Source organism: Cnephaeus nilssonii (assembly GCF_951640355.1).
Source record: "Cnephaeus nilssonii genome assembly, chromosome: 6".
Classification (NCBI taxonomy): domain Eukaryota; kingdom Metazoa; phylum Chordata; class Mammalia; order Chiroptera; family Vespertilionidae; genus Cnephaeus; species Cnephaeus nilssonii.
Genome location: NC_137077.1, coordinates 18,442,365 through 18,683,701, shown reverse-complemented (window position 1 = coordinate 18,683,701; position 241,337 = coordinate 18,442,365). Strand labels below are relative to the sequence as shown.

Genomic DNA, 241,337 nt, shown 5'->3' with positions numbered 1-241,337 from the left:
GCCAGGTATACAGTTCTTTTGTGTGTGTGTGTGTGTGTGTGTGTGTGTGTGTGTTTTCTGTGGGGTTTTTTTGAGAAACAGTATAAAAGGTAACTCAGCATAAAGGTAATAAATTATATCAACAAGTCAAAAATTATTTAATGAATATATACAAGGGAGCCCTGGCCGGATAGCTCAGTTGGTTAGAGTGTCATCCAGATACACCAAGGTTTCAGGTTTGATCCTTGGTCAGGGCACATTCAAGAATCAATCAATGAATAAATAAGCGGAAAAACAAATCAGTCAATCTCTCTCTTTGTTTTTTTCTCTCTCTCCCCCAAATCAATAAACACACAAACAAAAAAACTTAAACACACACACACACACACACACACACACACACACACAAACACAAACACACACGCACCACTGGAGATTCAATACGTCAGGTAATGTTTGGTCCACAAAGCACTACAAAATATAATTTTTGTCTTTAAGAGAAGTATAAATGTAGCTAGAGAAAAAAAGATTTACATAGAAAAAAATTACAGATAAACTAGACAATAAATAAATAACTAAGAACAAAATGATGTTGGAATTAAAAGGTTGTGAAAATTACTATAGGTTGGCAATTCTGGAGTGCTTTATGAGAATGATTGGGTTTTGAGCTGGTCCTTGAAGATAGACAGTATTTCTGACAGTAGCGAAGAAAATTACCAGGAAGAGGAAACAAAATAAACCAAGGTGTGGTGCTAGGAGTCTAGGGATAATCTAAAATTTTTGATTGCAATGGTAAAGGAACTATTAAAAATGACATGTATTTAGAATGGTCAGAATCAAAATGAGTTCCTAGAGTTCAACAAATCTGGAAATAGTTACACCAATACATTGATCTACTGCGTGACCTAATTTAACACTCCAGTAAGTTGTGTTATTTTACCCAAGAGCCCCTTTCTCTTTTAATTATCTTAATATCCTATATGTATAATACAAGGCTAATATGCAAATCGACCAAATGGCTGAACAACCAGTTGCTATGACATGCACTGACCACCAGGGGGCAGACGCTCAGTGCAGGAGCTGTCCCCTGGTGGTCAGTGCGTTCCCCCTGTAACTCACAGCTGGCAAGCACAGTGGCGGTGGCGGGAGCCTCTCCCTCCTCTGCAACAGCGCTAAGGAGGGGTCCCAGACTGTGAGAGGGCGCAGGCCAGGCTGAGGGACCCTCCCTCCCCCAGTGCATGAATGTCGTGCACCGGGCCTCTAGTATATATACATATATGTATATATTTATATATATGTCTTTATAGAGGGACTCTGAAAGTAGCATATATATTATCCAAGTATGATATATAACTACCGTGGACCTTATATTCACATATTCAAGTGCAAGGATTACATAGTGCTTGGAGAACTGCAGGCTATTTGTGAATAAACCACATGAGGCCTAAGAGTTATAACCTGGAAAATTTCATAAACAATGATTTTGGTGGCCATCTTGCTAAATTTCATTTCTGTGTATTGTAATGTAAGATTTTTGTGCTTAATAAAAATTGATTATAGCTGTCTTTTTAGCTTTTAGGGATTAGTAAATAAATATATATTACTTATTTGAGATGGTGGAATTGGTTCCTCAGAGTACCATGATGTTGCCAAAATTTTTGTTGGTTTTCTTTGTAGAAACTCAACTAATGTTATAATTTAATTTACTGGTTTTGTCTTGGAATGCCCAATTGTGAAGTGAATTGTAGTTACCCATTTTCTTGGGCTTCTCTTTGTGACCATTTTTCCATAGGAGCTACTGATATGGAAAGTCCCATGGAGTTGTAAGAGTTTACTATACATCTCCATTTTCACATCCGGGCAAGCTCTAAAGACAAATTTGCACTTAAAATTGGAGGTCTGCAGGAATTCAATTTCTACTGGTCTATAAGAGTGAGGTCTTTTCATCCTAGCTCCAGGATATCTGATTTTTCATATATTCTGGAAGAAATGCTCTAGTCCTACTGCTCTTATTAAATATTTTTAATATATATTTTTATTGATTTCAGAGAGGGAGGGAAAGGGAGAGAGAGATAGGAACATCAATGATGTGAGAATCATTGATTGGTCGCCTCCTGCACATCCCACACTTGGGATCGAGCCTGCAACCCGGACATGTGGTCTGATGTCGAATTGAACTGTGACCTCCTGGTTCATAGCTCAATGCTCAACCACTGAGCAACACTGGCTGGGCTTATTAAATCTTTTAAATTCAACATTCCTTAACATCATGAAAATGGAAACTCTTTATCAAATAACTTCTGCATAGTAAGATTCTTTAAAGACTCTCAGTAAAAACTGAATAACTTTGTTTACTTGTATGAGATGCTGATTTCAAACAAAATGGAATCTTTGGAAAAACTGAATAAGAAAAACTTTACAAAGTTGAAGAGTTTAGTAAAGTGAAGACAAACTTGTGTAGCTGAAGGAAGTTGGTAGTATAATGAAGATCAGTCAGAGAAAGACAAGTACTATATAATTTTACGAAATGGTGAATCTAATGAACAAAATAAACTAACAAAATAGAAACAGACTCATAGATAGAGAACAGCTATCAGAGGGGAGGGGGCTTTGGGGGGCTGGATGAAAAAGGTGAATGTATTAAGAAGTACAAATTGGTAGTCACAAAATAACCCTGGGGATGTAAAGTACAGCATAGGGAATATCCTATACTAGTAGCCCTGCGCACGAATCCGTGCACCAGTAGGTCGCTGCTGCCCTCCTGTAGCTCCCCCCAACCCCCTCTCCCCTTCCTCCCCCGATAGCTTGCTGCCCTGCCCCCTCCTGTAGCTGTCGGCCACCCGCTTGTAGTTCGCTGCCCCACCCTCCTGCAGATCCGTGATCTGGTTGTTATGCGGTTGGTCGTTATGCCTCAGGGCATAATGGATAATTAGCATATTCCTCTCTTATTATATAGGATAATAAGAGGCTAATATGCAAATTGTCCCCTCAACTGGGAGTGTGACGGCCCATGGCCCCTTACCCCGGCTGGCCAGACCCCACTGGTACACAAATTCGTGCACCAGGCCTCTAGTAGTCAATAATATTGTAATAACTATGTATAGTGCCAGGTTAGTACTTGAAATATTATTATTATATCTCAGCTTATACTTTCCAACAGCCAGTGGTACCCATGTGTATTTTCTGATAATGTTCAGAATTTTAAAAGGTTGTTAATTCTTATTTACTGCCTTTTTGCATCCTTTATACTTTTTAACAACCATGTATACAGTACTATATAAAGATAGATACTACAAAGTACTGTTAGTTTTCTTTAGAGGAAGTAAACTATCATTATAGGTCAATGTTTCAGGTTTGGTCCTGGAATACCCACAGCTCATAGGTTAGCCCTGGCCCACAAATTCCAGGCTTCAGGAGGCCACAGACATTTGGGGATATCTCATCAAACATTCACATGTATCACAAGATAATGTGGAAGGTCAGTTCCCTCCGGAGTAAGGATTTCAGAGCATTCCCTTGTTTCCCACATGCTGAGAATTGGGATGACCTCCCAGGGTCTGAAAGATGCCAGCCCAGCAAATTTTTCTGCACACAAAAAAATTCAAGGAGCTGTCATTTTGAATATTACCCAAAATAGCTGTAAATCATTATCTAGATCATTTGAAACAAGAAATCCTTCCTCAGCAATACAACTGTTACTGTTCAAGCTTGAAAGATCACCCACTATTTGATGCTTGTGAAAAATGTGCAAGTAAAACTAGGTCTTCATTGAAAAAACAACAAAGGAAACTTTAGTAAGTAACAACTTAGTTAAACATAGCTCTTATTTGGTACACAAACATAAACTAGATAAAGAGCAGGAAAATGGGATTGTGTACTTAAGATTTATTTGAAGAGGAGTGGTGTCTGGCTATCTAATTAGAAAATGAGAAATCTACTTTAACAACAAATCTATAGTTCCTGATTATCTAAGAGGTACACCTTGGCATTTTGGGTACTCTATGAGTTTTATACTGCCTCTATTATAATAAAAGTACTTTATAAAATTTTTCCTACTTATATCTAATATTATTTATTTGTTAATACTATTAACCTACTTGCAAATCACTTTTAGCATATTTATCTTACAGGGAGGAACTCATACAAACTTTGAACCAGTAATTTAAAGAATTATTAGAACAGCATGCTCATTAATAGCCGTGCACTTCGGTGACAAATATTTATATATATTATAGCCAAATAAATACAAAGAGAAAATACCATTATTTATTTATTTATTTATTTATTTATTTATTTATTTATTTTTATATCTGAGGCTACAGACTCAGGAATCTAGGTGGGCAGCAAAATGAAAAAATTATCATCTTTGAAACACATCATTGGAAGATACACAAGTCTTGCCTAGAAAAGCTGCTTTTTCCAATTATTGTTGTTTTTGGGGCGGAAGGCCTTTAGTAGTCAGCAATCATGGAGTTGAGGAAATTATCCATGGCAAGAGGTGGTGAGAATCTGGCCATTGACAGTGTCAGGCAAATGGGTTGAACAATCAAATATCAAGATGTTGTAGAATATTTAAATATTAGATGGAAGATTGGCCTAGAAAACTTTTAGGGTCCTTCTAGTCTTAATGTTCTATGATTTTTAAAAATACTAGAGGCCCAGTGCATGAAAACTCATGCACTGGAGGGGGGTCCCTCAGCCCGGCCTGCCCCCTCACAGTCTGGGAGCCTTCAGGGGTGTGAGGTGACCTGGCGATCAGGGGAAGGTGATGTCCCATCACACCTCTGCTGCTGCCACTGCTGGCAGCGCAAGCCTCGGCCGGCCCTGGTTACCTGAGCCTCGGCCCTGGGTGGCTGGGCAGCCGCCATCCAAGGCTTGCCTGCACCTTGGGCCAGCCCTGGGTGGCTGGGCAGCCACCATCCAAGGCTTGCCTGTGCCTCAGGCCGGCCCTGGGCGACTAGGGGGTTGAGGGGACTGGGGGACTCCAGAGGCAGGCGCGCCTGCTGCCCTGGCGGGGCTGAGGGGACTGGGCGCCACCATCTTGTGGCTGTGGGCGCCACCACCTTTGAGGGCATGGCAGTTAATTAGCATACTCCTTCCTATTGGCTGTGGGTGTCGCCATCTTTGCGACGGCATGAGGGTCAATTAGCACATTCCCTCTTTATTAGATAGGATTTTTATTAATTTCAGAGAGGAAAGGAGAGGGAGAAAGAGATAGAAACATCAGTGATGAGAGAGAATCATTGATCAGCTTTCTCCTGCATGCCCCAAACCAGGGATCGAGCCCACAACCCAGGCATGTGCCCTGACCAGGAATTGAACCATGACCTCCCGGTTCATAGGTCAACGCTCAACCACTGAGCAACATCGGTTGGGCTTAAGGTTCTACGATTTTAAGGTTTCCATCTTTGTGTTGGTTGTAGGCAACTACTCATAATCCTTTATTAGCTACCAGAGAAGAAGCAAATGTCCTATGGCTGGGTCCTGTTGCCATCTCAACAAAGCAGATCATCTGAAAATCAAACAAGAGACAGCTAGGAGAATATCTGTTCTTTCTTGCAGGCACTACTTGTGACACAAATGAAAAAGTAAATGTTAATAGTTTCTGAAGACAGACTTTCATTTGTCAATATTGACTATACCTTAAACTAAGACCTATTCTGATCCCCCCCCCCCACTGTTTTCCTATTTTTACATTGCATTTTCCCCATTGCTTGTGACTCAAGAAGTAATAGAACAAATACCATTCTAGCTCCTTCCTTCCAAATAAAGGTATATTTCATCATCTATTGATGCTCACCACAGACATTCACCATAATGGAATTACCAAAGCAAAAAACCAATCTGTTAATGCTTTGGAGGAGGCACATTAGCAGAATTCTTTTAGGAGTGTGTGACAAAATTTGCTGCCTAATGCATTCTAAGAAAGAAAGACACACATAGTTTATGTCCGACTAAAAATTCTGATGAAAGTTAGTAGGGAAAAGAAAGATTTTACAGCTAAGTATTCAGAAAGTCTTGAATCATAAATGGAGTAATTTCCATGTGCTGTTGTGCCATTACTTTTTACACACACACCATTTTATTTTAATTTTTTTATCAGTCTTCTGGGTTGTACACCTGAAACTAATATAATATTGTATGCCAACTGTAGTTGAAAAATAAAAAATTATTTAAAGTAAAAAAAAGAAAATCTTTTTTCATATCATCATTGGAACTTTTAAAAATGTTTCTGAAAAGAGGATGCAAATAGTCCCTACTCTATGAACCAAAGGAAAATGCTTCTGTAACAGCAGCTGCAGCAATTCACGAACCTCCACTTAGCTATGACAAATGATTTAGAAGTGGAACAATGCTATGTAGCAATTTAAGACAAAATGTGAAGGCAAAAACTGATTGCTTTCTAAAAAAATAGTATGTCCTTTTTAGAGAAAAGGATTAACTTTTAAAAGAATGAACTTCTTATGCATGAAAAGAGATAAATTCTAATAACAGGCTAGCCTGTTAGGACCTGTTCCTCTTATGCAGGACAAAAACACGCAAACAATGCTACAGCACAGACCTTTGAATAGAAAGCATTGTAAGAAAACATGTCTTTTCATTAACGAATAAAATATTCCTTTTTCCCATTAAAGGTTTGTATGTTTCAATTTAACAGAAGAGGGAGTTCTATGGTGAATATGAAGCATAATAATTGAGTTTGGTGGGAAAGGGACCTTGAAACATACTGTCAGAATGGGGGCAAAATAAGTTGAAGGCTGAGTATTTCAAAGCTTTGCCCAATAATATATATAGCAACAATGCAAGCAATTGAAAGCTTTGTAATCTATTCATTGGTCTGTACTTGAACACTGGAGAAAACAGCTCTTGTCAGAAAGCATGAACAATAAAACAAAAATAGATATAGAGCAGAAGCAGTCATGATTAAAGAAGGAAAATTGGGCAGTACTTCTCTCTTCTCCCCTAGCCAGCTGCCTGAAATTCTTCCTGTAGAGGTTCATCTTTTAGCTCCTCAATGCTGTTTAAGTCTAGGAGCTCCCTACAAGAATGCACTTACACTCAAAAGGGGGAAAACCTTAAGTTATTAGCAACAAACATATCATCTAGGATTATTGCCATCTGTTCTCAATCCTAGAACTGGACACAGAGTTAACTACCTAGACAAGGAAGTGACTTTTTGGTGGAGGCAAAGGGAATGTCTTAAGAGGAGAGGGAAGGAGCCAAGGGCAACTGTGCCTATCTCACTCTTGTGCCAAGAACCTTGCTCTGGCTGACAGAGCTAGAAAAAAGTATGAATGGAGCAATGCAAATTTCATAAGAAAACTGCATTTAGTACACTGAATGTAATCATGTGTTTATCTGCCTTTCTCCACTAGATTGTACATCCTTGAAGGGAAGAAGAAACAAGTGACTTAAATTTCTTTGAAATTTAACTCATTTGTTTTCAACAAATGTGTTAATTTTTTTTCATTCAGCATATATATAGATATAGATATGGATATAGATATAGATATAGATATAGATATTTAATTTAAATTCTTTATTGTTTAAAGTATTACATAAGTCTCTTTTCCCCACATTGACCACTCCCTGGCCACCCCCACCCGACAGCACATGCCCTCCCCTCCCCCCCCCATCTGTGTCCATTGGTTATTCTCATATGCATGCATACAAGCCCTTTGGATGATCTCTTACTCCCTCACCCCCTGCCTTCCCTCATAGGTTGGATAGTCTGTTTGATGCTTCTATGACTCTGGTTCTACTTTTGTTCATCAGTTTATGTTGTTCATTATATTCCACAAATGAGTGAGATCATGTGATATTTATCTTTCTCTGACTGGCTTATTTCGCTTAGCATAATGCTCTCCAGTTCCATCCATGCTGTTGCACATGGTAAGAATTCCTTCTTTTTTACAGCAGCATAGTATTCCATTGTGTAGGTGTACCACAGTTTTCTAATCTACTCATCTGCTGATGGGCATTTAGGCTGTTTCCAAATCTTAGCTATTGTAAATCGTGCTACTATGAACATAGGGGTGCATATATCCTTTCTGATTGGTGTTTCTGTTTTCTTGGGTTATATTCCTAGAAGTGGGATTACTGGGTCAAATGGAAGTTCCATTTTTAATTTTTTGAGGAAACACCATACTGTTTTTCACAGTTCATTCAGCCAATATGTATTTAATGGAGCATCCAGAACCTTAAGTATGAAGTTTAGTTCTATTTTTAAAATTTCCCAAGAAGGCAGAGTACTAATTATGCTTTTCAAGTGAAAATGAGATACTTTAAATTGTCACAAAGGAGGATTTGGGGGAGGGTAGGATTTAAAGACATTCAGATTTGTCTACAGTGCTTCCTATAAGGGATATACTAGCTCACATCTGAGCAAGGCTTGTAGGTAAAAATGTTCTTATGTGTAGCAGTTATCTATAGTTGCTCTGGGAGATCTACTGTGAGCCCAAGGAACAGGGTCAGTCATGGAGGGAAATGGAAGTAATAATAATTATAATGATGATGATGATAATAAATAATAACAATAATAGTAGTAGTAGATAATTGGGTAGCATGATGTCCTGATGTACAAGCCACTGTTCTAGGCATTGCATAAATATCAACTCATTGGATTTACACAAAATAAGGTAGGTACAATTATCATTGCCATTTCACAAAGGGGAAAACTGAAGTTAAAAGAGTTTAAGTAATTTGCCTAAGGTCACAAAGCCAATATGTCGTGGAGCTGTTTGAATTCTAGCAGTCTGACTCAAAGCCACCATCTTAACCCCTAAAATATGCCATTATAAGTCCCTAGAGAGTAGGATATTTGAGTGATCCACTTTGGCCAAGGCTATTCAGATTCTTATCTAAATAAAGCCGGTGTTTTCCAAACCTATTTGTCCTTGAAGAGTTCTTCAGGACAAAGACTGATTTGGACTCAACATGAGCCATTTCCTTTTAAGAGTATTCAGTTCTTGAGTAGATTATTAGTCCCATTCCTCTGGGAGAAGCCTAGCAGCTTTAGGGATAGGTGAATACAGAAAGATTAGCCCCCATTTGCCACATTGGCATGAGTAAGTTTAGGGAATGTAAGGATAGAGAATCCTTTTAGATTCTCATTGGTTCATTGTAAAAGCTATCTATGCACTGACCATTCAGTTGCCTCCTGTGCCATTTCTGCACCACATCACACATTAACAGGCCTACTTATCAGAAACTCCAGTGAAGAAATTTACAAAAGGAGATGATAACAGGAATGGAAATGAACTCCAATTACAGATTGGTTCTTTGTGGATAACACCTTCTTTATGTTATTTACTCTCCCTATTAGGCATGATCTACTTTTACAGTCAGTTTTAATTTAGGTTATGAAGAATGGTGAGAACATCTATATATAATAGGCTAATATGCAAAGTGTCCCCTCGGAAGTTCAACTGGGAGACTGGGAGTTCGATCACTCACTATGATGTGCGCTGACCACCAGGGGGCAGCGTGGAACGAAGGAAGGCCATGGCCGGTAGCCAGGGAAGGGAGGCCCTGGCCAGCAGCCGGAAGGCTCCGATTGGCCCTCGTCATCGGCCAGGCCTAGGGACGCTACCCGTGCATGAATTTCATGCACCAGGCCTCTAGATGAGTATAACTTAATGATTTAGGTAAATTTCTAGATTCAGATTGCTGGCTTATTTTCACTTTTTCATGTACACAATTTTGTATGCTCCAAAGCTTTGATTTATGTATCTAAATGGCAGTTTATCTGTGCCATTGTGCATGCTATTTACCTTAAGAGATCAGGAGTTGAGGGAATAGTCAGAAGCATGCATATACACATACAAAGTTTCCAAATGCTACCAAACCTGCCTCCAACAAATGATGGGCCTTAATTCCAAAACTGCTTAAAGACCTTTGTTTTGTAGTATTACAACTGGAACTAAGAACTCAAATCAAGTTTTGTGGTTTATCTTTCAACATTCATCATGGCCCCTTTTGTGAAAATTAGATAATTAGTCAAAATCAAAATAAAACAAACGAAACCAACCCTCCCTACCTCCAAGCCCACCCATTAGCAGAAAGGAAGGCAGAAACTGCCCCAGAGCAGAGAAAAGCATAATTTAAGCCTTTCAAATAAATTGCACAAAAACTTTTAGGTTTAAAAATATCATTAATAAAATAACCCCTCTTTTTAAAGCTAAGTAAAAGGAGGCTGTAAAATATTACCATTTAAAAAATCTATTGGGCCAACAGTATGTTTTGCTAGTGAGCACTTTACTTTAAATTTTAGATTCTTGAGTAATTTTAGGTAGGATTCTTTTATCCTTCAGAGTAATGATTTCCTAGAACAAAGCAAGTCTTACTTTTTGTGAGTTCAGGGATAGAAACTATTTTTATTTTATTTATAACCATGGGTGAAAGAGGTTCAAATGTAACATCTTTTTGGAACCCACATTATCAGAATATACTTTCTTTGCATATTTCCCTGATTAACAAATAATATTCTTTGTCTTGGGAAAAATTGTGAAAGACTTTGCAATGTTCCTCTTCCCCCACTTCACCCCCCGACAAAAAAAAAAACAAAAAACGATTACAGTGTTCTGTCTAGCACACCTTTCTGGGTTAGCTCTGCCTTTTATTATCATTGAATTATTTCTCAGCTCTCTAAGTTGTAGAAAATTAATAATAATGAAAATAATTCTTGTTCATATAAATGCAAGTCAGTTGTGTCTGGTAAGAATACAATTAACCATTGCCTTTCATATTGACCAGTTTTGCATCACTTTGTAAATATATTTCCAGCATTTTTTATTTGCCTATGTATGTGTGGTTCTTTGAATTTTTCTTTGAACCCTTTATAATGTCTTACTGATCCCTCATTAATAACGAGTTAAATAAAATCATTGGCACATGTTTACTAGTATTTTGTATCTGTATGACAGTCATGACCTTACTCTTTAAGAATGTTTAACTTCTATTTTTTATCTTGAGGATGTACTTCTAAAAGTGGAATTTCAACATGTTTTATAAAGCTAAACTAGAAGCCCAGTGCACAAAATTCATGCATGGGGTGTGTGTGTGTGTGGCGGGGGGGTCCCTCAGCCCGGCCTGCACCCTCTCGCAATCTGGGACCGCTGGCTCCTATCCGCTCGCCTGCCTGCCTGCCTGATGGCCCCTAACCACTCGCTTGTCTGCCTGATCACCCCTAACCACTTGCCTGCCTGCCTGATTGCACCTAACCACTCTGTCTGCCTGCCTGATAGCCCCTAACTGCTTGCCTGATCGCCCCTAACCACCTCTGGCTTGGCCCTCACCATGGCGGCTTCATCCGAAAGGACGTCTAGAAGGTCGTTCGGCTGTCTGGTCTAATTAGCATATTACGATTTTATTATTATAGATGGGTTTTGAATATCTTATATTGTCACAAGATTAATTCTATTAGCTTCCTCTTTTCATTGTTGTCAGGCACTTTATCTTTCTTCTGATGACTGTAATAAATATTTCTGCCATAAAAATGCAAATAGCATTGAACTGAAAATTGTAATGCCCAGGGGGCTTTTGAAGATTACATTTAGATATGATCATACTATTACCAAGTTATGAGATATTTTTCTTTTACTTCATTGCATAGAACTGTTTCATATTTGTTCTTGTTTTCAATGGGTTTTAAGAATTATTTCTGATTACCGGGTTTTTAAAAATGTCTATCCAGTACATACCTTTATTTGGTTAAATCCTATGAGTATATGCATAATTTGGTTTCAGATTTGCTTGTATACAATGGCAATAAAGTAAGGCTCTCTGATTCTAAGACTTTCTTGCCTTAAAATATTAAATTAGCTTCTTTTCTCTAAAAGCCACAATTTCTTCAGCTGCAAAGATATAGACAAATACCTTTATATTCTTTCTGCAGTTCTTGTCCATAGATATGTTGCTGGTGGAAATGGGGTCCTTATGGTGTCGGGAGAAAAGCATTTCAGGGGCCACGTACGGAAGGATGAGGTATGGTGGTAAGATTTATTGAAACTGGAGCAAACACAAAGGGCTGTCCCAGGTTGTTTTCATCAAGCCCAGAAGGCAGGCCAGGGTCCAGAAATTTTGTGCCATTGGTTCAGTCTAGTACAGTCCCTGTCTCCTACTGGCCAGCCTAGCCTCTGTTCCCAGCTGCACTCCAGCTAGGGCTGTGCTGCCATCCCTAGTACCTAAGCTCACACTTAGAGCCCATGCATGGGGACCATGTTTGGTCCCCCTTCAGCTGCTAGGCCTGCATGGCTGGTACAGAGAGAATGTCAGTGCAGGAGCGCACGTTATGGGGCCAGAGGCCCTTGTTAGGCTTAGATTATATTATCTTGGGCTTTCAAACTGACCAATCTCTTTCCCAATACCTTGAAGGCTTGTTCTGGGCCCTCCCCCTAACCAATCCATTTCATAGATCTTCTAGGGTCTGCATTCTTATCCAATCTTATCCTTTTCCCAGGCTATACATTCCTCCATATGATTTCCATCTTAGCTTCTACTGCACATGCCTCATAGTAGAAGAACCTCTCCTATGCCATCTGCTGGGTCTGTGCCCAGCAGAGGAATTTCCCCTTTATTGGTTTTATTTCTTCCTCCATAATCCTGGCTAATGAACGCTAATGATTCTTGCTATCCATTTTGGGGATTAGGTCTCAAGGGTAGAGGATGCGATAGTCCCCTGGGGAGTGTGTGAGCAGGCTTATTGTCTGATTCAGCTCCCTAGTAGATTAGGCTTCTTTTTTTTTTTTAGATTAGGCTTCTTAATGTCTAATTCCATTTGCTCCATTCTTTTTTATTTTTATCTTTTATTTTTATTGATTTCAGAGAGGAAGGGAGAGGGAGAGAGAGATAGAAACATCAATGATGAGAGACAATCATTGATTGGCTGTCTCCTGCACGCCCCCTACTGGGGATTGAGCCCTCAACGTGGGCATGTGCCCTTGACCAGAATCCAACCCAGGACTTTTCAGTCCACAGGCCGACACTCTATCCACTGAGCCAAACCAGTTAGGGCCCCATTCTTTATTAATATCAAGCTACCTACACTAACAGACAACTTTGAATTTCCTATAATACTATATAAGAAACCATCTCAATATAAAGCTAAGCAATGAAATTTCAAACAAAATTGATGCCCTATAACTGTGTTGAGTGACTAGGATAGTTGCTAATAGCCATTCAACCACTCCATCTCTGCTCTTCATTTGATCTCAGTTATGTGTTTTCATAATTTCACTTTGCACTTGTCTTTTTATATTTAAACTTTTCTAAGGCTACAATGCAAATCAGAATAGGGAGCAGAACTCCCATGAGAGTCCTAAAATATTAGAAGTTCCATCTAAGAACAGTGACGTCATCAGAAGGATTTTTTCCTTCCCACAAACACCTAAAATAACTTCTTATGATAAAATCTCATTGAGGGGAAAAATTTCTTAGTACCTAATTAATTTAAAAAAGAAATAGCAGAAGTGGAATTAACAATATAGAACTTCTAATATGCTGTTAAAACTATTAACAACTATGGGGCAAGAACCTGGGAACTGAGAGAAGGCAAAAACTAATAGAACACATTTTGTAAGCAAGTTATCTGTCAAGAAACATTAGATTCGAGAATGAAGGAACATTTTGTGATGGTTTTGTTCAAGGCCTTTTAGGATTTAGATGGTTTTTATAATGAGGTGGGGACCAGGTAAATTCTATTAGAAATGCTGTGGGGGATTATCAAGTACTTTTCATCCGTTGACATTCACTTGTTCAATGTGCTCACATAGCTTCTGGTTATTTTAAAGGAAAATTCCTTGTCAAAGGCTATTTTGCATTCTCTTACAAAGTTTTTTTTTTTTTTTAATTCATTCTAGTTCACATTTCCCACTTCTTCCTTTTTTCTTGACAGCTCTGTCTGACTGTCACTCCATATTCTATACAGTGCAGAGGGTGTTACAAAAGTTGACTTGTTTAAGATAAATGAGTCTCTGATTGTAATACAAGAAGCCAGTTGCTAGGGCATGTTTTCTTCCATGTCTTTTGTTGTTGAATTAATTCATTCACATGGTTCTTTTTATGTTGAAAAACTGCTTGTTTCTTGGTGAGCCTTATAAAACATAGTCTTCATTATTGAGTATGCTCATATGAAAGATCAATAATGATGTATTAAAAACTTATGCTTCTTTGGCAACTCTATCCAAATGCAGTCATTAACAAATCTGTGATCATCAGTATAATGATGAAACAACAGTCACAGACAGACACAGATACTGAAAGAATTGGATTTCTTCAATACCCATCCATCCAAAGCTATTGCATTTTAAAACAGTCAGCTTGAAAAACTGGAACTTGAAAATCTATAATAATAAAAGGGTAATACACTAATTAGACCAGATGTCTTCCGGACGTCATTCTGGACGTCATTCCTGATGAAGCCGGGGCTGGAGGGAAGCAGCCTGGGTCCTGGGGCTGGATCCCCAGTGTGGGGAATGCAGGAGGCAGCCAGTCAATGATTCTCATCATTGATGTTTCTATCTCTTTCTTCCTCTCCCTTCCTGTCTGAAATCAATAAAAATATTCTTTAAAAAATGTCATTAATTAATTTATATATTGACCCAGGATTTTAAAAATCTATTTAATGTTAGACATTATGAATGGCCCGCTATTTTCCATTAAAGAATCAGACAGTTTAGCAGATAGGGAAAGTTTGATATGTAAGCAAATAATTACAATATAGTGAGGTAAATGTCTTAATTGAGATAGGTAGAGGGGACACTGGAAGGGTAGAGAAATGATTGGGGTTTTGTGTCAAGGCCACTAATAACCTAAATGTTTGATGAAATAAGCTGTAATTCTTTGCTTTGCAAAATGTTAATGAAGTGAGGTGGCAAAATGTAATCCAACAGTTGTTAAATTCCCTTTTTATTATATTAGAAAATTGAATTAACTTACAAATAAGAATTACAAAATTAGTAGGCCACCACTACGATCTTTAGCCTCTATTCAGCATATGGAAATACTAGGATCCCACATTCTCTTTAATTTTAATGCCTACCAGCGCCTTGTCTGGGAAACAATGAAACCACTGCCCTTCAAGAATTCTGAGAGCTGACCTAGCCAGCTGAATTACATGCCTGCTAGTGGTGCCTTTAGAGATGCAAAAATAAAAGGCAAAGGACACTTGATCAGTGTTTACTCTTACGAGTTGCATAATTATTTATATTATATATGAAATATTTAATAGTGGAGCACATGTAATCTTTTTTCTATTTCTAATATGTGAGCTCTTTTAAAGCTAAATATATTGTAGTTTTTGAAACCATAATTCTTTTTTCTTTATATCTAAGGAGCTAGAGAGAAAAGTTAAAAAGATATTAGATTCTATCTAACTAAAAAATCTTATAATGAGTTAACAGGTACTGTAGTTCTTCTATATTACCATACATGTACTGTTTTATTCCATTAAAATATTGACATTGCTAAGATATAATACAACTGTAGTTCCAATTATAGTACTGTATTAAGGCTTTGAATGCCAAGATGAACAGACCTGGGTTTTCTCACTGTTTGAAATGGCTGTGAATTTCTCAGTCTAGTAGAATAATTATCGTGTGTGTGTGTGTGTGTGTGTGTGTGTGTGTGTGTGTGTGAGTGTGTGTATTTTAACCTTATGTGTCTGGTCACTAAAACTTTTCCTCATAAGAGGGACTGAGGATTTAAATTACAGCTTATCTTCTAATGAATGCAGTTGTTTTAGGAAAAACTGAAGTACATTTTCAGTTCTTACAAAATTGGCAAGACACAAAAGAAACACGTTAGAGATGTGAGAGCTGGGGCTGTGAACCAGAAGTCAGGTATCTATCTGCAACCTAAGCTTTTCTCTTTCCATGAAGCTTCCCCCACACCCCATTATATTAGCAGTTAGGTAGAGAGTCTAGACTTTCCTGACCCAGAGCTCAGACTCCAGGCTCCCAAATATCCATAGGATGGACCCAAAAGTGCTATACTGAAAAGGAAATATTCATAAAAACTTTCAAAGTGAGATATCTAAGGAGCACTTTATAGTTAAAATATGTCAAACTTAACTTGTTGTTTCCCAAATTTATAAAACTAGCAACTTGAACCTGTTAAAGGAACTCGTTTTTTTGCAGCTTTACGAAGCCCCAGTTTTGACCTAAATCTACATGTGTTCCACATTCTGCAATTCATGAAAAGTTTAATGTACAAATATTATATTTGGATAACCGACCTTACTTTCTAATTGGTGTATATTTTACTTTCAGAGATGTCAGCTCTGACACCAACATTTTCGTTTTCAGGTATTTTTGTCCTTTTACCTCTCTGTGAAATAGAGGCTTATAAATAAATATTTAAATATTCTAGGGGAACTCTTAAAAGGAAACCCATTGGGAATTCTTTCATGAGTGCAAAATTGCTTTATAATGCCTTTAGTTCTGAAGTCTTCTGGTTTCCTGATCATCCAATAAAAAGAGTAATCTCAGGCAACTCTTGTCATTAAAAGAGAACATGTCTTATTGTCTAGACAGAAAACAAGGCTAGATTAATTGGAAGTTTTATAGTCAAAACACTAATAATTTCCAGCCATGAACATATTTTACTGGCTTGCCCTTCTAGGAAACACAAGGTAGTAAATGCAGTATAACAACATTCTGTTCACCTTCTATGGTATCTGTAGTTACTCATTGCCAAGGGACTACTGGCAAAACTATACCATGCTAACACAGGGACATTGAAATGAGAAGGTTAAGACCTTGCAATGGATTGAGAACAGCCTCACACTAAAAGTACCAAGTTAGCAGGCTTTATATTTTGTTTACTTTAGGGATACAACATTGTGTTCCCTTTCATGATAGGATTACCCATTCCTCCAGATTTGATGTGACAAAATGAAATAACTGGGATTGCTGCTGTTTTTCATTCACAGGGAAAATTATTTAGGGGTAGATATGAAAGTAGGATTGTAGGTACAGAAATCCCTCTTCTTAATAAAGCCAAAAAATAAGCATCAAAGATGATGCATACCCCTCAAAAAATAGTCACTCCTAAATTTTTTACTTTGTAGATTATCCAAACTTATTGCTTTGACTCTTTCTTCTTTCCTCCCTTTAAGCCATTTCACTAGTTACTGAATGGAAGAGAAGAGAGAGAATCAATGATAATTTCTGGTTCCATATTAAAATGTAGATGATTTGGGTAGATGACCTATCCCTATAAAAAGAGTCTTTTTAATGATAGGTTGTGTTTTTTTTTCTTGGTAGCCTATTGGGTATGGAGGTGGGGTACAATAATAAGGATTCTGAGTAATTGCTCTATCACTGTGACTTTAAGCAAGTACATTAATCTCTCTGTATCTCAGTTTCCATTATCTGCAGAATTGAAATAAAAATACTTCCAATGTTGTAGTAAGGATCTAGTGAAACAATACATGAGAAAGGGCTTTATAAAATATGAAACAGCAGACCTTTGGTGGTGGGAATAGTCTTTGCTCTCTTGTGTCCTAACTTTCCTCCTTGCTCAGTTTAGATTCTATATAGTCCATCATGATAATCAATCCCTTGAGCTTGTCCCCATCTCCCTTGCCCCTCCTGTACTTTATCCCTTCTTTCTCTGTTCTTGGCATAATATCAACCCTGGTTAGATCCAAATCTTTAACAGCACAACAACAGCAAAAAGAGAATGGGTTTCAGTGTCTGACAGGCGAATTTAAACTGTAGCTCCACCCCTTCATAACTTTTGAGAAGCCAGATAACATTTCCCAGCCTCACTTCCTCATCTATGAAAGAAAATGAAGATATTGCATCATCCAGTTGTTGTGAATATTAGATTTAATAACATTTATAGCACAAAGGCATAAGACTTGGTACACAACACGCATTTGATAAGTGATAACTATTAATAGTAGTATTTATAATCTATGATCATTTTAAAATATATATATTTGATTGATTTTTTACAGAGAGGAAGGGAGAGGGATAGAGAGCTAGAAACATCGATCAGCTGCCTCCTGCACACCTCCTACTGGGGATGTGCCGCAACCAAGGTACATGCCCTTGACCGGAATCGAACCTGGGACCTTTCAGTCCGCAGGCTGATGCTTTATCCACTGAGCCAAACCGGTTAGGGCCTATGATCATTTTTTTCTCTGCTGAGAAGACCTAGAGAATTAAGACTAGATTAATTGGAAATTTTACATGTCCAATTTATAGGTGTTAATTTTCAAACATGAATATATATTTTACTATATAAAATATTTTTAAATTCTGATATAATGTTCTAATTTAATAACTTTATTGATTGTTTTTAAGCCTTCTGATCTTTCCCTTAATACCTTGAAGAGTCAAGAGCATTCTCATTATTACTTTTCGCTTATTCACAGTAAATAAGTTTTTAAAAGAAGATAAGAACAGTGGTCTTAAACCTGTTATGAATTTAAAAAACATGGCATGTAAGATATGCAAACATAAATACATGAATAATTGTATTCAGGTTCTGCCATGAAACTGTATGAATGATTCTAAATCCTTACTCACAAAGGTAGGTGGCTAAGTAACATTTTTCTCAAAACACACTATATGGTTCCATAGGTCTCAATGCTACTCTTAGGTTTGAACACATCAGTAAAAAAAGAAATCCACCACCATAACAAGTGTAACTCAAGAGGTTTAAACAATTGTTCCTCGTATTCTAAGACTTCTGTGTTATCTAGTGGGCAATACTTCAGTAAAACAATGAAGCTTTCCATGTTCCTCCATAGTATCATCCATCAACAGCTGTAAAATCACCAGCTGCTAGGGAAAAAGGATCTAAATAAGTCCTCTCCAGCTGCAAACAAAAAAAATCTTGAGATCTCCTCTTCACATAATTTCTGGGATCCCAGGAGGCTGGAGTCAAAGTACAGTGTTCTTTGCCACAATTCCTCTAGCCCTGTATACATGTCCAACAGCACATATGCTACAATTTATTTTTGTCGTTATTGGGGTAGAAGAGTATATGGAAGTAGTTAAAATAGTCTACAATAATAAAAGAGTAAGATGCAAATTGACCGTACCTTCGTGACAAACACCAGCCAATCAGGAGTGAGTATGCCAATTAACCCAACAAAGATGGTGGGTTAATTTGCATACACAGGTGCCGAGCGGCCGCCCCAGCCACTCCGGGCCTCTGGAAAGCATGGGAAGGTGGAAAGGCGGTTCCGGGCCAGATCGAAAAGGCGGCACTGGCCAGAGTGAAGGCGGTGCCGGCAGCCAGGGGAAGGAAGGCCCATTCTTGCATGAATTTTCGTGCATCGGGCCTCTAGTACAATATAATAACAGCAATAACCGTAGGTAGTGTCTATCATGTCCTAGGCATTGGCTACCATATTTTTTTAATCCTTACACTAACTATATAAGATAGATGTCATCCTCATTTTCTTAGGAAACTGAGATGCAGTGAGACCAACTTAGTAAATGTGGTGAGTCAAATCTAGGTCTATTTGACTCCAGTGTTAGGATATCAATCATTGTTCTGCCTTCTAGTAAAAGGAGCAACAAATTGAACTGGAAAAAGATAGAAGGACAAACACGGAAAAGGTGGTACTACTATTAAAGACACAGGAGTGCCCTGGCCAGTTGGTTGGAGCACTGTCCCGTATACCAGAAGGCAGCGGGCTTGATTCCCAGTCAGGGCACATACCCAGGTTGTGGGTTAGATCCTTGGTTGGGGGACATGTAGGAGGCAACTGATCCATCTCTCTCTCTCTCTCTCTCTCTCTCTCTCTCTCTTTCTCTCTCTCTTTCTCTCTCAAAATAATCAATCAACCAATCAATAAAAGACACAGGAGTATTTTAAGATAAATGAACCTGCCAACTTGTATTCTACTTCATATCTTTTCCTACTTCCTACTCCCAAAGAAAGAAAATGACCCTAAAATCTTATATAGCTTAAGAAACCAACAAAGAATCATTTCCATTAACTTCCTTAATTCTCTATCATCAGCCATAAAAAATTATGGCACATAAAATCAGGTCTTACTTAGTTGCCCTCACAATATTAGTTGTAGCTGTCTATGGAGCAGCAGCTTTCAAACTTTAGCAAGCATTGTAATCACCCAGAGGGTCTGTTAAACATGGATTTCTAGGCCCCATCACTAGAGTTTCTGATTCAGTAGGTCTGGGCTAGGGCCTGAGAATTCATAATTCTAACAAGTTCCCAGGTAATACTGCTGCTGCTGGTTCAGGGACCAACTCTTTGAAAATGACTGCTATAAAGAAAAACTAAAGAAAGTTAGATTTATACACACTACCCAGGGCAAGCTGGCAAGTAAAAGAGAGCATTTCTTATGAGGCTACCTTCCATTCTGCATGAACAATTTACAAATCCAGTTATTTATTTCCACATACCTATAATGAATGGTGTTCACAGATACACAAATGTGGGAGGACAATTGACCCTATGACTATGTTCTTCCTGAGGCAAAAGACTGTGCTTTCAATGTGCAATTTGTTTAGCTAAGCAGCCATAGGAATAAAAACATCACCTTCAAAAGAGGCACCTATACCCAAATTTAATCCAGCTCTTAATAATCCAGAAAAAATACATAAAAATAAAATTCAGCCCTAACCGGTTTGGCTCAGTGGATAGAGTGTTGGCCTGCAGACTGAAGGGTCCCAGGTTCGAGTCCAGTCAAGGGTATGTACCTTGGTTGCAGGCTCCTACCTGGCCCGGGCCCTGATCAGGGCTCATGCAGAGGCAACCGATGGATGTGTTTCTCTCACATCGATATTTCTCTCTGTCTTTCCCTCTCTCTTCCACTCTCTCTAAAAATCAATGGAAAAATATCCTCAGGTGAAGATTAAAAATAAAATAAAATAAAACAAAACAAAATTCACCTAAGCTCAGGGATGGGAAAGATCTGAAGTCAGAATGATTCACATTTCCAACTAACCATAAGCCTTTGCTGGTCCAATTGCTTTCCCTCCCTCCCTCTCTTCCTCCCTTCCTTCCTTCTTTCCTTCCTTCCTAGAATAGAGACAGCAGGGATTCTCATGGAACTGGATCCCTGGAAGCCAACATACCCTTGACCACATAGTCTGTTTCTTACCTCTACCTGGCTCTACCTCCAGGTTGGACTATGTCTTGCCTGGTTTCAGCACATGCTATAGTTACAGCAGTAGGGGCTACCACCACCGCTGCACAAGTTGAAATAAATATGAAAGCTGGGGAGCAGGAAGCCACAAAACTGGTATTATTTTAAAGGGAAATTGATTTTGATTTCAAAGCAGTCTGAGATTATTAAGGAAATGCAGCTCCTGTCCCATAGAGTCTTCTAGAATAGAGACTTATTATTCTAACCTCCTTTTGAAATGAAAAACAAAACACATTTACTATGTAATCCCCTTTCCTTGGTTATCCAGATCTTCTTTATAGATTGATAGTTTTCTCTCTTTCTCTCTTTCTCTCTTTCTTTCTTTCTTTCTTTTTTTTTTTTTAAGGGAGGGGGCTCCTACAGTAACTTTATTGTAACTGAGAAACCTGGCTGCAGGCAGGCTACATGGTTAGAGCAGATGGCCATCTTTCCAAAGGGTGAGGCCTGAGCCCAGCTGGCAGCACACACAGTTAAAACCAAAGCCCAGAATAACCTCTTTCCTGACACTATCCTGCATTGCTCGACTCATGAGTGACAGCACAACCACACTGAATCGAAGTACAAGGTCCAACTGGGCAGAGGCAAAAACCCAACAAGAAACAACCAATCACAGGAGAGGGTGCTAAAATAAAATGCAGTTGCCTACGCTCCGCTATTCTTTGCCAATTAAGGTGAGGGTATGGGATGAGCAGTAAGTTATATTTCTTCATTCTTCAAATAAGAGAATGGGGTTGATGGTCAGTGAAATAGTAGAAGAGGATGAAAACCTAGGCTAGTTATAAATCTTTGTGCCTAAAGAAAAGAACAGCAGTGCTAGGAAGCAGAGAGGAACATTAAAATGCCGGCAATTATTAAAAAGGAGAGCCTTCTTTCTTTTTTTCTCAAATAAGACAGGAAACAGCATCTTGTGTTTTCCTTGCTGCAGTGGCCGCAGATTTGCTGGTTTTCATAAAATACTATTTCTATATTATTGTCCATTGATAAAATTGCTCAGTCATGAGAAGATAGTAACAGGTGAACTGTTATTGTTAGAACTAGGTCTTCTCACAAGTTTCGAATATGGGCTATTTCTCATGCTGGATCCACAGAGGAAACCCCAAATACCATAAGGTGCCTCAGTTAAAGTTCCTGCAATAGTGCAATGGTGTAACTGACAGGTTCATGGGGTGGGGGGGCGGTGATTTTCTTGCACGTGTAAACCCTTTTGGAAAAGGTGGAGATAAAAGGATGGGAAAGAGTTCGGTTTAGAGCCAAAAAGTTTCAGACATCAGCCACGGATGGATGCCTCTGCCCCATTTCACTACATGTTCTTCTCTGAGAAACACATTTAATCGCTGACTATTAAGCACTGTGGTTAAAAGAAATGGTCCTTTCACCACCATCCACTCTCCCCCATCCTCCATGTGAATCTCACAATAGCAGAGGCTGAAGACAAGAAGGTTGTCTCTGTTCCCTCTCACCAGGGAAATCACTTGGTATCCTTGTAAATGAGCTAGGTAGCCCAGTTGTCTGAGGTAACCCCTGACACAGAGATGTGGCTGACCTTTGTCATGTAGATGGAAAACTCTTTGGTCAGCCACTCCATCTGTTCAGCCTTTAGCTCTGTGAAACAAAACATGCCAGTCTGGTCAAGAATGTGCTGCCAATGGTGGGAGAAGTCCTCCTTCTTGAGGTTGGAGACAAGCTGAGCTCACAGGCCAATGATAAGGTTGGCCATGACTTAAACTTCTTACAACCACTGTTTTTGAAAATCCAGGGTAGTCAGAATGGTTGAGGCAATCTGGGTCCTACTGAGAGGAGGGTTGGAACACATTGGATGGATCAGTATCTTCAACTGTAATTTAACTCTTTGTCTTCATCAGCATCTTTGCAGACTGCAACCGAGGCTGCCACATACTCAGTAGAAGCCCATGTTCTTGGCATAGGATCGGCAGAGAGAAACATTAATGCTCTCTTTGATGGCATCCTCGTTACCATCACACGTGGCAAATCCTTGGTAGGTCATGTCAAAGAACACAGAGAAATTCTTTTTCCTCACTACTGTTGCTTTCCCTTCCATTGCTCAAGATGAGGTGCCCACTCTCATGAGATTGTAGGCACAGGTATGCAGGAGAATGCTTTGCTCTGGCATTTTTGAAATGCCCTTCTTAGCGCCTGTGAAATCAAAGCCACAAGTCTTGGGGTCATAGTATAGATAGCCATGTAGCTGCATGCAGTGTCCCTGAAGATGCATGTGTAATTTCCCCCAGGATGGTTTGGGCAGAAATATGTCTCAGCTGAACTTAAAAACCCTTTGCAGATATCTGGCTCCAATCCTTAAGACCCAGTTCCAGAAATGATCTGCATAGTGACATATTGGCCACTTTTCAAGATTTTGCTATTCTTATCCAAGGCTAGTTCTGCAGATGCCTTGCAAAATCCAACCATTTCAGCAACATGCAGGTATTCTTTGTCCAGGTTTTTTGCAGCAATCTGGACACTAGGGTGCATATACAGCTTTCCATTATCATCCTGGTAGGCACCACCTTCCAGACTCATCTTCTTGATGTTGGTGTCTCTCTTATAGGCTTCTGTGACCCCTAGGATAGGACCTGAGGCCTCCATCTCCACATGAGCCCACCAGGAATTGGCTGTGGCAGAGGCAAGACAGCAAGGCCTGGGTAGGAGGTGGCAGTGACCCGAGACAGGATGCAGCTGGAATGTATCAGAGCTATGGTGGGCAGTAAGAGAGCAGGGGGTAGTGACAGGATGGAGCAGAGAGCCAGCAGGCACAGACACAGGGGTGTGGGCTCATGGTGACAGTTTTCTTTCTGGCAGAAGATTGTATATAATAGTTGTATTTTAAGACTTTTGCAAAAATCTCTGGTAACTCTGCATAATTATCCCCAGTTAAATTTAGCAGAATTAATAGAATTTATTTTCTTTTTAAGTCAGAAAGTCAGTTTTTTTATTTCTGAAGCTCTGGAATATATTGTTTGCTGGTGGTCACCTGCCACACCTCCATGAGTTTGTTCATATAGAAAACAGAATCTGGCCATTAGCAGACAAGGCCAAAGAGGTGCACTGGAGTGGCTCTGCTGGGACTGATATCTTCTTGCTTCAGTTCATCTACAATGATCTTGCCCTTCAAGTCCCAGATCTTAATGCTGGGGCCCATGACAGCACAGAGCCAATAGTGGTTGGGGCTGAAGCACAGGGTGATGATGATGTCCCCAATGTCTAGCATATAGAGGTGCTTGCCTTTGTTGAGATCGCACAGCATGGCCTGGCCATCCTGCTTCCCGAAGCATAGAGGGATCCATCTGGAGAGACAGTCACAGTGTTTAGCGAGCCCAGGTGGCTGATGTGGTTTGTCTTCAGCTTGCAGTTTTGGCAGGTTCCATACCTTGCCCAGCTTTTCCCAGCCACAGGAGGCGATAATGGGATTGCTTTTCTTGGTGATGAGAAGCAGACACAAGATACCCACTGCGAGTGGTTCTCATCCTGGACAGTGTATTTGAACAGGCCCACAGAATATAATAGAAATGTCTAGAATTTTTTCTTTAGCATTGGAAAATGTTGTTATCTCTTTGAAAGTTTACATTCAGAGGACTTACTAAAAAACAAACAAACAAAAAACAACAACAACAACAACAAAAGAAACTATTGCTTTTAAATGCATATGCATGGGAGTTTTGTAAGGCTCTTGAAAACAAATTTAGTTTGGTTGATCAGAGCCATTCAGGTTGTCTCATGGGTCATTCTTTCCAGAGATATGGCCTACTCTGGGCCATGTCATGGGAGCTGCTTGTATCTATCCCTTTGCTCAGGACTCTACCCTGAAGTGATCATTGAAGGCTTGGATTATAGGAGACAGCTGAGGAAACAAAGGCCAGCATCTTAGTCAATTCAGGCTGCTATACCATAAACTGGGTAGCTTATACACAACAGAAATCTATTTTTCACAGTCCTGGAGGCTGAACGCCTAAGGTCCGGGTGCCAGCATGGTCAGGTTCTGGTGAGGATCTCTCCAACTGCCAACTTCTCACTGTGTCCTCACATGGCAAAAGCAGAGCTAGCTAGCCATCTGGCCTCTTCTTAAAGGATACCTACCCCATTTATGAGGACTCCACTCTCATGACCTAATTACCTCCCAAAGGTTTCAGCTCCACATCCCATCCCATTGGATTAGGGTTTCAACATATGAATTTTGGAGGGATACAAATATTCACTCACTGTAGCCTATAGCCTCTCCTTTCACTAGTTCACTTAAATATAATGGCAGAAATTTCTAGCACTCTATCTTATACAAACTACGGAGAGTAGGTTGACATGTCTCTAGAATATCTGGGTTATTTTATATTTGAATCATACACAACTCAATTAACTTAGATATAATGAATTACCTAATCCTGTATTTGAAGCTATCTTAGTTCAAAGATCTATTAGTGTCTAGAAACTAGTAGGTTGGAGAAGGTGAGGTGAGAACAAACAATGACCATAATTTTTCATCATCTCTCTATTCCTATGTTGCTATCATACAAACACCTACCGAAGGCCTACTTCTGGCTCAAGCAATGCACTCGGTCCTGAGGACACAAAGATCACAGTCCCTGTTCTCAGGGAGTTCAAGATCTTCTAGGAGATGAAGAGAGGTAAAAGTTCAGAAGAAAGCACAGGAGATGTGTGAACCTAGAGGAAAGAGAGTTTAACTCTGCCTAGGGAGAGAGGGGGTCAGGCCACTCTTCACAGAGGAGAACTATTATTCATTCTATTGGCTGAACAGCAAAAGATACCAGGCATTAAACGGAGGTTCTTATTTTTTCCACTATAAAAATTTATTCAACAATGGTTCCCATTTATTGTCAAAGCTGGCTTCTGTGTGATAATGCCACCAATATGATTATGCCAACCTCTCCTACTGCTCACCTTACACTTTATATCTGAAGGTCATGGTACTAAAAACTGGCATGGATGCTTTCCAAGGAATCTTGTTATCATGCTTGACTATTTATAATTCTAAAATTGAAGATTAAAAAACAAGTTAATAGGCACTTTACAGGATGGATATGGAGTCGGAGAAGTGAATCAGCAGAGGAAGAAACAAGAAGCACTATGCAAACACACACCAGCTCTCAGGGAACTTAGACTACCCGTGCCCAAAGCTGAAGGTAACTTATGATTTGTTTTTCACTGGTGAGAACTTGTGTTACATACCACGTGGAATACTCCTGGGGCCTTGACAGGTCTGAAGCCATCCACAGGTACACATTGATCAGCATGGCCATTACAGAAGCAGCTGCCCTTGACGATGAAATCATAGATCGCGTAGTGTGTAAAATGTTGAGGCTTTGCATTCAGGTCATTTCTCTGACAGGGACAAAACTGTTGTTTTAGCAGCTGCACACGAAGGTTGGTGATCTTCAGCTGCTCCTGTGCTTTGGCACTGTAAGGGTTCTCCATGTCATATGGTGGTGACAAAGCTCTGAAAATAACCTGTAAAGAAAAAGAAAATACCAGGAGTATATAAGACTGTGTGCAAACCCCGGGCTGTTTGCTCCATAGTGTTCTCATTTGATTTATACCTTGTGTTATCTGTAAGTGATACAATCACAAGAGGTTTTTGATCACACCTGGGGAAGAGCTCCCTGTTATTCCAAGGAAGAGCTGTGCTGCCTGTTTGGATGCAGAAGTATAAACTGAGTAGCCAGCAGAGAACTGACTCTTGAGGTGAAGGAAGCCATGCAAAGATCTCAGGGGAAGAGCATTCCAGGTAGAAGGAACAGCATGTTTAAAGGCCTTGACATGGAATCAGACGTGGCTTATTCAAGGAGGAACAACAAGGCCAGTGTGACTGGAGCCCAGGGGACAAGGGGACGGTGTTTGGAGAGGAGGACAGAGGTGGTGTGTAACAGACCCTGAATGCAGCCCTTTGAAGGCCACGGCAGAGTTATTCTAGTGGAAGCCACTACAAACCTATAGGCATAGAAGTGATTATGATTTGATTTACATCTTTTAAAAAAGATAACTCTTGCTTCTGTGAGGAGAATCCTATATAATAAAAGTGTAATATGCAAATTGACTGAACGGTAGAATGACCGGTTGGCAGGGTGCATGGCCAGGGAGCAGGCGGTGCCAGGCCAGACAAGGCACATGCCAGCAGGCAGAGGGAGGGGATGGCAATTGGAGGGCGGTGGCAACCAGCAGCAGCTGCGGAGGGGCGATGGGGGTAGGGTGGGGCCAGCCGCTCACTCGCTGGCTGGCACCGTCCCCTGATCGGCCTGCCCAGTCACCTCCCACAGAGGGGAGGCCAGACTGTGGCTTAGGGGAAGCAGGCCAAAGCCGTCAGTCAGACATCACCTGAGGGCTCCTGGACTGTGAGAGGACGCAGGCCGGGCTGAGTCCCCCCACCCCCAGTGCACAAATTTTCGTGCACCGGGCCTCTAGTGTATTATAAAGATTGAAGAACAGAAGCAGGAAGACCAGTTACGAAGCAATTGCAAAATCACGATCCAAAATCACATTTCTAAATGAGGTATAACACTTTCAAAGACTAGTTGGTATTAATTGGGGTCCCTATCACTACCGATATTCTTTGTTCTCTTTTACTGTATCTGCCTTCCAAACTTGTGGCACATTTTTGAAATATCCTTACTGGTAGTAAACATACAATTGTTTAAGGGTAGGTTTGATTTCTGAGTTTAATCAATAGTCACATAAACCCAGATGTGGTTAATAATGTGACTGATCAAATTATTTAATGGCACTTTTGATTAAATGCAAAGTCTAATTAAATAATGAGACTGTTTTTATTGTGTAGGTTATAGATGGAATCTAAAGGCAATTTAAAACTTTAGTTCTGAGGAGAAAACCAGAGGGAGGAAGGCATGCCGCTATTATTAAAAAGTAGGGTTTAGATAAACTCCCATTTTGAAAGAAAGTAAAAGTAACTTTCCAGAAAAAAAACTTATCTAGGGAAAAATTTGGACATAAAAATTTCATTTTAGAAACAAGTTTTAGCCCTAGCTGGTTTGGCTCAGTGGATAGAGTGTCCACTCACAGACTGAAGGGTCCCGGGTTTGATTCTGATCAAGGGCATATACCTCAATTGCAGGCTCAATCCCTTACGTATGCCAGAGGCCACCAATCGATGTGCCTCTCTCACATCAATGTTTCTCTGTGTCTCCCTTCCACTCCCTCTAAAAATCAGTGGAAAAATATCCTCAGGTGAGGATTAACAACAAAAATAGAAACCAGTTTTAGACTAAGTATGAAAAGGTAAGAACCAACTGTGTAGGATCACATCTCCAGATCTATTGATACAGAGTCGTCCTCAGTGAAATATAACCTTGGGGAGAGGGGTATGATAATTCAATGGACACTTGGCCTTCTACAGCCAATTCTCCATCCAGCAGCCAGAGCAATACTCTGTAAACAGAAGTTAGATCACAATATTCCCTTGCTTAAATCCATTGCCACGCAAAGATTTCTCAATAAAATGTAAAGTCCTTATAATGGTCCTACCTTATTTTTGTTCTTGGTGCTTATTACTGCCTGACACATTAGCTTTGTAGTTGTTTAATGATTTACTGTCTTCCCAGTCTTGGATAGAAACTTCTAGAGAGGAGTCATTGATGTACCCCAGAACAATGTCTGGCACAGAGTAGGTATTCAGTACAGTTTTGGTAAATTAATTGATTAATTATAACATAATTATAGCACTGTACTTGGCATTCAAGTAATAGATGAGAGTTCCAAATAACTTAACTTCCTTTTATAGGGTCTCAAACAAATTGACATACTAAATTAATGTTATAGCACCTGAAGGCAAGAGCCAAGAAGTTGTATTATAAACAGTTATAAATAACTACATAATTAACCAGTATCCACATTTCTAGCTATTTTTGAACTTACACTTAGTAAGTATACTTTCAACTCAAACAATATTCTGCCCTATTTATTCACATGTAAAGTAGTGGAAAGCAATATATTATGGAATAAAATTTTCCAACAATATGTCACTTATTTGAAAATCAATATAGAAGTAACATCTCTCTCTCTTTTAACAATAGCCTAAATCAGAACATGATTTTATATTTTGAATCATTAAAAAAAAACAACCATGGAATCCATCATGAGTTTTATATGGGATTTGTTTTCACTATGACATCCCAATTACTGGCATTCTGTTAGACATTCATGAAAAACGCTTGTTTTAAATAAGATAAATGATGTGACTACCTCCTAGTTTACCAATCACAGTAATGCAAGGACATGGAAGAGGGTAACCAGTGCTAACCAAATAAGTATCCCATTGAAAAGTCTGAGTATTTCTCTATATTGTCGCCCACCCTTCTTTCTTCTGAACATTGGTGACAACTGTTTGCTCTCTCTGTTCCTGTCACATATTCACCCTTGACATTTACCCTGTTCCCCACAGCTCCCTTCCCCTCCCCCGCTTCCCCCTGAAAACTGTTCACATGCAAGGCTAGAGGAAGATCTGTCAAGGTTTGTAGGAACTTAGAAGCTCTTTTGCTTCCTGAACCCAGACTGTAAGCTGAATGGCAGCTCTGTGCTTGGTGTGCATGACACCACAGTTGGCACGCTGATATCAGCAGGGAAGGGACAGCATGACCCCTGAGGCTGCATGCTGGAAAGGAGACAGCAGAGTGCCACAGACACAAAAGTGAACGGGAATTTAAACCATGAAATCTTTTTTCCAGAAAGGAGACGCCTTAATCTGATACCCTGGGAAATGGATCTATCCTGCATCAGGAAACAAAGAGTGCGCCAATCCAGATGCTTCAAACTTCTGGCAGGTCGCCCTTTGGGTCCCACCCAGTTTTTCTTCAAACATCCCCAGAAGAAGCCTGCATGGCACAACTAAAATGGAATAAGAAAAAATGTAGAAACACTCCATATAATGTCAGCCTCTTCTATTTTTGTTCCCATCAGAAGCAGGCTGTATTTATGGACTCACCACTGTTCTTCTGTCTGTGATTGCTTCTGAAGATACACTCCTAACAAGACATAGTTAAAAAGTCAGAGGGGGAGTAGGATCAAGCCTACTTTGATGTTTCCAGTGTGTTAATGCTATTGGCCAGCACTTCATGATCTTATTATTTAAGAAATTTGATTATGTTTTAGTGATTAATACTATGCTCATTACAGAAAAATCTGTCACTGAAAAATGTAAAAGACAATAGAAATCTACAATGCAATCCAACCCAAAGACATCCTGGGATATCAACTGAATTATATTTTTCCATCTAGACTTCTGTATGTATACACAAAGAATCTATACTAATAAAAAGGTAATATGCTAATTAGACCAGGAGACCTTCCGGACATCCTTCCGGACAAAGCCAGGGTGGCAGGGCCGAGGCAGAGGCGGTTAGGGGTGATGAGGCCAGGAGGGGAGGACAGTTGGGAGCGAGCAGGCCAGCAGGGAGGGGCAGTTGGGGGCGAGCAGGCTGGCGTGGGGGGGGGGGCAGTTGGGGGCAAGCAGGCCGGCAGGGGGGGCAGTTGGGGGTGATCTGGCCAGCAGAGGGGTGGTAGCAGTTAGGGGTGATCAGGTAGGAAGGGGAGGCAGTTGGGGGCAATCAGGTCGGCAGGCAGAGTAGTTAGGGGTGATCAGGCAGGCAGGCAGGTGAGCAGTTAGGAGCCAGTGGTCCCAGATTATGAGAGGGATGTCTGACTGCTGGTTTAGGCATGATCCCACCCGGATTGGGCCTAAACTAGCAGTTGGACATCTCCCAAGGGGTCCCAGATTGGAGAGGGTGCAGACCGGGCTGAGGGACACCCCCCCCCAATGCACAAATTTCGTGCACTGGGCCATTAGTCTACACTAATAAAAGAGAAACATGCAAATTAACCATCACTTCGCTACACCAAGCCACGCCCAATCAGGAGTGATTTTGCAAATTAACCCAACCAAGATGGCGGCCGGCCACAGAGCTGGAGCAAGCAGGAAGCTTGGGTTGCCCCTGGTGATGGAGGAAGCCAAGCTTCCCGCCCGCCCTGGCTGGCCCTGGCCTCTGCTCAAGGTTATAAAGTTTCAATTATAGAAGATAAATAAATCCTAGATACTTGCTTCCAGCTGGCCCTGGCCTCTGCTCAAGGAAGCGCTGAAGAAAAAAAAAAAGAAAAAGAAAAAAAGGAAGGGCTGGGATCTTGGGTCGCCGGTGGGTGATCAGGCCAGGATGGGATGGCAGGGGCCATTGGGAGTAAGCAGACCAGCAGGGGGGCCAGTTGGGGGTGAGCAGGCCATCAGTGGGGGTCAGTTGGAGGTGATCAGGTCAGCGGGGGGGGGGGGGGCAGTTGTGGGTGAGCAGGCCAGTGGGAAGGGGAGGTGAGGGCGAGCAGGCCAGCAGGGTGGGGCAGTTGGGAATGATCAGGCTGGTGGGGAGGCATTTGGGGGCGAGTAGACGGGCGGCAGGGGGCAGTTGGGGGCGAGCAGGCCGGCAGGCAGAGTGGTTAGGGGCAATCAGGCAGGCAGGCAGACAGGTGAGTGGCTGGAGCCAGCAGTCCCATATTGTGAGAGGGATGTCCAACTGCCGGTTTAGGCCCGATCCCTGTAAACTGGCAGTAGGACATCCTTTGAGGGGTCCCAGATTGGAGAGGGTGCAGGCCGGGCTGAGGAACACCCCCCCCCAGTACACAAATTTCATGCACCGGGCCACTAGTCCTATCTAATAAAAGAGAAACATGCAAATTGACCATACCTCTGCTATGGCCACACCCACCAGCCAATCAGGAGCGAGTATGCAAATTAACCCAACCAAGATGGCGGCAGCCATGGAGCTGGAGCAAGCAGGAGGCTTGGGTTGCCCCCAGCAATGGAGGAAGCCAAGCTTCCCACCTGCCCTGGCCTGCCCAGGTCTCCACTCAAGGCTAAAAAGTTTCAATTATAGAAGATAAATAAGTCCCAACAAAGATGGCCACGGCCACAGAGCTGGAGCCAGCGGGAGGCTTGGGTTGCCCCTGGTAATGGAGGAAGCAAAGTTTCCTGCTGCCCTGGCCTCCGCTCAAGGCTACAAAGTTTCAATTATAGAAGATAAATAAATCCCAGATACCTGCTTTCAGCCTATGCTTGGGTCGCCGGGGGGCGTGGCTGGCCTGCAAACCACCACAGGCCCCTTGCCCAGGCCGCCCCATGCCCCAAGGGAAGCCCCACCCTGATCCAGGACACCCTTCAGGGCAAACCAGCCAGCCCCCACCCGTGCACCAGGCCTCTAACCTATCTAATAAAAGAGTAATATGCAAATTGACTGTCACTCCAACACACAAGATGTCTGCCCCCATGTGGACACAAGATGGCTGCCACAAGATGGCCAGCAGGGGAGGGCAGTTGGAAGGAACCAGGCCTGCAAGGGAAGGCAGTTGTGGGTGATCAGGCCAGCAGGGGAGGGCAGTTGGGAGGGACCAGGCCTGCAAAGGAGGACAGTTGGGGGCGATCAAGCCTGCAGGGAAGGGCAGTTGCGGGGGGGACCAGGCCTGCAGGGGAGGGCAGGTCGGGGTGACCAGGCCTGCAGGGGAGGAAAGTTGGGGGGACCAGGCCTGCAGGGGAGGGCAGTTTGGGGGGACCCAGGCCTGCAGGGGAGGGTATTTGGGGGGGACCAGGCCTGCAGGGCAGGGCAGTTGGGGGCAACCAGGCTGGCAGGGGAGGGCAGTTAGGGGTGACCAGGCTGGCAGGGGAGGGCAGTTAGGGGCAATCAGGCTGGCAGGGGAGCAGTTAGGGATCAATCAGGCTGGCAGGGGAGTGGTTAGGGGGTGATCAGGCTGGCAGGCAGAAGCGGTTAGGGGCAATCAGGAAGGCAGGCAGGCGAGCAGTTGGGAGCCAGCAGTCCTGGATTGTGAGAGGGTTGTCCGACTGCCCGTTTAGGCCCGATCCTGGTAGGGGGTCCCAGATTGGAGAGGGTGCAGGCTGTGCTGAGGGACACAGCCCCCCCTCATGCACAAATTTCATGCACCAGGCCTCTAGTCTACACTAATAAAAGAGAAACATGCAAATTGACCATACCTCTGCTACACCCACCAGCCAATCAGGAGCGAGTATGCAAATTAACCCAACCAAGATGGTGGTGGCCACAGAGCTGGAGTGAGCAGGAGGCTTGGGATGCCCCTGGTGATGGAGGAAGCCAAGCTTCCCACCCTCCCTGGCCTGCCCTGGCCTCCGCTGAAGGCTACAAAGTTTCAATTATAGAAGATAAATAAATCCCAGATACCTGCTTCCAGCTGGCCCTGGCCTCCTTTTTGGAGGTGCTCAAAAAAAAAAAAAGAAAAAAAGGAGGGGCTGGGAGCTTGGGTCGCCGGGGGGCATGGCCAGCCTGAAAACGACCCTCAGCTCCTCACCCATGCTGGCCACACTCCCATGGGGTGAGGGTCCCCACTGGGGGGTGTGGCCAACCTGCAAACAGCCATCAGCCCCTCACCCAGACTGGCCAGGCACCCCTGCGGGGACCCCCACCCTAAAGGGGGTGTGGCCAGCTTGAAAACAGCCCTCAGCTCCTCACCCATGCTGGCCACACACCCCCAACAGGGACCCTCACCCCATGGGGGCGTGGCCGGCCTGCAAACCACCACAGGCCCCTCACCTAGGCCGCCCCATGCCCCAAAGGAACCCCCACCCTGATCCGGGACACCCTTCAGGACAAACCAGCCAACCCCCACCCGTGCACCAGGCCTCTATCTATACTAATAAAAGTGTAATATGCTAATTAGACTGGGAGACCTTCCAGGAGACCTTCCGGACATTCTTATGGACAAAGCCATGGTGGCAGGGCTGAGATAGAGGCGGTTAGAGGCCAAGAGGGGAGGGCAGTTGTGGGTGATCAGGCTGGTGGGGGCAGAGCCATTGGGGGTAAGCAGACCAGCAGGGGGGCCAGTTGGGGGTGAGCAGGCCATCAGTGGGGGTCAGTTGGAGGTGATCAGGACAGCTGGTGGGGGGCAGTTTGGAGTGAGCAGGCCATCAGGGGGTACAGTTGGGGGTGAGCAGGCTGGCAGGGGGGCAGTTGGGGGCGAGCACACTGGCACGAGGGGTAGTTGGGGGTGATCAGGCTGGTGGGGTGGGGGGGCATTTGGGGGTGAGCAGGCTGGTGGCGGGGGACAGTTGGGGGCCAGCAGGCCAGTAACAGAGTGGTTAGGGGCAATCAGGCAGGCAGGCAGGCAGGTGAGCGGTTAGGAGCCTGCAGTCCCGGATTGCAAGAGGGATGTCCGACTGCTGGTTTAGGCCTGATCCCTGTAAACCGGCAGTCAGACCTCCTTCGAGGGGTCCCAGATTGGAGAGGGTGCAGGCCAGGCTGAGGAACACCCCTCCCCACCACCCACCCCTGTGCACGAATTTCGTGCACCCAGCCTCTAGTATAATATAAACAGCTTTGGTTCTAGCCAGTTTGGCTCAGTGGATGGAGTGTCAGTCCTCAGACTAAAGTGTCCCAGGTTTGATTTTGGTCAAGGGCATATACCTCGTTTGCAGACTCAATCCCCAGCTCCAGTTGGGGTGCCTGCAGAAGGCAACCAATCGATGTGTCTCTCTCATATCAATGTTTCTCTTTTTCTGTCTCTCCCTCTCCCTTCCACTCTCTCTAAAAAGCAATGGAAAATATATCCTTGGGTGAGGATTAAAAAAAAAGTAAAAAGAAACAGCTTTGTTTCAACTTAACAATCCTAGTCAATAAAAATAACTCTAACTCTATATTGGTGGTTCTCAAAGTGAGCCCTTCACCCCCAGCTCCCCATCCCCACCAATGGCATCAGTATCAACCTGGCAACTTGTTAGAAATGCAAATTCTTGGGCCCTATAGCAAGCTGACTGAAGCAGAGACTCTGGAAGTAGGGCCTAGCAACCTGTGTTTTCCACAAGCCTTCCTAGTGATTCTGACGCCCAATAAAGTTTGAGAAACACTGCTACATTATTTAAAAACCTGGTTAGAATTCCACTGTGTGGCTATGACATAATTTATTTAGCCAGGCTGCTGTGTTAGGCATCTAGGTTGTTTCCAACTTCTCAGTATAACCAATGACAATCTTGGGGCTAAAAAGTGGAAGCTTTTATCTTGAAGATACATTTCTAAATGTGAAATCAATGGTTAAAGGAAATGGGTAATTTTAAAACATATCTGAGCTTCTGAAGGAATCATGGGCCCTTTCCTAACTAATCTTTGGAATTTTCACATTTCTCTGGACTTGCCTCACTTCTCTAAACCTGGACTTCCTTCAAACTTTGCCTAAAGATTTAGATTCTTGGCTTATCTGCCATCTCTTATGCCCTAGTATAACAAAGAGATCCTTAAAAAGTTCTGAGCAGATTGGAATCACTTGTATGTTAATGGGTCTTTTCTAGTATACCTACAAAAACTCTCAATAATACTGAAAATTAGTAAAAACAGCATTCTATATGTCTTGTTTATACTATGAGATGAAAATTTCAACAGAGTATTAGTAGTGTGAACAGATTTAAGTAGAGTAAATATTAGCTACATAATAGTCAAGGAATTCGTTTAGTATCAAACTCATACCTTACATATTATTCCATACCTGACATTTTATTGCCTATGTTGAATCATAATAATTAAAAAAACTTATCACATTTTTAGAAACGTCTCTTTAGATGCTAACTTGAGGACTATTTCAGGTCCAAGTTGATTACCCATCCTGTGGACTCCCCTGGCACCTGTTCTTTCCATGATGGTACTTTTACAAGAGTACGTTGTTATTGCCTGTGTTCTAGTCTGTATCTCACATTAGACTCTGCTCAGTAGGCAGGGATCTTGTTTGTCTGGTTAACAGCTGTGTTCCCCAGCATGTCCCACAATTTGTGGCATATTGTAGCATTTCATAATTATGTTGAATGAATAAATGAACTATCTCTCTAAATAGCATTTTAAAAAAGGAGAAGCCAAATATGGAATAGGGTTTAGAAAAATAAAGAGAGCAAGATGTTTTACTATACTCTTCATGAGAAGCATGTGAACACATACACATATGTATAAATACCTATGTAAAATATATAATTTCAAATGGCTTTATGGATTCTTTTTCTTCAGTAGCACACAAGATTTTTCATATTCTTAAGAAAACAGGTCATGTAGGGAAGAGCAAGCACCCAAACACATATAAATATTAGATCTTTTCTATGGTTTCTGGTCTAGTTTTTTTAATATACCAAAAATGGAAGCTTCAGGATCATAACTGCAATTGTTCTTTAGTGGTTTTTGAAATCCTAGACATCTTCCTGTTCTCAAAAACAAAACAAAACAAAAAAAAAAACACCCAAAAAACAAACAAACAAAAAACAGCTTTTGATTTCAATGGCTTTCTTATTGTTTTTCTATTTCATTTTTGCTTTTATTTTTATTATTTACTTTCTTCTGCTTACTTTGGGTTTAATTTTCTTTTCTTTTACTAGTTTCTTAAAATGGAACCATAGATGATTGTCTTTTTTTTCTCTGTAAGTGCTTATTTAGTTGCCTCCCATAAATTTTGATGTTGTGTTTTCATTTTTAATTCAGTTCAAAATGATTTCTAATTTCCCTTTTGATTTCTTCTTTGACACATGGGTTATTCAAAAGTATGTTATTTCATTTCAACATATTTGGGGATATTCCCAGATACCTTCCTGTTATTGTTTTTTAATTTAATTCCTTTGAGGTGAGAGAACAGACCTTGTATGATTTGAATTTTTTACATTTATTGGTACTAGTTTTATAGACTATCTTGATAAATGCTTCTTGTACTACTGAAAAGCTTGTATGTTCTACTGTTGTTGGTAGAGCATTATATAAATGTTAATTAAATCGAGTTGGTTGACATTCTATTCAAATCTGCATCCTTACTGATTTTCTGTACTTATTCTATCAAATATAGACAGAAAGGTATTGAAATCTCTAAATATAATTATCAACTTACATACTTCTTGCAGTGTTTGCTTTATGTATTTTGAAACCTTGTTATTAGGTACATAAACATTTAGGATAGTTATATACTCTTGATGAATTGGCTCTTTTATCAGTATGAAATGTCCCTCTTCTTCCCTGGTAATATTCTTTGATTTGAAATCTACTTTATGTGGATAATAATATAGCCATTATAAAAACTTATCTTTTGAATACTGATAGCATGGTATATCTTTTAGCATTCTTTTACTTTTAATTTAGTTATGTCTTTACATTTAAAGTAAATTTCTTATAGGCAGCATAGTTACATTTTTAAAAATATTTTTATCCAATCTTTAATTGGAGTATTTAGACTTTTTACACTTAACCTTTTGCACTCGGATGTCGAGTGTGACTTGAGACAGTTAGCATTAGAATAAAGGAATCGAGAAAAAAGCAAGCGAGTGCAAAGGGTTAATATAATGGTTGATGTGGTTGTGTTTAAATCTACCATCTGGCTTTTTGTTTTATATTCTACTAGAGGCCCAGTGCACGAATTTGTGCACTTGGGGGGGGGGTTTCCTCAGCCCAGCCTGTGCCCTCTTGAAGTTTGGGAGCCCTGAGGGGATGTCCAACTGACAGCTTAATTAAAAATAAATTTGATTAAGCCATCAGTCGGGAGTGGGCCTAAGCTGTCAGTCGGACATCCTTAGCACTGCTGCGGAGGTGGGAGAGGCTCCTGCCACCACCGCTGCACTTCTGGCTGAGCCCAGCTTCTGGCTGAGTGGCACTCCCCCTGTGAGAGCACACTGACCACCAGGGGGCAGCTCCTGCGTTGAGCGGGATTGGGCCAAAACCAGCTCTCCAACATCCCCTGAGGGGTCCTGGATTGCGAGAGGGCGCAGACCAGGCCGAGGACCCCACCAGTGCACGATCGGGGTCAGGGAGGGGCCGCGGGAGGGCTCCAGGGTGTGTTCGGCCTGTCTCGCTCAGTCCCGATTGGCTGGACCCCAGCAGCAAGCTAACCTACCAGTCAGAGTGTCTGCCCCCTGGTGGTCGGTGCACATCATAGCGAGCGGTTGAGCGGCCTTAGTATATCTTTAGCATATTACGCTTTGATTGTTTGAACGGCTGCCCAGATGACTAGACACTTAGTATATTAGACTTTTGTTATATAGGATTATAAGTATACTAGAAGCCCGTTGCACGAAGTTTCGTGCAATAGACTTTCCTTCACCTGGCTGCCAGCACCAGTTTTCCGCCAGCACCAGTTTTCCTCTGGCCACTCGCCGATCGGAGCGCCTCCCAAAAGCTGAGGGCAGGACTCGGGAGGCGCTCCGATCTGGGGGGTGGCCAGAGGAAAACTGGTGCTGGCGGAAAACTGGTGCCAGCAGCCATGCAATTGGCCACCCCGAATTCCACCACTGGCTTCTTCCGCCAGCCCCATGGGTCTTCCAGCAGCGCCGGCCGTTTAGGCCGGTGGGAGGAGCGGGGGGCGGGGACTCGCGAGTCCCCGCCCCCCGCACCTCCAGCTGGCCCAATCATGGGCGTAGCAGAGTGATGCAATTTGCATATTACCTTTTTATTATGTAGGATTTTTCTTTTGTTGGAGTGAATATTTTAAGGTCCCTTTTATTTCCTTTTTTGTTTATTAGTTTAACTCTTTTTTGAAAATAGCAGTTGCTTTGGGGTTATAGTATACACCTTCAACTTACACAGTCTATCTTTAGGTAATGTTAACCACTTCACATATAAGAAACTTACAATAGTATTCTTCCGTTTTCTCCTCTCAGCCTTTGCATTACTATTTCATGCGTTTGACTACTACATATATTATAAACTTCACAACACATTATTAATATTTTTGTTCTGAAAAGTCAATTACCTTTTAGAGAGATTTTTAAAGTAAGAAAAAAAATTTACGTCTTCACCTATTTTCCCTTTTTGATGATACTCATTTCTTTGTGTAGGTCCAGATATCCATCTGACATCATTTTTGTTTGTCTGAATGACTTCTCTTAACATTTCCTGTAATGCAGGACTACTGGTGATGAACTTTTTACCCCCATGTGATTGCAAAAGTCTTTATGTCATCTTCATTTTTGAAAAATATTTTTGCTAGGTAAAGAATTCAGATTGACAATTTTTTTTTCTGTCAGTACTTTCAGGATTCTGCTCCATTGTCTGATAGCCTGCATTGTTCCTGTCCTAAAACTGTCAGCTTTACATTTGTTCTTCTGGACACTATGTTAGTTCTTTTCCCTCTGGCTGTTTTTAAGATTTTCTTTTTATTATTGGTTGTTAAACAATCTGATTATAATGTGCCTTGGGGTAGTTTTTTTCTTGTTTATTGTTTTTTAAGGTTGGTTGAACTTCTTGGATCTGTGGATTTATAGTTATAATCAAATTTAAAATGTTTTTTCAGCTATTATTTCTTTTTTTCCATTAGCAAAACTTATTTGTTTATTTTAAATTAAATTTATTGGGGTAACATTGGCTGATGGGATTGTATAGGTTTCAAGTGTACATTTCTAGTATAAAAATCTGTATATTGCACCATGTGCCCACCACCCAGTCAAATCATCTTCCATCATATATATTAGGCCCCCCTCCAACCTCTAACACCTTCAGTCCACAGGCTGATGCTGTATCCACTGAGCCATTCCAGCCAGGGCCATTTATGTCATTTCTAAATCTGTTTCTATTGATTTATTTTTCTACTCACTATGGATTGTATTTTTCTGCTTTTTGCATAGCTTGGTTGACAGCAAAAAATTGTGAATTTTACCTTGTTGAGTGCTGGATATTTTTGTATTCTTGAGCGTTTTTTCTGAGATGCAGTTAAGTTTCTTGAAAGTAGCTTAATCCTTTTGAAGCTTTTTTTAAAGTTTTGCTAGTTAGGACCAATGCATCCTTTTGTATAGGGCTAATTCTGTTCTTCTACTGAGGCAATACCCTTCTAATTACTCTATTGATACATTACAAAGTTAAATTACAAGGCTTTCCACTCTTGTCCTGGTCCTAAGTGATTTCTGAAAATTTGCTCCCTTTGTTCTTTCTCTGCCCTCAGGTAGTTTTCTTACACTCCTATATGGATCGGTACTCAGATGAAAACTAAATCTCTGGAAATCTCTCCTAAGCAACTCTCTCCTCTCTGGTACTCTGCCCTGCAAATTCTAGCCAGACTCTTCAGCTGCTTAATTCAGAAAATCCACTAGGCTTCTCCTTGGTTCCTACTCCCTGCACCCTAGCCTGGAAATTCTCTCTAGGAAGCAAGCTGAGGCAATCATAGGGCTCACTTCATTTACTTCTCTCTCAGGGATCACTGTCATCTGCTGCTAACATCTAATACCCCAAAACAGTTGTTGCATATATTTTGTCCAATTTTGAGTTGTTTCAGGCAGCAGGGTTAGTCTGGTTCTTGTTACTGCATGTTGGCTGAGAGCTGAAGTCTACAAAACTAAGTCAGCTTAACTTTTATGAAATACAACTTATAAAATTACAAAGTGGAAGTTTTATAATAAATTTAGATGTGTGGATACATTTAATAGGTAAAAAGTCTTGAAAATAAATGAGTTTTCTTATTGGGCACATCAAAGAAATATGAAAAATAATTTAAACTATAAGCATTTAAACTTTATAAGTTTATTAAATAATTCTTTTATTATTGATTTCAGAGAGTCATAGATCAGCGTCCTCCTGCATGCCCCCTACTGGGGATGAAGCCTGTAACCCGGGCATGTGCCCTAACTAGGAATTGAACTGTTAGCATTGACCCATGACCCTCCTGGTTCATGGGTCAATGCTAACCACTGTGCAAAACCGGCTGGGCTCAATAATTCTTTTTTAGTAATTTGTATCTTTTAATAGATAGGTAAGCCCTCACTATAACTCTACAATTTGTTATATCTATTATAATTTTATTTATTTTATGCTTTGATGCATCTTTGTGTTTCCAACTAAAACCTTGTCTTATAGATTCTCAAAAATACCATATTGAAGGAGTGAATTAATATAGAATCATGGTAAGATGGGTTTATTTTAATTTTATGATACAATAATAATATAAATATAATACAATTTTATTTATATGTTGTGCATTTTGTTCTAAAGAGAAATACTAGGTACATAGTATTTCATAATAAATTTTATCTTACAAACTATCTTAGTTGTATGCTAATCTTATACTATCGATAATTGTTTATTGTTAGGTTGATGGCACATCTAAGACCTAAATGTAGAAACTGATATTTTTGTCTCCATTTCTACTGTTCATCACGCTATCCCCAAACTAAAACTCACCTATTTTTATGTTCCTAAAAGGTACTGGGATCCACACTTTAGTTTTGTACTGTCACCTCACTAACAAGGAAGGTTTTATGTCAATTGACTTCTGAAGCCAGTTACTGGCACCATTTAAGTTAAAGTTTTAGGTATTGGAGATGAAAAGCTCAAAGAGCATAGATTTCTTAAGTGACAACAGGTACCCTAATATTAATATGTTCTTGAAACAGGCTTTCTGCTTCCCTGGATAGGTAACCTTTTGGAAAGTATGCAAAGTTCCAGGCTTTAAAAGGGTTTCAGTGAGTGGGAGTTCTGGTTTCACGGAGAAGACTGGACAAGGAGAAGATAGCATAAGTGACAGGTGGGCATCTGCGGGAAAGCAGCTGGTTGGTTTAATTTTAGAACATTTGTCCTTGACTGTGTCACTTTAAGTGGAGCACCTCCTTGTCTTAGAGAAGTGTGTCTGTCTTTTGGGCAGCACCAAAATCCTTTTGCTTACACTCTGGAGCATTAGGCACCCTGCTTCATCAGATAGTCCACCTTTTAAAGTGGGAGAGTCTTATCTACTCAACTAGTCCTTCTAAGATAGGACAATATAACCTAATAAAGCTCTCAATGGAGCAAGCTGAGGAATGCAGTGCACTCAAGTGACTTACTTGTACGATAATAACCTCGATTTGTAAGTACACAAAAGCCTCTTTGCATGTTTCAAGGGCATATTTACAGTTTTAAAGTGATGAAAAGGCAGCTTCTTAAATATCTTCAGCGGGGTGGGCAATAACAAAACTGCAAGGAGGAATGAGAAACAAGATAGAAGACCAAAATAAAAATTAAGATGGGGGCTAAAAATAAATTTTAAAAATCCTCCAATACATTTGGAATCCTAGCTTTCCTTTGCCCTCAATACTTGCAACTATATAGGATTTGAGTGTCAGAAGAGTCCTTAGCAATCGATGATCTTGTCAGGCAAGAGGAAACTGAGGCACAGAGTGCTTAAAGTGACCTGCCAAAGGTCAACCAACAGGTTTGTGACAGAGCTAAAACTAGAATCCAGTATCCTGATCTCCAATGAAATAATTTTTCCACTGTATCCCATTTTATACGTGTTTTGCAGCTAGCCATTCCTGGATTAAAGTTAAATTTAAAATGTAGGATCAAAGAAAATACTATCTATCATTTATCTCACCTCCACTTGTCAACCTAATAATGGATAGGACTAACTGTGCCACCTTTATTCTGTTAATGGATGTGACTAATCATACCCTTGATAAAAGTAATGCTACCTGGTTGGTTTACAAGGATGTAATGAAGTGTTGTTGTTTTTTTAAGTATTAGATGTAGAAATGCCTTGAAAACAATGTTCTTTATAAATAAAATTGGTTTGTGAATAGCTTTTACTGGGGACCTGCCTTGTTTTTGCCAATCTCCCATCTTTGGGACTGAGCTCTATCAGTGAATGTAGCCCAGTGGCTAGGAGCCAGATGTTGATTGTCTACCAGGGCAACTTCCCAATATGGATCACCTCTGTTTCTTATCACCATGCTGGGCACACAGTTTGGGTCATTGATACCTTCGGTTTGCTTGACCTCTGCTGGAAATTGCATGCATTATCTCTCTGCTAGCACTGTCCATCCCTTCCAACTCTTGCTCCTTCTCTTTGTACTGAACTTTATACTCTAGTCATACTGAACTCCATTCTGTTCCTGAAAACCTCCATGGTCTCTCTCCTTTTCTGGCCTTTGCCAATGCTATTCCCACTGCCTGGAATACTTTACACACCTTGTTGCTGTGCCCACCCACTGCTCCACCCCTTTATTTGGCCAAATCAACCTATCTTTTAGGTGTTATCTTAAATGTTCTTTTATTCAGAAAGCTTTCTTCACTATTCCTCTACAATGTTAGCTTAGATGAGATGTTATTCCTATGTGCTACTTCAAACACCTGTTATTTCCTCCAGACCTAGAACTTTCCATGTCTATTTTAATTGCTTATGTTCCTCTCTACACTGTGAGCACCATGAGGGCAGAGGGCCTGGTCTGCTTGCCTACTGGTGTATAGCTAATTCTTGGCACATATAGGAATAAACACATTAAAAAAAAAAGAATAAACACATATTTGTTGGAAGATCATACTCATGCTTAATGATGTCCAGTTTCACAAATTGTTGTTTTTTTTATTTGACTTCATTCTTACAGTAAACCTGTGGTATGGTTTTATTCTCTCCCATTTTTCAGATATAGAAACTCTGAAAAGATGTTAAGTGACTTGTCTAAGGTCACCTAGCTAGTAAGTATCAGAGCTAGTATTTGAACCCAAGTTACTGGAGTCCAAGTTCAGTGTTATTATCATTACATCACAGCTAACCTTGTTTGGTTATAGACTAATTAAAGTCTTAAGCATGTCTTCAGGGTAATTAAATGATCAGAACTTCCTTTCAGGAGAATAAATCTGGCAAAGAAGAGCCTGAACCATGGTGTAGGCAGTGGGGGCAGAGTGGGCAGAAGAGTCATTTGTGAGAGGCCAAAAAATGAATATCAAAACAAAAAATAAGAACAAAGGGCTAAGTTTTAGGAGGCACTCATGGTTAGAGGTCAGAAGGAAGCAAATGAGCCAGAAATAATGCCAAAAAAAGAATCATTTGAACAGTGTAGAAAAATAATAAAAATTCATCATCATAGAAGTCAAATAATTAATAATGGCAAATGCAATTCAGGAGACAAGAAAGAAAAGAAAAGGTCTGGGAGTTTGGCTGGCTCACAGAAGACTTTTGAGAGCCTAAATGGAATAAGGGACAATTTATAACAGTTTCAAGAAAGAATAGAGAACAAGCAAATTAAAGCAAGAAATAGTGATTGAAGAATTTTGGCCATTTGTTTATTCATTCATCAGTTGATAGACAGTTGGGTCATTTACAGATTTTGGCTATTAAGAATATAAGTGCTATGGACATTTAGATAGAAGTCATTGTGAGAACACAAGTTATTTTTCATGGGTACTTAGGAGAAAAATTGCTAGGTGGTATGGTAAGAGCATGTTTAACTTTATAAAGAACTGCATGCAAGACTGTTTTCTAAGGTGATTGTACAGTTTTGCATCTCTACTAGCAATGTATGATGAAAGTTTTAGTTATTACACATCCTCATCCATACTTAGTATTGCCAGTCTTCTTAATTTTAGCCTTGATAGTAGAATGTGAGCAGTATCTCACTGTGCTTCTAATGTGCATTTTCTGGTTGACTAATGTTGTTTAGCACCTTTTTATGTACTTATTTGACATGCATCTTCTTTGAGGAAGTATCTGTTCATCAAACTAAATAATTTTCTCACAGTGAAGGAAATAATCCTATCTAATAAAAGGGTAATATGCAAATTGACCATCACTCCAACACAAGATGGCTGCCCCCATGTGGACACAAGATGGCCGCCACAAGATGGCCAGCAGGGGAGGGCAGTTGTGGACGATGAGGCCAGCAGGGGAGGGCAGTTGGGAGGGACCAGGCCTTCAGGGGAGGACAGTTGGGGGTGACCAGGTCTGCAGGGGAGGACAGTTGTGGGGGGACCAGGCTAGCAGGGGAGGACAGTTGGGAGGGACCAGGCCTGCAGGGGAGGACAGTTGGGGGTGACCAGGCCTGCAGGGGAGGACAGTTGGGGGGGAACAGGCCAGCAGGGTAGGGCAGTTGGGGGGTGACTAGGCCTGCAGGGGAGGGCAGTTGGGGGTGACCAGGCCTGCAGGGGAGGGCAATTGGGGGTGACCAGGCCTTCAGGGGAGGACAGTTGGGGGGGGGACCAGGCCAGCAGGGGAGGGCAGTTGGGAGGGACCAGGCCTGCAGGAAAGGACAGTTGGGAGGGACCAGGCTGGCAGGGGAGGGCAGTTAGGGGTGACCAGGCCAGCAGGGGAGGGCAATCAGGCCATCAAGGGAGCAGTTAAGCATTGATCAGGCTGGCAGGGGAGTGGTTAGGGAATTATCAGGCTGGCAGGCAGAAGCAGTTAGGGCCAATCAAGCAGGCAGGCAGGTGAGTGGTTGGGAGCCAGAAGTCCTGGATTGTGAGAGGGATATCCACTGGGATCGGGCCTAAATGGGCAGTCAGGCATCCCTTGAGGGGTCCCAGATTGGAGATGGTGCAGGCTGGGATGAGGGACACCCCCTCCCCCCGTGCACAAATTTTGTGCACTGGGCCTCTAGTCCTATATAATAAAAGCCTAATATGCTAAGTGTCCAGTCATCCAGTTGGCCATTCAACCAATCAAAGCGTAATATGCTAATGATATGCTAAGGCCACTCAACTCGCTATGATGTGCACTGACCACCAGGGGACAGACGCCAGTGGGTACAAGTGGGGTGGGCACCATCAGCATGTGGGAGCGGTGGTGGGAGAGGGACTGCCAGCAGACAGGGGACCAGGGCCCGCAGCGAGAGGGGCTGGGCGGGGGCACCGAGGATGGGCCGAGACCCACCCCGTACCTACCGCAGCCTCGCAGCCCACAATTCCTTTCAAGGTGCATGAATTTGTGCACTAGGCCCCTAGTATGTACATAAAACATTTTCCCTGACTGTGTGCTATAAAGAACCATAGTTGGCAATGACAGCAGTCCCCACTTATCCATGGTTTCTCTTTCCTTGGTTTAAGTTACCCTCGGTCAACCATAATCTGAAAATGGAATATTCCAGAAATAAACAATCTGTAAGCTTTAATTGCATGCCATTCTGAGAAGTCTAATGAAGTCTTACTCTCATCCCTCTTGGTCCCTCCCTGGGGTGTGGCATATCTACACTGTATATGCTCCCTGCCCATTGGCCACTGAGTAGCCATCTAGGCTATCAGATCAATGGTCGATATTGTAGTACTTGTGTTCAAGTAACCCTTATTTTACTTAATAATGGCTCCAAAGTGCAAGAGTAGTTTAAACTTGATCATAGGTATGCACGTATAGGGAAAATCAGAGTATACACTGAGTGACCAGATTATTATGACCACCTGACATTTGTAGGCAAATTAGTGGTACACTGCATCATATGGGATATGGAAGCCGAAGGCCTGTTTGAACACCTTTGCTGTCCACCATTACCAAGATAAAACGTCTCCAATTCACACAGGAACACAAGGATTGGATAGTCGAGCATTGGAAAAAAGTCATGTGGTCCGACGAATCACGTTTCCAGTTGTATCAAGCAGATGGCAGAGTGAGAATTTCACGGAAACAGCATGAAAGCATGCACCCCACAGGCATGAATACAACCCTTCAAGCTGGTGGAGGCAGTGTTATGGTTTGGGGCATGTTTTCCTGGCATGATTTGGGCCCTTTAATTCGTGTGGAACAACATCTGAATAGCACAACATACCTAAGTATCGTTGCTGATCAAGTTCATCCTATTATGTTGATGGTGTATTCCAATGGAGATGGCTTCTTCCAACAAGACAATGTACCATGCCACGGTGCTCATATTGTGTAGGAGTGGTTTCAAGAACATGAGGGAGAATTTGCCTTGCTTAGGTGGCCCCCATAATCACCAGATCTCAATCCAATTGATCAATTGTGGGACGAAGTTAAAAGAGCCATCAGGCAGCTGGTTGCACAACCATCAAATCTCACAGAACTGGACAGTGCTATTCATCAGGCATGGTGTCAGATTCCTCGCATCACCTTTCAACATCTCGTGGAGTCAATGCCAAGAAGAATCACCACAGTATTGAAGGCAAAAGGTGGCCCAACTTCATACTGATGGGGTGGTCATAATAATCCGGCCACTCAGTGTATATAGGATTCAGTACCATCTGCAGGTTCAGGCATCCTCTGGAGGTGTTAGAACAACATATCCTTTGGGGATAAGCGGGAGACCACTGTAGTTTGACTTTAAAACTAACTTTTTTGTTGAAGATGTGTGTGCCTATTGAGGGTTTTTCCATAATGCAAATCTAGAGTAAAATATGCTTTCATCTTTTCATTTAGGAGCCTTAATCATGAACAACCAAAATGTCCTGATTAAAGTTTTTAAAAAAATATCAATCTTTAAACACTGTTACCCTGGTGAGAACATCCTGGCTATTAAACAAATAGACTTCAAAGGGACCTCCCGACTTTCCCTAAACCACAGACAAATATTTGCTGTTACTGTTGTACTAGGTAGTATAGGGCCACTTTGCCCTTCATTTGTAGGAGACCTTGAAGATAGTTATTAATCACCATAATGCAAAGTTTTCCCAGCAGAGATGGATCTCATTTACCTTTTCCCATTCAGTTCCAGTCTGAGATATAAGGATTAGTTGCAAGAGATGAATTAAAGGCGAAAAGCAAAAGCTGAATTAGAAGGAAGGACTTGCAGAAATAAAAGCCAGTAACTGGCTTAAAAAGTGAAAAGTAGGTATTGTTTTCTCTACTTTGACCTACATTTAATGAATTACAATTAGTTCAACTAAAAGACTGGTAGACTAATTATTAAGATTCATAATGACAGAAAACAGTAAATATCATAAAAATTTGTTTATGTTTCCTTCTGTTCCAGAGTAGAGGTTATATAGAGAAGAGCTGGTAGTAGAGGATTTTTTAAAGATATTTAAGTCACTGGGCTTACAGAGCAAGAAAGCCCACAATAGAAATTCTGACCTCCAAAGAGAAACAAATTAAATCTCATTTCAGTTTCTAAAAATGTTTCTTTTTTATACTTAAAATTTTTATTTATTTATTGTTAGAGAAAAACATCAATTTGTTGTTTCACTTATTTATGCACTCACTGGTTGATTCTTGACCAGGAGTCAAACCTGCAACCTTGGCACATTGAGACAACACTAACCAACTGAGCCACCCGGCCAGGGCACTTTCTTATACTTTGGATGAGAAAAAGACATCTCCACTCTGGATGGATTGCAAGCTTGGCTAATATAAATTCTAATTGTATCTCCCATCATCATTGTCATTTTTTCCCCCCTAAATGGTGACAAAGCTGTGATTAAGTAAGATAAAATTCTGGGTCTGTGTGACATTAAGCCTTTTAATAAAGGAATTATTATCATTTATTTACTATATCATTTATTTATTAATTCAATCATTACTTATTGAGGAAATACTTCATATGGTAGATCCTCTGGATACAAAACTGAATAAGAAAAACAAACAATAACATGCATAGAATTTCAGTTTTCCCCTAATACTTGAAAACTAAGCTCTGTCAAAGTGATGTTAGAAAACAGCTCAAAATAATCTTAAATATCAGAAGAGAACATAAGACTACTTAACCCAAATTTCTCAGTGCAGGAAGTCCCACTAGAATACTTGACATCCATTTAGTCTTGACTAGATTCCACACCCACACCAAGGAGCATGTTTCATTTTTTGATGGTTCTAATCATCAAAAAGTTCTTCCGTTTTACCCTGGCTAGTGTTGCTCAGTTGGTTGGGTGGTATCCCATGCACCAAAAGGTTGCTGATAGTTTGATTCCTGTTCAGGACACATGCCAGGAGTTGTAAGCTTGATCCCTGAGGGGCGGGGTGGGGGAGGGTGGGGTGGGGAGGGCGCGGCATACAGAAGGTAGTCAGTCAATGTTACATTATCAGGTCAATGTTTTCCCCTCTCTCTCCCTCTCCCTCTAAAAATCAACAAACAACAAAAAAAACTTAAAATGTTCCTCTGTATAAAGCTGGAATCTGTCCTATGCAACTTCTAAACTTGACTTGGAGCTATACAAAATAAGTTTATTTTATCTTAAATAAGGAAGTGCTTATTTAAGTCCAAATATTTAAGGGCAGCCATCAACTTAACTTTCATTCTCCAGGTAAAATATCTACCGTGTCTCACTTCACACACTTTCTAGACCATCTACCACTTTGGTTGAGTAGCAAATGACCTCTGTTTCATGTACCTGCACAAGTTACTGATGACACTATTTTCCAGACATTTTTCTCTCTAAGATGTCAAGCAAACTCTAACCTCTATTTCTGAGCATCCCTTTTCCCAATTCTTTTTTTAAATCCAAGTATATTTGAAAGGTTTTTCTGTAACATAATGAATATTCAGATTGTAAAAGACCTACAATATTTTCAATGCAGCAGTTTGGAAGAAATGGAACTGAGTGGAGACAGGGAACTGAGAGGGAAAAATTTAGTCCTCTAAGAGAATATCATTTTTGTAGCCTTTTGAGCACTCATCTCCAATAATCAGGAAGGCATGATTACAGTTCTAATGTCATTATTTTGAGAAGTGGAGAGGGGATGAAAAAGTTACTTCTACAATTGAATAGAATGTTGCGATATTATCTGCATATTTCCATAACATCTGTCATTGTATTATTTAGTTCATGAGAAAATAATATTTCTGGTTCCATGCCAACTAAACTGACAGGCAAACTGACAGGAAAGGCTGAGGTAACAGTTGGGCGGCGGGGGGGGGGGGGGGGGGGGGGCGGGGGGGCGGGGAGGCTATGTGGAGGTGGCAGCAGCCTAAATATTCAGCAGCCACCTGTGAAACAAATCAGTTTCCCCTCTTCCTACCAATGAAGTGATGAAGGTAACTGGCTGGAAATTGACCAGAATATTTTAAACTAGAGGCCCAGTGCATGACATTTGTACACTGGGGGAGGGGGATCCCTCAGCCTGGCCTGTGCCCTCTCGCAGTCTGGGACCCCTGGGGGATGTCCGTGGGAAGCAGGCCTAAGCTGGCAGTTGGACATCCCCCGAGGGGTCCTTAGAGCTGCTGCGGAGGCAGGAGAGGCTCCCGCCACCACTGTGGTGCTCGACAGCTGTGAGCCTGGCTTCTGGCTGAGCAGCGCTCCTCCTGTGGGAGTGCACTGACCAACAGGGGGCAGCTCCTGCATTGAGCATCTACCCCCTGGTGGTCAGCGCGTGTCATAGCAACGGGTCGTCCGCTGTTCGGTCGATTTGCATGTTAGGGTTTTATTATATAGGATGGCCTTTGAGGATAACTACATTGGACAGTTCCATAGGTAACATATCTTCCTGGTTACACAGCACCTGCTAGACCATATGAAGTAGTTAATGCCTCATCAAGTGGGCTTTTAAAGAAGGAAAGCTAGAAAAGGAGCAGAAATGGTACATCACTGAACCTCCAGCCATGAATTTCCACGTGTGCCTGGTGCAAGTGCTTGATAAACAGGTGCTTGTGAGTTATGATTACAATATTTCAAATTAATAATCTTATAAATATGTTATGATTCCCTAACTGATTTGAACAGAACCTCAAGAAAGACATTTTCAAACATATTACTTTAAAAGACCATTAATTTTAACAACAAACCTGCCATACAAAATCACAAAGTATCTATTCTTAACAAAAGAATAGGGAATCCAGATGAGGGTCAGGACCTGAGCTCTGCTTGCTCATTCTAATTTCCCTACAGAGCAACCTCTTAAGAAAATCACTTGGAAATTCCTCTTTGAGTCTGAAATACCAACAAGGTGTAGGTGGCTACATTTTTTTCAGTTTTGATAAGAAATTTTACTTTAGGCTCATTCTTGTATCTTATCATAGCATTGCCATCTAAAAATATCTTTAAAAACTTATCTCCTTATCTAGTACTTAACATTCATAATATAGTTTTAAAAGAATTTGTAGCGTCACAATAGATATGTAGGACTAAAATATGGAACGAAGAGACATAAATTGTCCTTTGTGCATCTGATTTGTTAATTTTCTCTAAATCTGACTCCCTCCAGTTTATTTTTTACTACCTATGAAGATGACTGGGCTACTCCTTTAATAAAAGCTATATAATTTCTTATATTAACTTTATCCACTATCAAATGACTCAAACTGATGTTCTCTAACTAAATATCTGTCCAAAAGCACTAAGCAAAAATGTAGACCCCTGATGCTCCTAGAAACGTGTGTGTGTTACATGTTGTTGTCAGCTCCGACTCCTGGAGACCTAGGATGCCCACAGTGTCCTGTCCTCTACGGCCCTGTTCGGCTCCTATAGACACATGCCTGTGGCTTCTTTTATGGAGTCAATCCATTTCCTGTTGGGCCTTCCTCTTTCCTGCTGCTTTCTATTTCCCCCAGCATTATTGTCTTTTCTAAAGAACCCTACCTTCTTAGGATGTGCCTGAAGTAGGAGAGCTTCAGTTTTGCCATTTTTGCTTCCAGCAATATTTGCGGCTTAATTTGCTCTAGGCACCACATGTTCATCTTTCTGGTGGTCCAGGTTATCCATAGATGTCTCCTCCAACACTGTATTTCAAATGAATCAGTTTTTTCCCCTATCAGCCTTCTTTACTGTCCAACTTTCATGTCCCTGTATAGTAATGCATAGCATTATATAGTAATATAAACATTGACAGTTAACCTATGCTAGTATGAGAAGCCACTAACTGATAAATGGTTTGTGTTCTAAAAGTTTATTTGTAAGTCAGTTGCCTGGGCTTTAGAGTGCATTTTTATGTCTGCTTTTGTTTATTACTGTACCCCTAGAGCCTGAGATAGTGCTAGACTCATAGTATGTACTCAAATACTTGTTGAATGACTGATGAACAACTTCACTAATAATGTAATCAAATAATAATAATTAGCACTTTTATAGTAGCCACTTATAACACAGATGTATGCCTTATCTTATTCTTTCTGACATTGATTCAGTTTACACATGAAGAATCTAAGACCCCTAAATTAAAGAGTCACTTAGGCTTCCCAGTGTGGGGCATGCAGGGGGCAGCAGATCAATGATTCCCTCTCATCATTGATGTTCTATCTCTCTCTCCCTCTTCCTTCCTCTCTGAAACCAATAAAAAGTATATTTAAAAAAACAACAAGATAGAGACTGAGAGAAGAGGGACTCATTTGTTTTTTTCCCTGCCTCCCCTTTCTTTGTCAGTAAAGTGACTTACTTATGTTTAATGGTTATGAAAGACCACTCATCTTACACCAAAATTGAGGGTTTCTGTCTACCTAGCAGAAAGACTGTCATGACTAGCTGAGCAGTGCCCAATCCATGACCTCTGCTACTGGAGTTGTTTGGATGGAAAGGATTTTCTTCCGTCATTTACTCACCCTATGGTATAATCTATGTACCCAGAGGTGGATGGGACAGTATAGAATCCTGACACAAACCTTTAAATCTGTACATGAGTCCTTTCTGTAATATCACTCACCGGTGATCATTCAGACTTTGCCAAAACATTTCCTGGATAAAAAACTAAAGGAAGCTCACTTTGTCTTTTGGATACATCCAGTTTTTAAGAAAGTCTTTCTTTGGTCATACTCTTGCCTTCTGTAAGCATCAAAGTCCATTTAATCCCTCTCCAAATATCTGAAGAATGTCAGCAATGCCTGAGCATCCATAAATCCTCTCTCATAGGAGAAATATCCCAAGTTAATTGTTCATTATGCAATGAGGTTCCTAATTGATCTCACCAGTCCTATTCAGCTTTCTCTAAATAGAAATATCCTTGGCCTGAACATAATATTCTAGCTATGCTTCAACTAGAGAACACAACAGAAGGACTATTCTCTCCTTTGTTTGGAACATTCTTCTTCAGTGTAGCCTAAGATTGCATTAGCTTTTTTTGGTAGTCATGATGTATTGTTGACTCACATTGAAATTACAATCAACTGAAACCCTCAGGTCTTTTTCACATGAATAGCTGATAAGTCACACTTCTCTAGTGATAGTACAGTTGATTTTTTAAAAGAGGAATTTATGTTTAAAGCTATTAAATTTAATCTCATAAGTTTTGCTTAAGAATTTTTCATACTGCTCCCTGAGTTGTCTTTCTGATTATGTTGCCCCTACCAGAAGAAATGTTGATTGATCTCCACTACCCACAGGATCAAGTCCAAAATACTTGGTTCACCTGACCTTGCATAATCTGACCCGAGCCTCCAGAGCCAGCTTCATTTCCCCCATCCCTCTCTCCTCCCCACTACCCTTCCTTACTGTACTTTCCAGCCATTCTAAGAGTTGACTTTCCTTATACATGTTCATTTTTCCATGGAAAACCCTTCCTTACCTTTTGATTATTATTCATCCTTAAGAGACAACAATTTAAAAGTCTTGATCTGACTGTGAACTCCTTGAAGGCAGGATTATACCACAGTGAAGTTCAGGCAACAGGAAAGGGACATAACTTACAAGATTTTTGGTGGTTGTACTTTTAAAGTTTTTTTGGTTTGTTTTGTCAAAGAAAATAATTTTGAAACCTCTCTCTTCAAAGCTAGTTTCTCCTCCCAACTCTAGAAATGCAGGTAATTTGGATTTGTCTTCCTTGAAATAGCAGTCCTTACTTAGGGAGAGGGAGTAACAAGCTAGGTGGTTTATCCAAGAGAATCAAATAGTTTGTCCAGAGGCACTGTCACAAGGCAGTTGTTTTCCAGAATCACAAAACAATCACCTTACACCCAGCATAGCCTTGTGAAAAGAAGCCCAACTGGAAACACCAAAGAAGCATAAGCATGAGGGCCCCTATCTAGTCATTTCCAATAATCTGATGAAAAATAAAATCCCCAAGTGAACTTTTACATGCACTTTCCACTGTTTTCCAATAGGCAAGGATAGGTTTGTATCTTTCCACATAAGCTGCAACCCTTTGTGCCCGGCCTTCACAGATTAGTCATAGAGTCTGTGGTTGGGTTGGTAAAGAGACAGATCCTATGATATTGTACTTGTTGAGAAATTATAGTGATCAACTGTCTGCCTTAGGGTCTGTTATCCTAAATGACTATGAGACACTTAGTAAGTCTATCAAACAGTGTTTAGTGTATCTACATACCAGATACTGTGTTAAAGAAGGCTTTAAAACACAAATAACCCCAATAAATAGTTATTATCAATAATATTAACAAATAATGTCTCAGAGTTAATTTATTTGATAAGTACCTATTTGATATGCCAGGCAGCATATTCAATGTTAAGGTAGTGTTTCTCAAAGTGCAGTGTGAACTATCTTAAAGAGCTCACAGCCTGGCCGGTGTGGCTCAGTGGTTGAGTGTCGACCCAGGAACCAGGAGGTTACAATCAGATTTCTGATCAGGCCACATGCCTGGGTTGCGGCTCGATCCCCGGTGGGGGGTGTGCAGGAGGTAGCCGACTGATGATTCTCCCTCATCATTTATATTTCTATCTTTCTCTCCCTTCCTTTCTCTGAAATAAACTAAAACATATTTTTAAATAAATACATAAATAAATAGCTCACAAAACAATGTGACAAATGTTATGATAGAAGGAGCATGTGTTATGGTGTGCATGAATGATACACATGTGTAGTACACCTGACCCAGAATTTTGGGAAGAGGTGAAGTTTAAGCAAACTCCTTAAGAATAAGTAGGAATGATCTATCCATCGATCCCTCCATCCAAAAAAATATTTGAGTGACAATTTAGCTAAGTGAATGAGAGGTAGGGCTGGAGGAGGGCAGTATAAGAGAAGAGCATTGGGAAAAGGAATCATGTGTGCAAGGGTCAGAAGGTAAGAACGAGCCTGGCACCTTGGAGTAATACAAGTTGTTCAATAGATACCGCTGGAGGTGAGGATATAAGAGGCAGCAATGGGAAATAAGGCCAAGGGGCATTCAGAAAGGGCCTAGCATGCCTCATTAAAGAATGTGGACTATGTTATGAGGGAACCGGAGAGTCACTGAAGAGTTTTAAGCAAGAAAGTGCTATTTTGGATTTTAAAAAGATCCTTCAGAATGTGATATAGAGAATATATTGGGGCGCAAGCAAAACAGACTGGAGAGGACATTTAGGAGAACATTAGTGCAATAATGTACATAGATAAAAAACAATGGTGGTTTGTGCCAGGGTAGCTGTAGGGGTGGAGAGAAGTATTCCTACTCAAGGGAGACTCCAGTAGCAAAATGGGATAGGACTTGGTGAGTGACTGAATTTGGCTGAGGAGAGAAAGAAACTGAGAATGGATCTCTGCTTGTCACTTTGATGGGCCTCTCTGTGTTAGACAGGTTTTTATTTTTATTTTCTCAATGAGGTAAGAAGCAAGCACTTTAACTGAGAGCAAACAATGGGTGTGAGGAGGGGTCTTAGGGAAAGGAGAGACACTGAGTCGCTGAAGGAATGAAAGAGAGCTGAAGAAAAAAATTATTTCCAGGGAAATATGAGGGCCAAATTAAAGCCTAAATTTGTAGAGCATTTCTCAGTATAAGTGTTATTATTTTTCCCATTAGAGTTCAGCTGTCTGGCTGAAGAACAAGAAGGTGAACAGTAGGATTGATCTAGAATTGGGGTGTGATGGAAAGACAGGGGCAATGGAGTTGAGAGAACTGATAGAAGATTCCAGAGAGAAGATCATGGGAACAGGCTAGGTATCATGTTCGTTTTTGGAGGCAAATAGGTATTTTGGGACCAGAGAAGAGATAAAAGAAGTGGTCTAATGTGACATAAGTAAATGCTTGGAGGAAATAAATGAAAATTAGGGGAGGGGGAGGGAAATGGCCAGAAGAAATAAATAGAAACGGACATGGGAAGGGAGAAAGTTGGGAGTTGGGGAACAGGAGTTGACAATCATCTTGTTCTTTGTTTTTGCAAACTACACCTCCTCACTATACCCCTCCCACAGAGAAAATCCCCCAGTGGGCTTACATTCTTTTAAACTTTGATAATTATCAGAGAGGGAGCTATTGTTACAAAAGGGTGTGCATCCCTTTGGGTATATTGGAATGGGAAACAACAAGGAGGAGGATTCCTGGAGAGTGAGCTGCCTAGTTCTTCTAATAGATCATTGAATGTGTTCGCCATTGACTTTTGCTTTTTTTTTTTTTTTTTTTGGAGGTGGGAAGGGGTCAGAGGTTATTTATTTTTTTGGGGGGGGGGGCATCAGAGGTTATTTATTGGGACATGGAATATGAGAGAAATACAGGCATTGATTACAAAAGGAATTCATGGAAAACCCCAAAGACCTCAGAAGAGTTAGATTGGCTGAAATAAAAAGAAAAAAAATAATTCTTCATGAAGGTTAAACAGTCTAAGAAAGTGACTACATTTTCTATCTTCAATTTTAAAAAGAAGTCTTTTTCAATAGCAGCTGAAAGATACAGTGTTAGCTCAAATAAACATGATGTCATGCAGAAACCACCTGAATATTTTTCATACTTTTTTGTTTGTTTTAGGAATTGTGGTTATAAAGTATAAAGTGACATCAGCAAACTTAGCGATACCTGGAAAGACTTCTATTCCTCTGTCAGTTGCAAGAAGGTTAGGAAAAGAAGATAAATATGACACAGAGAGAGGGTTGGTGTTTTGTGTTTTTGTTTGTTTGTTTTTGTTCTTTTGTTTGTTAGCAAGATAAACTATCCAAGAAATGAGTGTGTTCTGTAGTGATAAAGTGAGACGTGTGTGAAAGGCCCAGCACAGTAACTACACATTCTACTGTGATCTCTAAATGTTGGCTTTCTCTTCTCCCTCTTAACAGAACAATTAAGCATTAATACAATAAACACTAATTAAAACATTAATAAGATATTTCTTGACATTGTAAACACTTAAATGAAATTATTATATAGCTCTCATGCCTTAGGTAGACACTCTCCATCACATTCTGCAAATCAAAGTTTATAACATACTAAACAGAGAACATGTGTACAATGCTATCTTTTAATTTCATTTTCAATACTGTGATGAACCAGGGGCATTCCAAAATTAAATTGCTCCTATAGTTTGAATTCTGAGTCTAAAAAGAAAAAAAAAAGTAGGATGAGTTAAAATGAATATGAGGCCCTTAAACCTGAAGAGATTTTTGAAGTCCCCCTAGAGTCAACATTTCTCTTTCAGCATGGTATTTTCAAAGATATCTTTCTCCATCTATACTGTTTCCTCTCTCTTGTCCATCATCATCTGTTATCCAATCAGTGCTTTCCCTTTCCCCTATTTGTTTTGGTTTGTCTTTTGAAAGCTTTAAGTTGCAGCTCTCATGCCTTCTCTCTCACTTGTCATTTTAGAATGCACACCCACTGTTCTGACTGTGGTAAAATTCAATGTTATTCAGTTCATACTGTTGCTTAATTAAACAACTGTTGGGCAAATAGATTGGTGAGACTGGCTTGCATATAAACCTTGGCCATTTCAGAAGTGTTTTTGGTAATGGCAGTTTGATCCTGCCCTAGGCTCAGCACTTGTAGTTTCCTCTTTCCTATCCACACCCACTCCCTTGATGATCTCATCCAGTTTCACAGCTTTAAATATCATCTCTAAACTGATGACTCCTAAATTTATATATTTAGTTCAGATCTCTCCTCTGAGCTCTAAACTCACAGATCCAACTACCTACTGAGTGTCTCCACTTGGATATCTCATAGGCAACTCATACTTAATGTGTCCAAAAATGAGCTCTTGGCATCCCTCTCCAAATCTGCTCCCCCTAGAATCTTCTCCATCTCAGTAAATGGCTGTTCTATTCTTCCAGGTGCTCAGGCTTAAAACATCCTTACTACTCTCTTTCTCTCACACTCCACATTCAACCTTTCGGCAAATGCTATTGACTCTTTCCATAAAATAGATCCAGAACTCAACCACTTTTCACCATTTCCATTGCTCCCCTCTGTCCATGCACCCTTAAATCTAGCCTAAATTATTTCAATATCATTCTAGCTAGTCTCCCTCCTTCCCACTTTGATTTTTTTCTTAACATACAAGTCAGAGTGATCCTATTCACAATACATTGATTATATCACCCCTCTACTTAAAACCTCAAATGGCTCCCAATGTCATTCAGAGTAAAAGCAATGGCCTTCAAGTAATCACTTGTAATAACTTATGGTTCAAATTGGGACCAATTTACAAAAGAAAGGGAATGCTGAAAATAATTAACAGGCTTTACCTGATCTAGGTATAAATTTGGGCCATCCTGGGTATCTCTTTACTTATAGTACCCCATAATCTCTGACCCCTGACCTCACCTACTACACTGTACTTTGACCTGTGAGTGACACAAAGTGCATGGCAGTGCAGAGGAGGGAGAGATTACATTCACCAACTTTTCAGACACTGCAGTAACTTCCATATTCTTTGGCATGATTCATTTTCCTCATCTTCCAGAGCCCCAACTTCTAATAACCCCATTATAATATGTAGAGTTCTCCATTACTTGTATGCCCAGATATACCTGACTTGCAGGTGCCTGCTCCTCATCTGTTCTTCATTGTTCAGCCTTAATTTTTCAATGTAATCCATTCATTACTAACACAACATTTAAAATCTGCTATCTCAAAGTTTCAAGACTATTTTAACCAAATAGTGGCAAAGTTAAACCATCGAATCAAATAAATACTAAGCAAAAAAGATGCTAAACAGATTTTTTAAAATAGCTATAAAGAAGGTATTTTTGGAGGAAAAAATCCTCTTTTGAAATCAATAAATCAAAGTTTATTGATTTTATCTCTGGGGTTATTCTAATTTTTATGTCACCTCTTTAAATACTTTTAATTGATAATCACCCTGTGGGTTTTCTTTAAACTAAAGGCATTTTTGGGAAATGCGCTGTTATAAATCTCTAGCCCCACCCCTATAGGAAAGGTATACAGCCCCAGGAGTAGATAATTGAAGCACTCTAAACAAATGTATACAATATTCTATTTTTCAAGGAAGTTCAACAAAATTGTAGCAGAGAATATGCTTCAAAGTAAAACATTAATACATAGGGTGACTAAGTTAGGAAAATTGCTTAAAGCAGTTACTGTCTTGATAAAAAGTACTCCCCTTCTCCCTAAAAAAAAATCCAATCAAATAAAACTATGCAAAGTGGTATGGAATAACTGATACTCATTCACATTTAGCTCATTTTAAATGCTCTAAGTGCAAACAATCTTTATTTGTTGTAGATTATTTTCCTATCAATGTAAAAAAATCTACTTTTTTATGCAAAGTTCATGCAATAATTTACAAATTACCAGTTAAACAGTAAGTGGTATATAATACCTAATAATTGCTACAGCAATTTAATTTTAGTATAGGATTTGGTGCTCTTTTTTACATTTTGGATTTATAATAAAGCTTAATCATATAAATAATTTCAAGGCAAGATAATAATCCCAGCTCTAGCTCAGGCTAGCTATTATTTATTTGATTCCTGACCATTGATGCTGCAGAAATAGGCATGCGCAGATTTCAGTGACCGAAGAAACAAGTAGATGACCAATTAGAAATAGTCCCTACTCATGTACTACTTTGCTTTATCTTTTAAGTTTAAAAATCCGAAATATTGCTTAGCACATTATAAATGTAAATACCTGTAAAAACCTGAATAAGTCATTTATCATTTTCTGCACACTTGTGCCATACTGACTTTATCATGAGGTATTGAAACATAATCCTTCCAATGGCCTAAAGCAGGGGTGGGGAACCTTTTTTCTGCCAACAGCCATTTGGATATTTATAACACCATTCTCGGGCCCTACAAAATTATCAACTTTAAAAAATTAGCCTGCTATATTTGCTCAAACACTTAATTATCTCACCCCTAATGCCTTGGCAGCGCCAGACCAATGATTTCATGGGCCTTATATGGCCCGTGGGCCAGATGTTCCCCACCCCTGGTCTAAAGAGACAAATAAATACTTGAATCTTGAAAGGCATATTAACTGGCATATCGGGGAAATTAAGCATGTGCTATATCATGTTATTTAATAAATCAGTCTATAAATTGCCACATTTACTCTCTTCCTCAGTAGATTATAAGAACTGTGAAGGAAAGGAATGCATATGGTTTTTGTATCTTTCACACTACCTGGCATGGCACAAAGGAAGTTTAACCTAGTGCAGATAGCACTGGGCTTGACATCAGGAAGTACAGCTTTCAGCTGAGTAATTGTACACAAATCAGTCACTTAACTTTCTTTAGGCTTCAGATTACTCATCAGTTATATGCTTTTCCATCGATGGCATTTAGCTTCCTTTCCTCATTCTAAGAAACACTAATCAGAGGGATTTTTACCAATGTTTGTCATTTTAACACACAACTTCATTTTCCCATATCTATAGATGGGAATAAATGAAACCCCTTAATTACAGATTTTGTTGGCTCCTGAAAACTTGCCAGGAACTCAAAGTTCTTATCATGGTTTATTCTATCAAATCTTTTAATCACTTTCAAAACAGTAAACCCTTCTCTGCCATCCCTTGCCCTGTTTTATTTTCTCCTTAGTTCTGATTTGCTATCACACTCTGACATACTGTATATTTTACTTAATTATTTGTTCTCTATCTTCCCCTTCCCTCCACTGAAACCTAAACTTCATGGGGACAGGAATTTTTATCTCTTTGGTTCACTGCTATATCCCCAGCATCTGGAATGGGATCAGACACAGAAACTCAAAGATTACATGATGAATAAATGGATGAATAAATATTATTTAAGATCTTTCATTAATTGCCTTTCCTCAACCACAGCTTATCCCCTATTATTACCAACTCAGTTTCTCCATGTATTCAGGGTTTCTGAATCATATCCCCTAGCCAAGCACTTCATTCCTCCATCTGTGTCATTTAAAGATATTCTCCTACTCAGCCCCTGCTTTTATGTCATTCCTGTGTTCATTCATTCGGTTACAGATTTATTAATTGCCTACTGTGGTCCAAGCAAATGCTGGGAATACAGGGGAAAACAAGACTGATGCAATCCTTACCCACTTTAACAATCCTTGCCTAGTGCTTCATATGAGACCCAAACCCCCTCTGTTCTTGGCTTCTCTGTGCTGCTGCCTCCCATCAAATATTCCATATTCATAATGCCCTGGAAAAAAATAACCATGCTGTTTGGTTGGTTGCTATCCAATTCTGAATAGAGTTCTTCTAAAAATAATTTAATAGAACAGGGAGCAAGTGATGCTAACTTCTAAGGAGATGACAACTACATCCCTTTAGAGTTCCTTTGGAGTCACTGGAACGATGCTGTTTCCTAAATAGTGATCATTGAAATTTCAGTTCCATGAGGCCTGACTGTGTGGGCCCTAAAACAGCTTGCTACATCTCCCCACTTACTTGTTTTCGTACCCAGAGCTGATCTGAGGTGCTTCTTTTCATCCTGAAAAAGCCTAATTAACCTATCATCTTTAGCTTCAAGGTGATTATTATTTATTGTTCCAACTAAAATAGGAGACTAAGTCCTCAACTGACAGAGGGCCTTGATGTCTAACCATGCCAAGCACCAAGCCTGTCTGGGCTTTATAAAAAAAAGTTATTGAGGTATATTTTAAAATTAAGAATTATATTTATTTACAGTGTACAATTTGATCATTGGATATACATATACTAGTACATTGTGAAATAATCACCATTTTCAAGCTAATTAACATATCCATCATCTACTTTTTTGCATGTGTTTAGTGAGAACACTAAGATCTATCCTCTTAGTAAATTTCAAATCTATATATATAAAAGCTTAAGCCAGTGATGGCGAACCTATGACACGCATGTCAGCACTGACACGCGTAGCCATTTTTTATGACACGCGGCCGCTGAGGCGGCTGCATGCCGAGGATGAAACATTTGCGAAATAATGTTTTTTCCTCAAAGTTACACACTACCAGAGTTATGCTCAGTTTTTTGGCGAAGTTTGACATACCAAGCTCAAAAGGTTGCCCATCACTGGCTTAAGCGACCATTTTGACCGGTCGCTATGATGCACACTGACCACCAGGGGGGAGATGCTCAATGCAGGAGCTGCTCCCTGGTGGTTAGTGCACTCCCACAGCCAACCTCCCATGGCCAGCCAACCTCCCGTGGTCCCTCCCCCTGGCCAGTGGCCCTGAGGGGCCCCGATGGGGACTGGCCGGCCAACCTCCTGGCCCCAATAGGCCCCATTGGGAATGGGCGAGACAGTCCCCATCGGCCCGATCTTCGGCCAGGCCGAGGGACCCCACCTGTGCACGAATTCGTGCACTGGGCCTCTAGTATACAATAAAGTCTTGTTAACGATAGTCATGTTTGCTGTTCATTAGATCTCCAGAACTGATTCATCTTGCATAACTGAAATGTTGTACCCTTTGAACAACATCTCTGGCTGTGCATTTTGCCAGGATTTTGGGGAGCACTTTATACCTTCACCCCAGCATTTCCCAAGTTGGGCTCTGGGGATCTCTGGAGTTGTGAGAGATAGCAACTGCAGTTCTAAAAAAAGAGGGTCCCAGGGACAAATGAGTTTGAAAGTGTTTCAGCCTATATTTCCCACTTGGAGATATAGGATAAATAATGTGAATATGTATGTATTCATAAATGTTTAATTTTGTTAAACTCAGTCAGTGTTTCCCAACCTGGTTTGGCATGGAACCTCTATTCCTAGAACACCAGTGACATCTCAGAGGACATTCCTGTTCTGAGGAATGTTGTTGGGCGAATTCTTTCTTACCTTCCTGTCATATACAAATAACAAATCGTTATGAGAGTGAGCAAGGAGAGAGATATGCATATAATCTCTCTGTGACCAGTTCTTGGGAGTCGATAGTGGAGAAGAACATAGTTTTTATGGAACAATAGTAGACTTAAAGCCAGAAGACTTATTATTTAATCCTAGCTCTATGATATAACTAACTTTTACCTCCAAATCTCAATCTGCCCTCCTATAAAGGAGACACATTTTAGGATAACCCTACCCTATTCTTTGAAACAGCTGGTCAGTTTAGAAAGATTTTTTTTTAAATGTATTGTTTTATTGATTTCAGAAAGGAAGATAGAAATAACAATGATGAGAGAGGCTCATTGATCTGCTGCCTCCTGCACACCCCACTGGGGATCAAGCCCGCAACCCAGGCATATGCCCTCACCAGGAATCAAACCGTGACCTCCTGGTTCAAAGGTCGACACTCAGCCACTGAGCCACACCAGCCAGCCAGGCAGTTTAGGAAGTTTCTTTATGGCAGACTTAACTTTTATTTTAAAAGTATTCTTCTGGCCCAGCTAGTGTAGTTCAGTGGTTGAGCATTGACCTATGAACCAGGAGGTCATGGCTCAATTCCTGGTCAGGGCACATGCCCAGGTTGTGGGCTCAATCCCCAGTGGGGGACATGCAGGAGGCAGCTGATCAATGATTCTCTCTCATCATTGATGTTTCTATCTCTCTCTCCCTCTCCTTTCTCTCTGAAATCAATAAAGATACATATTTTTTAAAAATTAAAAGTATTCTTCTGGGTAGATTTTTAGGCCTACTATTTTAAAGTCCTCTTTCGGATGACTGGTGCCTTCAGTTCTGTAAATGTAGGTATCTGGTGTGTTAGACATGAAACTACAGGCTCTCTAAGGCCTGAAAAGCCCAAAGAAGTATTTTGGAATAAACAATGGAAATAAATTAAGTCTGAGATATATTTATCTTAGCCTAAGTAGTAGGATAATATCTTGAGAAGTCTTAAGAAGTCTTATACAAAATGGAGGAAGTTATAGGTCTGTAATATTATGAATAAGCAATAAATGAAATTTGAGACTACTTATTTGATACTAGATTCATTGGCTTAGTTTTCTTATCACTCCATTTCCAAAGATAGAGATTGATGATACAGAGGTGTACTGTGAAATTAATTCATAGCTTAAAACTAATTGATACTCCAGAGCAACATAGGAGAGGTAGGTAATAATCACTTCCGGGAAGGCTTGCCCTGATTGGTCCTTCCTTTGAGGAAGACTTTCTTCTACTCTCTAACTCAGGAGGGAAAGATTCATTCCCAAACCTGCCCTCTAAAGGGAAGAAATTCCATGAGGGTTTAATGTACACTCACAAATCTTGCTCTAGAGGGAATTAGGTGGCATTTGATGTTTTTTGTTTGTTTGTTGTTTGCCATTGAAATTTATCTGCTGAAATAACTACAATAAAAAAATGTAAAAACTGGATTGAAAATGCGACTGTACATTAGAATAAATAACAGATTTTAGCCTTTATCTGCTTTAAATTTTGATGTAAGCACTGATGACAATAAGTAGTTTGGGTTTAAAAAAGATAAGATCTTTGTTTTTACTATAGGTTAACCAAATGTTACCTTAGTCATCGCTAAGTGATTGCTGGGCCATTGTAATACATTCAATGTAATGTTTGCTAAGCAAGCATGCCTGCCATCTGGTTACTGAAACTGTATTTTTTGCTACTTCATAGATACACATGGCCCAGTAGCACTGAGATGTAGGGAGCTGATATCAGCCTGTGGATCAATTCCAAAGCAATTTGAGAGTTCAAGCCATTCATTTGTTTGCAACACCAAGTATTCTCCACATAAGAAAACAATGAGTCTAACTTATCTGTCTCTTTCTTTTCCTGGTATCTTTAAAAATGCCTATCATGACAGGGTGCACATGGATTTACCATATTAAGCCAACTTTAGGGACCATGAAGAAAAATGGAAAATAGTCTGTGTGCTGTTTGTGCCACATCCTTTGGTTCTGGTACCAAAGGATGTGACACAAACAGCACACAGACTATTTTCCATTTTCCTGGTCTGCAAAATGCACAAAGAAGAAATAGGTGGATCATATGGCAAAGTCCATATGTGCCTATGGTAGTGGGGGGAAGAGTTTCCCAAACCAACCTTTCCACCAGGCTCCAGGCAAGCACCCCGCCCCCGCCAAACCAATGTCACAATTACTAGCACTGAGTATAGTGCCTGGGATAGTAAGGGCTCAATAAATGTTTACTAAATACTATGACCAGGGAAATCTGCAAATACAAATATAGATGATTGCTAAAAGAGTGCTTCTCTTAGTCTCTGTAGCCATTGTACTATATGCATTAGATGTATGCCTAACAACTTGTCTGGGCTTTCTTAACCTTGATGCTATTGACATTAGGGCTAATAGTTCTTTGTTGGGAATGGGAGATGTGCTGTCATGTGCACTGTGGGAAATTTAGCAGCATCCCTGGCTTCCACCCACTAGATGCCAGTAGTGTCCCTCCCCCCAGCAAAAATGTCTCCAGACACTGCCCAATGTCCCGAGAAGGGAGATGGTGGCAAAATCAACCCTAAGCTAGGAACCACTTATTTAATCTGTGTATTTATGACATGTACCAAAATTAGAAATTTCATACTCTCTCTCTGCTCTTTTTTATAAATCAATATTTCTGAAGGTATTTTATTCTCTTAATGTGCTTTCACCCAATTTTCTCTGAAATTTTTCATGTATCTGGAGGTACATTAGGTACATCCATATAAGTTTAAAAGACCTGTTTCCCCCTTAGGAGTACGGAAATATGAAACAAAGAGAAATCACCCTTACAGAAAAGGGACTAATAGTTAAGGAGACTGTTTTGCAGAATGAAATTGAGATGGTATTGGGCCCAGGATAGACCCAAGACCCTGAACTGGTTGAGGTATCTATGAGTACAAAAATAACTTTTGTATCTAAAAAAAAAAACAACTACCTTCATTTGTTTGCTATGCACTCTTGTAATCTTAACAATAAAACTCCACTGTTATACAAAGTATCCTTCCGACAAACAGATTTTTTTTTTTCTCCCTTGGCTTTATTTTTATTTACTTCCTATTTATGTTAACAGTTTCAGGAAGATACCAGCATGGGCTCCAGGAACAGGCTGTCTCAGTAACTCCTGCCCCCTCAGAGGCACAGTAAGTAGTCCTGCTGACTGATTAAATTATTAGCCTTTCAAACCTCTTAGGTAGAATGATGATATTGGGAAAAAAATGAAAAATTAAAGTCTTAGAATTCCGACTTAAACCCAGTCAGTGGGCAACCTGCTTGAAAATGACTACATCTCCATGTCTAAGGGTGAGAAATAATTTATGACAAATAAAGCTCATGAAAAATTCTAATTTCATTCATGTTGCTACAAGTATACCTTCATACTTTTAAAAAAATGTGGGCTGGTAACATTTTTCTACCTTATGTACAGTGTAGACTTAAACGTGGGCCCTTACCTCTCCTCCAGTGCACGGGAAGGGACTGGAGTATCTAGAAGTGCAAATAGCTCCCTTCTTGACAACATCATCTTCCAGGCCAAAAGTAGCCGAGCAGTTAGTTGCAAAGTACTTGTAAGGCTTCCATGTCTTCCCAAAGTCCTGGGACCGGTCCAGCACCATGGCTGCCGGCCTGGGGGACTTGAACACCATAATTAGATGAGTGAAGTAGAATTCAGCTTCCAGGTCTAACTGGATCTTTTCTCTGTGCACATCCTCAGCAGACTGCCACCACGTGCGAGGAAACCTGAAGGACGAGTCTGCCATGGCAGCTGGCAGGTGAGCCAGGTGAGGCTGAGCAGCATTGCATTTGTCACATTTGGGCTGCCGACAAGTCAGATCAGTGTTCTCACTATAGAAGCAGTACAGTTCAGTGGCGTTCTGACCACAGGTGGTGTCTGCCCAGAGTTTTCTCCCTAAAGCCAAATTTCCCATCTGAGGGTTACAGGCTTTCTCACAGCGGGAACTCATTCCAGCGACTCCACTCAGCCCTGGGGAAGGGAAAGCATATGTTATTCAAGACAAACCCATCTGGAAAGCTCTTCTGTCCACCTAGTCCATCTTCAACCGTCAAGTTATCTCTAAAGAGCTTGAGACTTTCAGTAAAGAGGAAATCCTACCAAATTTGAGCATGAATACTACTCTGTACTTATACCTCATTTGTGTATGCAAGTGTGTGTGTGTGAGTGTGAGTGTGTGTGCGCGCGCGCGTGCATGCATTTCATGCTCAGATGCAAAATTCACATGAAAGAAAATAAAATCACTTCAGGGAAAGGGCAAAAGGAAGGAAAATGGGAACACGGGGATAAAGATAACAGGTTTAACGCTTTTCAAGTACTTTGCTTTCTAAACATTCTCTATATTTGAAGTATACTTATTTGTTTTTGATGTCATAACTTAAATAATACCCCAAACAATAATGTGTTTAAGGTCATCCAACTTAGTTTTTAAGTATAATTTGAGTCATTAGCATTATCTAACGTATTTATAAGAATGCATTAAGGAGGAAATGTTGAATCTATTACATTTTTAAACCAAAAATATGAAGGGACAGCCCTAACCAGTTTGGCTCAGTGGATAGAGCGTTGGCCTGTGGACTGAAAGGTCCCAGGTTCGATTCCGGTCAAGGGCATGTACCCTGGTTGCGGGCACATCCCCAGTAGGAGGTGTGCAGGAGGCAGCTGATCAATGTTTCTCTCTCATCAATGTTTCTAACTCTCTTTCCCTCTCTCTTCCTCTCTGTAAAAAATCAAATATATATATATATATATATATATATATATATATATATATCACCTCTTTTAAAAATATGAAGGGACAAATTACCTTGGAAAAGCAATGTGAGATATTTAATCATTAGACAATGGGATCGCATTTGGGAGGCAAAGCTAGAAACTATGGGCACTCAGGTGTGCAATAGCTATTTTTAATATTAAGTAAATATAACCAAGTAAAAAACCCTCCAAACTGCCAAATGGCAGAGAAGCTTATTTGACATGCTCTCTGCCTCTTGCGTACTAGGACAGGTTATATAGTAGTTACCTGTTTGCTTAACAGGAGAATGCTTACAGACTGGCTGCCACCAACAGCACCTTTAAACATTATCTGTGAACTAAAGCACCTTCTTAAAGAAACATGCGATTCCAGCCAAACAAAGATCCAACGGACTTTAATGTTTCAAAATTACTTAAAATGATAAACATTATCCACTTATTAACATCCTGACTACATATTATAATCCTTTAATTTGGGTTTCTTGTTTTAATTATGAATACGGTAAGTAAGATCATCTATTTTAAACATTAAAACAGACAGGGAAAGAAAGAAGAGGAAGTCAAACCCCAAATTCTGGCTAATTGAACGTTTGTGTCTCTGAAGAGGGCGCACCTCTGAACTGTTATCACAGTACTGTTGAAATGACAGCTTAGATTAAAACAGAGATATTTCACACACGGAGGAGCAACAGCCCCGCCTGGCCTTTGCAACCAAAAGAAAGGGATTCCTTAGGCATATTCTTTACATGTCACATCCAAGTGCGCATCATGCCTGGACTCTGGTTAGCTGGGGCAACAGTTGCTTGTGGCCAGGATCACCCAAACACACAATGTGCTATGACTCACCTGTAAAGCATTTCAGGGAAAATCATATACTGCCTGTACAAGTATTTTTGACTTTAAACACTTGGCTTGTGATATTTATTTACAACCTCTCGATTGCTTGTATGTTTTTTGCTGTAACATGGCTTGGAAAGGGAAAGGTTTATTAAAGTTCACTTTGTGGTTAGGGGAGCATGGATAAGTCCACACAGGGGTGCACAAATAGGAAGAAATCAAGTAAAGTCTTGGACCTTTAAGGCTCCTTGGGGTAAAGTATTGGATAATTTTCAATGCACCTACACTAACAAGAAGTCCAGAAAAAGATAGCAGCCAGGTAAATAATGGGTGGACAAAACACTTGGAAATCATCGCTAAGAAAGTGATCAGTCAAGTATGGCAAGGATGCTCCCGTGAGTCTGGCTGGTTTGGGATGCAGATCCTGGAGCCTGGCTTTTACTGCGTGCCAGCATCTCTGGGGGCAGAGTGGAAGAAGCCAAAGGGAAGGGGAAAACGATGCTCACTAGCCACCAGTCGGTCCCTCCAGCCCACACTCTCCGTTCTGGAGCAAGCGAGATGTGTTTGAGAGACCCGACAGCTGACGAGTCCCTCACTTTCTTTCTCCCTAACACACCGAGCTACACCTATGCCTAATTGGAAACCCGGCGACCCTCAAGGGGGAGGGAGAGGAGCAGGAGGAGCTCCCAAATTTAGAAAGGGCGAGCTAGGAATGGGTGGCCAAGAGTGGCCCAAGAAAGCCGGGATGGGAGTGGGAGGAAGAGCGCATCTGACGACGCCTCTGCCGGTCTTCCAGCTCCCCAGACACGGAGCAGACCCGCCTCCGACCTCCCGCGGAGCCTCGGCCAGGGTACCAATTCCCCGGGGGCGGCCAGCCCGCTCCTTGCAACCCAGAGCGATCACCACTCACCGTCCCAACCCGGTCTCACTCCGTTCCGGCCGCCGCCCTGCGAGAGGGCACTCACCTCGCCCCGGTGTCCCTGCCCGGCTCCCGAGTACCCAGCAGGAGGTCGGGCTCGAAGGCTTCTCTCTCGACGAGAGAGCAGCCCTGGCCCACGCGCGCCCGGGGTCGCTGGGCCACCCCTCCCCATCATTCCTCAGGCCATGAAGTGCCGGGGGACGGCGAGCTTGGTCCTTTGTTCCCTCACCAAGTGGAAAAGCAGTTTTTTTACTAACCCAAACCCAGAAAGAAACCAAGGTCATGTATCTCTGGCAGGGCGCACCCAGGATATCGGGTTATCCAAGGGCATGTGTATCGCAGTTGCAAAAGAAAAAAAAAAAAAATCAATAGTATTTTAAACTGCGGAGACCGGGGAAAGGAGGCGGAACATGGCCACTCATTTCATCCTCGGGAGCTGAGCTCGGCGCGCCCGAGCCGCACTCCCCTGCACCCCGAGTCCTGAGTGGAGTACCTAAGGAGCGAGGGAAGAGGGGTGGGGGGCCCGCCGCGTCACCACCCACCTGCGGCCACCGCGGAGCAGCCCCAGAGCAGCAGCAGCCGCGCGCAGCTCCCCATGTCCGGGAGGAGCCGGGCAGACCGGGGCCGGGCGGGTGCGGGGTGAAGCGCCAACAGTCCTCCGGAGGGACCCGGGCTCTTTATTTCTTCCTTCTCCCCGGGTGCCAGGCGTGATCAGCGGTCGCCGGCGACCGGGAGCGGCGGGCCGGGGTCGCGCCGGGCGGCGGGGTGACCCTCGCACACTGGCCTGGAGGGGCCCGGGCACCTCGGGAGCGGTGGGAGCCCCGGACCATAGCCGGCCGGGCCGCGCTGCCCGGCTGAGCGGTCCCGCGGCTCCTCCGCCGCTAGCCCGGGCTCGGCGCTCGCAGCCGCTGCCGCTGAACTTTGCGAGACCTTTCACTTCCCGGCCTCTGCCGCCGCCGCCGTCTCCTGGGCGTCCTCCTCCGCGTTCACCACCTCCTCCGGCTGCGGCGTCTCGGTCCCGTCCTTCTCCACGGGCAGTTCCATGGGATGCATTTTTATTGCACCGACACCGCGGCGCTCCGGTGCCAGCCCTCCTCCCCTCGCACCTCCACCCCTTCCTCCTCCCGCCCGCTCCCCCCCGCGCTCGCTTGACAGCCGGGGTGGTGCAGCCCGCGCGGCCCGGTCGCCACCGCCGTCGGCCCCGGGAGGGATCCCTTCGTTCAGCCAGCCGCCCTCCTGGCCTCGCTGCCGGCTGGTCCCGCCCGCCTCAGCCCCCACGCGCGCTCGTCATCTCGGCCCCCAGCTTCCCTCGTGTCCCTCCCGGCGCCTGCCCTTCATCTCCCTGCGTGACCCCCCTGATGCCCTCCAGCACCCACAGGCCCCCTCTGGGAAGCCATCTCCCACCTTCTCCCGGAACATTCCAGAGAGCAGTTGACTCTCTGGATCAGGTCAGGGCATGCCAAGGGGGCTTAAAAAACCGCGAAACAGGCTAGCGCCTACTTCCCACACCCCCGGGCAAAACAAGCCCTCCCTCTCCCCCCGCATCCCCGCCGCCCCTTCTCTGGGGCCTCAGGACCCGGGAAAGGACTCCCCCCCACCCCACCCCTCCCCCCCAGCCCAGCCAGGGTCACGGGCGTCCGAGAGCGCACGGACGGACGGACGGCTAAGTGGCGTTCCCTGCTTCTCTGCCGCCTTTGGGGGGCAGAGGGGGGGGCGTCTCGGCTGAACAATCAATACTTACTTTGTGCTACGTGTATCCATTTTGATGTAAAGGTATCCCCTAATTCAAACTCAAGGCACTTAAAATAAAAGGGTCACAGGACTACCTCTGGGCAGTTTAAGAACGTCGTCGTCCAGCCACAGGGGCACGACAAAGAGCGCGTCCTTGGTCCTCCCAAGCACTTTCACTCTATAGAGTGTGTTGTGCTGTGAAACAATAATGATGGGGAATGTTATGGGGAGCATTTTAGTAGCAAGCACAAGCAACTAATTGTGGATAGAATTGCTCAAGGCTGCTGTTTATGGAAGGAGAATAAATAGCACTTGAGTCTACGACTTTTGCAAGTTCTATGAAAACATTGTTCTATGTACACTTCTAGGGAAATTGACAAAGTTAAGTAGAAAGCAATTTTATTGCAGTGTTCATTTTGTGCCTTTGAATATTTTCCAGAAAATTAACTACTTTACAGATACCATTCGGTTCTGTGTGTTACTGATGAGGACAATTGAGAGCATTGGGGCACATGTAGATATTATTTATGACTCAGCTGGGACTATATGAGAAAATATCTCCCAGGAGGATCTGGGGTGAGATCAGCATAACCTATTTGGGAGATTTTAAATTAATCTTATGGACAACACTGGAAAGTGGCAAATAGTATGAGACAGCAATTCCTATAACACTTTAGAAAATATTGGGGCTTTCTTCATTTTTTTATAAATATGCTCCCAATGAAGCTACTAAAACACCTCTCCAAATTATTCTTTTTACCAAATAAATGATAGGAAATTGTAACAGTCAAAAGCTCTTAGCACCAATATTACCTAATATCCAAAGCAAATTTAAAAAAAAGAAAATGCACACTTATTAATTTGTGAATTAATAATATATAGTAGTATATTAAAGCAAAACTCTACCTCTCACTGCAAGTTTTAAGACATTTACTATCTGCATCAATCCTGCCTTGATAATACAAGGTTGGGCAAAGTAGGTTTACAGTTATTCATATGGAAAAAGACATGCAGGTTATGATTACATGTATGAAATAATAAGAAGACAAATAATACGATAATAATAATACAAGAATAACCTGTTTCATGTAATTAGAGCTGTAAACCTACTTTTGCCCACCCCTGTGTATGTCTCCTGATCACACTATAACTGGTTCTTGTTTCCTTTAACAAGACAGTAAGTTCCTTAATGGTAAGCCAGTCTTTTATACTTAGTCTAAACAAAACATTGTTTTTCTTATATTCTTCATTGTTATTAATGGAGAACACCTGCTGGGCATATAATAAGTTTTCATTAATTGATTTTGACAGGGATTAAGAAAAAAACCCAGTGAAATCAGAATGATGCTCCATATTCTAAACTAATCTGTACCTTTACAACAATACTTTATATATAAAACAGCTCAGGAGAGAAAAGTGATTAGCATTCTAACCAATTTCTAATCAATTTTATTTGGTTAGGTAGTCTAACTTAGTTCTAAATTCAAATTTAATTTAATTCTAACTTAGATAAATGTTCTTTTACTAGTAATTTTGAAGAGCTATCTAGAAAAATTTTTCCTACATAAGGAAAATCGTACTCAGTAATAACTATATCAATGCCTATGATTGTGTTTTTGAAAATTTCAGTAATTTATGAATTAGTAGGAAGCTTAGCAAACCTATGGAAGTTCAATATCCAATTTCCAGAATGTTGCATAATTATCAAATCAACCTAGAATACTCCTGAAAACTTGGAAGAAAGCTAAAAGGGCCTTTAAGAACTAAAATCCATGTATGGGAGTGGGGTGGGGGGGGGGGCAATGGGAAGATATGTACACATGTAATACCTTAATCAATAAAAAATAAAAAAAAATGAAAAAAATGAACTAAAATAGATGGTAAAATGTCGATGTAGCAAAAATCTTATTCATGGGAGAGCTCTTTAGGACTTCACTTAAATTATTCTTATAATGTTAATAAGTTTGGTTATGCTGTTTTCCTAGGCCAAAACATATCTATATATATAAAAGCCTAAGCGACTGTTACGACCAAACGACTGGAATGACTGGAACAACTGGAACGAGCGGTCGACCAGTCGCTATGATGTGCACAGACCACCAGGAGGCAGATGCTCAATGCAGGAACTGGCCCCTAGTGGTCAGTGCGCTCCCACAGCCAACCTCCTGCAGCTGGTCAACCTCCTGCAGACCCTCCCCCGGCCTCTCCCCCGAGCTGGCCAACCTCCCGCGGCCCCAATCAGCCTGATCACTGGCCAGGCCGAGGGACCTCACCTGTGCATGAATTCGTGCACTGGGCCTCTAGTGAGAAATAACAAATTAGAATGGACTGGGATGTCATTAAAACAAGGAATGAGTTGAAATAACCTGGTAGTAAGGAGAATGGGAGAACTATAAAAAGTAGCCATAAGGACAAAAAACAAAAACAAAAAACCCACAGCAGTCTGAGGCCTTTTAGTGCAGAGGCAAAGCATGAAAGGCTGTAAAGGTATCACTCTATTATACAGTAACTTGGTGCACTGTGTGAGGTTCCTAATGGATCACAGGATATTCAGCATCTGAAGGGATGTTAGGGATCCTTGAGTCCAACTTCTCACCCTATCAGGAACTCTCTGCACAAAATCTCTATCCAGTGGTCATGCTGTTTCTGTTCTAGAAATTTCAGTAAATGAAAGCCTCAAAAGCAACCCTTTTCATTTTGGTACTGTTCTTATTTAACTGTGACATCTCTCTTATTAAAATTCTACCTTTGTTTACAGTTTAGTTGTTTGCAACTATACAGAATAGGTACAATTTCTTAATAGGTATTCAAAGATTGTTTTAAAAATTAAATTTATTGGGGTGGCATTGGTTAATAACATTATGTAAGTTTCATGTGTACAGTTCTATAATACATCAACTGTATATTGTATTGTGTGATTGTCATCCAAAGTCTAGTCTCCCTTCATCACCAATATATTTGACTTCCTTTACCCTCTTCATCCTCTCCCTAACCTTTGCCCTTCTGGTAACCACCCTTCTGTTGTCTGTGTTTTTTAGTTTGTTTTGTTTATTCATTTGTTGCTTTCTGTTTTATATCCCACATATGGGTGAAATCCTATGGTTCCTGTCCTTTTCCATTTGACATTTCACTTAACTAGATATTCTCAGAAAAAGTTGTCACAAATGGCAGCTTTTTACCCTTTTTTATGTATAAGTAATATTCCATTGTATGTATCTATTCTTCTACTTTTAAATATATTTTTATTGATTTCAGAGAGGAAGGGAGAGGGAGAGAGAGATAGAAACAATGATGAGAGAGAATCATTAATCGGCTGCCTCCTGCATGCCCCCACGGAGGATCAAGCCCGCAACCTGGGCATGTGCCCTTAACTGGTATTAAACCAGGGATTCAGTCCGTAGGCCAAGGCTCTATCCACTGAGCCAATCCAGCTAGGGCTACATATATCTTCTTTATCCAATTATCCATTGAAGGACACTGAAGTTGTTTCCATGTCTTGGTTACCATGTATAATGCTGCATGCTTTTAAAGATGTGAAGTCAAGTTTTGTTGTTGTTAGTTTCTTAATTCTCACCAAGGATATGTTTTTATTGATTTGAGAGAGAGAGAGGAAGGAAGATGAGAGAGAGAGAGAGAGAGAGAGAGAGAGAGAGAGAGAGAGGAACATCAATGTAAGAGAGAAGCATTAATCAGTTGCCTCCTATATGGGCTCCAACTGGGGATCAAACCTGCAACCTAGGAATGTGCCCTGACTAGGAATCAAACCCACAGCCTTTTGACATATGGGACAATGCTCCAACCAACTGTGCCACCCAACCAGGGCTGAAGTCAAGTTTTATTACTCCTCTTAATTAGTCTCTTTTCCAATTGTTTGTTGAATCATCCATATAGCATGTTTCTAAACCTTTCACCATCTTAATCATCTCCTTCAGATATACTACAGTTTGTCAATGTTGCTTTTATACTGTGCATCTGGAACATTCAACTTCATATTTGTCTGGCTCCATGTAGAATAAAACGGGAATAGTAGTTCCCTTAACTTAAGTCTAGGACTTCTATTGCTCTAGCCTTAAAATGCATTAGCAGCTTTGTGATGAAGCAAACAAAAATCCCCTTTTCACATATTGATGTCTTAAAGATCATTAATACAAGACAAAATATACTTTGTGTAACCAGAAGGAAAGAGTTCTATAAAATACATTTCAGGTAGTAAGCATTCAATAAATATAAATTTAAAGAAGACAAATCAACAAAATCAAATTGTAAAATTTGGGGGGGGGGGGAAATGGTTTCATTTAAAAAAGAAATTTCTTTTTTAAATGAAACCATTTTTCCCCCCAAATTTTACAATTTGATTGTAAATCAAATTAGTCTTGAATGGGATAAGTATCAATTTTCTGGAGAATTAAAAAAAAATCACTTCTATAGAAAATTTGGCTCTTCAACAATACTGTATACACAAAGTATTACTACACATTTCCAAGGAAAGGAAGGACTTTGAAATAGTGTTTTTTAATAAACATAGTATCTCTTTTCCATGGAACTATAAACTATCTCATTTATCTTCACAGCATCAACGTATGGGAAGGGACAGAAATAGTTGTGCTCATTTAAAGAGGAAGAAAATGATGTGAAAGATGTAAGTGCCAAACTTATATCATCCAATAAGTATACATTGGAGACAGGACATGGGTTTCCAGATTTAAAAACAACAACAACAACAACAAAAAACAGCCATTGCTTATCCATCAATTTCCCATGAATACAACCTTATCTCTCTTTGAACTAGAAGACTATTGGGAGAAAATGAAACGGAGAGTTGTTTCTATTGAAATAATCCTATATATTGTTTTCTATCTGGTTTATGTCCTTCAAATGCCCTTTAGAAGCATCTTGGGAATTTCCTTAAGCTTTAACTTAAGTCTTCTGCCACTGATACTGTTTCTTATTTCATGTGCTTCCTGACTACAGCTGCTCATTCCTAGGGAGTGAGATCTTTTGAAAATACATGTGTTCTTTAGAAAGGTAAGCAGTACTTTTCCTTAAAAAAAAAAAAAATTGCACGCATGCTCTCTCATGTTTAGATTAATTATATGGAGACTAGGAAGTTCAAAAAAAACAAGATCAGTTCTGTGGTTATTACAGAGATAGCTACTCTAGACAGCACTGTATTGGCACAAATTTTAAACACCTCTAAATTGCTCTTAGCTAAAACTTTCTATATATATTGCTATTTTTGACATGTAAGAAAAGATGCTTAGAGTCAAATTACCACTTTTTAAAATGTGGGGCCATAGATAAACAATTACCAGAGGCCTCATGAGGATGAAAGAACAGTAAGCAATATGGGTGATTCCTTTTATTTACTTACTAGAGGCCCGGTGCACGAAATTCGTGCACGGGGGTGTGTGTCCCTCAGCCCAGTCTGCATCCTCTCCAATCTGGGACCCTCGACAGATGTCTGACTGCCCGTTTAGGCCCGATCCCGGTAGGATCAGGCCTTAACGGGCAGTCGGACACCCCTCTCACAATCCAGGACTGCTGGCTCCCAACTGCTCGCCTGCCTGCCTTCTGATTGCCCCTAACCGCTTCTGCCTACCAGCCTGATCACCCCCTAACCACTCCCTTGCCAGCCTGATTGATGCCTAACTGCTCCACTGCCAGCCTCATTGCCCCCAACTGCCCTCCCCTGAAGGCCTGGTCACCCCTAACTGCCATCTCCTGCAGGCCTGGTCACCCCTAACTGCCCTCCCCTTCAGGCCTGGTCCTCCCCCCCCCCCCCCCGCAACTTCCCTCCCCTGCAGGCCTGGTCCCCTCCAACTGCTCTCCCCTGCAGGCCTGGGTTCCCCCCAACTGCCCTTCCCTGCAGGCCCAGTCACCCCCAACTTCCCTCCTCTGCCAGCCTGGTCACCCCTAACTGCCCTTCCCTTCAGACTTGATTGCCCCCAACTGCCCTCCCTTGCAGGCCTGGTCCCTCCCAACTGCCCTCCCCTGCTGGCCTGATTGCCCACAACTGCCCTCCCTTGCAGGCCTGGTCCCTCCCACTGCCCTCCCCTGCTGGCCATCTTGTGGTGGCCATCTTATGGTGGCCATCTTGTGTCCACATGGAGGCAGCCATCTTTGACCATCTTGTGTGTTAGAGTGATGGTCAATTTGCATATTACTCTTTTATAGATAGGATAGAGGCCTGGTGCACGGTGGGGGCTGGCTGGTTTGCCCTGAAGGGTGTCCCAGATCAGGGTGGGGGTTCCCTTGGGACATGGGGTGGCCTGGGCAAGGGGCCTGTGGTGGTTTGCAGTCCAGCCACGCCCCCCAGCAACCCAAGCTCAGCCCTGGTATCTGGGATTTATTTATCTTCTATAATTGAAACTTTGTAGCCTTGAGTGGAGGCTAGGGCAGGCCAGGGCGGGCAGGAAGCTTGGCTTCCTCCATCACCAGGGGTAACCCAAGCCTCCTGCTCTCTCCAGCTCTGTGGCTGCCGCCATTTTTGTTGGGATTTATTTATCTTCGATAATTTAAACTTTGTAGCCTTGAGTGGAGGCCAGGGCCAGCCAGGGCTGGCGGGAAGCTTGGCTACCTCCATCGCCCGGGGCAACCCAAACCTCCGGCTGGCTCCAGCTCTGTGGCCGCCGCCATATTTGTTGGGTTAATTTGCATACTTGCTCCTGATTGGCTGGTGGGCGTGGTTTATGGGCATAGTGACGGAACAGTCAATTTGCATGTTTCTCTTTTATTAGATAAGACTAGAAGCCTGGTGCACAAAATTTGTGTGCAGGTACAGTCCCTAGGCATGGCCTGTGATCAGAGCCATCTTCTGTGACTGCCTGCAGCCGGCCCTGCCCCCTGCTGCCACCTACCCCCAGTTCCCCATTTGCCATCGGGTGATCGGAGTCTGCCAGCCGAGGAAAGGGACTGAGAGGTGGTCAGTGTGCCTCATAGTGACTGGTTGAGCAGTCTTTCTGGTCATTCTGCTGTTAGGGTCAATTTGCATATTACCCTTTTATTATATAGGATACCTTTTATATATTTGGATAGTGTTTAGGAGGACTGTGAGGTATGACTTCCCAGGTTTGAATCCTGGCTCTGCCACCTAGTAACTGTGTGTGTCTGTGGGCAAATTTTTTAACCTCTTGGTGCAGCCATTGTCTCATCTGTCATATAGGAATAATAATAGTACCTAATTAGTAATGTTATTATGAACATTAAATAGTTAATATTTATGAAGTGGTAGGAAAGAGCAAGACAAGCCTGGCTGGTGTGGCTCAGTGGTTGAGCGTTGACCTATGAACCAGAAGGTCACGGGTTCAATTCCCGGTCAGGGCACATGCCTGGGTTGTGGGCTCCATCCCCAGTAGGGGGCATGCAGGAGGCAGCTGATCCATGATTCTCTCTCATCATTGGTGTTTCTGTCTCTCTCTCTCCCTCTGCCTCCTCTCTCTGAAATCAATAAAAACATATATTAAAAAAAAAAGAAAAGAACAAGACAAAGAGGAAGCACTTTAAGTTTTGTTAAATACATAAAATTAGTAAAATTTTATAGTAAAATAAAAATCCATCATATACATATAATCTCTTTTGACCTGCCCTGGGATATTTTTTGTGTGTGATGTTTTCTAATTTTATTTTTTTTAATTTTGTTTATTTCTTTTTAAATTATAGTTGGCATACAATATTATATTAGTTTCAGGTATAAAACATGCTGATTCAACATTTATATACCTTATGGAGTCTAACATGTATATACTATGATAAGTGTATATATATGTTTATGTATATTATAAGTATATATATTTATATATACTATGGTAAGTCTAGTAATCATCTGCCACTGTAAAAAATATCATGATATTATTGACTATATCCCCATAATTTATTTTATAACTGGAAGTTTATACCTCTTAATCCCCTTCATCTTTTTCTCCATTCCCCCATCCTCCTTCCCTTTGGCATCAGCATTTTGTTCTCTGTATCTATGAATCTATTTCTGTTTTGTTTTGTTTTGTTTTATTTGTTTTGATTTTATATTCTACATGTAAGTAAAATCATATTTGTCTGCCCTGGAATTTCATCTCCAGTTATATGTAGACTAGAGGCCCGTTGCACGAGATTCGTGCAATAGGCCTTCCTTCCCCTGGCTGCCGGCACCGGTTTTCCTTCGGCACCCAGGACTCAGGCCTTCACTCTGGCCATCGCCTTCAGTCTTCACTCTGGCCAGAGTGCCGCTCCTATAGCTCCCTCCACCCCCCATCCTTCCCCTCATAGCAGGTGTCCCACCCCGCCCGGCCACTCCACGCCTGCATGCGTGCTGCCCAGCGGCCCGGAGCGGCTGGGGAGTGGGGCCGCCTCCATCTTTGTCAGGTTAATTTGCACACTCATTCCTGATTGGCTGGTGGGCGCCGCAAAGTGATGGTCAATTTGCATATTTCTCTTTTATAGGTGTAGATATTTAATAGATAGATGCTAAATCATTGACCTAACTTAATTTTAAGTGCTGCTGTACATCTATAACAGGCATTACACAGGAGATGAAAGTATGAAGCAGGACAACAAATTTTCTTTAGCTAAAGGAGAGGGGAATTGGCACTGATGGGTAAGCTATCATCCAATAGGCACAATATTGAGTACTTTGTAATTTTCACAACTCTTTAAGGTTAGGTTGTCAACCCCTTGAACAGTTAGATATCTGAGCCAAAGTCACACAGCTAAGTAAATGGATGAGACATGATTTGAACTCTAGTGTACTTTAAGTGGAATATTCTTCCCATTTCCTCTTTACAGAGAGGTGTCATAGCAAGGCAGTTAAAGGAAGCATTCAAAACCCCACTGCCAATTTTCTCATGGGTAAAAATACTCCTAGAATGTTGTCTAGCTTCACAATCACAGTGTAACCCATGGAGCCATAGGATTAACCATCACCCACCTTGCTTTCCTCAAATCTCACTCAGGAGCTTCAGGACTGTTTATCCAATTGCCAACTGTATATCAAATTTGAAAGCTTCAAATTCAACACATTATCTTTCTCTCCTAACACATTACTCCTCCTCTAGCTTCTATCCTGCAGAATGTGACTACTATCCATCTACTGGATCAACACAAAGAGAGTAGCGTTTTCCAAACTTCTGCAAAAACACTCCTATTAAGTGAGATACACTGTCTTCTGAGGGAAAAGAGTTCTGTATTCAAATAGCCTTAACATTAGGTTAAATAGGATTTCTCAGATCTTAACTATGCTAAGTTAATTACAAATCTCTAAGAAATGGACATAACTTTATATTAAATAGGGTCGCCTTCAATTGCAGCAACCCAACTCAGTAGGTTAACCAAATGACATTGGTTTCTTCACACGATAGAAAGTCGGGAGGTACAGTCCAGGACATCTGCAGCCTCTCAGTGATGGCATCATGACTTCTGTGGTTTTCTTCCTCACGGTCACAAGATGCCTGCTCCACCTCCAGGATTTGTGTCCCCATTCTAGGCAAGAGAAATGGAAAAAGAGAGACAGAAAGAGGATAAATGCCAGCTAAGTCTTAAAAAGTTTTTCCAGCTGCCTCACCCACATGCTTATATCTAATGGTCCAGAACTGGTTATGTAGCCACTCCAGACCATGAGGAAGCCTTAAGGAGGTGATTATTTTAACTGGGCACATTGCTACCTTTTAATAATCAAGATTCTATTAGAAAGAAAAAGGAGGTCAATGATGAGTAGAAACTAACTGTATATGTCATCAAAAGTTAGCAATTTCACCAATGTATCTGGCCCAAGCGCATTCTGTTAACATATTCTGCTGTTTCCCGTCATGACGGATGGAAGTCATTCTGCTTGGCTTGGCACCCAAACCTTCTATGATGTACCAGTTCCTTCCACAGGCTCTCTAGCTCCACCCACAGTCTCTGAGACCTGCAGTCTCTGAGATGTGTAAAAGTGTTTCATGCCTCTTGCTTCTGCACACTCTCTCCCTTTGCCTCTTCTCTCCTCCTTCCAGCTAACTGGCAGGTCCTTGGAAATTTAGTTCAATCTCTGCTATGACACCTTTCTTTCTTACTCACTCTTCTATCAACAGGGTTAGCTCTCCTCTATCCTCCCATGGACTACCTCATTGTCTTCAATTATAGTTTTTTTTCTTATTTATTGAGTGAGGGGGGAAACAGTAAGAAAAATTATGTTTATGCTTTAACTATAACTATGGGAAACATACATTTGAAAACATACATGGACTATATGAAATATTAAAGGTGATTGTTTTTCTGTCTCCTCAACATTCAGCAATACTAATTATTATGAATACACTAGAAGCCCGGTGCACGAAATTCGTGCACAGCAGGGGGTTGTCCCTCAGCCCAGCCTGTACCCTCTCCAATCTGGGACTCCTGGTGGGATCGGGCCTAAACGGGCAGTCGGACATCCCTCTTACAATCCAGGACTGCTGACTCCCAACTGCTTGCCTGCCTGCCTTCCTGATTGCCCCTAACCACTCTGCTGCCAGCCTGGTTGATGCTTAACTGCTCCCCTGCCAGCCTGTTTGCCCCCAACTTCCCTCCTCTGCCAGCCTGGTCACCCTTAACTGCCCTCTCCTGCAGGGTTGATCACCTCCAACTGCCCTCCCTTGCAAGCCTGGTCCCTCTCAACTGCCCTCCCTTGCAGGCCGGGTGCCTCCCAACTGCCCTCTCCTGCTGGCCATCTTGTGGTGGCCATCTTGTGTCCACATGGGGGCAGGATCTTTGACCACATGGGGGCAGCTATATTGTGTGTTGCAGTGATGATCAATCTGTATATTACTCTTTTATTAGATAGGATAGAGGCCTGGTGCATGGGTGGGGGCCAGCTGGTTTGCCCTGAAGGGTGTCACAGATAAGGGTGGGGGTTCCCTTGGGGTGTGGGGCGGCCTGAGCGAGGGGCCTGTGGTAGTTTGCAGGCCGGCCATGCCCCCTGGCAACCCAAGGGGAGGCCCTGGTATCTGGAATTTATTTTCCTCCTACAATTGAAACTTTGTAGCCTGGAGCAGAGCCAAGCCTGGGGCTCCGGCAGCCATTTATGTGGCAGTTAATTCACCTTCTACAATTGAAACTTTGTTGCCTTAAGCGGGTGAGCCCGGCCAGCTTTGCTTCCCCTGTTGCCGCCGGCAACCCTGGCTTGCTCTCTCAAGCTCTATTCTGCCGCCATTTGTTTGAATTTGTTTACCTTCTATAATTGAAACTTTGTAGCTTGAGTGGAGGCTTAGGCCTGCAACGGCTATGGAAAGCTTGGCTTACTCTGTTACCTAGGAAACCTTGCTCTCTGTGGCTGTAGCCATCTTGGATTGGGGTTAATTTGCATACTCGCCCTGATTGGCTGGTGGGCGTGGCTTGTGGGTGTGGCTTATGTAGTGGAGTGATGGTTAATTTGCATATTACCATTTTATTAGAGAGGATTTTTATTTATTTATTTATTTTACATTTTTATTTTTAAAATAAAACAACTTATGGTAGACTATGATAAAGCAGTACCCAAAGTAAGTGATTAGCGACAGGTAGAACACTGTGGCTCAGGAGGTTAAAAATGCCACATGGGTCCAGCCAGCACTGCTCAAAGGTTGAGCATCGACCTATAAACCAGGAGGTCACAGTTTGATTCCCGGTCAGGGCACATGCTCTGGTTGCGGGCTTGATCCCCAGTGTGGGGCGTGCAGGAGGCAGCCAATCAATGATTCTCTCTCATCATTGATGTTTCTATTTCGCTCCCTCTCCCTTTTTCTCTGAAATCAATAAGAGTATATATTTTTAAAAATGCTACATGGAGGATGTGGGCTTAGCTGGGCCCTCACAATTGGATTGGTGTGAATCCAATTGGATTGATGTGGTGACCAGTGTGGGTGAACCTTGCTGGTAATGGTCACATAAGTGCTCAGCTGTGAGTACACACAGTGCCTCTGGAAGAGTGAATTTGTGGGATTAATGGGAAATGGAGAGTAAAAAGTAGATTAGGATAAAAAAGGTAAAGACTCTGGTGAGTATGCCTGATTTGTGTTGGACAATTACATGATTACATCCATCATTATCTAGAAATAGCATAAGATAGATTAAAAAGAGAGGATTTAGAAGGAGAGTTAAGAGTTACTCTATAAGATCTGGATCTAAACCAAGGTGACAATAGGAAAATGGAAACAGAGAGAGGGATTGAAGAAAAAAACAAAGAAGGAATTCACAGAACTTTGTAATTGATCATGGGAATTGACAGAAAATAGGAAGAAGTTAGGAATGACTTGACAGCTCTGAATCTGGTTAGTTGAAAGAAATAGTTTCTTTTTTAATGAATAGGAAAATCAGGAAATTTAGTTGGTTTGGGAGGTGGGTTGATAGGAGGTGGCCAATTCCATTTTGAACAGGTTGGTCAGAGGGAATGGAAGGCCAGTTCTGTCCAGCAGACAGTTGACCTGGGTTTAGAGCTTAGCAGAGCAGTCAGGTCTCCAGATACAGATTTTGGAATCACATGAAGTACAGTTGAAACAATAAGCAGAAATGGAATCTCCAAGAGCAGTGAATGATTTTAATAACATTTACCATCAATATTATAACTTTACCTAATTTGTAATTATCATGATAAAACATTTTTATTATGCATAGGACAAGCAGAGGAAAAGACTTTGGAAGTTATTTAAACCAACCTCCTTTTCTGACATAAGAAAACTGAGGTTCACTGAGGTTATACATTTGAAACCTATATCCCATAGGCCCCGGTCTGTTTAAGATTCTATAGCTAGTTAGTTTAGTGACTGAGTTGGGATTGAACCTTCTCTGTCCCTAGTAAGAATCTCAGGTCAGCAATCGAGAGCACGGAGGTTCTACTCAATTGTTTAGCTCTTTAGCTTAAAATCAAAGAAACTGTTCTCCAAAAATTATAAAACCAATTTTTAAAATCCCATATTCTTATAAAGCAGCAATTTGATTAAAAAAAACCACTTTTGCTATAAGTTGGATTTCAAGATAAATAATATAGGACAATATTTGAGCTGCTAATTAAGCTAGATATGCTTCTAGTTTGATGTTACCTATAGGTCTTAATTCACTGGATGTTATCTAATCCTAAATTTGAGCTGCAATTTCAAACACAAGCGCTTTTCTGAACATCTTTATTTCAAATCTCACAAGATTACAATGCAATTTAGAGTGCAAATCGCTGGCACAATTTCTTTAACCCTAAATTCAGTATGATGGAGCTCGTTGTAGAAGAGAGATTCAGTTACCAGGAACATCAAAAGAACCTCATTAAGCAATGTCCAACCATAACACCATTATCAGAGCTTGAGGTTACAGTTTCAGAGTATTAATATATTTTGAAAACTATAAATGAATGATAAAAGAAATTGGAAGGTCATAGCTCTGCAAGGTTACAATCAAAATAAGTTCATTTATGTTCCTGCAAAATTCAAAATAATACCTCCAATGTTCTACCTTAAACCTTCTCTACTTATAAATGCTATTTACTCACAGAAATATTCCCTACTAAACTTGAGGCATAAAAACCTTAAAGCCAAAGTTAACACAAAAGTGAATACAAAGAAGTCTAAGCACTTTTTGGTGAAGTCTAAGCTGTATTGTAAACTGAGAAGAAGGAATCTCCTTTAAAAATAATGAATTAGCCGAAACCGGTTTGGCTCAGTGGATAGAGCGTTGGCCTGTGGACTCAAGGGTCCCAGGTTCGATTCCGGTCAAGGGCATGTACCTTGGTTGCGGGCACATCCCCAGTAGGGGGTGTGCAAGAGGCAGCTGATCGATGTTTCTAACTCTCTATCCCTCTCTCTTCCTCTCTGTAAAAAATCAATAAAATATATTAAAAATAAATAAATAAATAAATCTCTCTCCCTCTTCCTTCCTCTCTGAAATCAATAAAAATATATTTTAAAAAATAAAATAAAAATAAAAATGATGAATTATTGTTAGAATAAATGATACTCCTTATGGACAAAACTCTTTTTGGTTATGAAAACATATAGAACTATATTAACACTTTTAAAGCAATATTAGAATGTATATTAAAAAGAATTCTGAAGCAGCAAGAGATTTTTCAACCTACTAATGACCCTATAGGAAGTTTACTCTGTGGAATTATCATATTCTCTGACTTCCTACCTAGCCAATAGGGGAAAAGAGGAGGTACTGATTACTATTTCTTACTCTGAAAACAAAAACAAAAACCTACAGACTTAAGATAACTAAGTAGCTAAAAGCAATAGCTTTGAATTCTTTTCTCAGTCTCACTGGTGTGGTATTGGATATGGCACTTTTAAATACACAAAGAGAGTCAAACACACTTAGGGTTTCCTAGTCCCCCCCCACACCCCTTTTTGGCACTATATAAAAGGATATTTAATTGCCCCTTTACAGACTAAAAATATTCTGTAATCAGTAAATAAATATATTGAATATGAATATAATCCAAAGGGTAAGTAAATAGAGTCCTAAATAGAAATAAAAACTCCCCTATACAAAAATGAATGAATTATCCTAATGTGCTTACTTTTGATAAGATTCTTCTTTTCTAACATACTCATTTAATGCTATAAATTTCTCTCTAAGCAAATTAATTTTGTTGTATCTATCCCACAAATTTTGTTAAGTTGTGCTTTTATTTTTCTTTAATTCAAAATATTTTCAAATTTCTCTTGAGGTTTTCTCTTTGGTACTTGCGTTATTCAGATGTATGTTGTTTACTTCCAGATATTTGGGGGAAATAACAGCTATTTCTGTTATTTATTTTTAGTTTTATTCATTGTGGTCTGAGAGCATACCTCTTATAATTCCTATTCTTTTAAACATATTAAGATATGTTTTATGGCCCAGAATATGGTCTGTCTTGGTGTATATTTCATGTGAGTTTGAGAAGAATATGTATTCCTCTATTGTTGGATGGAGTATTCTATAAATGTCCACTTGATCAAATTGAATGATCTGTTCAAGTCACCTATATCCTTACTGTTTTCATTCTTTTCAAACTATATTCACTTTTAGCAACTAGTGAAAAAACAACGAACAGAAAAGCATATAAAAACTAAATAATGCTTAAAGCTTATATTGTAGGAAACAGACTTCCATGCATGCTTTCCAGTAAGTTTTTAGTTTTTGTCTAGTACCTCTTTCTAACTATGAGGAGGATGTATGAGAGGAAAAGCTGGGTGAGAAGGTGAGCCAGAAACACAGAAGAAAATGTTGAAAGGAAACACTAATCACATCACTAGTCTGAGGTGTTTCCATATTCTAAATGATGCTCTCATGCCTATTGAGGAAAAAAAGAAGAAAAGCTATTTGAATAGGGATTTGATCTTTATCTGTCTTAAGAATTTATAATTTTTAATGAAAAAATAACTCTTTTAAAAAAATTTTTTTTATTGATTTCAGAGAGGAAGGGAGAGGGAGAAAGAGATAGAAACATCAATGATCAGAGAGCATCATTGATTGGCTGTCTCCTGCATGCCCCACACTGGGGATCAAGCCCACAACCAGAGCATGTGCCCTGAATGGGAATAGAATGGTGACCTCCTGGTTCATAGGTCAATGCTCAACCACTGAGCCACACTGGCCAGGCAATAATATAACTCTTAAAAAGAGCATCTATCTTCTTGTGTTTTGAACTGACCCTTTTTCCATTGTAACACACCACAAACGCACAGTTATAAAGTTGGAAAGGTAACTGTGCTACAGCAAGTTTAGCTGATTAATAGAGTTGTAGTTTCAAGAGCTGCTTCAAGGCAATCAGACTATTTGGAAAATCTTTTCCATAACAAATTTGTTCTGGCTTTATTTATTTTTTGTGTTCTTCCTTTAAAATGCAAATACTGAGTTAATCTTACAAGCAAACATTGACTGCATACTTACATCAAGTCAGCTGTTGTATTTTAGTTATAACAATGCAAAAACGTGAAGCATAGGTTTACTTTTTAACTCCAACCCTGTTCAAAGATCATTTATTGGCCTCTGAAGGAACAGGTGGCATGTCTGTTACAGTTTAACAAGAGGCCTTTGGGTGAGGTATAGTCATTCCGATACCTCTGGATGCTTTGGATGCTCTCATGTGTGGCAGGGTGCACTTGCTAAAACATTCTCCTCTCTAGATCTGGAAACCTAGAGTCTATCTCAGGCGCTGGGCAGGTATTTCAGACCTCCCTTCTGAGTCATAGATGAAAAATGTCATCTTGCAACTGAGACAGCAATTCCTTTGCCAGAAATCACATTCTTAATTTCCTAATATTGACATAAATATTCCAGTTCTTGGTAAATAAGATAGCTTTTCTAATTGCAGTATATATCTGAGTATTCATCCTTTGATAACAGAATTTACAGGGATTATTTTTTCTATCACAGGTATCATTCATTATACTAGACTTCCTAAAGAATTCCAGATTCACTTCAAATACCAGCAACTCCATTCTATTCCACTACTCACATCCACTACGCTGGGTTGAGTTGGAGCTGTATTACATTTATCATTGATTTTAGGAATATTTACATCATTAGGGCATTGAGTTTACATTTTTATGAACATGGAATAACTCTTCATTTATTAAGATACTTTTTAAAGTATTTTAATAGTTTTATTTTCTTCCTAAAAACCTTGCCAATATTTTATTAGACTTATTCCTAGACACTGTTTTTGGTTGTTTTTATAAATGGTATCTTTTAAAAAATATTTCTAAGACTTTGTTGATATACTGGAATACAATTAAATTTTTTGTATAGTGATGTTATGTCTAACAACCTTACTAAATTCTTATTTTAATAATTTGTAGTCTTGATTTTTTTCTGCATAAACAATCACATCATATTCATATACATACAGTTTGTTCCTTCTTTTCTAATTCTTATAACTTTTATTTGTTTTTCTCTGCCAATTACACTAGCTAGAGCATTTAGTACCGTTTGAATAGTCACAATATTGGAAGACTGGTGATTTATTTTGTGATGTAAACAAAGTGTTTAAAAGATTTTTTTTTTACCCAGCACTAAGTGTTTTGTATTACCTGAGCAATCTGAACTACTGCTAGACTCATTATATCTTTAATCATTTCCCATTGCTTTACCTTTTCCACTAGTTGAATTGCTCTTTATACACGAAGTCTATGTTTTTTCATTTCCAATGGTGTATTTTTGTGAAATTGACTATTGATTATGAAATCAATTCCCTACTGAGAAATTGTTTTTCTCTTTTCATTCAGATTATTTCTTAATACTCATGGTTTCCAGAAAAAAAAAGTTAAAAAATAAATTACTTTCAAAAGCCATGAGATCACTATGGGACTACCTAACACTTGAACGAAGTGTTATTTCTTCCTACAATGTTTCCAGTACTCCCAAACACACAGGTTGCTTTTTTGTGCACTACATCACTCACTGTTTTTGTGAGTACCGTACCAGGTATTAGAATTGTGTGGTACATAATTTGCTTGCCTATGTATTTCACTTTTCTGTCTAATTAGGACTCTGGGGTCTCTCTCAAGCAAGTAGTGATAATCTCCAAGTATCTGACTCCAAAAATAGCCCTAAGAATGTTTCCAAAAGACTCTTTGGCTGCAAGCAGAAAATATTATGTGGAGAAATCTATCTGTAGTAGGTCCTTGGGTTACATCAGAGATCTGTTCCTACGGCGCAACGTAATGTAAGTCGGAACCCACCTACATAAGCACCTACCTCACTCACATGGAGCACATACACAGCAGTAATGAAGTGAAACAGTAAAAAAAATTTAAAAGAAAGATAACAATTCCTGACATTTACTTGTGGTAAATAAATAATAAAAAAATAAAGCACATATGTACCTACGTTGAAATGACGGAACTTTTTTTTTTTATATAAATAAATGGGAGATGGCGACGTAACCATGAAATGATGTATGTCGAGTCCAATGTAACCCGAGGACTGCCTGTATATATATATATATAAAAGACTAAGTGACCGACCATTCGACTGTTTGACCAGTAGCTATGTTGCACACTGACCACCAGGGGGCAGATGCTCAATGCACAGGCATGGAAACATGAAACAGACTGATGAATCTCAGGGAGGGGGAGGGAGCAGGAAGAGATTAACCAAAGATCTTATATGCATACAAAAGGCCTGGTGCACGGATTTGTGCACCAGTGGAGTCCCTCAGCCTGGCCTGCAGGGATTGGGCCAAAACCAGCAGTCTGACATCCCCCGAGGGGTTCTAGATTGCAAGAGGGCGCAGGCCAGGCTGAGGGACCCCCACTGGTGCACGAATCTGTGCACTGGGCTTCTAGTCCTATATAATAAAAGCCTAATATGCTAAATGTCCAACCATTTGACTATTCGACCAGTCGCTAAGATGCACACTGACCACCAGGGGGAAGATGCTCTGACTGATAGGTTAGCTTGCTGCTGGGGTCCAGCTTATCAGGACTGGGTGAGACAGGCTGAACTCGCCCTGGAGCCTTCTCGCAGTTCCTTCCCAGCCGGCCAACCTCCTGCGGTCCCTCCCAGGCCGGCCGGCCCCGATCGACCCCAATTGGGACTGGGTGAGATGGGCTGGATACGCACTGGAGCCCTCTCGTGGTCCCTCCCCAGCCCTGATTGTGCACCAGTGGGCTCCCTCAGCCTGGCCTGTGCCCTCTCACAATCCGGGACCCCTCAGGGGATGTCAAGTGCCAGTTTCAGCCCAATCCCTGCAGGCCAGGCCAAGGGACCGCACCGGTGCATGAATCAATGCACCAGGCCTCTAGTCCTATATAATAAAGAGGTAATATGCAAATTGACCATCACGCCCTCACAAATGGCTGCCTACGACCAGGCTGGCAGGGGGGTTAGTGTGGGATGACCAAACGACTGAACAGCAAGCTGTGTGGGGCAACCAGGTTGGCAGGGGGGTTAGTGAGGGACGACCAAATGACTGAACAGCAGGCTGTGTGGGGGGGCCATAAGGGGAAACTAGGCTGGCGGGGGGGGGGGCAGTTGGGGGCAACCTGGCTGGCAGCAGGGGGCAGTTAGGGGCAACCAGGCCAGCAGGGAGGGCAGTTAGGGGTGATCAGACCAGCACGCAGAGGCAGTGAGGGGCAATAAGGCCGGTGCGGGGGGGGGGGGGGGGAGCAGTTAGGGGCGACCAGGCAGGCAGGCAGGTGAGCGATTAGAAGCCAGTCATCCAGGATTGTGAGAGGGATGTCCGACTGCAGTCAGACATCTCCTGAGGGGTCCCAGATTGGAGAGGGTGCAGGCTGGGCTGAGGGAGACCCCCTGTGCATGAATTTCGTGCACCAGGCCTCTAGTATATACAGTATATAAAAGCCTAAGCAACCTTCCGACCATTCAACCATTCGACCGGTAGCTATGATGCACAATGACCACCAGGGGGCAGACACTCTGACTGATAGCTATGATGCACACTGACCACCAGGGGGCAGACACTCAATGCAGGAACTGCCAAGCTGCAGTGACTTGGCAACTGTGGTTCTCAGGTACCGCACCCAGAACCAGAGAGGAGGGAGCCCAATTCCGAGATGTGTCACCCGAGAACCGCCCTCTCGCAATCTGGGACCACTAGGGGGATGTCAGAGAGCTGGTTTTGGTCTGATACCCGCAGGCCAGGCTGAGGGACCCTACCAGTGAACAAATCCGTGCACTGGGCCTCTAGTGTTACTATAATATTGCTTTAGTAGGGTAACCTTCTCCTACCCCAAATCAGTATCGATTCAGTGTTCTTTACTTTAGTATTATGTAAGAACATTGTCACTTCTGTTTATATACTAGTAAACACAATTAGGATGAGGTTAAAAAGAATGGGTAGAGTTGGGAGGAATTCCTAGAGGAAAGAATCAGCATAAAACTAATAGTTACAAATCTCACTCGTAGTAATAATATTTGTGATGAGATAATGATCATGGTTCGGTGATAATGATAACAATGAATTCTAGTTGTTTGGCTTAGTTCCAAATTTAAGCTGCACTATGGCTTAGTTTCTGCCGTAAGAAAATTATTTAGAGAGAGAGAGAGAGAGAGAGAGAGAGAGAGAGAGAGAGAGAATTACATAGCATAGCTGCTACTTTCTCATTAAGAAAGGTCAGTTAATGATGAATGCCAAACATATAGTGACATCACATTTTCAATTGTAACTTTTTGGACTCTCATTTCATGCCCAAGCAAGGTCAAAATTAATTTTATCTGATTGAAACCACACAGTTGTTGTTGTTTATTTGTTTGCTTTAAAAAGGCAGGTCTTTATAAACTAAAATAGAGGCCCGGTGCACGGATTCATACACCTGTGGGGTCCCTTGGCCTGGCCTGCACCCTCTCCCAATCCAGGACCCCTCAGGGGATGTCTGATAGCCAGTTTCGGCCCAATCCCTGCAGGCCCGATCCAGACAGGAAGGAGCCCGATCCTGTGCATTGAGGGTCTGTCTCCTGGCGGTCAGTGCGCATCATAGTGATTGGTCGACCAGTCGTTTGGTCGCTCAGGCTTTTATATAGAGATAGGGCAAAGACCAAAGTAATTCATCCTTGTAGCGGCACATTTAGAGCACGGACAATGTATAAGGCATATTAGGTTTGCTGCTACTATGAGGTGGCCAGGGACTGCAACTGTGGTGAATTTATCTTTATATCACCAGTGCTCAGCACAGAATAAGTTCTCAAAAACTATTTATTGAAAATGGAGGAGTTGTTTGCAGCCACCACCATACCTCCTCTAGCTCGCTGAGCTCCAGTTGAAGGAGAAGGCAGGTAAATGAGGTCTCCTTAGACCATGTCACATACAAAGCTGGCTGCCTGCAAATAAGACCACCAAGGAAGCAACTGACTACCAAAGCTGCTCAGAAGAGTGCACCCTCTACTAGAGGGCTGAGGAAACCTCATCGTTAGAGGCCTGGTACCATGGCACTTTGTGAAATTAGAAGTTATCAGAAGTCCACTGAACTTCTGATTCACAAACTCTCTTCCAGCGTCTGGTGTGAGAAATTGCCCAGGACTTTACATCAGATCTGTGCTTCCAGAGGGACTCTACTGGTGCTTTTCAGAAGGCCAGTGAGGCCTGTCTGGTTGGCCATTTTGAAGACACAAACATGTGTACTGTCCATGCCAAAGGTGTAATAATTATGCCAAAAGACATCCAGCTAGTATGCCACATGTGTGGAGACCATGCTTATGATGGGAAACATTTCATTCTTTTAAAAGAAATGTCTCTTCTCCCTATTATCAGTAGTTCTAAACATTGGATTCCCTCCCTCAATGGGGTCAAAAGATACCTAAGTATGTGATTGCAAGTGGAAAACAGGGGCCAGAAATCAGGTGTTGGCAGTGTTTTCCTTTTCGTTTATGTGTGAATTTTTAATATCATGCAGGGACCTAAAGCATCATGCAAGTCAAAATGTTTCAGTGAACAAGTTTCAGCAGTTCAACTTTATAACAATTATAAATAAACCTGTTAAATTTTTCTGGGGGAAAAGCGGAGGGAGAATGATCAGTTAAATAGCTATGTGACCTACTTAAAAAATACCCCAATACACCAATGTCACATGTGGTTAAGGAAAATCTGTTTCTGAGTTGTTTCTGTGGGTGTGGTCCACAGGCAGCATTGGTGACACATCACGAAGTTTGGCAAACAGACTGAGAATAAGCGCTGCAAAGCGATCTCACTGTAACAGTTTGGGTGGGCCCGGTAGGCCAGTTCTCCTCCAAGCACATTTTTTTCTAAAAAGTTCTCATATGATTAAGAGGAAGCTGACAGAAATCAGATTTCATCTTTAAACAAATAGAAAATATCAAATATGTAATGGAAAATGTTGAATGAGAATAGGAGGAAACATTTTTAGATACTTTGTTATAACGTCCTTCCTCTTTCATTCCCTTTCACATAGCTCTCTCCTCCCTTTGCCCTCTCCCCCTTCCACCCCTATGCTGTCGGGCAGGGATGTTTCCCTATAATCCATCCAAGAGCACTGTCTTTGGAGGTTCAGGATCTTGCCCAAAATCACTTAAGAGCCAGAACCAGGATTTGAAAAATTGGACTGCAGAGCTCCTGGCCATTAGCATTCTACTAAACTAGATTATGCAGTAGTTACATGGCAGGTAGAAAGCAAAATGTCTTAAAGTCCGCCCCCCTCCCCTACCCCATTCTGTCATTAATTAGCAATTACCTTTCTACTCTACCAAAGATCTAACCTTCCTTACCATAAAAAGGCACCTAAAAGTTTCTAAGTTACCCACCCATATAAAACAAGAAAACAACAGAGATCCATAAATCTTCAAGGATAAAGAATAGAGGTGAGAGAAAACAGTGAGCTTTATTACCTCACAATTAACCTCATTCATAAAATGACAGTAATAATAACATACATCTTAAGTTTTAATAGAATTAAATAAGTGAAAGCACTTAGAATAATGCTTGGCATATGAGCACTTAATAAAACTGAAGTATTATTTATCTTTTTTCTATCAGATGCAGTGGAATTTTTTTCTTTTGCTAATTAGCTTAAAGAAAATTTCAGTATCGTGATGTGTCTTCAGTTTCTGTAGCCCAAGAATGTGATTTGGATTCCCTCCCACAATGGCATGTACTCATATTTTTGAAAACTCTGTACAAGTTGTTTGGATATTTCCTGTTTAATTAAATATAACGTATAACCAGACATTCCCATTTTAACAAAAGTGAATTAAAAGATTGTTGATCATGCTGCAAAGGCAGATGGTGAAATGGTTAAAGTTCAGAAATGGCATTCTAACTCTAGTTTAGAATCCTAGATCTTTTACTCAGAGTGACTTTGGACAAATTATCTACCCTTTGCCTTCCTCAGTTTCCTCATCTGTAAATTGAGATAGTAATAGTAGCTGTTTCATAGATTTGTTATGAGGATTAAATTAGTCATTAGATATAAAGCTCTAGAAATAATGTCTCGCACACAGTATGCATCTATGTGCATTGTTTCTTTTATACTTTTCCCATATAGTTGAAAAGATATATTTTGCCATTGATTTTTTAAAAATTTATTAGTAAGGCATTCATAAGGAAACATTCAACTTTACTACTCTAAATACCTAAAATATATATAATATGTGGTTCAAATTTAGGCCTTTAAACTATCTGCTTACTTTTAGTACATTCAAATTACTGGTTTAATTCTATTTTAATCTTCAGATACTTAGTTGTCATTTTTTGTCTCAGCCTGTTATTTTTTCCAAAACCCATGCATAGGTTTAAATTACAATCTCTATATATAAAAGTCTAAGTGTCCGTCTGACCATTCGACGGGTAGCTATGATGCACACTGGCCACTTAAAAAGGAATGGCACCATGGACCTGGCGCTGACAAACCAACACTCTGCATTTTCACGTGCTTCATCTCATTTGGTCCTCACAGAAGTCCTGGAGTAGGTAGATAGGAGACTTGGTAGAATCCTATTTTCTTTTCATTATCCAGAATACAGAAATTTAGAAAGTTTAGAAATTTGACCCGACTGAAAAGTAAGAAATGGTGGAACTTGAAAATGACTTCAGGTTTTTTCACTGCACAGAATATAGTCAAACACTGCTACAGTTAAATATTTTACCCTTTGATCTCCCTGCGTGATCTACAATAATAATCTGCTTCATGTTGGTATTTACTGCTGTGTTGCTGACAGTTACCTGAAAGATAAGTTGGGGTGCTTCACTGGGCTGGAAAAAGTTTAGCTAAATCAGAAAGCAGGTCTAATTAAGCAAATTTATTCTATATCTATAAAAGGCTAAGTTGACTCGCACATGTGTGCTACATATAAAGCTCTTGCTCGTGCCAATCGCATGCGTGTGTTTTGATATGTCATTGTCAATCATGAATTTGGTTGACACTTCTATTATAGAGAAAGGGCGAATAACGATATTAAAATATTTCTTCTAATTAATTTTCTTTCAATGTGCATGAATCCGTGAACCAGGACACTAGTGTTTATATAATTTTATAGCAAATTCCTTGACAAAGAAAACTGTTAGAAAATAGTAAATGTAATAAATACTTAGAATATTTTATCTTTTTATACAGACATGCTAAATGTCATAGGGCTCAAAGATTAAATAAAACACATGTACATACTTTTTTATCTCTATGCTTAACTTCTGTTTATGAAGTATTGAAATTAACAACAAGCTCAAGTCAAGCAGACATTTAAATGCTGCTTAATTTTTCCACTTCCTACATGAATAGCTAAGAGATACTGCAATTTAAAGAATAATGACTAAGCCTTTAAAAAAAATTCCTGGTTAATTTTCTTCTAAAGGAAAATAATCGGTTTTTAACATTATTCAGACATTCTCTATATAAAGAAAACCAGGGAATTCAAATTCTTTTACAAACATATCTTCTAGAGCTAAGAATTTTTTTAGATAAAAGAGCAAGTGAATAATATATAAGTATTTTTATAAGTTTAGAAACAATGGGTCTATGTAGATCTAGATTTTAAAATTCAATAAAATATTGTCTGTGTCATGTTGATATAATATTATTTTGTAGATTTTTGAATCTTGTCCCAATGTCTGATATCATTTACATACCTGCACACCAGGTAAGTATAAGTGGCATTAGGGTAGCATAACTATGATAATCTCCTCTCGGAAAATAATGTGAATAAACAATGTTTGCCATTTGGGTCACTCCTTAGAAAATGTCAGAAGCATAATAGAAAAAAAGAACTAAACTACAAAGTCATTAAAAATTAACTTATAAAGAAGTCAAAGGGATCAGCTTTCTTATTTATAATTATAGAAAACATTACACTCACATTACTAAGGGTATAGATAAGACTTTTATTTAATTACAGCTAAGTCCTCTCAGCAAACTGAATATTTTTAATAATATATACAACTTTTAAAAACTCTACGTATTTAAAATCAATTGACTATCCAAAAATTTGTTCCTCCTCTGCTTCCATTTCATGATTTACAAGGAATTAGCTTTAGCTCTCTTTTTAGAACATACATTGAAAAGGCATTTTAATTTCTATCTCAAAGTAATTTTAAAACCACATCAATTATTTTTCGTGTGCAGCTGTTTTTTTTATCCACAAATTATTGCTCTAGGCATTTTTACTTTACCACACATTTCAGAAGAGAAGGAATGAAGGGGAACCAGCTAATCTACAAATATTTCACCAACAGTGGATCAGACCAAAAAAAAAAAAGTGAGGGCGGAGGGAGTGGGTTATGAACCAAAACTTCTTTAGGAATAAGGACTGCTCATCAATGGTCTAAACATTGAATATACAATCCATTTTATTTGCATTTAATTATAATTAAAGAGTTCATTCCAAATTTACTCTCCCACCCCCTTCCATTTATTCATTCAATAAGTATTAACTTATGTTCTGGAAAACATAAGCATAAAGCTGTTCTCAAGAGGCTTACAATCTTATTGGGAATACAATAACTACACATAAAGCAATGAAAGAATAATATAAAGCAATATAACACACTAGAGATTGAGATGCCAAGAAGAATAAGGAAGATGAGAAAAAGGTGAGACAGGAGGAGGTGGGGGAGGAAAAAGCTAAAGATGATAAGATTTGGATGCTAAAGAGGGCAGGGAAGACACTGTCCAAAGCCTTGAGTGAAGGTTTAAAGTGAATAAGGAGTGTTGGATTCAGCAGGTAGGCATGTCTTATGGGAGCAGGACACACAGAGGTAAGTAGAATACTAGAATTTAACACCTGAAGGGAGCTTAGCAGTCATCTTCCTGAAGATGTAAAAATCTCTTTTATAACATCTGTGGATGGTAGCATTTAACACCTACTATTATGTTTCTTGTTTGTTTAGCAAAACACTTATTATGTTCCAGATACCATTCAAAAGACTTCACAGATATTAACTCGGGGTCTCACAACAACCCTATGACAGAGGTATGCTCATCATCCCCACTTTACAGATGATGGAATGAGGTAAGGAGAGGATAAGTACTTTGCCTCAGGTCACAGAGCTGGTGAGTAGCTGATCCAAGATACTCACACAATGGCCGCCAAGTCCATGCTCTGACCTGGTGTTCACCCTTTCCCAGGATAGATTGGCCTCTCCACTGTTGGCCAGCTCAAATGATCAGACATGAGGTCAAAAAAATCTTCTAAATTTTTTCTTACATTTCAGCATTATTTGTGGTGTAAATTTGCCTCATAAAGATTCAGGTTTTAAGCAGAGAACACTGTGGAACTCTAAGGATTTGAGTATAGTGAGTTAAAACAGTCACAAAGTATAGTTATCTAGTACTTGTTTAATATTAAAACCAGTGGTGTCTATGAGTTTTTAAAAAATTATCTTAAAATATATAAAGTGAATCTAATTCAACAAATTTAGTGATACTGTAGGTAAAAATTATGTAGTTGATCTATTCACTTATAAAAGTCTTTAAACAACCTAGTGATGCAGGATACTATAAAATATTAAACTACACTAAGTACTAAAGGCCATGGGATCACTTCAGAGGTAGAATTTTCTTTGTGAATTTGGAGAATGTTTATAACTAAGAATTCTTCTTGGTAATCTTTAAAAATCACAGTGCTACTTGAGGAATGGAGACTGCAAGGACTGAGATAGGCTTCTAATCCCAAAGCCAGATTCACATAATGCTAAATATTGGATTTGCTCACTCATTCATTCAGTCAACATTGACTGAGTTCCCTCTATGTGCCAGGCATTGTTTCAGGCACTGGGGGTTCCGTGCGTTATTAAACAGACAGGTGTGGCTCAGTGATTGAGTGTCACCCTATGAACCAGGAGGTCACTGTTCGGTTCCCAGCACATGCCTGGGTTGGGAGCTCAATCTCCAGTAGGGGGCATTGCAGGTGGCAGCCAATCAATGATGTTCTCTCATCATTGATGTTGCTCTATTTCTCTCTCTTTCTCCATTCCTCTCTAAAATCAATAAAAATATATTTTAGCCCTGACCAGTTTGGCTCAGTGGATAGAGCGTTGGCCTGCGGACTCAAGGGTCCGAGGTTCGATTTCACTCAAGGGCATGTACCTTGGTTGCGGGCACATACCAAGTGGGGAGTGTGCAGGAGGCAGCTGATCGATGTTTCTCTCTCATCGATGTTTCTAACTCTCTATCCCTCTCCCTTCCTCTCTGTAAAAAAATCAATAAAATATATTTTTAAATAAATAAATATATATATGTATACACACACACACACACACACACACACACACACACATATATATATATATATATATATATATATATATATATATATATATATATATATATATTTTAAAGAAAACAACAGACAGGTTCCTGCTCTAATGACACTTAATATTCTTTGTGGGTTGAAGAGTATAAGTGGGATTTAATCAGAAGGAGTTTAACATATTTTCTGTTTTGCCAAAAAATACTATATTGGATTTCTATCTGACCCAATTACTTTTATTTTGTTACAAAGAAGGAGAAAAGACCGTAAGACCTTGAAATATGCTTGCAACTTAATAAAAAGAAGATAATAATAATTTGAGCTATAAAGTCTATTTTTCCAGGAGAAGCATAAGGAAATGGAGCCAGCTTTCAGGAACCCCTGGAACTAATGCTAACTCCCAGCAGTCCTCACTAAACTTCTCCCCAAGATGAGAAATTCTACACTTAAAAAAAAAAAAAGACTAATAATTTTCAAAGTGTCAAGAGTTAAAGTAAAACACTTAAATTCAGCATGTGGTATTAGCATATAAAAACAAAATATTTTATTACAGAATCATAAGTTGGCATGATGATCAAATGTTATCGTAAGATCTTGGCTATAGAACTGGAAATAGGTGTCTATTGATTAAGCCTGCCATGACTCATATAGGATGACTTTTCTCTAAGGAAAAAGCTGGTCATCAATTAAGCACTGAACAAAATAGTTTTTTATAAAGAGAAGTCAGATGTTTCTGAATTCTCACAAGGCCAAAGAGAAATAGTTAAATCAATAACTGAAAATTTAAAGATTTTATTGGATAAATGGTTACATATTTTGTTGTGAAATATAAAATTTTCTCTATACAGTTAAAATGTTTATACCGATCATTTTGTTTAAGAAAACATCCTAGGGACATTGTCAGTTACAAAGAAGGATCAGTACTCAGGCTCTTTGCTTTAGGGAAACAGAACTCTGAGTTTTTCTTTAATTGCTCCAATAAAACAGCTACATGGAGCCCTTTAAATCTCTGATAAAGTCCATATGTTCTTCTATATTTATTAGAAAGGATTGTGGAAGTTTTTGGTGGTCAAATAATTAGAACCCAAGACAGATTCTGTCCTCTTTCAGCAAGTTCCATTTTTTACAAGTAATTTAACAATGGGTTCTATGACCAGCTAGGTCTATACATGGTCACTGCACCAGATCAGGACTCTCAAATACTCTTGGTTTACTTTACCATGGCCTATTATGTATAGTACAGTTGCACAGTAGGAGAAAAATAAACTCTGGCACCATTTGGTACCATTCTCATGGCATTAACATAATCTCTATAGAGCAAAACTATACACAATTTTTAAAAATTGACCCACCTATTGTAACTATGGCCTAAGTAGCTTAAATAAAAGGGTTGTCATGATAAGAATTCTGCTTGTCACTTACCACCTGATTTCAGTAGATTAATAATGTGACTATAAAGAACTGAGAGTCCCTGAAAAAAGGAGGTCTATTGAGTAATGAAAGACTCTGGAACAAAGAAGATAAAGAGGTTTCAAGCTTATTTGATTTTTAAAAATATATATGTTTATTGATTTCAGAGAGGAAGGGAGAGGGAGAGAGAGAAACATCAATGATAAGAGAGAATCATTGATTGGCTGCCTCCTGCACACCCCACACTGGGGCGCAACCCGGGCATGTGCCTTGACCGGGTATTGAACCGTGACCACCTGGTTCATAGGTGGACGCTCAACCACTGAGCCATGCCAGCTGGCAAGCTTATTTGATTTTGATTATTTAAGTATCTTTACACTATGTGGTAAAATTTCATTAACTTGTATTTATAAAATCAACCACTAGCATCTAGTTTGGGCTAAAGATTACTTTTTAAATATTTATGATACAAGAAAACCAATAATAAAATTTAAAAAGTTATTTTCAGTTAGGATGTATAAAATGAAGGCAGACAGGCAGAAGAAAATATTTTTAATTTGTGGAGCTATTTCTGGGGTTTAGTTTGCTCCCCAGGGAAGAACAAGCTTCCAAATAAATATTTTAGCAAAAAAAAAGAGTTATTACACTTTTTTCTTTCTCAAATATCCTGATAGAAAAAAAATACATAAATACTTTTATTGGTATCTCTAAGCCATATATAGTAGACTAGAGGCCCTTGCACGAAGATTCGTGCAAGAATAGGCCTTCCTTCCTCTGGCTGCCGGCACCGGTTTTCCTCCGGCACCCAGGATCCAGGCCTTCACTCCGGCTGCCGCCTTCTGTCTTCGCTCTGGCTGGAGTGCCGCTCCTGTAGCTCCCTCCGCCCCCCATCCTCCCCCTCATAGCAGGTGTCCTGCCCCACCCGGCCGCTCCACGCCTGTGTATGCAAATTAACCTACCATCTTTGTTGGGTTAATTTGTATATTCACTCCTGATTGGCTGTGGTCGTTGTGGAGGTAAGGTCAATTTTCATATTTCTCTTTTATTAATGTAGATATTTCCCATGTTTGGTTAATGCCTGAATTTTCAGGGTTAGTTTCCATACCATTCACTCACATGTTAAATTGCTTGGCTGGAATCATGTGCAGGCCTCAGCTGCACATCCCGGTTATTGCCAGATTGAAAGCAGAATTTAAGAAGCTTAGGGGAAGCAACTATCTCAGGCGGGGATCCCAACCTGGAGTTCATGCATGAGCTTTAAGGAAGTCTACAAATTTGCAGAAACTGCATGAAATGATTCTTATGTGTTTACTAGTATATAAAAGTGTCCGGAAAAGTCCATGGTTTCATGATTATCAAGGTACTAATCCCATGGAAGGGTAGTGATTATTGATTCAAGTCCTTGTTTATGAAAGACCCAGTGTGCCAATAACCCATGATACAATTTTGGATTAAAGAAACTGCAACGTTGCCCCCTCCCTATTGACTACAAATTGAGTTTTGAGATTAGAGTCACAGCCTTTCCCTGGCAAACCCTTCAAATACCTAGCTGTCATTGAAAGAAAAAAATGTTCCAAATGTAATTTTATACATTTTGGTGATATTAAACATTTCTTTAGTTTGTCTCTTGTGTTCTTTGTTCAGCTAACAATATTTTTGCAACCCTATTATGTATAGTAAATGTGGATAAAACGATGAACCAAAATAGGCATGCCCTTCACCTTTCAGGATGGGTATATAGCAGAGAGCTCTATCATTTTTCCTCATTCTCTATATCATGTGGAGGAAAAAAGTATAAAACATGCTCAAGTTCATCTAATTTCAACTAGATGTAGTAAAGTGACATCTAGTGTTGGTTAAGTGGCAGTGAAACATGTGTCAGGACACTGGGTGGCTCTAACTTCTTTGGAAATAATGTTAAACTTGGTTTGACCTCCCCTTAGAAGCATAGTAGTTTTGCTTTGTTATTTTTTTAATATTTTAAAGTAATTTTGAAATAACCTGAATTTAAATGTTAATAACATTGTTCTTTCTTTAAAAAATAAAATATAGAAGTATAGAGAACAAAGTAACACTCATGCATCTTTCATCCAGCTTGGGAAAATCTTAATGTTTTGCTATATTTGCTTCAGGTAGTTTAAAAGTAAAACCTAATAGGCACATTTGCTGCCCTGTGGACTCTTTCCTGATTTTGTTTCCATCTTTTTCTCCTCAGAAATAACCATCTGGTTTATTATTTCTGTGACTGTTTTTATATTTTTATTTCCTACTAGGGGCCCAGTGCACGAATTCGTGCACCTTGAAAGGAACTGTGGGCTGCAAGGCTGCGGGTCTCTTCCCATCCTCCGTGGCCCCACCCGGTCCCTCCTGCCGTGGCCCCCAGTCCCCTTCTGCCAGCAGCCCCACTCCCGCTGCTGCTGCTCCCACATGATGATGGCCCCGGCCCCGCTTGCACCCGCTGATGGTGCAGAGCGATTGGGGACAGCACCAGCAGTGGGTGTGAGCAGGGCTGGCGTTGTCAGTGGGTGCGAGAGGTGGCTGCTGCCCCAATCGCCCCTCAGGAGCAGGGGAAGGTGGAGAAGCCCTGAGGGGCTATTGGGGCCGACAGCGCCGAGTGATTGGGTGCGGGGCTGGCGCTGGCAGCAGGTGCGAGCCCTGGGCGGGACCGCGGCGTGTGGGAGCAAAGACTTTTCAGTAACCACCAGAGACTCGCCCTGATGACAGCAACCGGTACCCCATCTTGGTCTGGTGCCCCCGCTCACCTGCTCCACCATCCCGCTGTGGCTGATGCCTGCCATGTTTCACGCTCTGCTGCCTGCTGCCGCCTGCATGTTCTGCGCACATCCCCTGGTGGTCAGTGCACGTCGTAGCAACCAGTTTTTCGGTTGTTCCGCCATTTGGTCTACTTGAATATTAGGGTTTTATATATATATAGATATGTGTACCTATAAAATTTAAAACATTGCTTTTTTTTAATATATAGATTTCATACTGTATAAATCCCTTTGCAAATTGCTTTTTCTAATTCAATATTATGGTTGTCAGATTTATTCATATTGGTCATTAGCTCTCATCACTTATTTTAACTGATGTGACAATAATCTATTGACTGAATTATCCACAATTTATTTATTTTACAGCTGGTGGACATTTGTTTTTTTCCCCATTCTCTTGCTCTTGTAAACCTGGTGTAGTGAACACTCTTGCCCATGACCCCTGTGCACACGTTTGGGAATTTCTCTAGGCTGTACACCTAGAAAGTAGTGCTCAGGTATATACTTTTTAAACATTATAATATTGAGAATTTGCTCTCCAAAGTGATTGTATCAATTTACCCCCTCAGCATCAGTGCACTTATGTTGCTTCCCATTCTCACCATTGGTATTGTCAGGCTTTTGATTTCTGACAATCGGCTTGGTGCAAATGTTATCTTCTTATTCAATTCACATTTCTCTGATTAGTAGTAAAACTGAGCTTCTTTACAAATGTTTTTTACCACCCAAGTTTCTTCTGTGAATTGCCTCCTCCTCTCAAATGTCTATTGGATTGCTGGCATTTTCCTCATTGAATTGTTTTTTATAACATGTTCTTTATACAAGTAGGTTCAATGCATTGTGAATATTGTTCCCCAGTTTATAACTTGACTCTTTACTGTTTATGGGGTCTTTTCACTTAAATGCAATCACTGCATCAATCTTTCCCTTTTTATAGTTTATTTAAGAAATTCTTCATTAAGCTTTTCATCTTTACTTTCTCCTAAAATGTTTAAAATTTTGATTTCCATATTTAGGCTTCTATGTTGCTAACTTTTGTATATTGTATGAGATAGGGAATGTTTTATTTTTCCTATGGCTAATAATGGTCCTGGCATTATTCATGGAAGAGACTATCCCAGATAAGACTGTTTACGTTAGTCTTATCACCACGGTCACTCAAGAAATTGGTTGTAAAGTTTCTCTTGTACAACACTACTTGCATAGCACCTCGAGTTTCCCTCAGTTGAGTCAAGTGCATCTAGCTAGTGACCTCCACCTGTGGGCCTACCCTAACTCACACTGAGACTGGTTTGCCATCTGCCTGAGAAATATTGGTCAATCTCAGGGCCATTCTTCCTATTGTTCCCAGACTGTCTTGTGTTCTGACCACTAATTTTCTCTTGGGGTATTCTGGGCTCTGAGTTAGGGTGACCAACCATCCCAGTTTGCCCAGGGTAGGACTCTTAAGTGTTAAAACTGAGACAATCCCTGGCAAATTGGGATGGGATGGTTGGTCTCTTTAGTTCTTCAGTGTCAGCTTCTTCCCATGTTGATCCCATGTCTCTTTAGTTTGGTATTATCTCTCTGCTCAGCAATCATCTTTACACTGAATTTCTATTTGTTGAGCACCTACTATGTGTCATAGGCTGTGTGAAGCATTTTCACATATAGTAGCTCATTGGAAAGCTCTGTATGTCTTTCTTTTACACATGATAACTGTATTTAATTGGCAAGGATCACAGAATCAATGACACAACAGAATGATACAAAGCCTCTTTTTTATTTATTTTATTTTACTGATTTTACTAAAGTTGTTATCCCCAATGTATCGGTCTCCAGGTGTTTTCTGTCCTTCCTTGATATAAGTCCCCACCTTAGCTGGACCTCAGTTGGCAATTCCAGGTGAATGTTCTCCAATTTAGTTGTATTTCCAGTCTGGCCCTGGGGTGAACAAGGTGCACAACAGGCAGCTATTCGGCTGCTATTTTTTCTCTCTCTGATGACACAAAGCCTTTTCACTGAAAATATTTTATTCCTACTAAATTTGTTATCTTCTGAGCCTGAGGAAAATACAGCTGTAAACTGCATACCAGGGGTCCACACCTGCACTAACTGAACTTCTTGGTGGAACCCCATTATGCCTGGCCTCTTGCTATCCATACATTTTTGGTCTAATGTGCTTCCTGATACATTTGACAGTAAATGAAATCAACTTCATATGTTATAAAACACAAGTCACAATTCCATTTGTTACCCAAACAGCACAAACACTTCAAATGCTTCATTAGGATAAAAACTAAGAAGAATGGTAAACATGAATATTATTGCATGGTACATCACACTGCCACATCTGATTATACATTTCCAGTCAAAATGTCACTGCACAGATGTGGGACCTTTTCATTTTAATGCATCTACTTTATAAACTGTTCCTTTCTAGCTTACTGAAATTTTTCATTTTAAGTTTTTCTCCTTTATTTTCTCCAAATCCAAAATGTTACTTTATATTATTAATACAAAATATTATTTGTATAATATTAATTTCCCAAATATTAACAGGACTTAGGTGGTGGAGAAAATGGTGCAATTCGTTTGAGAAACAAATTCCTTTATTATAGAACTTCTCAGTTTTTTTTAAAATATATATTTTTAATATATATTTTTATAGATTTCAGATAGGAAGGGAAGGGAGGGAGAGATAGAAACATCAATGATGAGAATCATTGATTGGTTGCCTCCTGCACTCCCCACACTGGGGATTGAGCCCACAACCCAGGCATGTGGACTCTAACTGTGACCTCCTGATTCATAGGTCAACACTCAACCACTGAACCATGCTGGCCAGGCTCAGTTTTTATTTTGCTAATTTGCATTGTGATTTCTTTACACAGAGATAGTGTTGCATTTTCCAAAAAATCTGACCATGAAATCTTTTTGTTTCATAACTTCTCACCTGCTTAGGAATCCTATATAATAAAATCCTAATATGCAAATCGATCGAACGGTGGAATGAGCGGTCGCTATGACACGCACTGACCACCAGGGAGCAGACGCTCAATGCAGGAGCTGCCCCCTGGTAGTCAGTGCACTCCCACAGGGGGAGCACCGCTCAGCCAGAAGCCGGGCTGATGGCTAGCGAGTGCAGCAGTGGTGGCAGGAGCCTCTCCTGCCTCGAAGGAAGTGCTAAGGACCCCTCAGAGGATGTCGACTGCTGGCTTAGGGGAGCAGGCCTAAGCTGGCAGTTGGACATCACCTGAGGGGTCCTGGACTGCGAGAGGGTGCAGGCCAGGCTGAGGGACCCTCCCCCCCAGTGCACAAATATCGTGCACCGGGCATCTAGTGTATACATAAGGAAATGCTGTTTTCATCTGTAATAGCACTATACCCTCCAGAGGGCAGCAGATCCCCTGGGCATATGGACAATCAGACATTCATTAAACAGACTGACAAGGGTCTTGGAACACATTCTGTTATTTTTCCGGTCATGGATGTAAAATTTCTAATTACTCTAGCAGAGACAGGCATTGAGATTTAGCTTAAGGCTGATAGTAAAGTAAATATGTGGCACTGAGACTAATAAACTAATTGCGTCTCTGATTAATCACAATTTTATCATTGAATTACAAAATTCAGATCACAGGTCCCATTCTTTCCTTCTTATCTTCCTTTTTACCTTCAAGAAAACAATAGATATAAATCAAATGTTCCATAAGGAATAAAATGAAGTATTGAAATCAGTTTCTTTCCCAAGGAACCTAAGAGATTGGGTAGATATTTAGATAAGCAGCACATTGCTCACTGACTTTCACACCTGGCTACAAATTAGAAATACGTGGAACACTTGTAAATAATAATAATGCTGAGTCCCACCTCAAAACAATTAAATTTTAATCTCTGTATTTGGTTTCAGGCATGGCATTAAAAAGAATGTTCTCAGATGATTTAGTGAGCAGCCACGGTTGAGAACCACTGTACTAAGGTGATAAAATCATATTTTAGGTAAACGGTTTCTGACATTTTCCAAGAGGAGAATTTTGGGTTTCTTTCCCAGGGGGAAATGTTTTAAGTATAGAAGAATACAAAAAGAAAATAATCATTCTTACATCCTCTGTCCAAAATTAGCCTTTGTTAATTTAACATCTGTATTCTTTTTTAGCCATCAGAATTGCCTACAACAAAATCAAATAAAAATCCCATATCTTACAGTTCCTAAACTTAACTTCAGAAAACATTTCCTAGTCTTAGAGCAAATCTTACATCTTTTTTTGCCTCCAAAAATTCATCTTCATTAATAAAGAGCTTAATGCATTCCAAATAGATCCATCGGACTCATGGGTCTCATTTGGAAAAAAATGAATTCTGTTCATTTGCTACCTGAATATAGCTAGCAGGTTTATTTGTGCAAAGACTAACTGACAAGGTAGAGGAGGAAAGAGCAAGAGACCAAGAAAATACGAATGAATATATATTTCCATTGCAAAGAGATATAGAAAAAGCAGGTGTCTAGATGATTGGAATGAGAAGTAAAGGCTATAATTATGGATTGGAGGTTTCCTTTATGTGAAATTAACGGGCTTATAGTGGGTAGTGAATGCATGGAAACAGGTCTCATTAAGATCATGTTCTTACATGAGTTGTTAGTGTCAATAACTTGATAGGACAGCTGTTTTTAGGACTGGAGATATCCTGAAGACAAAAGTCTTTGAAAATATAATACAGGCTCAGTTCCTCTAAAAGTTGATAGATATTTTAGGCAAAGAATCTGATCTATCTTGTAAAGGCTTTAAAAATCAAACAAAAAATGCCTAGTTAGTTCTAATGAAGTGTTTTTGAGTGATCCAAGGGAAAATATTATTATTATTATCCCCATTTTATAGATAAAGTATCTAAAATCAGAGAATTTAAGTAATTTTCCCAGGGCTACAAGCAAATAAGAGGCAGACTGAGATTTGAATCCAGGCTGCCTGGCATAAAAGTCTGCAGTACTTAACTACTACAAGTGTATTTCCTCAGAACTTATAGGGGAAAAAATTCATGATGCAATACAGAAAATGGGTATATGAACACATTATATATATTACCTATTCTAAATTTTAATGTCTCTAAAATTGGGATGTTGCCAAGAATTAATGGGGTCTACAATTATAATTGGTATATAAACTGATACATAAATGACATCTGTAATTCTTTTTTTTTTTTAAGGCCATGATGTTGAGAATGACCTTTCTTTTTTATTTTAATATATTTTATTGATTTTTTACAGAGAGGAAGAGAGAGGGATAGAGAGTTAGAAACATCGATGAGAGAGAAACATCGATCAGCTGCCTCTTGCACACCCCCTACTGGGGATGTGCCCGCAACCAAGGTACATGCCCTTGACCGGAATCGAACCTGGGACCCTTGAGTCCGCAGGCCGACGCTCTATCCACTGAGCCAAACCGGTATCGGCTGTAATTCTTATTGACACAAAATTAGTACAGTGGTACATCTTTGAAACATAGTACAATAAATCTCATAGGCACTTCCTTCTCACAGGAAGGTGTTTGTAAAATCAGAAATCCTTTCCTTTTTTTTGTTGTGTTTTGTTTTGTTTTGTTTTGTTTTGTTAATCCTCACCTGAGGCTTTTTTTTCCCATTGATTTTTAAAGAGAGTGGAAGGGAGAGAGGGAGGGACGGGAAAAGAGAGGAACATTGATGTGAGAGAGACACATCAATTGGTTGCTTCCTACACATACCCCAACCAGGGCCAGGGATCGAACCTGCAACCCAGGTACTTGCCCTTGACCAGGAATTGAATCCTTGACCCTTTGGTGTGTGGGCTGATACTCTATTCTCTGAGCCACACCGGCCAGGGCAGAAATCCTTTTTTCTTTTCTTTTTTTAAAATATATATTTTTATTGGTTTCAGAGAGAGAGAGCTAGAAACATCAATGATGAGAAAGAAGCACTGATTGGCTGCCTCCTGCACACCCCACATTGGGAATCGAGCCCACAACCCAAACATGTGCCCTGACCAGGAATCAAACCGTGACTTTCTAGTTCATAGGTGGACGCACAACCACTGAGCCATGCCGGCTGGACCTTTTCTTTTTTAAGAAAAATGATGAAATAAATAAAAATTTCTGCAAATGGAACTTCTGTCATTTGTTTAACCACCAAACATTTATTGAGTTTGGTGATCAAAACAGTAAGGAAATCCAACTCTGGAATCAGACAGACCTAGGTCAAATTGTAGCCAAAACAAGTTTAAGCTATGTGACCTTGAATCCTACCTAATAATAGACAAATATGCAAATTGACCATACCTCCGACACACCTACAAGCCACGCCCACAAGCCACACCCACAAGCCAATCAGAGCGAGCATGCAAATTAACCCAAACCAAGATGACTACAGCCACAGAGAGCAAGGTTTCCTAGGTAACAGAGGAAGCCAAGCTTTCCGCCTGCCCTTGCCAGGCCTAAGCCTCCACTCAAGTTACAAAGTTTCAATTATAGAAGGTAAATAAATTCAAACAAATGGCGGCAGATTGGAGCTTGAGCGAGCAGGCCAGGGTTTCCGCTGGCAACAGGGGAAGCAAAGCTTTCCGCACACCCTGGCCGGGCCCACCCGCTTAAGGCAACAAAGTTTCAATTATAACCCCAACAGAAATGGCTGCCAGCCTCGGAGGGAGCCCCAGGCTTGGCTCCGCTCCAGGCTACAAAGTTTCAATTGTAGAAGGAAAATAAATTCCAGATACCAGGGCCTTCGCTTGGGTTGTCAGAGGGCTGGCCGGCCTGCAAACCACCACAGGCCCCTCGCTCAGGCCGCCCCATGCCCCAAGGGAACCCCCACCTGATCCGGGACACCCTTCAGGGCAAACCAGCTGGCCCCCACCCCTGTACCAGGCCTCTATCCTATCTAATAAAAGAGTACTATGCAGATTGATCATCACTGCAACACACAATATAGCTGCCCCCATGTGGTCAAAGATCCTGCCCCCATGTGGACACAAGATGGCCAGCAGGAGAGGGCAGTTGGGAGGCACCCGGCCTGCATGGGAGGGCAGTTGGAGGTGATCAACCCTGCAGGAGAGGGCAGTTAGGGGTGACCAGGCCGGCAGAGGAGGGAAGTTGGGGGCAAACAGGCTGGCAGCAGAGTGGTTAGGGGGTGATCAGGCTGGCAGGCAGAAGCGGTTAGGGGCAATCAGGAAGGCAGGCAGGCAAGCAGTTGGGAGCCAGCAGTCCTGGATTGTGAGAGGGATGTCCGACTGCCCGTTTAGGCCCGATCCTCGTGGGATCGGGCCTAAACGGGCAGTCGGACATCCCTTGAGGGGTCCCATATTAGAGAGGGTACAGGCTGGGCTGAGGGACAACCCCCCTCCGTGCACGAATTTCGTGCACCGGGCCTCTAGTAAGATATATAATCTTTCTAAACTTCAGTAAAATGGAGATAGTAATAGTATCTCATAGAATTATTGTGAGGATTAAATGTATATTTTATTTAAGGGATAGCACAAAGTTGGGCACACTGATAAATGTCATCTACTATTATCATTATCAATTTAAAAATCTATTAAGCACCTCCATTGAGTCATAGTGTTCTAAGATTTGGTAATGACGATCTTAGAACAATTAAATAAGGAAAACATTTTCCTTTCATAAAGCTTATAAACTAGTAGAGAAGGACACAATTATTATTACATTTACTATGTGGTCAGCACCAGGCTTAGAGTTTAAGATGAGTTAAGATGCCTTGCCTGCCTTTGAGTGGTTTATAGTGTAGTAAACTAGTTATCTAATAGTTAAAATCTAATTGTACAAAGTTTCTTTGAAAGTAGTTAATGTCCTTTCCAAGATAATTAAAGCATTTCTATTTGTGGTCTAGTAAAAGGTTCAAAGTAAGTAATCCAAAAATATTTGTTGAAGCAAATTGGGCTGCATAGCTCTTTTTTTCTAATTTGCTGTGAGTTGGAAAACCACAGGAGCCTTTTCCCAGACATTTTTTAAAAATAGTTTCCTTTAATAATTCTACTATAGAATCACAGGAAATGTTGAAACATCAAATATATAACATCCACCTTCCTATTACACGTTCAGATGTTCCACTCATTGCCAAATGTATTATCCTCACATATTATCTAAGTTGTCCATTATCACTGTACTGTACAGTATCTTTCATTATCAACTATATGCCAAGTTACCAAAATAAGTTCAATTTACCACATAAGGTGAGTTAGGCCCCAAAGATTAATTCTTAGTGATCTTTTACCCAACTCTAACAATCTTTACATAAGAACAAGAGGAAGTGCGGTGGTTTAGTGGTTCAGTTTCTTCATGTCAGATGAGAGCTGGAGGAATCATGGTGGTTTTCATGGTTCTTACCAAAAAGTGGCTGAGCCAGTGCAGGTCTCCTGGCTCCAATCTAAGCCATGATCTACCTATGTAATGTTCCTGGCCTTGGTTCCCTTATTTGGAAATAAAGAAATATATTTTTCTTTAAGTATCTTTTGTGAATATATAGACATTTGGAGAAAACAGAAAAATATAAAAATAAACTATTTCTGAATATTTGGAAAAAATAGAATAAAAATAACCCATAATTTTATCACCAGAGAAAGCTATTGTTAACATTTTAACATATTTCTCTCCAGAAAAAAAAAAAATAGAAAGACAGGAGAGCACATATATATACAAATTAGGAATGTGATATAACCAGATGTATAGAGGAAATCAATAAATAGGAGAATACTTATTATTACTTTATGAAAATAATTAAAACAAGATATGAATATGGGTCTGGACCCCAGCAAGAAAAATCTCACACTATAGCAGGGAAGTTACTTAACAATCAGTAACCCAGCACCTACTCTGCGCTAGGCACTGTTCTGTGTGCAGGGGATGCAAAGATGAATAAGCACACTGTGTTCAAGAAGCTTCCAGTTGAGCCAAGACACACAAATAATTATACAGACTGTTCTGCAACTTGTTAATTGCTATACCAGAAGTAGGAAAAAAGTGTTGTCAGAACCTGAGGAAAGAGTGGTGCCATGGGAGTCTGGGAAGGGCTCCTATTGAATGTATTATTTGGACTGGCTCTGGGAAGGTAGGCAGAGAAGGAAGAGAAAGGCATTCCATGCAGAGGGAACAGCATGTGCAAAGGCAATATGCTATGCATGATCTATATGTTGACTTCATTAAATACTCTCTAAAAACAATGCAAATAGACAGTAAGCTGCTTTTGACAGAAGGCAATAGTTCTTAGTATCATCCTTTCCTTCTTCCATCATGACAAAAACTGTTGATAGTTCACATTAAAATGGTAGGGGTATTTGGCAGGAATCTACCAAGATTGATTCTTCCTTAATCAGTTGTCAGAGATTCTGCAATGCCATTTGTCTTCTAAGCAAGTTACTATACTATCAGTAAAGAGTAAAGATGAGGATAAGCAATATATTCACCAGTCAGCAGGGGGCTGAGAACCTGTTCATTCAGAATCAGCAGGGTGGGGGCGGGGGGGGGATGTCATAGGAAAAGGTCTATTTAAGCAAGCCTATGAAGGACTACTATTCAGAAGAGGAAGTAGTGCCAGGCCTGTGTGGTTCAGTAGTTGAGCCTTGACCCATGTTAACAGGTTAAGGCACGTGCTTGGGGTGCAGGGTCAATCCCCAGTAGGGGGTCATGCAGGAGGATGTTTCTCTCTCATTGGTGTTTTTATCGCTCTATCGCTCTCCCTTCCTCTCTCTCTAAAACTCAATAAAAACATACTTAAATAAAAATAAAAGAGGTGGTAGGTTTGTAAGAAGTTAAATCTTCCTCTAAACTCCCAGAAGCTAGCTGTTTATGTGTCCTCTGCTTATAGACAGAGAATGAAATAGAGCATAGCAGACATTCTGATATGAGTGATCTTAATTCTGACCACTCACCAAAGCCTGACTCAGAGACTGACAGATGAATCTGATACTATACAGAAGGTCATGTGTATGGGTAATTAAGTCGACAGTCACATCTCTCAAAATAATTCACACTCAGTCTGCAGTATAGGAATTTCACTATCTTACTGAGGCTATGAACTATGTGTGGAATTAAGATGCTTTGTTTGTTTTCCCTGAGGTTCTTACAGTTTGGATTAGAAGAGCTAAAGGAGCAAAGTTTGGAGAAAGAAAGATCCTGACTTAAAGGTATATTCCTTGTGGGACTTTGAGCAAGTTACTTAACAACTCTAGCTAATAATACCTACTTCACAACATTGCAAGGATTAAATGAGATAATTTATGTAAAGCACTGGCACATAAGTGCTCAATAAATGGCAGCCATTACGGTGCTATTGCTGCTGCAGGCTTTCTTCTTCTTCTTCTTCTTCTTCTTCTTCTTCTTCTTCTTCTTATTATTATTATTATTATATTATTATATGGTTCCAAGAACAGTCTAGACATTTCCCCAAACAGAATATGCACATATAGGGAAAAGAAAATTTTTTATTGAGTCTAAATAATTATTAATAAATGAATTCTAGTATGAATAAAAGTATTTCTGCTGATAAATTATCTTTTCAGTCATAATATAACCTAACCTGTTATCTATAATCAGGCAGAAACAGAACCAGTTTTAGTTTTCCTTCTTAATTTATCACATTTTTAATTGCTCTACTGTACTCTGAGAATCAAGATACAAGTGTTAACATCACTGCAAAATCTCACTTTACACTGTATGCTTTTAAAATAACTATATTTTACTGCCTAGTGTTCTCAACATACATGGAAAACTGAAAGGTTTAATCTACAAGAAACTTATTGTTAACCAAACTGAAAAGTAATTAATATGTATTAATAATTGATAATAAATTATAACTAATCTATAATTCAAAGCATAGTTACAACGGAAGTGATATTCTTTATTTTAATATTTTTTCCAGTTATTAATTTAAAATATCAGAGTCCTAACTGGTTTGGCTCAGTGAATAGAGCGTCGGCCTGCGGACTGAAGGGTCCCAGGTTTGATTCCGGTCAAGGGCATGTACCTTGGTTGTGGGCACATCCCCAGTAGGGGGTGTGCAGGAGGCAGCTGATCAATGTTTCTAACTCTCTATCCCTCTCCCTTCCTCTCTGTAAAAAATAAATAAAATATATTTAAAAAAATAAAATAAAATATCAGAGAATCTATAATAATAAAAGCGTAATATGCTCATTAGACCGGACATCCTTTGGGACATCCTTCCGGATGAAGCCTCGGCAAGGGGCGGGGAGGGGGGGGGGCGAGGCAGAGGAGGCAGAGGTCCCTGGCGGTGGGGGCCGAGCCCCTTGCACGAATTTCATGCATCGGGCCTCTAATAATAGTATATTGAAGCTAGAAAGGCCCTTAAAATAATTTGTTTCAATCCCTTAATTTGACTAGTGCAAAACTAAGAGGTCCAGGGACTTGACCAAATATATGGTACCAAGTGCAATGTTTAAAATGTTTTGTTTTCAGAATTGCAGCAGCTACAATTAGCATAGCCTGATCATTGCTAGAACTTAGTGTGAATAAACCTATGACTCTTGGCCATTCCACGATGTCCTCTCCTCAATAACCACTCAGCTCTGGCATCTTTTATGGAGTCAACCCATCTCATATTTGGTCGTCATCTTTTCCTGCTGCCTTCTATTTTTCCCAGCATTATTGTCTTTTCTGAAGAACCCTGCCTTTCATTATGTGCCTGAAGTAGGACATCTTCAGTTTTGTTATTTTTTTGCCTCCAGTAATGTTTCAGATTTAATTTGCTTTAGGATCCACATGAGATTAATATTTAACATAAGGAGAAAAACCAACTTTAAACACAACCATTTTAATATAGATTACAGTAATGTCAGTAATGTTTTGTTTCCCTTCACTGAAATAGCAACTAAAAAATAAGTCTTCTAAAGTATATCTAAAAAATAAGTCTTCTACAAGTACCATGTGATTTCACTTATATGTGAAATCTAATGAACAAAATAAATTAACAAAATAGAAACAGACTCATTGATACAGAGAACAGACTGACAGCTGTCAGAGGGGAGGGGGATTGGAGGACTGGGTATAAAAGGTAAAGGGATTAAGCAAACAAACAAACAATCACCCCCCCCAAAAAAAAAAAACAAAAAAAAACCTTATAGACACAGACAACAGTATGTTGATTACCAGAGGAAAAGGGGTGGGAGAGGTAGAAGGGAGTAAAGGGGGGATAAATGGTGACATAAGGAGACTTGACTTGGGGTGGTGAATACACAGATGATGTATTATAGAACTGTACAACTGAAACCTACGGTATATAATTTTATCAACCAATGTCACCCCAATAAGTTCAATGAAAAAATTAAAAAAAACAAGTTCTAAATAAGACTTCTAAAGTATATATTGAGCTTTTGAAAGTTAGCTTCATGAAGTAGAAAAAGTAAAGAATTTTCAGGTTGAAACCCAGCTTGGCCCTGCACAAGTTACCTGCTCAGCTTGTTTCTCATCTCAGAGATGGGGCTGTAACTACTAGATGGGTCTGTGTAGTAGGATTTCCATGATAACAACTGTGAAGGAGCCTGGCACATGGGAGGAGCGCCAAGTCTGTACAAAAGCTAAATATCCATTTAAATGATTGTGGAACTAAGGAAAAAACCCACTGAACTCTGGGGTAAATAATTCCAACTCTTTGGCATAAACTATACCAAAAAATTGCTGTATTTTGTCAGCATTCTCCAACATTTGCAGGGACAACATGAAAATTATAGTTACCATCTACAGAGCCCTTACAGGGCCAACCACAGTCCTAACCTCTCCTCATTCATTATTTAACCCCCACGAAGCTGTGGCTAGTTTCAGCCACGCACAGCCGAGGCTTGAAACGCAGCCTTAGGAAGTTAAGAAACTGCCTGTCCCTATCCTCACGCGATGGACGGAGGTTCTGAGCTCAGGCTGCCTCCGGTCTTCCCCACTTCTCCACAAGGCCTCAATACTCAACATTTAACCTGAAAGCCCAAATTCATCTCCTTGGCGCTGCAAGAACAAAACCAAAAAACAGTACTACTAAAAGTGTGTATTCCGCTGAAACCGGTTTGGCTCAGTGGATAGAGCGTTCGCCTGCGGACTCAAAGGTCCTGGGTTCCATTCCGGTCAAGGGCATGTACCTTGGTTGCGGGCACATCCCCGGTAGGGGGTGTGCAAGAGGCAGCTGATTGATGTTTCTAACTCTCTATTTCTCTCTTCCTCTCTGTAAAAAATCAATAAAATATATTTTTTTAAAAAAGTGTGTATTCTCCAAGAACTGCATTAGGAACTGCATTAGGCATTTCAGATCTGAGCGAGCTGAAAGTCTGAACTGGGGGGAAAAACAAGTGAAATTCTGACCAATGACACCCTTACGCTCTCAAGAATAGTCAGGGATAGTGTCAAGATCCCCCGCATCCTTAATTTATAAATATTCTACACGAAAAAAAGGCCGCACCAGGTCTCTGCTGGCAATGCAAAAGAAACAGAGGGACAGGGAGCCAGCCCACCGCACCATATTCTAGACCCGATATGACCTCATCTGAAACATATTCTGTACGTGACTTTCTCGGGTGCGTTTCACCTCCCTCGGCCTTTCTTCTCTCACATGTTTTAAGTTGGGTCGAAATGAGCACTACAGAATGGTGAACAGTCAGGTAGAAGGGAGCGATGGCAGAGGAGCCCCCAAATCCCAGAACCTGCGGGAAAGCGAGGAAGAAACTCGAGAGCCCCGAACTCGTTCTTCGGGAGTAAAGGGACCAAGGAAACCCCCGTCAGCCAAGCTGGCGAGAAGTCTAGGGTGCACGGCACCTCGAGGCCAGTGAGCGGACCAGAAACCCCGCCGGCCTCACTATCGCCGCAGTCTTCGCACGGGGCCCTCGCGAGTCGAGGGGCTGAGGCGTCCCAAAGGCTGGCGCGGAAGGATCCAAAGCGCGCAGCGTCGCTGGTTGCTCGGATACACCGCTCACCCTCTCCTCCAATCAGCACCTATCTCTCTGCGTCCAATCATAGGAGCGGAAGAGCAGTAGTCGGAGGTAAAAGGTCACGCTGCTTTTGGGCGGCCATTTCTCGCGGTCCGAGCTGGGCTAGGCGCTCCAGGCACAAGGGACGGACGAGAGCTGGGTCGGCGGCGAGGAGCCTACAGCGTTTGCTCGTTGTCGCGATGGTAAGGAGGAAGAGAAGGGATGGAGTCTCCAGAGAGACAGAGAGAGCGCGCGGGTGCTCAGCGTCGCTGGGCCTGGTGGGTGGTTCGCGCCTTTCCCATTCATCCGCGTGAGGCGCCGCGCAGGCGGCCGGCAGCCCTTTCTTGGCTGCTCCGCGGCCCGAGGCGCGCGCCCCTTCCGCCGCCCTCCGCCGCCCAGGAGTGCCCCTGCTCCCTTCCTCTCGGCTTCGTTTTGAATCTGAGCCGGAGATATCCTTGCTGGCTGGGGCCGCAGGGTCCGGGTAAGGACGAAGAGGTTTGTCACGGCCCGCTCTGAAAGGAAAGCCCGCTTCCCTTCCACGATGGGACCCGCAGCGCTCTGAGCACAGAGCCCAGGCTTTGGAGCATTCCTTTGTCCATTTAACAAATATTTTACTGAGTGCATGCTACCTGCCGGATGCTGTGCTAGGCGGTAGGACTCAGGTGAAAAGTACTGATGCCGACCTTGGTCTGCGTTAATTTCTGTCGGGAGTGGGAGACAGACATTAATCAAATAACAACAGAAATACGTAATTACAAATAATCAGTGCTAGGAAGGAAGCAAACGGGTTGCTGTGAGGGGGCGCGATGGCACCTTAGAAGAGCGGCCAGGGGTAGCATCCCCGGAAGGGGAGGGCTTTAACCCGAAACCCAAATGATAGGAAATTCAGCCCCTTAAAGAGCTGGAGGGAGAGTGTACCGAGCTCAGGAAACAGGAGCATTGATTGGCCCAGAGGCCCGACCTAAGGCTCGACCCCTTGGAGGAATTAACGGAAACCACAGTTTCTTGCTTGAATAGTGGTTATGAGTTAGCGTCAGGCAAGACCTCTCAGGCCACATTAGGAGGTCTGGATTCTACTCCAACTGCAATGGGCAGCAGCCATTGAAGAATTTTAAGCAGAAATATGATTTAAAAAAAATAACAGTTGCTGTGTGGATAAGTTGGAGAAAGACAAGAGTGAAAACTGGAGACTCATTGGGAAGTTAATGCAGCAGTCCCCTTGTCCTTAGATAACTCTGAATATTCTTTTTTAAAAGGGGTTTAGTCGCTAAGCTTCTTGGTTCTTTGGGCTGATGGGTGAGCAGATGAAGGGAAAAAAGTGTGTGATTACTAGGGTAACCACTGCTTTGCTGAATAAACAAACGTTAAGTGATAGCTCACATGTCAGAGGCACTGACGTCAAGTGAGACCCAGTCCTAGTTTCTAGAATTCAAGCAAAAGACTGTCAGGTGCCCCTGCTTCGTTCTGTAGTCGCATATTGGGAGTCTGACAGCACTGAATTGTTGGTTGCTTCATTCTTCCCTCCTGTTACATCGGTGGTCTCCTCTGCCTAGAACAGCTGTTTTCCCCCTGGGAATTTATCTCATCCTTTAAAATGGAAGCATTGCTCATTTCAGGCAACCGTTCCTTCTCTCAACACTGGATTGGGTTGGTACCCTTGTACATAGCATATCTCCTCTTACAACCTTGCAATAGTTTATTTTTATGTGTTTTGCCCTTCCTCCTCCCACTGTGAGCTTCTTGAGGACAGGGACTGACACCTGCATTTTTTTTTTTTAACTGTCTTTGTTTCTTTGTAACCTGGAACAGTGAGTGATGTTTAATAGCTATTCAGTGTTTCCTAAGGAAATAATGAATATTTGTGTACATTTTGATGGTGGAAGAGGAAATTGGCTACCTGGGTATTTAAATATTTTTGATGGTCTTTAACAAATAAAAGTGATACCATAAAAATTGGTGATTTGGTAACAGAGTAGGTGGTGGGCACTGAGCTCTGGAAAATAATTGAGTTCTTTTTTTGTTCTTTGTGCAGAGTTTGCCCCTCAATCCCAAACCTTTCCTCAATGGATTAACAGGAAAGCCAGTAATGGTGAAACTTAAGTGGGGAATGGAGTACAAAGGCTACCTGGTATCTGTAGATGGCTATATGAACATGCAGGTAAGCTAAAGAATTATAAAAATCATTAAATTGCATTTCTTTTTCTTCACCTCACTCCTCTAAGGTTTAGTGTGACTTATGAGAATGCAGTTAATTAAGTTGATAAAGCAAAAATTCAGGGGGAAAAGTCAAAATCAGGGAGGATGTGATAAGCTGCGTATGAGACATGTTAAACCAAAATACAGCCACAGATTTGACCCCTAGTTGTTAAAAGTAAGAAGAGCTCGGACATTTGATTCCTTTTGCCAGAAGGGGAAAATACAAATTTGCAGAAAAAGGAAACCCTCTCTCAGGACTTAACTCTGCAAAAATTTTTTCAAGTAAAATTCTTACTTTGAAAAAAATAATTTTTTTTTTTTAATTTCAGAGAGGGAGGGAGAGGGGGAGAGAGATGGAAACATCAATGATGAGAGAATCATTGATTGGCTGCCTCCTGCATGCCCCCTACTGGGGATTGAGCCCACAACTCTAGCATGTGCCCTTGACTAATTGAACCTGGGACCCTTCAGTACATAGGCTGATGCTCTAGCCACTGAGCAAACCAGTTAGGGCAAATTCTGAATGCTGAAAGCACAACATCAGAGTAATTCCATAAAAGGATTTCTTGAGAGAAAAGACATTAGCCAAATGAATTGGTCAATTGACTGCATGTCTCTTATACTAACTTCTGTGAATATTTCTGTGAACTTTTTAAAAAATTGTGATAACAAAATGTGCCACTTTCACCATTTTCAAGTGTATAACTCAATCCCAAAGTGAAATTCCATACCCATTAAAAAATACAGTAATTCCCCATTTCTGTTGCCTCTAGTCCCTTGGAAAATACTATTCTTTTTTTTCTCTCTATTAAAGGTACCTCATATAAATGGAATCCTACAATATTTGTCCTTTTGACTTATAGCATATTTTCAAGGCTCATTCATGGTATAGCATATTTCAGAATTTCTTTTTATGGAAGTAATATTTCGTTATATGTATACTCTGCATTTTAATCCATTCTTCTATTGGACATTTGGATTATTTCCCCATTATGACTAGTGTAACTAATGCAATGAACATGGCTATACAAATATCTGCTTCAGTCTCTGTTTTTAGTTATATATATCAGAAATGTAATTGCTGAGTCATACAGTAATTCTTTAATTTCTTGAGGAATAGCCATACTATTTTCTACCTGAACAAATGATACTCATGTCCCCATAATTTATATAGAGCATGGTTTGGCCTGGAAAATTCCCTAAACAGTAATCATTTATCAAGGCCGTAAAAAATCTGAAGAGCTTATCTCTTGTGCTGAAAATGTTCCACACTTAATGGTGATGGTTATACATACAACTTTATGAATATAGGTAAAACCACTGACTTGTATACTTTAAGAGTGAATTTTATGTTATGGAATTACATATATATATATATATATACACACACACACACACACACACACACACACATACCTAATATACTAATTGTCCCTCCAACCGTTCCACCATTCGACCAGTGCTATGACACGCACCGACCACCAGGGGCAGATTCTCCAACGAGTAGGTTAGCTTGCTGCTGGGGTCCAGCCAATCTGGGACTGGGAAAGATGGGCCGGACACACCCTGGAGCCCTCCTGTGGTCCCTCCCTGGCCCCAGCCTGGCCTGCGCCCTCTTGCAATCCAGGACCCCTCGGGGGATGTTACAGAGCCAGTTTTGGCCCAATCCCCACAGGCCAGGCCTATGAACCCCACTGGTGCACGAATCCGTACCTCAATAAAAAAAAGGAGTAAAGAATACTTGCCAAATATTTGGTTTCAAAAGTAATGTAACTTTCTTCAACAATAAAGAATAAATTTTTTTAAGTAATGTAACTTCCTAGTGAACTTGCCAGTTTTGAAGTAACGTAACTATATTGATGATGCTTTTGAGTTTGTCCTCTTAGCACATATTTGTTGAGTGCCCATTATATGGATTGTGATTTTTAAAAATTAAAAGTAAAGTCTACCTATATGTAGAAGAAAGCTAAACATTTTGATCTAAAATTAGAGTAATATAGTTCCCTACCTATAAATGTTACTTTTTAAAAACTTTTAAATGTTGAAACATGAAGGCTATGTCAAATCCCTGTATAAAATGTTTTATCACATAGTAGGTATGTAACCCACAAGCCAGAATAGTAAAGAAAATGTTGAATTTAAATATTTATGAATATCAAATCCCAGTTCCTAAGGAGTTTGGGATCAAAATAAAGTATAGTTGATATAATACTTAGTTTTATGCATATAACATAGTGATTTTATATCTATCTACCTAGGGTGTCCCAAAAAACATGTAATACATACCTTAACAGCTGATAGCTCAATTGATGTTTTTATTTCCGCCAAATTAAGCTTTGTACAAAGGAAATTCATCATAAAATGCTACTGGAAGTTTGAAAATGTAGTTGAAGTACAAACACTGCCTTTATAATTCTTCAAAGTGTCTCCCAAAAATGTATACACACTTTTAACAGCTGATAACTCACTTAATTTTCACTCCTTTTCAAGTTTAACTGATTTGAAATAATGAGTGAAGCCAAATTAGGCTTTTAAAAAATATATATATTTTTATTGATTTCAGAGAGGAAGGAAGAGGGAGGGAGAGAGAGAAACCATGATGAGAGAGAATCATGGATCGGCTGCCTCCTGCCAGTCCCCCACTGGGGATCAAGCCCACAACCTGGGCATGTGCCCTTGATCAGAATCGAACCTTTCAGTTCACAGGCCGATGCTCTATCCACTGAGCCAAACCGGCTAGGGCCCAAATTAAGCTTTGAACAAAAAATTTATCCACGAGACTTTTTTATGGGGATACATAAAAGACAAAGTTTATGGTACTAAACTGGCAACAGTCGGTGAATTGAGGGCGCACAAATACCCAACAAAATGATTCTTGGTGTTTGCTATTTCATTCCTTCGCATTGTAAGTGTGTGTACATTGTTTAGGACAACACACACACACACACACACACACACACACACACACACACACACACACACTAGAGGCCGGGTGCACAAAATTCATGCATAAGGGGTGGGGGTGGGGTTCCCTCAGCCCAGCCTGCACCCTCTCCAATCTGGGACCCTTCAAGGGATGTCCGAGTACCCGTTTAGGCCCGATCCCGGCCTAAAAGGGCACTCAGACATCCCTCTCACAATCCAGGAATGCTGGCTGCCAACCACTCGCCTGCCTGCCTGATTGCCCCTAACCATTTCTGCCTGCCAGCTTGATCACCCCCTAACCACTCCCCTGATCGACACCAAACTGCCACCCTGATCGACACCAAACTGCCACCCTGATCGACACCAAACTGCTCCCCTGTCAGCCTGGTCGTCCTAACTGCCCTCCCCTGCAGGCCTCGTCGCTCCCAACTGCCCTCACCTGCTGGCCTGGTAACCCCTAACTGCCCTCCCTTGCCAGCCTGGTCACCCCTGACTGCCCTCCTCTGCTGGGCTGGTCGCCCCCAATTGCCCTCCCCTGCAGGCCTAGTTGCCCCTACCTGTCCTCCCCTGCAGGCTTGGTCACCCCCAACTGTCCTCCCCTGCAGTCCTGGTCCCTCCCAACTGCCCTCCCCTGCTATCCTGGTCGCCCACAACTGCCCTCCCCTGTCAGACATCTTGTGTCCACATGGGGCGGCCATCTTTAACCACATGGGGGCGGCCAGCTTGTGTGTGAGAGGGATGGTCAATTTACATATTACTCTTTTATTAGATAGGATGTATGTTTGTGTATATCCTATCTAATAAAGGGGGAATATGCTAATTAACCCTCACATTGTCGCAAAGATGGCGGTGCGCACAGCCAATAAGGGAATATGTTAATTGACTGTCACGCCCTCAAAGATGGTGGCGCCCATAGCCACAAGATGGCAGCACGCAGTCCCCTCAGCCTCACCAGGGTGGCAGGCGCACAGCACGGCCAGGCCCGCCTCCTGGCGGTTTGACCTTGCCGTGCGCCTGCCTCCAGAGTCCTCCAACCACCCAGGGCTGGCCCGAGGCACAGGCAAGCCTCAGATGGCGGCTGCTCAGCCGATGCCTGAGGTGCAGGCAAGCCTCAGATGGCAGCTGCCCAGACCCCAGGGCAGGCTGAGGCTTGCGATGCTGGTAGTGGCAGCAGCAGAGTTGTGATGGGGGTGTCGCCTTCCCCCGATCGCTGGGTTGCCTCCCACCCCTGAGGGCTCCTGGACTGTGAGAGAGGGCAGGCCGGCTGAGGGACACCCCCCTTCAGTGCATGAATTTTCATGCATCGGGCCTCTAATATATATATTGCATCGGGCCTCTAGTGTGTGTGTGTGTATATATCCGTATATATACAAATATATATATATATATATATATATATATATATATATACACACACACACACACACACACACACACACACACACACACTAGAGGCCCGGTGCATGAAATTTGTGCGTGGGGGTGGGGGAGGTTCCCCTCAGCCCAGCCTGCACCCTCTCCAATCTGGGACCCCTCAAGGGATGTCCGACTGCCCGTTTAGGCTCGATCCCAGTGAGATCAGGCCTAAACGGGAAGTCAGACATCCCTCTCACAATCCAGGACTGCTGGCTCCCAACCGCTCACCTGCCTGCCTGATTGCCCCTAACTGCTTCTGCCTGCCAGCCTGATCACCCCCTAACCACTCCCCTGCCAGCCTGATTGATGCCTAACTGCTCCCCTGCTGGCCCGATTGCCCCTAACTGCCCTCCCCTGCAGGCCTGGTTGCCCTCAACTGCTCTTTCCTGCAGGCCTGATCGCCCACAATTGCCCTCCCCTGCCGGCCATATTGTGGCAGCCATCTTGTGTCCACATGGGGGCGGCCATCTTGTGTGTTGGAGTGATGGTTAATTTGCAAGTTACCTCTTTATTATATAGGATATGTATGTATATACGCCTTACAGAGTGATCATAATGAATCTAGTAAGCATCTGTCATTGTACAAAGTTATTGTGATATTATTGATTATATTTCCTGTGCTATAGATTATATCCTAGTAATTTCTTTACTTTATAACTGGAAGCTTGTAAGGTTACTCTATTGTTTAACCTCCTGTTAAGAACATGTTTTCCTGTTTATTAGCACATAATTTAAAAAAATTCTTCAAGTCTTTGTTTTGGTTGATGACTAATATGAAAGTATTTTAGCCGCCATAACTTTTGTACATCCATTGGATTCCTCAATATGATACTACACTATAAAGTTGTTATTCCAAGAGAAGTTAATTTCTGCTTTGGAAAACTTTAATCAACTGATTCATAATTTGGGAGATTTCCTTCCTTGACATGTTATTCTAATGTCCACTAGAAAGAAATACTGCACAACTGCGAGATTTAAAAAAAAAAAACTATGTTGAAACAATTTTTACTACATATTCTACATACATTAGTGTTAACTTTACCAAATATTTATATGAAACCATAAGTACTACAATAGTAATAGAAAACTAATATTAATTATAGATAAATATGAGTTGATATAAAAAGGTCTCGGTTAACAAGTTCTCTCACCGGTATTAGGTGTGTCTTAACTATTTCCCTTCTATACTATTAATGTATTTTCTTTTTTTTTAAGCTTGCAAACACAGAAGAATACATAGATGGAGCCTTGTCTGGACACCTGGGTGAAGTTTTAATAAGGTAACAAAACAGTAGTAGTATATGTAAGGAATTACTGGTGAACATTAGAAATAACCTGTTTAAAAAAACTAATTTAGTGCCTCAGTTTCAGAATTACTTTTTAAAATCGCTATTAATTTACCATATTATTCTACAACTAGACTTCTAAAGTATGAAATTGTTAAACTTTTCAAAGATTGAAGTATTTTGAAGCTATTCATCCTTAATATTTTTCTAGTGCTGATATTAAACTTTCTATTTTTAGCTGTAACCTTTTTTAGTGGTTTTAATTGAAAGAGCTTGTTTTTTTTATTTTAGTTGGGTCTGCTGCTAGGATATTTAGTTACACTCATTTTCTAGAACTATATACCTTCAAATTCTAGTCATTCCATTTGGAAGATCATAAAGATACCATTTTATAACAATCACATGGTGAGAAAATAAGTGCCATGTGCTTTGTAAAGAATCAGTGTTACAACTTTAAGAAGAGAAAGGAAAAAATGCTACGTTATAAATTTAGCATTCAATATTTTTGTAATGAAAAAATCTAGTAATTGTAAATCAGATATTACATGGTTTCCAGTTGGAACAACAAAATGGACTGTGTTTCTGTTTACAGGTGTAATAATGTCCTTTATATCAGGGGTGTTGAAGAAGAGGAAGAAGATGGAGAAATGAGAGAATAGCAACTTTTGTGGGAAAATTTTTTTATATATATTTCTAGACAATAAAAATTTGTTTTTTCAACTTGACTTGTGAACTATTCATATTCAGACATTTACATGCAAAACTCAATGTTGAAAAAACTGAAAAATTATTTACAGAAGAAAGGCTATCCAGTTTCATTCAAGTTGGTTTTCTTTCGTAAGCCCAGTGTTGTTATTTTTTTTCTAAAAAGGAGAATTACTTATATGCTTTATAAATGTTTATGAAGGTGAATTTCAGCCCTTTTCTTGTAATTATATATTAACTGAGACCTTTCAAATGCAACTGCTTCTTTTAAAGTTTTTTTGAGCCATTTTTTACATGTATACAGTTAACTATTTTCTTAGCATTAATATATATTATTTTACTTAGTAATAGACAAATTACAGTGTACACTTAAATAGTATACACATATAGCTAAAATGAAACATCAATTAAAATTAAAATGATTGTGGATATACAGCACAACAGAAATTGTGAACTGACATTTAGGTTGAAGATAGTTAGGTTTGTTCATTTAAGAGGATTAAGTTTCTGAACAGTACTTAATACGAATTAAAAACCAGTCTCACAATTATGTTCTGAGACATAACTTCAAAGTCTCATGTTGTCAGAGGATGCCACTATTGCAGTTTAATGATCATTAACCGTATAGTTACATCAATAAAATAACTTTGGATGTGTATCCCCAGCTCAGACAAATCAAAGTATAGATGTATAATATTTAGAATAATACTTAGGCAATGGATAATAAAAAGCCGTCAACAAAAGAAAGTAATTCCCCATTTCCAATCCTATAACCTTTGGAACAAGGGCATGTCTTCATCACATTGATTGGGTAAGCATATGGGGGAGAATATTTTGATTACTGTAAACCAAAATCTTTAAAATATGCTTAAAACATTTGGCCTTAACTGCTTCTAATTCAAGTGAAAAAATATTCTTCCTCTATTGATTTTGCTCTTGTATCCCTGACTAAACGTAGTTGATGTTTGTTAACAGATGTAGGTTTTGAACGACAGACAAGTCTTCTTCCCACCTGAAACAAAAGAAATAATATTCTTTAGAATGATCTTTTTCTGTTGAAGTATAAGTACTAATATTAACTTGATTTTCCAAGGCATAATACGACTTAATGTGGTAAATAGTCAATTACAAAGGGATTGATTTTAAACATTAGTAATCCTGATGGCTCTTGGAGGTGTTCCCACCAGGATAAGCTTAGGGAAATCCTTAGTTTCACACCTATTCATTTTCTCTGGGGCATATACTCAATTATATCATCTTTCCTCTGTAAACTTTTTTGTTTTGCTTTGACAGCTGAATTTTTATCAAATGGATGACAAAACTATGATATAATATTGAGATTTGATGGGGCATCTCCATTGTGTCTCAAAAGGGGCACTATCCCTATGTGAGACTGGCCCTTGCATTGCAGAATGTTTGACATTCCTGGCACCAGTGAACTAAATAATAGTAGCGTTCCTCCCCATAATTATAGCAACAAAAATGCCTTTAGGGCAGTGGTTCTCAACCTTTCTAATGCCACAGTCCTTTAATATAGTTCCTCATGTGGTGACCCCCAACCATAAAATTATTTTTTTTACTACTTCATAACTGTAATTTTGTTACTGGTAATGAATCGTAATGTAAATATCTGTGTTTTCCGATGGTCTTAGGCTCTACAGCAGCGGTGACCCAAAAGTTGCAGTGACCCTCAGGTTTAGAACTGCTGCTGAAGAGCCTAAGACCATCAGAAAACACAGATATTTTCATTAGATTCATAACAGTAGCAATATTACAGTTATGAAGTAGCAACGAAAATAATTTAATGGTTGGGGGTCACCACAACATGAGGAACTGTATTAAAGGGTCGTGGCATTAGAAAGGTTGAGAACCACTGCCTTAGGGGAACAGAACCCCTGAATTCCTTTCCTAAAGTCGGAATTTTTTTGACTGTTGGTGATCTCCTTTGGTTACTTTTGTTATTAATACTATCAGAAAATTCCCAGTGATGAAGTATCCCAACTAGGTAAGAACTTCTATCACAGGTTTTCATACATTGTCAATTTATCAGATTACCATTTTTATTTTCTATTTTCCAGTTTTAGTTTTCATTCTCATTTTTAGTTTGTTAATAAACATTTGTTGAGTATCTACTGTGTACTAGGCGGTGGAGATACAGAGGTCATAAAACGCATTCATGGTCTAGAAGGAAGGATATATTTTTAAATAATCATTTCAATTTTGTGGGCTTAGTGGAGTGTATACATGTGGGAGAATAATGAGTGGTTAATTCTCCCTTGGGAGGAAGAGGAAAATTCAAGTGTTCATAGAAAGAACACCTGAACTAGAGAGGTACAGATTCTTTTTAAGATTAAATGCTTATTTAAATAAAATAAGGTAATCATAACCTTTTGATATACATATTTACGATCACCATACTTTGGAACTTTTTTCAAGTCCTTACCTGGTTCTGAGGTGCACAATAAGCATTCACTATGGGTTAGCTATCACTGTGTTAACAATCAATTTCCACATTAGCTTTGTAGATAGCCATGAAACTGGGTTCCTAGAATATATTTCAGACCCAGAGCTAGAGGAGGGCAAGTGGCATATGGAAACAAAAGACCCTCCACACTCGGCATGGACCATAAGCTCTCTGACTGCCAAATCCCAAACTTCTTAACAGGTGATCTTGCAATATAAAGAACCTTGGCTTCCAGTCCTGATTAGTCTTCTACATCTGAAGTAACACCGGGGATATAATTTTAACTCCAACTATTAATGTCATTATTTTTATAATATGAGGGTTAGAAGAACCTTCCAGTTATATGTAACTAGAGGCCCGATGCACGAAATTCATGCACGGGGGGGGGGGGGGGGGGGCGCCCTCAGCCCAGCCTGCATTCTCTCCAATCTGGGACCCTTAAAGCGGTGTCTGGCTGCCTGTTTGGGATTGGGCCTAAATGGGCAGTTGGACATCCCTCTCACAATCCCGGACTGCTGGTTCCCAACTGCCAGGCTCCCAACTGCTTGCCTGTCTGCCTTCCTGATTGCCTCTCACCGCTTCTGCCTGCCAGCCTGATTGCCCCTAACTGCCCTCCCCTGCAGGCCTGGTTGCCCCTAACTGCCCTCCCCTGCAGGCCTGGTTGCCCCTAACTGCCCTCCCCTGGCAGCCTGGTTGCCCCTAACTGCCCACCCCTGCCAGGCTGGTCCCTCCTAACTGCCCTCCTCTGCCAACCAGATCGCCCCCAACTGCCCTCCCTTGCAGGCCTGGTCTCCCAACTGCCCTCCCCTGCTGGCCTGGTTTACCCCAACTGCCCTCCCTTGCAAGCCTGGTCTCCCAACTGCCCTCCCCTGTTGGCCTGGTCCACCCCAACTGCCCTCCTCTGCAGGCCTGGTTCCCCCCTAACTGCCCTCCCCTGCTGAGTTGGTCACCCCTAACTGCCCTCCCCTACCGGACTGGTTGCCCCCAACTGCCCTCCCCTGCAGGCCTGGTCCCCCCCAACTGCCCACTCCTGCAGGCCTTGTCCCTCCCAATTGCCCTCCCCTGCAGGCCTGGTCACCCCCAACTGCCCACCCCTGCAGGCCTTGTCCCTCCCAACTGCCCTCCCCTGCAGGCCTGGTCGCTCCCAACTGCCCTCCCCTGCCAGCCTGGTTGCTCCTAACTGCTCTCCCCTGCCAGCCTGGTTGCTCCTAACTGCTCTCCCCTGCCAGCCTGGTCCCCCTAACTGCCCTCCCCTGCCAACCTGGTCCCCCTAATTGCCTCCCCTGCCAGCCTGGTTGCCCCTAACTGCCCTCCCTGTTGGCCCGATTGCCCCCAAATGCCTTCCCTTGCAGGCCTGGTCCCTCCCAACTACCCTCCTCTGCTGGCCATCTTGTGGCGACCATCTTGTGTCCACATGGGGGCAGCCATCTTGTGTGTTGGATAGTCAATTGGCATATTACTCTTAGATAGGATTCTCTAGGTTCACTATTTCCATTGTTAAGTGGAAGAAACAAGGTTCTCAGCTACCATTAACCTTTTGCACTCGGATGTCGAGTGTGACTAGACACGGTTAGCATTAGAATAAAGGAATTGAGAAAAAAGCAAGCGAGTGCAAAGGGTTAACAAGAATTGACACAAATACATAGGCTATTTCCAGAAGGACGCAGATGAAACTGTTAGCAATGATTATCTCTGGGGCAGGGGAAACTAAGGATGACAACTTTCACTGAATACTCTTTTGAACTTGGAACCATATGTCTGTACTACCTATTCAAAAAATTAGTTTTTAAAATTTTCTGGTTTTGTAAACCTGGAAGGAAAGAAAAAGAGGAAGGGACAGGTTTCTTTTACTAAAAAGTAGGCCTAATTTGAATTATTCTAAAAGTAACAAGGAACCAGAGAGAGATCAATTGAAGCTGAGCATGAAAGACTACTGAAGTTTAACCCGGATAAATTCGGTGAATTAGATATTTTGTTTTTATACCCAGAAGCACTCACACTTTGATGTAGCTGGACCTATTAATAGCAAAACACAAACCTTTTTCTTTGGTTGTGCTACTGCTCTTTCCAGAGCAGCTCTTAGCCTTTCTTCTTGGTGTTTTTGTTTTTCTCTCATTTTATCTTCACGAAACCTGTCAAGAGGGGAAAATGTTCTTCTAACTATAAGTCACAGAAAGTAAATGACCCATCTAAATATTATTTCCATTAAGGTTAAATGAAAGTAATAATTCATCGTCACCCATAACTATGGCTTTTGAATATTCAGGTGAAATCTCAACAACACATCTGATTTGTGATGAAATGAGAAGAAATTGCATGCCACCATTTTGGAAGAAGTAAGAATCTATCCCCGCTTGTGTCTAAATAAGCACCTCAGTAAAGCCTTCTCATCACTCAAATTCAGCACGTCACAGTTAATCTGTACAATGGTCACTTAAATTAACTTCCAGTTATCCACCCCTCCCTTATTTGAAATATACAGAAAAGTACACTAGTCACAAGTATGTAGTTAAGTGAATTACCACAAAAGTGCATTTCTAGTTAATCTTTTTGAATGGTATTCTCAAATTAACACCAACAAATACAATTTGTCTTGTTTCCTTTAGGGCTGTGATGATAAAATTAGATGACCTAGACCAGTGGTCGGCAAACCGCGGCTTGCGAGCCACATGCGGCTCTTTGGCCCCTTGAGTATTTTTATTCCATAAAATACCACGGCCTGGGCGAGTCTATTTTGAAGAAGTGGTGTCAGAAGAAGTTTAAGTTTAAAAAATTTGGCTCTCAAAAGAAATTTCAATCGTTGTACTGTTGATATTTGGCTCTGTTGACTAATGAGTTTGCCGACCACTGGGATAGCCCATTTGGGTCAACCACTGCATCCTCTACCCCTATCTTGTCAACTTTCCCCTCTCTCCCACCACTGCCGCTGCACTCACCAGCCATCAGCCCAGCTTGTGGCTGAGCAGCACGCCCCCTGTGGGAGCACACTGACCACCAGGGGACAGCTTCTGCGTTGAGCGTCTGCCCCCTGGTGGTCAGTGTGCGTCATAGCGACGGGTCATTTTGTCATTTGGTCAATTTGCATGTTACCCTTTTATTATATTGGATAATAGTGAATGTGTCTTCCCACTAAAAAATAGCTCTATGAGGAGGGCAGGGCTAGGTTTGGTTCCTCCCACTGTGACTATGTGGTTATCTTTGCCATATAATAGAGACTTGCTAAATGTGGAATCCAAGCAAAAACAACTACTCATTAAGTCATTCACTACACTTATATAAGACGTACTTTTGCCGTCGTTCTTTTTGTTTTATCCTCTCAATTGCCTCCACATTTTCTTTGGGAATGGAATCAATGAGATCACTCAGTTCCACCAGGCGAGACTCTACTTTTACCAGCTTTTGGACTGGGTTGAGGCTGCCAACCTCACCATCTCCGATGCAGAATTTATATACTTGATTAATTTTTTTACTAAGAGACTCTATCAGTTTTTCCTGGGATTGAGAAGAAAAGGAAAGTAGAAAACAACATCACATCACTATTTGCTTGTTCAATAAATGTGAAGTTCTGTTTTACTATAGTATAATGAAAAGGCTTTTATATAATACTAAATGTTTCCTTGTTTAAAAGAAAAACTTCAGTGTGACTTAGAAGAGTGAGAAAATGCAGCAATGATATTTATAACAATTTGTAGTCAGGGCATTGCTACAGTAACACCTTGGATTATTTTCTTTAAAAATATTTTATTCTAGGCATGAAAGTAATTATAATTGTGATTTTTTGTGTATCTGATTCCCTGGGCATTCAAGTAGAGGTGACATACACATTTAAAATCCTATTGTGCCACTGCAGTGCATTTCCTTGCAGCACTGCAGATGAGCCCCCTTTTTTGCATTTATTAATCTAATTCAGTGGTCGGCGAACTCCTTAATCAACAGAGCCAAATATCAACAGTACATCGATTGAAATTTCTTTAGAGAGCCAAATTTTTTAAACTTAAACTTCTTCTAACGCCACTTCTTCAAAATAGACTCGCCCAGGCCGTGGTATTTTATGGAAGAGCCACACTCAAGGGGCCAAAGAGCCGCATGTGGCTCGCGAGCCGCAGTTTGCCGACCACTGGTCTAATTGCTAGAACTATAATCATCCTGTCTAACAGTTATTTGCATGCATGCCTTATCTCCCTTTCTAGGCTGTAAGCACCTGGAGGGCAGGAGCTATTTCTTAGGTTGACACTGATACCTAAAATAGCACCTTGCACATAACTATGCACTTACTAAATGTTTGCTGAATAAATGAATGCATTCTCTCAGAGGAAAAGAACAGTTACAAGAAAACAGATTCCCTGCTGGCCTACAAAAGCCTTTGGGCAAGGTTAAATTTCACTCTCTCCATTGGGAAGTCATTGCAGTATTCTAGTCTAAACAGAGGCTTAGGCCAAACCTTGCTGATCCCTGTACCTGGCTATTCCTCCGTTTTAACACGTAGTTGATATGCTCGAGCTTGTAGGTAACGTGTTTCGGGATGTGTTTCGGGACCGAAAGATAACTTTCATCCTCTTTCTCGTCTGGGGGCTCGGCATTCGCAGCTAAGAGGGTCTCAATAAACTGCTGGGCAAGGTTAAGCTGTCTCCAGATAGCATTCTGCCCCAATGCCTGCTTCTGCTCAAGAAGATGAGAATCACCATGAAGCCAAGGAAGAAAAATAACACTCAAGACAGATGTGGCTCCTGGAGTCGTGGGACTCCTTACAGAGCCACCAACAATTACAAGTCAAGATCTATTACCAGGAGGTGACTTCCAACAGCTTGTTTCTCCCACCTCCTACTTTAAGCACCTTTCCAATGGTTCTGTTTACCATAAAGCCCCCATTTTCTCAATTTTTTTCTATTTCCTATTTATATTAAAATATGCTTTTTAAAGAAAACAGGGAAGTATGAAATAATATAAAAAGAAAAAGTAAAAGAAAAAAGCAAAGGTCCTATTTGCCATTCAGCTTATTCTTTTTCTCTCCCTTTCTAAATAACACCTATTGTATTTCCCATTTATATTAACAGTACATTTCTTTAGAAAACTTTAGAAATACAGAAAAATGAAAGGTAAAGTAACCCATCAAAGGACTGAAGTATACATTGGATATGAAAAAACAATATTGCTGCAACGTGAGTCATTTCAAAAATACATTGAACACTAGTTCTGAGAAAAATCAACTTTAACGTGAGAATGGTTAATTGACGGAAATTTCTGAAGGAGTCTTCTTGAACACTTAAGCGTTTTAGAGATGGATGGGCAGTAGCCTTTTTGTGTGTGTGTGTTTGTTTTTTAAGTTCCTCCTGTCAAATAAGAGGAAAAGACAAGGAGAGATGTTTTCTTAAGGTAAGAACAGCGTGAGAAATAGAATCAGGGGATGAGGTTAAAGAAAATACTCATGAAAAAGAGATTGAGGGCCTGGCTCTAACGAGCACAGGGCAAAGAAAAAGGAAGTTCAAGATGCAGGCCTACTCTTGACAGAGAAGCCAAATGTCAGTCCAATCCCTGGAGCTGCCACAAGGTGGCAGGCCCACCCCAGAGCTCGTGTGCCTGCTTCCTGAGGTTCAGTGAGGCAGGGTGGTGGAAAACTACCAGGATAAGAACTTTGGGTGCCTTCCAAAGGAATGGGAAGTGATCTGACCAGAGCAATAGATAGAAGGAGTCATTGTTATCAACATTGGATAGGAATGGGGAGATGTCTAGATGTCATTTAAAGTTCCTTTCCAACTCAAGGAGTCTGTAATTCTTATCCATGTCCCATTCTACTGTGTGCTTAATGTAAACAACTCTCCCAATTGAACTGGATCAGTGCCCTGTTGAAAGGAAAATTAAACCAGAGGTGACTACATTCTGCAAATTAAATGATGGAATATCTTACATTCCATTTCATGTCGAATGAAAGTGAGCAAACAGCTGCTACACAAAATGGATGAATCTCAAACGTAATGTTGAGAGAAAGAAGCCAGGCAAGCCAGACATATTACACGATTCCATCTATCTCAAGTTCAAAAGCATAAAGTCTAATTGGTGGTGGGAGAAGTGAAGATAGTGGTCACCTTCAAGGGATGGAAAGCAGCTTCTGGGAGTGCTGACCATGGTGTATTCCCTGATCTAGGGAGTGGTACAGGGCTGTGCTTACTTTGAGGAAATTCTTTGAGAGTTACACTTAGGATTTGTGCACGTTTGAATATTACATTAAATCTATGCCTGAATTTAAAATTGTACTATCGAAGTAATATATTGAATTAATGAAAAGTGTTTTTAGGGGATTAAGTACAGTTAGAAGTGTGGAAGTTTTGGAAAGAATAAAATTGATTTTATAGATCATAATTGACCACAGTGCCAAAGTAACTGATAATTTTGTGAATATCAAAATTAGGTGCAAGTGTTTATCTACACCAGTGGTCGGCAAACCGCGGCTCGCAAGCCACATGCGGCTCTTTGGCCCCTTGAGTGTGGCTCTTCCACAAAATATCACGGCCTGGGTGAGTCTATTTTGAAGAAGTGTTAGAAGTTTAAGTTTAAAAAATTTGGCTCTCAAAAGAAATTTCAATCGTCGTACTGTTGATATTTGGCTCTGTTGACTAATGAGTTTGCCGACTACTGATCTACACTAATAAAAGAGAAACATGCAAATTGACCATCACTATGCTATGCCCACCAACCAATCAGGAGGGAATATGCAAATCAGAAGGCCAAAGATGGCGGCCGCCCAGATGCTCCAGGCGTCTGGGTGGGGCAGGATGCCTGCTATGAGAGGGAGGGTGGGGGGTGAAGGGATCTACAGGAGCGGCACTCCGGCTGCAGCGAAGGCCTGGGTCCCGGGTGCTGGAAGCCAAGGGAAGGAAGGCCTATTGCATGACTCTCTTCATGCAACGGCCTCTAGTTTACTCATAAAGGATTATGTTTTGCACATGTTGAGATCTGAAAGAATGGGAGTAGGAAAGCAAGAAAATTCTAAGAAAATAATACTTTTCCCCTGCCGATTTGTTTGCTCTTCCCCCTTTTCACCCCAGTATTTTACATCCCTAGGAGAGTGTGCTTTTTCCCAGAGGGGGTAATACATGAATGCCAAAATTACGCCTGTGACCAAAATCTCAGTCTTTTAAAAATAATTTGCAGATAAACTGTACAAGGTTGCCTCAAAGTTTAAGAGTACTGAAAATGCTACATTTTTTTATAGCTTCCCTAAACTTGGATGAAAGGGGCTTGGTGGGAAGGAGGGGCACTATCACATTTAATTGACATTTTTCATGTCAATCAGCTTCAGAATTATTTAAACAAAATTGAAGGGTGGAAACAACCCAAGTATCCATCAACAGATGAATGGATAAATAACGTGGAAAATAAATACAGTAGAATATTTTTCAGCCATCAAAGGAATTCTGATACTACAACATGGATGAACCTTGAAAACATGCTAAGTGACATAAAAGGACAACTATTGTGTGATTTCATTTATATGCGATACCTAAAGTAGGCAAATTTATAAAGGAAGAAAGTAGGATGGGAAGATAGAGGAATGGGGAAATACTAGCATTGTTCAGAGTTTCTATTTGGGATGATGAAAAATTCTATCAATAGTGGTGAAGGTTACACAATAGTGTGAATATATTCAATGCCACTGAATCATAACACTTAAAATGGATAAATGGTAAATTTTATGTTATGTATATATATATATTTTTTAAATATTTTATTGATTTTTTTTACAGAGAAGAAGGGAGAGGGATAGAGAGTTAGAAACATCGATGAGAGAGAAACATCGATCAGCTGCCTCCTGCACACCTCCTACGGGGGATGTGCCCGCAACCAAGGTACATGCCCTTGACTGGAATCGAACCTGGGACCTTTCAGTCCACAGGGCAACGCTTTATCCACTGAGCCAGACCAGTTACGGCATGTTATGTATATTTTATCACAATTTAAAAAATGGTTTAAAAACCAGCATTGAAGAACTAAAAGGTAGCTAGCACCATATGTCTTGTTCTAACAGTGTGCAACCTGACCATAGCCCCTACTAAAAGAGAAACATGCAAATTGACCATCACTCCACTATGCCCACCAGCCAATCAGGAGGGAATATGCAAATCAGAAGGCCAAAGATGGCGGCCGCCCAGATGCTCAGGGTTCTGTACCACCCTAGGAAGTGTGTGTGTGTGGCGGGGGGGAGGGGTGCTTTTGTAGCCCTGCCTACCAATGGGTAGGGAAGGACAATCATCTACTGATACAGTTTTTCTGAATCTACTTCTGCTTGAAACATAAATGTGATATTAACCTCACATATTAGCATGAATTTTCATCTTATTTACAATTTTTACAAGAAAACCAATACAAGTTGGAGTTGTGGGTCTAGAAACTAACCTAATCATTCATTCAACAAACATTTATTGAGCACCTCCTTTAGGGACACTAAACTTATCGAAGAAGGGTAAGAAATCCCTGCCCTCGAGGGGTTTGCATCCAGCTGGGAGAGACTAACATATAAGTAAATGAGCACATTAGCATGTGTTACAGGTCCTCCCATAATGACTATCTATACAAGCCCCACGGGGGGGCAAAATTTATTATAAGCTCAGTGTTGGTCAGATATTCCATTGTGTTGATTCAGTCCTTACTTTGTCAATTATTTACTCAAATTTCTGCCAAAATGATCACAGGCAGTGAGCTACTTCATATGTACTAGCATACACTCTGCCTAAAAGAAATGTCTTTATGGGGGAAAATCTCAACATCATACTTGGTCATAATTAGAGCAACATTTTAAGAGAACCCCAATGCCAGTTTGAATGCTTTGTGTCTACTATGTAAGTGGACTGTTACGTACTGGCAAAATTATTTCAAGCTGGTTTTCTGCCTTTGTCATCAACCTGAGGCTTGTGGTTTACTTTTCATTCTCCCATTCCAGTGCTTAGTACTGAGGTAAATGTAAATTCTTATAATGAGCCAAAATAAGATTACTATAGGCAAAGAATGCTTACCTGGGCATCTGAATTAAATTCTCCAAAACTAAATAGCCTGGACCTTAACTCCAGTTCTGCTGCTTTTTCCTCTTCTCTCACGCAGTTCTCTTTAAGCACTTCCTTCTGCTCCAAAAGGAACTCAATGTTTGAATTTCTATGACAAAAGAGGCTTGTCTGTAATATGTGGTTTGGTGCAATAAAACATCACTCAGGAGCTTCAACACTCTTCCAGATCATGTGTTAGCAGCCTATATCTAGCAAGCCAAATCTGAGTTTATATTTGAAGACATTGCCAACATACATGCAAATTCTCAGGTTAAAATGAGACAAATGCACAGGGGCTGCTTTGAACCCCCATCAGGAAGCATTTTCTTCCCCTCTACTACTTCCCTGACTCCCCCAGTAGAGAGCAGCAAAGCTGAGGTGTCGGGAACTCAAGTTGTGGTGAGATCTTGTCTGTGTTCCCAAACCAGGGTTCAAAATAGAGACTCCTGACTCCCTCTCCTAGACATTCCCATAGAGATCTGGATATGGATTCGGACATGGATTCCCTTTTCCTGCCCAACCATGTCCACCCGTCCCCCCAAATCATATTGTTGGAGATGGGAGCACCATAGCTGTGAGGACAGAGAGAGGAGGCATGGATTAAAAGGATACATTAGTGGTAACAGGTGGCTGTGAGAGCATGATTTTTAGGTTCATAACTTCTGAACAAGTTAATCTTTTCCAAAGTTCAATGTAGTTGGACGTTTAAGAAGATTGCCACCTTCTGGCCCAGACGACTGTTCTGAAAAAGCTTCTACACAGTTTTATAATAGGTAGATGATACAAAGATCTGTTCTCTGCGCCTCGGAGCTGTTTACCAAAATGGTAATAATACAAAATTTTACAATAGGAAGGAGTGTTGTGAGTCATCAAATCAGCCTCCTTCCCCTGACAGAAGTCCCTTTTATCATAGCCCTGATATGTTGATATGCACATTACAAAATGATACAATATTTAAGTCACCAAAAAATCTGTTTTGCCGAGGAGAGTCACAGCCAAGGAAAATGCATTTGTTAGCACTATCTTCCAAAAGCATGGTTTGATTAGCCAGATGATAGGGGGAAATGGGTGTGAACGAAAATTAAGGCAGTAAGTGACCCTTCCGTTCTTTTGAATCTTTTATTATTGCTAGTTAGGAAAATATTTTGACATGTGAAAGGAAGTAGGGACTAAAATGAAACTAAAGCCAGTCTATTCTGTGTAAATATAACTGCAACTCTTCATACACTACAACGGAAATATCGTTCATAAACATTTCACCTTAAATCCAGAGAGACCACCAGGAAGGACCACTCGTGAATAAGTTGGACTCTGTCTCTGGTTAGAATTCTCATAATAGGATAAATCTACTTGTTTTCAATGACTTACATTTTATCCTGTATATATTTTTCTCTTTTATTCACTTCTTCGAGGTTTTCATCTACATCTTGGGAATACTGTACCAAGGTCAGATTCTGCTCCTCCAGCTCCGTGAGGACTTGAAGTAGCTCTTCTGGTTCTTTGAAATAAATCTCTGGCTCCTAATGAATCAATAATGAAGAATATAATTCACGTAACACCATGCTGCCTAGGTACACGTGACTTATCTAGAAAGACGCATTCTGGAATACAGGCTGACTGTGAGGGAGACATGGGTGGAGATGGCAAAGGAGCCTCTTGCCACGGGAGAGCTGGTCCCAGGAAGGGGCATTGGAGGTTGTAGGGGAGATGAAAGGTATTGGGAAAGTGGAAGAAGTGGGTGAGGAAAAGAGAAGCAAGGATGAAGCAGGAGAAGCAGGGCAGGAAAAAGGGAAAGGGGTCTAGGGAAAGGCAAGGGAGAAGAAATAGAAGGAAGATAAAGATAGGCTACGTGAAGGCCATTTTTTCCCCTAGTTTTAATTATTTTACATTTTCCAAAATTTTACGTATAAGTATGCATTATTTTAAGTAAATTTAATTTTTATACACCCGTATTAATCACATTTCCTATAGCCAGGGGGTAAAAACAACCTAAATGTCTATCAATGAATGAATGGATAAAGAATGTTACAATGGAATGTTAACCATAAAAAGAAGGAAATCCTGTAGCATGCTACAACATGGATGAACATAGAAGATATGCTAAAAAGCAAAACCATTCGCAAAAGGACAAATACTGCATGATTCCACTTTTATGAGTTATCTAAAGTAATAAAACTCTTAGAACAGTGGTAACCAGGGGTTAAAGGGAGAGGGTTAGAGGAATTGTTCAATGGGTGTAGAGTTTCAGTTTTGCAATATGAAAAGTTATAGGGATCTATTGCACAATAGTGTGCATATGGTTAACACTGCCATACACTTAACCTTTTGCACTCAGATGTCGAGTGTGACTCGACACGGTTAGCATTAGAATAAAGGAATCAAGAAAAAAGCAAGCGAGTGCAAAGGGTTACAAATAGTTAAGATGGTAAATTTTGTGTTATTTTTTTTTTTTTACCGTCATAAAAAAAAAAAAAGGATGCCTTGGACAAGGCGTGTTTTATATAATAACAGATGGTGTTTTAAAGTGTTTTTTGGTCTGGCTGGTTTGACTCAGCCGATAAGAGTGTTTGCCTGTGGACTGAAGGGTCCCAGGTTTGATTCCAGTCAAGGGCAAATGCCTGGGATGTGGACTCGATCTCCAGTGGGGGCAGCTGATCAGTGATTCTCTCTTCATTGATGTTTCTAGCTCCCTCTCCCTTCCTCTCTGAAATCAATAAAAATATATTTTAAAAAATAAAGTGTTTTGTGTTCCTTTTGAGTTTCTGTATCATATTTAGGGTGGAGTTAGCTCAGAGTCAATCTTGTAGCCATGAAGGGCTATTTTATTGAAGGTCAATTTATCTTACAGTTTAGTTCCTCAATATATCTCAAGCCCCAATCTATCCTATCTAATAAAAGAGTAATATGCAAATTGACCATCATTCCAACACACAAGATGGCCGGCAGGAGAGGGCAGTTAGGAGGGACCAGGCCTGCAAGGGAGGGAAGTTTGGGGGTGACCAGGCCTGAAGAGGAAGGCAGTTGGGGGGGACCAGCCTGCAGGGGAGGGCAGTTGGGGGTGATCCGGCCAACAGGGAAGGGAAGTTGGGGGGGAGGGGGGAACCAGGCCTGCAGGGGAGGACAGTTAGGGGCAATCAGGCCGCTAGGGGAGCAGTTAGGTATCGATCAGGCTAGCACGGTAGTGGTTAGGGGGTGATCAGGCTGGCAGGCAGAAGCAGTTAGGGGCAATCAGGGAGGCAGGCAGGCAAGTGGTTGGGAGCCATCAGTCCTGGATTGTGAGAGGGATATCCCAGATTGGAGAGGGTGCAGGCTGGGCTGAGGAACACGCCCGCCCCCCCCCCCCCCCCGTGCATGAATTTCATGCACCGGGCCTCTAGTATATATAAAAGAGTAATATGCAGATCAACAGAATGGTGGAACAAACAGAACTACCGCTTGACCAGTCGCTATGAGGTGCACTGACCACTTCTCAGTCCCTCCCCCTGGCCAGCAGACTCCGATCCCTCGATGGTGAATGGGGAACTGGGGGTGGGTGGCAGTGGCTGCTGGCAGCTGAGGAAGATGGCCCTTATCACAGGCCAGGCCTAGGGACCGTACCCATGCATGAATTTTGTGCATTGGACCTCTAGTGAAATAATAAGCAGCCAGGAAGTGGCTATTTTTTTTAGAGGAAAAATGTAGGTAATATGTCTCCCAAATTATTACCTACTTTAGCATTTATTTTTCATAAAATGTCTCATGACAAAGATGAACTATATATACAACTGAGGAACAGTATCAAAATCATATTTTTCTTCTGGAAAGTTATGGAATATTTGGAATAGGAAATTTCAATTTCAAAAGAAGAAATGAATATTTTACCAAACACAGTATTTAAATCAAGAAATATAATCTGGTTACCAGTTCATATTCTATTTCATCATCTATCAAGCATTCCAAATTGTCTTCTGAACTTTCAGATTGGCTGTAAAAGAAAAAAAAACAAAAAAGAAGATGCCTGATTTCTGAGTCATTTTCTGTCAACAGGTTTGCTTTCACTTCTAAATTTTCTTTGGAACCTCAAACCTAATTTTTTTCAATAGGCTGCTTAGCCTTTTAGGGAACTGCGTATCTCAGGAAGCAATGGATTCCATGAGTATGTCAAAGAAAACTAGATTCACCCAGACAAGGGTGACGTATGCAAACAATGAGACCACCAGGAAGAGCTATACCAGACAGTACCAATTATTTGAGGTGCATCTATAAAGTCAGGTAATTTTCTTAGAGAAACACATGAAAATCTACATTGCCGCATCCATTTTGTCCACTTTAACTCAGTCTTCTTGAAAAATGGAACGCGCCTTAGTGTTCAAAACCAAGCTTGTAACCCTGAGTGATACCATATTTGCTTTTTAAAGAGCAGATTTTATTTTTAAAAATATCTTCCAATGAGAAAATGTTGGCTCCGGGTGATAATTTATATCATTAAAGAATAATTATGTGGCTCTGGAAAAATTCTTTAAGAAGGATGTATTGAAAATGATTGAAATATTAAAAAAGTAGGAACTTTCAAGTAGAGGGCAGTGATGATGGAGAAAGTGAGTAAATGTGTTGGGGGAGGGAGATACATGAAAGAATGAAATCATAGAAGCCAAGAATAGAAAGGATGAAAGGACAGTCTACAGACTGAGGGAAAATATTTGCAAACCACAAAGTCACAAAGTACTAGTATCTAAATATGTAAAGAATTCTCAAAACCCAACAGTTAATCCAGTTGGAAAATGAGCAAAAGACATGAATGGACATTTCACCTAAGAGGATATAAAGATGCAAACAAGCTCATGAAAAGATGTTCAACACCATCAGCTACTAGGGAAATGCAAATCAAAAGCACAGTAAGTTATACACATCTATCAAAATAGTTAAGGCAAGAAAACAGTGAAAATACCAAATACTGGTGAAGATATAAAGAAACTGGACCCCTCATACATTGCTGGTGGGAATGTAAAATGGTACAGCCACTCTGGGAAATAATTTGGCAGTTTCTTTAAAAACTAAACTTGCATCAACTATCCATCTCAGCAATTGTATTATCCTAGAGAAATGAACTATGTTACACAAAAAGTTGTATAAATACATTTACAGTAATTTTATTCATTATAGCCCCAAATTGGAACCAATCTAGATGTTCTCCTGTGAGTGAATAATTAAATTGTAGTGTGTCCATACTACTCAGCAAAATAAAGGAACCAATTATTGATATACCCAACAGCTTGGATCAATCCTCAGAGAATTATGCTTAGTAAGACATCCAATCCCAAAAGGTTACACAGTGTGTGATTCCATTTATATAACATTCTTAAAATGATAAAAATCATAGAAATAGAAAACACTTTAGTGGTTGCCAGGGGTTAGGGGAGGTGGAGAGGGGAAAGTGAATGCAATTATAAAGAGGCAACATGAAGAATCCTTTTGGGTATGTTCTCTATTTGATTGTCTCTCAACTATATTAATGGCAATATCCTGGTTGTGATATTGTACTACACTTTTGCAAGATGTCACCATTGAGGGAATCTGGGTAAAGGGGACATAGGGTTTTTCTACATTATCCTATCTAATAAAAGAATGATATGCAAATAACCATCACTCCACTATACCCACAAGCCACACCCACCAGCTAATCAGGAGCGAGTATGCAAATTAATCCAACCAAGATGGCGGCGGCCACTGAGTGAGCAGGAGGCTTGGGTTTCCCAGGCAATGGAGGAAGCCAAGCTTTCCGCATACCCTGGCAGGCCCAGGCCTCCACTCAAGGCGACAAAGTTTCAATTATGGAAGATAAATAAATCCCAACAAAAATGGCTGCGGCCACGGAGCAAGCAGGAGGCTTGGCTCTGCTCAAGGCTACAAAGTTTCAATTATAGAAGATAAATAAATCCCAGATACCAGGGCCTCCACTTGGGTCACCGGGGGGTATGACCAGCCTGCAAACCACCATAGACCCCTCGCCCAGGCTGCCCCATGCCCCAAGGGAACCTCCACCCTGATCTGGGACACCATTCAGGGAAAACCAGCTGGCTCCCACCCGTGTACCAGGCCTCTATCCTATCTAATCCTAGCTAGTCAAAGAGTAATATGCAAATTGACCATCACTCCAACACACAAGATGGGTGCCCCCATGTGGACACAAGATGGACTCCACAAGATGGCCAGCAGGGGAGGGCAGTTGGGAGGGACCAGGTCTGCAAGGGAGGGCAGTTGTGGGCGATCAGGCCAGCAGGGGAGGGCAGTTGGGAGGGACCAGGCCTGCAAAGGAAGGCAGTTGGGGGCGATCAAGCCTGCAGGGGAGGGCAGTTGTGGTGACCAGGCCGGCAGAGGATGGAAGTTGGGGGCGACTGAGCCTGCAGGGAAGGGCAGTTGGGAGGGACCCAGGCCTACAAGGGAGAGCAGTTTTGGGGGGACCAGGCCTGCAGGGGAGGGCAGTTAGGGGTGACCAAGCCTGCAGGGGAGGGCAGTTAGGGGTTACCAGACCTGCAGGGGATGGCAGTTAGGGGCAAACAGGCTGGCAGGGGAGCAGTTAGGCATCAATCAGTCTGGCAGGGGAGTGGTTAGGAGGTGATCAGGCTGGCAGGCAGAAGCAGTTAGGGGCAATCAGGAAGGCAGGCAAGCAGTTGGGAGCCAGCAGTCCTGGATTGTGAGAAGAATGTCCGACTGCCCTCAGGCAGTCAGACATCCCTCAAGGGGTCCCAGATTGGAGAGGGTACAGGCTGGACTGAGGAACACACACACCCATGCACGAATTTCGTGCACCGGGCCTCTCGTCCTATATAATAAAGAGGTAATATGCAAATTGACCATCACTCAAACACACAAGATGGCTGGCCCCATGTGGACACAAGATGGCTGCCATAAGATGGCTAGCAGAGGAGGGCAGTTGGGGGTGACCAGGCCTGCAGGGGAGGGCAGTTAGGGGTGGCCAGGCTTGCAAGGAAGGGCAGTTAGGGGCAATCGGGCCAGCAGGGGAGGGCAGTTGGGGGCTATCAGGCTGGCAAAGGAGGGAAGTTAGGGGTGACCAGGCCAGCAGGGTAGGGCAGTTGGGGGCGACCAGGCCTGCAGGGGAGCAGTTAGGTGTCAATCAGGCTGGCAGGCAGAAGCGGTTAGGGGTAATCAGGCAGGCAGGCAAGCGGTTGGGAGCCAGCAGTAGTCCTGGATTGTGAGTCGGACATCCATCAAGGCATCCCAGATTGGAGAGAGTACAGACTGGGCTGAGGGACACCCTCCCCCCCCCCCCCCCCCCCGTGCACAAATTTCATGCACCGGGTCTCTAGTTTCTTATAACCACATGTAAATCTACAATTACCTCAAAATAAACATTTAATTAAAAACAAAAGTAACTGCTAAATGCCATAGTGCCCCTGGAATTTAGAGCACAGTGCCTGTGTTGACTTTTGTCATGTATGACTGTCATGGATTCTGTGGTACTGGCCCATATCCTTTCCTTGGGGCTGGGGTACCCAACCTGGGCATCAATATATTTTCTTAAAGCTCCCTTGGGGTAGCCAGGATTGAAACAAACAACAATGCTGTATGTTCCTACTACCTCAGTTTTAAATGACGTGGTGAATTCAAACACATAGGCCAGCAGAGTAACTTAATAAACAGTTGGGCAGTAGACTCTGAGAATCAAAGACCCAAGATGCAGGGGACAGGCAGTTTCTACAAACAGTAGTTGCAGGCACTTCTCAGGGAATGCAGGGAGGCCTGTAAGAGCTCAGTCACCTCAGGAGCACACAGAAATGGCAACCACGAACTCCAATATCTGTTATGATGGGTGTGGCTACGTGGTAGTATGATAAAGAAAGCCTGAGAGAGCTATTTGGTGAAAAACATTGTTTCCAAAAGATTTCATCAAGTAAGTACTGTACTCTGATGAGGGTGATTCGCCATTCTCTAGGGTAGGAGAGCGCTTCTTGCGTTGTTTTCCTGCTCAAAATGTCCAGGTGAAGTCCATGTCATTGGTGATGGTGGAGGGGAAAAGAAATAACATATAATTAGAAATTAATTTTTGTTATTTGCTGCAAGATACTCATTATTCTGCATTGATATGCCCATTACTTAAAAAATATATTAGAAATATAATAATAGAAAATGAAGCTCTTTTATTCTATGGAAATTGGATTCCAAGCATAAGAATAAAATCAAAGACACACTGGTGGGGGGCCGGGGGCATTTACCCAAAACAATATGTGTCACAAATCAGGGCCATAAATTGTGAAATAAGAGCCACGGTTCTATTTTTACCTAATCATATATGTTTCTAATCACAGGTTTTTTTTAATTGAAGGGAAAAAATGATGGACACTTCACTTGTTACATGTGGTGGAGAAACCTACCATTGACACATACAAGTCACCTGTGCACTTGTTCCCCACATCTACATGCACTTGTTCCCCCCACGTCTACATGCACTTTCCCCCCACGTCTACATGCACTTGTTCCCCCACGTCTACATGCACTTGTTCCCCCTACGTCTACATGCACTTTCCCCCCACGTCTACATGCACTTTTCCCCCCATGTCTACATGCACTTTTACCCCCAAGTCTACATGCACTTTCCCCCCTACGTCTACATGCACTTGTTCCCCCCACGTCTACATGCACTTTCCCCCCACGTCTACATGCACTTGTTCCCCCCACGTCTACATGCACTTGTTCCCCCCACGTCTACATGCACTTTCCCCCCACGTCTACATGCACTTTCCCCCCACGTCTACATGCACTTGTTCCCCCTACGTCTACGTGCACTTGTTCCCCCTACGTCTACGTGCACTTGTTCCCCCCACGTCTACGTGCACTTGTTCCCCCCACGTCTACGTGCACTTGTTCCCCCTACGTCTACGTGCACTTGTTCCCCCCACGTCTACATGCACTTGTTCCCCCCACGTCTACATGCACTTGTTCCCCCTACGTCTACATGCACTTGTTCCCCCCATGTCTACGTGCACTTGTTCCCCCCACGTCTACATGCACTTGTTCCCCCCACGTCTACATGCACTTGTTCCCCCCACGTCTACATGCACTTTTACCCCCACGTCTACATGCACTTCTTCCCCCCACGTCTACATGCACTTTCCCCCCACGTCTACATGCACTTGTTCCCCCCACGTCTACATGCACTTGTTCCCCCCACGTCTACATGCACTTTCCCCCCACGTCTACATGCACTTTTCCCCCCATGTCTACATGCACTTTTACCCCCAAGTCTACATGCACTTTCCCCCCTACGTCTACATGCACTTGTTCCCCCCACATCTACATGCACTTGTTCCCCCCATGTCTACATGCACTTTTCCCCCCACGTCTACATGCACTTTTACCCCCCACATCTACATGCACTTGTTCCCCCCACGTCTACATGCACTTGTTCCCCCCACGTCTACATGCACTTGTCCCCCCCACGTCTACATGCACTTCCCCCCCCACGTCTACATGCACTTGTTCCCCCCACGTCTACATGCACTTGTCCCCCCCACGTCTACATGCACTTGTCCCCCCCACGTCTACATGCACTTCCCCCCCCACGTCTACATGCACTTGTTCCCCCCACGTCTACATGCACTTGTCCCCCCCACGTCTACATGCACTTGTTCCCCCCACGTCTACATGCACTTGTCCCCCCCACGTCTACATGCACTTATTCCCTCCATGTCTACATGCACGTGGTCCCCTCACATCATGTCCACACCCGATTCTGATTTGGAACTGAGCAGTGGGCAAAAGTGGTCTCAGGTCTTTTCATCCAGGGTCTCCCGAGTCTCCCCAGACCATCTTTCCTCACACCAGCACTCTTAGGACTTCCCGCTACTCTTCCTGCTATTCTGTCTTGAAACCACGGCAGGCCTCACTCTCCCGCCCTCTCTTTTCCAGGTTAGCTTACAGGTCCTTGATCTCCACTGTGAGATGGGCACCTTCTCTGGTTTTACTTTTGTGAGTGAAGTCTCGGATCTCTGGTGTTACCTGAGCTACTTCTTCCCCGGGAATGTTCTCCTGAAACTGATATCCTCCGGGAGCTCTCACTGTAGTCTATTTTCCTGAATTCTAGAAATGGAAAAGAAAGAGGGCGGACCCACTTCTGAAAATTAGAACTTCGTCTTTGAGTGAAAGTAGCATTATTCTAAAAGCTTCCAGGGACAGGGATATAAGAAGGGGACATCGTAACCAATAAACTTATGATGTAGACAGCAAGGGCTGGTCTCTGGAGCAGGCAGACCCCCTCCAGGGCACGAGGAGGTCTCTTATCTCCTGCATCAGTCGGTTATAACCTCTAAAACCGCAGTGTGAGCCATTCACTGCTCTGGACTCATTGCTTTCTGAGCATTCTCTAGTTAGATGGCAAGTCTAGGAGCACTGAATCCAAAGCTGTGAGGTGCAAATGCTTCTCACTTTTTCTTTCCATTTGTCTTTCCTCTTGTCAAACACCATGTATTGAGTTTAACCAAGTGTCATCACTGTGCTCCCTTGACATTTCATACACATGAGTCTAACTGAAACTCAGCAGTGAAAGACACAGGGGAACTGAGCAGGGAGGCCATCCGTGGTGTGCTGGTAAATGCTTAACAACCAGCTCTCTAGGGGAAAATCCTCCCCGATTTGTCGTTGACTGATTTCTGTGATGTCAATGTTCTCACCCCAGAGTCTCAGAATCGGCTCTCCGCTGAATGCAGATCTTCAGAACTCTCTGAGTAGCCCCCTCCTCTCCAGTGCTCTGCTCTGTGCCCTCCCTGGACCCCAGCTCTGTCTTTTCATCTCATGGGGACTGCTGGGCCCACCTGGGCTCCCCCTTCCAGAGCTGCATCCTGTCCCCAGCAGGACCCGGAGGCTATCACGGGGCCCATCTCACTTTTTTCCTCTCTCTGAGGGATTCCTTTGCATCTTTCCTGACGTCCAATGTCTGAAAACTGTTGCTTCGTACGTTTTTCAGACTTTTCAGGCAGGAGCGTGTCTGGTTCTTGTTACCCCAAAGTTACTAGAAATGGAAGTCTTTCCTTGTGACCCCACTTTGATCACTTATTAAATTATTATCTATAGCCCTGGCTGGTGTGGCTCAGTTGATTGAGCATCATCCCATGCACCAAAAAGTTGCCAGTTCAATTCCCAGTCAGGGCACATGCTCAGGTTTCAGGCTCAATCCCCAGTCAGGGGCATGCAGAAAGCAGCCAATCAATGTTTCTCTCTCTCCCTTTCCCTTCCTCCCTCTCTAAAATCAATAAAAATATATATATTTTTAAAAATTCTTATATATAATAGCACCTATTTCTGGTGCATTAAGCTGACTTCCAAACATTAGTACCATACTGTGTTAATTCCTAAGACTCTGTCATAATATATTATATATCTTAAAGGATTAGTAACCACCCCCGCCCCCATTACCTCCGTCCTTCAGAAGTATTTATTTCTTGAGATGAACCTCAGAATCACTGTATAAAGTTCTCCCCAACCCAACACTCAAGTCCCTGACAAATTTTTGGTCACAGTTTTATTATAATTCCATAAATCTTATACATTCATTGCAGAAAATTTGGCAGCTTTACAATGTAAATCTTTCTCTCTAGAAACATGACATATTTCTCTATTTGTCAAATCTCCAGGTCACACAATTAAGGTTATTTGCTTTCTTGGATTTAATTTCCTTGTATGTTTTCTAATTAATAAAGTTAGTTTATTTAGGTTAATATGTTAGGTTAATAAATATAATTGACTTTGTGTCCATTTACTCAAATCGTTTTTTTAAAAATATATATATTTCTTTATTGGTTTCAGAGAGGAAGGGAGTAAAGAGAGATAGAAACATCAATGATGAGAATCATTGACTGGCTGCCTCCTGCATGCCCCATACTGGGGATCGAGCCTGCAACCCAGGCATGTGCCCTTGGCTGGAATCGAACCTGGGACCCTTCAGTCCGCAGGCTGATGCGCTGTATCCACTGAGCTAAGCCGGCCAAGGCTCAAATAGTTTTTTAAGGTTTTTATGGATGGGAGGTTCTAGGTATGCTATCATATAATCTGTAAATAATATATTTTCTATGGCTCCATGTATATATTTTTACTGCTTTATATCTGAAATTAACCTGAGTTTCCAAATTAATACTATATAATCACAGAGACAGTGAGAATCCTTGTTCAGGTTGTGTTTGAAATAGAAATTCTGACTATTAATAATCAGCAAATAAACATTGAAACTGAACATTTTAGAATTAGGGACATTTACTTAAATTGAAATGAAGAATGTGACTCACTTGTTAATATTTTGGAAAGATTTTCCTCTATATTTTCTTTGCTTTTTGACATCTTCACCCTTCTCAGCGCTTGCCTGATTTGCCAATGTTTTGGAGACAATTTCATCAGAAAAAGTCCATATTTAATGTACTCTCTAAGGAGGAATTCTGTTTTTGATATTTCACTACTCAAAGGAAATGAAAATATAATTAGATATATCTGTGTGAAAGCATGTTCACTTTTTATAAAAAGGTTTTTACAAAATTCATTCTCTTGATTATGTATTTACTTAACAAAAATTCCAAGTATGGCCATGAAAATAGGAGCATTAATAAAATATGAGATAAGAAGAAATAACCAGTAGGAAATTTATTTGAATAACACATGCCCCAGGATATTCACAGGTAGGGTAGACTGATGATAGTTTGACTCTACTTATTTTTTTTCTGAGGGAAATGTTGTATTACATGTTAGACATAGGGAGACATTAGAAGGTAGCAAAAGATGGTACTTGTGTGAGGAGAAGAAAGGACACTAACACTCAATGAGCACCTACTATGTACTGGGCAATACTCAGGACATGCTACAGATACAATTTCATCCTCAGTACAGCACTTTAAAATAGTTATTATCATTCCTATCTTTTGGAAGAAGAAATGATTGACTTGCAAAGTCATCTGTCTGGTAAATGGTAGAGCCCAGCATTCAAACCTGGACTGAAAGCCTTTTCCCAGCCTCACATCGCTTTCCCATAATCAGATTTCAACATGGACACAAAAGGAATCCTATATAATAAAACCCTAATATACAAATTGATTGAACGGTGGAACGACTGGTTGCTATGATGTGCACTGACCACCAGGGGGCAGATGCTCAATGCAGGAGCTGCCCCCTAGTGGTCAGTGCGCTCCCACAGGGGGAGCGCCACTCAGCCAGAAGCCGGGCTCATGGCTGGCGAGCACAACAGCGGTGGCGGGATCCTCTCCCGTTTCTGCTGCAGGCAGAAGGTAAGGAGTGAGGGGTCCTGGACCGTGAGAGCTCCAGACTGCGAGAGGGATGTCTGACTGCTGGCTTAGGCCCGATCCAGTGCATGAATTTGGTGCACCAGGCCTCTAGTGTTTAAAATAACAATGAAGGCCCTCAGGAAAGCGAGCTCCACCCTTATCCTTCTGAGCCTTCCTTATTCACACACACACTCTTCAATATTCAATATGCTTATCGATATTACTCCTATATCAGTATCTTCAGCTTCAGTACTTCTTTGGGTCAGAAGCATCCTAAAGCCCTGGTGTGTGAGTGATATTCAAGAGTCAAACCTGGATGTTTTCACCCTGGCCGGTGTAGCTCAGTTGGTTGAGCATCAGTCCATGCACCAAAAGGTTGCTGGTTCAGTTCCCAGTCAGGGCACATAACTTGGGTTGCAGGCTCAGTCCCAGTAGGGGGCATGCAGGAGGCGGCCAATCGATGATTTACTTTCACACAGATGTTTCTCTTTCTCCCTCTCCCTTCCTCTCTCTCTAAAAAAAACTTAAACAAACCAAAAAAAGCCCTGGATGTTTTCTTCTATAGTCAAGTGTATCTTACTTGATTTATGTTAAATATCTAAAGAAGCTCATGGATCACCAGTCACAAGATGGCGGGAGCCCCTCATTATACCACCACTTAGCCTCCCAGGTATGCGACAAAAAACAGAGCTAGCGCAGCAGCGTGGCTCAATGGTTGAGCATCTACCTATGAACCAGGAGGTCAAGGTTCGATTCCCGGTCGGGGTACATGCCTGGGTTGCGGGCTCGATCCTCAGTAGGAGGTGTGCAGGTGGCAGCCATGTTTCTAACTCTCTCCCTCTCTCTTCCTTTCTCTCCCTTCTCCCTTCCTCTCTGAAATCAATAAAAATACATTATATATTAAAAAAAAAAAAAGAGCAGAGCTAATTTTGGCTAGAATTGCCCAGCTTCCAAGCAAAAGCTCAAGAGCCAGCCCCCTTTCCCTTTGTAAACAGATTCCCAGCCCTCCCTGCGGAAGAGGGTCACCGTGGCCCATGAAGAGAGAAGGAAACAGAGAGCAGGCACTTTGCATCCCTGGCTCTGTTACCAGCTAGCTTCTGCACCTCGCTGAGATGATGAGACTCAAAAACCATCAGCAAGTTCGCTTCAGAAAGGCCATTGTGCACAAATACAGTACTTTATTCAACCACAGGCAGCTACTCTAGTTCTGTAAATAGACAGAGCGAAGGAGAGAAGGGAATTCTCCCTCTTGGGAGCACCATCAACTAGCTCCTAACAGAGACGGGCCACTGTGGCCAGAATGTGTTTGAAACATACATTTTGTTAGAAACAACTGGTTTCAAAGAAGCTGCCCTCCAGGTCGTTTGCTGCATTTTCGACAAGCTGTTCTCCTTCTCCCCAAAAAGCCAGGACATATGGTAAGTTTAAGTCTAGGACTTGGTTTTAGAGCAGTGCTAACCATTCTCAAAAAGAAAAAAAGTTCTAGCATGCTTTGATTCCAAGACTACAGAGTCTCCGGAATCATTGAGATTACTGCCCAAGGATGATGACAGAAGGAAGCTTCTTTAGATATTTAAAATGAGATCCATGTGACCATGGAAGAAAGCATCCAGGTTGGAAAAAACTAAATACTGAGAGTGTGGCAGGTGATATCATAATTTTATCTCAATTCCTTTTGTTGTTGTTGTTGGTTTTGTTTTGTTTTTTTTGGTCATTATGACCTGGTAGTTTGTTGTTTTTTTTTAAATATATTTTATTGATTTTTTTACAGAGAGGAAGGGAGAGAGATAGAGAGTTAGACACATCGATGAGAGAGAAACATCAATCAGCTGCCTCCTGCATGCCTCCTACTGGGGATGTGCCTGCAACCAAGGTACATGCCCTTGACTGGAATCGAACCTGGGACCTTTCAGTCCGCAGGCCGATGCTCTATCCACTGAGCCAAACCGATCAAGGCTCATCTGGGTTTTTAATATCAATGCTAGGTTCATCTAAGTGTGAGGATAAATATACAAAATACTGCCAATTGTAATTGTAAGATCATTGTAAAATGAATCCCCATTGCAGAGATGTTAAAATGTGTGAAGAAATGCGCCTTAGAATGAAAGAGAAAGGACACTTAGAAAATAATTCGTTTACTCCTCACGTTGGTTTTCTTCTTTTCAAAGAATTTCTTGGCTTCTGTATTGACAAGTTAGAGAAAGGTTTCCGCCAGACATCACTGGACTCTCCTGATACACAGTCAGAGAGGATCCTCAATCAACAGATTACTCATTTTAAAAATGTGGTCAAGTGTATGAAATCACCACTGATAAGGGTCATTCCCACTCAGGTCTTGCTAGGCACAAACAGGACTGGATGGGGTGTGCACACTCGATAAGAGAAAGCTGTGTGCGGCCTCACCTTTTCACCGCCTGCACCTCCATGGTCGCCTTCTTGAGCTCCGCCGTCATTTGGAGCTTGTTGATAGTTTCTTGTGCTGCACTGCAAAGGGACACGTTTGTTAGTTTGCTTTGTGTTGTGTTCCGAGAAATGGAAAAGAAGAAAGAGGGAGGCAAAAAGCGATGTGGCTAGAGTGAAAACACGAACATTTTAAGGGCGTCTACGGATCTCTGGTCATTTTCTCGAAGGAACTCTTCAAAGGCAATTGCGTCTTCTTGGAGCTTTGTTTCTGCCCTGAGGATTTGCCGTTCCTTCGTCAATATGTGCTTATCATACCTGGTGATTGTATTCTTTTTGGTTTGCACAGCATACTGGGAATATTGGAAACAGAAGTGCATCGGGAACAGTATTCACATTTCTGGCACACGTCAACAGTGTCATCATACAGGGGGAAATAACTTGCATTCTAAGTGGGCATTGGGGTTAGAAAGAATGGGATGCCCACATGGTGGGGCGATGGCCTTTATTCAGGAGATCATAGGCGGGAGACTAATTCCTCTCTTTCACTTTTATGAAGAGGTTCAATATTGCTCCAAAATGGCTGGTCCCCACAAATCACAAATAGCTACATATTGCCCCAAAGAGCAGGCCCACCTGGTGTTACCCACAGTGTCCCTCCTATTTGCTCTGTGCATTGGAAACCGGGCTGTCTGCAGCCTCAGAGGCTCCTCCCACAGGAAGTACCAGGGGAGAATCAGGTTCCTCCAAGCAAGAGTGGCGGCGCTCAGCCTCAAAGAGCCCCGTTCAGATCCCCGGATCTAACTTTGACATCACGCTTCTATATTTTTAAGTACAGAATAGAAGGATCCAGTTGGGCTTTTAATGCCATGCATGGAAAATAAACTATAAATAAACAAAGCCACATACATTATAATATAAATTAACTAAAACCATATAAATGAAATAATTTTAAAGTAACACAACCAATAATTAGATACTACATGTTTATAAAAAAAAAACAACCATATTTCTCCTGTGCCCTTTTAAGGTTGACTGAGTGCCTTAAGAGGCTAACACAGAAGGGTAAATGAAGCAAGTCTCCATAAAACCCAGAGAAGAGATGGCAAAACTCCTCTTTGGATCCTGTCTGGAGTCACAGCTAAAAAAAAAAACCAACAAAAAACCCCCACATATTTCATTTATTACTTTATTCACCAAGTATTGAGTGACTACTGTGTGCCAGGACTTTTTTCCAGTGGTGTTAATAGAGCAATGAACAAAATAGACAAAATTGCTTTTGCGGGGTGTACATTCCAGTAGATGGGGGGAGTCTATTAAAGGGGATAAGGAGTCCAGGGGGTAAGGGCAGGGGTTGCCATTATGTGTAGCCAAGGAAAGCCTCCCTGATCTGGTGAAAATTAAACAGACCCTGGAAGGAAGGAGGAGCAAATCACGCAGACATCGGAGGAAGGAATGTTCTCCCAGGAGGAAGAGCCTCTGTGCTAAGGCTCTGAGGCCACAGCATGGTTGATGTGTCCCAGGAGCAGCAAGGAGGCCTGTGTGTCTGGAGCAGAGGGAGCAAAAGAGAGATCAGAAGAGAGAGAGAGAGAGAGCTGGACACCAGATAAGTCATTCATGGTCTTCAGCAGAGGAGGGGCGTGGGTGAGAATAGACTCCTAATGCTGTGTGGACAACAGACTGACCATAGCGGGGGGCGAGGGGGGGGGGGGGAGTGGAAGCAGGAGACCAGTGCTTTGAAGGTATAAGAATTCATGCAAGAGATATGGGTGATATGGACGACAGTGGCAGCAGTGGTGTGTGATCATGGAGATATTCAGAAGCAAATATTTAAAAGTATATTTGGGTATGGGCCGTAAGGAGGTGGAGTTGAGGATAATGCCACTATATTGGGCCTAAGCAGCTGCAGCGGTGGAATTGCTGTTTACCAAGACAGGGAGCACCACATGAGATGCAGGTTGTCAAGGACAGCGAAGGGTACAGCAGGGGCCACATTTTAGAAACGTGAAGTCTGAGCTGCCTGGCGAGCATCTAAGTGGAGATAGTAAGAACTACAGTTGCATTTGTGAGTCTGAAATGCAGGGAAGAGGGTCAGGCTGGAGAAATACATTGCAAGTTGCTAATATGGAAGTGGAATTTAAACTTGGGCCGGGAGGAGGGTAGATGGAGCATAGGGTGGGAAGTGAGCCCTGGACCATGCCAACATTTGGAGATCAAGACGGAGAGGAACAAGGAAAGAAGACTGTGAAGGGGGTGAGCAGCCAGTGACCTGGAAGAACCAAGAGACAGTGGGTCCTGGAAACCAGCTGAAGAAAGTGTTTCAAGAAAGAGGAAGTGACCCAATGGGCCACAATTCAAATTTGGCCGTAGCATGGTCCTTGGCAACCGTGGCAAAAGTGGTTTTGGTGGAATGATGATGGCAAAGCCTGACTGAAGTGGGCTTAGGAGGGGAGGGGAAGGGCAATAGGTCTGGGCATGTGATGGAAAAATAAAAGGGCGAGGTGAAAATTTGGCAATGTTATGCAAGAAGTCTTCTATTTGACTATGGCGAGAAAAATTACTTTGTACTACCTGGAGCAGAAACCTGCCTCTCTGGTCATTAATAAATTCATGGAGAGACCTTTTTGCGTCTGCACCTTTAAAGAAAATTGAAATTGACTTAGGTTTAGTTCATTCTCCCTCAAAGATGTATCAAATAAAAGCTATGCAATTAAATTATTGCATACATTTATGTAGTGTATCTGGACTTAAAAACTAACTTAATAAGAGTAACTACCATTCATTCTGGGTCCATATTATTCCAGGAATTTTCTTAGACACTTTAAGTCATTGTTTTATTTGATCCTAACAATAACCCCAGTAAGGTCCTATCCGCATCCTGAAATCCTGAATGGGAGGTCCTGAAGCTCAGAGATGTAAAGATGCTTGTCCAAGATTACACAGCTGAAGAGGACTGTATTTTAAACGAAAATGCCCAAGTACCTTATCTGTAAAATCAGCAGAAACTGACAACCTGATTTCCATCGCCGACAGAGCCCAGATTGCCTTGGACAATACCAAACAGTTTTACTATTTCCTTTCTGAGAGCCTACCCTACCTCATTTACCCCTCAGTGGCCAGTCGCTCCGTGAGTCATCTGCAACGCCACACCTCCTAGCTGCTATCTCAGAGCTGCGAGCATGGCGGGGATGTTTTCAGTGAGCCGTTTTGTGCATAACTCTTTCTAAAACGTGTCATGTGTCATTTAAAATGCTCTTGATGCCTTAGGGTTCACCATGCGACAGAGGGGACCTGAAGACATGAGACACAGGCTGAACCTAGACCTGCTCTCTCAGCGGTGCAGTCACGGACCTCACCCTGTCACCTATCGCTTGCTGCCTTTTCACACAATAGAGCAGAACATGCACCTCCGAGAGCCTCTAAATAAGTTAACATACTTCCCTTTCCCACACTAACTATTGAACCCGAAGTTCCTTCCTAAATGGTCTTCTTGTTCTCTGAAAAAAATTTTTTTTCACAATTTGAGAAAGTGCCTGGACTTTGTGAGCTAGAGAAATGTTTAAGTTATTAGAGCAAATCCTGATCTCCCTTCCTTCCTTCCTTCCTTCCTTCCTTCCTTCCTTCCTTCCTTCCTTCCTTCCTTCCTTCCTTCTTTCCTCCCTCCCTCCCTCCCCAACCTCCCTTCCACCCTTTCTGCCTTTTTAAATTTAAAATTTTGCATAAGACTCATTTTGGAGGAAGATTTTATCAGTCCATCATCCTGGTATTAGTCACTTTAGGCTTGTAAGCTTCAAACTGCTTTGTCTCATTTGTGGGCACTTCTTGATCTCAAAGGTAGGAAATGGCCATGATGTTCTGATCCCCAGACTGCTCTCTTTCACAGACAGTAATTAATAGCTAGTAGTATGTTCGCATGTTGCCTGCATAGGTCATTAAAACAGGTTATGTCTTTGCAACAAGAGGCAAGTATGTAATTCCATTAGCTTACTGATTCTGGATATGTGCGTTGTATGGCCCAGACCATCAAAACTTCTCTTTAGAAGGACTTCTCTTCAATTCGGTTCTAGATGTAGATGTAGACCTGAATTTAAATAGCCGGAGCCATTACCTTTAATACTATGTGATTTTGGCAGTGACTTCCTTCCTTAGAGCCATGAAAATGAGTAACAGTCTATGTCTTGGGAAAGTATGCTTTCTTATTTAAAACTAGAGGCCCGGTGCACGAATTCGTGCACGGGTGAGGGTCCAGCCGGCCTGCCCCGATTGGGGCAAATCAGACTGGGCTGGCTGGGCAGAGGGGCCGCAGGAGGTTGGCTAGCCTGCCCTGCACCCGATCGGTGTGTGGAGTGGGCAATTTGGGGCAGGGCTGGCCTTGGGAAGGGGCCATGGGCAGTTGGCCGGCTGGCCTCACACCCTGGTTGAACTCCTGGTTGAACTCCCAGTTGAACTCCTGGTTGAGGGGACAATTTGCATATTAGCCTTTTATTATATAGGACGAGAGACCCGGTGCATGAAATTCATGCACGGGTAGGGTCCCTAGGCCTGCAGGTGATCAGGGTCGGCAGGGGCCTTCCTTCATTCCGTGCCGCCCCCTGGTGGTCAGCACACATCATAGCAAGTGATCAAACACCCAGTCTCACTGTTGAACTCCTGTAGGAACACTTTGCATATTAGCCTTTTATATATATAGATAGATTTTTTTCCTCCGGACTCAACCCTCATGTACAACCCCCACCACTGTATTAGGAGACAGCACCCTTGGTGTTTCTCGCCTCCAGAAAAGCCACCAAATCTGCTATGAGTGGGAAATATTCAGAACTATGTTTTTAAACCAACAATCATTTAGACTTACCTTCTGTTATTCTGAGAACAAGGGTGGGATCCAGCCCAAACTTTTCAAACGAGGAAGCAGCTGCATCAGCATATGCTATTTCGCTCAGGTGTGAACGACTCTTCATTCGAGATGAAAACGTCGACTTTTGGTGCAATTTCCCGCTGCGGTTCAGGGCTTTTTCCTGCCCAAGTGGGAAAATTTAAAAAGGTTTCTAACATACGAAAATAACATTGTCTTAAAAGTGATCATATATCAAAATATCATGTGCAACAAGTCCCTGTCTCACTACTAGTACGTTGAACAAACAATCTCAAGTCCTTACCTCTGAAAAATTGTGTTTAGTTTTCAGTTCCTTCTCACATGAAGCAGAGCACAAATGTAACAACATTCAACCTTTACTCTAATATAAACGTGTGCATGACAAATATGAAACTGGAAAATGTTGCTCTGGTCTTATGGTGACAATCTCATGTTGCCCCAAATGCAGGGACTTAAAAATTCCACTGATTTGAAAGGAATGATTCTGTGGGATTGAACATGCTATTTTTTTTTAATGTCTTCCCAGTAGACATTAAAAAAATAGCCTCCTGATTTCGTGAATCTTTTTTTATTTTAATTTTGGATACTTTCAATCAAACTATAGGACACATGCACAAAACCATCATCCTGCAGATGATCGATTATTGAGTATTCCTGGGTATTTTTCTCACCCTTTATTTCTAAGAATAAGCAAAGCAAACCTTGTGAAATCTGAACCACGCGATGCAAGTAGTGATAGTAACGGCAAGGCACACTGCAAAGTGGGCCTCATCGCTGATGTGGCTTCATACCACGGAATTCCAAAGTGACACCCTCTTCTCCACTCTTATTTCGTCTTTCTTCCCTGCTCCCCAATACACACATATACAGGCTCTTATCTGTATCTGCCTGGCAGGTTTTGACTTATTCTTAACAATGCTGCTTCTGTTTATCTCCTCAGTGGAGTCCTTGCACACACACACACACACACACACACACCACCACCACACACCACCACCACCACCACCTCTCCCTCTTCTCTCCAACAACCATTTTCTTTAGATTTCCTTTGTATGCCTCTATTACTATATTTCATCAACCCTAAGATGCCACTTATTGTAAGATGCACTGCCAATTATGCATGACATCCCATCTATGTGAGCTGGAGCCCAATTTCAGGAATGAGAAAATGTGAAAAAATGTGGCCATTAAAATCAAGGAAGTGCCCTAGCCGGGTTGGCTCAGTGAATAGAGCATTGGCCTACAGACCCGAGGGTCCTGAGTTAGATTCTGATCAAGGGCACATAACTCCGTTGCAGGCTCCTCCCTGGCCCGGGGCCTGGTCAGGGCATGTGCAGGAGCCTGCAACAGATGTCTTTCTCTCACATCGATATTTCTGTCTGTCTTTCCCTCTCTCTTCCACTCTCTCTAAAAATATCCTCGGTGAAGATTAAAAAAAAAAAAAAAGCCAAAAAGCATGCTTAATTGTGAACTATGCCTTTGGCATAAATTTGATGTTCAGATCATTACTACAGTGAAAACACGTAACATCACCTGGTGGCAATTAATCAATGTGTTTCTCTCACATCGATATTTCTCTCTGTCTTTTCCTCTCTCTAAAAAATCAATGAAAAAGTATCCTCAGGTGAGGAGGATTTTTTTAAAAAAAGGAAAAGGATTACACCAAACTGTTATGATTGGCAGATCAACGATTTTCTATAAAAAATAAAAATAAATTAAAAATCAAGGAAGTAAGGGTATACCCATACCTGTCATAGTGGATTGTAGTGGTGTGGTGTGTCTGTCTTCCACCATAGGGGGTGATCGTTAGGTCCCCACCATGAGCTGGACGCTGTTCTGTCGTGTGTGTGTGTGTGTGTGTGTGTGTGTGTGTGTGTATACACACACCAACCCCCAGCACTGTGTGGCGCACGCGTCAACATCTGACACAGTGCCTTACCCCAGCAAAGTTCATAAAAGGGATGGATAAGAGGGTATGTTTCCAACATTACCTTTTCAAATCCCAGTTGGGATTTTAATAAAACCTTACCTGCCTCCTTGCCTCTATTTCATTTTCTTTGAAAAGAAAGAGATCTCTGAAAAAGATCTTATATGGCTTTCCCCTTTTGATCGAGTCATCGTTTATTTTATCTGTTAAGAAAAAAAGAAGAAGGAAAAATTTCTGTCATCTCTCCTCTGCTAACCGTCTGGCTCCCACCAACCGGGGGAGAGAGTGGGATCCATGGGAGGAGGGTCCAATCAGCCGGTCGCCTCTCAACGGGAAGTGGGGCCTGGATGTGGGGAACAGGAGCCATAGCCCATCTGTCTGTTTCCCAGGGCAGTGAGCACAGTGCTTAGAGATTCACGGGGCATGAGACTGTATCTGTTGTGTGACTAGATAAGGGGACCTATTACAGGATAGTGGGATCATATCTTGAGATGTTATCATGTTGATTCTTCCCATCCCTACAAATACACCCACCATTAGCCTTACACCACTATTTCCGCCACAATAGACACATCCAATACCCTTAGGGAGATCCTCAGGCTAGACCAGAGTCCTAAGAAAAGTCAAAGATAACGAGTGCTGGCGAGGATGTGGAGGACTTGGACCCCCATACACTGTTGGTGGGAGTGCAAAATCGTGCAGCCACTTTAGGAAACAGTCTGGCAATTCCCCAAAAAGTTGAACACAGAGTTGCCATATGCTCTAACCATTCCCCTCCTAGCTATATACCCAAGAGAACTGAAAACATTTGTCCACCCAAAAACGTGTACATGAAGGTCTACAACAGTTAACTTTGCTAAATCCTTCACAGTTCTTGGCAAAGAAATATAAATTCTTTAGTGAAACAGAGATTGTTCAATACATGCTATTCTACTGTTCTGAATCTTGTGTTTATTTGTTTTAGTTAGTAATATATTTAGGAGTTCTTTTTACATCAGCATTTACATATTTTTCTCCTTAAAAAGGAATAGTGCCCTGGTCGGTTTGGCTCACTGCATAGAGCATTGGCCTGCAGACTAAATGGTCCCAGGTTCAATTCCTGCCTGCCAAGGACACATGTCCAGGTTGCAGGCTTGGTCTCCAGTGTGGGGTTTGCAGGATGCAGCTGATCAATAATTCTCTCTCATCATTGATGTTTCTATCTCTCTCTCCCTCTCTTTTTCTTTCTGAAATCAATAAAAATATATTTTTTAAAAAAGAAAAATAGCTATCTAGTACCCCACTTCTTGGATGTATCATACTTTATATAACCAATCCCATACCAATATGATTGATGCTGGCCTTTTGCTATTATAAACAATGCTACGATGACTATTCTTGTACACACTTGTAAGTACTTACGCAAACATATCTGCAGACTAAATTGCCGACATGACCCTATGTTAGGCAAAGTGGTTTCTGGTGCTTGCCATGACCAAGGCCATCTTAAGAAGCAAGTTGCTGTCAGAAAACAACAGTTTACCCTGGAAGGGGTTCGCCCACATCATCTGGAAGGTCCACTAAGTAGGTCCATTAAGTTGTTGAATGCTTTGGAAAATACACCTTGTAACAAGCACAAGTCACTTAGCTACAAACCACCTGTGTTCCTGGAGGCTGCATTCATCAAGCCCCCATCCCCTTTTGGGTGCAGAGATCCATCTTTTTTGCTGATGCCCAAGACTCTTTTCTGTCCATAAGTTCCCTTAATAAACTGTTTCCTTCTGGAGTTGTCAGCCCCCTTTTTTAATCTCAGCCTGTCCTCCTTGGGAGATCGATTCCAATATACCTCAGGAAATTTTCCAACACTCCATTGAAATTCTTTTCAAATAATTTGGTGGGCCTGACCGGTGTGGCTCAGTGGTTGAACATTGACCTATGAACCAAAAGGTCACAGTTCAATTCCCAGTCAGGGCACATGCCCAGGTTGTGGGCTTCATCTCCAATAGGGGGCATGCAGATTCTCTCTCATCGTTGATGTTTCTATCTCTCTCTTCCTCTCCCTTCTTCTCTGAAATCAATAAAAATATATTTTAAAAATAACAATAATTTGGTGATCTATTCTATAGGAATAAAACCCATAATTCTAACTTGGCACATGGCCCCCCAGAGTAGAGACTATATTTTTCAATCTCCCTTGGGGCTGGATATAGCCATATCAGACCAAATTCTGGGCAAGGGGATGTCAGGAGAAGTGGTGAGTGCAACTTCTAGGAAGTGTCCGAAAAGGGAGGGACATGCTCCTTCCCTCTCTCCTCTTTTCTCCTCCTGGCTGGCAGGAGTATGGGTGGGAGTGATCGCTGGCACAGAAGCTGCCACCCAGGACCAAGGACATAAGCCAGCGACAGCTTGAAGATGCCACGCCCTGATGCGAGCCTCCATATGGACCCTGGGATGCTTAGGTCCAGACTTTGCTACCTAAGAGAGAAATAAACTTCCATCATGTTTAAACCCTGTTGTTTTTCATATTTTCTGTCATTTGCAGCCAAATCTTTCCATTCTAAATACAGATCGGGCCAAATTTCCTTCAAAGAGAATTCCTATAGAGGGCCTGTTACCCGTAACAAACTTGGTGTTACCCAATTTTTAAATCTTTGGCAAATTTATAAGTGAAAAAAAATTATTATTATATACTGATAAATGCAAATTCCTTGAATACTTGTAAAGAAATGGAAGGGTAAGAAGGGAAAGGTTGGGGAAGGAAAGAAGAGGACAGATTTTCATAAAGCGTAGTTATGCATTTCATTTACGATCCTATATAATAAAAGCCTAATATGCAAATTGTCTCCTCAGGTGGTGTTCAACCACTCGCTATGACATGCACTGACCACCAGGGGGTGGCGCAGAACATGGCCAGCATCAGTGAGGTGGCGCTGGCAGCGAGCAGCAGTGGAGGCGCTGCCAGCCCCAATGGGCCCCAACAAGAGCGGGCCAGGGTGGGATGGTGGGGCAGGTGAGCAGGCAGCGCCAGACCAAGGCAGGGTGCCAGGCGGGGCTACGGGGCTGCGGGGCTGTGAGGCTTCGGACACAAGCTGGGGCCCAATCCCCGCAGGCCACCCCGAATTCATGCACCAGGCCTCTAGTAACAAATAATTGAATTAATGGTTTTATGTCATGAAAGACTGGCGATCTTGCTAAATGCAACAGTTTAATGCCCCTTGGATTTAAAGAGCTTCCTTTTGAGAATTGAGAAGTAGAAGAGAACTTTCTTAGCAGGTAGTTTATACGTTCTTTGCGTAGAGACCATGTCTGATGATTACTGGGTAGCATGCTCCTTTTCTTACTCTCCCAGCCCGCTATGGAGACTAACCATACTAGGCACAAAGCAAGAACTCATGGACTGATTTCTTCCTCACCTTCAGAATTCAGTGATAACGGCCAAAAGTATGATGACATTTTGTCTCCTGGCCCTGTCCAAGAAAAGAAAATACATTTTAAAAATTCTATAAACTTTGCATTAAGTCCCTAAATTCAACTGCCAGTAACTCCCAAATAGGCTTTATCGCTTTTTATTTATTTATGTATTTATTTATTTATTTTCTGCTTAATCCTCCCCTGAGGATATTTTTTCCATTGATTTTTCAGAGTGGAAGAGAGGAAGTGGGAGAGGAAGAGAAACATCATTGTGAGAGAGACCCATGGATTGGTTGCCTCCCGCACACACACCGAACCTACAACCAGGTATGTGCCCTTGACCAGGAATCAAACTTGAGACCCTTCAGTGTGTGGGCCAATGCTCTAACCACTTAGCAACACCGGCCAAGGCATAGGCTTTATTGCTTTTAAAAGTAGTGCATTCACAAACTCTTTGATCCAGCAATTCCACTTCTAGGAACTTACCGCAAGAAAAAAATCAGATCACTGGGTAAAAAAAGTATGCACAATAATGTTTGTTGCAATGTTATTTATTTATTCCTTTTAACCCTCACCCAAGGATATTTTTTCATTGATTTTTAGAGAGAGTGGAAGAGAAAGGGAAATATCTATGTGAGAAAAAAGAGTTGGTGAAAAATTGATTGACTATATGTTAGGTTGAGTCTTGTAGGAGATTTTCTTAAATTTCCACTTTGCACTTAGATTCTGCTCACCTCTTTCTTGTCCTACTTTTGCTCCTTCAATCCTTCTGTCCATCTGAATTCACTCTCCTCCCCATCCCCACTCTCGTTCCATTTATTCATTAAGTCTATAAACACCTTATCATGGGTTCTGACACTTTTTCACTCATAGAAAAAGTGGACGTTCCTGTTCCTCTTCACCAACTGTTAATAGCAGGTTCTAATTCCACCTCTCCAGTAATTCATAGAACATGTAAATAGGATGAATAGTCTCTAAAAGTTGTTATATTTCTGTACTTCTATATGTGTTAATCCCCCTACTGATTAATGAACTGATTGGCGAAGAATATATGAGAGAAGAAGAGAATCAGCTATTCCTAGGAAGGGATTATAAAGTGCTCTGAACTAAACCAATATGATGTACCAACCAGGAAAAAAAAAAATCCAAGCCGGTGAATGTCTTTATTGTGCAAAATAAAAATAGCATGGTGACTACACAATGGCTCAGTACCAAAAGAGAGGGAAAATGTTGAACTCCATAGCACATGACTGAAAATTCACATCTAAAATAGATATTCAAGTCCACCTTCCATCAGCTGAAGAAGATAAAGAGCTTAGAACAATCAGGGATTTAAAGTGCTGCTGTGTGGTTGCAAACCATCCCTTTTAGACATGGCATAGGCTAGTGGCTAAGAGCATGGACGCTCATTCTGCTCCTTAATCCTCACACTTCAGTTCCCCATCTTTCAAAAGGGAGGGTACCAATAGCACCTACCTGCTGGGACTGTTAGGTGAGTTAACATTTGTCCCGCCCCGTGGACAGCATCAGGTGCCATGTCAGTGTAACCCAAGGAGAAAGCATGCTAAGGAGGGGAGGTACCTGGTGCGTCTGAGAAATAGCAAGGACCCTAGTGTCATGTAAGCACAGTGAATGAAGGGGAGTGATAGATGAGGTGAGAGAGTTCACAAGGGCCCTGAGGGTCATTTACTCAGGGAAATGAGCATCATAAAATGAATAACTCTGACTGCCGAGCTGAGAAAAGACTGTAGGAGATGGGAGTCCAATAGGGAAGGCAAGAGATAATGGGGTCTCAGGATAGTAGTGGAAGTGGTGAGAGGTGGTCAGATTCTAGGTAAATTTGGAAATTAGACCTACGGAATTGGCTGAGACAGAGAAGGCTGTGGGGAAAGGAGCAGTTGGCACGATCAAAGCTTCAGTTTGGAACTTGCTAAATCTGAGATGTTTATTAGACATCTAAGGGACCTAGATATAAAATACACTGTTCTTTCACGCAAGTACCGTGCTGGTTGATTTTTAAATTTTTTTTGTATTCCTCTAGCATTATGCAATTCTATGTGGTCACTGAGTCAGGTCCTTTGATAGGCATCCTAACAGGGGCAGCATGCAGGCACTGTGGAAGACCCTGGCCTTTGGGGTCAGCGTTGAATCCTGCCTTTGATTCTTATCAGGGTTTTGTTTTTTCAGGCCTATCCAGTGAACTCAGGGCACCTTAGGTTCTTCTGTCAAGTATGGATTCTACCACCTTTCCTACAGGCTAGTTGCAATTTCCAAACACAGATAATGTATGCAAAGTGCTTAGTCACAGCAGGCTGATAGGGAAATAATTGCTCATACTGTCTTCAAGGTAGGTACCTGGGTGTGTCCTCTTTCTTGTCTTGTGAATAATTGACAGCATTTGAAAAGAGTAGGAGGGATAACTGACAACTAGCTTTTGTGAGAAACCCTGCATTAAAGTTCTTGAAACCAGAGTCATTGCAATGTCGATGCAAATTTGGGGAATCTGACACAACTTAGTGCAGATCTTTATCATTTCAAGCTTCTGGGAAGTAGAGAAAGAGGAGTGGGGTTTTATAATGCCTGAACCCAAGTCCTAGAGACCAACGCTACATAAATTGAACGATAACAATATCTACCAGATATTATTCGACGAAGTTTGAATTTCTCAACAACTCTACAAACTCAAAAATAAAAATAAAAATGGATTTCCAGATCCCCTCAATATGAGCTAAAGAATTTTATCTCCCAGATGCAAATAAAGATGTAGACAGATTCTCTCAGATCTTTCCATTTTATTCCACCTCCTTCCCACCCACTTGGACAAATACTAGGAGAAAGAGCTGTGAACTGTGTCCTCTCTCTCGACCAGACCTAGCACTTATTTGTTTACCCGAGAGCCAGGAGCCACAGGTCCTTGGCCTGCCCGATGACTGTCCCTTGTGATTAGGTCAGACGCTGGACACGGTGATGAGGCAATTACCTTCAGCTTGACCTTGAAGGCCCCCGCTGACGTCAAGTTAGCTATTTAGTGTGGACTTTTCTATTGACATTTCTGACTGCCCCTTTTGCAAACTGAAAAAAATAACTGGAGGTCAAGTGGAAGGAAGACTGGGGAAAAGAAATCAGCCCATGTGAGTCAGATGATGTGAAAAGTACTCTGTAAACTGAGAGGTGCTATAGGGAGATTGATTATTACTAAGGAGGAACCTTATCCCTACCTCTAAAATTATTTAACAGCGACCAGGGAGAACGACAGTGCACTCTCTTCCTTTTTGCTTCTGCAAACCTCTTATTTGCAAGGTCTTTTCAGGCCATACTGTTTATCTTGATTGTAATCGGGTGCCCGCAAGTTCACCCACAGATATAAATCCCCTTTAAAAAAAAAAAGCTCTTAGACTTGCCAAGAACTTGTAAGCTTTAAGTACCTGGTGCACTCTGTGAAGTCAGGAGCGGTCTTAGTACTATTGAAATCTAATCTTTAACTTAATTAACCAGAAGACAAAGGGCAGGATTAAAATAAACTAACAGTAATAATAATAATAGCTATGACTTATTTAGAGATAGGCACTGGGCTAAGTGATTTACATTTAATCGTATTTAAAGCTCCAACAAGTTCATAAAGTAGAAACAATGATCCCCATGATATGGATGAGAAAACTGAGGCTCAGCGAAATTAATTTTCCAAAGTCAAATAGCTCATAAGCAACAGAAATGGGATTAAAACAAGTTTATTGGACCCCAAAAGTCTTCTATTCTTCTACGATTTCATTCCACACTTTATAATTGCATAAATCTGCAAATATTACTTATAATTGCAAAATGTTACATTTGAGTCTTTAGCAGAAATTTTATAATATAAAATTTTAATATTTTTCTATAAATTGGTGTCTCTGTGTTTCTATTTTCCACTATTTCTACTTTTCTCTATTTCTCTCTATATATTCTACCTTTCTTTTTAAAATGTGTATAGACACACACATCTGTTTGTGTCTGAGCTATTATGAATGATCTATGGATTTTTTTTCCCTTTTGTGTCTCTGTTACATTGTCTACTGAGTTATTTTCCTTTTTTGTTGTTGTTTTCTTTCTTTGTTCTCTCTTTTCGACTGGACTGGTCTCTCTCTTTTATAAACACAATATGAAACTAAAGTATGATCTTATTTATTGTGTTCATCTAAAAGAATGTTTGCCGTATGTACTTTGTTTATAAATGGCTTTAAAGTGACACTAAATTGACTAACTTTTATCGTTTATGTTTTTACAGCTCCCTGCCTGCTTTTAGGGTATGTTATTGTATCCTTAAAGTGTCTTCCTTTTGATTATGGTCTGTGCTGGGCGGGGAAAGTGCCCTTGCAGACCTAAGACAAGCTTCTACTAAAAGAATATACGTAAGTAACGTAATTAAGAAACTCCAAACCAAAACCCCGCCTGACTGTTTTCACAGCAACTGACAGGCGGGCAGTCTGAGACATAGATGAGAATTACAGACCACCTTCCTTAAAGAAACTTGATTCTGTCTCCAACTCTGGGTGCAAAGCGAGGGGTTAGCCCGACCAGATCCAGTTAGGAGTGCGGGGAACACCGAGCTGAAACCCGTCTCACCTCAAGGGGTTTGGATCCAGTAGCCTTTTCAACCAATCCTTCTAGAAAGGATTTCGGGGAAGGTGGGCGGAGGTGCCAATCGATTCTCTAGTCTCTATCCTCCCTCATCCCGGTCCCCCTTCATGTGGGGACCCTATGAAGGGATCCCGGACTGGAGCTGGCCAACCGAAAGGTGCCTGGCACCCGCCACGCCGCTTCGCGCTTGGCGGCCGCGCGGACCCAGGAGCGACCCCCCACTGCACCCCCTCCTCTCCGCCCCCAGGTTCCTCTGCGGGCGGTTCTCCGCGTCTCGGACTGCCCCCACCCCCTGGGCAGCGGTTTCCCGCATCCCGCCCCCGCCCCCTCCCGGGGCCCTGTCCCAGGTTCCCGCACCTGCCTCCACCAGGTTTCTCCCCACTTTACCCACTCGGGTGCTCCCGCCCACGGCGACCCCCTTCCACCTGGCCCCGCGATCGTCGCAGCCCACCTTTCTCTCTCCAGGCGACCGAATTTCGGCTTCTTTACCGGCTAAGTAGGGAAAATAATCTGTACCTCATTTACCCCGAACGTGGCAAGGTGACCAAAAAAAAGAGGAGGTTCATTATAACATTGATTATTTTTTAAAATATTTTTTTATTGATTTCAGAGAGGAAGGGAGAGAGAGAGAAACATCAATAATGAGAGAATCACTCATCGGCTGCCTCTGGCACGCCCCCTACCGGGGATCCAGCCCGCAACCTGGACACGTGCCATTGACCGGAATGGAACCTGGGATCCTTCAGTCCGCAGGCCGAGCCTCTATCCACTGAACCAGACCGGCTGGGGCTATAACATTGATTATTAATCAACATTCTGATCATCGGCACGATCATTGCCATTGCCAAGGTTTGGAGGAGTGGGGGAAGCGCGCGTTCGTCCCGGGTTTGGAAGAGCGGCGAGCGCCCGCCCCTGCTCCACCCTCCGGCCCCGGCGGGCGGCGCCGCCTGCGGGCCTGCACCCTCCTCCGCTGTCCCTCCCGCGGCCACTGCCTGGTGACCGGCTCGCGACCCGCGGCGCGCGGCGACATGGCCGGCGCCCACCGCCTCCTGCTGGAGAACGCGCGGCAGGTGGTGCTGGTGTGCGCCCGCGGGGAGCGCTTCCTGGCGCGGGACGCGCTGCGCAGCCTGGCGGTGCTGGAGGGCGCCAGCCTGGTGGTGGGCACGTAAGTGGCTGCGGGTCGGAGGGACCCGCCAGACAGGTCCTAGCTGGGCGCTTTTCCTAGAATGTGTGCGCCGTGGAGGGAAACCGGGTAAAAGCCTTCCGGAACCCGCGGAGACATTGGCTGGACTGCCTTCTAGGAGCCTGTTGCTAACATGTTTGACGGTCTCGGGTTGTCATTCGGTGGGAAAAAACGCACTCAAGTTGCACATGGACGCCTCTGCTGATAAAATATCATTGTCCAACAATCAGAAGGGGTTGGGGTTCTTTCCAGTGCTTCTTGAAGTGTGGTCAAGGGACCATCTGCGTCAGATGGCCTGAGATGAGAGAGAGAGAGAGAGAGAGAGAGAGAGAGAGAGAGAGAGAGAGAGAGATTTCAGACCCGCCACCTCCCCCCTACCTTCATCCCCAGATCCATTTTTTTTTTTTTTCCATCCCCAGGTCTTTTAAGTCAGCATCTCTGTGGGTGGAGTTCTGAGACCTGAATTTTTATAAATACCTCTCCCACCTCCTTCTTCTGTGCACTAAAGCTTGGGAACTACAGCAAACGTTTAGATGGTGATGGTTTGAGGTAATAGGAAATTAAGGTTCAGCCACCAGAAAACGAGGGCATTTTCAATTATTTTCCTTCAACCTTCTGCACTTCCCGCTAGAAGTGAATAACAGAACAGCCAGTTTGGGAGGGCGGGCCTGGGGTGGGGATGGGGGTTGGGTGCCAATTTGAATTGGAGAGCTACGTGGCAGGACTTGTGCAAGAGCCATCAGTCCCACCTCTTAGCTGAGCTGCTTAGGGTTGTGTAAGAGTCCAACTTTTAGGGACTGTGTGTTTTTAATTAACAAAGGGATCCAACCATTTCCAGTGTTACTGTCAAAATCTGTTAAAATCAGTTAACGGAATTGCACAAAAGTAAGGATCCAGGGCTAGCTGACGGCCACAATCTGGAGTCCCGAGGATTCAGGCCCCCAATGTCTTGCTCTGTTGTGCAGGACCCCTTTGCTCCAGTCACTCCATCATCCACAGGGCTGCTCCATCTCTCATGGTGTCTATTATTTCCATTAGGAAAGAGGAAGAGAAAGCAATCCTATTGGCTAAACTTAGTCACATGGCCACACCAGGTTGCGGGGAGACGGGAAATGTATCTTTATTCTGGGTGATCTTGTGTCCAGCTAAATTTTAGGAATCTAGCACCTTGAGAAAAGGGAGCATTGGCCTCAGAGAACAACTAGCATTCTCTGCTACACATGAGTTGACCTTTTGCCTTACAGGTGGCTAGAGCCACTTTTCCAAGGACAGAACTTCAAAAAAGACATACAGTAAATGTTGACTGACACCAAGAGACATCAATAACATATTTTAAATCATAAGTCAGATTTCTCACAATATTTCCCCAAACATTAGTAATTATTCCTTGATTTTTTCTTCAGGGATGGGTTGATAAAAGCCATCGGTCCTGCTGATGTTATCCAAGAACAGTTTTCCGAAGAAACGTTTGAAGAAAGAATTGATTGTTCTGGGAAATGCATCTTGCCTGGTATCAACCTCTTTTCAGTAAAACCCCAAATGCAGTTTTAGTAAAGAGGAAGAGTAGTAGCTTGTTTTAAAGAGGGTCTTACAATGATATTAAAATAAAATAATTACAATTTACTGCCTTGTAAGGTAAGATCATTATCGGCATGTTACAGATTAGAATACTGAAGTTTAGGGGTGAAATATCCTACCCTTGATTGCTAAACAGGTAAAGGGCAAGCTGGGACTCAGACCCATCCACTCATTCCACTTCTTCCCACTCTGATAATGAAGAGAGACCAGGTGTGTTGTGTTTAGGTTAAAATATAGTGAGAAGAATTTTATTAATGTGTTTTGTAGGGAGGGCAAACAGGGAAAACTGCTACCTCCACTGCCAGAATATACTTTAAATAAGAATAGAGTATGAAACAAAGGACCCGTCTCTAGATGGAAAAAGGGAAGAAAAATCCCTAGAGGTTTCACCGAAGATGTATCTTTGGTGATTGACAACAGAATCAGCTTTTTACCATTCCCTCATATGTGATCTATGTTTTATGGCTTTGTGTAATGATCTGAAACAAGTGTCACAAACTCTGAGTTCTGTGCAAACATAGAGGCTAATATTTATCCATTTAAAGTGTGTATTGTGTATATCTGACAGAGTTTCTACCTTCTGGCTCTTGGGAGATAGAAGATAAAGTCAGGGTGAAACCTTAAGAGAAAGCACAGAATACAATAGAAAGTGATCTGAATAGGGACTTTTGATTTTACTCCAAATCAGAAGCCACTAATCAGCCATTTGATCCATTAGGTATTTTAAATAACCTGGGAAGACACACTTTTCTGAATTGTACCATGGTAAACAAAAGTTCCAAGTGATTGCTTTATAGTTTCTCTTTAATTAAAATATATTTCTTTCTTGAAGAAAGATTCATCTTTCTGCTTTCATAGTTTTCTTTCTCAAGGTTGACAGTAGGGATTGTATGATTCTGTTTTCACACCCAGATTATCACCTTGGTGATATGGTCATTGGTTTTGCTCAACTCAGAGTTAACATCCTATTTCAAAAGCTCGCTTGATGAGCATGGGCTTAATGGGCAAAAGGAGCTACATTTTTTTTTTAAGGAATATTTTCACCATGTTGAGTCACCCTCCTCTATTAGAGCCGGCCTCTAATAGACAAATTCTTCCTCATTCACCCCCTGCAAGATGGCTGACCACCCTCATGCTTTCCAAAGAGCAGGATGTGTATTGAGCCTGCTGTCTAAGGGCTTTCTAGTTCTTAACTTTAAAAATGATTTGATTTCTTGATTACAGGTTTGGTGGATGCACACACACATCCAGTATGGGCTGGTGAGAGAGTTCACGAGTTTGCAATGAAGGTAATTGCAATGAATGATTGCAACTCAAAATGAAGCATAAACAAACATAGACAAGTCTCTTTCTAAAGAGTCCGTGGGCTGTCAGGCTTTGCCACATAGATTTGACATTGTGTCTTTGCTTACGTGTCTTTTTAAGGATATTTTTACTGGCCTGGACTATGGAAAATAAATTAGAATGAAACTAACTAGTTTATAACTGTCCCCAATCTTCATACTATGCACAGGACTAACAATCGCTTTAAGTATAATAGTTTTCAAAAATGTTTAACTGTAGAATCTTCATTCTAACAGCGCTGAGCTGCCTCGCTCACTAATTTCTCCTCTCTTTTTCTCCCCCCAATCCATCCCACCAGCTCTGGGAGCCTTTGAAAAGGCTCCAGGAAACAGTTTGAAAATCACCATTCATTAGGGTCAAACCAGGAAAAATATATTGCTCACAATAAAAATAAGTCTTATATTGTTCTCATTTTTTTTCCAGAAGAAAAATGAGATTTATTAAGAAACGTAAAATATCAGTCATTAATTAGATGTAGACCCTCAAATCGCTAGTTGGAGCCAAATTTACATTGTTTGTTTTTAGCCGAATTTAGTTTTTAGAGCAGTTTTAGGTTCACAGCAAGACTGAGCGGAAGCTACAGAAATTTCCCACATACCTCCCATCCACCGCCCCCGTCTTCCCCATTTTCAACATCCTCCAGCAGAGTGGTACATTTGTTACAATGGGGGAACCTACATTGACACACCATTATCACGCAGAGTCCATAGTTTACATTACCTTGGGTTTGGACAAATGTGTAAGGACATGTACCCACCATTGTAGGATCATACAGAGTAGTTACACGGCCCTCAAAATCCTCTGCACTCTGCCTCTTCATTCCTTTCTTCCCCCCACCCCTGGCAACCGCTGATCCTTATACTGTCTCCATCCTTTTGCATTTCCCAGAATGTCATATAGTTGGAATCATACAGTATGTAGCCTTTCCAGGTTGGCCTTTTCCTTTTGGTAATACGCACTTGAGTTTTCTCCATACCTTTTCGTCACATTGTTTCTAAGAAAGTCTATATACTAACAGCTACATTGCATTATTTAGGAAAAGAAAACATTCTCAGATTTTGTGTACCTTCCTCAACAAACTAGAGCTGCTTTTAAGACTCCTTTATTAAATCACAGAATCTCAGAGCCAACTTTTCAGAGCCAGGTTTCTAAAATGCAACCTTCGAGATTTGCAATCCAATTCTCTCATTGGATAGATGTGGGAAGTGAGGTCCGCAGAGGGAAGGGTGTCCGTTGAGTTCACCAGCTCGCCATGGCAGAACCCAGATGAAAATGGCGGAGACCCCGGGGCAGGCATACTGTGTTTGCACCACACTCCTGCTCAGGCCCAGAGTGACAGGAGCCCAGTGGGACCCCACAAAGAGCCTCTGCATTTGCTTGAGCCACAGAGGTCAGGTCCCAAACTCTTGTGGCCAAACACTGAGGTCTCTTTGGTGGAGATTTGAATGACTGCAGTGTGGCCCTCCCCGGGATAGCTTAGCTTTGCTATTTTTTAAAAGATGCTGAGGGATAGGCGGAGACTTAACTGGTATACACTGGGGTAGACTGGGTTGTTAAAATACTGAAATACTTTTGTACCCGGTGGTCAATTGCCTCTGCCCTGAGACCAGAAGCCTCCACCACATCTCGCGTCTCTGCCACCCCAGTATTTCCCTGGGAATTCCCTGCCCGCCACCCCTTTTCTGATCGGCTAGTGCCCTGGCATATAGATTGTGAATCATTTTGAATATCACTCCCCCCCCCCCCACCCGCAATAAGCCCCCCCCCCCCTCGCCCCACCTCCCCGTAGGTAGGTTCTGCAGAGCTGCCTGCAACCTCCCTACATTCGCTCTGCCTAACGGTGAGCGTCGTGCTCAGTTGGCAGGAGCCACGTACATGGAGATCCACCAGGCCGGAGGAGGGATCAACTTCACGGTGGAGCGCACGCGCCAGGCCTCGGAGGAGGAGCTGCTCGGCTCCTTCCAGCAGCGGCTGCAGTGCATGCTGAGGGCGGGCACCACGCTGGTGGAGTGCAAGAGCGGCTACGGCCTCAACCTGGACACTGAGCTCAAGATGCTCCGCGTGATCGAGCGCGCCCGGCGGCAGATGGCCATCGGCATCTCGGCCACATACTGCGGGGCTCACTCCGTGCCAAAGTAACCGCCGCCGATGGGACCGGCGAGGGGGCCGCTTTCCCCAAGGGCGGCTCACAGCTTTAGCTCTTGCAGAGAGAGCTGTAGACGTCCTGGGAAAGGTGTTGTGATTCTGATGGCCAGCCATCTCACACATGGTTCTAGGAAGGTGACCTCCACCAGTCCCATCACTTGGCTAGCCCCCTGATGGTGAAGGAAGAGGAGATGCTCACAACTCTTTGGGTTAACAAAGAGAGATGAGGTGGCTGTCTCCTGCTGCTTCTGCATCTTCTGTGTCCTGGAATTTCCAGACGGGAAGGGAGTCCCAGAGCTAAATGATCCCAAAGAAATCCAGGACTTGGAAATTCACCAACTACTCCACAGTCTCAGTGCAGGTTTAGGTTTTGACAACTTAGATATATAAATGCTACAGGCTTGCCAAAAAATTACTTGTGTGTGTTTTTTGTTTTTTAAAAAACATACTTTATTGATTTTTTACAGAGAGGAAGAGAGAGGGATAGAGAGTCAGAAACATTGATGAGAGAGAAACATCAACCAGCTGCCTCTTGCACACCCCCTACTGGGGATGTGCCCGCAACCAAGGTACATTCCCTTGACTGGGATCGAACCTGGGACCCTTGAAGTCCACAGGCCAACGCTCTATCCACTGAGCCAAACCGGTTAGGGTGTAGATTCTGTTTTTTTCAGCCAGATGACCTTGCCAGCATTCCCAAAGGCAACACTGGTGTGCCAGAATGGATGAGCCATTTGAGTCTCTGTGAATAGGGTCAGAGCATATAGAAGTCATATCAATACCTCTGCTGCGTAGGCATGTCTCAATTGTTAATAACTTTGATTCTTTCTGCACTTTTCTGAGGCTTGAGGTCATTTACCTATAGTTTCTCAGGTTCTCCAAGCACCAAAAAACCCTTCTTCCAGTTAAAAAATATATTTGCCCATGGAAATGTTCTTTTCTTTCCTCAGAGGAAAAACTGCTACTGAAGCTGCTGATGACATCATCAATAACCACCTCCCAAAGCTGAAGGAACTTGGCAGAAATGGGCAGATTCACGTTGACAACATAGACGTGTTCTGTGAGAAGGGTGTCTTTGATCTGGATTCTACCAGAAGGATTCTTCAAGGTGGAAAAGATATAGGGTTACAGATTAACTTCCACGGGGATGAACTCCACCCGATGAAGGCTGCGGAGGTACAGTTGACTTCTGGCTTTTCCTTTGTCAACACTCACGTTATGGAAAACTTACCTGGTTTGTTCAAAGACAGGAGCGGCCTTCTGAAAAGACAGAGAGTGCGGAAATTTGTTTGAACAATTTGCAGATGGCTCAGGCTGAGCCTTGGAATCCCTTACCTCTATTAGAAATTTACTTTTTTGCTGTTTTTTGTTTTGTTTTGTTTTGTTTTCTGTTCTTTAATTTCAGAGAAGAAGGGAAGGGAGAGGGAGAGAACCATTGATCGGCTGCCTCCTACATGCCCCTTACTGGGGATCAAGTCTGCAACTCAGGCATGTGCCCTGAATGGGAATTGAACCGTGACCTCCTGGTTCACAGGTGGACACCACTCCGGCCAGCCTGATAATTTGCTTTTATTATCACCTGCTGGTGATGTTAGTAGGAAAGAAGTACCTTTGTGATCTCGCTGACTAACTCCACAACCTATGTTGGTTGGAATAGAAAGCCATACTAGCAGAGTCTGTTAATTTCACATGCAGCTCCTAGGGTTTTCCGTGGCATCATTCAGATGAACGTGAGTGAAGCACACCATTAATAGCCAGGACATGATTTTCAAATCTATAGGTCTTGCCCAGATTCATTTACTTATGCTTTCAACAAATATTTGAGTGTCTAGTGTGTGCCAGGCACTGTTGAAGGCACGGAGAACTCATCAGTGAATACGATAGCTTGTGAGTGGGGTGAGGAGCTAAGTGGACAACTGCCCTTGGGTGTCAATACAGATGTAGATACCCCACATGCGTCTTAACCACGTGTCCTGCTTGAGCTTTTAACATCACTTCCAATTTGTGCCCTGTGTTTCCTGCCCCAGGGATGACACCATTATCTATGGCCTAAATAAAAAACCCCATCTCATTTGACTCCTCCCTCCCCTTCATTTACCACATTTCAGCCAACCAACAAGTCCTGCCAATTTCCTCCTGCATATCTCTAGGTCCCCCTCTCTTCACCCCACTTGCCTAGGTCCAACCACCATCAGCTCTCACCTGGATTCCTGTAACCACTGCTCTTGCCTCTAAGCTTGCCTCCACTTGAATCTGTTTCTGTAATCCGTCCTCGTAGTGTATCTATCCTTCCTCTCTATTGCTTAAAACCACCTAAAGGCTTACCATTGCTCATAGGGCGAATCCCAAACTCCCTATATGTAGGCTTGCCAGGATCCAGCCCTAGTTTATCTCTCTATCCTCCTTTCTCTCTCCTCTCGCTTTTCACCACCTTCACCCTGTCTACCGTGGACCAGCCACGTTAAACTACCAGCCTCTGCACATATTGTTTCTGTAATCTGAACTCCCCTTTGTCTCATTAATTCTAACGCCCTTTCATGTTTCATCTTAGCCACAGCTTCTCTGGGGTCCTTCCCAAAGCTCTCCAGCAGTGGGTTACAGCTCCTCCTGTACTTACCCCACTGTGTTAAAATTGCCTCTGCGATCCCTGCTGGACTGCAAACACTGAGGACTGCACCCATGTCTTACACAGCCCTGTCCCTGGAGCTGAGCGCAGTGCCTGGCATACCCATGGCCTTTACTAAGTAAACAGTTGTTGAATATTTGTTAAATGACACCTGAACGGGGTGGTCAACAAGATACTTTTGGCTGTAGAGAGTGACGGGTGAATTAAATCAATAGAGGTCAATACCCAGGATGAGCAAATCAAGTTTGGAAAAGTGAGGGTGATTCCAAGGTCAGAAAGGAGCTCTTCTGGGGGAGCATAGTCTGTCCTGTGGTCCGGACGCTCTTAGACCTGAGCCAGCTGCTGATGAGGGGCCTTCCCTGCCCTGGTGTGTGGGGACTGCAGCCGCTCTGGGCCACAGTGTAATGTCAAATATTGACTCCTCTCCTCTCCTTGGAATATGTCTTAACATACCACCTTTCATCCTGGGCATTGTGTGTGTGTGTGTGTGTGTGTGTGTGTGTTCATGTGTATAAAATTATAAAAATGAGAAAAAAATCCATGTTAATGGTTCCATGATCCTCATAGCATTGCCTCTTCTTGTTTTGTTTTTTTTCCCCTAACAATCTAGCCAAACTTTTCATCTGGAGAGACCTCAAACTCAAGGAGCATTCTCGAATTACACACACTATCCGCATTTTAAAAGTTTGTTTTCTTAACTGATTATCTGTTTTCACTGAAAGCAATGGCATTCCAAGATACATTTTTATTGTGATTTTATGATGCTATAATAGATTTTGTTATCAATATTATTCGGTGTTTTATTCTGATTCATAAGATCCATAACATTTTCTTTTTTAGCAAATGTCTGAAGAATGTTAGTAAGCATTTGTGTAGACAAATAGTTGTTAAAGCAGCATACTAGCTAATTTTCAAACGAATGTCCATCACAAACCTTTTATCCATTTTGGGGCTTGTGCTTGTGAGAGGTAGTTGACAGGAGATCTTCATAAGAGAGTGCTGTTTATCTTGGCAGGAAAAGCAGTTTTATGGCACTTTATTAATTTGTTGTTGCTGTTGGTTAAATCTTTTTCTCTCTGTTCATTCTGCTTAGCTCGGGGCTGAACTGGGAGCCCGGGCAATCAGTCACCTGGAAGAAGTGAGTGATGAAGGCATCGCTGCCATGGCAACGGCTGGGTGCTCCGCGGTTCTTCTGCCCACCACGGCCTACATGCTCAGGTGAGGGCGTCCTCACGGCCACACAAGAGCTGCAAGTGCACGTTGTGAAGACACAGACTTCCAAGATGCCTAACTATTATCTCATTGCCCTTCCAAATCCCTTAATAATGCAGATCAAGAAAACGTAGCTCATGGAAGGTGCCAATTCTGGAATGATGTTCAGAAATGAATTACCCTGAGGAAGGAGCTCAGAACTAAATTGACTTTCAGTGGTGGGCTGGTTGGGGACGGTGACTCTTTCTTTTTCTTTTCTTTTAACTAGTTTTGGAGTTTCTAATTTAAAGAAAAATCAGTATGCATTACCTTTATAATTAGAAAAAAAATGAAGTAAGCTTTATACTTTAAAATATATGCATAAGTCTTGGCTGGGTGGCTCAGTTGCTTTGAGTGTTCTCCCATACACTAAAAGGTTGCAGATTTGATCCCTGGTCAGGGCGCTTACGGGAGGCATCTAATTGATGTTTTTATCTCCTCTCTCTCTCTCTCTCTTTCTCTCTCTCTCTCTCCCCCCCCCCTTCTCTCTCCCTCTCTCTCCTCTAACAAAACAAACAAAAAACATGCCTAAGATATTAGGGATATTTAACGGTATTCAGAATCTGCATGAGCTGTTTTCTGAGAAGTTGAGTGTAGGTGCACAGTTGTGTACCAGAATCCTCATAAATCCTGGGGGTGAGAGGAAAGAGGAGATGTCTGTTCGGTAAAAATCTCTCCAGGAATTTTGCTGTGTGCCCTCTATGGGTTGGATACATTTAGTCCATCTTGTGTAACTGCCATTGCTCTAACTCTACCAAATCTGAGACCCTTCTGACCCTTTCCTTTGTGCCACCTGCATAACAACCACCAAGTTTGTGGTCAGGGAGGCCGGCATTCGAGAGACGTTTTATCCTCTTACAACCAGGTGCTTTCTGTGAGGCCGGGATACCTGGTTTTCAAGGCGGTGACCCAGCAGGTATGGCCTTGCACAGTGGTTATCAACCTGGGGTGATTTTTGCCCCTCAGGGGACATTTGTCAATGTCTGGAGACATTTTTTGTTTGTTACAACTAAGTGGTGCTACTGACATCTGATGAATAGAGGCCGGTGATTCTGCTACACATCCTACAATGCACAGAACAACCTCCCACAACAAAGAATTATCCAGCCCAAGAAATGAATTGTGCTAAGGTTGAAAATGTCTGCCTTAGGGATCGAAAAAACAAGGCTTTGAGTAACTGTCATAAGGGAGAAGAAAGAACTATTTCAGTGCTTTCCTGAAACTTATTATGATCTTATACACATACTTTGATGTAGACTACGATCAGGAAATATCAATCAATAATCACTTAGCCTTGAGCTTCTGTTTCTTCTCCCAGAAGAAATGAGGGTTGGATATCTTAAGTCTCCTTCCATTTGGGACATCTATCCTGCAAAAGCTCCCATTCTGGATACTGACATCTTTGTCTCCCTCCCTTAGGCTGAAGCAACCTCGAGCCAGGAAGATGTTAGATGAAGGAGTAATAGTTGCTTTGGGCAGTGACTTCAATCCTAATGCCTATTGCTTTTCAATGGTAATTATTTTTAATATGCCTTTCAGAGCAGAATATCAAACTTCTACCAAGCATATAAATAATTTTAAAATATTTCTTTTAAAATGTATCAAACATAAAAAAATATTTTCCTGTGTAACAAGAAAAAAAAGATATAGATAGTAGTGTATTTGGATTTTTCTGCACAGAGAAAGGAGAAAAGGTCCTGTTTGCATAGTTTTCTGATAGCCTTGGGCATTGTGGCTTTATAACAACCCATTTTCCCCTTGGAGTATAGGATAAGCTCAAAGGAGTTTTAGTGAGTAAGCCTGGAGGGGAGCTTTATTTTATACATTAAGGGGTCTTGAAAAGTTGTAAATAAATATTAAATACACATGGGGTAATCTCGATAATAAAGGAATTTTTTCTAAAGCATAAGAACCTTTATGTATAAGTTTAAATGTTCCCATATCAATCAAGCCATTTCCTCCTCACATTTAATCACCATTATTTGTTGTGCTGTGCTGAGAAATGTCCCAGGTAGCAGTTGCCATCTTGCTACTTTCCTCTGACACCTTTCTCTTCCATCTCAGCCAATGGTCATGCATCTGGCCTGTGTAAACATGAGAATGTCCATGCCGGAGGCCTTGGCCGCAGCCACCATCAATGCCGCTTATGCACTGGGAAAATCTCACACACATGGATCTTTGGAAGTTGGCAAACAGGGAGATCTCATTATCATCAATGCATCCAGGTGAGTGAGTCCCTAACTAAGCTGTTTTAAGCCTCTTGTGGGATATAGACCTGGTATTAAACCCTTTTCCACTAATTATTAGTGTCAGGCTCTATGTAGGTTCAGAAGCTACCCAGTCCCGTCTATCTTCATCCTTTTACAACAAAGTCTCTCTACAAGTCCTAAACCACAGGGTAGACTCCGTTTTCCGATCTCTTCATCCACCTTCTATCTTTCCCAGATCTCTAGGCTTCTCCTCTTCTACTTGGACTTTGGACTTGTTGTGCCCTCTGGCATGTGTTTGTGTTTTTCTGTTTGGCTCCTGACCTCCTGCTTACGCTGGGTCACACAGGTCCCAACTTCAGCTTGTCACCCTGATTCTGATCGTTACTGCTCTAACTTCTTATTCCTACTGGATCCCCAAACCCTCACATCAGTGTTCCTGTCCTGGTTTCTTACTACTCACCCACGATCTGCTGCCATCTGGGTCTCCCATGTGACAGTTTGAGTCTTCTTGTTCTAAATCTTCGGTCCCTCACTCTAGTGAGCCTATCCCAGCTCTTGGACCTCATCACCTTCCACAGAAGAGAGTGGCTCTGTAATTCTACTCTCTGTGGTCATAAACCACCCTCATTTTCTTTTCTTAAAAAAATGTACTATTATTATTTTTTTGAAAGAGAATGAGAGAGAGAGAGAGACAGACAGAGAGAGACAGAGAGAGAGAGAGAGAGACAGAGAGAGGAGCATTGATTGGCCACCTCTTGTACATACCCTAATGGGGATGTAACTTGCAAACTGGGTATTGTCCTGACCAGGAATTGAACCAGCCACCTTTTGGTGTACAGGACGACACTCCAACCAGTTGAGCCACACCAGCCATGGCCAATGTTGTTACCATTTGTGCATTATTTAATTGAATCAAATATTTTAGGTTCAAATATTTAAATGGTATTATTAAACATTATTTGATTTATCATAGGCTAGTTAGTAATATGCCATTTTTTTTAAAGCCCAAATATCAACAACTAGGTAAAGAAATTTTTAGAGAATGTATTTTTAAATTAGCATTTAAGGATACTGGTAATTTTGACTTGTATGTATTGAAGTAATGTTTGATTTCTTTCTAGGTGGGAGCATTTGATTTACCAGTTTGGAGGCCATAACGAATTAATCGAGTATGTTATAACTAAAGGAAAAGTCATCTATAAAAAATGACAGATCTTAAAGGAAAGAGAAGACTTTGATTGTATAAAATGCATCAATACAGTATGTTAGAAGTTAAAATATCTTAGTAGTTTACAGAATGATGTCACTTAAACCTAAATGTATTTCATTGTTTTGTTAATCCACTCATAAAACCCAAGGGATTAACTTATTTTAATTTAATATGCACCTGGACATAGAAACAGGTAAACCAATTGTGATGATAATCTCAAAACATTACATTATTTCACAAATATTTGTCATAAATGTTCTGAAGATTAATAGGATGAATGATCACAAGAATGCATTTGTGGGTGAAGGCAGATTGACAATCAGGTAGACGTGGCTTGAAATTTCCATTTTGTTTCCGCTTTTCAAATTTCAGGTTTTCAACAATATTTAGTGAAAATTGGGGGATGGAAGGAAATCCAAGTGAGATGCTCCAGATTAAGCTAAAATGCAGCCTTCTAGAATAGCAAATAGTTTTTCCTTTCCCCACCCGGTTAGTTCTTTCTAGATGTTCATCAAATGAAGTGCATCAGTGTCCCCTGAGGGAGCGTGTCCTTCCATTTCTAGTTTCCCTTCAACCTTAGCTCGAAATAGACTTCACAGCACAGTTTAAGGCTCATCATTTTACATACAGGTTCTGGGGCCTTCTTGTAATGGATGTTTGTTTGTTTTTTACCAAAGATCCAATAATGTAATTTTTTTGAAATTGCTTTTAAGTTTTTGATTCTTCACATTATAATTATATAGAAACCATGTCATAACGTTAATAAATATGTGCTGTCATGATTATTGTTGTTGTTTCCTTACAGTCCCAGAGGTAGATCAGCGCCTTGTCTGATAGAGATTTTTAGGAAATAAACAAATTACTTATAAAGAATTACTTATAAAGAGTAGATGATTATTTATATATTTAAATGTAGGGTGTCCTCCCCAAAATGTACACAAACACTTTGAATAATTATAAAGGCAGTGTTTATTAAAATACAGTTTATTTTAAAAATTGAGCTGTTAAAATATGTATGCATTGTTTTGGGACACCCTGTAGTTGCTTTGTGTAAATTTAGTTGAAATATTTTTAAAATGTTTTAATCACCTTTATGATCATAGCTGTGTTATGAAACTTCATCCTATTTATGAAGAAATGATTTGAGGAATAAACAATGACTATCCAAATTACCACCTGTTTCAGGCTAATAAATGCTGAATAAGTGAGGATTTTACTGTATTCAGTATAAATCAAATCACCCCTTGTTGGAATGTTAGGGGTAACAGGATACATCACTGTCACCACCTAGTAGCCTGCGGTCTCTGGCACTATCCCGCCTATGCTTGGAGAAGGGTCTTGAGGGGGTGTGGGATCACCTAGTCAATGGTGGGAATTTGGGATGTACCAGAGAGATGTAAAGGCCAATATTAAATATTAGGTCTGCCCTGGAACCCAAGACACACATTCTATTTCCCTCTAGGAGACACTCACTTGAAACAAATAGCATTCATGTCTTTTTTGAAGGAAAGCAGAAGAGGGTACCCACCAGGAACTGCCTTAGTCCTCCCGGGCCTTGCAACTCAAGGGAACTCTCTACAAATGCCCAACATCAGCCCCAACCCAGGCCTGCAGAAGCCCCCTGGTGATTCATGTGCCCATTGAAGTCTGAGAAGTGCTGCAGCCTAAGACCCCAGCCAAACAACTTCCACCCTGTTCCTCACAAACACCATCTGCCTTGCAGCACTGTTCCCTCTGCCTGGAATGCGGTTCCTCTCTTCTCTAGGTGGGAAATCAGAACTAGTCACCTCCCACCCCACCATGCTCCCTTCCCTCGAATACAGTCTTTATATCATTGTAATAACTGTCTTTCTCTTTAAATTGTGAGTTAGTAGAGGGCAGGGACCTCGTTGTGTCCCCAGGATCTAGTATGGGGGACTGGTTCATAGCAGGTGATCAATAAATGAACTAGTGAATGGCTGCACAAGCATACAGATCATCATAGTAAAAATTACTTGTCAAAATACACTAAGCAGGCCAACCTAGGGGTGCAGTTATTCTATCGATAGGAAAGAACATATGAGTTCCTTGATATAATGTCAAAGGATGATGCTCATGGGGGAGCCAAGTGTTAAAGTAAAACCAAGCAAAGAGACAATTTCAAGGTTGGATGGGGGTGGGATTGCCATCCTAAGCTTTGGAGGTTGGGAGGATTGTGATGAGAGGGAACGGTCCAAGATGGAACATCATGAAATGTTCTGAAGACAGGTGGTGAGTCCTCCTACAGTAGAGAGCTCAGGGGGGGAGCTGAGACTACAAGGTGAGGTCAGCTTTCACAGGGCTTTGAGTGTCAGGCTCACTGGCCAGAACTTTATTGTAAAGTCAGGGGAAGCCACCGGACATTTTTGAGTAGGTTAGGACCAGGCTGAGAGTGTTGTAGAAAGAGTAATCTGGTTTCAGAGTGCATAGCAGGCACTCAAATATTTGTTGTGCAAGTGGACTCTGGCAAGATACTTTGAACAAGCCCCTTAGAGGAGAGAGTAGGACACCTTCCGGGCTAGATGTCCAGGCAGAAAGTGAGATGTGAACTCTCTACTCTATGCTCCACATTGGGCCACATGCTATATTGATGCACCACGGCTCTGGTACAGTACCTCCCAAACAGTGGCCATGGTAGGTGGAATGCTAACAGCTACAAGTACCAAAATCTGACTAAAACTGGCTTAAGGAATGAGAAAGTTCATTGGTTCACCCTTGGAAATTTCACAGGAAGAACAGGCTGAGGACTGGTTTATCTGGAAGCTCAATAATGCTGAAGACCCAGATGCCTTCCTTCCCTCTGCTCTGCCATCTGGTGTTGCTGTCACCCTATGGCTATCTTCTCCCTTGAGTCAGGATGGCTGCCTACAGCATGGGTGCTCTATGCCTCCTCATTCAGATCCAGCAGGAGGGTGAGAAAGGATGGCTGTGGTGGTTCTCAGGGGGAGAAAACAAATTCTCGAAGCCTCCATTAAAACTCTTCTCTGTCTCATTGGCCCAAATTGCAACCTCAGCCCTTTCTTGAACTAATCACTAAGCAAAGAGAATGGGAATACCTCGAGACAAACCAGGCCTTGAACTGAAATGAATTTCCACCAACTCTTTTTTGTTGTTGTTGGTTTGTGTGTTATTGTTTTTTAAATATATTTTTATTGGTTTCAGGGAGAGATAGAAACATCAATGATAAGAGAGAATCATTGATCGGCTACCTCCTGCACGCCCCACACTGGGGATCGAGCCCACAAACTGGGCATGTGTTCTGACCAGGAATCAAAATCAAACTGTGACCTTCTAGTTCATAGGTCGATGCTTAACCACTGAGCAACACTTGTCAGGCAGGTGTGTGTGTGTGTACGTGTGTGTGTGTGTGTGTGTGTGTGTGTGTGTGTTGTCAATGTTTAAATTTAATAAGTACCTTCAACAGAAGTAACCCCCCAAATGCAGTGATAATGTGATTTATGAGGTAATTAGAAGGCTTAATAAAAATATAATAATTCAATGATCAGATCCAGAAATGAGGTACAAGTTTAAAGTAGTATGAAAATTATCTTTTTTTTCCTCCCCCCCAAAATTTCAGGTCATGTATGGAATTTTATGTATGAGGTAGATCGATAGAGTAATGACCCCCAAATCATATGCCCATGCCCTTGAGTACTTCTCTCCCAAGTTGACCTTGACTTGCTCTGACCAACAGAAACAGCAGAAGCTGGAAAAGTCCTTGCACTTTGAGGTTTCCCCTCTGTCAGCAGGTGAGGAAGCCAGGTGAGCCTGCGGGGGAGGACATCACAGTGCCTCTAACTATTTTGCTGCTACTCAATGGGAAAGAGAAAGACTGAGTCAATCATATTTTCTAAAGATACTTTTTCATGGGCAAACATTCATCAACTACATCTTTCAGAAACTTGATTAACCACAGTTAGAATAGCCTTTCCTCAAAGAGGTGGTAAACTGTTTTAAAAAAATCTAAGAATGCAGTGATAACATGAGACAATGAGTTTATTCCATATTTACCTTGCCATTCTCTCGAAGGCATGTGATGTCAGTTACTAAAAGAGCTGTGTAAAGAGCTCAATGACAGCCCTGGCCGGTGTGCTCAGTTGGTTGGGCATTGTCCTGTACACAGAAAGCCTGCCAGTTTGAATCCTGGGCACATACCTGGGTTATGGGCCTGATCTCTAGTAGGGGGCGTGTAGGAGGCAGCCCATAGATGTTCCCCTCTCACATGGATGTTTCTTTCTCCCTCTAAAAAAAATCAATTAAAAATATATTTTTTAAAAACTCAAAGAAAAAGGGCCCCTAAGGACCCTGGGAGCCTGTGGGATCCAACACTCCCCAGACAGGTGTGAAAAACAGCCATCAGACAGACAGCTGACTCAGCTGCTGCTCCTGGGTAAGAATCAATGAACTTCGTGTGTGTGTGTGTGTGGGTGTGGGTGTGTGTGTGTGTTCACATTCTAGCAAAGAACAGCATCAAGAACAGGTTCCTCAGCCTTCTCTGTTCTCTGAATTGCTGTAGGCAGCAGTTCTGACTTCTGTCTCCACCTTTCCTCTCTGGACAGGCTGCAATCTAGAGTGAAAACTATTGTGAAATAGCCTGTTGGTCCCATTTTAGTCTGTAATCAGGTTGACAATCTGGCAAGTGTGTCTGTCTTTGCTTAACCAGCTGCAGTTTTTAGAGCTATAGCTTCAGATTCCTGCACTAGGAACTCTCTGCGCCCATTTGCATGGAGGGGTGCAAAGTCACAGATCTTAGAAGCCAAGAGGTCATTCGACCCATCCTTTATCTGGGAAATTACACTTTCGCCTTCCCAGAAGGCCCTTTTAGAACATCCTGTTTTGGGGAAGAAACATATTGAGTAACACATCCTAGGGCCCCATCTGATTTTTGTCCATGGGGCCTCAAGTTAACGGTTACCATTACAGAGAGGGGTTGGTTAACTTCTGAACAACAGATTCCTTGTCTGTGAAACGAGGAGGCTTAACACAGGGTTATTATAAGAACGTGAATCGAGAGGGAGACTTGGTTTGGGGTGGTGAACACACAATACAATATACAGATGATGTGTTATAGAATTGTACACCTGAAACCTATATAATTGTATAAATGTCATCCCAATAAATTCAATAAAAATAAAATAAAAAATAAAGAATGTGACTTAAGTGCTAACACATAGTAAAAAAAGTGACCATACTAACCTCCAACTCTAGTTTAAGCATTGAGTTTTTTTTGATATGTGTAGTGATAATTGATAAATATGAAATACGCAGTTCAGTAAGAGACACTCCAATAGCAATCTTTATATTCATCCCTTAATTCCTTTACACAGACCGCTTGTTGGCCTATCGACTATTCTTTACTATGACTCCATTAGTAGAAGAAAGAGCAACTTAAAGACAAATTATGATTTAAAAAGGGTTGTTTATGAAGAGGTATGAAGAAACACTAGTCATAGCATAGTACAATCAGCCAGAGTTAACTAGTGGAGAACTTGTCAAAGCAAACACACACACAAACAAGATTTACCAAATGTTTTTGGGAAAATGCCATCAATCTGTTTCACGATGTGAGCTGCTCTGATGTTAAGAGTAAAAGACCCACGCAGTGTGGGTGCTCTTCTCGCCCTTAAGAGTGAGACGGCATTAAAGAAAAAAACCCTCCTATAACCCCTGCTGCACCTCAGACCAGACCAACAAGAACGCAGTGCCAGAGTTGGCAACCGTATTGCTGCCACCAGTCTAGCTAAAGCAGGTTTTAGAAGAACTGAATTATATAATGAACTGATCTACCTAAACAAAGTTCTCAGGCCTCTCCGTCGGCACAGTGCTGCTTGCTGTCCAACTAAGCACCATCTGATCTACATCCCACGGCAAAGTCCTCTAAAGCTCCCCTGACTCCGGGATACTGCTGGATTTCCTGCGCAGAGACTCCAGGGAAAAGGCCGTCGGAGAAACGGGTCTGGATTCAGGAATATGCTCCATTCTGTATTTTTCGATGTATGGTGAAGCTACTTCCCACACCTGAGAAACAAGGATGAAACCGAAAGGTTGACAACATTGTTTTCATAAGCCATGAAACGTCAACTTCACCTGAAGACAAAACATTATCTGATAAAGACAGTTGTAGCAGCTGTTTTGCTTGCTTTTTATTATAAGGCATTTAACACACGATCCGTGTCGATTGGTCTCTGGTTGCATTCAAAGCTTTTAAAATACAAAGTCCAAAACTTCTCTGAAGTTGCCAGGAAGGCTTTCAGCTGCTTGCTCTTCTAAAGCCAAACAAGCCAAAGAGCAAACAAAACCTAGAGAATTCGGTGTGGACAGAATTGAGGAAAGTTGCTCAGGGTCTGACTGTGTTTTCTCGAGCAAACCTCGAATGATAAAAAGCAGTGGATTTCCTCATCTGCTCTGTTTCCCTGCCTCGTGGGCTCTGTCTCTGAGACCCTCAAAGTGGCCCCTGGACCAGCAGCATCAGCATCACTGGGGACAAGTCGGAATGTCAGCCCCCCCCCCCCCCCCCCGCTCCCTCCCCCGCCCCTGCCAGACCCACTGTTTCCAAATCTGCATTTTCACCAAATTTCCAGGAGATCGACAGGCACACTGCAGTTTGAGAAGCACTGCCTCAGGCCCAGCAATCCGTTCTCTTTCAAGCATAACACCTTCTCAAATGAAGGCCCTGTTCTTGGTTTATAGCTATTGTTTTTTATCTGATTGCTGCTGACAGCCAAGGGGTCCCCCCCCCCCCACCCGCCCCCTTCTTTTGTATCACCTTAGAAAATGTATGAAGATCAAAGGGAAAAATCCTTCCCTGAGAGCAGAGCAAGGATTTCAGGGGAAATCAAGCAATTCTAGGAAACAGGATACCCACAAATTACTACAAAAGGTTTAAAGAACTTTAAAAAAAGGAGTCAGCATGCTAGGCAACTGTCTTTATCAGATGAGTCTATAGTCAATGCAGCCAGAGGAACTGCATGTCACCAGGGTGATGGGTGGGACACACTAGAGCACCAGACAGACTCACAGCCCTTTCAAGCAAAAATCTTAGACTTTGTTTTCTCTCCAGATCTATGCAGGCATTGAACCAGGTGGTGGTGGTGGTGACATTATAAAAAGAGAAACCCTATATGGTTTGGCTCAGTGGATAGAGCGTTGGCCTGGGACTGAAGGGTCCCAGGTTCGATTCTGGTCAAGGGCACATGCCCAGGTTTCAGGCTTGGTCCCCAGGGGTGGGCGTGCAGGAGGCAGCTGATCAATGATTCTTTTTCATCATTGATGTTTCTCTCTCTCTCTCTCTCTCTCTCTCTCTCTCTCTCTCTCTCTCTCTCCCTTCCTCTCTGAAATCAATAAAAATATACTTTTAAAAAGTAAGTACTTTTGAATGAAAGAGTACATTCTTGGTGAAGGGGATCCATGAACCTTTCATCTCATTTTCTCCCCACGAATGCTTGTTCCAAAGCTCCGTTGAAAATTTATTTCTGCTTCCAATCCTTAGACACTCAATGTTTGGGTGCCACCTGGGACACCTGAGAGTTTATCAAATAGCGTCTTGGTGGCCTTGCAAATTGCTTAAGTGCCCTTTTGTTCCTTCCCAGGGAATAGCCAGAAAATGAATGAATAAGACAATGTTTCTCCAGGACCCGCTCCACTTTACTTTGCCGTAATGACCCCAAACCAAGAAAGAAGCCCAATAGTCAGCTTGCCTTTTGGTCGACAAGCAGTCTGTGCGCGGCCTCGATGTCTGGAGCCATGAAGCGATCTTTTATCCAGGGCCTGCAAAGAAAGCAATCCAAGTCAGCAGCCAAACATGAGCACCGCCAGGGCTCACGGTTCTGAGGCCGTGTCACTTCCATGACGACAGACTTTACCTGACCACCGAGCGCACCAGGTCATAGACCTTCTCCAGGGGAGTGGTTGTCCTCAGGGGACGGAGGAACTCGATGCCCTGGCAGGCTGCCAGCAGCTCGATGGCCAGCACTGAAACGAGAAAGGGGGAGGGGTGACCGGTGAAAGGCTGACCTCCTGCTTGAGGGCTATGAATGACAGAAGTGGATGGCCATCTTGGATGCATCTTTAATGGTGAGAAGGGGGAACGAGTCCAGGTAAATTCTCAGTTTTCCCCTTCTCACCTCTTCTAATCGCAATGGGAAAATCTGTGTGCTATTTCCAACTTTGTGTAAGTTTCCTTTTGTTGTTAGTCTTGCTGATCCCTTTGGCCTGAAATACCTGGTACACAGAACTTCATCAAAGGATTGAAGGCGCCGGTGAAGGAGCAAATGAGTCTTTGGTTGCCCTGGGACTGAGTCTACAGTTGTTTGTATGGAAACTAATACAATTATCTATACTAATAAAAGGGTAATATGCTAATTAGACTGGACATCTTCTGGGCATCCTTCTGGACAAAGCCATGGTGGCGGGGACCGAGACAGAGGCGATTAGGGGACAGCAGTTAGCGGGTGATCAGGCCGGTAGGAGAGCAGTTGGGGGTGATCAGGCCATCAGGGGAGCTGTTGGGGGTGATCAGGCCATCAGGAGAGCAGTTGGGGGTGATCAGGCCAACAGGGGAACAGTCAGGGGTCATCAGGCTGGCAGGCAGAGGTGGTTAAGGGCAATCAGGCAGGCAGGCAGGCAAGCAGTTAGGAGCCAGCAGTACTGGATTACAAGAGGGTACAGGCCGGGCTGAGGGACCCTCCCCCCATGCACAAATTTTGTGCACTGGGCCTCTAGTTAATCAATAATGATACAAGAATAAACTTCATGTTTCGTGTACTCCCAACTGTAAACCTACTTTGGCCCCACCCTATATGTCCCTTTTGAGCTTTCAAACTCAAAAGCTCCCAAGTCCACTACAACTGAAATTCTAGAAATTGGGACTTGGATGTCTTGCACTCTCATCTCCATGCATCTCAGATCGGTTTATTTTGTGCACGCCCCTTCCCTTACAAAACTACCATTGTGCTCTCCTCCCACTTTGCCAGCCCTAATTGTTGTTCAGGTCCTCATCTTAAATACTCCTTTGGCGATGCCTTCTCTCACGCCTTCAGACTCTAGTATTTGGAGGGAATTTTGTTAAGTGCTACACAGAGTTGCCAAGTTGTTGTCCAATGTCCGCCTTTCTGGTTAGACCCTAATTTCCAAGCGGGCAGAGAGGAAGAATATCTCAGTCACGGTTTAATCCAGGCAGAATCCTCCTCTTTCTGTGCCCCTTATGCAACGAGGAATCAGTAGGCGCTGTAATAAAGCAGATCCTTATCTTGTGAGGTTATATCCAGCACCACTGGGTTCCAAGATTTGTAAGTATTGGTTTAATATCTGAACCAAAGCAAACTTAACTGACAGTGAACATGCTTGAAAATACAAACTGCCAATTCTTTTTCTGAACTGCACCTGATATAAATGTACAGAACTGCATCAGATGAGCTAGATCTATAATTTGGACCTCTATGGCCAACTTTATTGTCATGTAAATATCCAGGCACAATGTCTGTGCCAAACACACTTCTAGGTATCCTAGATCCATCTGGGGATGTGATTGAGGCCTGATTTGAACAAACCCACTGTACAGACCAGGGATCTTCAAACTTTTTAAACAGGGGGCCAGTTCACTGTCCCTCTGACCGTTGGATGGCCAGACTATAGTTTTAAAAAAAAAACTATGAACAAATTCCTATGCACACTGCTAAGTCGGCTGCTAAGCAGGACAGGCAGCGGCGGCAAAAACACCCAGCGGGCCGGATAAATGTCCTCGGCGGGCCGCACGTGGCCTGTGGGCCGTAGTTTGAGGACCCCTGGTACAGACACTGAGAAAAGTGGGAGAATTTGTAAATTATACCTCAATACAGCTGTTACAAAAAAAAAAAAAAGAATATTTAACTCTCACATTTATCTTAAAATAGTGATATTCTTTTATCAGCCAACTGCTTTGAATACAGTTGCAAAAATAGGAACTTAGAACATAAGTCCTAAAGGAAGGCAATTTCTCTTTAAAAAAACAAAAACAAGCTGTAATTAAGAGGTCAGGGAGCAGAGGTCCTAACATCCTGTGAAGTATCTTTGCCAAAAAGGTGGGATCTCAGGCTTCTCAAGCCTTTAGGGCCAACCACCACGTACAGGAAATGCATGGGACAGAGAGCAAGTTAAAAGTAACACCACAGGAAGCTAACAGGTGAGTCCAGAATCCCGGTCTCTATCAGAAAATTGACCTGTTTTTTTTAGCTGGTCAGTGGAATGAAGTGTGTGTGTGTGTGTGTGTGGGGGGGGGGGGGGGGCGGGTGGTGGTGGTGGTGGGACAGTTCTGGATGAAAAGAAGCTTTAAAACCTTGACCGCCAAATCTAAAATGTGGCCCTTGCGTCCTGATTTGAACAAACCCACTGTACAGACACAGATAATTGGGAGAATTTGAATGTGTACTCAATGGTGATACCAAGACGGCTGTGATGATGGCGTTCTGGTGGATAAGCAAGCACTGATTGTTAAGAGTTAAAGTATGCAGGAAGAAAATTATATAGTGGATTTGTTTGAAAATAATTTGAGAAAAGAAAAAATAAAGCAAATGTGCTGTTGAATCAGTGAGCTGTGTATGAGGTTCATGGTACTAATCTCCCCACTTTGAATATGTTTTGAAAATCTTGTTGTGGTTTAAAAAAAAAAAAAAAAGCCAGCTGATGAACCAGTTTAGGCAGCAAGAGTGGTTCTTAATCTCCAGCGAGCATGAGAATCACCTGGAGGGCTGGTTACCTCTGGGTTCCTCTGCCCTGCTCCCTAGAGTTTCTCCTTCTGCAGGGCTGGGAGGGGCTTTGAGGATCTGCCTTTCTAACAAGATCCAGGTCATGCTGATGCTGCCGGTGGGGACCCCACTTTGAGGACCACTGGTGAGTCATTCATTTATCAGTGAGGCCCAGGATCCTGGCCTGGCTGGGGTTACCTTGCTCCACGTGCTCGATGACCCTGAGGGCCTTCCTCGCTGCCCATCCTCCCATGGAGACATGGTCCTCCGTGGCAGCGCTGGTGGAGAGGGAGTCCACAGACGAGGGGTGGCACAGAGCCTTGCTCTCAGAAACTGCAAGAGGTCAGCGCTAGTTAATTATGTTCAAACAGGAAAAACTGCCCCAGTGACACATGTTTTCCCAAAGTGCTCCATGGCATCCACTCCAGGAGCTCTTGGTGGTTATCCAAGCACCACATGGTCCAAAGTTATTACAGGGAAGGAAACATGTTGTGTGTTCCCTAACATGAGAAAGACTCTAAAGCTATCAGGAGTTCTAACACCGGATGGAAACCCTAATATTACAAAGCCAAGTTGAAAACATCGAAAGCATTTAGCATGCCAGGGAGATACGTGAGCACTTCCTGGTACCTGAGGACAATTTGACTGGTTGCGTCACCAGAGGAGGCTAGATGTCTGCCAGAGATATCTTAGGGAGGTGAGGGGATCCTAGAGATGACCTAGATTGATTTTTCTCAAACGTTATTGTTATCGTTATCGTGCATATGAATCACTGGATCTCATTAAAATGCAAATGCAAATGTTGCATTTCAGGTGGGGCTTGAGATGCTATTGTTCTCACAAACTCCCAGGTGATGGCTCTGCTTTTGGTTCGAGGATGAAACTTTAAGTAGCAAGGACCTAGATTAGAGAATTCCTTCTCTCCAGCAAGAGAGGTCAAATTCAGAGTCTTTCCCCTACTCCCCCCCTCCCCTCCCCGCTTTCTGAAGCATAGTAACCTCTATTTTGTAAAAACTGCTGTTTGAAATTTCTACTAGACATAGGCAGTCCTTTGTTCTATGAATTAATTCTGCTATTATTGGCTTCTGTAAAACACGCTTGGTCTAATAATAGGGAAAATAAGCTCTACTGTCTGACATCGCCAACTGCTTCACTGCAGTCCCTGGCTACTCCCACGCTCCAGTTATCTGAAATGTACTATGCTCAAGTTACAAGCTCAGGTTACAAGCAAAGGTCTGGAAGTATAATCCCATATTTGGGAGACAAAGGACTGGAAGAATATAAAAGGGGAAAGCTTCCTCTATGTTTTTGCTCAGAATTTGAGAAGCAATATTCCTCTGAGCCCACTAGCGCAGTGGTCAGCAAACTCGTTAGCCAACAGAGCCAAATATCAACAGTACAACGATTGAAATATCTTTTGGGAGCCAAATTTTTAAAACTTAAACTATATAGGTAGGTACATTGTTATTAACTTAATTAGGGTACTCCCAAGCTGGCCTTTGCTAAAAACTCAAGGGGCCAAAGAGCCGCATGTGGCTCACGAGCCGCAGTTTGCTGACCACTGCACTAGTGTAATAAAAGACTCCAAATTAATTGGCTCACTCAGGCGTCTTCTGTGAAGCTCGCTGATTTACAATATAACATTTCTATGACGCTGAGAGTGGCTCTGAGTGAAGTGTCACTGTTCTGCAGGCTATAAGGACCCTACCTGAGGTAATCTAGCTATAAACGGGTTTGCCCAGGACTTTCAGGTCCCAGCACTGCAACCCAAGACCCCTAAACATGGTTCAGCAGGCTGTGGTGAGGCTTGTTCAGAAACATAACATACAAGGGGCCAAAAAAAGAAAAAGGTTCATTATAACGAAAGCAAGCTGAGTAACTTCACTAGGCAGCTTGGGAAGCTGAACATTCATACGGGGCTTCCAAAAGTCCATAATATTCTCTAGAAATCAACTACCTCTCCCCCCCCCCCCCCCACCACCACATTAATATGAGAAACCGTTGCCCTTTGAAAGGATATTTTAATACGCAGGTAAGTGAACAAGTAGAAGATGCCGGACAGAGGAGAAGATGAATTCAATGGCCCTTTGTTGTTGTTTTTGTGTTGAGTTTTAGGGTGAGGCTTAGGTGAGGAAGGGATTGGGAGGAATAGCAGCTATATTTATTTAGCACCAGGCATAGAGAGTTCTAAGGTTTCACCTGCATTAATTCATGTAATCCTCAAAACAGCCCCACTAGGTAAATTCATCATGCCCATTTTACACAGGAGTAAACTGAGGTCAACAAGACTGGGACTTGTTCCATGTCACACTGTAAATGGCAGAGCTAGGATTCGAACCCAGACTCCATGCTCTTAATGAACCATCATGCTATCCTGCCTCTTGGGCAGGTTTGCCAGATAGAAATACAGGATGTTCAGTTCAATCAAATTTCAGATTAAAAAAAAAAGTAAGTATGTCCCAAAGAATTCAAATTTAACGGGATATCCTGCATTCCTATTTGTTAAATTTGGCAGCCACATTTTAGGATTAAGTATTGATTATAATGGGAACCTCATTAATTGAAATGAGAGCACAGATTTGAGAGCCAAAATGCCTGAGTTTGAATTCTCTACTTCTTACTAGCTGTTCAAGCGTGGGTAAGACACTTAACTTCTCGGATTTTCAGGTATTCATCTGTAAAATGGAGATGATTATAGTACCTGCCCCATGATATTGTTTTGACGATTAAGTGGGTGACTATAAGTGAAGCTCTTAGCACTTCCTTGTTGCATGTTGTAATCACATGTGTAGTGGTTGGTATACCTAATGAAATGTATCCAAAGCTTATTTAGATCAGTTCACATTTCACCATTAACTATGAACGTCTTTGTCTTTTTCTTTCTGATGGTCTTCAAATTGAGATTGGGGGGAAAGTTACAAAAATAAAGTTCATGTGATATCAAACTGTTTCCTACAGAGAAGTTGTGGAAACCTCATTGTTTACAATCTCACTCGTGTATTATTGTGTCAGTATAATATTGTTTAGGTTTTGTTTTATATATTTTTCTAAAAAATATTAAAGAGGCAACCTACTGCGTTTGTATGAAGAGAGGTAGGATGCAGATGGAGGTGTTGATAAAGTTAGATCTCATTCGAAGGTAAAGTTTGGTATTTTCAGGTAAAAGGGAGGGGCCCTTCAATGGACAGGCTTGGGCAAAGGGCAGTGTCCTTACCCAGGGCTGCGGCTGTGCAGTGGGCTATCATGAATCCAGAGTTCAGACCGCCTTCAGCCACCAGGAAGGCAGGCAGCTCGCTGAGGGAGGGGTTACAGAGCCTTTCAATTCTTCTTTCACTAATCGCAGCAAGTTCGTGGACACCGATGGCCAAAAAGTCCAGGGCCTGAAAGAGTGTCAATTCAGTTGGCCTATATTGTAATATGCTTTCAGGGGCAGCAGCAATTCCAAAAAAAAAAAAAAGCTTACTTTGGCTGGGTATTCACCATGGAAGTTTCCTCCGGAAATAGTCTCTCCCCGGCTGGCAAAGACCATCTTTCAAAATAGGTTAAGGTTTGAACACATTGAGGTGGCAGCCCTTCTAAAATGTGGGGTGGAGAGAGAGTCCCCAAGCAGAGGTTGACTTAAAGGGACAGACATACAATCTTGAAGAAGAATTGTGTATACTCAAGTCGGCCAAAGAAACACAAGGCATAAAATGCTGTTTTCTCTTGAGATTAGAGATTCTCAGGCATCATAACTGTGCTAATCTGGTGGGTAGTAGTTGCTCTTGAAAAGTTTATAACCTGAAACTAAGAGCAGAGTCCAGACACCTGTGTAAAAGCAAATTCTATTTCTTCAGTGGGCACTGTGAGCTTGTGTTCCATAGAAGAACCTGCTGAATGGAGGACATTGCTGACGCCCAACCACCAAATTGTCTGGAATAATCAACTTGGGGAAAACTTCCAAGCAAACTCTCTAACTCAGTGATCTGTGTCAGCATTCTCAGCAAAGGGCAGCCATGAAGTCATTGTAAACTCATTTAGGTCTGAGGCAACTTTGGACTCACCAAATATTCATATTCTCAGGGATCATTGCATTCCATCATGCACTTGACTTAAACCAACAGACAAAGGCAGTAACAGACCCTTTTTCCAGGTTCCAAAGAGCTAACTTTTACCTACTGGGCTAAAGAGTATTTGCTACCTATCATATCAACGAGGGATTCACTCTGCGTGAGAAGGGTTCTGACTTCCAAAGAGCTGGGGATGCACGTGTTACATGATCTTCCTCAAGTCTGGAGTTGCCCTTTCCTGTGTATTATAACCATGAGCATATTAGGCTGCATGCCTGCTCTTCTCCATGAACCCACCCCAATCACAGGCCTTGGCCTTCTCTCCATTCTCTGAATCCTTATAGCGAGTGATCTCTGCACCAATTGAGAACCTAAGCATGTTCTATTGTTCTTTAGCTCCAAATTTGTGGGTTGGCTATTCGATTATAGCAATTAGAAGTTAACTCCCATCATATCTAGCAACAAGGTAATAGGTGCTCTTCATTTGCAATAGAAACCTTAGGAAAACGTTCTTTCAGGTAACACCAGTATTGCAGGAGAGCTCCCAAAGATTAGGCAATTGGAAATTCATCAGGGATTAAAAGTCTTTAATTAAGTAAAAGACTTTTGGCTGAAATTTTTGCTGAGGCAAGTGGTGGGGGGAGAATTTAGTACAGAATTATTCCCTCTCCCATTTCCAATAATTTAATGGTTTGTGTTTTTTTTACTGTCTAAGATACCCTTTCAACCTACATTATGTAAGTGTCTAATGGGTACTTCTGCTCTCCAGGACAGATAGATAAGACTAGCTGGAATTCAGGAAAACTTCTCCCTTTGGGAGGTGGGATGGTGTACAGGTGGGTTAGTGAGTTGAGGATTATTTCGTGTGGGTTTGACTTAACTGTGAAACTATCCGAAAGGACGCAAAACCCACATCCTGAAGTAAGCTCTCCAGAGAAACCTCACACAGCTACTGCGGACTCGTCTGCTAGCCCAGTCTGCAAGCTGCTTTCAGGAATGCTGACCCCGCACTCTCTCCAGGGCTGAGACTTGAGGCAGATGTGGGTTAGGAAAAACAGATCTCTGCAGGGTTTGGTGGTCTTCACAGGCAGAATTGTCTCTGTGGAGACTTTGCCAGTGTGACCCCTGAGTGATCGCATTCCATGGCAGAAACAAGATGGCTCTGAGATACCCACACCAGGAACGAGTGTCAGGCCCGGTCCTTACTCTTCTTTGTACAAACACAGAAAACACCGATTTGAGTCAAGTCCATGTCAGAAATAAAGCCTCGGGATATGGAAAACCATGCCTCTTTGACCAACACTTTGGTAAATGTTAAAGGTTGCTTCTGTCTAAAGCATCATGGCATTATTGGAACCAGGAAGGTGTACATACATGCCACCTACCCTGGTCTCCACAATAACACCTGGCAGGTAGATCTTCATCCTTCTACCAACAACCCCAGCAGTGGGTTTTAGGGAAAATCTCTATATATAAAAGGCTAATATGCAAAGTGTCCCCTCAGGAGTTCGACCAGGGGACTGGGAGTTCGATTGCTCGCTATGATATGCGCTGACCACCAGGGGGCGGCATGGAACAAAGGAAGGCCCCAGCTGGCAGACAGAAGGCCCCGATCAGCCTGATGGCTGGACAGGCCTGGGGACCCTACCCGTGCATAAATTTTGTGCACCGGGCCTCTAATGTCTTCATAAAACTTCCCATCCAATGCTGGAAATCCACCCCCATTTCATCGCAATGGGTCAATTTTGAAGCTTCGGCACGTTCCACTCTGAACCTGTGATTAGGTTCGGAGAACTACCTCTGCCACCTCCCAGCTCTGATCTGGACAAAGTTCCTTAACTTCCGAGCCTCAGGTACTCAGTTTATGAAATGAAGTGACAGGGGACAGGACAGAGCTGCTGCACAGTGATCACTTCAGATCTGAAAGTTACCAGCAGAAATTCTATGACTATAGTTCAGTAAACGTCAAAAGATACAGGATTATCTGTTGCGCTGTTTAGTTCTGTGGTAATCAGTTTCTTCACAAACGCTATTGTGTCATTCGCCACACCATGGACCTAAAATAGAAGAGTAAATGAGTTACTACATGGAAGACTGCCTGTCACATAGAGTCTGATATTCCTGTTGGAATAGCAGGATGTTTGGAAGTGGGATGTATTCCTATAGCAGACCTAATTTGGCAATTCTTCCCCGTAGACGTTTTTGATCTACTAGCTAGAATAGAACTTGCTGAATACAAGGACGTGAGTCCTCTAGGAAGGACTCTTTATATATTGTAGACTGGAATTTGACACAAGCTGAAATACAGGGTGGGACAAAAGTAAGTGTATAGTTTGACTAGAGAAACACTGCGTTTATTCTAGTGTTATTGAACAACCATAACCTACTTTTGCCCCACCCTGTATTGTTTCATTCTCGAGAAGTATTCTTGAGTTAATCTCTCCTGAAACTAATTGCCATATGCAAATGAGTTGTAAAATCGATACAGGATGCCTCATGCTAACCCAAGTCATCTGCATTTTTTATTGAAAGTTAAGCCTCACAGATTTATTTACCATGATTTAGGTCTGCCTATTAACTGCAGCTAAGGTATACCATGGATGGGCACTTGAATTTTTATTAGGCTTTTCTGTGAACATCTCTGGCTGGCTGGTCCTAGTTCTATCTAACAGGGAGAGCAAGTAAAACTCCACTAACTGGTTAAGATAATGTCACTAAGAAATTGGAAAAGGAGGGCACTAAACCAACACAGCAAGATGCCTGTTGGACTTCTCTTCAAGGTTGAGCAAAGCAATTCAAAAGCTTATCACATGGAATAGAAACGACAATAATGGGACAAATGGGAGTATGATCTACAAAATTTTTAGTAGAAGCTGTAAAGAAATTTGGATTCTAATTGACCATTACATGATTTTCTAACACCTCCCTCTTTTTCTGCTTCCCACCTGCACTGAGAGAGAGAAAGGACACTTTTGTTTGCTGGTTTACCTGTGGACAGCAGCGCAAGGTGTACGCGTCCTGCACGCGGTCACAGAACCTGTGACTCTCTGTGGAAAGGTGGAGGGGACAGCAGGAAACATGTTATCAATTTTTCCCCCACAAAACACAAAACCAAATAAGCTCACTCACATAAACATGCCCAGACCTGCTATTTCTGATGGGTGGTGATCCGAGTCCAAGAGTGACCGAAACCGAAAAGCAACTTCAATTTGCCCAGGATGAGGGCGAACAGCATGAATGTCTAGAATTGATGAAGGAGAAAAAGCCTGAGCAACTCTTATATTAGAACGAACTACCATGGATGCTCAGAACCATCCATGGTGCTGACACAGACCTCAAAAGGCCCAGGGGTCCTAACCACCACCAAGCAGTAGAAACTTATCTCCAAAAGCAAGATATTCCTTATTGTCTTTTTTTTAAAAAATGTATATTTTTATTGATTTTAGAGAGGAAGGGAGAGGTAGAGAGAGATAGAAACATCAGTGATGAGAGAGAATCATTGATTAGCTGCCTCTTGTACTCCCCCCACTGGGGATTGAGCCCGCAACCCAGGCATGTGCCCTTGACTGGAATCAAACCTGGGACCCTTCAGTTCACAGGCTGATGCTCTATCCATTGAACCAAACCAGCCAGGGCTCCTTATTGTCTTTATTCTTTGGAATCTCCAAGTGCAAATTATGTGTTGAGAATTCAACTACGGGGAATTCAACTCAAGACACTGGGCTACCCTAAAAAGATTTAGGCTCATAATGGAAGGGAGCTCTATAGTGGTCTAATTTAACTAAGCGATTTTGAAACAGTTTTTATGTCCTATATATAATAATAAAGAGTCTTTCAAAGTAAGCTACCACTTCTATAGTTTCCCCTCCCCCAATTTTCAAGGGGAGACCAACCTGAATCCTACTGTAGTTCTAAAACTCTGCAAACAGATTCCTAAACAGCACTTAGTTTGATGAGAGTCAGACCTAGGTGATCTGGGGCAGGTTACTTAACTCTCAGGGTCAGCGTCTATTTATAAACTGCGGTCATTTCAAGTGTCGAGTGTGGCAGAATTTAGAAGAAACTGTAGCAGTATTGGGCACGCCATAGGCTCTTGAGTTTTCTCTTTCTTCCCTACCGCTCACCCCCACCACTCACATGTCTAAAGACCTCAACCAGCCCACGCCACCAGCTCTGGTTGACTGAATAACAATCAAACAGAGGGACCATGCTGACCGGTATCGAAGGCTTTGGTGGTGCCCTTCAGCACTTCGAGGGTCAAGGCCGCCACTATGTCAGCCTGCCGCGCAATAGCACTGGCTCTCTCCACCGCTTCACAGCCCAGGGAGGTGATCATCTGTGTCCCATTGATGAGCGCCAGACCCTTTGGGGCAGAGGAGAAGAGGTTTCCTACTGTATTCCTGTAACAAGCCCATGTACATGTACAAGTTGATGTAGTCTCTTTTGCTCTCATGAGAGGAGGGTTAGCCCATCAGTCAGTTAAACGATGTTTATTCACCTTTTCTGAAGTGCAGGTCAGTAATGATTATTTAAGCACTTGAGGACTAAGTGCCATCCTACATGAGATCACTACTATAAATCTGGCAAAGAGAATAGCTGTTAAGTATCCCCATTCTCAAGGCAGCAGAGTAGCTCCAGTGTGGAAGGCATATAAAATCTTAATTATGCTACATTTCTTCTTTAACTTATCATCACTGTAGACAAGATACACTGAAACATTTCTGGTCCAAGACTCTTGGCTTAGAGAATCCTAATGGATGCTGGATTAAAGTGTCTCTTAAGGATCCCTAGGGATCCTGATTTAAAGTTTAGATTCTTAGGTAAGAGAACCCTTAAGCATTCATGGCATGAAGAATTTTTTAAATACTGATGGAGGAGCTGTTTTTTCAGTGATCAACTTTCTACAAACATGTGAGCCATGTTTATTTTAATAAATCAGTGAGACTGGCATTAAGACTGAAAGTAGTGTATAAATAAAGACTTGTTGACATGGGCAAATTTCCCTTGAACACCCTTACCTCTTTTGGCTTTAAAACTATTGGTTTCAATCCATGGGCTTCCAGGACCTAAAGAATGATTTAAGAAGTTAAAATGGGTAACAATTACTAATTTTATGAGGAACCGAATAAAAGATCTTTCAGCCCAAAGGTCTGTCTTATAAAAGACTAGAGGCCCGGTGCATGGATTTGTGCACTGGTGGGGTTCCTCAGCCTGGCCTGCACCCTCTTGCAATCTGGGGGTATGTGTCAGATAGCATGTTTCGGCCCGATCCCTGCAGGCCCGATCCAGACAGGAGGGAGCCTGATCCCTGCAGGCCTGATCCCCACAGGCCCAATCCAGACAGGAGGGAGCCCGATCCCTGCAGGCCTGATCCAGACAGGAGAGAGCCCGATCCCATGCATTGAGTGTCTGTCCTCTGGTAGTCAGTGCACATCATAGCAACTGGTCGACTGGTCGTTCGGTCATTCAGTTGCTTAGGGGCTTTTATATATATGAATTAGACCTATGTGCATTAGCTCTGTTTATCATCTCTGGTCTATTCTCTAGTTCTGTTCTTTAGTCTGAAAGCAGATTTTGCTTTCAAATGATACTCATACTTAAATCAGGGGCTCTAGTGTCTAGGTCCTTTGTGTTAACCTTTTGCACTCGGATGTCGAGATTAAAATTACTCTTTGAATGTATCAATAATTTGAAATATAAAAAAATCCAAATAAATAAGTTTGTATGGAAAGAAACTCCAGTTTTTTATTCTACTGCCGCGCTTTGTAAAATCTGGGGTATTTAAAAAATTAAATCCCGAGTAGAATAAAGGAATCGAGAAAAAAGCAAGCGAGTGCAAAGGGTTAAGTGTCCATGTTAGTGACTCACCTTTCTCCTGCGGCCTCCTGAGCACATATGCACACCGGTGCTGCACTAAGGCTGGGCTTCTGACTGTCCATAATCCCTACCTCTGAAGCTTAACCCCAAAAGCCCTCCTACATATCTAAACCCTGGCAGATACATCGGTTGTCAGAGCAGGGCTTCTCACTTGTGTGGCAGGTGTGTGGGCACCAATGAAGGGGAGATGGTTGGCCTAATAGATAGGAACAGAATCCTGAGGGGAAATGGGCCAAATGATCTTACTCTGAAATAAAAGAAGTAAAAACAGTCAATAAGTTAAGGTCCCTCTAGAAAAGAAGGAAGGGAGAGCCTACACCATTTGCTATGTCAATTTCTCAGGTTATTAGAGCGCCTATTGTTCTGAGTGTTGGGCTGGGGCTGGGGTGGGAAAAATGGAGACAAGTTCGAGGGCAATTACAGTAATAGAATGTTAAGTGCTACAGGAGGTAGGAAGTGGGTACGGGTCAGTGAGAAGTAATCAGGTAAGAGGCTGGGAGAGCACAGAGGAGGAATAAAGGAGACTTGGGGGGGCGGGGGGTAGGGAAAAGAACTGGAAGAGCAGAGAGGGAAGTTTCCCAGAGGACTTAGCAGAAGGAGGAACCGGAGTGAGTGGAGAAGAGAAGCATGGACCTGTGCTGGTCCCTCTGCCTAAGACGCAGCACATTCCAGCCGCACGGAGCCTCCAGCTTCTGTGATGGAGAACCCTGGCGGGGAGGGAGGAGGAGGAGAACATGACAAACAAGGCTCTTGTAGCCACTTTAAGTTCAGACTTCCTCCTAAGGACGGTGGGGAGCACTGTAGTTGTTAGCCAGGACACGCTCAGATTTGCTGTGTGAAGGTGGCCGGGGGAACACCACACAGAGAAACAATCAAGAAGAGTCTTCATGGAAGGAAGGTGATCTGGAACCTGTATCCCCATAAGGATTATCTGTTTCCTTCACTCCTTCCTCCTCCTTGGTTCTCAACCCTTTGCTTACTGTTAGGAGACCTCTCAACAGTAGATCCGAGAAGGCACTTTAAATAATTCTTTGCGCTGCTCTGATGGAATTTGGAGATGAATGAAGAAAAAAAAAAAAAAGCTTTATCAAATGCAGGCCTTTCTAATTAGCCACAAGGTGGGAGCTTTCAGGGAAATGGAACCTTCTTTCCCGAGGCCATAGAGGGAGTGCTATGATGCACAGCTTAGTACCTGTGAGACTGGCAACTTAAGGAAACCTGCGGCAACGTGTGACCTCCAGATAGGCACCTGAAGTGTTTTGGGTGCAGAAGAAATTCCTGGGATCAACACTGGCAGCTGTACCTTTTCGCCAAGGTGATCGCCAAGTCCAGAGGCTGACGGCTGGGTATGGAAGCTAAGAGCCTTGTCTAGTTTGACTTCTAAGCTGCAGTTTTCTCATCTATAAAATAGGGGTAACAGTGGCCCCCTCACTAAGATGCTGTAAAGACTAAGTGATATAAAGCATGCTGGGCACCCAGTGTCCAGCCCAGGGAAAATCCTTCCGATGGACGTCGTTGTTAAAGTCTTACGTATTTAGCGTCAGCCCAGCCGCTCTTGGGAGACCACATCTTCCCTTCTCCAGTTAGGCCAAGAGCAAGGTGAGAGAGGGGAGCAAGGTCTCCACTGGCACCAACGGTTCCCTTCTCTGGAACGTAGGGCAGGCAGGAGGCTGGGAGGGAAGTAGGCAGCAGTTACTCCAGGAGAACTTCCTTCGGGTCAAGCTCACTCTGCCAGCGAGACCCACCTCCCCCAGGAGGATCTAGTACAAATGCCTGGAGAAAGACAATTACTCAAGGACAACAGAAAGCATTATGAGATTTTAGCCAAGACGTGGTCAGATTTGCTGGGTGAAGGTGGGTGAGGAACACTGTACACAGAGAAACAATCAAGATCAGGCTCCGTGGGGGGAAGGTGATATGGAACCCGTATCCTCATGAGGATTAACTTCTTCCTCTGTGGTCCTCTGCGCCTTCACTTTTTGTTACTGTGCATGTGCTAATCTGACCTAGAAATTTCTAGAAATCTAGCAATGTATCTTAAAGACGTGACCAGGCGCTAGCTGGTTCATTATAGCCTTGTTCCTAAGAACGAAAAGTTAGACATGATCTAAATGTGGAATTAAGAGATTTTCCTGTGACCAAAAGTTGGCGTGTGGCCATTCAAACCTGTTGGAGAATGTTTGGAAACATGTCAATATTGACTTTAGAAAAGTGATATAAAATGTTCCAGAAGGAGAAAGTTCACCAAAGCGTTGACGGAGTTTTCTGGGAGGTAAAGTCATAGGCAACATAATCTCTACTTGCACCAGATTCCGAGTCTGCCATTTCACCACCACTTATAAAAGGACATGCACTACTTTGTAGGAAGTCCCCAATAGGTTTCTAAGTAAACTCGGACATGGAATAGCAGTGTTTTTGCTAATTGTTAAATACTGTCAACAGGATAACGCAGTGCCACCCACAGGCCAGCTTCCAGATCAGAGTCCACCTTGGGAGATTCTCAGAACTCTAGGGCCCCAGAAGTGCCATCAGATCTGCCTTATGGGAGATGCCCAGCCTCAGTGGAGGGTAATGGAGGGTCAGTCAGGGATCCATTACATTACCATTAAATGCTTCGATAACTTGTTTGAGGGTCTCCAGGGAAATGCCACTGTATCCTTTGGCTAAGACATTGATCCTTAAAGCCAAGAGCATCCGACATCTCTCAGGGATTAGTGGTTTCCCAACACCTACAAAACAATTGGAAAACAAAAACTCTTCCACCTCCTGACTGCCTCCATCTCTCAAATCTTCACTTCACTTTTTCACTCAGAGTTGGACTGCTCTCCCTCCTCACTTTCTTGCTTCTTAAAGTCTCGTCTTCCAGAAAAAGGTGCAACCCCACTTTTGCCTTCTTGGAACACTTCAGCAAGCCCCCCTCCCCACCCAACATCCTTAGAATAGCGTCCAGACTCCTCAGCACAAGTTGCCTTGCAATCTCACCTCATCCTGGTCAACTCATTCCCTGACTTTCAGCCCTAATTTTGTGTCCTGAGTGCACCATTCTCTTGGCATCACTGTACCTGTACAGATGCTCGTGTCCCAATCCTGTCCCTCTACATGGCCCATTCCTTTTTCTGAGATTCAGCTGGAAGGTGGTCTCGTCTGCTGCTTTCTGCTTCCCTCCCTCCCCCAAAACACCCAGTCCCTGGAATATATTGACTCTTCATGGCTGTTACAGGATGCATCACACTGTACTTTATTCAGCTAACCCAGTGGTCGGCAAACTCATTAGTCAACAGAGCCAAATATCAACAGTACAACGATTGAAATTTCTTTTGAGAGCCAAATTTTTAAAATTTAAACTTCTTCTAACGCCACTTCTTCAAAATAGACTCGCCCAGGCCGTGGTATTTTGTGGAAGAGCCACACTCAAGGGGCCAAAGAGCCGCATGTGGCTCGTGAGCCGCAGTTTGCCAACCACGGAGCTAACAGAATAAGATCTAGGAGGCACCCAACGTTTCGAATGATTTACCTGAAGAATGTGAACGTACTAGGTTGAGCTGGAGCTCCCTGAAAGAGAAAGGAAAAAGTCCTCTTATTGTTACTGTGCATGTTCTAATCTGACCTAGAAATTTCTAGAGTTCTAGCAATGTATCTTAAAGACGTGACCAGGTGCTAGCTGGTTCATTCTAGCCATGTTTCTAAGAACAAAAAAGGTATAAATGATCTAAATATGGAATTAAGAGATTTTCCTATGACCAAAAGTTGTGTGTAGCCATTCAAACCTATCGGAGAATGTTTGGAAACATGTCAATATTGACTTTAGAAAGGTGATATAAAATGTTCCAGAAGGAGAAGGGTCACCAAAGTGTTGACGGGGCTTTCTGGGAGATAAAGTCATAGTCATGAAAATGGCCCCTGATCTGGGGAAGTGAAGGGAGGGACAGGTACATCTTTGGAGGGGCAGTGAGGTGGCAGGAGGTAGTGGAAGAAACCAGCGAGCCTATATTTTCGATACCAAGTCATGTCTAAATGAACCAGAACCTCATCCTCCTCATCTGTAAATTAGGCCAAATATTATTTCCCTTGCTGAAAGGAATCTGAAAAATGGGGGTAGGTGGCATGTGGATATGTGTGTGAGCAGGAACCAAACTTACTCTAGCTTATTGATAGGAATCACAGTTCTGGCAAATTTCCCAAAACCTGTAGTAATGCCGTACACAACTGGAAAAAAAGACAGCATCCAATTAGAGGCAGGACATTTTTTTTTTAAGTCCATAAAAATAATTATAACACAAAGGGGAAAAGATACCTGTTTTTTCTTTTATGATGCTGTCTATGACTTCCCTGGATTTTTGCACCTTCTTTTCCGCAGTTGGGGTGAGCTAGAAAAACATTGGTCAGAGAGGAGCCCGTGGAAGATGTCCGCATGTGGCAAAAAGGGTCAGAGGACGTCCGTCCCTCCCCCTTACCTTGATTTTGTAGTGTCCCTTGCCCAAGTTGACCAGGTCCTCCGTGGTCAGGCTGTCCCCATCTAAGTCGATGTACTGCACAAAGGAAGGGGTCTCCGTGAGTCTGAACAGCTTAGCTGCTCGAACAAGAGATAGGAAAGCCTCAAGCAGAACCAAACTTGGCCACTTCAGAGATTTTATCACTGCAATTAATGTGCTACGATAGAAGACACCTTACTTCAGAGGAAGCTGCGTAAGGACTGGTTTTCTAATGCTTTTTTCCTACCACCCGGAGCTGGACAAAGTCCTGTCCTAACTGGTAGGGTTTGCTCATAAATCTTGCTGGCCCTCCTTTAAGGAGGGGGACTTCATTTTCTTAACAAAAAGAGTGGTTTGCTGCTTACCTTTTCAGGCTCTCGGTATCTGCTGTACCTGAATCCAGGTAAAGGAAAATACTGGGAAGTGTGGCACAGCCCCAGCCCCGTCCCTGGAGGGAGGACCCCCCCAGAACAGGCCCCGGAGCCCGCAGGAAAGGATACAGGTAAACTCCCTCCGGTTGCGATGGAATGAAGTCAGGAGACATGGCATCCCCTTCTATAACTGAAACAAGAAGACAAGAAGGACCCCTTACGGATCACAGTGGAGAGCCGCTTTTGGCCTTGGTGATACAGCAAGGAAGGGCCGGCCCTTCAACTGCCTCTGAATTCTATCGAAATGGCTGTTTTAAAAGGACTTCAGATACTTTCAAGTGCGCTTTGCATCTTTACAAAGAAGGAGAGCAAAGGGCAGAGGTGTAGGCGCTGGGTGTGGACCCCAGTTTAAACGAAAGTTCAAGATGTAACCCCTACCTCTGTCCCATCCCGACTTTATTTTGCTTGAAATCTGAACTCCTCTATGCCACAGGCCTCTCATCTGGTGAAGGTCTATTGAAGGGTTAAAGGCTCTTCACCATTAAGTTTATAAAAATAGCTATATACACCGCCTGGTGGCTCAGTGGTTGAGTATATGAGTCAGGAGGCCACAGTTCAATTCCCTGCCAGGGGTTTGGGGCTCCATCCCCAGTGGGGCGTGGGGGGCGTGGGGAGGAGGGAAGTGCAGGAGGCAGCCGATCAATGATTCTCTCTCATCATTGATGTTTCTATCTCTCTCTCCCTCTCCCTTCTTCTCTGAAATCAATAAAAATATATCCCCCCCCCCCAAAAAAAAAATAGTTATATACGACAAAGTAATTCAATTACTGCGAAGGGATTCAGACCTGCAGTCCTGAGTTCATATCTGCTCTTGGCTTCTTACTAGCAGCCTGACTGACTCTAGATAAGTGGCCTCCTCTGGGGGCCTGTTGCCTTGTTGTAAAAGGTGGATAGAACCCCCGCTTTCTCAGTAGGGTGGGTGAGGATCGAAGGCCCCCAGAGGCCTAGCAGCACCCGCACAGCCAGCATGCATTTTCCCGGTGGTGGGGATGGCTGCCCAGCCTCCCTGGAGGTGAGCCCTAAGCCATGCCGCGTGCTGCATCCATTCGCGCCTCTCCCCTCCGGCCACTCACCCACTTCCACGAACTCATTGTCCTCCAGGGCCACCTCGAGCGGGTCATCATTGTCCAGCAGGCCCAGGCCCTTGCAGCGGCGCATCAGAAAGTGCACGTCGTCCACCGAGGCGAAGCCGCCGTTGTCGGGCTTGTTCTTCATGTACCTGCGCACGGCCTCGCGGCCCAGCCAGCCCACCGTGAGCCGCGCGTCCTGGCAGGGCACGGCCAGCCATTCTCCGCGCACGTGCACCGTGTACCGGGGCATGGCTCCCGCCGCTCCGGCTGCACGCTGAGGCTACGGCAACCAGGCCGTGCGGCTCCTCCGCAGGTGACAGTCACTGGTGACAGTCACCGGGAGCGGGCCGTTTTATCTAGCAGCGGCCACCGAGGTGTGGTGGGTGGGGAGGGCCAGGATGGACTTTCAAAATATGCCACCTCCCTTGCCTTTACTCATTCACGCGTTGGGCAAATATTTATCAAGGGCCCCAGGGTCCCTTTGGGTTTTTGCAGCTGAGCTAGAGGCCGGAGAGGGGGGTGCAGGCAGGCCAGCCCCCTGCACACCAGCGATGCAGCCCCACGGCAGGAAGGCCTGCGGGGGGGGGGGGGGGGCGGCGGGGGGGGGGTCCTTAGCGCCCTTTACTTCGGGCTTCCCGGTCTCTGCCTCGCGGGTTCCTGTCTGCATTCCCTTCCATTAAGAGCAACTTATAAACACCATGTTCCTGTCTTTATTGGGGATTACTCAACTGTGAAATAACCTGCCGGCCAAGTGTGACACCGGGAAGTGTGGCAATCCTCACTCATTTGTTTATTCCACAAACAGGTGTTGAGCAAGGACTCTCTCACTGCTCAGGTTTTCCCAAGCTGCTCCTCCACAGAGGGAGACTGCAAAGGCCAGAGATCATTTTCACAACTTTCCAAAGGTCACTGTCTGGACCCAGAGCCAGGGCTTGTAGGTTCACAGCTCAGCCAGCCACGGGTGGCACGCCTGCTCTGCGGGCTGGTTAGCCTCCAGCAAGTCAGTTCTTAATTAGCCTGTTTCCTCCCCAGAAGGGAAAGGGAATAAATGCCTCACCACAGTATTGGCCATAATCTGCCTGGGATCCATCCCCGGGCCTGCCTTTTACTAGCTGTGACCTCCGGCAAGACGTTTGACCTCTCTGGGCCTCAGTGTCTTCATCTATAAAATGGAGATATTGATAGTATCAATGGCAAAGGCCTGTTTGGTGAGAGGATTGAGTGAGTTCATGTCTGGAAAGCCCTTAGAGCTGCACCTGGTACACTGAAAATGCCATCGGCGTGTGTGTGACTATTATTTGGACTTCAGTACGCTCTATACCTATTTTGTTTTACGGATGTTCTTTCATCTTTGTACATGAATATCCCTAATCCAGTTAAGCTTCTTCAACACAGATAACTGCTCCCTGCACCCAATTCATTGCCACTAGTATTGAGAAAGTCTGAAGAGCATGAAAAAGATCAAAGAAATGTGGGCTAGTTTAGTAGTGGGCACTAGTTGAGCAGCATTTTAGTGGTAAGCCAGTTTCTAGAGATTTGATTAACACAATAGAAAAAAAATCCTAAAAGGTCTGTTCCCGTTAAAACAGATTTCTGCTGGGACTAGAGACACAGTTGCTCACAGAAATCAGGCATACCGGCATCTCTTTGGCAGCTTCCCGGGATGCGTACAAATAAAGAGCTACCATGCCTTGAGCCTTATTGAAACTTGCACTTGAGCCACGCAAGTTCTAACCGCTCTCTGGAATTTGTCACCTCGTGAATTTGATACACATAAATCTTCCAATACCCACCTTCTGGCCACAGCCTTGTAGCCTTGCAGCCTTGCACCCCCCCCTAATTTACTTCGGTCATCTCCGCCCTTAGGACTTGACCTCTAGTTGGTTCCTCCTGCTCTCCACCTCCTACCTGCTTCTTCACTTACTTTCCTAGGAAGCCAGTCCCCTAGTTGCCCACCTGGACCACTTTCTTCAACACTTTGAAACTTCTTTATAACATTAAACCTGTGCCTACACTCTGAGTAAAACCCAACCCCTGGGTCACCACACAAACCGTGTCCACCCAGGTAGAGGCTCTGCTACAGAAAGTCCTGTGATGGTGCAGATGGTGGCACTGCCCTCCTACTTGCCCACTTTCCCAAACATTCACCAACGCCTCAAGGACCTTTTCAATATCCACCTCCCCTCATTCTCAGAGGAAGACCTTACCTCCTCCCTCTCAGAAAACGGAGGCCCTTTGACACAAAGTAGCTTAACTTTCTGCTCCCTTCCATTCACTCAGCCAATAAGTATTTCTTGAACGCCTGTTATGTCCCGAGCACTGTGCTAGGTGCTGGGGATGAAATAAGTACAATGCATTCTCTGCCTTTATGGTGCTTACTCTCTGGGGATGGATGCAGACGTATAAGGAAGACTGGTAAGTCCAACTATTCCCTGTGCTGTGAGAAAACCCAAACTGAGCCCAGCTTTTGAGTAACCCCAGGCCAGACACGGGACATGTGAGGGAAGAAGGCTCTAGATACCAGCAAATTGCATCACACCCAGAGATCTGAGGCTCCCAGGCTCAGGCCCTAGACACAGTAGAGCAGAGATAAGCTATTTCCACTGGTTCTGTCCAAATTCATGACCCAAACACCCATAAATCTATACCCTTACTTGTGTTACTCTCTCCACCCGGAACACACCGACCTTTCTTATTCCTTAAGACTCATTTATGCTTGTAGGGGAGCGGCTAGGGTCAAGCCTAGGGCTGACCTGTGGCAGGGCCACAAACAAGTCCCAGCCTGGAGGGCAGAGCTCTCCTAGCATAATTAAGCCTGACCTTGTAGCCCTCCCTAATTCCTTCCTAAGTAGCTAATGGGCTGTGGGAGGTGCAGCAAGTGTTGCCAAAACAAGATCATTTGTATACATGTTAATCTACCCTTGTTTTAATCAGACTGTAAAATAAAGCATCTGTTTGCAGGCTGGGTCTTCTGTGTCCTCATCCAGGTGTGGGAGATCCGCTGAGCCCCAGCTGTATTCTCTCTGTCTGTCTTCTTAAATTCTTCACCTCCCCTCCTCAGGTTCACCCTTGGCCGTGCTGGCACGGCCCAATGCTCTCTCTTCTCCAGAAAGCATTCCCTAAACCCCTTTCTCTGGGCTGCTTTAGCGTACCTCTTCTTTAGCATTTTATAGAAATTACTTACCTTTGTTCATCCGGAAATTATGTATATACACAGCCTGGCACAAAGACACTGAACAGATGCTTATTAGCTGAAGTGAATATACACTGAGTGGCCAGATTATTGTGATCTCTGAATGCATAATAATCTGGCCACTCAGTGTGTGTGTGTGTGTGTGTGTGTGTGTGTGTTTTAGAGGCCTAGTGAATGAATTCGTGCATGGGTGGTGTCCGGCCAGCCTGGGCCCGTGTAAGGGACATGGGCGGTTGGCCGGCCTGCCTGCTAGTCGAACTCGTGGTCGAGGGGACAATTTGCATATTAGCCTTTTATTATATAGGATATACACTGAGTGGCCAGATTATTATGCATTCAGAGATCATAATAGTCTGACCTCTTAGTGTAGACTCCACTGAACTGGCCCCAGGTAAATCTGTTTGGACATTTGTCTTTAGCGCCCTCTACCTTCCTCATAGCACCCTTCCACACCACCCTTCAAGGTTCCCTAGTAACAATTCACTTTTAGTATCACCCATCAGTGATATTGAAAAGTGACATTAGCTTAGAATAAATATGTGGAGAGCTTAGAGGGCCAGCGATGCCTTCAAAAGGATCATGTGGATTTGTGGATTTACCAAAGTCTAATCACTTAGAACATGATTATAGATGAGGGGCCTGAGCTGAACTCTCTGCCCTGCTATTCCTGGCACAGAATTTTGAGAAACAAAATCACACTGCAGTGTACATCCATGTCCAGGAAGAGTGAAATCAGCAGACTCAGGATTACAGGCATGGACAGGAAGTTCTCTCTCTGATATCTGCCCCACCTTTGGGGTATTTGCTCCTGTTTTGAGACTTGTGTCATTCCATCAGCACTTTTGGGGGGTATTTAACAATAATATACCCCCACCCACATTTATACTAAAAAACACCATTCCTCTTTGCTAGAGTTTACTTGGCCAGAAGTGGACCCAACCTGGGTCAGTCTCACTTCTGAAAATTTGGAATCAAGACAGTTTTTCCACATGGTAAGATTTACAACAGTAAAGCTGGGGCAGCCAAACTATACAATGTGGACTAGAGAAACAGAAATGAGGCCAGAGTATTGATGGCTTTGCAGTCCTGGGTGCCAGGATTCTTCTGTCTGTCCACAGGTTCCGATAACCTCCCTCTACCTATCCTTAAAATAATCCTATTTCCTTTCTGACTTCTAGTCATTTCAGTTGCTGTCAGTTACAATCAAAGAATCCCAAACTGTGTGCCAAGGCACCCTGGGGCACTACATGGCATGCACAGGCATATTTTGTTACTCTCTTACTGGGATCAAGTTGTTGTACTGTTTTCAATATATTTTCTTTTTGTGGCTTTTAAAAAATTTTTTTATTTTTTAAAATGTTTTTATTGATTTTTTACAGAGAGGAAGGGAGAGGGATAGAGAGTCAGAAACATCGATGAGAGAGAAACATCAATCAGCTGCCTCCTGCACACCCCCTACTGGGGGTGTGCCCGCAACCAAGGTATATGCCCTTGACCGGAATCGAACCTGGGACCTTTCAGTCCGCAGGCCGACGCTCTATCCACTGAGCCAAACCAGTTAGGGCATGCTTTCAATATTTCTTTCCACGTGCTCTATGCTCTATGTGCGTGAAGAATGTTTGCTGACCACTAAAGAGTTGAGGCAAGTTGAACAGACCATCAAGAGACTGATGGGAAGTTCTCGTGTTCGGGGTGGTTACCAGACCCTAATGGACAGGAAGAAGAGCAGGGTGAATCCAGTGGATCAGCAGGGGACCCAGGCGTGAGGAGCAGAGGGGTCCCCTAGAGTTGACACACTTTGATAAGGGAGTTCATCTTATATCCACCAGCTGGGTGATGAGCTAATCCCACGGAGTGTTCACACTACAGTTACTTAAAAGGCAAAACCCTAATCCTGCTGAATTCTTGGTGTGCAGCAGATTCAAATTACAGAACTTAAAATTTAACAGGAAAATATGTTGACACATTTTGTGACCATACTGGGAGAAAAGAAATATGAAACTGAAAATTTTACATTTATAAATCAAAAGATTAAACTTTTAGAAAATTCACTTTATAAAGAACATGCCAGGGGGGTAAGGGGCAAGGTAGCTCAGCTTTATTTATGAAAATCACTGACAAAACAATAAAAAGCCAAACATAAAAACTTTTTTAGTTACAGTATGAGCTGGAGTTTTATATTTCTTTATGAATTCAATTTAAAAAAGAGAAGCACTTGACATGAGCATCAGGTCCTTAATCTACTTTTAAATCCTTGCCCACCAGCATGGCAGTCACAGGGTGCATACTTGCTTTGTGCTCTTGGTAGGTACGGATGGCTTGATCACGGGACTTGTCAAAGGCAGCCAGGTCCCTGCAAAAAAAAAAGAGAAGAAGAATGATAGATTAAAAAAAAATTATTTATTTTGTTGTTTTGGCAAATTTTAAATAATCATAAATATTTGTCATGGTATCTTTTTTTCAGAATTCCTGCCAAATCCATAGTCAAAATAACTTTACTGAGATGTTTTTCAATGTATCTTGCAGTCAAGCATTCCTTTATGTCAACCAACTACTCTTTTACCTCACTGCAACATGTGAATTAAAAAAAAATTGGACTTTACTTGCTCAATGCATCTTCAGACATTTTTCTTGACCATGCCTACTCACTAGTTATCTTCTACTTGCTTTTAAAGATCTTTCTGTGTCTATAAGATTATCTTCGATTTACTTACTTTTCATCACTGTCTAACCCCATTTGGTCCATAAGAGATAAATCATATATAATGCTTCTTAAAAAGGTAATGAAATTATCTCAAATTTTAAATATTTAGAAGTATTAGTTCCTATACAAAAATTCTATATCCTTTAACAAATATAAATATGTATTATTTTTAGATTGCATTTTACAAAGTATTTTAGCAACAACAAAAACATTGATTTAATATTTTTTTCTTCCCCAAACTTATATAAATTCAAAGCATAATTTGATTTGGTTCTTACTTGAATAAGGGTCGTGTAAACTTCATTCTTCCTTGTTCAGTTACCATTTTTAGAGCCAAAGGAATTGCTTCCTCCCATTTCGATTGAATGCAGAGTCGCAACCATCTGAAAGGGGAATTTTAGTGGATATGGGGTAGGAAAGGAGGAGAAAGAGGCAGGATATGACAGGTATATATGAAAATAACTTTTGTAATGATAAGTAATCCTATATGGTTACACTGTACACCACTTTATATTATGTCTTTATTCTGAGAATCTCAAATACTTACATATACAATTTAATAATTGGAGAAGAGAAGGAAGAGGAATTTGTTTTTTTTTTAAAGATCACACGTTTTAACAGGTCTGGAGTAAGTAGGTGCTCATGTACCTTATATATGCAATTTCTGAAGAATTAAACTTTGGTTTAAGCCTCACACTACAAATTTAAATTAAGAAAGTTTAACCACATAACAGAACCAGAGATTTCTAACTATTCTCATTTCAGAGTTACTTTGGCTAGTTGTGGGAGAATGCCTATTTACCATTGAGTCCTCAATCCTAATCTTTTTTTAAAGGCAAGAAAAGCTTCGAACAGATTCTAATAAAAAGATTAATACTATCATCTTATAGAGATTGCAACTATTCCTTAAAATACACTGTAATTATTTATATAGAAGCAATAAAATTGACAAGAATGTCTCAAGACTCTGCTTTCCCTTTCTCCACATTTAAAACTAGTTTTCTACTTTCTTCCACAGAGACAAGTTAAAATGATGTACCTGAATCGTATTTCAGAATTGTTAATGGCATTGAAGTTGTACACCTCTTGCATTCGCTTTATGTGCCCCAATGGAAGAGGTGCCTAAGAGCAAAATGAAAGAGTATAACGTATCATTTCAACAGGATTCCTTGGAAGAAAGGAGCTGGAAAGAAATTCTTAGCCAGATTAAAATCCTAAATATTTTATAATATAAAAGTAAGTTAGATAAAGATAAAAGAAACAAATGCACACAAAAATAAATTTTGTGCAAACTTATTCTGGATAAGGATATTCTACCAGGAGCAAAGGGGTAATTTAATTTGTGAGGTACACAGAGAAGTAAATGAGGATTATGGCCCTCAGACTTTTTAGTATATATAAATATTAACTTTCAGATTCTTTCCAGAGTCTTTCAAGTTCTTCCTGATATATTTTAAATTTATTCCATTCTCCAGATTAAATCACAGTTTCTTAATTTTTTCCTCATGAATTCCCCACCCCCCCTAGCTTTATCTTTGCATATTTCCTCTGAAATCTCTTTTAAATTATCTACAGTCCTACAAAGACAGCGGTGTTTAAACTTTTATATTACAGACTCCTTTCAGAATCTGATGAATCATATGGACTGGACCCTTTCTTTGTGGGAAAATAAAACACCAAACAAACAAAAAACAAAACAAAACACCACCACATCCTATATAATAAAAGCCTAATATGCTAAGTGTCCGGTCATTTATTCATCCGTTCAACCAATCAAAGTGTAATATGCTAATGATATGCTAAGGCTGCTCAACTGCTCACTATGATGTGCACTGACCACTGGGGGCAGATGCTCCTACAAGTAGATTAGCTTGCTGCTGGGGTCTGGCAGATTGGGACTGAGCAAGATGGGCCAGACATGCCCTGGAGCCCTCCCATGGTCCCTCCCTGGCTGGCCAACCTCCTGCATCCCTCCCCAGCCCTGATCGTGCACTGGTGGGGTCCCTTGGCCTGGCCTGCACCCTCTTACAATCCAGGTCCCCTCAGGGGATGTCGGAGAGCCGGTCTCAGCCCGAACCTGCAGGACAGGCTGAGGGACCCCACTGGTGCACAAATTTGTGCACCAGGCCTCTAGTTTACCATATAAACACAAATTTCTATATACAATTTCAGGGGTTCATAAATTTCCTGTGCCCATCTTAACCCATCTTAACAGGGAGGGTTTATGTGACGAAAAGAAGGAAGAGTTCAGTTGGACAAGTGGAGTGTGAGGTGCCACTAGGTAGATGGTAATTCTCTTCTTCAGCCATGACCTCAACTTACAAAACTCACTCCACACTCACTAACCATCTCTGCTCTTACTGACTGCTAGATCCTTCCAAATTGTTTAGTCTCAACTAAATTCCAAGGCCGCTCTGGAAGGTCAGCCAGTGAAGATCACCCCTAGGCTCCCTACCCTCCCCCACGTTTGCTGTTCCTATTTCCCAGTCGTTCCGTCACGTTTTCCTTCTTCCTGGTCCTAGGCCACATAGCGGTACTTACAGACATCTGTGAAATCATGATGACTTGATGTACTAAAAATTGATTCTCTAAGGACCCTGTTGCCTTGAAATCCCATTGCTCATTTTGCTCATTTCATAGGAAATTCTGTTCAAAGTCTCCTCCATCCCTCTCAAGGTCCTTAGACCTGAGAGCTCCCTTTATGCAACAGTAAAGACCCAGTCATTACCTCCCTCTCAAAATGTAGCATCTCCTCTCAGTGAAATATTGCTTTAATTACCTGGGTTTGAAACCTTCAAATCTGCATGGATTCTTCCCTGGTAACCCCCGAATCCAGTCAGTCACAAAACCCTATGCTTTCATCCTGTGTGATGTCCCTCTCATCTGTCCTGTTCCTTCCCTTCCCACCTGCCCCTCCCTCACGCCCAGTCCTCCTGCGAGTCTCCCACCTAACGCCACCACCAGTGTTCCTCATGTCAACCCAGCCTTCACATCACCAGCAGAGTAATTTCCATAACCACCATTGCATCAAACGACTCTCCTGTTAAACATGTTAAATCCTTTCCTACTGACTAGCATAAAATCTAAAATTGTCAGCATTCAAGACTTACCCCATCAGACCCTACCAGCCTGTCTTGTGTTGCCTTCATTAACTCCTTAACCAGAGCGATGATTTACTCCTGCAGCACAGGGCACGTTCCATCACTTGCTGCCCCCTTGGACTTGACTTTTTCCCTCCCTGCTAACACTGCTCTGCTCAAAGCAAGCCCCACTCCTCCAAATCCTTCCTTGATTATGCCAGTTGGAAGTCCTTCCTAATCAACTTTTTCTCAAATGATACATAAAATATACCACCTTTTATTGCTAAATTTTGCATGTGTGACCTTTCTTACTAGATTATAAACTTTTTGAGGACATGGTGTATTTCTTATGTATATTTTTATATTCAGCACAATACTAAACATACGAGGCATTCAACAAATATTTTTGAGTAAGTGAATGAATTTTATAAATTATTTTTTTCTATTGGTTTCCACAGTAACATTTCTTCCAGGTTGGGTTTGATGTAAATGCTGTGCCTTATGCCCATTCTAATTCCTAATGCTTTGAGCTGGTACTTACTTTCTGAAGCATCTGTGCTAAAAATTCATTCAACTGATGAGAAGAGAGATCTTTCAGGTCTGTGGGGTTGAATGAACTTAGATCATCTTCTTTGGCCTATAATAAATGTTACTTGGTCATTTCCATTTGTATAAAATTTAATATTTATTGGTTTATCTGACATAGAAGTAAAATTAAGAAAAAGACAGAAATGTAAGAATATATAAAACTGTAAAAAATAAAGCCTTAGCTACTTTAATATTTCTGAGATTATATCACTATGACTTCTAATGTCTATATTATTTTTAAAAATTAGCCTGTTAGTAGTAAGAGTGGAGGAAACTTTTGACATCCTTTGTACCATTCATGTTAATCTGTCTTTTTTAAAAAATATATTTTTATTGATTTCATAGAGGAATAGAGAGGGAGAGATAGAAACATCAATGAGAGAGAATCACTGTTCGGTTGCCTCCTGCATGCCCCCCACTGGGGGATCAAGCCCACAACCCGGGCATGTGCCCTGACTAGGAATCAAAACATGACCCCCTGGTTCATAGGTGAACGCTCAACCTATGAGCCATGCCGGCCCAGCTGATCTGTCTTTTATTACAGGGAACTCAGAGGGAAGAGAAAAAATTATTTTTCCTCCTCTGTAAGAATTATCCAAGATTTGTATTCACGCTGGTTTCTCTAAGGGTTAGTTTCAGTATATACATGAAGCTGATCTTTACGGAGTTTCAAAGATGGGAACAGTGATGTCAACAGACCATAAGTGCCTCCACTCTTCCCCAACAGTTAGCGTTAAACAGCACCCAAGATCATTTTAGATCTCGTTGGTATGTGTAATGGCTATATTTGAAGTAGTAGCTTACAAATGATTTATGAGGAAATGAGAAAATGAAGGTATTTTTGCATACTTATTTTAAGAGCTGAAAAGAAGCAAGAAAAATCAGAACCCCTCACCTACCACCTTCATGTGTAGAAACATATTTGTACAACTCAATTAGGAGTCAAAAGTCACACAGTATTACTCACAGTAATCCATCTTTGACTTAAGGCAATACAAGCATTTGTCAGGGTCATATCATAACTGCAAAGATAAAAAAATATTAGAGATTAAATTGAGAAAAATGCACATGCTTTTGCATAAATGCAATTTTGAGGTTACAGAACATACTTAAATTTCAAAGTTATTTTTAAATAAAGACAAAGATCTCCAGGGTGCTGGGAATAGGAAATTGTCTGCCTGACTTAAGTATGACTGGCGTCATCCAGGAACTTGGAAATCCAAGTGGATACCAAATTAACGAAGCTCCCTTTGGAGAACATCTCAGCCAAGACTGTCATAAGCTTGAGTAGTAAATGCTTAAGGAGCTGGGGCTCAGCTGAGCATACTGAGTGTTTACTGTACGGCAGGAGCAGTTCTGGGCACTCGGACAGCAGACAAACAACAGAGTCCTTGCTCTCATGGATCTTACATTCTCTTGTTCCAACCACCGAACCATCCAATAAATCTGCACGCACTTACGTGACAGACACTGTTCTAATCACTGGGGAAATACTGGTTGTCACAAGAGACCCTTGGGAGATTCTGAAATCATGTGATGATAATTTCATTTCTCTCTTTTCAGAAAGAGGTGGAAATAGCAAACTCTGACGATTAAACCAAGCATGTTCCACTAAGATTTGTGTGTTCTCACCTTAGAAAACAAATCATATGTTTTACAACAATGGAAGAGACCATGTAATGTGTGCAAAATTCTTGCAAAACATTGCCCTCTTCATCTGTAAGTCATGCTTGCTTGCTGTGAAATGTTTCTATTAGAGAACAGAGGGGTACCTGCCTTAGGACCCACACGAAGTAAGCTTTGATTAGAGGTTACCGTTGAACCTGCTTCAGGAGAGTTTGTGTTCTAGGGTGAAGGCAGTGACCTTTGAGTCAGCTGCCAGTTTATCTTCACGAAGCAATCAGGCTGTGGAATTTAGGCAAACCCTTTGGTCTGTCCTCAAGACCAAATGGGATCAGAGAACCTGGATTGCTCAGGCAGTAAATCACCTTCAACTAGAATATTACTTAGCATTGATTTAAGAAAAAACACACCAATAGACAGGACAGTAAGAACTTTTGGCTGGTCTGTTTCTTGGTGCCCTGAAATTTCCTTCTCATTGTAATGAAAAGAACTAGGTAGGGATTAGCTCAAGGAGGAAAGCAACCCTTACTCATGGCAAGGTCCTATGAAAAGTAGTGAGCAAAACCAGGTATGTATGAGCCCTGCTCTCACGGTGCTTCAATGTAGTAAAGGAGAAAGATGTTAATAATCACACAAGTAAATGTGGAATTACTACTGTGGCAACAGCTGTGAAGAGGCAACACAAGAAATCCTCGCACTGAGATTGGAATTAACTGGGTAAGGAGTACTCCGGATAACAGGAACAGCATTCCTGGCTAGAACATTCGCGAGTTTGCATTTTCGTGGAAGACCAGGATTCGGGTCCCTGATTGATGAAGGTACTTAGTTTAAAAGTCTCTGTATTGGAGGAGATGAGACAACCAGGGTTCGAATCTCAACCTCTACTTCTTATTTGTTGTGTAACCCTGGGCAAGACACTTTACCTAGCGAAACTTCATTTGCCTCCTCTGGAAATGATAATTTATGACACTGTTATCATGATTAACATAATACTTAGGTCATTTTTCTTATTGCAGATGTTTTCAAGGAAAGGGCAATATCTTTATCTATCACTGTCCTTGTGCAAAAAGGAGGCACTAAATAATTACTTGCAATTAGTTGAACTGATTTATATCACGGAGATATCACGGAGATTGTTCTTTTGACCTCAGGGTTAAGGTTCAAACACCTAAGAGCTCTGCTCTCATCACTAACTAGTAACAGCTTAAGGGAGGTATGAAACCCTTTCAGATAGTTTGAGGAGCTTCAGGATTTCGGAGAATGAGAAGGAAACCATGAGCAGGGTAAGCACTGACTTGGGTTTCACAGGAGGCAGTCCAGGAGAGTAGAGCCAGGTGTTCCAGTCGACTTGATTGAGAATATCAACCTGTGAACAGTAAGAACACCCAGTTTTCTACAGAACAACTTTTTCTAAATCTAAATCTAAAACAGACTTTTAGGTACACAAATCTATAATTTATACTGACATGTCAAGATAATTTCTAAGTCTCTTTTCTAAAATAAATTCATATTAATCATGCTCTGCTAAATATGAAAAGTACATACAAAAAAATTCTAAAACACTGTCACAGATGTCTCTGAAATAGGATAATTCTTCACATTAGTTCATGCTGTTCAGATCACATTTTAAATAGGAAAAAAATACAATAAAATATTGAGCCTTAAATCTTAGACCAATACTACTATTAAGTAATTCAAGTCAGCCTAGCAAACAGCTGTTAAAGACATATTGGGCATAAAAAGTAAGTGCTCTTAAAAGCCAACCTTATCTTTAAAGTGACAATACAGGAAGTCCTTCCAGTCATCAGTGGTTATGCTCTGGTAGGAATATTTCTCAACATAAGCCTTCAGGAATCCTAGGAAAACCTCTAAGAGTTAAAAAAAAAAAAAGTCTATTAATGGAAAGGTAATTATTTAACATTTTTTTCTGGTGCTTGGCATTGTACTGTTAACCACAGAGAACATTCAGAGAAGAGTGAATGTTCAAAAAAGGTGGTAGGACTTAAGTTGGGACTTGAAAAACATATGTAACTTTATTGAAAGGAGAAGAGAAATCCTAATTATAGGTAAAGGGATCACACAATGAAGACACCGGAAAGTAATACACAGCACAAGTTCTAAAGGCAATGACTCAATGAGGAGAGAAATATCGACGGGCAGAATGGGCCCATAGGAGGAAGGGCTGTTAAAGTCCTTCAACAAAGGAGAATACCTACACGCCCAGCAATGGGGAAGGTTACATAAGCTCAGCACATCCATACCATGTAATACTAGGATGGCATTAAAAAGTGTAAAATAGATTTGTATGTTCTGACATGGAAGGATATATGTGAAATATTGAATTGAAGAACTGTAGAATAAGTATGTAGTATGATTCCTTTTCTGTAATCAAAACAATTATATATATTTATCTGCCTATTTGTTCATTTACACTTCGAAAAACATCTGCAGCCATCCACACCAAACCACTAATAGTGGTTATCCCTGGGGAGTGGGAAGGGTCACTGAGCAACTCTCACTTTTTACTCTTATACACTTCTATACCACACGCATTTTTTTCAATGAATATGTATTATTTTCCTAATTTGTAAAATACTGATGAGTTGGTGGGTGTGCTTTTTTAAGTCAAGCAGCACAATTTTGAACTTGGTGACTCAAGGTTTTAAGTAGAGAGGTAACATTAGAAAATGATACAGATTTCTTCAGCAACTACATACTGAGGGAACTGGAAGAATAAAATGGAGCAAGAACATTTCAAAATTCTTCCTTGTTCTTCATGTTACCCCCCAAAAAGTAATTTCAGAAAATGCCAATGACTTGCCTGGTCCTCCAAGAAGTTGCTCAAGGTAAAAGAGTAAAGCAAAGCCCTTCTCATAGGGAACTGAAGAATATGCGATATCAGGGTCTACATTCGCCAGATCAACCACAAGTTTGGTGAAAGGATGTGTATCCCCAAAAGTCTTTATCTGCAAGACACAAAGTTGGATGAATGTTCAAATATGAAGACTAGTTACCATCTTGCAAACAAACTAATGAGGAAGTATTACTTCCCTCAGCTGCACATTTTAGGGGAGTCTAGAACAGACACAACTCAGAGACTGGAAACTGTAGGATATGTTAGCATAAATTTCTGGGAGTCTATTAATGGAATGGCTACTTACGTAATGTTCCATGGTATTCTTGCCCCGTAATAAGCTTTATTCTATGTAAAAGACTAGAAAAGTTTCAATGCCTGGCCAGCAAATTCAGCTTTCAGCAGATAGCACTTTAAGATGAAAAATATACCAAATAAAATTCAAACACAGTAACTGACTATTTTACTTGCAAAGACCCAATGAGATCCTACTGGTCATGAACGCATTTAGGGCAGAATCCAACAGAATATTATACCAGCATCTGCTAGATTTTCCACCCTGTGAAAATGATTTTCTTGTTGCTACTTAGGAAAGGTGCTTTTCAAACCTAAATTTTTGAACACCTATACAATTTTGCATGACTGCTTTTAAAAGTATGACTCATTTACCGAATTCTGTAGCTCTCCCCATCCTCCCAGAGCATGAAAATGTCTGAACTTTTCACCAAACAACCGTCCGCAAATGTGGCGTTCCAAGTACACAGTGTGTCCTTCATTTAACCTGAAAAAAAATTTTTTTTAAAGAAAAATAAAAATACTGACACAGCTGAGAGGAAAAGGCATTACAATCAACAAGGTATTTTCTTTTTGGCTTTTCTACAAAGTAAAGCAATTGTAAAGCATGACCACTCCTGTCTAGGCGGCTGCCTGGGGTGCTTCCCTGCATCCAATCCAGAACAATGGAAGCCTGGCCAAGCAGAGGGCAGCAGGGAAAATTAGGCCATGGTTCTGGTTTTATGTGTCCTAAACTGGGACTAGCCCAGGAACTAAATAACAAGCATAAACTGAATACCTCTACTCTACCTAACACTGTGACAAGTGTTATAGAATTTTAAAAAAATCTGTGTACCAAAGAGGTGATATCAAAGACAAACAAGATATACACACAAAACAATTCAGAGTGGTGGGAGGCAGGAAAAATAATTAATAAGAAGAACCAATAAAAAATAAATAAATCTTACCAAAAGTGATCCCAAGTTTTGTTGGTCACTAGATTTCCTGTCCAACTATGAGATATTTCATGTGCAATAACCTAAAGGAAACAATGGATGCAATTAGTAGTAAAATCGATTACCTTATTCTAAAATAACTCATTATGTAAATGTAAACATTCTAGTTCTTACATTCTAAGTTCATTTTTTTTTTTAAGATTTAGCTGAGGTTCACGTTATTACTCAGTTCATAAAAAATATAATTTAGCAAAATTAGGAACAAAAACTCATTTAGAAAATATTAAATGGATACATCATTTCGTTAAAAATATTTAATGAACATATGAAGAGATAAAATGATAAAATGTTCTTAAATCCGTTAAGGATTTAAGAATGGTTAATGTATTTAACTATTAATAATGGTTAATGTAATGTTTTACAATAAGAATTCTCAAGTTTTCTTTTATAACTATATCTTTAACATAACAATGCAATGGATAGTTTTAAATTCAGTTGACTTAATACTTCATGAGAGTAAGACAATGGTAACAAATGTTTAACTTACATTGGAGAGTGACTTGTCACCAGCCTAAAAAAGAGGAAAATGACCTTAGTAGTTCAGCAATCAAATTATAGCCTATATCAAGATGTACTATTCTGGCATTAACTCCCTGGCACTGTATTTCTGTATGGCATGCCTAAGAGTTCAAAACAGACATGTATTTAGAAAATAAAACAGAAAATGCAGAACTAAAAAACAGCATAATTCTTTCCTAATCCCAGAGAAATTTTCCAATACCAGCAGGACCAGTATTCGTGTCTCTAACTTCTGGGAGACATTTCTCCTACTTCCATTTTTTATATGTGCTCTTATTTACCTTCTTCCTCTCTATTATCCACAGTATGTTTTTAAAAAATTTATAGTGTCTCCTATGATGTATTTTATTTTCCTTATTTAGTTGCTAATCCTACTCACTGGGTTATAGGAAAGTAAAGTGAGGGTTTTTTCTTTGTTTGTTTGTTTTATACCAGTACCTATATGCCAAGTGTAAATGATATAGTTTCCTTGTTTGGATACATAATTCATCAATGGATTGCTGTTACACAGCACCCAACGCCTTAAAATCCCAAACAGCTTACACAAAATATTTTTTTCTCCCAAATGGCCAATTATTTTCTTTTGAAAAATGAGATGATGATAACCACAATAAACAATAAAATTCGAATATAAATAAAAATTTTCAAAAAATTATTGGGAATCTAAGGTTCTCCATTCCTAGGTTTATATTTGAGAACTCAATTTCAAATGAAAAATATGTATACTTACCAGCAGAGTAGGAGTTACAAAAGTGAGGCAAGGATTTTCCATGCCGCCATAAGGGAAGGATGGTGGCAGGACCAATAGGTCATACTGCCCCCATACGTATGGGCCTCCCAGATCTTCAGCAATTTTAAGCATAGATTCAGTCTGGAAAATTAATGCATATATATTTGTACATCTTCATTAGCATAATAAATTCTTAAAAGTATATATTGTATGAATCTTATAAGTTAATGATTCTTATTTTAAATGAAAACAGTACAAAAAATGTAGCAGATGCAAATTCACATAAAATGAGATGTATTTGATTCTTTTACCACATCACCTAACACAGTCACCTTTCATACTCAAAATCTTAAAATGACTGTCTATCACAATTGTTAAAAAGGGTGACTAACCTCGGAAAATTCATAAGCTGACTTTTCCACCTGCTCTTTCTCAGACCATACCAATGTTCTCGGGCCAATCTGCCTGCAAAATTAAAAAGCCTATTAAGAAGGAATGCAAGGCAAATTATGCACCTGGCTCTAGGAGAGATTTAAAGCACTGTATACAAATCCTACAGGAGGAGTGTGATTTACCATGTGCTCAGGTCAGGGCTGAGGTTAAATGTCCTCTCAGAGACACAAGCCTGCTGCTGTGTGTGCAGCAATGGATATGCAGCTCTCTAAGGAGACACAGTCTGGGCCAAATGAAAACTGAGACAAGGTACTCCCAAAGGTTAGTTTACTGGCTTCTGGTAAGACATGTGGGATCTAGTTTCCTCCCTCAGTCTCACAACTGTAGAAACCCACTTGCAGCTCACTAAGAGATTATTCCAGAACAGGGGTGGATGTAAACTTCGTTATGCACTTAAAGGCTGAACACTCTTCTATAAAAGAAACAAGTAGAAAAGGAAGGAAATCCTGTGACATGCTACAACATGGATGAATCTTGAGGATGTTATGCTAAGTGGAATAAACCAGTTACAAAAGGACAAATAGAAACAGAAAGTAGAATGGTGGTTACTAGGAGCCAGGGAGAGGGAGACGCGAGGAATTGTTGTTTAAAGGGTATAGAGTTTCAGTTTTGCAAGACGAAAATGTGCTGGAGATTTGTTTCACAACAATGTGAATGTAGTTATTACTCCTGAACTGTACACTTAAAAATGGTTAAGATGTTAAATTCCATGTCCTTTGTAAACCACAATAAAGAAGGAAGAAACAAATAGAACTATATATCACGTATATAGATCTTAAACCCAAAAATATTTGTTTCATCTAAAAAGTGTTATGTAACACAAAACTCCAAGCAACAAGACTTGCCTTGGTATTGGCCAGAGAGGAAGTGAACTCTACGACAGTGCTTCTCAAACTTTCATATGCACACAAATAACCTGGGAGCTTGTAAAAATACAGATTCGGATGTAGTAAGTCTGGGATAGGGGCCAAGAATTTGCTTTTCTAAACCAACACCCAGGTGATGCCAAAGCTATTGGACTGTAGACCACACTGAGTAGCAACGGTAACCAATGTGATTCAACATAAATTTAATGAAAACCACAAATGTGAGCTACATATGAAATTTCAAATTGTCCAGTGGCCACATTTTTTAAAAAAAAGCAAAATTAAATAGACAAAAATAATTTTAATATATTTTGTTTAATCCAATATATCCAAAATATTATTTCAACCTGTGATCAACATAAAAAAATGAGTAGTGAAGTGTTTTACATTTCTTTTCATACTAAGCCCTTAGAAATCCAGTGTATATTTCACATTTACAGCACATCTCAAACCTCATGTGGTCAGCAGCTGCCACACTAGAGTGCAGGTCTGTGTTGTGAGCTCACAGAAACCTAGATCTGTTTGGGTCCTGGCTCTGCCATTTCCTTGCTATATGACTTACTAAAACTCACCAGGCACTGGTAAATGGGGGAAAAAGAACCTATCTACTTTACAGAGATGGGAGGATTCAATAGGATAATGCATTGGAGATGGTTCATAATAAGATCTTTTAAATTGTCAGCTACTGTGACAGTCATTATAATTATCATTTAGTGAATGGCTTCCCATTGGTTAGGTCTGTTAATCCTCACAAAAAACCTTTGAAATCCATATTATTATTTCTAGCTTTTAGATGAAAAATATGAAACCCACAGACATAGCTAGTAACTACTGGAGCTAGGATCAGAATCTGTGTTTGCCTGACTTCTCTATCACGTCCTTATTTCTGGCAATTTAGAGAATGTAGTTACTAAAGATATTCTTATTTTTTATTTAGAAATAACAAACAAAAAAATTAAGGAAGGGCACTCTGTATTGGTAAAATTTTAATAAAATATCTTATATGTCTTGAATATTTATAGACTTCAAAGTGCTTTCATATCTTTTATCTCATTTGTTTCACATAAACACCCTATGAGGCAGGGAAGGGAGGTATCATTACAATGACGACAAGGAGGCTATGAGAAGTGACTGGTCCAAGCTTCCATTAGAATCCAGACCTCTAACTAAAGGTAAGTGCATGCTCAGTCTATCATACTTGGAGAATCTAAGCAGTCAGTGACTGGTAAAGGTTTTTTAATTTAAAATTAATTTGCTATCTATCAATATATATATATATATAAAAGCCTAAGCGACTGTTCAACTGGTAGCTATGATGCACTGACCACCAGGGGGCAGATGCTCAACACAGGCATAGAAACATGGAACAGACTGATGAATCTTAGAGGGAAGGGGGAAAGGGGAAGGAGGGAGGGCGGGAAGAGATTAACCAAAGATTTTATATGCATACTAGAGGCCCGATGCACGGATTTGTGCACCAGTGGGGTCCCTTGGCCTGGCCTGCGGGGACCAGACTGAAACCTGTTCTCCAACGTCCCCTGAGGGGTCCCAGATTGTGAGAGGGTGCAGGCCAGGCTGAGGGAATCAGTGCACTGGGCCTCTAGTACTTTATAATTAGATTTTAATGTTTCTAGAACTGTCAGCTTGATATCTTGAAAAACACACAAATGGCCTACTAGGTTATCCCAAACAAATGTTCAAGATGCCTAAGGTGCAATCTTTCTATAAACCTCAAAATTTGTCTAAAAGCTCACCTGCTTTCTAAAGCTCCAACAACTAAAGCAATCAAGTAGCAGGGAATCGGGACCTAAAGGGGGCAAATAAAACACACCACATGCTTGAATTAGTGTTTGAAAATGTTACAAAGTAAGACAATTTGTATTTAAAAGTAAGTGAATTTCCTTTTGAATGTCTAAACAGTAGTATGGATTACTTTCCCTTTGTACTTCTCAAATAGTTCTTTTTTTTAAGAGATCAAAATTGTGATGTACAACATTCAAAACATCTATTTCTCTTTTATTCCATTAGGGAGGAAAGCTTCTGAAATGTGAAAAACATGACTGCACATAGTATTACAAGGTATATTTTAAGCATTTCTCAAAAATTAACTTCTAAGACAACTGTACCCTTCTTTTTAAGTTTTATTTTTCTTGATTTAATTAAAAAACAACAACACACAACTCATTTTTCTAAACCACTCCTGGTGTAATTTAAGAGAAAAACAAAATAATCCAGCAGTAAGAAGATGCTGAAGTTTTGGGAGCTTGGAATCTCAGAAGCTGGGATGGGAGCAAAATTGTCCACTGTGGCTCAAATATATGTTATGTTAAGGAGGTTGACTAAAAAAGCACGCACACACATACACTATTCCAGGGGTCCTCAAACTCTTTAAACAGGGGGCCAGTTCACTGTCCCTCAGACCGTTGGAGGGCCGGACTATAGTTTAAAAAAAAAACTATGAACAAATTCCTATGCACACTGCTAAGTCGGCTGCTAAGCAGGACTGGCAGCGGCAGCAAAAACACCCGGCGGGCCGGATAAATGTCCTCGGCGGGCCGCATGTGGCCCGCGGGCCGTAGTTTGAGGACTCCTGCACTATTCATTCAAGGTCAAAGATACAAGTCAAATTACCAGCTACATAGAAATTTTAACTTAACTGTAACAGAATGCTTTTTAATGCTTTTAACTTAACACTATAACAGAATGCTTTTTTTTTTTTTTTGACCTAAAACAGCTCTTCCATTTGTAAACACTAAAGGACCACACTCTGGTACCAGGGCAGGAGAAATGTAATAACTTAAAGGAATAGGAAAACTGCTACTAACTGGGATGAGGAAAAATGGGATCTGGCATGCCCTCTACTATGCCTATCTAGCAACCTCTTTCTTCAATTTGACACTCTAAGTAGAACAAAATATTTTAAAAGCACAAAAGAAAAAGAAATGGTGAAAAAAGGAAAAACACGCTGCTTTCTAAATTCTGAAATATTTCAAAAGCAATTTTGCTCCCTGGATAGGTAAGAGCTATTTATAGTTCAACCACCAACTAATAGGAAAATCCAGACCCTAAGAACTTACTTTTTGGCTGAATCTGTATATTTTCCTGCTCGGATCTGCTGGGTCAGGTGCTTCTCCATCCCGAATGGCACTCATAAGTGCTACCAGTTCTTTAGGGACAGACACCTCATGGACGAGAAAAATCAATTCCAGTTTTAAGTAAAAGGTTCTATGTTTCTTGAACTACTTATGTAACATAACCTTTTCTTCCCCCACTTTGTGACTATCTATATAATAAATAGACCCTGAACCCAGTAAGTTCATACGTATCAGCTTTGTAAATAGAATTAGCAATATGTAAAACTGGCTTATTTAATTTTGTTGTTTAAGGTATTACAAATAGTAGTACATATGTTTCCTTTGTACTACTATTCCCCCCCCCCCCACTGACCTCCCCCCGGCCTCCCCTACTCCCCACCCCCAACTTGCCCTCATACCCCTGCCCCCAGTGTCTTGCGTCTGTTGGTTGTGCTTATATGCATGCATATAAGTCCTTCGGTTGATCTCTTACCCCCACCCCCAACCCTCCCCTACCTTCCACCTGTAGTTTGACAGTCTGTTCGATGCTTCTTTGCCTCTGTCTATTTTTGTTTAACAGTTTGTAATGTTCTTTATTATCCATAAATGAGTGAGAACATGTGGTATTTATCTTTCACTGACTGGCTTATTTCACTTAGCATAATGCTCTCCAGATCCATCCATGCTGTTGCAAATGGTAAGAATTCCTTCTTTTTTACAGCAGCATAGTATTCCATTGTGTAGATGTACCACAAAAACTGGCTTCTTTAAAAGCAAATGTGAACTATCTATCCATTCATCCGTCCATATTAAGAACACTTGGCAGAAACTAAATTAAAATTCCAGCTCTGCCACTTACTAACTGCCTGGACTTGGGCAAATAACCTCCCTGAGCCTCAGTTTCTCCATCAAATGAGGCTAATACTTGATAGGACTGCTGCAAGGGATAAATAACATACATGAAGAGCCAGTACCATGCCTGGCAATGACAGCCACCACCCCCGATCCCCTCTACAGGTTCAAAGACTCCTACATTCATTTTAGGACAGAGAATACAGTTTTGAACAATTTTACATTTAAAACTTACATGTGGAGTTAACAAATAGAAGAACTTTTTGAGGGACATCATATGAGAAACTGAAAGTTATTGCCAAGAACTAGAAAATAATTTTCTCTGGGAATTTGTATGGAAAAGATCCTTCTGGCGCAAACCGTACGGTCACTTAAATGTGCACCCCAGCTCCGTGCTTCTGAAAGTTTTTTCTAACGAGTGCCAGAATCAGGACTATCCTCTGAATATTAATGATCCAGAAAGCACCCATTCTGGGAAGAGCTAGACTCTATTTTTCTTGCATGGTCTAGTACTCAAAGCTATCACTGAGGCAGGCACAGAATCAGAAGCTCCAGAACCAGGTGCTATAATCACCATGGATTAGAAGTAAAAGCATTCAGAAAATAATGTGGTTCTGTTTCCTCCCTTCATTTACACAGTGAGATGATATACAGATGAGACAATTGAGGTTGTGAGGTCATAAGACGTGCCTAAGGTCATGCAGTTATTAAGTGGTGGAGAAGAGCCCAGAACCTAAGATTCTTTGCCTTCAAGTGTCGTTTTCTATAGCACTCTTACTAGGTGTAGTTTGGTCGTAGGATGATCTGGGAATCAAGAAGGCCCCATAAACACAGGTTAGTCCTCAATTCTATTGGCTTAGTCTAAGTAGGTCTGGCCTCTGGGATAGTATTTATTTATTAATTATAATCGATCTTTTCCTAAAAGGATTAGAAGTACCCACGACAAGAATAATTGGAAATGTATAGACAAATTTGTTATATATGCCCGTTAGATGTTTATATGGGTATAGAGTACATTCATAGAACTTTTAATTCTGCAAATGTCTATTTTTTTTAATTAAAAAAAATTGTTCCCATAATCTTATTTTTAGGTGCAGAATTCTGAATTCTTTTTAAATTCAGAATGCTACTCATTTCCTTTTTTTTTTACACTTATGTTCAAAATTGCCTTTAAAAGAGAAATTCAAAATGAGGTTCACAGCCTCTTTTGTACATATTTCAGGTAGAATTTAATTAAACAAAAATGCAATGCTTATCTCTGCTTATCATTTATATTACATTTACTTAGATGAATCACTTAATTCAGTGAATAACTTGTGGTATTTACCTCTGCACTGTAGGTTAATTTCACAGAAGGCGTGTCCTGGCAAGGAAGAATTGCTCGGCAGTGGATGGCCTGGGAGGGGGAGAGAGAAAAAGAAATAGCTGTTTCCCTTTCTTATAAACCAAATCACTACAAAAAAAAAAAAATCATTAGAATTGCAGCATTGTCCTTAGACACATTCTTTTAAAAGATAAAAACACATCTCACAATTCTTGGGATCTTTTAAAGTAGCAAAAATGTACTTGTCAATTAAAAAAATCTGAGTTTCCATTTTAATGCATGCTCAGTGATCGCATTTCAGGCTGGAAGATGAAGCAGTGCTACGCAGTGTTTCCTACTCTGTGCTCTGAGTAACAGTAGTGCCAGCAAGAAGCTGTTAGGAAAAAAGGGCTATTTGGTGAAAAAAATACACATGGGATCTGGGAGAGTCACTAGGAACATTGTGTCCCGCAGGCTCTGAAGAGACCTACAATAAAGAAGCCTGTTCTCACACTTATTTTAATATGAAACCCATTTTTCTCTGGTGAGTAACAGCCAATGGATGCCAGTGTTCTGAGAAACACAGCTTGGAAAACACTGCTCGAGTCTTGACGTTTCCAATCTTGCAACAAACCCTGAAGGTAAAAACTAGGCAGAAAAGGAGGAAGAACAGTCTCTCTCAATACCACGCAGGCAAGTTCATTCATAAAATATGTAAAGTGTTCCTTTGCTTCCACATCAGTCTGTCATCAACATGGGTTCCATGGAGAAGGATGGCAGCACCTACGGTTTCAGATCTTGGCCTGCTTACAACTAAGTCTGTATCTGTTGCTGGTGAGCAGAGCAACCCAGCCTTATTGAGAGTCTACTGAGCCTAAAGGAATGCTGATACTAATGTTCTCTCTCTGCGACTGTTATAATTCATAGACAGACTTCATGCCACCAAAAACTTCCTTAAAACCCCAAACTCCTACCCTTTTCACTTCAAATCTCGTAGATTCTCCAAAGATATGAGATCCCAACTGACTTCTAGATGGATTGAGTAGAACCAGAAGAACCACCTGGTTCTCTCTCCCAAAATGAGGATCCAAGACCATGGTTTTAGTTCTTTCATGGTCTCTGGTTAGGTGGCTCGGCAGTGCCAAGGGGTTTTTAAATGCATTTCACTAGATAAGACCAAACCCAGGCAAATATGCATAGAGGACAACTGTAAACAAATTTCTCAAACAAAATCATATTTACATGCTTCCTATCAACTGCAATAATTTCTAAATTTAACTGAAATCTCTTTCTTCTATTTCAAAAACTGTTGCCAATAAGAAATGGAATAATATTCAAAATTTACATTCTTATGGTTCATGAATCTCGCATTTCCTGCCAACTTTAATTTACGGACATTCTATAAGAATTACTTAGAATCAGGTATTACTAAGACAGTGCACAGCTTGTACGTTCTTGCCTAGAGCGTTCTATCTTTCAGATTAAATCTAAGGGTTTCTTAGATTAAAAAGGTATTTCAATTGGCAATAGAAAGTAAACATGTCTAATTCACATGCCAACATTGCTTCCTTTTTTATAGACATGCATTCAAATTTGAATCACGCAGGAATATTAGGATTAAAATATGCAAAGTACCTAACACAATGCTTGGAAATATAATAAACAGTTAATGAAGTGAGTTCCTTTAATGTCAACTATTTGATTACTGACAGAATTAGGTGTGTTTTTCCTTTCAGAACAGAGTTTGATACTTATTATTTTTATTTTATGTCTCTACTTTCAGATTTTAAACAGATGTTTAAATCATATTGTTTTAAAGGTACATTTAGTGTACACTTTGTGCATCTGTAAGGAAACTGGAGGGGCTATGCACCAACCTCAATGGTGGGTACTCTAGGTAATGACGTCTGGAGAGAATTAGGAAATCTGATCTTTCACTTTCTACTTCTCTATTGTTAGCAATGTTCGTAATCAGTACAGATTTTGTTTTATTAATGTTTTCCTTTCATTTTATGACCATTTATTAAATGCAAACTGTATGCCAAGTTCTAGGCTAGGTGCTGGGATATCAGTATAAATATGACCCAGATAGTCCAACCTAGGTAGACATGTTTTCAAATTAAAGAATGTTTCTTTTTTTTCAAGTAACATGTGAATCCATTAATAGTGAGAGATATAAATGAAAATGTTATTTTTATAATATAAGATTAATTAAATTGCTATCTTAGGTAAAACCCATGTATCCATAAGACCACTGTCTACTTTGCTTCATTCATCTTCATGAGCTGGGAATAACTCTTTCTGAATTCTTTTTACCTGGCACTGGCTAAAGAGATACGGGTGCTCCTTCCCAGAGGTCTGTTCAGGAGTGAGCCACTGCAGGGCAGAAGATTTTGGCGACGTTTCAAAAGAAATTTCTATAACGACTTCTTGATTTCTAAATGAAACAAACCAATATATTAGTACAGTATAATTCAATCTAACTAAAACCTGAATTCATAATATCAACACCGAATAACAGAAATAATATTTTACGTGGTCTTGTTACTGATTAAGAGTAAGCTCTAGAAATGTCACGTCCTAAGTGGGTAAGTTTGCCTCTCACATTCCTACCTGAATGCCAGCCTGTATCCTTTTTCATTCTACCAAACTAACTGCTTATGAAGATGTAACAGGAACTAATATTAGAATACCCCAGCTTTGTGTGTGTGTGTGATACAATGTAATCTTTTAGGATAGTGGGAAAATGGAAGAAATAATTTTGAAACTTGGACAGAACAGCAGTGGGTCCAGAGTTTCACGTATTGCAGTTACTAAACTGCAAACTGTTACTAAACAAGATTAAGTCAAGAAATTAAGAATAAGCTTTTAGAAACATTTAGAGTCGTTTTTGTTTGTGGAATCTGGTAACAAAAACTGTGTGCTTGGATTAATCGCTTCTTCCTTGTATTTCATTTTTATTGTATTTGACAAAAGTATCAGTCTGTGGCGGATTAGAAATAACAAAAGCTAATCCTTTGCCCCAATAGTTTGAGCAGCACAGATAATGAGGAAACAGCAAGACAGTGCGGGGGACCAGCAGCCATGGTTGTGTTTGAATCCTGACTGCCACTTATTGGTGCTGTGAATTTGGGCAAATTATTTGACCTCCCTATGCCATAGTTGCTTCATCTGTAGAATGGGGTTAATGACATCCACCTCACAAATGATATGTGGGTTTTTCCTTTCCTTTTCTTAACTGGAAAGAGAAGGCATGAAAACTTGTCCACTGAAAGGTAGGGAAGATCACCCTTGTTCTAGGCCAATGGTTTTCTGCCCTTTTTTCTTCCCCAATATTCAAGGAGTGGAATATACTCCTAATATGACAATTCTGGCTGTCATTTCTTGAGTAAGTTACTTCGGGTTTTCCTTTCCTCATCTGTAAAATGCAGATCATACCCAGAGGGTTACTGTAAGGATTAGGTAAAAGATGGCATCTAAAGCACTTATCTCAAGATTATGACACAGAAATGGTTCTCTGTTTGTCATTGTTATTATTCCATTAATAAAAGTGGCTGGCCTCCTGATAAAGGTGAAAAATGTGCGGCTTGAAAAAGCTTCCCAGGTGATCTTAAATACCTCCTTAAGATAGCGTGCTCCCACTGTCACATTTTACTAGATATTGGTAACATGTTGAGTAAAGAAGTAACATTATCAAAAGTCCTATTAATGAGTACTTCATACAATGCATTTCTTTAATATCTTAAGAACATATAATTTTCACTTATATAAGCTTCAATCTAAATAATAGATCAGTGGGCATAGTGTACCAATTACTTCATACACACAAACTAAAAAGAAAAAAAGGTTTAAATTAATGGAAAATATATTCCTCCATTATTTAGCTATGAAAGAGGGTAACATTCATACTTGCTCAGAGCAATGGGAAGAGAGATTTCCATTGGTGATCCTTTGTAACTTTGTCTTTCTCCAAGAACATATTTGACTTCTTGTCCATTGATGACCACTTTTTCTATTGTAAGGTCCTTTGTATCCAAAATCTAGAATTAAATTAATCCTTTTAAATTATAAGAAAACTAGAGGCTCAGTGCACAAATTTGTGCATGGGTAGGGTCTGGCGGCCCGGCCCCAATAGGGGCAGATAGGAGCTGGGCCTGTTGGGAGGAGGAGACAGCGGGAGGTTGGCCAGCCAGCCTGCCCCGATCAGGGCCTGATCAGGTGGGGGCTGATCGGGGGTGAGGCCAGCCATGGGGAGGGGCTGTGTGCTGGCTGGCTCTGCCCCAGAATTGGGTGAGGAGGCTAATCGGGGCCAGCGGCCTGTGGGAGGGGCCAGGGGTGGTTGGCCAGCCAGCCCTGCCCCTGATCAGAGTGGGAGTGCTGATCAAGTGTGGAGTTGGCTAGGGAAAGGGGCTGTGGGCCAATTGGGGTTGTGGGGGCCCATTGGAGATGGGGCTGGGCAGGGGGAGGGGCTGTGGGCCAGTCAGGGTGGTGGGCGCCCATCAGGAGTGGGGCCGACTGGGGAGAAGGGCTGCAGGAGGGTGGCCAGCTGGCCCCACCCCCTATTGGGGTGGGGGGTGCAATCAGGGGCAGGGCCAGCCAGGGCAGGGGTAGGGCCTGGGAGGGGAGGTTGGCCACCGCCCTGCCCTCGATTGGGGTGGGAGAGGTCAATCAGGTGCAGGGCAGGCTGGGGGGAGGGGCCACAGGAGGTTGGCCGCAGTGGGCATCATAGCGACCGGTCGTTCTGGTCATTACAGCATTCAGGTGGCTGGTTTTTTATATATATAAATATATAGAAAGCTTTATACACCAGAGAAAACTAATATTAGAAATAGGTCAACTGCAATGATTACAGAGTAGAACTAGCTGCTTATGGAGAGTAAGATAATGGAGAGTGAAATTCGGGAATTAAAGGAGTCAAAAGTCAGCATAAGCCCCATCCCTCAGGACCCAGACTTCCTGAAAACTTTTGGGTTCTAAAAGCTTTTTACATAGTGATAAGTCTGGGATAGTCAACAAATTTGGGGCTTTTAGTAAAAGTCAAACAATGACCTACAGGATTGGAAGAGCATAGCTACTTGCCATGGCTGATTAAGGACAACTGCTTTGGCCAGGAAGGAAGTGGCAGCAAATATGAATCTTTTCCATCCCAATAATCCCCTATCTGAGCCCTGAACACCATACCCTTTGTCTTTCAACTATTTCTCATTCTAGAATCTTCAAACTTTCTATGTCACAAGACTATTTCATATTTTTAAAACTTCACTTGATCCTCCTGCTCACTCTGATAACTATTCATTTTTGTCTTTCCTTTCTTAAACTCCAAGGGCAATCTATTACTGCTATATCCACTTCATCAATCTCTCCTCCCTTCTTCACTTCAATCTGGCTTCTAGCTCCTCCGCTAGTGAAAAGACAGTCTTTCTGATCCACAAGTCTTTTTTGTTCAATAAGTAACCTTGACCTCTGTCTACTCAGAGCCCTTATGGACCACACAATCCATTTAAAGTCTTTTCCTTGGCTTCACTGATTTTACCCATAAATGGTTCTCTTACTTGTCTAGTGCTTTTCCCTCCCCCTCGCTTCTAACTCCCTGATATGGTTATGTCCCAGAGTTCCAGCCTTGGTCCATATTCTTCACTCCCTACCGCTCAGTCATGCCCACATCATCAACTAATACCACTGTGCTGATGAACACCAGTCTGTTTCTACAGTTGTACCCCCTCCCCGGGACCTCACCTGGATGTTTCTAATTATTTGCTTAACATTTTCATGGGAAATATTGCCTCATTTTCAATAGGCTTCTAAAAATTCTAAAAATGAAGCTACTATTATGTCCCCCAACTCAGCTTTCTTCCCTGATTTCTCTATTCTGTTAATGGAGCTCCTCAAGGTACCTAACTTTTGAAACATTCAAATAATCTACAATCTATCCCACTTCCCAATCCCACCTAGCCCATTAACAAGTTATTCTTTCACAGTGTGCTCACACTTACTTTTCTTTCCTTCTACCACTACCCTAGGTCTAGCCCTGCCTTAGAACTGCCCATAGTCTGATTTCACCATCTTTGTCATCTTTTCCTTAAAATCTGGCCTCGAATAGCATGGGGAGCTAGGCCAAGAAACATAGGGAACTAGAGGCTAGTTGTCTTGCCCGGCCGGTGTGGGTCAGTGGTTGAGCACTGACCTATAAACCAGGAGGTCACGGTTTGATTCTTGGTCAAGGTATGAATTGCGGCTCAATCCCCAGTGGGGGATGTGCAGGAGGCAGCTGATCAGTGATTCTCTCTCATCACTGATGTTTCTCTCTCTCTCTCCCTCTCTGAATAATAAAAAATATATTTTAAAAAAAGTGAATGTTACTTAGGTTTGCATTCCCAGGGTTTAGTATGGTGCCTGAAAAAATAGTAGATGTCAATACATGAAGCACATCCCAAACTAAGAGAAAATAGAAAATGCTTTGTTTAAGCTGTATAAATCAAGTCCTAAGCCTCAGCTATCATTCCCATGTTACTTAAGAAATTCCCCTCTAAATTTCACTGATAAAGGTTATTAAATAGTTGACCAAAAATAGCAATACTGAACACCCCCCCAAAAAAACCCAAAAAACAAAACACAACAACAACAAAGGAAAACGGATAGTTGACAAGTTGGAATTAGTATCTTTTTCAACAAATGTTTATTGAGCACCAACTATGCGTAAGGCCAAGATACCCAGAGGTAGTTATAAGAAATAGTACTACTAAAGGTAGGAAGTTACTGAGGATATAATTTATTATATCTCACAGAATCCTCCTTGAATAACACCCTAAGCAGCTGGCCAGTTGTTGAGGACTATATAACTGATCCCCACTTTGCACAGGCTGCTGGGAAGTTGTTCCATGTCAATCTTGGGGCCCACTTCTGTTCTTGTGTCTGGGCTTTACAGCATGTGTTTGCTTCTCCTATCCTTATTCTCTCTTCCTCTAACGCCTTTATTTTTAGTCTTATTATACTGTATCCATTGTTTGAAGCAGCCTCAAACTCTTTCTGCAACAAAGCAGGGCTTAAATAAAAAAGTGTTATGCCTCATTATTATGTCTCTATTTACATTTTCTACTCTTCATTCGCAGGGTGCTGTAATTACAAAAACATACACAAAAAACTAGGGGGTTATGCATTAAAACCAAAACTGATTTGATTCCCAGCTCAGCCTGGAGGGTTTGCAGTCAGAAAGAGCTATTTTCAATGCCTGCCTTCTGCCTCTTACTAGTATATGATGGTGGCCAAGACATTAAAAACTCTTTTGAGCATGGAAAGAACACCTACAAATTGAAAATTTCAATAAGAGAAACAAATGCTTGAAAGTAATCACAAAGGTGTACTACACTTCAGTGCTAGTAACAAAACACTTCAAAAGGGTTTTTAGAAAAGCTGGGAAATAGTCCTATTAGAACTCCTTCCGCATTCCTCAGCAGCATGGACTCCAAGAATGGAAGAGGAAAAGGACACACAATGTCCTCCCCCAGTCCTGGCACGGGTCCCTCTATTGGTGATGGTGATGGTGATGGTGAGATGTGATGCCACCTCACCTTGAAGATACACTTAGCACGGCTATCACTGCAGCCATATTAAGCTTAGGTACTGCTTTCTAACTGCGTCCATCCACTAATTCATCTCACTTTTGAGTGTTCTTTACATGCCAGGTACTAGTTAAAAGCTGAGATACACAGAGACATGAAACACCATGCCCACCTTTAAGAATCCATAATCTAGTGGAAGAAACGAGTTAACTTCAAATAAACAAAACTAAACTCCTGGTCTCAAGTTATTGTTATAAATAAGCAAACAATTATAAACAGATGTCACTGTACTATAACTAGCCTTCCTTGTATAACAATTTCATTTCAGGCTCTAATTTACTACATAGGCATGCCAACGAGAAATTATAATCTAAAAATCTTTTCTCTAGATTTGGGGGGTGTAAAAACAATGAGCAGATTTTTTGATTGGGACATTCTTTTCAAAATGTAGGCCTCCTGATTCTTGCTTAGTGATGGAGTAGAGGTAAAATTTTATTTTTTACAAAACAGATAGAGTGCAAGGTCTTATCAAGCAGTGATAAGCTATCAAAATTCACTTCTTTTAGCCCAGCTGGTGTGGCTCAGAAGTTGAACGTCGACCTATGAACCAGGAGGTCACAATTTGATTCCCCATCAGGGCACACGCCCTGGGCTTCGGTCTCAATCCCCAGTGTGGGACTTGCAGGAGGCAGCTGATCAATGATTCTCTCTCATCATTGATGTTTCTCTCTCTCTCTTCCTCCCTGAAATCAATGAAAGTATATTTAAAAATGTGTTTCTTTTAATAAAAGAAGAGATTGCATTGAAACAGGACTTTAGTTCAGCCAATCCTGCCCGGGGGAAAGTTGTCTGCAATAAAAGATAACATGGTACTTCCAGAAGACCAAAGTACAACCTATAAGGAAAAGGTCACTTTCTTGCTTATAATACTTTTATTTTCTTCCTTATAGTACTTTTGGTAACTACAGATCAATATATAGAGGAGTCAACATTTTTTTCAAATCAGAATTAGTCTGACAAAATGTCAATGGACAAAAGTAAGAAAGTCATGTGCTATATTAGTTCATTTCAATGAACTCAAAATATAGGCCTATTACACAAGCAGGAAAAAGGCATGAAAACCACAAATTCTGACCTAAACTATAGTAGCTATCACCACACTACTTAATGCAAAATACCCTGTGGCTGGCCTTTTCTTGTCCCTCTTATTTCTAAAATCCAGGTGGAAAGGTACAATCCAAACACGATCAGATAATTTGAGTGAGAACACCGAAGGCAGGTTACGTTGTACAGATACAATTCTATAAATCTAAACAAGTTTTTCATCCTTCACGTAGCGGGAGAGCTTGAAGAAGTACATCTTTCCTAAAAAGCACAGTCAGTCGTTGCTCTTTGGGACCCACAACTTATATATTAAATGCAGACATCCTTAGAAAGCTTGAATGGGCCCACCCATCCTTAAATTATTAGAAGAGAAGGGTGGCAAGAATCAAAGGCAGGCAGGACCACGACCCTGGAGAAAAAGAGCTGCTTCTAGAGTTGGCAGGGACTGTAAGTATCAAAGGTGGGCGGAGAGAGGGGTCTGGTGCTGGGCACCCCGAGGGGTTTGAGAACGACTGGCAGTGAGACCGAGGGAAGGATCCTGCGGACGCACGGGTTGAAAAATCAAGGTGCCTGGGAGGGGAGAGTGGGATCGGGCGTCGGCGGGATGTGGTCGGGCACTTAGATCGGAGTGTGGACTGAGGAAGGTGCACTGGGGACTGGAAGAACTCCGGGGCCCGAGAAGGGAGTTCTGGGCTCCAGGCCGAGGCAATGGGGAGGCTACAGGGGTCATTACCGCCGGGAACCAGGACGATGGGGGTGAGGGGATTCGTGCCAAACTGAAACCTGAGCGCCGGGTGAGGAGCGCGGTGTGGATGTGGCACTAGGATGTGACCGGGGGCTGGAGGGAGGAGGAGACACAAGTACGGGGTGAGGGAAGGGATGCCGACGTGGAGGTGGGGTTGGGAGGGGGGCGCGATGAGATGAGGGGGCCTGAAGAAGAGGGCGTTGGGAAAGGAGCGGGAGCTAAGGAGGAGGTGCAGACGAAGGGGCAAGGGCTGCGGAGGATCCCCGAGGGACGCGCGGAGCAGACGGGGGCGTGGGGCTGGGAAGGGGCCGCCGCGGGGCTCGGGGCAGAGGCGGGCGGCCGGCGCCGGGCGCGCGGTCCACTGTACCAGGCTGCGCAGATTGTCCTCCAGAGACTGGACCGTGAGCGCGGCGGTCCCAGTCAGCGCCCGGCGAGTGAAGTCGACGCTGCAGCGCAGATGCAGATGCTTGGTCCGGCAGACGGACGCCGGAGTGGCCAAGGAGCACGTATCCACCACTTCGGGCATGGTTCTGGGGAGTCCCGCAGCACCCCGACACTCAGACGGCTAGACAACTTGACTGAGAGCGAGAGGCGACAGGAGGGAGGCTAAGAACTGGAGGAGGGATTCGCGGCGCCTGCCGGGAAAGGAAGTTTCTTCATGTCCGAGGAGCGGGGAGGACGGCGGGGATGAAACTACAAGTTCGGTGATGCAGCGCGACAAGGCGTGCGCTTTGCACTCTGGGAGTGTGTGTGTCCGGTGGAGCGGAGGAGGTTCCAGGTTGCTCCCGAGTGGGGGAGAAGAGAAAGAGGTGGGAGAGTGGCAGCGGATGGAAATAAGTGCAGCTTTTTCAGTTCCGTTTAATTTCGGTGGAAGCTGAAATGGCAATAAAAAAAAAAAGTAAAGCTTGTTTCTGACTGTTAGTAGTGAGAGCCGGGCGGGGTGTACCAGAATAAGTGGCGTACCAGAAGGCTGCCTACCATGTGCAGTTCCTCGTTAGTATAGTGGTGAGTATCCCCGCCTGTCACGCGGGAGACCGGGGTTCGATTCCCCGACGGGGAGGCGCAAAATACCTTTTTTCCTCTTAACGTACGCTTGAAAATGAAAATATTTGTACGAACGTTGTACAAGCCAGTGAGTAAGAAATAACCCACTAAGATCTGTTTTGTTGCTGGTTTGCCAAAAAAGTGAGCTCAGTTCTGTCAGTTCTTTGTGTGTGTGTGTGTGTGTGTGTGTGTGTGTGTGTGTGTGTTAGTATTTATTATGTACATTTCCAGGCCCCGGAGATCTAAAACAAAATAAGCCAACATTCCCATCCTAGAAATTTAGGAAGATTAGTTCAATATGCTGTAATGAGAGAGTCCTGTCATGTGAGTGTGCTCTGGCCACAAGGGGAATGCAGAGCTGGGACATGTAGCTCAGCTTTAGAAAAAGGTGAGGAAGGGTTGATGGATGGCTTGCCTTTCGGATGGGACCTCAGAGTTGAAACTGGAAAAGTCGAAGAGTAGGGGCCTCAAAGGACTTTCAGCAGCTGCGCCTTTAATCCTGAATGTATGAATGGGGGGAGCCCTTGAAGAATTTCAAGCAGAGGCATGACATGGTCAGATTTATGTTATCAAGAGAACACTGGTAGTATTCAGAGAGTGGATATAAAAATCAAAGGCAGGAAGAGTTAAGAAACTGTTAAAATAGTCCAGGGAGAACATGCTGGGGGCCTGCCATAGAAAGGGAGTAAGGATAGAGAGGAAGGAAGGGCTAGAATGTATACTTAGATAAATGGATTCTCAGATTGAGAAGGAGCCTGAAGTGATTCTCAGGTTTTTTGGCGCCAATGGCTGGTTAATCATTAATGAGAGGTAGAGTCTATACGAGGAGGACAAATTTAGGTAGGAAAGATCTAAGTTTAATGTGGAGTTTGAGAATATAAAGGGATCAAAGTGGAGATGTTTATGAGCCACTTGGTGTGTCTATGAGTCCGCAGCTCTGGGGATGTTTGGCGCAGACATGAAAACATCACATAATGTGGTGGCTGAAACTATGACCAGAGGTCAGCTCA

At 41.8% G+C, this 241,337-nt stretch overlaps 6 protein-coding genes across 6 annotated transcripts in view; 2 read left to right on the top strand and 4 right to left on the bottom strand.

The window, feature by feature from the left end:
• NTN4 (netrin 4) overlaps nt 1–70,221 on the bottom strand; it is a 113,321-nt gene extending 43,100 nt beyond the window's left edge. Inside the window, exons 1-4 of the mRNA XM_079775506.1 lie at nt 69,665–70,221; nt 66,054–66,583; nt 26,286–26,587; nt 24,177–24,414 (exon numbers count right to left, since the gene is read on the bottom strand). Of these exons, the coding sequence (XP_079631632.1) occupies nt 24,177–24,414; nt 26,286–26,587; nt 66,054–66,583; nt 69,665–69,719 (1,125 nt within the window). The 5' untranslated portion in view covers nt 69,720–70,221. The remainder of the gene's footprint in view (nt 1–24,176; nt 24,415–26,285; nt 26,588–66,053; nt 66,584–69,664) is intronic.
• Nucleotides 70,222–116,152: 45,931 nt separating this feature from the next.
• Nucleotides 116,153–124,617, top strand: SNRPF (small nuclear ribonucleoprotein polypeptide F). Its single transcript, XM_079774529.1, has 4 exons — nt 116,153–116,272; nt 118,102–118,227; nt 123,822–123,886; nt 124,485–124,617. Exons 1-4 carry the CDS (start codon nt 116,270–116,272, stop codon nt 124,549–124,551), a joined length of 261 nt encoding a protein of 86 aa, XP_079630655.1. The 5' UTR covers nt 116,153–116,269; the 3' UTR covers nt 124,552–124,617.
• A 409-nt stretch (nt 124,618–125,026) lies between these two features.
• On the bottom strand, nt 125,027–163,482 carry CCDC38 (coiled-coil domain containing 38; the record flags this gene model as incomplete). The annotated part of the gene is made up of 15 exons (XM_079775505.1): nt 125,027–125,609; nt 129,100–129,193; nt 130,348–130,553; nt 131,520–131,720; nt 136,070–136,205; nt 137,465–137,616; nt 139,997–140,060; nt 146,059–146,173; nt 148,372–148,535; nt 151,759–151,839; nt 151,945–152,108; nt 154,327–154,391; nt 156,608–156,770; nt 158,658–158,758; nt 163,422–163,482. The coding sequence occupies 15 exons, from the start codon at nt 163,480–163,482 to the stop codon at nt 125,496–125,498; spliced, it is 1,881 nt and encodes a 626-aa protein (XP_079631631.1). The 3' UTR covers nt 125,027–125,495.
• A 4,108-nt stretch (nt 163,483–167,590) lies between these two features.
• On the top strand, nt 167,591–180,742 carry AMDHD1 (amidohydrolase domain containing 1; the record flags this gene model as incomplete). Its single annotated transcript, XM_079775766.1, has 9 exons — nt 167,591–167,727; nt 169,149–169,255; nt 170,548–170,612; nt 172,525–172,802; nt 173,763–173,988; nt 176,532–176,656; nt 178,109–178,202; nt 178,754–178,914; nt 180,021–180,742. The coding sequence occupies 9 exons, from the start codon at nt 167,591–167,593 to the stop codon at nt 180,106–180,108; spliced, it is 1,281 nt and encodes a 426-aa protein (XP_079631892.1). The 3' UTR covers nt 180,109–180,742.
• A 5,046-nt stretch (nt 180,743–185,788) lies between these two features.
• On the bottom strand, nt 185,789–207,028 carry HAL (histidine ammonia-lyase). Its single transcript, XM_079775679.1, has 20 exons — nt 206,751–207,028; nt 205,747–205,807; nt 205,612–205,639; nt 205,229–205,303; nt 205,069–205,141; nt 204,914–204,980; nt 204,289–204,326; nt 203,378–203,503; nt 202,305–202,444; nt 199,916–199,963; nt 199,113–199,260; nt 198,043–198,138; nt 197,886–197,944; nt 196,874–196,954; nt 194,312–194,377; nt 194,063–194,228; nt 191,047–191,181; nt 187,990–188,098; nt 187,825–187,894; nt 185,789–186,145 (listed from the first exon to the last, which is right to left on the bottom strand). Exons 1-20 carry the CDS (start codon nt 206,995–206,997, stop codon nt 186,005–186,007), a joined length of 1,974 nt encoding a protein of 657 aa, XP_079631805.1. The 5' UTR covers nt 206,998–207,028; the 3' UTR covers nt 185,789–186,004.
• A 4,943-nt stretch (nt 207,029–211,971) lies between these two features.
• LTA4H (leukotriene A4 hydrolase) lies at nt 211,972–239,883 on the bottom strand. Its single transcript, XM_079773397.1, has 19 exons — nt 239,651–239,883; nt 233,785–233,915; nt 232,192–232,312; nt 229,900–229,968; nt 227,724–227,828; nt 226,401–226,453; nt 223,720–223,792; nt 223,328–223,468; nt 222,566–222,589; nt 222,031–222,101; nt 221,459–221,570; nt 220,757–220,901; nt 219,700–219,803; nt 219,231–219,301; nt 217,280–217,334; nt 216,266–216,361; nt 213,684–213,766; nt 212,923–213,027; nt 211,972–212,293 (listed from the first exon to the last, which is right to left on the bottom strand). The coding sequence occupies exons 1-19, from the start codon at nt 239,807–239,809 to the stop codon at nt 212,176–212,178; spliced, it is 1,836 nt and encodes a 611-aa protein (XP_079629523.1). The 5' UTR covers nt 239,810–239,883; the 3' UTR covers nt 211,972–212,175.
• Nucleotides 239,884–241,337: the final 1,454 nt, after the last annotated feature.

What these genes read in the sequence shown, in the direction of transcription:
- SNRPF (XM_079774529.1), top strand. An exon ending in ATGGCTATATGAACATGCAG is followed by an intron (nt 118,228 to 123,821) that starts GTAAGCTAAAGA and finishes TTTTTTTTTAAG; the next exon opens with CTTGCAAACACAGAAGAATA. An exon ending in CTGGGTGAAGTTTTAATAAG is followed by an intron (nt 123,887 to 124,484) that starts GTAACAAAACAG and finishes TTCTGTTTACAG; the next exon opens with GTGTAATAATGTCCTTTATA.
- HAL (XM_079775679.1), bottom strand. Translation starts at nt 206,997, where the DNA reads ATGCCCCGGTACACGGTGCACGTGCGCGGAGAATGGCTGGCCGTGCCC. An exon ending in TAGTTTTAAAGCCAAAAGAG is followed by an intron (nt 199,261 to 199,915) that starts GTAAGGGTGTTC and finishes TCTGCCCCAAAG; the next exon opens with GGTCTGGCGCTCATCAATGG. An exon ending in ACAGCGCAACAGATAATCCT is followed by an intron (nt 194,378 to 196,873) that starts GTATCTTTTGAC and finishes CTATTTTGAAAG; the next exon opens with ATGGTCTTTGCCAGCCGGGG.
- LTA4H (XM_079773397.1), bottom strand. Translation starts at nt 239,809, where the DNA reads ATGCCCGAAGTGGTGGATACGTGCTCCTTGGCCACTCCGGCGTCCGTC. An exon ending in ATTGTCACTTTAAAGATAAG is followed by an intron (nt 219,302 to 219,699) that starts GTTGGCTTTTAA and finishes TACTGTTCACAG; the next exon opens with GTTGATATTCTCAATCAAGT. An exon ending in TAGCACAGATGCTTCAGAAA is followed by an intron (nt 213,767 to 216,265) that starts GTAAGTACCAGC and finishes TTTTGCTCTTAG; the next exon opens with GCACCTCTTCCATTGGGGCA.